The sequence below is a fragment of the Lynx canadensis genome, chromosome A2, assembly GCF_007474595.2.
Source record: "Lynx canadensis isolate LIC74 chromosome A2, mLynCan4.pri.v2, whole genome shotgun sequence".
Taxonomy (NCBI): Eukaryota; Metazoa; Chordata; class Mammalia; order Carnivora; family Felidae; genus Lynx; species Lynx canadensis.
The window spans coordinates 51,005,519-51,239,604 of NC_044304.2; the positions used below are offsets into that span (position 1 = coordinate 51,005,519).

The 234,086-nt window shown below is 46.0% G+C and overlaps 10 protein-coding genes, 1 long non-coding RNA gene and 1 pseudogene across 46 annotated transcripts; 8 read left to right on the forward strand and 4 right to left on the reverse strand.

The window, feature by feature from the left end:
* The first annotated feature begins 35,578 nt into the window (after positions 1-35,578).
* On the forward strand, positions 35,579-80,376 carry MTMR14 (myotubularin related protein 14). 6 transcript variants are annotated; one of them, XM_030307320.2, is made up of 19 exons: positions 35,579-35,859; positions 38,000-38,148; positions 43,170-43,278; positions 49,766-49,841; positions 50,120-50,180; positions 51,689-51,811; positions 53,103-53,176; positions 57,257-57,327; positions 58,137-58,211; positions 62,748-62,814; positions 64,079-64,164; positions 64,446-64,522; positions 64,786-64,822; positions 67,518-67,588; positions 68,345-68,403; positions 68,577-68,715; positions 69,465-69,641; positions 76,715-76,870; positions 79,779-80,376. In XM_030307320.2, the coding sequence occupies exons 1-19, from the start codon at positions 35,704-35,706 to the stop codon at positions 79,960-79,962; spliced, it is 1,947 nt and encodes a 648-aa protein (XP_030163180.1). In that variant the 5' UTR covers positions 35,579-35,703; the 3' UTR covers positions 79,963-80,376. The 6 variants fall into 6 exon arrangements, with proteins under 6 accessions (XP_030163180.1, XP_030163181.1, XP_030163183.1 ...); XM_030307321.1 differs by having other exon boundaries at positions 35,581-35,859; positions 51,692-51,811; XM_030307323.1 differs by having other exon boundaries at positions 35,581-35,859; positions 76,720-76,870; positions 79,779-79,868.
* Positions 47,267-47,834, forward strand: LOC116738377 (annotated as a pseudogene).
* A 1,289-nt stretch (positions 80,377-81,665) lies between the features above and the next one.
* Positions 81,666-100,290, forward strand: CPNE9 (copine family member 9). 4 transcript variants are annotated; one of them, XM_032592350.1, is made up of 21 exons: positions 81,666-81,760; positions 82,291-82,331; positions 82,442-82,488; positions 82,587-82,690; positions 83,170-83,206; positions 83,432-83,434; positions 83,709-83,785; positions 87,238-87,301; positions 87,418-87,521; positions 87,770-87,874; positions 89,537-89,578; positions 89,880-89,955; positions 90,064-90,117; positions 90,514-90,575; positions 91,293-91,339; positions 92,192-92,373; positions 92,638-92,765; positions 97,105-97,207; positions 97,803-97,860; positions 98,242-98,315; positions 99,890-100,290. In XM_032592350.1, the coding sequence occupies exons 1-21, from the start codon at positions 81,693-81,695 to the stop codon at positions 100,073-100,075; spliced, it is 1,662 nt and encodes a 553-aa protein (XP_032448241.1). In that variant the 5' UTR covers positions 81,666-81,692; the 3' UTR covers positions 100,076-100,290. The 4 variants fall into 4 exon arrangements, with proteins under 4 accessions (XP_032448241.1, XP_032448242.1, XP_030163199.1 ...); XM_032592351.1 differs by lacking the exon at positions 83,432-83,434; XM_030307339.3 differs by lacking the exons at positions 81,666-81,760; positions 82,291-82,331; positions 82,442-82,488; ... (1 more) ...; positions 83,170-83,206; positions 87,238-87,301 and having other exon boundaries at positions 83,279-83,785.
* Positions 100,291-102,413: 2,123 nt separating this feature from the next.
* On the forward strand, positions 102,414-118,058 carry BRPF1 (bromodomain and PHD finger containing 1). 10 transcript variants are annotated; one of them, XM_030307331.1, is made up of 14 exons: positions 102,417-102,524; positions 104,420-105,028; positions 108,784-109,743; positions 110,543-110,705; positions 111,124-111,255; positions 111,663-111,809; positions 112,589-112,898; positions 113,227-113,550; positions 113,870-114,154; positions 114,652-114,799; positions 115,614-115,750; positions 115,853-115,971; positions 116,317-116,471; positions 117,208-118,058. In XM_030307331.1, the coding sequence occupies exons 2-14, from the start codon at positions 104,430-104,432 to the stop codon at positions 117,389-117,391; spliced, it is 3,663 nt and encodes a 1,220-aa protein (XP_030163191.1). In that variant the 5' UTR covers positions 102,417-102,524; positions 104,420-104,429; the 3' UTR covers positions 117,392-118,058. The 10 variants fall into 10 exon arrangements, with proteins under 10 accessions (XP_030163195.1, XP_030163191.1, XP_030163192.1 ...); XM_030307332.1 differs by having other exon boundaries at positions 113,230-113,550; XM_030307333.1 differs by having other exon boundaries at positions 111,663-111,791.
* A 1,698-nt stretch (positions 118,059-119,756) lies between these two features.
* OGG1 (8-oxoguanine DNA glycosylase) lies at positions 119,757-163,906 on the forward strand. 4 transcript variants are annotated; one of them, XR_003967033.1, is made up of 9 exons: positions 119,757-120,211; positions 120,690-120,937; positions 121,491-121,670; positions 123,119-123,300; positions 124,544-124,694; positions 134,118-134,305; positions 134,755-134,845; positions 145,115-145,208; positions 163,832-163,906. XR_003967033.1 is itself a non-coding variant. In XM_030307360.1 (7 exons), exons 1-7 carry the CDS (start codon positions 120,105-120,107, stop codon positions 125,228-125,230), a joined length of 1,005 nt encoding a protein of 334 aa, XP_030163220.1. In that variant the 5' UTR covers positions 119,759-120,104; the 3' UTR covers positions 125,231-125,293. The 4 variants fall into 4 exon arrangements, 3 of the variants coding, with proteins under 3 accessions (XP_030163222.1, XP_030163220.1, XP_030163221.1); XM_030307360.1 differs by lacking the exons at positions 134,118-134,305; positions 134,755-134,845; positions 145,115-145,208; positions 163,832-163,906 and adding exons at positions 124,835-124,884; positions 125,144-125,293 and having other exon boundaries at positions 119,759-120,211; XM_030307362.1 differs by lacking the exons at positions 124,544-124,694; positions 134,118-134,305; positions 134,755-134,845; positions 145,115-145,208; positions 163,832-163,906 and adding an exon at positions 124,835-124,888 and having other exon boundaries at positions 119,758-120,211.
* On the reverse strand, positions 125,401-136,663 carry CAMK1 (calcium/calmodulin dependent protein kinase I). 3 transcript variants are annotated; one of them, XM_030307356.1, is made up of 12 exons: positions 136,561-136,663; positions 134,385-134,499; positions 132,493-132,624; positions 130,685-130,759; positions 130,461-130,599; positions 129,505-129,631; positions 129,335-129,410; positions 128,554-128,666; positions 127,926-128,004; positions 127,742-127,829; positions 125,785-125,902; positions 125,401-125,681 (listed from the first exon to the last, which is right to left on the reverse strand). In XM_030307356.1, the coding sequence occupies exons 2-12, from the start codon at positions 134,465-134,467 to the stop codon at positions 125,599-125,601; spliced, it is 1,113 nt and encodes a 370-aa protein (XP_030163216.1). In that variant the 5' UTR covers positions 134,468-134,499; positions 136,561-136,663; the 3' UTR covers positions 125,401-125,598. The 3 variants fall into 3 exon arrangements, with proteins under 3 accessions (XP_030163216.1, XP_030163214.1, XP_030163215.1); XM_030307354.1 differs by having other exon boundaries at positions 125,401-125,902; XM_030307355.1 differs by lacking the exon at positions 136,561-136,663 and adding an exon at positions 135,147-135,228 and having other exon boundaries at positions 125,401-125,902.
* TADA3 (transcriptional adaptor 3) lies at positions 148,140-160,422 on the reverse strand. 3 transcript variants are annotated; one of them, XM_030307352.1, is made up of 9 exons: positions 160,072-160,414; positions 158,705-158,937; positions 157,132-157,382; positions 156,907-157,012; positions 155,243-155,384; positions 155,046-155,149; positions 153,730-153,839; positions 150,989-151,174; positions 148,140-148,641 (listed from the first exon to the last, which is right to left on the reverse strand). In XM_030307352.1, the coding sequence occupies exons 2-9, from the start codon at positions 158,909-158,911 to the stop codon at positions 148,449-148,451; spliced, it is 1,299 nt and encodes a 432-aa protein (XP_030163212.1). In that variant the 5' UTR covers positions 158,912-158,937; positions 160,072-160,414; the 3' UTR covers positions 148,140-148,448. The 3 variants fall into 3 exon arrangements, with proteins under 3 accessions (XP_030163212.1, XP_030163211.1, XP_030163213.1); XM_030307351.1 differs by having other exon boundaries at positions 159,898-160,414; XM_030307353.1 differs by lacking the exon at positions 150,989-151,174 and having other exon boundaries at positions 159,898-160,422.
* ARPC4 (actin related protein 2/3 complex subunit 4) lies at positions 160,624-170,823 on the forward strand. Of its 2 annotated transcripts, none has more exons than XM_030307364.2 (6): positions 160,624-160,814; positions 163,832-163,950; positions 165,168-165,279; positions 166,480-166,575; positions 167,550-167,720; positions 169,863-170,823. In XM_030307364.2, the coding sequence occupies exons 1-6, from the start codon at positions 160,812-160,814 to the stop codon at positions 169,866-169,868; spliced, it is 507 nt and encodes a 168-aa protein (XP_030163224.1). In that variant the 5' UTR covers positions 160,624-160,811; the 3' UTR covers positions 169,869-170,823. The 2 variants fall into 2 exon arrangements, with proteins under 2 accessions (XP_030163224.1, XP_030163223.1); XM_030307363.1 differs by lacking the exon at positions 160,624-160,814 and adding an exon at positions 162,834-163,708.
* An 852-nt stretch (positions 170,824-171,675) lies between these two features.
* TTLL3 (tubulin tyrosine ligase like 3) lies at positions 171,676-200,619 on the forward strand. Of its 9 annotated transcripts, XM_030307345.2 has the most exons (15): positions 171,676-174,025; positions 174,171-174,262; positions 176,028-176,196; positions 176,338-176,435; positions 177,545-177,673; positions 178,806-178,920; positions 179,657-179,755; positions 181,006-181,201; positions 184,668-184,816; positions 188,347-188,590; positions 189,741-190,176; positions 196,817-197,252; positions 197,953-198,176; positions 198,382-198,475; positions 199,338-200,619. In XM_030307345.2, exons 1-15 carry the CDS (start codon positions 173,560-173,562, stop codon positions 199,346-199,348), a joined length of 2,958 nt encoding a protein of 985 aa, XP_030163205.1. In that variant the 5' UTR covers positions 171,676-173,559; the 3' UTR covers positions 199,349-200,619. The 9 variants fall into 9 exon arrangements, with proteins under 9 accessions (XP_030163205.1, XP_030163201.1, XP_030163209.1 ...); XM_030307341.2 differs by having other exon boundaries at positions 198,382-200,619; XM_030307349.2 differs by lacking the exon at positions 197,953-198,176.
* On the reverse strand, positions 200,133-207,509 carry RPUSD3 (RNA pseudouridine synthase D3). Of its 2 annotated transcripts, XM_030307357.1 has the most exons (9): positions 207,385-207,509; positions 206,924-207,063; positions 206,015-206,059; positions 205,774-205,873; positions 204,939-205,046; positions 204,773-204,857; positions 204,422-204,545; positions 201,929-202,068; positions 200,299-201,108 (listed from the first exon to the last, which is right to left on the reverse strand). In XM_030307357.1, exons 1-9 carry the CDS (start codon positions 207,507-207,509, stop codon positions 200,917-200,919), a joined length of 1,059 nt encoding a protein of 352 aa, XP_030163217.1. In that variant the 3' UTR covers positions 200,299-200,916. The 2 variants fall into 2 exon arrangements, with proteins under 2 accessions (XP_030163219.1, XP_030163217.1); XM_030307359.2 differs by lacking the exon at positions 206,015-206,059 and having other exon boundaries at positions 200,133-201,108.
* A 109-nt stretch (positions 207,510-207,618) lies between these two features.
* LOC115508536 lies at positions 207,619-215,136 on the forward strand. Its single transcript, XR_003967035.1, has 4 exons — positions 207,619-207,747; positions 208,398-208,632; positions 209,028-209,112; positions 214,199-215,136. It is a non-coding gene; the product is annotated as an uncharacterized LOC115508536 (long non-coding RNA).
* Positions 212,380-224,257, reverse strand: CIDEC (cell death inducing DFFA like effector c). Of its 2 annotated transcripts, none has more exons than XM_030307367.1 (6): positions 224,208-224,257; positions 222,817-222,894; positions 221,759-221,918; positions 216,015-216,173; positions 215,722-215,909; positions 212,380-212,662 (listed from the first exon to the last, which is right to left on the reverse strand). In XM_030307367.1, the coding sequence occupies exons 2-6, from the start codon at positions 222,867-222,869 to the stop codon at positions 212,500-212,502; spliced, it is 723 nt and encodes a 240-aa protein (XP_030163227.1). In that variant the 5' UTR covers positions 222,870-222,894; positions 224,208-224,257; the 3' UTR covers positions 212,380-212,499. The 2 variants fall into 2 exon arrangements, with proteins under 2 accessions (XP_030163227.1, XP_030163225.1); XM_030307365.1 differs by lacking the exon at positions 224,208-224,257 and adding an exon at positions 223,138-223,193.
* Between the last annotated feature and the right edge of the window lie 9,829 nt (positions 224,258-234,086).

The following is a 234,086-nucleotide window of genomic DNA, read 5'->3' on the forward strand; positions in this document are numbered from 1 at the left end:
TGCCATATAGTTGTTCATAATATTCTCATAATTGTTTTATTTCTGCTATGTTCGTTGTGATCTCTCCTCTTCTTGATTTTATTTATTTGGGTCCTTTCCTTTTTCTTTTTCATCAAACTGGCTAGTGGTTTATCAATTTTGTTAATTCTTTCAATGAACCAGCTTCTGGTTTCATTGATCTGTCCTACTGTTTTTTTGTTTTGTTTTGTTTTGTTTTGTTTTGTTTGTTTTTGGTTTCAATAGCATTGATTTATTAGAGCATTGATAAAGCTCTAATCTTTATTATTTCCTGTCTTCTGCTGTTTTGGGGTTTTCTTTGCTTTTCTTTTTCCAGCTCTTTAGGATGTAAGGTTAGGTTGTGTATCTAAAACCTTTCTTCCTCCGTTAGGAAGGCCTGGATTGCTATATACTTCCCTCTTATGACTGCCTTTGCTGTGTCGCAAAGGTTTGGGGCTGTGGTGTTACCATTTTCCTTGCCTTCTATGTATTTTTTAATTTCCTCTTTAACTTCTTGATTAGCCCATTCATTCTTTAGTAGGATGTTCTTTAGTCTCTAAGTATTTGCTATCTTTCCAAATTTTTTCTTGTGGTTGATTTCGAGTTTCATAGCGTTGTGGTCTGAAAATCTGCATGGTGTGATCTCAATCTTTTTGTACTTGTTGGGGGCTGATTTGTATCCCAGTATGTGATCTATTCTGGAGAAAGTTCCATGTGCACTGGAGAAGAATGTATATTCCGCTGCTTTAGGATGAAATGTTCTGAATATATCTGTTAAGTCCATCTGGTCCAGTGTGACATTCAAAGCAATTGTTTCCTTCTTGATTTTCTGTTTAGATGATCTGTTCATTGTTGTACATGGGGTGTTGAAGTCCCCTACTATTATGATATTATCAATGAGTTTCTTTATGTTTGTGATTAATTGATTTATATATTTCGGTGCTCCACATTTGGAGCATAAATGTTTATAATTGTTAGATGTTGGGGGATAGACTCCTTAATTATGATATAATGCCCTTTTTCATCTCTTGTTACAGTCTTTATTTTAAAATCTAGATTTTCTGGTATAAGTATGGCTACTCTGGCTTTCTTTTGTCGACCATTAGCAAGATAGATGTTTCTCCATCCCCTTACTTTCAATTTGAAGGTGTCTTTAGGTCTCAAGTGCGTCTCTTGTGAATAGCATATATGGATGTTGTTTTCTTATCCATTCTGTTACCCTATGTCTTTTGATTGGAGCATTTAGTCCATTGATGTGTAGAGTGAGTACTGAAAGATATGAGTTTATTGCCATTATGTTTCTTGTAGAGTTGGAGTTTCAGGTGGTGATCTCTGGTCCTTTCTAGTCTTTGTTGTTTTTGGTCTTTTTTTTTTTTTTTTTTGTCTTTTCTCCCCTCAGAGAGTCCCCCTTAAAATTTCTTGCGGGGCTGGTTTGGTGGGAAACTTTTCATCTCTCCTTCTATTTTGAATGACAGCGTTGTTGGATAAAGAATTTCTGGCTGCATATTTTTCCAATTCAGCACATTGAATATATCCTGCCACTCCTCTCTGGTCTGCCAAGTTCCTGTGGATAGGTCTGCTGCAAACCTGATCTTTCTTCCCTTGTAGGTTAAGGACTTTTTTCCCTTGCTGCTTTCATGATTCTTTCCTTGCCTGAGTATTTCATGAATTTGACTATGATGTGTCTTGTTGACATATGGGAGTCCTCTGTGCTGCCTGAGTTTTGATATGTGTGCCTTTCCCCAGCTTAGGAAAGTTTTTGGCTATGATTTGCTCACATAACCCTTCTACCCCTTTTTCTCTCTCTTCATCTCTGGGACCCCTGTGATTCTGATGTTGTTCCTTTTTAAGGAGTCGCTGATTTCTCTAATTCTTAAATCGTGCTCTTTGCCTTAGTCTCCCTCTTTTTTTCTGCTTCATTATTCTCCATGAGTTTGTCCTCTGTATCACTGATTCGCCGTTCTGCCTCATCCATCCTTACCGCTGTGGCATCTACTCGAGATTGCGGCTCAGTTATAACATTTTTTATTTCCTCCTGACTAGCTTTTAACTCCACAGAAAGGTATTCTAATCTGTTTTCAACCCTAGCTAGTATTCCTATTGTCATGATTCTAAATTCTGGTTTGGACATTTTGCTTGTATCTGTGTTGATTAAGTCCCTGGCTGTTGTTTCTTCCTGCTATTTCTTTTGGGGTCAATTCCTTTGTTTCGTTATTTTGAAGGAAGAAAAGAAATTGATAAGGTAAAAAAATTAAAATTAAAAAATTAAAACAACACACACACAAAAATCAAATAAATGATGCTAGATTCTAGGTGTGTTTGGGTCTGGTTACTGAAAAGAGCTTGATAGATTAGAGAAAAAAGAAAACATTTGAAAATTTGAGAAAATGAACACAATGAAATAGAATAAAATGAAATGATGAAAGTAAAATAGAATTCGAAAAATTTACAAAAAAAGTAAAAAATATAGTAGAAAAAATAAAGAATATTTTAATAACAATGGAAAATAAGAGTAAGTTTTTTATCTTTATTCAAGAAAAAGAAAAGAAAAAAAAAGAAAATTGAATAGATGGACCAGTGAACAGTTTAAAATACAATTGAAATTACATCAGTTTCCCCTAGAAGTTGAACTATGAAGCACTTTATAGTCCGTAAACTAAGCAGGCAAAGAGATTTGTGGTGTTGCTGAAGAGCGAGTATGGCCTAGTTGGCGGGGCTTAGTGTAACAGCTCCATTCTCCACTAGATGGCGCTGCTAAGTTACTGGGGTGGATTGTTGTGGCGCTTTAGGTGTGTATGCGCATGCGTGGGAGAGGTGAAAATGGCGTCATCCAGCTACCCAGTCTCTAGTATCCGAACTCTGTGCTCTCCCCAACCAACAATCGTGCATCCATCCTTTGTCTCTTGCTTTTGTCCACTTCCCGCCTTTACACTATCTGTGATTAAGCTGTCAGGTTGCCAGACGGCACCTCCCTCCTGAGTTTTATCTCACATGCAGCTGTTTCCCGAACCCTCACTTCTGAGGGACTGCAGCTTTGACCCACTGAGATCCTCTGGGGGAGGGTTTCACTGAGCAATGGCCGGGTGCTGGCCACTCCCAGGAATGTAAAAATGCCCAGAGACTGTAGAATGCCCAGAGACTGCGGCTGGGTGCCAGCCCACCCCAGAAAAAGTTCATGTGATCATGTAGCAGCAGCGTTTCGGGGATTATGGAAAATCACAAATACACATCTGGCTCCAGGCTTCACCCTTAATGACCTTGTTCCAGCACCAGCAAATGTGGTTGTTCTCTGGGGTCTGCTGGGACTGGGTGGCCACACAGCCTCTACCAGATTTCCTCCCAACAGAGGAACCGCTTCTCCACATGTGGCCTGAAAACTTCCTCTACCCCACTCTGCTGCTGGGGATTCGCCCTTCCCACCAGAGCACCACCAGGTATTGAGCTGCGGAGTTTGATACTTTGTGCTCCCCCTGTTTATAGAGTCTTAATATAATTTAAACCCTCCCCTTTCTCCCTTTTTAGTTCAGTCCCTGAGGCTGCTTCCACTTTTCCACTTTCCAGCTGTTTTGGGGGGAGGGGTGCTTTTCCTGAACTCTCCCCCCCCCAATCTCTGTCCTCTCTCCACAAACAAAAACAGCTCCCTGCCCTCCGTGGCTTCTTTCTCCCCCAGTTCACCTCTCTGCACCATATACTTGCTGACTTCTGTGGTTCAGGTTGTGCAGATTGTTATGTTAATCCTCAAATCAGTTTTCTAGGTTCAGGATGGTTTAGTGTTGATCTGACTATATTTCATGGACATGAGACACAAAAAAAACTTCCATGCTGTTCTGCCATCTTGGCCCCTCCACTTACACTCTCTTTTTTACATTTTTTTAATGTTTATTTGTTTTTGAGAAAGAGTGAGAGAGACAGAGTGTGAGGGGGAGAGGGGCAGAGAGAGAGGGAGACACAGAATTCGAAGCAGGCTCCAGGCTCCAAGCTGTCAGCACAGAGACCAATGTGGGGCCTGAACTCAGAAGTGTGAGATCATGACCCAAGCCTAAGTCAGACACTCAACTGATTGAGCTACCCAGACACCCCTGGTATTTTTTCTTTAAGGAAATTCCTTTCTCCCTCCCTCACTCCCTATGTTTGGTGAGATTCACCCACCACCACCACCATTATATTCTTCTCCAGACAGGGGCAAATGGTTAGTCCTGGACAATGAGAATACTCCATTGTTCTAAACACAATGATTGGTTCAAGCATGGGCACATAAGCCAATTCAAATAGTTGAGATTTATATCCAGGTCATATGTTGCAGTTTGCAAGAAAGAGGTGTTGTCTAGGATTTCTGTTGAGTTTGTTGAGCTGAGGGAATGGTAAGCTTCAGCTACTGGGGGCCATCTTTGACACCCTAAGCAGCGAAATTGTCTAAAAGTAAGGTGAGTACACAGGAAGGTAAGAAATGGAGAGAGACTGTTCTGATGATGTAGTTTGACCACCTGGATCCATCCATGCCCTAAGACCTACTTCTAGAGTGTTCTGTGAGCCAATACATTCAGGTTTTGCTTAAGGCAGTTTGAATCCAGGTTTTTTCATTTCCAACCCAAATAGTCCCAAATAACTACATCTCCCAAAAGAGAGCAATGTTGGGATAATGGATTGTTTATATTGTAGAAGAATAGGTGTGCTACTTCTGTCATAATGGAACGAAAACACCAGAATTTGAGGCCCATATCTGCCACTGGACAGTGATGCAACTCCTCGGAGCCTTATTTTCTTCCTTTGCAAAATGGAGAAAAACATCCTTCCTACCTGCAGATGCTGTGAGAATCAGAAGAGATAATGGATGGAAAGGAGTTTGTAAACTGAAAATGGCTTTATAAATGTAAGTGATTGTCATTAAATTTTAATAAGTGGCTTGCCCAAGGATTAGAAATAGCAGCAGTATTGGAAAAGCACTTGCCAAGCTGTGAGTAGGTGGCACAGAATGTATCCTTGTTTTTAAAACTAACCTTAGAGCAGTGACAGCAAGAAAGTTGGAGAATTCTATACAGAAAGAACTTCTCTTTGACCCTAGGGAGGGGCCAGAGCAGAATGGAACAGTTGTGGGAATGAGATGGGGACTAGAGGCCACAAGGCAAGGATGATGCTGCACTGAACACCTGGGTGAGAAGAGAAGCCCCCAAGGCACTTCCAGCCAATATCCTAGTGAAGAAAGATCTGTAACTGGCTGGATACCCTTATGCCTAAATTAAGTGTCCGATTACATCAAACATTTGATAAGCTCTTACAACATTCTAAGTCCCCTGATCTTTGTTTTACGTGTATTATCTCATTCAATCTTCACAGTAGCCCTTTGAGATAGTGTTATGAGCTGAATTGTATCCCCCACCCCCACCCCCAATTCATATGTTGAAGTCCTAACCTCCAGTAGCTCAGAATGTGACTGTATTTGGAGACAGAGACTTTAAAGAGGTGATTAAGGAGGCACTTGGGTGGCTCAGTCGGTTAAGTGTCTGCCTCTTGATTTTGGCTTAGGTCATGATCTCAAGGTTCATGAAATCCAGCCCCACGTCAGACTCTGTGCTGACAGCACAGAGCTTGCTTGGGATTCTCTGTCTCCCTCTCTCTCTGCCCCTCACCCACTTGTGCTCTCCTCTTCTCTCCCTCTCTCTCCTGCTCTCTGAAAAATAAATAAATAAACATTTTTTTTAAAAAAGAGGTGATTAAGGCAAAATGAGGTCATATGGTGTGCCCTAATCCATCATCACTGGTGTCCTTATAAGAAGAGGAAATTAGGACACGGACAACACAGAGAACACAGGATGACCATGGAAGACACAGCAAGAAAGCAGCCATATACACCAAAAGAGGGGCTTCAGAAGAACCCAAACTTTCTGACATCTTGATCTTGGACTTCTGGCTTTCAGAATTGTGAGAAAATTACCTTCTTTTGTTTAAGCTACCCAGTCTGTAGTATTTTGTTATGGCAGCTCTAGCAAACTCATACCAGTAGGTACTCTTATATCCCTATTTTATAGAGGAGGACACTGAGGATGAATAACTTGCCCAAAGTCACATATCTAGCAAGGGGAAGAGCTGTGATTTAGCCTCAAGAAGCCTGCTCCAGAGCCCACATTCTTGATTACTGTGCCTATGGATCATTCTAAAGAGTAGATGCAATTCTTCTGAACTAACTTTGTTTTCTTTTTAAATCCATATTATTTTCTTATGAATATATGCACTCACATCACCATCTGGAGTCAAGTCTCATTTCTGCAAATTACCAACTGATGTTAAGCCTCAGCATCCTCATCTGTAAAGTGAGGATGATGATAGTAGTATCTCCTTCTGAGAGTTTTTAGGAAAGTTGAATGAGATATTGTGCACATAAAGTGCTAATCACTTGGAAAACATTCAAAAGCTATTTGCTATTATTATCAGATAGCTTGAAAGTAGGAGTTACAGGATTCAAACACGGGACTAGCTTGGTCAAAGCCAGTACATATAACCATTACATAGAACTGTCCAAGGTTCCTGAGCCCTTGCTGAAAGACACCAGGGCTATGGAGTTAGACAATGGATAGTTTGTATTCTAACCCTGATACACAAGAGTTGTGTGGGTTTGAGTAAGTTATTTAAATTCTCTGAACCCCATCTTCCTAGTCTGTAAAATTGAACAACTTAAGTTCATATGGTTTAAATGAGGTAAAATATGTAAGTTGTTGGTCACGCAATAGATGCTCAGTAAACATTAGTAGAGAGGATTTCATCTTTTGTAGGAGGTTAGGTTCTAAATGTATACCACCCCATCCTATAGTTCTTAGGTACTAAAATTTCAGACAACTGAGATAGACTGAAGAAAACAAACAAAAAGTCTATTTTCAGATGTAGAGACATTCTGCCTTTAGAATATTATTAATCCTTTAAAAATAAGTAGTATGTGGAAAATTGTAAAGAATTAATATTTACCTATAGAATTTACTCTTTACTTATCTAAAATCTCCAGCCAGTCATACTGTCTTTCCTAGTCAGCTCAGGCTAATATTACAGAATATCATAGACTGTGCGGCTTAAACATCAAACATTTCTTTCTCACAGTTCTGGAGGATGGAGATCAGTGTACTAGCATGGTCGGGTTCTGGTGAGGACTCTTCCTCACTTACAGATAGCCACCTTCTTTCTGTTTCCACATATGGCAGAGAGAGCTCTAGTCTCTTCCTTTTAGAAGGACACTAATCCTATTACAAGGGCTCAACTCTCAAAGTCCCTACCTCCTAATATCACATTGGGGGGTAAGGTTTCAACATATGAATTTGGGTGGGAAAACAAACATGCAGTCCATAATACTGCCCCACCCACTGACTTTAATGATTTGGCCTCAGGATGAGCAACTCACCCTATCCTAATCAAAGGCATTCCTTGGGGAAATAGGGGTGGGGATGAGGCAGAGAAACAGAAAACAAGAGAGATGTTCAGTTCTCCATTTCTTGGATCATAAACTGTAAAGATGCTACTTTTAGGTTGTAGATGGTCACATTCACCATCCACTGGAGAGCCTAGAAAGTAAGGCCAACATGTGTGCAGAAGATGGATTGAAAGATGGATAGATTCTTTTTTTTTTTTTTAAGATTTTACTTTTAAGCAATCTCCATACCCAAGGTGGGCCTTGAACTCTCAACCCCAATATTTAGAATCACATGCTTCACTGAATTGAGACTGCCAGGTGCCCCTGAAAAATGGAGAGATTCTTAATACTGTCTGATACCTTATGTATGAAATATGTTTACATCATTCTTTCAAATCCCCCCTTTTTTTGTTTACAATAGTTTCAATTAGCTATCTCTCTAATGTTCCTATAAGAATCCCAATAAAAACCATCATTCTCTTTCTCCCTCAGTCTCACACATTATCTCTTTTTGACATGAGGCTTGTCGTTCATTCCTTCAACCATTCAACCAATAAATATCAGTGGCATCTCATATTTATAGGTCCTATGCCAGGCAATGGGGACACAAAGATTAAGACCCTATCCCTTCCCTTTAGAAGCTCACTGTCTAGAGGAGGAACAAGGGAACAGATGCAGTGTAATTAGTATGACAGAGGGTCACTCAGATTTTGAAAACTATGTGAAGGGTTTCCTGGACTATGATCTTGAGTGAGTCACCTAAACTTTCTGAATGTCAGTTGCTTCATCTATAGAGAGGCCCTCATAAAAATATTATTTCACAGATGATTAAATAAAATAATGTGTTTTATACTGGAAGCAAACTGAAAATGTTAAGAATTGTTCATATAATCACAAAATGCCTAAATAACTGTACCATACCTTTCCTTGTAAGCATCTGTATTATTCAGAACTCTTGGGTTGCAAATGACAAAGATGCAACAAAAAGCTGACACAAGCAGCAATAGAAACCAGCTGCTCACATGATAGGGTTGGGAATCAGTCTCTTCCCTGCTTTCCTTTCCTTTTCTTTTTTAAAAAATTTATGTCTTGAGTAAACATTTTATTTTATTTTTTAAATTTTTTAGTGTTTATTTATTTTTGAGCGAGAGAGAGACAGACAGACAGAGTGCAAGCAGGGGAGGAGCAGAGAGGGAGACACAGGCTCGGAAGCAGGCTCCAGGCTCCGAGCTGTCAGCACAGAGCCCGATGCGGGGCTCAAACCCACAGACCACGAGATCATAACCCGGGCTGAAGTCGGACACTTAACCGACTGAGCCACCCAGGTGCCCCTCTCCCCTACTTTTCTATCCATGGTTGGCTCCATGCCCCAGCAAAATCTTCCCAAGTTATAGCAAGATGGCGTTGCTGGCTTTGTGGTAAAAAAATATATATATGGTCTGTGTGATACTCCCATTTTTGAAATTTGTGGAAAATCCCTTTGAGGCTTAGTACATGGTCAATTTTCATAAATGTTCTCTGTGTTCTTGCAAAGAATGTGCATTCTTTATTAATGGAAAGCTCTTTGTGTGTTTATTAGCTCAAGCCTGTTAATTGTGTTGCTCACATTTTATAGATCATTGCTATTTTTTTTTTCTGAAAAGTATATTAAAATCTCCCATTATGATTGACTGTGAAAGGACCTGAGAGAACTTTATGGAGTGATGGTAACATTCTATATCTTGCTGGGAATTTAGGTTACAAGGTGTATGCATCTGTCAAAACTCAGCAAACATACACTCAAGATTTGTGTATTTCATTGCATGTAAAATTTGTTTCAAAAGAAAAACTGGCAACTAGGTAGTCAACTTCAGATAATAAGGTCTTTAAGGGAAAGGAAACTGACTGCAACTTACTTTGGAATGCATAAAAAATAAGATGGGTTAATAAATGGGTAGAAAGAGAGATGGACAGTTGTGTGTAAAAGCAAATTTAGAGTAAAATGGTAGAATTTAGGTAGTAAGTATAGGCATGCCTTGTTTTATTGTACTTTGCTTTATTGTGCCTTGCAGCTACCGTGTTTTTTACAAACTGCAAATGTGTGGCAACCCTGCTTTGAGCAACTCTATTGGCACCAATAGTATTTGCTTACTTCATGTCTCTGTGTCACGTTTTGGTAATTCTCACAATATTTCAAACTTCTTCATTACCATTATATTTGTTATGGTGATCTGTGATATTCAATGTTACTATTGTAATTGTTTTGGGGCTCCGTGAACCAAGAACATATAAGATAATGAAATTAATCAGTAGATGTTGTATGTGTTTTAATTGCTTCACCAACTGGCCATTCCCCTTCGCTCTTCCTCTACTTGGGCTTCCATGTTCCCAGAGACACACAATATTGAAATTAGGCCAATTAATAATCCTACAGTGGCCTGTAAGTGTTGAGTGAAAGAAAGAGTCACACACCTCTCACTTTAAATCAAAAGCTACAAAGGATTCATCTTAGTGAGGAAAGCATGTCAAAAGCCAAGGCAAGCCAAAAGTGAGGCCTTTTGTGCCAAACAGTTAGGCAAGTTGAGGATGCACAGGAAAAATTCTTGAAGGAAATTAGAAGTACTACTCCAGTGAACACATGAATTATAAGAAAAGGAAACAGCCTTCTTGCTGATGTGAAGAAAGCTTTAGTGGTCTGGATAGAAGATCAAACTGGCCACAACATTCCTTAAACCAAGGCTTAATCTAGAACAAGACCCCAACTATCTTCAATTCTTTGAAGGCTGAGAGAAGTGAAGAAGCTGCAGAAGAAAAGTGTGAAGCTAGCAGAGGTTGGTTCATGACGTTTAAGGAAAGAAGCCTTCTCCATGGTGTAGAAGTGCAAGGTGATATAGCAAGTGCTAGTGTAGAAGCTGCAGTAAGTTATCTAGAAGATCTAGCTAAGATCATTAATGAAGGTGGCTTCAATAAACAATAAATTTTCAATATAGACGAAACAGGCTTATATTGGAAGAAGATGCCATCTAGGACTTGCATAGGTAGAGAAAAGTCAAAGCCCAGCTTCAAAGCTTCAAAGGACAGGTGACTCTCCTGTGAGGGGATAATGTAAATGGTGACTTGAAGTTGAAACCAGTGCTCATTTACCATTATGAAAATCCTAGGTCTTTTAAGAATTATGCTAAATCTACTCTGCCTGTGTTCTATAAATGGAATAACGGAACATGGATGACAACATACCTGTTTATAACATGGTCTACCGAATATTTTAAGCTCACTGATAAGATCTACTGCTCAGAAAAGAAAGATTTCAAAATATTACCACTCATTGACAATTCACTTTGGACACCCAAGAGTTCTGATGATAATATACAATGAGAGTAATGTTTTTATGCCTTTGAACACAACATCCATTCTGCATTCCATGGATCAAAGGGTAATTAAATTTTTCAAGTGATATTACTTAAGAAATACATTTCACAAGGCTCCAGCTGCCATAGATAGTGATTCTTCTGATGGATCTGGGCAAAGTAAACTGAAAACCTTCTGGAAACCATTCTAGATGCCATTAACATTTATGATTCACGGGGAAAGGTCAAAACATCAACATTAACAGGAGTTTAGAAGAATTTGATTCCAGCCCTCATGGATGACTTTAAGGGTTCAAAACTTCAGGGAAGGAAGTCACTGCAGATGTGGTGGAAACAGAAAGAGAACTAGAATTAGAAGTGGAGCCTGAAGATGAGACTGAATTGCAGCAATTTCATGATAGGACCTAAACAGATGAGCAGTTGCTTCTTATGGATGAGCAAAGAAAGTGGTTTCTTGTGTTGGAATCTAGCCCTATTGAAGTTGCAGTGAAGATTTTTGAAATAACAACAAATAATTCAGACTGTTACATAAACTTAGTTGATAAAGCAGCAGGAGCGTTTGAGAGTATTGATTCCTATTTTGTTAGAAGTTCCACTGTGAGTAAAATGCTATAAAACAGCATCACAAGCTACAGAGAAATCATTTGTGAAAGGAAGTGTTAATAGATGTGGTGAACTTCATGGTCTTATTTTAAGAAATTGCCATAGCCATCTCAGACTTCAACAAACACCCTGATCAGTCAGTAGCCATCAACAGGAAGGCAAGACTCTACCAGCAAAAAGATTACAACCTGCTGAAAGCTCAATGATGGTTAGAATTTTCCAGCAACAAAGAAATTTTTAATTGAAGTATGTACATTGATTTTAGAACTAATGCTACTTCACACTTAACAATCTACAGTAGAGTGTAAACATAATTTTTATATGTACTGGGAAACCCAAATTATTCGACTGTCTTGTAATATTTGTTTTACTGCAGTGGTCTAGAACTGAACCTGCAATATCTCCAAGGTATGCCTATATTTGAGTATACACTCTACGAGTCTTTCAACTTGCAGTACATCTGAAATTTTTCATTAAAAAAATGTTGGAGAGGGGTGCCTGGGTGGCTCAGTTGGTTAAGCATCCAACTCTTGATTTCAGCTCAGGTTATGATCTCACGGTCGTGAGATTGAGCTCCACATAGGGGTGGATCCTGTTTGAGATTCTGTCTCTCCCTCTGCCCCTCCATCACTTGTGCTTCTCTCTCTCTCTCTCTAAAATAAAAATAAATAAATAAATAATTTTTTTAAATGTGGTAGAAAAACTTTTCTATTATGAGTGCTGATTTGCTAATTTCTCCTTGTGATTCTATTGATTTTTGCTATACATATATTGAGATTAAGTTATTAGATCAATACTAGCATTCCTTTTGCTATTATTTCCCTGGTGTATAGTCTTTTACCTTTAGTCTTTCTGTTTCATTATGTTTTTAGAGTGTCCTTTGTAAAAATCAAAATCATAGAAGATATCCATTATGACGGGTGCCTGGTGGCTCAGTTGGTTAAGCATCTGACTTGGTTTCAGCTCAGGTCATGATGTTATAGTTTCATGAGTTTGAGCCCTGCATCAGGCTCTCCACTAGCAGAGTTAAAATTAAAAACAAACAAACAAAAACACAACAACTCATTCCTTTGTAAGACTAATACTCCATTTATGTATATACCTCTATACCACATTTTGTTTATGCACTTTTATGGGGTTTTTGTTCGTTTGTTTGTTGTAATCTCTATGTCCAATGTGGGGCTGAAACTCACAACCCCAAGGTCAAGGTCAAGAGGTGCATGCTCTACTGACTGAGCCAGCCAGGTGCCCCTTATCTGCTTGTCTGTTAATGGACATTTGTGTTGTTTCCACCTTGGGGCTGTTGGGAATAATGTTGCTATGAACATTGGCGTACAAATATCCTGCTTTCAACTCTTTTGGATATGTACCTAGAAGTGGAATACTGGATCATATGGTAATTCTATGTTTAACTTTTTGAGAAACCATAAAGCTGTTTTCCATAGCAGGTGCACCATTGTACATTCCCACCAGCAATGCACAAGTGTTTAAATTTCTTCACATCCTTTCCAGTACTTTTTATTTTCTGTTCTGTTTTTGTGTTTTTATAATTATTGTTCTACTTGGTATGAAATGGTATCTCATTGTGGTTTTAATCTTCATTTCACTAATGATTAGGGATGTTAAAGATCTTTTCATGTGCTTATTGACTGTTCATGTATCTTCTTTTTTATGTTTTTTTCTTTCTATATTTATTTACTTTTTATAATTTATATCTAAGTTAGCACATGGTGCAACAATGATTTCAGGAGTAGATTTCTTAAGCCCCTTACCCATTTAGTCCATCCTCCTTCCCACAACCCTTCTAGCAACCATGTTTGTTCTCTATATTTAAGAGTCTCTTATATTTTGTCCCCCTCCCTGTTTTTGTATTATTTTTGCTTCCCTTCCCTTATGTTCATCTATTTCGTCTCTTAAAGTCCTCATATGAGTGAAGTCATGTGATATTTGTCTTTCTCTCACTGACTAATTTCTCTTAGCATAATACCCTCTAGTTCCATCCACATAGTTGCAAATGGCATTCTTTTTGATTGCCAAGTAATATATATACCACATCTTTATCCATTCATCCATCAGTGGACATTTGGGCTCTTTCCACACTTTGGGTATTGTTGATAGTGCTGCTATAAACATTGGGGTACACGTGTCCCCCTTAAAATTTCTTGCAGGGCTGGTTTAGTGGTCATGAACTCCTTTAATTTTTGTTTTTCTGGGAAACTTTTCATCTCTCCTTGCAGACAGCCTTGATGGATAAAGAATTCCTGGCTGCATATTTTTCCAATTCAGCTCTTTGAATATATCCTGCCGCTCCTATCTGGTCTGCCAAGTTCCTGTGGATAGGTCTGCTGCAAACCTGATCTTTCTTCCCTTGTAGGTTAAGGACTTTTTTCCCTTGCTGCTTTCATGATTCTTTCCTTGCCTGAGTATTTCATGAATTTGACTATGATGTGTCTTGTTAACATATGGGAGTCCTCTGTGCTGCCTGAGTTTTGATGTGTGTGTCTTTCCTCAGCTTAGGAAAGTTTTCGGCTATGATTTGCTCACATAACACTTCTACCCCTTTTTCTCTCTCTTCATCTCTGGGACCCCTATGATTCTGATGTTGTTCCTTTTTAAGGAGTCACTGATTTCTCCAATTCTTTTTTTTTTTAATTTTTTTTAACGTTTACTTATTTTTGAAACAGAGAGAGACAGAGCATGAACGGGGGAGGGGCAGAGAGAGAGGGAGACACAGAACCAGAAGCAGGCTCCAGGCTCTGAGCCATCAGCCCAGAGCCTGACACGGGGCTTGAACTCACGGACTGTGAGATCGTGACCTGAGCCAAAGTCGGACGCTTTACTGACTGAGCCACCCAGGCGCCCCTGATTTCTCCAATTCTTAAATCGTGCTCTTTGCATTAGTCTCCCTCTTTTTTTCTGCTTCATTATTTTCCATGAGTTTGTCCTCTGTATCACTGATTCGCTGTTCTGCCTCATCCATCCTTACCGCTGTGGCATCTACTCGAGATTGCGGCTCAGTTATAGCATTTTTTATTTCATCCTGACTAGCTTTTATCTCCACAGAAAGGTATTCTAATCTGTTTTCAACCCTAGCTATTATTCCTATTGTCATGATTCTAAATTCTGGTTTGGACATTTTGCTTGTATCTGTGTTGATTAAGTCCCTGGCTGTTGTTTCTTCCTGCTATTTCTTTTGGGGTCAATTCCTTTGTTTCGTCATTTTGAAGGAAGAAAAGAAACCAATAAGGTAAAAAAAAATTAAAATTAAAAAATTAAAAACAACACACAAAAAATCAAGTAAAAGGATGCTAGATGCTAGGTGTGCTCTGGCCTTGTTGAAAGGAGCTTGATAGATTAGGGATAAAAGGGAAAGATAAGAAAAGAAAAAAAAGGAAAATGTTTGAAAATTTGAAAACATTAATACAATGAAAAAGAATAAAATGAAATGATGGAAGTAAAAAAATTGAATTTGAAAAAGTTACAAAAAAGTAAAAAATATAGTAGAAAAATTTAAAGAATAATAATTTTAATAGAAATGGAAAATAAAAATAATTTTTTTGCTTTCTGTGTTCAAGAATAAGAAAAGAAAAAAATTGAATAGATGGACCAGCAAACAGATTGAAGTACAATTGAAATTACATCAGTTTACCCTAGAAATTGAACTATGAAGCACTTTATAGTCCGTAAACTAAGCAGGCAGAGAGATTTGTGGTGTTCCTGAAAAGCGAGGTTGGCCCAGTTGGGCGGGGCTTAGTGTAACAGCTCCATTCTCCACTAGATTGCACTACTTAGCTTACTGGCATGGATTGTTGTGGCCCTTGTAATTGTGTATGTGTATACATGGGAGGGGTGAAAATGGCATCACCCAGCTACCCAGTTTCTAGTATCAGAACTCTATGCTCTCCCTGACCTGCAATTGCGCACACGTCTTTGCCTCCGGATTCCGTTTTCTAGGTGTTCAGGATGGTTTACTGTTGATCTGGTCGTATTTCAAGGATGAGAGATGCAAAAAAACCGTGCATGCTGTTCCGCCATCTTGGCCCCACCCTGTTCAATTATCTTTAGAGAAATGTCTTCACATTTTTTTCTCACTTTTTTGGGGGGTTGTTTGTTGTTGAGTTGTAAGAGTTCTTTATATTTTCAGAATATTAACGCCTTATCAGATATATGATTTGCAAATATTTTCTCCTATTCCCTTTACTTTCTTGACAGTGTCTTTTGATACACAAATGTTTCAAATTTTGATGAAGTCCAATTTATCAATTTTTTCTTTTGTTGCCTGTGCTTTTGGTGTCATATCCAAGAAACCATTGCCAAATCTACTGTCATAAAAATTTCCCCTGTGTTTTCTTCTAATAGTTGTATAGTTTTAGCTCTTACATTTATGTCATTGATCCATTTGAGTTAATTTTTTGTTTATAGTATGAGGTAACGATCCAATTTCATTGTTTTGCACCTGACTATCCACTTATCCCAGTACCATTTATTGAAATGACTATCCTCTTCCCATTGAATGGTTTTGGCTTCCTTGTTGAAAATCAATTGGCCATACGTGTGAGGGTTTATTACTGGGCTCTCTATTCTATCGGTCTTTATGTCTGTCCTTATGCCAGCAATACATGGAAGCAATGGTTTTAATCATATTAAATCTTAACATGATGGGGATGTCTGGGTGGCTCAGTTAGTTAAGCATCTGACTCTTGATCTCAGCTCAGGACTTAATCTCAGAGTCTTGAGTTCAAACCCCACCTTGGGCTCTATGCTGGGCATGAAGCCTACTTTAAAAAAAATTAGAGATTTTATTTTTAAGTTATCACTATACCCAACACAGGGCTTGAACTCACAACCCTGAGATGAAGAGTAGCATTCTCTTCTGACTGAGCCAACCAAGTGCCCCTAAACATCTTATTCTAACATAGATTGCTGATGTAAGGCAAGAGATTCCTGTATTTTCTTTCTACACTCTATTGGTCATTGCTACATTTTAAAATATGCACACATGACATCATATCTAAAGTAAATCAAGATCTCTATAATCTTCTAGGCATAAATGTATATTATATATTTTAACTTAGAATCATATTCTTCCATCTTCGTTGTTATCACTGTCCATGCATTTTTACTTATTATTATTTTTATTAAAAATTTTTTAATGTTTATTTATTTTGAGAGAGACACAAGTGCAAGCCAGGGAGGGGCAGAGAGAGAGAGGGAGACACAGGATCCAAAGCAGGCTCTGAGTTGTCAGCACAGACCCTGACGTGGGGCTTGAACTCATGAACCATAAGATTATGACCTGAGCTGAAGTCTGACACTCAACCGACTGAGCCACCCAGGCACCCCTATTATTTTTATTACAATTTTTGAGAAAGAGGTGGGGGGGAGGGACAGAGGGAGAGGGAGAGAGAATCATAAGCAGGCTCTATGCCCAGTGCAGGGTAGGGAGTAGCTGACTGAGGGGCTCGATCCCATGACTGTGAAATCATGACTTGAGCTGAAATCTAGAGTCAGATGCTTAACCAACTGAGCCACTCAGGTAGGTGCTTCACTGTCTGTATATTTTTAGTTCCATCATCTAGCTAAAGCCCCCCAAAGTGTTATTTTTAAAATATTTACTGAGGTATAATTTATATACAATAAAATTCACTCTTTTCAGTTTTAACAAACACATACAGGTTTGCAACCTCTGCCACGATTAAAATACAGAACAGTTCTAGTGTGCCTGCGTGGCCCAGTTGATGGAGCATCTGCCTCTTCACCTCAGTTCAGGTCATGATCTCATGATTCACGAGATCAAGCCCAGGGTCAGACTCTGTGCTAACAGCACAGAGCCTGTTTGGGATTCTCTCTCTCTCCCCATCTCTCTGCCCTCCCCCACTCTATCTCTATCAAAATAAATAACTTTAAAAAATACAGAATGGTTCCATCATCACCCCAAATCTCCTACTGTTCCTTTGATATTGGCTCCTCGCCACACACTAAATCTTGGGCAGTCAGTTGTTTGTTTTCTATCCCCATTGGTTTTGCCTTTTCAACAATGTCACATAAACAGAATCATACCCTTTTGCATATGACTTCTTTAACATGGCATAATGCAGTTTGCCATTCAAACATGCTGTTGGGTGTATCAGTAATTGGTTCCTTTTAATTGTTGAGTAGTGATCCACTGCAGAGATGAACCATAATTTATTTATTTACCCAGTTGAGGACCATCTGGATTGTTTCCACATTTTGACAATTATAAATAAGGCTATTATAAACATAGGTGTACAGATTTTTCTATGAATGTAAGTTGTCATTTCTCTAGGGTAAAATACCTAGAAGTGATATTGCGGAGTCATATAGTAACTATATATTCGACTTTATAAGAAACTGCCAGTTTTCCAGAGTGTACCATATTGCATTCACACTGGTAAGGTATAAGTGATCCAGTTGCTCCATATCTTCACTAGGACTTGGTATTTTTTGCTTAATTTGAGCCATTTGAGTGGGTATCTCATTATGGTTTTAATTTACATTTCCCTAATAACTATGATGTTGAACATCTTTTCATGTACTTATTTTCTTCATTGGTAAAGTGTTCAAATTTTTTCCTATTTTCTATTGAGCTATTGGCTATCTCATTATAAAACTTTGAGAGTTCCTTGTATATTGTGGATACAAGTCCTTTATTAGATATGTGTTTTGAAAATATTTCCTTCTAATTTGTTGCTCATCTTTTATTCTTTTAACAATATCTTTTGAAGAGCAAAGGTCCTTTTTTTAAATATGTTTTTTAACTTTAAATTTTATTTTATTTCATTTTATTTTTTTTGAGAGAGAGAGCAGGGACCAGGGGCAAAGGGGTGAGATAGAGAGAGACAGAGAAAATGAATCTCAATCAGGCTCCATGCTCAGCACAAAGTCCAATGTGAGGCTCAATCCCACGACCCTTGGATCATGACCTGAGCCAAAATCAAGAGATGGACACTTAACTGACTGAGCCACCCAGGCGCCCCAAATGGTCTTAATTTTTTTTGAATTTTTTTTAAATTTTTTTTAATTTTTTTTTTTAACGTTTATTTATTTTTGAGACAGAGAGAGACAGAGCATGAACGGGGGAGGGTCAGAGAGAGGGAGACACAGAATCCGAAACAGGGTCCAGGCCCCGAGCTGTCAGCACAGAGCCCGACTCGGGGTCGAACTCACAGACCACGAGATCATGACCTGAGCTGAAGTCGGCCGCTTAACCGACTGAGCCACCCAGGTGCCCCCAAATGGTCTTAATTTTGAAGAAGGCTAATTTATCTTTTTTTTTAATTTTATGGATTATATTTTTATATAATATGTAGGAAATCTTTTCCTGATCTAGGTAACAAAAATATTCCTTTGTTTCCTCCCAGAATTTTTACAGTCTTAGCATTTAATGTAAGTCTATAATCCCGTTTGAGTTAATTTTTGTTTATGATGAGAGGTTAGGATTGAGGTTCATCTTTTGCATATGGATATTCAATTGTCCTGGCAGTATTTGTTGAAAAGACCATCTTTTCTCCTCTGAATAATCTTTGCACTTTTGTCAGAAATAAATGGAACCACATTGAGATACCTTCTCACACTCACTAGGGTGACTAAAATTAAAAAGACAGATAATAACAAGTGTTGGTAAGAATGTGGAGAAATTAGCTCATGGATTGGAAGAACAAATATTGTTAAAATGTCAGTATTTCCCAAGGAATCTACATATTCAATGCAATCCTTATCAAAATAACACCAGCATTCTTCACAAAGCTAGAACAAACAATCCTAAAATTTGTATGGAACCAGAAAATACCCCGAAGAGCCAAAGCAATCCTGAAAAAGAAAACCAAACCTGCAGGAATCACAATCCCGTGCTTCAAGCTGTATTACAATGCTGTAATCATCAAGACAGTATGGTACTGGCACAAGAACAGACATTCAGATCAATGAAACAGAATAGAGAACCCAGAAATGGACCCACAAATGTATAGCCAACTAATCTTTGACAAAGCAGGAAAGAATATCCAATGGAAAAAAGACAGTCTCTTTAACAAATGGTGCTGGGAGAACTGGACAGCAAGATGCAGAAGATTGAAACTAGACCACTTTCTCACACCATTCACAAAAATAAACTCAAAATGGATAAAGGACCTGAATGTGAGACAGGAAACCATCAAAACCCTAGAGGAGAAAGCAGGAAAAGACCTCTCTGACCTCAGCCACAGCAATTTCTTACTTAACACATCCCCAAAGGCAAGGGAATTAAAAGCAAAAATGAACTACTGGGACCTTATGAAGATAAAAAGCTTCTGCACAGCAAAGGGAACAACCAACAAAACTAAAAGGCAACCAACAGAATGGGAAAAGATATTTGCAAATGACATATCGGACAGAGGGCTAGTATCCAAAATCTATAAAGAGCTCACCAAACTCCACACCCGAAAAACAAATAACCCAGTGAAGAAATGGGCAGAAAACATGAATAGACACTTCTCTAAAGAAGACATCCGGATGGCCAACAGGCACATGAAAAGATGCTCAGCGTCGCTCCTCATCAGGGAAATACAAATCAAAACCACACCCAGATATCACCTCACGCCAGTCAGAGTGGCCAAAATGAACAAATCAGGAGATTATAGATGCTGGCGAGGATGTGGAGAAACGGGAACCCTCTTGCACTGTTGGTCGGAATGCAAATTGGTGCAACCACTCTGGAAAACAGTGTGGAGGTTCCTCAAAAAATTAAAAATAGACCTACCCTATGACCCAGCAATAGCACTGCTAGGAATTTACCCAAGGGATACAGGAGTACTGATGCATAGGGGCACTTGTGCCCCAATGTTTATAGCAGCACTCTCAACAATAGCCAAATTATGGAAAGAGCCTAAATGTCCATCAACTTATGAATGGATAAAAAAAATTGTGGTTTATATACACAATGGAGTACTACATGGCAATGAGAAAGAATGAAATATGGCCCTTTGTAGCAACATGGATGGAACTGGAGAGTGTTATGCTAAGTGAAATAAACCATACAGAGAAAAAGACAGATACCATATGGTTTCACTCTTATGTGGATCCTGAGAAACTTAACAGAAACCCATGGGGGAGGGGAAGGAAAAAAAAAAAGAGGTTAGAGTGGAAGAGAGCCAAAGCATAAGAGACTCTTAAAAACAGAACAAACTGAGGGTTGATGGTGGGTGGGAGGGAGGGAGGGTGGGTGATGGGTATTGAGGAGGGCACCTTTTGGGATGAGCACTGGGTGTTGTATGGAAACCAATTTGACAATAAACTTCATATATTGAAAAATAAATAAATAAAATGGCTTGTATTGAATCCATAAATCTATTTAGGAAGAATTGACATCTTAATGATATTGAGTCCTCTAATCAGGAAACAAGGCATATCTTACCATTTGCCTCAGTTTTCTTTGGTTTCTTTCATCAGTGGTTTTGTAGTGTTTAGCATACAAATTTTATACTGCTTTTGTTATATTTACATCCATTTCATGCTTCTTTGGGTGTTATTATAAATGGTACTGTTTTTTACACTTCCATTTCTGATTGCTCATTGCTACTGTATAGAAATACAATTGATTTTTTTATGCAACCAGGTATGTAATGACCTCCTGAATGGCTTATTGGTTCTAGTAGCTTTTTCTGTTGTTTTGCTGCGATTTCAACAACCAGTGGGTCAAAGATGAAATCGGAAGGGAGACAAAAAAATTTTTTTTGAACACGTGAATATGGAAGTATAACATACCAAGACTTATGGGATACAGCAAAAGCAATCCTAAGGGGGAGATTGTAATGATAAATACCTGCATTAAAAATAAAGACGGGACACCTCGGTGGCTCAGTTGGTTAAACGTCCGACTTCGGCTCAGGTCATGATCTCACGGTTTGTGAGTTCGAGCACTGCAACTGCTGTCAGCCCTGAGCCTGCTTCATATCCTCTGTCTTCCTCCCTCTCTGCCCCTCCCCAGCACATGAGCTCACTCTCTCTCTTTCTCAAACATAAACAAACGTTAAAAAAATAAAAAATTAAAATAAAGACAGATCTCAAATAAGCAACCTAACTTTACACCTCAAGGAACTAGGAAAACAAGAACAAAGTAAGCCCAAAGCTGATAGAAGAAAGGGGATAACAAAGATCAGAGCAGAAGTAAATGAAGCAGAGAATTAAAAAGCAACAGAAAATATCAACAAAGCTAAACTTTTTTTTTAAAGATAAATGTATTTGAAAAGCCTTTAGCTAGACTTACCAAGAAAAAAAGAGAGGACTCAAATAAATAAAACTAGAAATGAAAGAGGAGACATTATAACTAATACCACAGAAATACAAAGGATCATAAGAGATTACTGTAAACAATTAAGTGCCAACAAATTGTACAGTCTAAAAAAATGGATAAATTCATAGAAACATACAACCTGCCAAGACTGACTCATGAAGAAATAGAAAATCTGAAGAGACCAATAATGAGTAAGGATGTTGAACCAGTAATTAAGAATGTCCCAATAAAGAAAAGTCCAGGACCAGATGGCTGCGTGGTTAAATTCTACCAAACATTTAAAGAAGAATTAGTGTCAATCCTTCTTAAATTCATCTAAGAAGCTGAAGAGTAGGGAACGCTACCAAACTTATTTTATGAGACCTGCATTACCCTGATATCAAAGCCAGCTAAGGATAATACTTGAAAAGTAAACCGTAGGTTAATATCCCTGGTGAATATAGATGCAAAAATCATCCACAAAATATCAGCAAACTGAATTCAACAACACAATTAAAAGGATCATGCACAATCATCACGTGGGGTTTATCCGTGGGATGAAAGGATAACTCTACATATGCAAATCAATAAATATGACATACCACATTAATAGAATGAAAGATAAAAATCATACAATCATCTCAATAGATGCAGAAAAAGCATTTGACAAATTCAACATCTGTTCATGCTAAAACCTCTCAACAAATTGGGTATAGGAGGAACATATCTCAACATAATAAAGTCCATATATGACTAACCCACAGCTAACATTATACTCAGTGGTATAAAGGCTGAAAGCTTTTCCTATAAGATCAAGAACAAGACAGTTGTCCCCACTCTCAATACTCCTATTCACCATACTACCAGCAGTCCTAGTCAGAGCAATTAGGCAAGAAAAGTAAATAAAAGGCATCCAAATCAGGGGCGTCTGGGTGGCTCAGTCAGTTAAGCATCTGACTCCTGATCTCAGCTCAGGTCTTGATCTTGGGTCATGAATTCAAGTCTTGCATTGGGCTCCACACTGGGCGTGAAGCCTACTTTAACAACAACAACAACAACAACAACAACAACAACAAAAACCAAAGGGCATCCAAATCAGAAAGAAAGTAGTAAAATTATCTGTTTGCTGATGTCATGATCTTCTATATATAAAAATCCTAAATAAATAAACTTAAAAAAATACCAAAGACTCCAAAAACTGAGGCACCTGTCTGGGTCAGTCTGCAGAGCATGCAACTCTTGATCTCAAGGCCATGAGTTCGAGACCCACACTCAGGACAGAGTTTACTAAAAACAAACAAACAAAGAGCCTCTAAAACTGTTAGAACTCATAAGCAAATTCAGTAAATTTTCAAGATACAAAATCAACATATGAAATTCAGTCGCATTTCTATACACTAACAATGAACTATCTGAAAAAGAAACATGCAATTCCATTTAACATTAAAAACAATAAAATACTGCAAAACAAATTTAACCAAGGAAGTGAAAGATATATACACCAGAACTACAAGACATTGATAAAAAAAAAAATAGAAGAAGACACAAATAAATGGAAAGCTATCTCGTGTTCACGGATTGGAAGAGTTAATATTATTAAAATGTTCATGCTACCCAAAGCCATCTGTAGACCTGTTGGTCCAATGTAGATGTAGATGCATCCTTATCAAGTTTCTGGTGAAGATGTGGAAAAGCAGGAACTCTCATTCATTGCTGGTGGGAATGCAAATTGTACTGCCACTTTGGAAGACAGTTTGGCAGACTCACATAAATACTCTAGGGGTACCTGGGTGGCTCAGTCAGTTAAGCATCCAACTCTTGATTTCATCAGGCTCTGTGCTGTCAGCACAGAACCTGCTTGGGATTCTCTCCTCTCTCTGCCCCTCCCCACCCTGGCTCATGCTCTCTCTCAAAATAAATAAACACTTAAAAAAATAAATAATCCAGCAATCACACACTTTGGTATTTACCCAAAGGAGTTGAAAACATGTCCACACAAAAACCTGCACATGGATGTTTATAGCAGTTTTATTCATAATTTCCCAAACTTGGAAACAACCAAAAATGTCCTTCAGCAGAGAAATGTATATATAAATTGGTAAGTCCAGACAATGGAGTATTATTCAGTGCTAAAAAAAGAAATGAGCTGCCAAGCCATGAAAAGACATGGAGGAACCCTAAATGGACAGTACTGGGAGTGAAAGAAGCCAATCTGAAAAGACTACATACAGTATGATTCCAACTATATGACATTTGGAAAAGGCAAACTATGGATTCAGGGATTACAGAAATGTTCTACAGAGATATGTTACACTTTGTCCTGCAGGGCCTGTGGGTATCATCAATCCTAGACCAATTTTTTAAATCATTTCTGGGGCGCCTGGGTGGCTCAATCAGTTAAGCATCCAACTTTGGCTCAGGTCATGATCTCAGGGCTTGTGAGTTTGAGCCCCGCATCGGGCTCTGTACTGACCGTTCAGAGCCTGGAGCCTCTTCAGATTCTGTGTCTTTCTTTCTCTCTCTCTGCCCCTCCCCTGCTCACACTCTGTCTCTCTCTGTCTCTCAAAAGTAAATAAACATTAAAAAAATTAAATCAATCAATCGATCTATCAATCATTTCTTTGCTTGGGATGCTAATCCCGAGGAGATGGAATGGAATTCTGACCCTCTTCTCATCTTTACATGTATATCAGAGATTAAGTATTCTTAGGTTAACTTTGTGACTCAACGATGACATCAAGGACCCAAAAATTTCCATCTTTCCACTCTGCTGTCCATCTATAATATTCTTTACCATGGTCGTAAGATGGCTGAAGCAGACATAGCGCTGCCTAGAGAAGAGGAAGGGGAGTTTCTTTCCATGCATCCCTTGCTATTAGGGAAGAGGACTTTTCTCAGAGTCCCTTTGCAGTCTTTCCCCCAGGTCCCATTGGCCAGGAATGGGTAACCTGCCTATATCCTATCCATGAGAGAGACAGGAAGAGTGAATCTGAGCATTTTCCAGTCTCTGTACTGGGAGGTGAGCTCAGTTGTGACAAAAGAACAAGTAAGAGGAGGAAATGGCTTTTTGGTAGGCCACACATCCAAACATTTCTGTGAGTGTGAACTTGGAGAAAAGATATTTTGTCACTAATTCAATTCACCATATTGGTTGAATTCAGTATTACTTTTTCTTTTTTTTTAATATTTATTTTTGAGAGAGAGAGAGCACACAGGGGATGGGCAGAAAGAGAGGGGGACAGAGGACTGAAGAGGCTCCCTGCTGACAGCAGACAGCCCAGGGCTCAACCTCACAAACCATGGGATCATGACCTGAGCGGAAGTCAGCCATTTAACCAACTGAGCCACCCAGGCACCCCAAATTCAGTATTACTTTTATAAAGAGAATGAAATAGGGCTAATTAAAAAAAAATCTTTCCCAGGAATCCAAACCATTTTAACTAACCTCCTGGCAATAACCTCTAGCAAGAAACCAAATCTATTTAGAAAGCCCAACTTATTTGTGCAATAAGGAAAAAGCAAAATGTTGAGGCTTTTAAAACATTTTTACCTTTAATCCCTTCTATGACCCAATGAGATAAATGCCAGTACCCTCATTTTACAGATAAGGAAACTGAAGCCTAGAGAATGGAGTTGACTCACTCAAAGTCACACAGCCTGGAAACCCAGCCGAGCAGGTCTGCCTGGCTCTAAAGTCCATCCGTACACTCTTCTTTGGGCCATTCTTCCTCTTGCCTCCCCATCCCAGTTATTTGTTAAGGATCAGATCTGAAGATCAGGAAAGCAATTTCCTTGACTTCAACTGGGCCTAAGACATTCATCTTGAAGTCAGAAACAATCAGAGTCGGGCATGCTATTAAGTAATCCACCAGACAGGTCCTTGATTAGCAACAGAAGTGAAATTCTGCCAGACTATCTCTGGGGATACCACTTAGTAATACTAATTTGAGGGTAAAAATTAATCTGGCTGGAGAGTTAATTCCCTCTTTGATTCGAGCAGCTGTCCTAAGAGAGATGTCCACTGAGGTACTCAGCTTCCTGGTCCAGATTTTCTGCAGATGAGATTCCAGAAGAGCCAAACTTTCCCACAGCACCTAAACTGCTCTTCACTGGCACTCCAGTCACTGATGTACTGTTTACCCTCTGCCTTCCCTGCAAGGTTGCGAACAGCAAAGCTCAAGGATCTCCCCCAACTTGCCCACCACTAACTTCCAGGCCCTGCACAATTCCTGGTACACAGTAGCACTCTGTACAAGCTTATGCAATTAGTTGATTAAAAAATCATGGAAAACACGAGCATTCAGTTATCTCCAAATTAAGTTGAACTGTTTGTACTCAGGGTTTGCAAAACTCGTAATGGTAAGGTTACAGCCTTTGAGGGAACCTGCCTCTGTGGTACCTGCTAGTCTTTAAAGATTTTCTGGGAGCAGTCACTGTTGCTCCCTGTCTTTCCTATGCCCCAGATCAGAAGTTGTGGCCCAGGCACTGTTCCCTTGTCCTAGACTTCAGGCTTCCTTCCTCGTAGCCCTCTCCCGGGTGACGACAAAAGCCTCCTAGATAGCAGTATTTCCTTAAAACCAGGAAAGAGGGACCCTTGCTCTTGGTCCATGTTTTATGGATATGATATATGGAGCATATATATCACAAACATACATTAAACTTGGGTAAAGAACACACAGACCCTTCTGTTATTGACGAGCTGGTGCTTAGTCCTAGAACTGTTCAGCCTATAATCCTACACATCCACTCTCATGACTCAGGGCAAGTTCGTCCATAACTCTGAAGAAAAAAAATACCACATTCAGATGGTTTTCAGTAGCTTGTGCCACTGCTTACATTCAAAACAGACAGTTTCTGATCGTAGGGAGGATTTGAGTGGTGGAATCATTTGGATAAGAGAGAAGACAAATCAATTAGTTTGTCAAATTCTTCCCCTTGTCTGAGCATGAACGTAATAGATTCTCGCATGGCAAAACACTGTACCGCACAGTCGACCATAACTTGCTGCTTTCTGTGTTCCTTTCTCTGGTTCCGAAAGTGCTCAGAAATTACTTCTATATTCACAAGAGTTGCACATGGTATCTGAGAAACATTTTGCAGTACTGACAATTTTATTACTCTTAATTTTACATGCATGTTTGTCTAGATGTAACGTGAACGACATGTGATACCGATTCTCCACACAGGCAATGAGACAGACCCTGGTATTGCAACCAGGGTCGCAAATTATGTTACTTTAACAAATTTTCAAACAGTAATTTCAGATTTCTTCAAATGATTTTGATTAAAGTTTTTTTTAATGCTTATTTATTTTGAGAGAGAGAGAGAGAGAGAGAGAGAGAGAGAGAGAGAGATAGCAGGGTGGGGCAGAGAGAGAGGGAGACAGAGAATTCCAAGCAGGCTCCGCGCTGACAGCACAGAGCCCAAAGCGGGACTCGAACTCAAGAAAGCGTGAGATCATGACATGATCGGAGCCGAAATCGAGATGTGGATGCTTAAACAACTGAACCACCCAGGTGCCCTTGATTTTAAAATTTAGCTTTCACTTAGTATAATTATATTTTGCCTTATAACTTTAACAATTTTGCATATTTTAGGAGAAAAAGAACTTTTGAGAAAGCATACATGAAAAATTAAAATTTTTAATTATAATATTTTACATTTGCCTAAATTATATTTTGGATGAAAATAACTCAAATTTCATGTATTTTGAATAAATCTTTAACCCTATAATTGGGCTCCTGTCAATAGGACACATTACATGAAAAACCTGACAGAATTATTAGTGATATTTCTGAATGGACAGAAAGAAAAAAAATTACTAGAATCGATACAAAATTATTTATCTTTTTTATTTAAAAAGTTTTTAATGTTTATTTATTTTTGAGAGAGAGAAAGACAGACAGAGCACAAGCAGGGAAGGGGCAGAGAAAGAGGGAGACACAGAATCCAAAGCAGGCTCCAAGTTCTGAGCTGTCAGCACAGAGCACAACATGGGGCTTGAACTCATGAACTCTGAGCTCACAACCTGAGCCAAAGTCAGATGCTTAACCGACTGAGCCACCCAGGTGCCCCCCAGAATTATTTATAAATTATGTATCATTTTATTATTCTATGAACAAAACACTTATACAATTCACAATAATTAAATCCAGCCATCTTCAATATTGTGCTTTCAGTCATATAAATTGGCTTTATACACATTTTTCAATTTTGACATTACGAAGGTATAGTGTCAAGGTAGGAGGACAGAACATGTTTCATTAAACAGTTTCCCTACCTGATTTAACTGTTAAGTATTTATACACATGGTACAGGGTCCTCCATTGATACTCTTGTCCCAGGTTCTGCACATGTTCTGGGTAAAGCTTCTAGCGGGTTTTTCTGCTTTCACCCTCACTCCAAATCCATTCTCCACATGGAAGCCAGACCATAATTGTTCCAAACAGGTAGAGTCCATGTCACCCCCCGAACCACCCCCCCTCCCCCCGCTGGAACCTCTCCAGCAGCTCCTCCTTGTCCTTTAAATAAATTCTGAATTCCCAGCTTAAGCCTCCAAGCCCACCCTTTCATGAGCTGACCGTTCCCATCTCTCCTACCACTGATCAGCCCTTCTCACCCTCAGCCTTGCCTCTCCAGCTCCCAAAACATCCCTTCTCCTTCTCAAACACAGTAAGTTCACTTCTGCCTCAGGATCTTTTCTCTGGCTGTTTCTCCACCCAGAAGGATCTTCACAGATCTTCATGCAGCTCATTCTTTCTCATTATTTAGGTCTCAGTTCAAAAGTTGCCTCCCTCCTGGGGGGTCTGACTGGCTCAGTGGTACAGGGTGCAGACTCTTGATCTCAGAGTCCTCAGAGTTAAGCCCCATGTTGGGCGTGGAGCCTACAATAAACAAACAAGCAAACAAACAATAAAGTAAAATAAAGTAAAATAAAATAAAATAAAATAATAAAAAGTTGCCCCCTTAGAAAGGCTTTGATTTTTTTTCTTCCCACGTGTACTGAGCAATTACTGTGTGCCTGGCACTGTACCAGGTGCTCTATAGGTAAGCCATTCAAATCTTCCAGCAACGTTATGAGGCAGGTGCTTTATTAGCTCAGAGAGATCAAGTGACTTGCTCAAGGTCACACAGCTGAGAATTGGTGGTGCTGGGATTTGAACCCAGGCTCCTGAGCCCCATTCTTTTTTTTTTTTTTAATTTTTTAAAAACGTTTTATTTTATTTTTGAGAGAGACAGAGTGTGAGTCGGGGAGGGGCAGAGAGAGAGGGAGGCACAGAATCAGAAGCAGGCACCAGACTCTGAGCTGTCAGCACAGAGCCCAACGCAGGGCTCGAACTCACAAACCGTGAGATCATGACCTGAACTGAAGTTGGTCGCTCAACCGACTGAGCCACCCAGGCACCCCAAAATCTTTACTTATTTAAGTCATCTCTACAACCAATATAGGGCTCAAACTCACGATCCTGAAATCAAGAGTTGCACGCTCCTCTGATTGAGCCCCCAGGTGCCCCTAAACAGATCATCTTTTACAAACCTCTCCCAAATAAAATTCTAAATGAAGTTGTTATAGTTGTTGTTGTTGTTGTTGTTTACCTTGAACTAACTTTGAGAATTTCAGAGGGTCTCTGGAACATCTCAAAAAAGATCTGTTCTCCCTCCCTATAAAAAGGGAAATGTTAATAATGCTTATTTGGTTTATTAAATTTTGTTTATTAATAATGCCTATTTGGTTTATTAAATAACAAAGTAAGCATGCCAAATAGGAAGTGATGTTTAATCTTCTTAGTTTATATTTGTATGGGTATGTTATTAACATAAGTGTTCCAGAACTTGTATAAAATTCCTAAAAATCTGATAGGCCCTGGTTTAATGTTACCAGTTATAATTTCAAGTTTCATCTTAAAATGTTTTGTGTCATAGAAACTGATGTGGTTTTGGAGTGCTGGTGGGGGTCTGGATCTGACGGCCAAAAAAAGAATTTTTGAGATGTCTTTGGTGCAAAAAGGTGATTTTATTAAAGCAGGGGGACAGGACCCATGGACAGAAAGAACTGCACTGGGGTTGTGAGGAGTGACTGATTATATACTATGGATTTGGGGGAGGTCAAGGCAAAAGGGAAGTTTTTGAAAGGACTTCCATATGCAAGAGCTTTAGGAGCTAAAGAGGGCTCCTAAGATACTGGAGGCCTAGCTATTGTCAAGCTAAGGTTGTTTTTCCCTTTAGCAAAGCATTAAGACAGTAGGGAGTTCCTGGAGAAGTGTTACACTCAGCCTGCCTCAAGTATTTTTCAATGGGCTGCAGGTTATAAAGAAATTTAATTTTATTTACATTTTCTTCTTGCCTTTGGTTCCTACATCACTATGGAGGGAAGGGTGATGTTAGGCTGATGCTATGGGTTTCTGGAGGTTAGGCTATTGATAAGATTGCCTTTGTCTCGTAATTTACTAAGACATATGTAAACTGATGGAGACTCAGGTCCTGCATGACTGATCTCTATGAGTTAACTGTTTGTTTTTCCGTTTCCTTTGTTCTTGGGCAGACAGGAATGCCTGAGGATCATCACACATATCCCATAGCAGGGAACAGTTACTAGCTTGTGCTTTGCCCTCAGCTTGCCTTTGGCTCCCTCACCAGAAATAACCAAATTTCCTTGTTGATTCCATCATAATAAAGAATGATCAGGGGCGCCTGGGTGGCTCAGTCGGCTAAGCGTCTGACTTCAGCTCAGGTCATGATCTCACAGTTCATGAGTTTAAGCCCCATGTCAGGCTCTGTGCTGAAAGCTCAGAGCCTGGATCCTGCTTTGGATTCTGTGTCTCCCTTCTCTGCCCCTCCCCTGCTCACACTCTATCTGTCTCTCTCAAAAATGAATAAACTTAAAAAAAGAATCTTCAGATCTTTAAGCACGGATATTTTTAAGTCTTTTGTCATTTGGACTCTAATGCTTTTGCAGAAGTGAGATTCATGGAAAGGACCCCACCAAGTATTCTTGACCATTGACACCACTGCCAAATTATTGTTAGAAATAAGCCCATCGACCCAATCAAAGGAGGGATGCAAAGACTCAGAGCACAGTGAAGTGAGGTTTTAATCAATGTTCTTGCAAGAGCGGTGTCTGGTGGATAGGCACACTCAGGGAAGTTACAGCAGACAATTTATTTCCTAGTATGCAAGTCCCTCCTCTGGTTCATTATTGGCTGATACTACAGAGGTTTACAGCCTTACCCAGATGTCACCTATGCCCATGTAAGGCAAAAAGCTGTATGATTGGAATAAATGTATATTCCCTGAGGTGATGCAGAGACTCCTCCCTTTGTTCTTTCGCAGATGCCCATTGCAAAGCCAACAAAAATAAGCCCATGAAACAGAGAGGGGGAAAAGGACCAGGAGGTGAAGTGTCTAAGGGCTTGGGACTTCATTGTGGTGGGTGGGGTTTATACATATTTCCAATAGGTTGTAAACCTACTAGTAACTAGACAGCACAGTTTTTATTTGGTATTTCTGAAAGCTAATCATCTCTCTTACTTCTCACAGGTATCAAAAGTTGGGTGCATACTTCACAACTGAAGAAGGCCACATCTGACATTTGGTCCTGTGTGAATGCTAAAGACCTCAAAATCAAATTGACTAGGAGGAGAAGTAGCTGAAATCAAGGTAGACTGCTTTCTCCCAAGAAGTTAGATTGATGAGGGAGCATAAGGTAAGCTGACCTCCTTCCCCCACCCCAGGGGGGGATAGTGTGGCATTTCTCAGGCACTCCTGGCTGCCCTAAAGCTAAGAGAAGGAGAAGACAAATGATTAACTGATAAGAGATCACAGTCAAACAGGACCTGACCCTCCATCAGTCTTAGTATATTATGAGAAAAAGGCAATCTTACCAATAGCCTAACTTCCAGAAACCCATAGACTCAGTTTCCTGGAGTCCCAACATTACCCTCCCCTTCATAGTGATGTGAGGAACAAAGGCAAGAAGGAAATGGTAGGTGAAATTAAATTACTTTATAACCTGTAGCCCATTGACAAGTACTTGAGACAGGCAGAGAATAACATTTTTCTAGGAACTCCAAGTCCATAGTATATATAATCAGTCACTCCTCATAACCCCAGTGCGGCTCTTTCTACCCATGGGTCCTGACCCCACGCTTTAATAATATCACCTTTTTGCACCAAAGACATCTCAAGAATTCTTTCTTGGCCGTCAGCTCTGGCCCCCCACCACTCCAAAACTGCATCAGGATCTAAGACATTTCTTTCCATTCCTCCTTCCCTTTCTGACCATTCTTTTCCTAATTCTTACAGTATAAAGGTCTTTATTATGGTGTCTGTCTTGGATCAGATGGCTCCCCCAAATGTAGGGCAACAATCAGGTGGAAGTTGGTTGTACTGGTCATGAAAGGATTAACTCAAGGCAAAACAAAGGAGATAAAAGTTTATTGAATACACCACAAGGAAGCATCAGGTAGGACAGCAGAGGAGAGACTGTCTACAATGAGACAGTGGGTGGGGATTGTTTTTAAAGGAGGAAGGTGAGGAGGTCTGGTGATCTATGTAATTTTCCCATTTTTGTTTAACTGTGTCTGGTAGTAAGTAGCCCATTGCGTAGTTAGGGTCTATGGATCTTTTGAAGTGGGTCCTCTGATGGGCCAGTCTGTACTCAGCCAGGGGGTCACCGTGGGCCATTTCTACATTCCGGTTTTCAAGTCTGTTTGCCTAAAAGCAGCCTCTACATTTTGATTCTTTTCTTCACCTTTTACCTTCTCCTGGCCTGTAAAGACACTGCCACTGTGCACACATCTCAGGCCATTATAAAGGAAGGTAAATCAATTGTTGGATTTGCTATGCTGCTGGTAATCCTATATAGTTCTTTCTGCTTGTGACAAACTTCTTCCTGATTTCCAACGCCTCAGTTTCTCCGCAACAATGTTGCTAGATAAACACCTCTGGGGAAGTGGAGACATGTGAAATAGACAAAATACGTAAACAAGTCAACTGGCTTAAATAAGTATCTTCAGGGGTGCCTGGGTGGCTCAGTCAGTTAAGTGTCGGACTCTTCATCTTGGCTCAGGTCATGATCTTGCAGTTCGTGGGTTCGGGCCCTGCATTGGGTCTCACATTGGGTTCTGTGCTGATGGTGTGGAGCCTGCTTGGGATTCTCTCTCTCCCTCTTCTCTGCCCCTACCCTTGTCTCTCTCAAAATAAATAAATAAATTTAAAAATTAAAAAAAAAAAGAAGTATCCTCAATATTCTAGCTGCTTTGGATCATGAATATTGTTTGGCTGGTAATAATTACTATTGTCTCCCTACACGCTACATTCTCTCAAAGTTTTAAATGCATGTGTGCAGCCATTGGTCATCCACCAAATGATCTCTCTCCAACTGGAATGACAACAGAGAACAGAAGGATGAAACCAGTTCCAAGAATACAATCCTGACATCATCTCTTGTGTATATTATACTGAGACCTGTAGAGACAATGGTAACTAAGAGTCACACTAATACTGATTTTTTTTTTAAGTCAAACCATTCAAGGGAATGATCAAAAAAGGGGAAGGGGGAATCAATTTTTAGGCCCAAGGTACAGTCATTCCTGCCTGGGGTACCAGGTTAACAAACTGAAACTCAGATAACTTTCATGTCCCTGTAAATACTCTGCTTGACCAGAAACACATTAGATTTAGTCAATCCCCAAATGCCAAGCCTGAAAGAGGACTTCAACTCTCTCCATTTTGACTTCAAACTTTCTAATTGATTAAATTCTTCTTTCCAGCTTATTACACAACTCAAGCAAAAGACCCTGCAGACAAAGTATCCACTTATGGGAACCAAAACTACCTCCTGAAGCAATAAGGAGTACCCTGAGCCAGCCAGATCCCATGGCAATGCTTGACCACACCTTTACTGCCTTAGGTACCCACCGAACTTTGTCCCACATTTTCCTTATATAAACCTGGAAATACTTTCAGCACTTCGAGAGTCTTTGAGATCTTTGAGATGCTAGTCCGCTGTCTTCCCCTCAATGAAATAAATTCCTCTCTTGTTTCACCACTACTCATTGCTCTGCCTTTAGATTTTGTCAGCAGTGAGTGGATAAACCTGGTCTGTTTAGGACCCCCAGAGACAGGTGCCCTTGCATCCCTGTGCCCCGGCTACCAGCCAACTCTGGGCTCTATACTTCCTTCCTTCTTTCTTATTTATTTTCTATTTTTTCTCTTCCTTGTTACTTATTCTTTATCCTATAAAGTCTTCCTGCCTCCTGCCTCATTTTGCAGTTTTCTGGACCTTGGGAACAGAGACTACAGCTTCATGAGGTACTAAATACAGTTTGTATTACCGGTTAAAAAGAAACAATAAGCCCCCAAATGGAGTCAGTTTTGCTTAGCATCATCAAGACTTAAAGCCTAACCTAGTTGGAATTTAAGCTTCTCCCAGGGGTGGAATTTTGAACCAATTATTCGGCAATTTCCTAGTCAGCACTAGTGAGGTAATCTGCACGATAAGACCCTTTGTCTTCCCCTAAGGAAAGGTAAACTTGGCTGAAATGTTCCACTCTTTTAACTTCCTTGCCCCATCTTCCTTCTGACTATAAAATCCTTCCATTTTGTACAGTTCCCCTGAGCGCCTTTCTACTTGCTACCTGGTATGCTGCCAGGTTCATGAATGGTTGAATAACGCCAAATTTACTTCGTTGAATTTTGTTTTTTTAACACACCTAAGTTGTCTTTTTTAAAAAATCATTTTTTGGGGACGCCTGGGTGACTGGGTCGGTTGGGCTTCCGACTTTGGCTGGGGTCATGATTTCACAGCTCGTGGGATTGGTCCCCACATCGGGCTCTGTGCTGACAGCTCAGAGCCTGGAGCCTGCTTGGGATTCTGTGCCTCCCTCTCTCCCTGCCCCTCCCCCATTCACATTCTGTCTGTGTCTCTCAAAAATGAATAAACGTTAAAAAAATAAAAAAAATAAAAAATCAATTTTTAAAAATTTTTAAATGTTTATTTTTGAGAGAGAGACAAAGTGTGAGCAGGAGAGGGGCAGAGAGAGAGAGAGGGGGGCACAGAATCTGAAGAAGGCTCCAGGCTCTGAGGTGTCAGCAGCCCAATGATGCAGGGCTTGAACCTGCGAACCACGAAATCATGACCTGAGCTGAAGTCAGACACTTAACCCACTGAGCCACCCAGATGCCCCCTCAAAAAAAAATCATTTTGTAACAGTGATAATCTGTTAGAGATGAATACTATGTATAGTATAGTATAATCTCTGTATAGAGATGAACTATTCACCCATGAAGTAATGAGATTTGCTACAAAATTATTCTACTGAATGAGGAAAGATTGATTAAGCAATCGTTTGGTTTATGTTGATTATTGCTGAAACTGACGAATGAATACATGAGGGGGTCATTATACTATTCTCGCCACTTCTTTGAATGTTTCAAATATTCCATTAACAAAAAAAGAAAAAAGAATATGGTGCTTTTCAATTATAGAATTTTAACACAGTTATGACTCCCGTTTCCTTTGATAAAATGGGTTGACTATAGGAGCATTATAATCACAGGGACGTTTTGAGGAGCAGTGCAAAAAGAAGTGCCTTATGAAATGCTGTTTTATTATTACTTACTATTATTACTATGATTGCCAACACTAACCAGTTGCCTTCAAGCGTTCCCTCTTCCTCTTCCTGCAATGGTTTATTCCAGTCTTCCTCTTCTTTCCCATAGTTCCTTCCTCCTCGTTCCCGTACTAACACCCCTCCCGCAGCCTCGGTGGTTTAGCCCGGCTTCCCCAGGGGAAACCCCGAGGGGCGGAGCAAGAGGGATCTACGAGTTGCCCCGGCTACCTCTCCCTAGACCACTTGGATCGCTCCGCATTTGGAGGTGGGCCGGTAATCACGGGGCAGGGCGCGAGTCCCGGGCTCGGATTGGCCAGGGCCGAAGTAAACATCCGGCAGGGTGGGGCGGGGCCGGAAGTGGAAAGGGAAGGCGGTGGCTGAGGCTGTTCGGGAGGTTTCGGAGTTGGTGCCTCCAGGTGCCATGGGCAGGGCTGAGGCGCGCTGAGGGGTCGTGGGGTGCTGAAGGGGAAGCAGGGCTGGGCCATGGCCGGCGCTAGGGCAGCCGCTGCCGCCTCAGCGGGGCCCTCGGCTTCTTCGGGCAACCCGCCGCCTCAGGAGCCAGGGCTCGGGGAGCTGCTGGAGGAATTCTCCCGGACTCAGTACCGGGCCAAGGACTGTAGCGGGACGGGCGGCTCAAAGGTGAGTTCCAAGGTGTGATAAGCACAAAAAGAAGTTCCTAGGTTTGAGAAGTTACAGACGGAAAGGCTGAGGTCAGGGATCAGAGGAAGGAGAGCGGGAAGTTCCCGGGATCTGGACCTGGAGAGTAAGGGTCGGGTTTAAAAACCGGAAAAGAAGGAACTGGTCACACAATAAGCCAAGAAAGGACGTCCTTTGGTTTGAAACAAGGGGTTTGGAGGTCAGAGCTGAGGGATCATGTTCAGAGATTAGAGAGGGGAAGGTGAGGAGGGTTGTTCCCGTGTATCAGATGTGGGTACAAAAGCCCCCAGGTTTAAATGGTCTAGAGGATTTCTCCTGGTCAGAGGTCAGAGTGGAACCGAGACAAGAACCGGGTGTGTTGCTTCCTTATACAGGCTTAGCGTGACTTTAGACTTAAGCTCATCCCTTTCCTTCCCCTAGCAGGAAAACAGCCCACACTGTCTCTATTCCTTTATCAGAAGCCAGTCTCAGTTCCTCTTTTTTCTCCCCTTGGGATTCCCTTTAGTCTCCTTATTGGCAGATCTGGAAGGCATCCAGTCTAGTAAGGCCATTCCCATCCTAGGTACTGTTTGACAGTCAAACAGGAATCTTGGGAATCCTCCTCTTATTCCCCACGTGCTGTTGGTAAGTTTAATATCAGGCTTTCTAGTGGGTTCTGTTCCATTCTGAGCCATGGAACTTAGGGAACCGCTGGAGCATACTGCACTTGGCATCATTCTATTCTCTGGAGTAACCTAGGGGAGACTTCAGTAATGATGGGACTTCCCCACTCTCCAAACAACAAAGTGTTTTTCAGAGCTTAGCCTGAGGACCACCTGTTTCAGCATTCTTTGTTTGTTTTTAACTTTATTTATTTTGAGAGAGAGCATGCAAATGAGGGTAGGGGCAGAGAGAGAGAGAATCCCAAGCAGGCTCTACACTGTCAGCACAGAGCTGCATGCGGGGCTCAAACCTACGAACCATGAGATCATGACCTGAACTGAAGTCGGACATTTAACTGACAACCGCCCAGGTGTCCCTGTTTGTTTTTTTTAATTGTTTTCATTTGGATAAATAAACTTTGGTCTGTGAGTTATTTTTTACTTTATTTTCTTAAAGTTTATTTATTTTTGAGAGAGAAAGTTGAGTGCGAGCACGAGTGGGAGAGGAGCACAGAAGGAGCGAGAGAGAATCCCAAGCAGGCTCCATGCTGTCAGCACAGAGCTGGATGTGGGACTTTATCCACGACCCTGGGATCATTACCTGAGCCAAAATCAAGAGTCGGACACTTAACTGAGCCACCCAGGTGCCCCTTTTAGCATTGTTAAAAATAAAGGTTCCTTGCTCCCATCTATTTCTACTGAGTCAGAATTTCTGAGGGTGGCAACTTGGAATTTACATTTTTAAATAGGTTTCATCATGATCCTCATGTATCTTAAAATTTGAGAATTCCTCATCTAAGCCACTGTGAGTTTTTTCCTCTTCCATCTTATACCCCTGAAGATTAGAGTGGTTATGAATTAGACCTGACTGTCACGACATCTGGCCTTAAAGCCTCTCCAAGATTCCTGATCTCTTGTTGACTTCTCAAGATATTACATGTCTTATGCCTTTTTTCTAGTGGACCTTTCCCCAAACTAAACAAGAACAGTTTTAAGAGAAGCTCTTCCTTCTATTTGACAAATAAAATAGAGTGTAGGGAGATAGCCTTGTGTGTAGCTTTTACTCATTACAACAACTAGAATGTCTAGGTACTTGTCTGTGGCTGTAGAATGGGGAATAATCTGGAGCCAAGGGAAGAAAATGGATTAGTGCTAAAGTAACCTAGAACAAGAGTTCTTTATATTTTATGGATTGTGGACCCCCTTGAAAATCTCATGAAAACTGTAATCCTTTCCTTGGAATGCTTAACAGTTTCACTGCAACACTGAGGGGCTTAGAGACCCTCCCAAAGCATACTGCATATAGATTAATGAAATACACATCAGGGCCTGTGTCCCAGCAAAGTGTCTCTTCCAGGCATTGAATAATAATCACTGAGGCACATGTCATTCCCAGTGACCTGTCCAGGTCACGAACTGTCTAATTCTCATACTCAGAATCCCAGAATATTCTTTATGCTCAGGTGTCCTCCTCTGTGCAGGTTGAGCGCATTGAGAAGAGATGTCTGGAGCTGTTTGGCCGAGACTACTGTTACAGTGTGATCCAAAATGTGAATGGGGATATCTGTGGCCACTACCCCCAGCACATCGTGTTCCTGGAGTATGAAAGTTCTGAGAAGGAGAAAGACACGTGAGCATCATGTAACTAGAGTGTGCCTGTCTGGGGAGGCTCTGACAGCTCATCCACTGAGTCAGGAAGTTTGCGACTGGGTGGGGAGCTGGGCGGGGTAGACTCCCTTTCCTCAGGTTTGAAGCCTTCTTGGTGTCTTTGGTTCATTCAGGGTTTGATAAGTTAGACTGACAAAGTAGTATGGCATAGAGTGAGTGGTTGCAAGTCACAGTAGTGGACTATTTCTCCCCTACCTAGCGCTCACTGACTTAAGACAGCTTATTTCACACCTCACCTTTCTGAACCCTAGTATCCTTTTTTTAAGAGAGTATGGGTGGGAGGTATGCTGTGTCAAAGTTCTTAAGAGCACTTAACCATATGTAGAGCTTACGAGCCTGAAGTCTGTAGTCAGACTGCTTGAGTTACACACTGGCTGTATAACTATCTTGAGCAAATTATTTAATCTTTTTGTCTCTTCATTTTCTCATCGGCAAGTCTCTGCCTCTGTTTAGAAAGTGGCTAGTGCAATCCCTGATGATAAGTGGGGCTATTACAAGCCTGACGTATTTATTGTAAGAATCAGAAATAAGAGCTACTGTTCACTGAGGCCCTACCAAGGCCTGAGTGCTTTCTGTGGGGTAACAACAGGTGAAACAAAAACAGATATATAAGGCACCTGCCACAGGATACAACCTGTAGGCTGTTTGACACTAATAAATAATCACAGCCTGGAGGCTCCAGGAAATGCTTTATGTTGATCTCTAAGTTTGTTCCCCTAGTTTCCGTGCTTGCTGCTGATTTTAAGAGAATCCAGGAACTGTTGTTCACAGGATCTGTGAAAGCACGGCCCTGTAGGTGCGATATTATGATGAATGCTACAGTAGAGTCATGCTGTGCAGTGTGGCAGGCCCTCGCTATTCAATGTGTCCCTTCAGTGCACCCAGGAACTGGCTGGAGACTCTGAATCTTTGGCCCCAGAGCCACTGAATCAATGAGATGCCCTAGTGATTTGGATGCACATTAAAGTTTGAGAAGTGCTTCTGCAGACAAACCAGGGAGAATGGTTAATTCTGCCTGGAATGTGTGTGTTTGGGAAGACCCCATGGTAGAGAGCCTCTTCAGCTGGAATTAGAAGGATGAGTCGCAGTCCTGACAAGTCCTAAAGGACCACTTTTTATATGGTCTTGATCCTCAGGCCAAGGAGTGTGGACTTGTGGGTGTTAGTGGTTTTTATTATGTTAGTATCCCCTAAAATCATAGATTTTGGGGCCCCTGAATCAGGATTTCCAGAATCTACATTCTTAGCTCCCTAGATGAATCTTACATATGCTGTAGCCTGAGAGCCACTGCTATATGCCACAGGGAGTCAGAGAAGGCTTTCAAGCAGAATAACCAGGTCAGAGGAGTTTAAAGACTAAACCTTAGTTTCCTTATCTGTAAAACGTAATGTCTACTAAGTGTGCCGTCTCACGACGTTGTGGTGGGGTTCACTAAGAAAAATGAATGTGTTAGAAAAACAGATTGTATGTAGATGATAGAAACTGTATCATATCCCCAGTTGTGTAGCTTAAGAACCCCAGGGATCTCTGAGCCTAAAGATTTGGGCTTTGTGATGGCTCCGTTATACATGGTTTCTGTCTCTTTATAACTTCTTTCAGAATTAGGTAGACTCACCATCTATAAACCCTTACGCTAAAGTTTCTGAACAAGATCTCTTTTTCCTTGCCCTCGCCCTCCTCTCCACCCCCTTCACTTTTGGCTGGTGGTTTTACCTTGGTGCCCTGATAGCATTCTGATATTAAGCTCAGTTGTAGTCAGGATGGTGCTTCTCCAAGCAGACTCTGAGTGAATTACCTGTGGCTTTAGTTATAATGCAAAATCTGATTCAGTAGGTCTGACTGGGGCCTGAGCTCCTGCATTTTCTCACCAGCTGCCAGGTGATACCAGACCACCCTGTAGTAGCAGTACATTAAGGAACTCAGTCTTGGTGACCTCACAGAAGCTTTTCCTGGAAGGAAACCAGTTCAGTGCTGACTCAGTCTAGCCTTTAAAGAAGAGGAAACTAATAATGTGTGTTGAGTGCCTACTGTTTGGCAGGTGTTAGGGTTCCACACAGTAGCTCACTCAAGTCCTGCACCTACTCAGTGAAGTAGGTAGTATCACTTCCCATTCATTGTACGGAAGAGAAAGTTAAAACCCAGAGAAGTAACTTGCCTTTCCCTGAGATCACAGAAGTGGTAAGCAGGATGGGTTTAAAATCTGTGTCTTCCTCACTCTGCTGTGTCCATCTGTCTGCCTTTTCTTTCTGTCACCACCACACTTCTTCCACCAGCAGGGTCGCCCCTTCTAGGCCAGGGCCGTGGTGGTATATTCATAACCCTCAAGGAGTTACTGGAGTTTGTTTTACTTTTTACTCCTTCTAAGGCCTTGAAGTAATTCTGAGTGGGCAGTGCTGTTGAAGAGAAGGCAGTACATGCACATTCAGATGAGAGGAAGCAGAATTTTTTGTTTTTTTAGATACCTGGCTTTGGTGTTAATATGACACTAATTAGACCCCAGTACACAGGATAGAACTGGATTCAGGAAGCAGTTTAGTTCTGTTAATCCCCCTCCCCGGTTTAGCCCATCATCTGGGAATAGAAGCCTGGACAGGGATCTCTGAACAGCCAAGACATGTGTTTGTCAACAAGAACTCCTTGAGCTGCTGCCATGTGGCAGTCCCCAGGGATGCAGTGGAAGCCCTGCCAGATAGATGAAGTCCCTCCTCTTAGGTCTTGTGGGTAACAAAGACCAATAAATAAGCAATGACAGTGTAACAAGAGACGGAATTAGGGGATGTACAGATGAGGCCTTGGGGGATGGTGGTTAAGTTCTGTACCTAATTCCCATGTGGAAGGGGCTGGAGGCTCCCCCACACCACCAATTCTTGGATACCAGTTGGGTGTCCTATAATTCAGCTCAATTCTGCCACTGTCTACCCAGAGATAGCATCAGATTGCACAGGTTGATAGCTCAGTCCCACAAGACCAACATAAATATACAAGCCAACATTTATTCACTCAGTTCTGAGTATCATGTGCCAGACACAGCTCACTGCTTAGCACTGTAAGAAAAAGATCCTAAGGCCAAGAGATAATAAAAATAAAAACAGGAACCACTGAGAACAGAAACTGAATCAGTTCTTTGAGTAGGAGAACCAGCAAAATAAACCACCTAGCCTAACCAGAAAAAAAGTATGCCTGCTTCTACATTAAACGACTGCCCAGAGCCCCTACGAGGGAAATACTGGCATGTTCTCCATCTTGGTTTTGTGGAGTTTGTGGAACGGATGGTCTCAACCTGGGAGAATCCAATGCAGTTTCAAGGCATTTAGAACTCAGAGGGAGCTGCTGTTGTGACTAAGTGAGATTCTGTTGCAATAGATGGTGCTGACCAGATCTGTGAAAATGGCCTGAGGCCACCAGAACGTGAGAGGAAGACTGTTGTGGACAGTATTATATGTGCTCTCTGTTTCGTATTTTCCTGGCACCTAAGTTCAATTAGATTATTTTGTACTGAGGTGCCTTTTTATTTCATAGAGAAACTGAGTGAGGGGAAGTGGCAGAACTTGGTTTTCAGTGAGCCATGAATTTTCTGGGGCCTGGTGGGGGGCCAGTGCCACCCTACACACAGCTTGAAGAACACGCCAGCCTCTTCAAGTTTCCTTTCTTCCTTTCTTCAAAAAGGGAAAAAAAAATTACAAAAGTAACATCTTAAATCAGACCTTACAGAAGAATACGCCATGGGAAGTGTAAATTCTGTTCCTTTACCCCCTTGTTGTCTTCCAAGATCATCAAACTGTTGGTCCAGGTTTTTATCTGAAAACCCCTTTTTAACTTCAATTTCAGACCCCCACTTGATAGTAGTTATTTTTTTAGTAACTATGTCTTGTGAATAGATCTATGAAGACTACTAAAAAATCAGCAGTATTTCTAAAAGACTTTATTAATCCCTACAACATCCATATAGGCCTAAAAAGATACCACAGATGTGTAGGAGGCATTGAACTTACGCATTCGGAAACGGTTATTTGTATGTGTGCCGTGTGCAGTAACATGGGTGCCTAGAAGGATTAGAACATAGAAGGAATTAAATGCCCTCTAGGACTTGATCTGGAAGTGCAGCCCTTGTAAGGAGGGAACAGGAGTGTCTTCCCTCCCTTCTGCTCACTTGATCTACTTAGCTTCCCACTCTTTAACTTTCCTGCCTCTCATTTCTTGTGCAACCAGAAGCTCTGACTGGCTGATGTGGAGTGTTTTGCTCAAGATGGGTAGGTGAGTCTTTAAGAGGAGACCCTTTTTTTTTTTTTTTTACGGGTCTACTGATTTGACATGGGTGTGCCTTGCCAGAGCTTATCTCTCAACCTGACTCCTGTTTTGGAAGTTCCCTTACCACACCCACTGGATTAACTACTTTATTTCTCCATGCCACACATAGCTTCTTTTTACTTCCATTGCTCCAACATTACCTGCCCTGTTTGCTGTTTGGACTGTTAGAGACAATTGGGATGTTGAGGAAGTTTCAGAAGCTTATCACCATGTGAGATGTGAGCCTTCAGCTTACCCTGCCCCCTGAAAGTTCACAAAAATGGCGCTATGATTTCCATACACTCCCCAGGGCACCTGTTGTCCTATTATGGGAGGAAAAAAGTGTACTTTAGACATGGTCAACACCCAGTTTGCTGTGTGTTTCTGTTTTGTATCCCATGTCTTCAAAGTAGCTCACTGTTTTTTTCATCTTAAAGCTTCTAAAATCAGGATGACTTAAATTTTAATACCTATAATACAGCATTTTTTTTCTTTTCCTGAAAAAAATTTATCTGTGATCTAGAATTTAGGGATTAAAGCATTTACTAAATTCCAAATGAGTATTGACACACACATGTGCAGACCTCTCATGGGGTCTTTGTGAAAACACACACACACACACACACACACACACACACACACACACAAAATGCCCACTTAGAAACCAGCCTGACCTGTCTCTTGCCTGTGCATTAGGTTTCAGAGCACCGTGCAAGTGAGCAAGTTGCAAGACCTCGTCAACCGTAGCAAGACAGCCAGGTGCAGAGGACGGTTTGTGTGCCCGGTGATCCTGTTCAAGGGCAAGGTAAGAACGTACCATAGCCTCACACTCTCTGAGACCTTCTTCAGGGTAACTGGCTTAATGCAAAGTGTAGGGTTGTCTTGTTCTTGGCATTTGCCAGCCCAGTGTTAGGTAATTACTGGGTGCCTGGTGCTGTGCAAAGCAGCCCAGAGAAAACAGACCAATTCTTACACCACCTTTCACGGTAGTCTATGTAGGGAAGGGATAGTCACACCAGAGTACCCCACCCTGTGTTTTGGAGACTGCCTAGGTTCAGATCCTGGCTCTCTTCTTTCTATACAAGGCCTCAGTTTCCTCGTCTGTAGAAGTAGGAATGACAGTCATACCTACATCAAAGGTTTATGGGGTAGATTAGATCAAGTAAGTTAATACATTGTTATGTGTTCGTTCTTTCAATCATATAATTTACTAAGTGTTTATTGAATGTGTATTGTGTTTCAAGCCATAAGATACATCAGTGTGTAAACAGTCTTTACCCTTATGGAGCTTATACTCTAGTGATGGTTGTTAATTTGGGTCCCCAGTGTGGTCTCATTTTACCTGTCTTTTCATAATCCTTTAATGTAATGGATGGTCTCGTTTTGCAGATGAAACAAAGGGATTAAATAACTTCGCCAAGTTTACCAAGAGAGCTGGGGGGTTGAACTTACCTGGAGTTCCCTCAGGCTTCCACACTGAAATTTAGGGCCCTGCGGTGTGGTGTAAGAGAAACACAGGGCTAGCAGTGTGGATTGAGCCACTGATAGCCTCATTTAGAGAGCAGGACATAGCTTGAGAGCACCAGAGGAAAAACAATGCTAGCCGGCAGACGGGTGGGAGGGTTTTCTGAGCAAGTGATGCAACATGGGAAAAGGCATGGAGACAGGAACTAGAGGGGCCAGGATGCCTCCCTCACCGAAGTGGAAGGTTCATGCCAGTCCAGAGCATGGAAGGGACTGATTGCAGGAAGCCAAATGCTGACCATGGTGCTTGCATTTGCCAGGAGAGCAGTGTGATTTTTGAACAGGGAAATACAGGATGAAAGTAGCTTTTTCAGGAGGATTAGTCTAGGAGGAGCGGACTGAAGTAGGGAGAGCCTGAAGGAGGGGAGGGGAGCAAACGCAGTCTCTTTATTCAGTGGGCAGATACTTGAGGGCACATGTTGCAGTCCCAGTGTCTTGCAGAGTCCAGCTGTGGTTATCCAGTGGGTGGTTGAGTGCCAGGGCAGCGAGGAGGAGAGATGTGAGCCTTGTTTGGACCCCTTTGTGCCTTTCTTTTGTAAAATGGGAGAAGGGCAAATGTGAAAGGGGGTTAGGAAAGGGGACTTGAATGAAGGCTTCCTTGGGAAGGTATATTTTAGGGAAAGCTTGTATGGAAGCTCCTGAAGTTGATCACCTTACAGCTTTTTGTGCCCCTTCCCCCTTTGGGAAGTTGGCATCTTCCTGCAAGTTACTGAACTCCAGTTTAAAGACCACCACTCTGTGGAGCATAGTGCTTGTCACTAGAAATTATATAGGTAATACTCAAACCAGTGTTTCCCAAAGTGTGTTCCAGAGAACAGTAATTTATTTATTTATTTATTTATTTATTTATTTATTTATTTAAAAAAAATTTTTTTTTAACGTTTATTCATTTTTGAGAGAGAGAGACAGAGCATGAGTGGGGAAGGGGTAGAGAGAGAGGGAGAAACAGAATCCGAAGCAGGCTCCAGTCTCTGAGCTGTCTGCACAGAGCCCGATGTGGGGCTCGAACTCACAAACTGCGAGATCATGACCTGAGCCGAAGTCGGACACTCAACCAACTGAGCCACCCAGGCGCCCCCCCAGAGAACAGTATTTTAAGGATATGCTTGTGAAAAGCATTCTCTGTCACACAGTGATAGTAGATTTGGCCTAGCCTCCAGGCTCCAAATTCATAAAGTATGTTGGTACATGTACATTAATATAACAAAGGCTCTGAGACATCTTGTAGCTGAGAGACCTGTGTAGCTTTGTCAAGTCTGGTGTTTCTCATTTGTCTGCAGACCATGAGTAAGGAACTTTACTGAATGTGTTTTGGAAATGCCACGCTGAACAGCTGAACAAGTGGGGTTGCTGAATGGCAGATTGTTTGCACTTACAGACTAGACAAGTCTATGAGAAAAGAGCCCTAAACCACCTGATTTCAGAGGAAGGGCAGTGAGTAGAAGGATTATTCCAAGGAGTCCTTGGCATTCGTAAATGTTTATGAGGGCTTTGCCATTAATCCCGGTTTCTTCTCCTATTACACCTTCTTGTCCAGGCGGCGTGATACCGTTTCATACCCTTTGGCTTCCCCTGACACAATTGGTGTTCACTCACTTTATGCCTCCCTACAGTGTGCTTTGTTCTGCTTGTGTGTTTGAATGTCTGTAATTTCCTTTCTGCCTTAATCCCTTTGAGGACAGGGGCTGTGTCTGACTCTCGTCCTTCCAGCACCTAGCAAAGTACCAACCTGGCTTGTAAGTGCAAGCTTAGCTACTACTCTTGGATAAAGCAAGAGTGGGCCCTGTGCTAGTGTCTAGGGTGACAGAGATGAATAAGGCGGTCCTTGTCCTTGTGGAGCTCAGTGAGTGGCAGGCAAGTGGACAGGCAGTTGAGAGCAAGGTTAGGAAAGGTAAGAGGATGGGATCTCATCCTCGGATTTGTGACGCACAGCAGGCTCTTGGTAACTAGTGCAGTGATGGCAGTGTTTGTTACCAGAACTTCTCTGCTGGGTTCGGGAAGGCAGGTATATTAAGAAGTGCTTGCTTCTTCAAAACTCAGTTCAGTGTGGCTAGTGCCACTAAAGAGCTAAATATTTGATTTTATTTCAGTCAATTTATAGCTGAAACAATAATAAATTTTTTTGGTTAAACAACACTATTTGGGGGCAGGACTGCTTTTCTCTTTAAATGCTAAAAGTAAAGGGGCATCTGACTAGCTCAGTCTGTAGACCATGTAACTCTTGTCTCAGGGTCATGAGCATAGAGATTACTTAAAAAATTTCTTTTAATTGGTGAAAAAATTGCTAAAAGTAAAGCATTCTAGTTTAGATGTGCTGAAAGTGTAAACTACAGATCAGGTTTTGAAGATTTAGTACAAAAAAAGTAAAATATTAATGGTTTTTAAAGTGATTATATGTTGTAATATTTGAATATAAATGGGCTAAATAAGATTCATTATCAAAATTTTTTAAAGACAGTTCAAGCATTTAAGGGTAAGATGTTCTCCCATGCCATTTTTTCCCCCAGCACTTGTATCTGGCTTTTAGACAGTGAAAATTAGGACACGTCATCTTTCTCTTTGTTTCCTCCCATAAGAGATGGGGAACAAAGGTCTGCCACTTTTTTCCCTGTGCCAGAGTTGGTTACGAGATGAACAAATCCTACAGAGTGATGTTCCTTGTGCAGAATTAGAGGCCATTCATAATTAGACCAATGGAGGGCATTCACAGTGCATCCTGATTTCTCAGTCAAGCTTAAAGTGCAGAAATGGCGGGGTCATGGATTGGAGCCATGAGGCTGAGCAGCAGGAGTCAGGGGTTAGAATCTGCAATGCAGTACAGCTTCTGCCAGGGTCCACCTCAGGACCTTTCTTCAGAGGGGGTTGGTGCCTCACTTGGGGAGTTAGCCAGCTCACCCTCTCTCTTCAGTCTGATGAGTCCTCTGAGCCCAGATCTGACTGCCTGACTTACCGAAAAGGCAAGGACAGATCTAAGAGTATGGGAGAACTGGGACAGAAAGAGGTATCTGAACCTTGAAAAGAGTTCAAGAAACAGTCTCAAAACTCAGGAGCCAAAGACAGTGTGTGCGTGCTCTGAAAAGATTTAACAGAAAATATGCAAAGAGTGAGATTTGGTGCAAGCAACTTAGGTGATGGGGGGAGGGCAGGCATGAGAACACATGCTGTTCAAATGCCAACAAGCTTTCCCAAGTGGCTGCTGAAGGCAGGTCCTGGTGCTCAGTGGCCGACACTGTCTCCTGGGCCGGCTGGTGGCCATCGTGGCCAGGCAGATGCTGTTGGGGTTGAAGGTCATTGTTGTGCCCTGTGAAGACATCAGCATTTCTGGCAATTTCTACAGAAACAAGTTGAAGTACCTGGCCTTTCTCCACAAGCCGAGGAACACCAACCCACCCTGTGGCCCCTACCACTTCAGAGCACCAAAATGGATCTTTGGGTGGACAGCGTGAGGCATGCTGCTCCACAAGACCAGCCAAGGCCAGGCCGCCCTGGACTGCCTCAAGGTGTTGGATGGGATCCCGCCACCCTATGACAAGAAAAAGCAGGTGGTGGTTCTTGCTGCCCTCAAGGTTGTGTGTCTGAAGCCTACATGAAAGTTTGCTTACCTGGGGCTTCTGGCTCACGAGGTTGGCTGGAAGTACTGGGCAGTAACTACCACCCCGGAAGAGAAGAGGAAGGAGAAGGCCAACATCCATTACTGGATGAAAAAGCAGCTCCTGAAGCTACAGAAACATGCTGGAAAGAACCTGGAGAAGAAAATCGACAGATCTACAGAGGTCCTCAAGACCCACAGACTTCTGATCTGAGCGTAATAAAAATGACTGTTGATGCCTCAAAAAACAAAAACAAAAAACTGTCAAGTTGAATGTGCCCTCCCTACTTACCGTGAGAGTTTTGTGGGTTCTAAAGCTGGGGATTGGCTCTTCCCTGCTCCAGTTCTCCACTTCCCTGCTTCTGCTTACTGGGATGGTCCCTGAAGAGCAGGGACTCTTAGTAGGATCTAGAGATGTGTCCGTGGACGGACTTGGGAGAGTCTAGGAACCTCTAAAATGTGAACTGTGGTATGTACATTTTTTTCTGGAGACAGTTGCTCATTTTCATCAGATTTTCAAAATGCTTGTGGACCCAGAAAGAATGAAGCAGCCCCCATGGGAGTGCATCCTGCTCAGGCCCAGGTCCTTAGTTGCAGGCTTCCAGGACAGCCTTCCCGCAAATCTCTTGTCCCCAGCCCTAAAAAACCACCCCACCTTCCTCAGGTGGCATCCAGGTTGCTTTTCTGTTACCTGCCCTCTCTCTCAGCCTGCCACTACCTCTAGAGAGCCAGAAGGTGACCTGGTTGCTCCCACCCACAGCCCTTTCCTTATAGCTACATAACTGTTTCTTTCCCATTATCTAACAGAGCAGAAGCCTTCAAGCAGTATTTTCACAGTCTTCCAAGGACGCGCTTTACATTGCCAGTCTGTGTAACCCATTCAGGAATGAACCTCACCCCTCTGTCAAATAGCCGCCCCTCTCTCTGGTGTGATCTCCTATCCCCTCACTGCCACTCCCAGCCTTTAGTGAAACTTGGGGGTGCTTGCATATGCAGTTACAGCTACTACATTTCCTTGATAAGGAGGAAAGAGATGTAATTTCTTTAAAAAAAAAAAATATCCCCCCCACATTTCTCCCTTAATTGACCCACCTGCTTCAAAGGTTGCTCACCCCTGCACTGAACAGTTCCATATGCTGCTCAGCATGCAGGGTTTGGAGGTAGGTGGGTCTAGATGAAATCCCAGCTTGCCCCTCATGGTATGACCTTACACATCACTTCACCTCTCTGTGCCTTTCTTCTGTGAAGCAGCAACAGTGCATGCCACCTGCCACATCTGCCTCATGGGCTCATTGTGAAAATTTAGTGAGATGATAGTGTAGGGCGCCTGGGTGGCTCAGTTACGCGTCCGACTTCGGCTCAGGTCATGATCTCGCAGTTCGTGAGTTCGAGCCCTGCCTCGGGCTCTGTGCTGACAGCTCAGAGCCTGGAGCCTGCTTCAGATTCTGTGTCTCCCTGTCTGTCTCTCTGCCCCTCCCTCACTCATGCTCTGTCTCTTTCTGTCTCAAAAATAAACATTTTTTAAAAATTAAAAAAAAAAAAAAAAGAAGATAGTGTAAACGTTTCATTGCCAAGCCCAGCACACATCCATATGCAGCAACATCAAAACCTACACATGTGACTGCCACTAAATCTAGCCATTTACCCTTAGTTATGCTTTGGTGCCACCTGTTTGGAAGAGATACCCCTCTTGACAGAGGATGTAGATTAAAAATTCCAGGCATACTTTAGACTGACTACCGTGGCCTCGAAGCTCATAAGACTTTGGGGAGTGCTCCTGGACTCAGAAAACGGGCCTAGAAAAATCTGAGGAGTCCCAGGAGTTCCTCCGACTGTGCACACTTGAGAAAAATATCTTGACCCGTTGGCCAGAGGGTGCAAACTTGCAGACCTAATGTACAACAGAATGATTATAGTTATTAATATTGTGTTACATGCTTGAACATTGTAAAGAGAGGTGATCTTGTGTTTTCACCACAAAAAAGATTGTATGTTAATTGTATGACGTGATAGAGATGTTAATGCTATGGTGGTAATGGTTTAATAATACATGTGTGTCAAATCAGCATGTTGTACACTTTGACACAAATACTGTATGTCAGTTCTATCTCGATAAAGCTGAGAAAAACAAGAACAAAAAAACCCAGAAAAGCATCTGAAAATGTTGTTTCTCTCCCAGCACATTTGCAGGTCAGCTACCCTGGCTGGATGGGGGGAGCTATATGGACGCACTGGCTACAACTATATTTTCTCAGGTAAATGTTGAGCCACATCCTCTAAGAACAAGAACCAAGTTATAGAGAATAGCCACCCATGCCACAGTGGCATAGGTTGAGAGTTCGAGTAAGCTCTGGAAAGACCAGGGGCCTGGTCTTCACTCAGGGAGATGCTGGGGTAAAGTAGACTGCCAGGCATATGGGGCATCTGGGCTGACAGACATGTAGAGCTGGAGCAGGGTGGGAGGAGCCTGGCCCAGAAGCCCCTGGGAGGAGCCCCGTGCAACAGCCTTGGTGCTGACAGGTTTCTCTGGCAGGAGGTGCAGATGATGCCTGGGCAGATGCAGAGGACATCACAGAGGAGGACTGCGCTCTTCGGTCAGTGCCAGGTTGTTACGGGTCTGGGCTTATATTGGGGATGGGGTCAGTGACCATTAGTGGCCATTTTCATACCGATGGTGTATAATCACCACTGGTACAGGTGAGTGCATTGGTTCACTCCTGCCACTGCTAAATCCATGCCCCTGAAATAGAGTTGTTAAGGTCCATCCCATAGCTTCCACCAGAGCTGATTTTATCGAATGCCTGAGGAGTCTCTCTCCATCCTACATAATATCCCAGCCCCAGGGTCCACAGGTCTGAGACAGGGTTCAGACATCTGTGTGTGTCTTCAAGCCCCATGGTTTCCAGGGGGTGGCCAGGGTGCTGACAGCCAACCTGCCAGATAACACACAGCACACCTGGTGCCAAGGCACAGGGCAAGGGCTGTGGTCCCCATGTGGGAGACTCAGAGACTAGACGTCCCACAGTTCATCAAGTTGTTATTGATGCCATAATAGAGCTTGATACAAAGAACTCTTTTAGACCCCCTTAAAGAGAGGAAATGGGTTGGTTCACATTCTTCCTGCCTCCTTTCCAAATGATTTTAGAAAATGACACCCAAGGATGTTTTGGAAAAGCTCCTTTGCATGGTCTGTACCCGTGGAAAGTCTTTAACTGGTGTCAAACATCTCTGGAATGCACACAAGCACCCTAGTAAGATCAGCTGCCCCAAATCATGGCTTGGTGCATGAAAACTCATCTCACTATGCCCAGTTCTGCCTGTTAGTTCCAAGAGCAGCAACCCTGGCTTGTGCTCAAGAATGTTTGGCTCTTCCCCTGGGATCAGACGACCTCGGCCTCAGCCAGGCCGCCTTCCATAGCATATGCTGTTCTTGGCGAGGAGACTGCTGTGTACAGCAAAGCAGTGGGCATTAAAAAATTAATGGGGACTGTTTACTTGTTCCACTTTTGCCTTTATCTGTATGACTGATCAAAAGACAGCCTGGAGGATTAGGAAAAATTTTATCTCTCTGCTTCTTAGACCTGCTAAGTAGAGGGAATTCACCTGCTACTATTCCATGATCAGTTGATAAAATAACTCTCAAAAGTCCATCTCCCAACACGCATTTCACCCTATTACATTATGAGAAAATCCTGTGGCTAAAAATGATCATAAATGGGAAAAAGGGTGGGTGGAGGGAGATAAACTCTAATGGAAGCTCAAAGACTCTATCAGCCACCAGCTTGCTGCTTTTTAGAACTCAGAGATTATCTTGAGTCTTCTGGCTTAATGTCAAGTAGTGCCCAAAAGCCCTTTCCCGGTTTTTGGCTGCCAATTGCTCCCCTTTGAAATGAGTCCCAGAGAGCAGAGTAATCTCTTAGAAAGTCACCTTCCCTGAAACCAGTTGTCCTGTCTTGGCCCTCCCTCTGTCTTCTGGAGAAGGGAAATAGAAGTTCTTGCCAATGACATCTATACCTCCTTGAACACGCTCCCTACCCCCCACCCCCCAAACTTCTCTGAACAAATGTGTAGTACATCTTCTCCCCCTGGCTCTTTGTTTCAGAAGTTCCGACACACATCTTTTTGATAAGGTCAGAGGCTATGACATCAAGCTGCTTCGGTACCTGTCAGTCAAATACATCTGTGACCTGATGGTGGAGAACAAGAAGGTGAAGTTTGGTATGAAGTAAGTACAGGGCACCTGCTGCAAAATGGGCAGAAGTGATGTGTTCACAGCTTTTCAGGTCAGTGATGGTATATAGCAGTGACCAAAGGCTCACCACACGCTGGGCCGCATGCTGAGGGCTCTCTGTACATCTTCTAGCTGTATCTTCAAACGTTCTTGCAAGGCAGACTCTACTACCCCTCTCTTCCAGGTGAGAAACTGAAGCACAGAGAGGTTAAGTAACTTGCTCAAGGTCATGCAGATAATAACTGAGGCACCATGAGTCTCTAACCTGTGCTGTGCTGCCTCCTTCTCTTAAATACTCTTGAAGGTTTTTGCCTTGGTTCCAAGCTCTCGCCATCTCTGGTGGATTAGACTCTCTTTCTAAATGGAACAACAACAAAAATCAGCATGTGCCCAATTTTTATTTCACATATAGACTAAATCTTGATATCTGATAGGAGAGAACATTTGAAATTAATGAGGTGATGAGACTGTAGTTTTTCCCAACACTTTTTTTCATAATATTGACTCTTACTTATGTTGAGTTTGTCCTACAAAGTAGGGCATACTGAGGCCTTACAACTTAGCATTCTGTAGGTGCCTGAACATTCCCTTTGCCCTTCTTCCCTTCATCTGTCATAATGCCCTAAGTCTTTCCCTGTCAGATGCCATTTGTCCGTCCTGTTTAGGAGTGTCATCAGTGAATATTGGAGAACACCAAAGAGGCCAGAGTCTCCCAAAAGGCCCCTTTGCACAGTGTCTCAGTTGCTTGCTCTTGGCTGACTCCCCATGCTGGGTCAGGGCAGCTGTGCTGTCCTCATTTGTGGGGCTTAGTGGGAAGCTTGTTCTGCTTATGGTTGCTGTCGAACTAGAGAGTAAAACCTCTCTTGCTTGAGAAGTTGGAGTAGGGGGCAGAGAAGTTATATTTCTCGATTGTTCAAAGTAAGCACTGCTGAAGGAAATCATTCCTGATTCTGAAGAGTAGTTGTGGGTTTGCTTGTTTGTTTTTTATGTTTATTTATTTATTTATTTTTGAGAAAGAGACTGCAAGCAGGGTAAGGGCAGAGACAGAGGGAGACAGAATCCCAAGCAGGCTCCATGCTGTCAGCACAGAGCCCCCTATGCGGGGCTTGAACTCATTTACCATGAGATTGTGACCTGAGACGAAATCAAGACGTACAACTGACTGAGCCACCCAGGCACCCCTGAAGAGTAGTTTAGCAAGAGGTTCATTTGATGTTGTAATTGCTCATTGGGGAATGGTGCGTATGTGTTGTGATGCCATAACACATTGTGTCCTGTCTTGTAGTGTAACCTCCTCCGAGAAGGTGGACAAAGCCCAGCGCTATGCCGACTTCACTCTCCTCTCCATCCCGTATCCAGGTAGGGAGCTCTTTTCTAGTCAAGTGACAGGTTTCCTAGGACCAGGAGCTGTCAGAGGCCATTTGCAGGCCTTCTACACTTAGGTACATAGGCACCCGGGATCTTTCCCGGAACATCTTACATTGATCAGCATAGGACACTGTGAGTCTCACTCTTAAGCTCTCACACTTAGGGTAGGACACTGTCCCGGAAGGCACTTTCCACTCCAGGGATTGAGTCCTGGCTCAGGTACTACTACTACAACCTTGAGCGAGTTACTTCACTTCTCCAAGCCTCAGGTTTTCTCAGATGTCATTTGGAACTTGGAAAGGCTTAACTCAAGGTTTTGTTGTGAAGCTTAGATGAGATCGTGTGTGTCAAAGTGCCCTGTGCAGGTAAACTACTATTTCAGCATAGAACAACGTTACTAGTGCTCTGTGTCAGCAGCTAATCACACTGCACTGGCCCGTGTGGATGTGAACCTTCGAATGTCTGTCTTAGGGTGATCAAGTTATTTATGGAAATTGCCCCAGGTGAGGTCCTTCTGGTGATAAAGAACATAATTGCTCTGTCTCCAGTTTTACACGGTTGGTGGCCTCACCATGTTATAAGGCACTTTGGTGTACACAGAGCTGGCTGCATTTGTCTCTGGTGCACAGATCTGCATACAACCTGTGGCCAGGGCAGTATTGTGTGCACTGGACGCTAAAGCTGTACTGGTCCAGCTGGTAACATTTAAGCTTTCTGACAGTACCTGCTTGTCCAGCAAGGGAGGCCAGAGAGCCCTAATGTCCGCACAAGACAGCAGCAAGTGTACTCTTTCTCCTTGAAATGTCTCACCTACTTCTCAGTATCAGCATCTGCCTTCAGTCCTGCACTGGACCTTGTCTCCTCTTATTGGAGCCACATAGCCAATAGCAAGGTGGGCCCATGATGGCAGGTTGCTCTTCAGCCAGGTCTTCTCATCAGAACGACAAGTTAATCTAGTACTTGGCGGGAGAGGGTATCCTCACTGGTGTGAGCTGGTGGTATCCAAGCCACAACCTGTGATAGCTTGGCACTCTCACAGTGGCCTCCCCTGGAGTGTCACTTCACTCTTCTCTGCCAGCTTAGTGGTTAGTGCCATGCAGAGTGGGGCGTGAGTGCCAGCCATAGTACTGTGTGTCCTTGAACAAGTCCCTTAACCCTACTTATCACTGGCTTCATCCTCTCCATAAAATGAAGAGAATGGTGCTTATTTCATAGTGAAGTGCTGGACCCATCCCCGGCAGGTCCTCAGTAAACAGCAGGCTAAATCATGGGTACGTGGAGGAGAGGCTCAGGGAAGTTCCTCTTCTTGAAAGCCACTTTGGGTAGATGCAAACCGTCATGATGCTGCTGTGGGCTTGACAGTATCAGAGCCACGTTGTGACAGAAGTGTCCTACCCAGAGTGTCTGCCGCTGGGGCCGTTAGCTCTAAAGCTCATTTTCAGACCTAGCTTTTGACTCCCAAGAGATGTCTTGGGGTCCACAGACCGAAGTATTCTGTTCAACAGGAAAGCTGTGTGAGGAACCAAGCATCACTTTCTTTTTTTATATTTCATTTCTCAGTAGAGCTGGGTTTAGAAAAAATAGTTTTGGTAAAAGTTTGCATACGACTGCTTCAGAACTGGAGCACAGTATCCTTTCTGCTGTAGTGAGGCAACCCGTTACCAGACTCCCGAAATGCTAACACCCTTCGATGCAGTTATTCAACAGACCACAAATGCAGCTAACGTGGGCCTGGGGATGTTCATCCCGCTGTCTGTTTATACCAGCAGAATGCAAGAAACATTCTCCTTAGAGTGACGATGACATAGTCATAGAAATATTGCATACTCATAGAAAGATGCTTAAGATGCCCAGCAGGACACAAAATTGTATAGTACGTCAGCAGTAGAAGGGGAAATGTGGTTACACGAAAGGGTGAGGAAGAAATATGCCAAAATGGTAAGACGATACAACCTGTGGATTTTTTCCCCCTGTTCTTGCCGAAGTATTTACATACTACATCTGGCAGTTGGGTGTGTGTGTTGGTGGGAGGGAAGGAGAGAGGGACCAACAGAAACCAAAAAGCCAGAGGTGGGGAGGATGCTACCACACACCCAGGTGAGGAGCAGGAGAAGCACTTTTTACCTGCTATACTTGTGTTCTTGAATTTCTTTACAAGCCTGAATTACTTCGTCTCAAGGAAAAGAAATAGTTAACCATTGACAAAACCCAGTCACAAACTGCAATTTGTAGCTGTTCAAGGCATCTCAGCTGAGTCCTCTAATGACTGTGAGGCCACACAGGAAGTCCGATGCTGTCATTTCTAGCTCTGTCCAAGTAACTTGGGCTTGGACTGGCCCTTGAACAGGAGAAGTGTTCTGGGAACACTTCCTTCAGGACACCAAAATAGACTGAAAACTCCACAGCACAAGTCTGATTGGTTTTCGCCTTGAGTGAGTGGCTCTTCTCACCCCCGCTTTTGGTCCCATTCTTCTTGACTTTCAGTGGGTTTGGAAGTCTGTGCAGGTAATGAATGTCAGGCATTGCCTTGGGGACTGAATCTATTTTAATTCCATCCATTTCTCCCATGAAATTGCCTCTGCATCACAGGCTGGCCAGAGCTCAGCCTAGAGCCTGCAGTATTGATTTGAGCATGTCGAGTTTGGGAAAACAATCCTTCAAAGAAGCTCAGATAATTGGTGTCTTTTCTAAACCTGGGCTCATAATTCCAGGGCCTCTGTCTGATATTTATATTTCTCCTTTCTGCCAGTGAAGCATCCTGGAATAGGCTGGAGTGTTAGAGCTGAGGATTGTTTCCTGACTTCTCAGTCAGCAGCGAGGCCTGAGGGATTAGAGTGCAGAGAGCATGGGCCGTGTCTCCAGACTTTCCTCTCTGAAGGAACCCTTTCTGTCCTCCCTGGGGTGGCCTCCCACAGGAACTTGGCCCAAGAGTAGCTGGGGAAGTTCCATGTGAGTTTTTTTGGCCTCTGGCCACCTCCACACAATTCAGACAACTGTTGGATTGCCTTTGGGGACCTCAGCAGACTTGCACCTGTGGCCGGAGGCGTGTGCGCTCCAGAGTTTGTATTGGTTCTGGTTGAGGAAGTGAGAATTACTTCAAGAAGCTACCTCAGAGTGCCTTCTCCCACTCTTGTGGCTTGGAGCCACAGCAGCCCCAGAATGCTTACTGTGCCGTGGCATACGAGCAAGCCTCATTCTCTGTGAGCCAGGCAGTTGAGTATAAGCTGCAGGGCTGGCACTGTGGGCTCTTCTCACAGTGGCATAGTCATAATAACAGTGCGCTGTCATCTGAAAGCCATTCGCACCAGTGCTTCCTAGGTGTTTTATACATATTGTTTCATTTCATCTCGAACCATTATACAAATGAAAAAATCAAGGCTGTTTGCAGTCACAGAGCTGAGTGAAAGGCTAAGATTTGAAACTGAGAATGTTGCTGAAGCCCTTTCTCTCCACTGTTCCTCTCTATATTCCTGAGGGCCTACCCTGGCGTGGTTTCTTCCAATTTCTCTAGAGAACGTTTCAGAAAAGTACCTCTTGGCCAGGTTTGTTGGAAATGGAAATGTCTCGTGAGTACCTGTCACGTTTCAGGCACTGTCCGTGGGTCTTTTCCAGTATGTCCCTGGAGGCCTGTGATGTCAGTGTTAGAGAGAGTGACCCTCAGTAACTAGATAAGTGGCTGCAGAAAGTGCTGCTGGCACTCAGATTGTAAGCCATGCTTTGTTTGCCGGCTGTTGGCGCTTCAGGGACGTGTAGGACAAAGGGACCTAGAAGTAGGGAGAAGTGACCAATAACCACGGAGCCCAGATGGAGAGAGATACAAAGAGGTGTGCAGGCAGGCAGTACCTCATCAGGAAGGCTTGTAGTCAGAAACCAAAGGAGTACTGGAGACTCATTCCCTAGCTGTCACCTGCCCGTGCTAGTCCCCACACGTATCAGCTGTGGCCTCAGATGGGGCTCACCAGCACGGAGAAGTGTGTGAGCTGGTGGTCACCTTGGTCCTTCAGCACTCAGGGGCCTCTCAGGAAACTGGATTAGCAAGGGTAATATCTTAACTCTGCCCTTCTTTTCCAGGCTGTGAATTTTTCAAGGAATATAAGGATCGAGATTACATGGCTGAAGGGCTCATTTTTAACTGGAAGCAGGTATGAGCAGTAACATTTATCAACTTAACATTTTTTTAAATGTTTATTTATTTTGAGAGAGAGCGCAGGGGAGGGGCAGAAGAAAAGAATCAAAAGCACAGAGCCCAATGTGGGGCGCCATCTCATGAACTTTGAGTTCATGACCTGAGCTGAAACCCAAGAGTCAGTTACTCAACCGACTGAGCCACTCAGGCGCCCCGATCTTAACATCTCTTTGCAAAGGGAGACCTGGAGAACAGCTTGCAGTCTTCTTGGAGAAAACAACTACCCTTTTCCTTTTTCTTCTCTTCCATGGATGAGTATCATTATTTTCCCTCCCTCTTTTCTTTGTATGTATATGTTTATATATATACGTATTTTCATACATACTTTCATATATTTTTTTATATATACTTTCTTGTTCCCCTGTAATTTGTTTCTTCAAAGGATTTTTCAGGGACAAAATAGGAAATCTCTTTCCTGTCTGTTCCATCATCTGTGTAAAAAGTGGGACCAGCATTCTCTTCCTTTCCCAGTCAGCGGGAGCAGGCCACAGGAGGCTGCTGGATGCTGAATACAGATTCATCATGTCTGTCTCAGCAGCAGACACTAGAATGACCCACTGAAAAGCTCCACTTGGAAGCACTAATCTGGTCCCTTTGATTTTAAAACTGTCACTTGCTGGGTAGCATAGGCATCTGGCCTGGAGAAGGCAAGCACTATGGAAGGCCAGACTCTGGTAGACACAGCTTCAGGGCCATGACCTTCCCTGTCACCATGGCTTCTTCTGGTGGCCGGCCTGCATCTCACAGGTGTCTTTCTGTCCCCAGGACTACGTCGATGCCCCACTGAGCATCCCCGATTTCCTGACTTGCTCTCTGAACATTGACTGGAGCCAGTATCAGGTGAGGGGTCCAACTCGAGCAGGGTGGGCTAGGGGAGGGGTACAGGGGAGCCCTGGTACTGGCCCCAGAAGTCCTTCACGCAGATACCAGAAGGTCTGACTCGTGCCCTCTGACTTCTCACAGCCTGGGAAAGAAGGAACTGATTATCCATTTAACTCTCTCCTGATTTGCTCTTGGCCCAGAAAATCAAAGCTTTCTGATCATGACTCACTCAAAGATGTACATCCACCAGCAGGTTCTGTTTCCAGAGGACCTCATGGAGTCTGCTTTTCCAGCTCTGGTCTTTAGCGACTGTTTTTCATTTTTCCTTTTAAATGCATGTTCTGCCAGAGGAAGTGCAGAGCTGTCTGACCTCGTTTGATTATAGAAACTTTAAAATTATTTCCATTGTGCTGTCTCCCCTCTCACCATGGATGGAGCCCCAGTCTCCATGGATCCCTCTCTCTACGATGTTTAGCCCACTGTAGAAGCCCCAAAGGCCATCAGCAGTGTCCTTGCCACTTGCTTCAGCCGAGACCACTATCCTTGCTCTTGCCACTGCCTTCCCAGCGTCTGTTCCTTCTACCTGGCTGCCACTTCGTCACCTCCTCTTATCTGGATGACACAGTGCCTTTAGGATTCTGCTCCAGTGTCTACTCCAGGAAGACTTCCCTGATGTACCTCCTCTCCCCTCTCCCCAGAGGGTTGGATGCCTGTATCTGCATCCCCTTTTACCCTCAGTATGTCTGTTATGGAATTTTCCACTGAGCTGTAGTCACCGATTTAGAGACCTGCTTCTCCGTCTCCAATAGACTGAGCTTCAGGAGGATGGGAAGCCATAGCTTGTGCATCCCCAGCACAGAAACTGGCATGGAGCCTAGAGCCAGAAAGGCCAAGCCAGTGAATACCCAGAAAACATTCTGTTTCCCTCCCTTTTTTCTGTGCTCCCAGGTCTGGCCAGTTCCCATCCAGCCTTCAGATCTCCCTCTGTCTGAGAGGCCCAGCTCACCTGGTAGGCAGCTGTGTACTCCCATATCACCGTGGGCTCTGTTGTCCTAGACAGACTAAGTGGCCAAAGGAACCCGCACATTTCCTTCTAAATTTGTTGTATGCAGAGGTGCCAGATAGGCCCTACCCTGGGCCACCCTTACTCTCTTTTCTGGCACTGTTGTTTCTCCTTGGGCACAAACTGGGTCTGTTGAACTACTTACTTAAACAAATAAGGTGCGAATGTACGGGTTTGATGTGTTGATACTGCCAGGGGTGTATGTCTATTCAGGAAGGAGTCCTGTGCATCTGAGGAGGAGCTCTGCTTAGTAGGTGGGGGCATTGGATCCAGGCTGCAGCTCACCCGGCCCTTCTCTCACCGCTTCGTGGCTTTGAGCAAGTGGCCTCACTGTCCTCTACAAGTGGAGCTGACAGCGCCTGTTTCAGAGTTGTGGCGAGGTTCAAGTATGATCACAGTGTGAAAGTGGCCTCTAAACTGAAATGCCAGACCAACTTTAATGATGATAATTAAGAAGTAGGCTGCTAGCTTGTTAACTCGAGAGAGTGAACACTAATAAAATCTTGGGCATAAAAAGTAGGCGGGCAGGGCATTTTCCCGCGATGCCTGCCTCTCCAGTATTGCTCAGACCCTGAGTCTCACTGGCCCTCCTACCATCCTCTTCCTCAGTCCACATGTAGGCTCTGCCCTGTCTGCCCCTTCAGCACGAGTGTCAGGACTCCCTGTTACTCCTCCTTACCTCCCCAGGTGATCTTGTCTGCCATCCACTCTGTTACCCCCTTATAGGTCACCACGCCCGGAACTCTGGGCCAGGCCTTTCTTGGGGATCCACACCTACATCACCTCTTACAAGTGTCCTTTCAGGCAACACCCTAAACTCAGGATTCCTGAAATGGAATTGGCTACAACCCACAGCATCCCCCGGCCGTCCACCACTTACCCAGATACTCAAAGTTGAAACTTGGGGGTTTTTCCTCCCACCTCCATTGCCAGGGTCATCGGTTCTATAAATCTCTGCCCCTGGTGAAACTCTCCAGACCTTGCCTCCATCTGTTGTACCACTAAGCCTAGTCCAGGCCCCGTCATCTCCTGGCATCTCGCATCTGAATGGGGCCACCGTGAGGCGGGACTAGAAATCGTGAACGTAAAGCACTTGAGTAGGGCCTGGCAGATAGCAGTACTCAAATGATGGTCAAAGGTCATTATTGTCACCCCTTCCTTAGAATGTGCCACTGACTTTCCCATTTTCCTCAGAGTACAGTCCAGTGACCCTTATGTGGGCTGCTCAGCTCCACACAGTTCAGCCTCGTTCTGGTGACTAGCCGTCCTCTCCCTCTTCTCCTCCAGTCACACTGGCCTCCTTTTAGCCCCTTAGAGAAGAGTGTTCTCCTGGTCTGCGCATGCTGTTCGCTCTGACAGAAACACTTGTCTCCTTTCCCTTCCCTCTTATATGGATGTCACCACCTTCAGGAAACTTCCCTCCTGATCCCCATGGATCATGCTACGCTCAACTTGCTGGCTGGTTACATGGTCCTGCAGGATCCTACAGGTGCCTTTTAGTCAGCACACTGGCGGCAGTTCTCCTTGTCTTCCCTCTCCTGCAGCCCTGTTAGGGCCCAGGCCATCATGGACCCTGCTGTTTGCCAGGGAGGGGCCCTCAGTTCGTGTTCACAAGTGTGGGAACACTTCTGGCAGTACATGTTTTGGTGTTGCTGCCCTCCACATAACCAGATTGAATTCCTTAGAGGTGTGCTCATTGTTTCTGGGCTGCAAGGCCCCTTCCAGTGCCTGCTTCTCCTCAAGCTGGAGCCTGACCATGAATAGAGAGGTAACATTCTACTCCTCATCCCAAAGCACTAAGCCTTGAGGATGCAAAGGATTCCAAAATGGCCTCCGCCCTCACTAGGCTCAGTCTAGGAAAAGAGGCAAAACATAACCGTCACCTGGGCAGCAGAGGTATTGATCTATGGCTGCTGAAGACTCAATAGAACATAACAGGGGTGGGCTTTTGAAGGATGAGTACGAGTTTGCCAGCCATGGGGAAGAGTATTCCAAGGATAGACACACAAGCAGTGGCATGGTGCTCCGCTCTATCCCCAGAGACTTTTTCATGGAGCGCTTAGGAAGAGAGTCCCCGTAGTATATAGCACGTGACTGCAAAGGTGACTCTCCCAGTCTGGCAGGGCTGGGTTCTGCCCCAGCTCAGATTAGCTATAGGACTTTGGGCCTCTACCAACCCAGAGCCCCCCCCCTCCCCCACTCCAGCCTCTGGTTCCTACCCCAGCACTGGGCACAGTGAATCTGCTGCCTCTCCCTGGTCATTGGTATCCCCTTCCGGTAGCCACCGTAGTTACCGGAGCTCTGCAGGCTACAGCCCTGGGTCACTTCCTGCCTTCTGGCTGCTGCAGTCTTCCCCGGCTTACCTGACCTCCCCGGACTTTGTGCTGTTGCATAGCTCCTGCCTCCTCCCTTCGCCCTCCTGCTTTTCCTCACCCACAAGAATCAACAGCTCAGAGGAAGTCTGTTGGCAATGGTGTGTATGACAGGTTGAGCCAGATGAGTGACAAGACCCCTGTGTTGCTACGGGTAGCAACTTTATTAGTGCAGTGCTGCAAGCGACCGTCTCAAGAGCTGCTGAAAGTGGGTCAGAGCTCTCCAGAGGCTGTGGAGGGTCAGGTAAATGAGCCTGTTTTAAATTCCTGGGAAAACCATTATGGTTACAGGTGCCATGTTCACCCTCCCCCAGGAAGTGCTTTCTCACTGGCACTTACTGCCCTCTCCACACAGCCCCAGAACAATGATACGTAGTTGTGTTAGGAGGCTTCCCCCAGCTAGGGGAGCGGGCACTCAGAATCGGGTCAGGCCCTCCCATGGAATTCCAGATTCCAGTAGACTGTTTCTCAGAGCGTCTGGTCTGGACCTTTTGCTTGGGCTAGAACAGAAGTTCCCATCTCTTTGCAGTTTTTCTTATATTTCATCTCCCACCTCATGGACCTCCTGTATTAAAAGATCTTGTCTGCCAAACAGACTATACTTATTATTCATCAAAGGACAGAGTTTGCAGTGAATAGCAGTAAAACATGAAAGCCACATGGTCGATGAGACGGTTGATATTTTCTCTGATGTGATCATGGGTGAAAGAATGGCTCTTTGCATTTGGCAGCAGTGGTCATAGGCTCAGGCTCTTTGTTTGCTGCCACCAACTCCGTGGACAGCCGTGCTGGGAGCCCAGGGCTTAGAGGAGGCTAACATGTAGCTGCTGCTGGGTGTGGGGCTGTGAGTTGCCCAGGCCCCTGCGTGGCTTCTCATCCCTCACCATCACATCGTGTTAGAGCACAGGGTGATGGTGGCCCACAGGGTAAGGGTGCAGGGAGAGAGCTCTTGGAGTGGGGAGTGAAATGTCAGATTATCTGGGATTTAGGGCTTGTGGACAGTGACCAAGATCCTGGGTCTTATTGCCTCAGAATAACTGTTGGATTTTATTTTTCAAATCCGTTGAATTCCTTGAGTTAAATATCAATACCAAGAGACCTTTTATCATTCTTCAACAGAGTTGGGACCTGGTGCAACAAACACAAAACTACCTGAAACTGCTGCTTTCCATAATTAACAGCGACGGTGAGTCTGCCTCTGTGTGAACTCTCAAGCCATTGGACCTTCTGGGTATTCCCAGGTCATGATACTGTGAACATGTTTGTTGGGGTCACACACCTACCTTTTGCTTTATGGGAAAAGGATTTGGGGATTCCCCTGTCCATTGGCATCTTTGTTCCTCTTCCTCAAAACCTTAGAAAACTACATTGTGCACTCCTTACCATCTGAACTACACACAGTGTTTCTACACTAAGGGCAGCTGATCTTTGATCATCAGTGTTGTGTGTGGGGTCAGAAATGCCTCTTCTAATTCAGAAAGATGAGAGAAAAATCAGTAGTGGTTTCTTACTGGGCACACACAAAAGTCCCTAGAGGGTCTGTTCTCCGGATGGTACTCCAGGCGGCTTGGCTGTTGTGATTGGTTGGGTCTGTCATGCTCAGTGTCTCTAGGGTGGGCTGGTGGACTCATTGATACCAGTCAAGACTTCTGTGGGGTTGCTCTTGCTCAAACAAGTAAAAACGTGTTAGCTTATATAACCAAGAAAGCCCCACAGCAGAGCCAGGTGCCTAAGAAATGTCACAAAGAATCTCCTTGTTTCTCAAACCCACTCTCCTTGTTTCTGGTTAGCTTCATGGCTGGCACCCATTCTTGACTTGTATCCTGCCATCTTACCTCCCCTGAAGAGAGAGCGAGCCTCTGTCCCAGAGCTCATGCTCATTGGCCCAGTTTGGGTCAAGTGCCCATCCTTGAACCAGTCACTGTGGCCAGGTGTACAAAAAAGTCATACCAGCCTCTGGAATTAGGCAGTGGTTCTCTACCTGGGCAGTACTGCCCCTCAAGGGGACCTCTGGAGAGGTGGCTGTTGTAGGAATTGGAGAAAGCCTGCTAGCATTTAGTGGGTCCTTAACCAAGGATCCCAATTGTCCTGTAGTTCCTGGGAAAGCCCTGCACAGTGAAGAATTGTCTTCCCCCAGAGTACCTGTAGGGCCCCAGGTGGGGAGTTGCAGACCAGCCTCACCTAAAAGACCTGCTTGGGCAGCATTGCTTTCTAAGAAGTACCTGGAAAGATAGCCACAAGAAAGAAGAAATGCTGTGTACAGAGACAAGTGCCTATCACCCACCCCTTTCCAGAACTAGGTTGGAGACGAATCTTGGAGAGGCCCACCAGGAAGAAGGAGAGTAGGGCTAGCCTGGCTTTCTGACACTAGGCCAGGGCGGGAGCATGTCCCCTACTCATCCACTCATGTGCTTTTCTTCTGGGCCTCCTGTTGTGTGGTTCCTGAGTAGATGACAGCGGGCTGCTGGTACACTGTATCTCGGGCTGGGACCGGACACCACTCTTCATCTCTCTCCTGCGCCTTTCCTTGTGGGCTGTGAGTATGGATGGGCTGGGCTGTGGAGTCAGGGAGCTTTCAGAGGCCATCTACCAAGATCTACCCTTTGGGAGAATTAGGACTGTCTCCAGAAAATCGAGATTTGGAGTGAGGGACCCCAAGTGTTGAGAGCAAGTGCTGGGTTCAACACTGTTCTTGGGGCTTTGGGGCAGCCTGGTTGTCACTGCGTCTATGGTTGCAGTTCAGCTTCTGAGACAAGGAGGGGGCTTTATCGTGGGGATCACCTTTCTAAACTTGGCAGTCTCTCTGGTTTCTTCCAGGATGGGCTTATCCACACATCCCTAAAGCCTGCTGAGATCCTCTACCTGACTGTGGCCTACGACTGGTTCCTCTTCGGGTAAGCCTTTGGGGAATGTCAGGTTGTTGGGTGGGGGCAGTGCCTTGGGAACTGCGTTTCCAAGTGTATTTGGGTGTGGTGGCTTGTGTGACAGGGCTAGAGGTGAAGACACTCCCTCCTCTTTGGGGAAGCCTGAAGGTGCTTGTTAGGCCCCACCTGAGGTTGTAGTGCCAAAGCCAGGGTCTCCCCACTGTGACTCCAGTCCCCCTTTGACCTCCTGTCATGGCGCTGCTCTCTTTGACCTCCTCACCTTCTTGTTTCAGGCACATGTTGGTAGATCGGCTCAGCAAAGGAGAGGAGGTGGGTACTATGAGTAAACACCTGGGCCCTGAGACCATTAGCGTGACTTCTGTTTGGTGTCCACACAGAGGGAGCAGTTCCTTGCTCCATTGTGTAGGGATCGGGCAGCACGGCCTGAAAAGCACCAGCACTATGGCCCCAGTCCTGACCCTCTGTTCTTCTCCCTGAGGTAGAGATAAGACATTTGCCCACATGGCTGCAATCACCTCATCTGTCAGTTCTCTTCCCCTTGCTTTTGCTCCCATTTTTCTTATGGGTGACCTTGTTTTCTGCACTCAGTTATGGAACCAAGTTACAAGCTTTTCCTTGGCCCCTCAGCCCTACAGCTACAACCCAGAGGCTCTTTCCTGTCTCTTTTCCTCATCACACCCACTCAGCAGCTTTGAAGCCCCAGGGCCATCCGACTAAGCAGAGTCTTGCCCAACTGCTCACCACCACCCCAGGCCCAGACCAGGCACAGCCAGCAGGGCTCCAGGGTTCCCTTACTCTCTGGGTGCCGTCCCTTCTTTCCCTCTCTGTTGTCTCCACACCCCATCCTTTTCGGCTTTTTGCAGTCTTTGCCTCTTTGGTGGGCTTGTTTTTCAGCCTGTTTGCCCAGCGCACAGACTGGGAGTCAGACCCGAGTTTGAACCCTGGTTTTCCCACCTATTACCTGGTGACCTTGAGTAATGTGATTAACCTTGGGTCTCCTGGTGTTAATTGTGCTGTCTCACAAAGAGAATGAGTCTAGGTGCCCAGTGTGGGAGCTGTCACACAGCGTTAGCGCTTTCTTTTCTGCCCCCTGTCCACCCACCCCCCTTTTCCTGAAACGTCTTTCTCACCCTCCTGAGGCTGCCTTCTTTCCAAGCATCTTATCTTGTGCCTCCTCCTTTTGTTCCTCCCTCTCAGCGGCTCCTCTCCCCTTCCAGATCTCTTCTTCTGAGTGCTTATCGCATCTGCCAGGGCTGCAGAGCTCATAAGCCTGTTCCTCAGAGGCCTCCATGAACTCTGTCAGAGGCGGTGACTTTGGCATTGAAATTGGCACATAAAGCCCCTTTGCAGCCTGTCATTTTGAGACTCACTGGTGCTCCAGAGCATTCTGCACACCACACCATCTCCCTCACCCCCAAAGGAAAGCAGATTCTGCCTTCAGAAACTGGACAGTGGATGAGGCTGAGCCCAGCAGGGTCTGGATTCAGACCCTGGCCATCTCTCAGCATAAACAAGAGGGTCTTCTCAGCTGGGAGGGTCAGTTTTCAGGGTGTGGGCTTTTTTTTTTTTAATGTTTTAACATTTATTCATTTTTGAGAGACAGAGCATGAGTGGAGGAGGGGCAAAGAGAGAGGGAGACACAGAATCTGAAGGAGGCTCCAGGCTCCAAGCTGCAGCACAGAGCCCGATGTGGGGCTCAAACTCATGGACCGTGAAATCATGACCTGAGCTGAAGTCAGATGCTCAACCAACTGAGCCACCCAAGCATGCCTGGGCTTTTCCCTTACCCCAACCAGACACTCCAGACACTGATGCTTTAAAACAAACAAAAAAACAAAACCTAGGGGCCTCTTAAACAGCACTCTGTCCTTGTCTCCAGCCCTCGAGGTTCACAGCGTACTGGCATATTAAAGACTTTAAAAAAGAGTCTGTGGTGAAGACACCTATTTAATTTTATGTAACACACATTTTCATACTGACCCCACCTGGGTACCTGCCCTCCCTTTTTGGTGGTGGGGGTGGGAGTTGTTTGAGGAAATCGTCTGGGGTTCTGGGATAGTGTGTGGGTGTTTATCTGAGTGAGGGTTTGATGGGCCACACCTTTCGGAGTCACTGTGGAGTTTATTTAAAAAGTGCAGAGACTGCCTTTTTTTAAACATTTGTTTATTTTGAGAGAGAGCGCGCATGCGTATGCAAGCAGAGGGGAGGGGCAGAGAGAGGGGGAGAGAGAGAATCCCAAGCAGGCTCTGCACTGTCACCTCAGGGCAGAGCCTGACAAGGGGCTCGAACTCATGAACCGTGAGATCAGGACCTGAGTGGAAATCAAGAGTCAGCTGCTCAACCGACTGAGCCACCCAGGCGCCCCGCCCCCAGAGACTGCCTTTGTGCACTTCATGGAGGCCCATTTGACTAGGGCACTAGCTGGAAAGGAAGAGAGGGAATTTGCCCAGAGTGGTGGGGATGCAGCTAGAGGTCAGAAGCTCTTCCTGCCTGTGCCCATCTCAGATTCTGAGCCAGATCATGGCTGTCCCTGAACCCTGGTCGTTTTGAACTAGTATATCTGGGTGTTTCCCCTACAAAATCTGATCCCTTTCCCTTCCATTATGTTCCCATGTTGTCCATTAATCTCACCCCCAAATAATCTCTCTCCCAGCTGTTCTTCCTGGTTAGCCTCTCTCCTTGGGATTCTTAGAAGAGGCTGAGGGGGAAAGCTGCCATTCTCTTTATCCTTTTCAGTAGCTTGAGAACATGCATGTTGAATTTGAAGGCAGTTGGAAAACTCCGTGGCTTACCCATGTATGAAACCTTCCTTGGCTCCGCCCAGGCACATCTGCCCGGTCTGCTAAGCCCTTTCCCACCTGTACTGTTTATAGAGCAGAGTATCCATCAGGGTCCCCGAGGCAGGGCTGTTAACTGTCAGCAGGCTGACCAGGTGGCTGGCTGCTAGATTCTCTTCCTTGGAGAAAGCTGTCTTCTCATGTGTATTGCTTTTTGGTTTCTTCAGATTTTCTTCTTCTGCTTCAATTTTTTGAAGCATATCATCTCTGAGGAGTTCTCTGCTCTGAAGACACAGAGGTGAGGAGAAGGCTTTTCTCTCACTTTGGGCAGGGCGCTCTGGGAAGGACCATTCTGGGAAGGGTAGGCAGGGTGTCACTCACTGTCTTAGCCTTGCCTGGCTTCCCTGCCTGCTTGGCAAGCTGACCTCTGAGGCCAGGGTAGGGATCCCTGGTGACATCTAGTCAGGGAAGAGGCTCTTCTGCCTGTGAGGCAGGGCTGGGGTCTGCCTGCAGTTATACTAGCAGAAGGGCTTTCGGACCAAGGAGTGGTCTCTGGTGACTAAGGGCACACTGCTGCAGGGAAAAGCCAGCCGAAGCACAGGAGGACTCCCAACACCCCAGTCTCTGGCTGAGGCAAATTCTTCTGCCTGCCCTTCCCTGGGCTGCTGCAGTGGTGTGTCTGCGTCGCTGTGCAGCCCACCATTGTGGAACAATCTGCCTCCAGCCTGGGAAGCACAGGAGTCTTGTCTGGCAGTTGCCTTACGACCTCTGTGAGAGTTGGTATCTTTTCTGAATTCACTTGCCTTCCAAATCCAAGCTCCTAGGTGTGTTGGACCAGATTGAACTCTGGGGGGACAAGGTGAAAGGAAGGAGTCAGACTTTGCTGGCCTCTCAGAAGTGGCCTGATGTTTTGCAACACTCTAGGTAGGACATGTCTCATTGAGTTGTCAGTGAGTTGGAGCTTCTTTCCCGGGCAAGCAGCATGCTGGGCATGGGGATGACAAAAGAGCCCCCGGCCCCGAATGTAATTCACTATTCTGGTTTCTGTTTACAGGAGGAAGAGTTTACCAGCCCGGGATGCAGGCTTCACTCTGGAAGATATCTGTATGCTGAGTGAGTTACAGGCCCCAGCAGGTTTCCCTTCCTCTGTGCATATTTCTTAGTATAGACCACACAGGAACTGTTTGTTCTAGAAACTTCTCTTTCCAGCTGTATGGTATGGAAGAAGTGGGGGACCAGTAGTGTGAGAAGATAATGTGCTGACTGATGGCACTTGCTTCTTTCAGGACGAAAGGACCGTGGCAGCACCACCAGCCTTGGCAGTGACTTCTCTCTGGTCATGGAGAGCTCCCCAGGAGCCGCCGGGAGTTTCACCTATGAGGCCGTGGAGCTGGTCCCTGCAGGAGCACAGACTCAGGCAGCTTGGTGAGGGGCCAGGCTGGAACTAAGCTTGCTCACAGCTGTGGCCCAGGGCCACCAGCTCCAGGGAGCCCCAAGAACAAAAGGGACCCCCGACAGTAGGGCTGAAAGCACAGCTCCCTGTCCTGCTGTCTCTCCTGGACCTCAGAGGCCAGCCATCTGGTTGGTGAGGGGCACTGTCCGTGGTGGCCCAGGAACATAAAGGACTGGGGCTCTCTGTGAGATGAAGAAAGAAGCTGCCGGGCTGGGCAGACAGGGTGGGGTGAGGGGAGGCTGGTGTTAAGAAAACTCCCTGGAGGAGCTCCCTTGTATCATTTGCCTGGGAGGTGGCGGGGGGGGGGGGGGGGGGGGCAAGTAGAGAAAAGAAGAAAATGAGAAGGGACTACAAAATGATGATTGGGAATTGGGGACTTGTTGGAGGGTAAACTCCTCTGAGAATCTGATGACTGTCTCTAGACAAATGACTCAAAATTTTGCATAACATTTGGAAGGAGGGGCAGTTTCTGAGCTATTAGTTACAAATCTAGCATGTGCTCTGAGGCCAGTAGGCCAGCATTATTTGGATGTCACAGTCCCTCTGAAGACCCAGCTCTTGCTGCCCATAAGCCAAGCCTGAGGGAATACTAATGTATACCCATTCTTATGTGGCATTTTCCCAGTAGAAGGAAGGACCGGGCCCTGAGATTTGGTAAAAGTGGGCAGAGGGCTTGCCTGGGGTGGCCCCTTGGCCAACAGCCCTACTCTTTCTACTGCAGGAGGAAGAGCCACTCATCCTCTCCACAGAGTGTGCTCTGGAACCGGTCACAGCCCTCAGAGGACCGCCTGCCTTCCCACCAGGGGCTGGGCGAAGCCAAGTCTTCCAGCTCCTCATCCTCGAACCATTCTGACTTTTTCAGGATGGGTAGCAGTCCCCTGGAGGTCCCCAAACCCAGGTGAGGAGCTCCAAAGCCCCTAATGGTAGAGGTAGTTAGCCCTCCCCTCTTAATAAGCCTGGAGAGTGGGGTTTCAGCCCCTGAGCTGGTGTCTCAGGTGGTTCCTTGGCATGCAGCCTGGTCAGCAGTGTACCCAGGAGGCCAGAGGGGTTGGCCAGGCTTGCAGGCCCACCCCTATTTGGAGGATGTGTTAGTGTTTGGGTAAGAGCTAGTCTGCAGCACCGATTGAAGACTCCTTCCCAGAGCCCTGGCAGATAGGGAATCCAGAAGCTGTACTGGTTACAGTGTGATGAGCAGGGGTTTAGGGCTGCCTCCACCTATTGCCTTTGGCAGGTCTCAGCCCCTGGGCCCTCACATTCTGTTTCAAGAGATGGACCCAGATCCTCAAAGTCCTTTTTGGTCCTCATATTCCATGTCTGAGTTGGAGGGGCGGTGAGGAGAATAGACAGTAGTGAGCTAGGCTAGATGTGTGTGGCTCGGGTGAACCTTGGGAGACTCTACATCTGAGAAGTGCTCAGCCAGATGGACAAGTGTGGCTGGAGCATGCTGCAGAAATCATGTTTCCTATAAGAGATTGAAGCTGAGCACTGGGTAGGTAGGCACTTAGGACTGAGGGATGGCCTGGCACTTGGGGAAAGCATTTCCTAGCATTGCCATATTTTCCATGTCATACACACAGGGAAAGGATCCTGTGAGTTGCTTTGTTCTTTAAAGTCTTGAGAATGTCTGGCCCTTCTGGAGAGAACAAAGCAGGGTGTGGCTTAAGAGGTCCTTAAGAAATTCCAAGGAGAAAGGGGCATTTAGCATAAAGAGCATGAGCCTTAGAGTCTAGCCCAGATTCGAGCCCAGCTCTGAAATGAACTGCTCCAAAAGTTTCAGGTCTTACCAGCATGCATGTTAACAGTAAGGAAACCAAGCCCCAAAGTCACAGGCATGTACAAGGAAAGACCTGAAATTTCTGGAACCCTCTTCCCATCACCATCCTCTGGATTTTCTCCTTGGGCAAAGGCAGGCAGTGGAGGAAGGGTGCCCTTCTCCACACAGGCAGAGGAGGTCAGCTGTAGGCTAGTAGGAGCCCCGCAGAGTGCACGGGCCCAAGGAGTCCCCCGTGCTCACCTTTAGAGGACCCAGAGCACTCACATGTCTGCCAGGGCTGTAGCTGCATCCACTAAACAAAGATTATAATTCCTTTGACCCCACAGGAGGTTTGGTGAAGGTGGCTGAGCAGAGTGGGTGGTGGGCAGACAAGTCACAGGCCTGTGCGCGTTCTTGTCCTGTGTGCCCGCTGCCATGGCACCCTTGTCTGCACGCCCAGCTTTCCTCAGGCCTGTTCGAGGGCTGCGGTGGCTCTATATAACCCTCTCAGTTCTGGGCTGGAACTCTTACTCACTGTCCCTATCTCCCTTCCTGCCTGTGCAGCATTGCTAGACAATTGGGAAAGAGACCAGAAGATTCCTCCTATCCTCTCAGGTCCTGCTCCAGTCTCAACTATCCAGCTGCTAGGGGCTCCCGCTGAGGTGGCACTCCATCACCTCTTCCCACACCCTAGCTTTTTATTACCCCTTCTTCTTGCCAAGAAATCCTACTTCTCAATCTTGTGATAGTTTTCGTCAGCATCACAGTGGTTTTTGCCTGCACTGGGTGGCTCAGACTCTGAGGGTTGGCCCAGGAAAGCTACAAAGGCCCCTCCCTAAGGAGACTGGAGGGCTGGGGGAGTCCTCTGGCCTCACAGCCCTGTGTGCTTGGCATAGTCGAGACTGGGATAGCTGGGCCAAAGTGGGGCACAAGGCCTTGGAGAGGCGTGGGCAGGGCTGCTTTGAGGTGTTTGGCTCTGCCAGTCTATTCTGGGAATGCCTGCTTGGAGCCCAGCTGGTCTGGCCAGGCAACAAGGTTCTGGACTGGGAGCCTGTTTGCCAGAGGTTTTGAAAGACTAGATTATTCAGATTTGGAGCATTCTAATTATGTATTTCCATTAACATTAAAATTAATTTAGTCTCTTTTATCTTAAAGTGCCTGAGGGATCCTGTCATTAGCTTCCCTGCCTGCCTCTCTTAGGTAACAACAGCCAATCAGCTTTTTAATGCAGCAGGGGGAACTGCATGGAAAGAACCCCTATCTGTGACAGCTGAAATTTCCCTCATGATGTGAATTCTCTGGGTTTCATATGCTCCGAATTGTCTCTTAAAGCAGGATTTTCCTATGAAAAGAGTCAGCGAAGCTTTGTTCACAGTTAAGAAGTAGGCGTTGTGCTGGGAAGAAAGTTCTGTGGGGTGCTAATTCTTACCCAGCCCCAACACTGTACTCCTCTCTGAGAAGACTTGTGGCTCTTTTGCATTATTAGTTGCCATGCAGCAGCTTCTGATTGAGCTGCATTTCTGGACTGTTGCTAAATCTCTCATCAGCTACAGGGCTGGGGGCTGGGAGGAGGCAAGACCACTGCTCTGAGCTCATGTGCCTCCCAAGGTCCTGGTTACTAAATGGCTCAGCCCCATGTGGCCTTGGTCTCTGCTCCTGAGTCAGACATCTTTAGGGGTGGGGGGTTGCTAGCACAGCACTGTCCACGCCTGAGGAGGGATGGTGCCACCACTGAGCCCAGCTTGAAGCCAAGCTGCCTAAAGAGCAGATTAACTTGGCTAAGGGACACCCAGCAGCCTGGTTGAATAGCTAAGTGGAAACATAGGAACCAACTTCTGTTGCCCAGCTAGCTGCTCTTTCCCCATCTTTCACCACATACCAACTGCTCAGTATAACCATTGAGCTCTGTCCTGGGCTGTGTTTAATGAGGCAGAGAAACCAGATTGCTTTCTGCAACACATAGGGTTCCTGTCTCATGTTTAACATTGTCTTGCATGGGACCATAGCTCCAAACCAAGGATGAGTGGTGAGAGGGCATTGCCAGCTTAAGACCCAGAAAAGGACACTTAGAGCCATAAAAGATTTCTTGGGCTGCTGCAGGAATGCAGTTTCATTCCTTCCTTCCTTTTCTCTCTCTCTCTCTCTGTCTCTCTGTCTCTCTCTCTCTCTCTCTCTCTCTCACACACACACACACACACACACACACACACACACCGATGTTTGTTTAAAGTGTGGGTTGGGGAAAACTGATGCTTCCCCATTCCTGGAAGCATTCAGTTAGGCAGAGGCTCTGGAACCATCATCTGGAGGCTTGAGGGTTGGTAGGGCATAAGTGTAGATTAGAGGTGACATCCAGGCCTTCTCAAAGTTTGGGATTTTAGGTCTTGGCTCAGATAGTCATTCCCTGCATGACTTCAGACATGTCACTTGAGGACTTTGGGCTTCTGTTTTTCATCTGTGTAATGAGAGGTTTAGATGGGCAACACCCAGGTTCTTCCTAGCTGTGTACCTTCAAGCCTTCTGCATCAGCATCATTTCAGGTGCTTCCAGAGGCAATTAACAGAAAACCCATCTCAATAGATTTAAACAATAAAGGAAAACTTGGTTCTTATGGAAAAGTCCAGTGGAAAAATGACCTTCCGGTGTAGTCTGTTCAAGGCTCCAGCTCCATTTTCTTGTGGTTCTTTACCCTTCCCTTCTTCTACATGCTAGCTCTGCCTTGACAGCTTCCCTAATGGTGAACAGCCACTTCTAGGACACCCTGCTTCCTTTGTCACATCCAGGAATCACAAAAGGACCTCTTTTCTAATCATGGATCAGAAGCTCTGTGCTTTATTCCAGTTGGAAATGATGTGCCCATCCCTGAACCAATCCCTGAAGTCCCTCCCACCCTTTATCAGGAAGGAAGATCAGTGTATCACGAGGCTGGCTTAGGCTAGTCCCAGCTTTGTCCGCCAGCTGTTTGTAACTTGGAAAAATCACTTCCCTGCTGAGCTCAGTTTTTTCATTCTACCTTTAAAGTTCAAGTAATGATCCTGGCTTACCTAAGTTTGGGTTTAAATTACATAACGGAGGGGCGCCTGGGTGGCTCAGTCGGTTGAGCGTCTGACTTCGGCTCAGGTCATGATCTCGTGGTTTGTGAGTTCAAGCCCCGCATCGGGCTCTGTGCTGACAGCTCCAGAGCCTGGAGCCTGCTTCAGATTCTGTGTCTCCCTCTCTCTCTGCTCCTCCCCTGCTCACGCTCAGTCTCTCTCTGTCTCTCAATAATAAATAAACGTTAAGAAAAAAAAATTTTCAATTAGATAATGGAGCATAGTATCTAGCACATAGTAAATACTCATCCTTTCCATAAATGCTCAGTAAACAGTTGTGGTAAAGGACCTGTCCTTATTCACATATCTGATGGCATACAGGCCATGTCAGGGCACTAGGCTGCTAGGTAAAAGGCCAGGCCATGCACTCAGGCCAGACCTGTTCATTCTTGCCTCAGCTGTGTGGGTTGGGGCCAGCTCTGCTTGTATGGATATTCTTGTACCTCCTTCCAAAAAGGACTGTCTAAAAGATACCTGCCTGAGTCCTGCCCACACTGGGTGCCTGACAGGAGGTGGGGAAAGATGGGAGTTGTGGCTCTAGTCTCCTGGGCAGAGACAGGAGCCCTCTGAGCTTCAGGGATGTGGACACATGACCTTGGAAGAATCATTGGCTCCACAATTCTCCAGTTTGAGAATAGCTTGGCCCCATGTTCCCTCTGGTCCTGTAGGCAGGAGATTGGAAGAGCTAGAACTCAGACTTCTTTTTCTGCTGCTTTGTGCTTGAGTAAAGAACCAGGGCAGAAGAGTGTGGAGTCTTGATAAAGCTGGTTAACATACCTAGGTACTGAGACCGTCTTGAAAGTTTTCCTTTTTATTACTCAGGAGGTGCAGTCACTTGTTCTAGTGACTATTTGCTTTCATCTTTAGGTGTCCCCTCCACCCAGCTAATCTGGCACTTAAGAGCACCTCTCTGCTTAGCATAGTCCCTTGCTCTTAAACCCAGGAGCTGAACAGTTGCTTTGCAACCCTTCCTTTGACAAAAGCCTCAAGTAGGAAGATTCATCTGCAGCCTGTGTGCTCACTCTTGTACAAGATGCAAAAGATGGTTGCTTGTTGAGATGGCTTTATGTCCCCCTATTGCTATGTGTGCTACCTACTTCATTCCACAGCTATCCCTTGGCCACTCCAAACGTGGTTCTTGCCTGGGAGGTGCTAACTGCTGGACACAGGGGGAGTAAAAGGAAGTGCCTAGCTTAGGGGACCAGGAATCCTCACATTCCATGTTCCTGTCATTTTTCCATTGGTAGTGTGAGTTTCTGATAGCCCAGGGAGGGGGGCCACGAGCAAGAGAAACTTACGTGTTTTCAGGAGTGCCCCATCCTACTCAGCATCCCATCTGTCCCCTCAAAACTCTGGTGTTTAGCAGTTGTTTTCCTACAGACTGCTAAAACTGGAAGAGAAACTCTGCCCTGAAGTTTGAACAGTAGATGAGATAGATTTGTGGAGCCATGCTGACCTGAGGGGAGTTATGCTGACTGAAGGCCCAGGATAACCTGGAGGAAGCAGAGAGAAAATACCAGACTGTGTCATGTGGTCTACCCTCTCCTGGGCAGCTGTCTCTTTGATTTACAGACTGCTTGAGCCCTACCAAGTTTCTCCATCTAGAAACAAGGAAACACTTCTTTCTAGGGCACGAGGGGCTTCCACCAGGTAGCAGACCACGTCCTGTTCTCATCCCTAATGCTGCTGTCACAAACCTTCCAGGGTTTAGCAGGAATGATGAATGTGGAAGTCTCTGTGTTGCAGGGGGTTCCTATTCATGGCAGCTTTAACGTAGAAAACCATCTGTTTTCTCTGGTCTCAAGGTGGTTCTGTTGTAGGACAAATCTGTTATCAAACTTGCCTTCAAAAAGCTCTTCTTGCATTCACTGGCTATGGGACCTTGAGCAAATGTCTTCACCTGTCTGAACCGCCATTTTTCTCTCTGTTAGATAACGATGGTTAAGGATTACCAGAGATGCAGTACCTGGCCAGAGCATCACTTAGGTGGCAGCTGCTTGAGGATGAGCCTGTGCTGGCCACTTATGAGGGCTGTTGCCTCAAACTAGGAGACCCTGATGCCAGCTAACTGGGTGGGCCAAGTTCGATGAAGGTCCTTCTCCGTTCCCCACACCCTACACCACTATGCATGCTTCTCTCTTTCTGGGTCTCTATAAGAAGCACCTTCTGCTATTCTTGAATAAAGGATCAGACATCAAAATTGATGTACCCTTGGGGATGGAGACCTGGGGTAGCCGATGAAAGAGCCTTGTTTGATGTCTTATTATCTCCTCCCCTCCCCCTCCACTTCCACTGGCTGGACTACTGCCCTGAGACAGTAGAGAGAGGCTAGCTCTCAGCGAGAAGGTGGTGGCAGCAGATGCCCAATACAACTTTCCTCTCCCTGCACACCGCTCCTCTATCTGAAAAAGGCCTGATGAAGCTGTCAAGTTGCCTGCCTGATTCATCCCTTCCCTCTGGGCATAGCCAGTGCGTTTGCTGGCTTGATGCCTCTGAATACAAACTATGGCTTCTGGAAGGTGCTGCAGAGAAAGGGGGGCAGGGGTAGCTCAAGGCTCCCATCACCTTATTCTTCAATCTAGGTCACCACCCTCCACTGTCCCCAAGACGCTTTTTCTTGCATCACTCTGATAAGACCTCAGTGGCTCCTGGGTTCTGCCTTGCCCACCTTGCCAATCTGCATGCTGGGAGTAAGAGGTGATCCTACATCCCTTGTTCTGGGGGCGTCCAGGCTTGCTTTCCCGCTCTCCCCTCCATTTGGTGCTGTTGAGATTGTACTTGCTCTGTCAGCCACCAGGGCAGGCATGCCCTAACCTGAGGCTTTGATTGCTGGCTCACCTCTTCTCATTCTGCTTTGCTCTTGTTCTTCTGCTTCTGTCTTTGCACAAAGCATTATCCTCACAGCTGATCTGTCTTACGGTCTATACTCTTCTTTCTCCATCACAACCTATCCAGCTGTTTTTGTACTTTTGAAGAAAGTGCTTGATGTTACAGAAGCTCCACCAACAGAGCCTTATGGCTATGACCCAGGACCACCATAGCCGCCTCCCACCCCTCCAGGGCCACCCCTGTCAGGCATATTGACTGACTGTGCATCATCTCCCCTCTCTCTCCTCTCTGCCCCAGATCAGTGGACCATCCCCTGCCCGGATCCTCTCTCTCCACAGACTTTGGCAGCTGGCAGATGGTAACAGGCTGTGGCAGTATTCAGGAACGGGCTGTCCTGCACACAGACTCCTCTCTCCCTTTCAGCTTCCCGGATGAGCTCCCTAACAGTTGTCTGTAAGTGTCTTGCTTGAGAAGGCAGGATGCTCCCCTGCCCATGTCAGAAGCTGGTGAGCAGTCAAGAGTGTTGGTTAGGAGTGAGGCAGCAGCTGGCCCCAGGGAGCTGGCCTGGGATCCCTGCCCCTCCCCAGTGGCTCAGCTAAGTACACCTCACTGCTCCTGGACTCCTGAGGTATGAAAGAGGCCTTATGGGCTGCGCAGGAAGTGTGCTACAGAGTGTGTTCATATGCCCCAGCTTCCAAAACTCATCCATGGGTGTCTCAGGGCACACCCTGAGGGAAAGCTGGCTGGACTGTAACTATAGAAGGTTCTATTTCTGTCCAAGGCTTTGCCTGACATGCGAATCCTTTGAAATCAGAACAGTGGGGTAGTGAGAGTAGGTGTATGGTGGAGACCAGAGCCAGAATGGAGTTAGGTTAGCGCGAGGGCTGTGCTCCTCCAAGCAGAATCAAGAGTTTCTTGCCATTCCCTTCCCCCCTTTTGTCTTCTGTTTTTGCCTCTGGTCAGGAAAGAGAATTGGATGGGGATACTAAATCCCAAGCCTGTAAAATCCTCTTCCTTTAAGCCTCCAGTACTGGGCTTCCAACTCTTATAGTGTATCTGCCTGAGTGGCTGCCCCCTGCCTGCTCTACTGCTTCATGGGTCCGGCAGAGGAGAGCCCCTGGTGGCCTGGGAAGCAGGGCCTGCCCCTCCCCGCGATGGGCTGAATGAACTTCAGGTGCTAGGGATTCATCATCACCACCAGAATCCTGCTCATACCCACTAGTGCTGACTGGCCGGAGGCGAATTGCCCTGGGCAGTTACAAAGGATCAATCCCTGCTGAAGGTGGGCAGAGACTGGATCTTAGGATTCTAGGATGGAATTGGCCCCAGAGCCCTCCCTAGAAGAAGCAGACATCTCTGCCCCTGCTTGTTAGCACCCCTCACTTAACTGGCATTAACCACTGAAACAGTGATTTGGAACAGATGAGAGTTCCAGCCCCAGATCCTACAATTTATACCTTGGGTAGCTCTCTGATGTCCTAGCCAACCCTCAGGGTCTGGGTGGTTCCCAGGGGAAGGCTAGGTTCTGAGTTATCTCATGGCTTCCAAAATTGCAGTGTAGAGGTGGGGTCAGGGTTGATTCCTGGTGAAGTCACACAGTATGTGGATTTAGTGCTTGGGCTTTGTTATCAGAGAATTTAGTCCAACTCCTAGCTGCTTTGCTTACCAGCTATGTCATTGGGTGTCAGCCCTGACTTCTCTGAGTCTGCTAGTTCATCTCTTGAGAGGGACTGGCACTAGAGTGTCTCTGCCTGCCTACCTATTGCCTGCTGTGTATCCTCAAGTAGATCACATGTTCTCTCTGGGCTCCAGTTTTCTTATCTCTAAACAGGCTGATCTCTCCCCCTTCTGCCTCCCAGAAATAAGGGGCAGTAAGAATGCACACATATAGACCTTTGGATATTCCATGTGAATACAGACTAATCTGAATCTCTCCCGGTTATATGCTGTAAAGAAAAGCTGAAGAACACATGGCCTCCAGCCTATAGGACACCTAATTAAAAAGTAAAGGAGATCTAGGGCCACACATCTCCCCCAAGTGCCAAGAGAAACTTGGGAGTTGTTCACGGTATTGCAGGAATACAGTATCAGCTGCATTTTCTTAGTGCTGCTGCAAGAGCTACTTCACTTTCCTTCACCCTAGAACCTGCTGCTCCTTTCTCTGTCTCTCTCTCACACTCACCCACTCATATATACCACTCCCACCAGTGTACTTTCCCTAGGTCTCTTCTCCCCATACCTACCCTAGGACTGTCATTTATCTTCATACCTCCCATCTGTTTCCCCCAGGCCCCAGGGTGCAAGTCATTTGGGCTTGAGAATTGGAGACATTGCTGCTACTTCTGACAAATTCCTGGGAGGGATTATGCAGGGATTGGTCTCTTAGGGGAAATTTTGGTGTAAGTTAGTGGTCAGGGCTAGTTGTGATTTTTAGGTGGATGGGAACATAAGGGCTCATGTCATAGAAGTCTGACCCCTGGAAAAAGCCCTCCAGGGGACAGTTACAGTGAACACCACGTGAGTTCCTGACCTTTCCTCTGATTCCATGTCCCTCCCACCCCTAGACTGCATACCTTTTAATCCATAGGTTGGGTGTGGCTGGTACTCTCTTCTATTAGAGACCTTTCAAAGTGTCAGGTAGCTTCATTCTTTGATAGGCCTGAGTTTTCACGTACTTGTTCCCTTCCTTTTTTTTTTTTTTTTTTTAACTTGTTCCCCTTCTTGACTTATAGTTACAGGGCAGGGAGAGAGGAGAGGCTTCCTGTCTTCCACCTGTGATCAGTGTTTGTAGAGGACACTGAAAGAAAAGCAGATGGAAGCAGAACAGGAATCCTGCCAGAAAAGCCAGCACCCTCCTAGCAGTTTGCCTGGGGATCACAGTGACTGAAGATGTAGGTAGAGCCTCAGGGGCTTTCAGTTGAGGGCCTCTCCAGAACACTGCCAACAGCTCTCTCCCAGGATGCTCCAGGTCCTGGCCTCAAGAAAGCTGAGGCCGTTGGTCAGCCAAGGCCTGGTGCCTCATCTTGTGGTCTCTCCTTAGGTCTATGATGTGTGCCTCACATTACTCTTACTGAGGAACGGGAGCCAACAGTTGGGGCTAACTCCCTCCTGCTTACCTTCCCCTCCTCTCCAGTGCACCAATAAAACATGCAGCTTCTAGGCAGGAACAGTAGCCTGACAGCTGAGGGGAACAAGGCCAAATATTTGTGGCCTGAACCCCAGAGGTAGTATGGCCACAGGACAGATGCTGGCCTTGAACTTTCACATGCAGAAGGATAGGTGGTGTGGTATAATCATGAGGATGTTGGACTCTGCCCCAGGGTAACGCACTCATTCTCCCTCCTTCCCTCCGTCCTCATAGGCTTGCAGCCCTCAGTGAGCGGGAGACTCGGCTGCAGGAAGTACGCTCAGCTTTCTTGGCCACATACAGCAGCACAGTGGGGCTTCGAGCAGCAGCCCCCAGTCCCTCTGGTGCCATCGGAGGCCTGCTGGAGCAGTTTGTCCGTGGCGTTGGACTCCGGGGCACCAGCAGCAGCACCTTATGAAGTAACCAGCCCACAACAATTTCCTGCTCCTCTCACCTGAGCCCTGAGCAGAATCAAAGCCATGCCCGGACAAGGGGTGCTTCAAGATAGGGGGAAATCTTCTCACTCCTTCTCCATCGTACACATGGCAGCCCCAAAGCCAAGCAGGGCCAAGGACAGGGTTCTCCAACCCCCAGCTTCCTCACTGGTGATCACCACCCCTCTTGTCACTGCCTTTCACCCACCCTAGTCTTTGTTGGGATTCCCATCAACTCTCAGAACTGTGGGGAAGTTCCCTGGGGCCTTGTGAAGGCTGAGACCTCACGAAAGACTTCCCTCTTCCCATTCTTGTTTCCTGGAGAGGAGGGGATCACCTGCACTGAGAATGAGGCAGTTTGACACAGATCACAAAATAAAATCTTTTTGAACAACTGCTCTCTTGCATTCTCATTTGATTGCTGTCTTTGTAGGGTTATTTGGAAGGTTCTTACTGTTCTTCCTTGTGCAGGAAGGGATTGGGGTGGGGGGCAGGTAAAGCAGAAAGACAACTGAAGACAGGGTTGTGCCTCTTAACTCCTGACCCATGAAAATCTCAGTGAGATGAGGACATGTAGTCACAGGTGGTTAAAGTGGGAGCAGTGATTCTCAGACATCAATGGACCTTAGTCATGTAGGAAGCCTATTCACACAGATTCCCCAAGTACTAGAGGAATTTAGACGGGGTTGCTGAGACCTTCAATTAGCTAGGAATGGGTAGGGGTGGAGGATCTTTCATTTTTAACAAGTTCTGCAGGCAGCACAGTCCTGGTACAGGTGACTAGCAGCCCCTGCCTTACGGAGCCCTGACTGGTGGAGGGACTGGCTTCTGGGGCTTTGGAGACAGTAATTGATGTGGGGAGAATGGACCTGGCTGACTACCACTCTCATCTGCAGTGTGACCTAGATAGAGTAGATTGCATCCCCACAGTATGTCTGCATCTCTAATACCATGAAGTCAGGGTTCAAAGACGTGGGCAAAGGGCTTTTCATAGGGCTCTAACAGCCATTTACTGAGCTCTGTCTCTTCACACAAAAGAGGTCATCAGTGTGACTGCCCAGAGGAGGGAAATAATAGCAGTGAACATATTTTGAATACTTACTGTGTACAATCCCCTGAGCTAAGGATTATCTCAAAATTTTACATCACACCAAGTAGGTACTATTGTAATGAGACTGGGCCACAGAGACGTTGAGTAACTTGCCCAAGGTCACACAGCTAGTAAGAACAAATGTACTGTCCTCCTATCCGGAGACCAAAGCAGGGCGGAAGTGGGAAGGGGGAGAAGCAGATTGTTCAGGGAGCAGTTCAGGAAGAGGAAACGTCCCCAGCGCCCACCAGGTGCCCCAAACCATTCAGCACCGCGGACAGCTCTCAAAGGGTTTTTGGGTTTCGCCAGGGAGAAATGCGCTGGGAGGGACTCCCAAGGTATGAGCTGGACTTGGGGTCGGGGTTAGGTTCCCGGCAGGCTCGAGGCTGCTCCAATGGGGCGGGGGCCACCCGCAAGGCCGGGCGGGGCTATGTAGCCATCTGGAGTCACTGCCGCCGGCGGCCACAGTCAAGGCGCGACAGGCGGGAGTGCAAGCAGGGCTGGAAAGAGTGCAGCCGCGCCGCCGCCGCGGCGGCACAGGGGCCGGCCCCGCCGCTGCCGCCGCACCTAGCCCCGGCGGCCCCTGTCTTACAGCTTCCCGCGGTTCCAGCCACTCGACCAGCCATGTCTCTCAGCGGAGCCTCTGAGCGCAGCGTCCCGGCCACCAAGATTGAAATTACCGTGTCCTGCCGGTGAGCGGCCACGCTGGGGAGGGCGTAGGCACTATCCCTGCCCCAATCGGCTGTGGGGCTCGGCGCCAAGAGCTAGACCCCGGGGGAAAGAAGATTTCAGGGCCGGAAAATCTGATTCAGACTTAGGGGAGTCGCTGGCAGGTTCGGGGAGGGGGTTTCTTTAGACAGCTCCACCCGCAAAAGAGGGTTCAGCCTCCGGGTTCAAGGGACGGGTCACGGGGATCCAGTAGGATCTGGGCCTCAGGAGGACAAAGTTCTGGGTCTGACCCTCTTTCCTGGGCCCTTTAAGACAGTGTGGATGCATACACCACGGGTCTTGAGGTGATATTTCCGGTGCTGTCCAGGGTGCTGACAAGGGGGGGCCTCCCTTCCCCCTCACGTCCCCACCCACCAGTAATGAGGGAGGGAGATGCGATTTGAGCCCCATGCCTCCCCGGGGTTCCGAACTGAGGGCAGAGTCCAACCGGGGCAGAGTCCAGGCACTGGGCTCCAATATGACCCACCCTCTTTCCGTCTGTCTCTTTCTCTAGGAATCTGCTGGACCTAGACACCTTCTCCAAGTCCGATCCCAGTAGGAGGCGCCAGGGACGGGAGGGGGAACTGGGGTCTGGGCGCGACTGAGGGGCGGGGAGGGGTTCAAGCCAATCTGACATCCCTCCCCACCTCCACCCTTGCCTGCAGTGGTGGTGCTTTACACGCAGAGCCGGGCGAGCCAGGAATGGCGAGAGGTGAGTCCTAGAGCCCTCTCCCAGCCAAGAGCAGCCCCCGGGGAATCACCTGCCCCCTTGCAGGAGCCATGCTGACTCTCCCTCCACCCCCTATCCAGTTCGGACGGACAGAGGTGATCGACAACACGTTAAACCCAGACTTCGTGCGCAAATTTGTCCTCGACTACTTCTTTGAGGAAAAACAAAATCTGCGCTTTGATGTGTAAGCCCTGCCCAGAATCCGGGGTTGGACCACTCCCCAACCTGGATCCAGGAGAAATTCTGGCAGACCCCTCCCCGGCCAGACTCCCGGCCTGGTTACTCCACCAGGCCATCGGATCCCACTCTGAAGGCCTCTACCTTAGTTTTAGCTCAGTCCCCAGGTCTAGCTTGGTTCTGCCCTTAGGTAAAATCCATTCCCCAGACCCGGTTGGGCCCAAAGCTTTGCTCCCTAATTTAGCTCAGGCTCCATCTAGGCCCCTCCAGCCGGTGATATGACTCCACCCCCACCAGGTCCCAGTCTTGGCCTTGCCCCAGGCCTGATTCTGTGACTGTGATGCCCTAAAGGAGATCCAGATTGAATTCGGATGCAAGGTCACTCCCTCCTTCCACCCAAAATTTTAACCAGTATTCAAAACCTGACCCCTTTTCCCAGTTCTCTCCCACCAGCCCCGCCTTATGCTGGTTGCACTCTCTTCCCAGGTACAATGTTGACTCCAAAACCAACATCTCCAAAACGGTGAGCGAGCAGAGCATCCCCTGGTGGCCTGGCCAGGCACACAGGAGGCACTCAGTGTGTTAAATGACCCTCCTTAGAATTCTCCTATCCCTCAACCCCAACTCTACCCTCTTGGCCCCAAACCCACCCTCCTGGCCCTCCTTTCCTGCTCCTGCCTCATGGTGTCCCGCCTGTGCCTTTTACTCACTGTTCCTCTTCCTTCTCCGCCACCTCTCGGACATACAGAAGGTGAGGCTGAACGGGGCTGGCTGTGGGATGGGGCGGGGGTGTGGAATGGAAGGTGAAGTGTGGGATGGCATTGTGGAGAGCAGTTTAAACTGGCAGCAGGACCAAGCAGCAAAGCTGGCCTGGGGACTCCTCCTTTAAAGCACAGACAGGACAATACTTCTAGCATTCTGCCACCTTGGAACACCCTCGTCCAAGCAGCAGTATCACCAGGGCTGGGCTGGGACTCTGCAACCCTGGCCCCTCCCGGCCTTCTTGACTCCATGTCCTGGTGCAGGATTTCCTTGGACAAGCGTTCCTGGCTCTGGGAGAGGTGATCGGAGGCCAGGGCAGCCGTGTAGAGCGACCCCTCACGTGAGCTGAACCAGAAGGGGTGCTGGGGAAGGGTGGGTGCCTCCAAATTTTCCTCCCAAAGATGCTGCTGACCCAATAGCAGTGGAGGCTGGAATTCTCCCTGGTTGGGAGCTTTCAGTGGTTCCCCATCACCTCCTCCCCCACTCCACCACCCCACCCCCACCCAGGAAAGACCAATCTCTACCCAGGGCTTTGTTCAAGTCAGTCTCAGGCAAGACATGTCTTGTCTTGTTCTCAACCTCTCTCTCTCTCTCTCTCTCTCTCTCTCTCTGTCCTCACTCTGTCCCTCTCTCTTCACTTTTTCTAAGTCTGATTCTACCTTTCAGGTCCACTTCCAAGCTCTTTTCCTCCAGGAAGCTTCCCCTCACTAAATCAAGTCCCCTGGAATTTCCATTACATTCACTTACTAAGTATTTATTAGCATGTTTTGTATGCCACACCCTGTGCTAGGCACCAGGAACTTATCCATTCCATAAATACTACTGGGCATATACTCTATGTCAGCCACTGTTCAAGGGGCTTGGGTTGTAATAGTGAACAAAACAAAGGTTCCTACCCTCAAGAAGCTTATATTATAGAAGAGGGGGAGAAACTGTATAAAATAGACATAATAAATAATTATATATTAGAAGACCTTAAGTGCTATGGAAAAAAGGCAAAGTAGAGCAGAATTAGGAGGATCGGAAATGCTGGGTGGGTGGGACTTGCAATATTCAACAGAGCGCTTGAGTAGGCTTTATGGAGGGGTAACTTCAGAGCAATGACCAGGAGGAAGGAAGTGAGCCATGCAGATATCTGGAGGTGGAAAGCAGAGGAAGTTGCCAGTGCAAAAGCCTGATATGTTCAGAGAGCAGTAAGGAGGCCAGTGTGGCGGTAGCCAAGTGAGCAAGGAGGAAGAGGAGGTGAGATTGGAGAGTTAACAGTTTAGGGCCTTGTAGCCACTGTAAAGACTAGCTTTTATTCTGAGTTGGGAGTTACTGGAAGGCTCTGAGGAGAGAAGCAACATGATCTGACCATGTTTTCAAAGAATGAAGCTGGTGCTGGATTGAGAATAAACTTTGGGTGGACAAAGGTAGTAGCAGGGCTCCTATTGGAAGACTATTACAGTAATCCAGGAAGGTAGCAGTGAAGGAGGGAAGTGGTCAGATTCTGGATACAACTTGAAAGGGGAGCCATCATGATTCCTGACAGATTGAATATGGATGTGAGAGGAAAAGGGGAGTCAAGGATGACACCAAGGCCTTTGGCCTGAACACCTAGAAGAATGGAGTTGCCATAAATGAGATGGTTAAAAAAGGAGACTAAGAAGGAGCATTAAGGAAGTAAGAGGAGGACCAAGAGAAGGGGGTATTATCCTGGAGGCAACGTGAAGGTGTGTATTGAGGAGAGAGTGACAAGCCATGTTAAATGCTGCTCCAGATCAGAAGTTCTGAAGGAAGAGGTGGGGGTGACAGCCTGGTTGGAGAGGTTTAAAAGAGAATGGAAGACAGGAATGAGAGTCAAGGAATCTTTTAAGAGGTTTTGCTGCAAAGAGGAGAAGAGAAAAGGAGGAGTGGTTAGCAAAGGAAGTGAGGTCAGAATAGGTTTGCATTTTTTAACATGAGAAAAATTATACTACATTTGTATGTTAATGGGAAGGATCCAATAGAAACTGAAAAATAGACATAACTTAAAAAGGAGAGAATTACTGGAATGCTGTCCATGCACCGGCAAGAGTGTGTGGAATGTAGCACACAGTGGAGGGATAAATAGGCACATGGATAGTCATTTATAGCAACAGTTGCGTGGGTGAAGATACTGGAGGCAAGGTAGGTGTGGTGGGAGGTCCGTGGACATTCTCATCTGGTTGCTTCAGTCTTGTCAGTGAAGTAGGAAACAAGGTCATGGGCTGAGTGAGGATGGGGGAGGAGGAGGCTTTCCAGGTTTGAGGAGAGAAGAGGAGTGAAACTGCCATCTAGCAGAACTGGCGAGTGAAGTATGATTAAGGACCCTCTTGAGGTTTGTGGTCATGCTTTAAAATGAGACCAGTTAGGGACATCTGGCTGGCTCAGTAGAGCACGTGACCCTTGATCTCAGGGTCATGAGTTCAAACCCCATGTTGGGTGGAGAGATTACTTAAAATAAATAAATAAATAAAATGTAAAAGAAGAAATGAGATCAGTTAGCAAGATTTGTGTTTTCCTCTGACCACATTTAGTTGCACGGGTGTAGCATGGCTTAGGCAGAGAATTGTATTTAACTAGGGCTGTGGTTCTGCCAAATAAGTATATTGAAGTGACAGAAGAGCAATGGATAAGGGGTAGAATGCAGGGGAGTGATTATTATAATCACTGACTGGAATTCACACTGGGTCAAGGGGATGAGGGAAAACATTAAGGAGGCAAAGAACAGAGAGAAAGCTGAGGATCAGAGACTTGGTCCTGGATGTGTAGGTGAAGAGTCCCTGTATTCCTCACACTCTGTCTTTTTAAAGCACAAAGAGTCAAAGATCGAAAGAGCCAAACAAATGGTTCAACATTCATGTTAAAAACGATGAAAATCACATAGCAAGTTGGAGTCAGGACTTACACCCAGGACACTCCTGACCTAGATTTCTCTCTGCATACTTTGGATCCCTTTGGGGAATTAGGGTTCACAGGCCCATATCAGCAAGGCCCCTGATCACTTGGATACCCAAGGCAAATGGGGATGGGTGTGTCCTGGTATGTGCCCAGGATGCATGGAAGGATCCCTTCTTGGGTCAGGAGAGGATAAGGCTGCCTTTGTCTTTTTTATTTCACTCTTCACATTTATTTCACTCTTCAGAAATCACACCATCTTTGATCTAACAGAACAGCCCTTTGCCCAGGTCTGGATAGAAATTCCTCTCCCTCATTCAGGACTGCTACATCACACTCTACTTGCCTGTCAGCTTTGACATTCCACTGGCAGCTCTCTGAGGGCAGAGTCTACCAGAACTGGAGAGTACCATCCGGCCAATTCATACCTAGCACAGTGCCTGGCATATGGTAGATACCAAGGTCTGCTTTGAGAAGTATCACCACCTTCAATATCAATAAAGCCTCCCAATTGCTTGTCCTTCCATGTACTCATTCAGATCTTTTCATAGCCCTGAGAGGTGGGAATTATTCCCATTTCATAGCGGAGGAAACTAGGACCAAAAAAGGGGAAATAACCTACTCAGGATTCTAAATCCTATGTCTTTCCTAAGCTACCATTATAACATGTCCACCTAGGCCACAGCAGCCCCTTCCTTACAGACCTTAGACCCTCTTCCCAATCAAAGGCAGGGCCTTCCCCACCAGGAAAAACCCAGGACAGAAGGGGATACATTTAGGGGACTGTCAGAAAATTGCATATTGAATCCCTGGCCCACTCACTCCCAGATTGGTTTCCCCAATCTTCATTGCCTACTCTCCCTCCCCTCACAAAGAGGACTTTTCTGCTTCCAGGGGTGTACCAGGCAAGAAGTGTGGGACCATATTGCTGACTGCAGAGGAGCTTAGCAATTGTCGGGTCAGTAAGGGCCATATGCTAGACCCACAAGGCTCCCTTCTCTCCCAAACCCCCTTTAGTGGACTGTTTGAAGCTATGAACAATTTGGATGTCAACAAGCCAAACTTCATCCCTAGGACATTGCCACCATGCAGCTGTGTGCAAACAAGCTGGACAAGAAGGATTTCTTTGGGAAATCAGATCCCTTCCTTGTGTTCTATAGGAGCAATGAGGATGGCACGTGAGTCAATGCTTTCTCCAGTGACACCTACCCCTCCCCAGCTGTGGCCATGGGCCCATTATGGCTCTTAAGCTAGATGTGGGGCATCTTAGACTCCACTGGGTCCTGAGCCCAGAATTCACTCAAGGCAGAGGACACAATGTGTTTAACAAGTGGGGAAATCCCAGGAATCTCCAAGAGTATGAGGACCTATCTCTGGGCTCAGTCCTACCCCCAATGCAGGCTCCAGTCCTCTTGCTCCTCTCCAGGTTCACCATCTGCCACAAGACGGAGGTTGTGAAAAACACACTGAATCCTGTGTGGCAACCCTTCAGCATCCCTGTGCGGGCACTGTGCAATGGAGACTATGACAGGTCTGCTTCAGCGTAAGCTAAGGATTAAGGGAACAAGGGTATGAGAATGGGGTTCCTGGCCCCAGAATGATGGCAGAAGTAACAATAGTTTTGGAGGATCCTGTTTGGCAATACAGAGTTTGGGGCATGGAGATAGGTAAATGGGGAAGCAAATGGATGGCCACATAGATGGACAGGAGGATGGATGGGTGGATGGGTAGATGAAAGGACAAATGAACAAATGAAAAACCAGATACATGGATGGATGGTTGGATGGGTGGGTAAGCTGGTGAATGGATGGATGGGTATATGGATGGGTGTGTAAGAGGCTTGGTGTGTCAGTATAGTGGGAGATGAATGAGTGGATAACAGATAAATGGATAAGTGGAATGATGGGCAGATCAGTGGATGAATAGATGATGGATGGATTAAGGATGAATGAGTAGATGGATGGGATATGAGAGATTGTTACATGACTAGAGAGGCAGAGGGATGACTGAAAAAGCAGGAGAACAAACAGTGAAAGGTGGATTGATGAATGGATGGTAGATGGATGGAAGGATCATTGGATAAATTGTCTGATTAATAAGTAGGTGGATAGGCTGACCATACAAGCTAATAAATGGACAGTATGAAGACAAGTAAGTGGGTGGGTGGAAGGATGGATGGGTACATAAATGTATGGCTATATAGATGAATGGATGATCAGATGGACAGACATCAGATGGTTGGGTGTTTAGTTAGATATATGAATGGACAGACGGATGCTTGCATACATCAGTAAGTCAGTGAAAGCCTGGATGTATAGTTATATGGGTAGATAAAGATAGGTGTTAATAGGTAATTAGATTGGCAAATGAATGGGTAAGTGGATGTCTAGATGGATAGATAGATGGTTGTCTGGACTGTAACAGATATATGGACATACAGGAGGACTCAGGCATAGTAGTTAGGAACAAAGTGTTTGGAACCAAGATGTTTGAGGGGTTTTTTTTTGTTGTTTTTTTTGTTGTTGTTGTTGTTTGTTTTTTTTTAAGATGTTTGAGTTTTAAGTTTCAGCTTAATCACTTACTAGTTATGGTCCTTAGTCAAGTTTTTGTCTTTTGTACCTCTTATCTAAAAATAAGAATAATAGTACTTTATAGGATGGTTGTTAAATTAAATGAGACAATCAATGAAAGTACTGATAACAATGCCTAGAATATAGTAACACTCAACAAATAGTAAAGAAGAGTAACACCAAGGGTGCCTGGGTGGCTCAGTCAATTAAACATCCAACCTCGGCTCAGGTCATGATCTCATAGCTCATGAGTGCAGGCCCCACGTCGGGCTCTCTGCTGTCATCACAAAGCCAGCTTTTTGGATCCTCTGTCTCCCTCTCTCTCTGCCCCTCTCCCACTAGTGCTCTCTCTTTCTCTCTCTCTCTCTCAAAACTAATCAACATTAAAAAAATAGAAATAGCAGTACAAATAGCAGTAAAAGAAACAGTGGCAGTGGCAGTAGATAGCTGGGTATGTGCATGGGCTGATGAATGAATAAATAGGATGGATGGACTAATGGGAGGATAGCTGAAGGAAAAACAGATGGGCATATTGGAGGATGATTTGTTTATGGTTAAGTAAGTGGGGGTGCATCTAGGATTTATTGTACACACCTAACCTATATTTATCTCCTGCATTTCAGAACAGTGAAGATTGATGTGTATGACTGGGACCGGGATGGAAGGTAGAACTGCCCCACATAGTACTGTCTTCTCCTGTAGTTAATTCAAAGACCTTCCTATAATACGTAGTACATTCACCAGGAACCCAAAGTGGCCTTGTGAGTCGTGAGTGGTAATAATAGATGCCAAGACCTTGAGTACACCTCTTCCCTCTTTCCCCTTAACTTGGCCTCTCTTATGGCCCCAACCCCAGTGCCCTGCAGCTCAAGTAGAGAGAGGGGATAGTGGGAACAAAAGACTACTTTCAGGGCTGGCTCCAAGCCAACGGTAGCCGTTGCTCACCCACCCCTGGCCTCCCTGCAGCCATGACTTCATTGGTGAGTTCACCACCAGCTACCGGGAGCTGAGCAAGGCCCAGAACCAGTTCACAGTGTATGAGGTGAGAACTCCAGCCTTGTCCAGGTTTCCCAGTCCCTCCATCCCAGTGTTCTCAGTCTACAGCTCTCTTTCTCTATTTCCCGCCATCACTGTTATCTTTTTCACTCAGGTACTTAACCCTCGGAAGAAATGTAAGAAGAAGAAATATGTCAACTCAGGAACTGTGAGTGCTCCCTAAAGCTCTAGACCTCCCTAGATCCTTCTGCTTCCATTCCCACAGACAAATGTTGGGGGTACAGGAAGGCATTGGGCACAGATTACTTGAATATAGTAATGTTGGGCACAAGATAGCACCACTTAAGCTTATCTTTTGTTTTCTCACTTGAGAAAAATTGTTTGAACTTTGCTGTTGCAGAATTTTTTTTAACTTAAGTTGTATTCCCCAATTTAATACACTTTTGTAAATCCAAATCTATTTCTGACAGTTTCCTCTTTTTTGCCATTTTAGAAATTGGACAGGGTGGGGGGTGTGGGGCAGGAGGTGGAATCATGTGCCTCTCTGCCTTCTGCTACCCAACTGCCCACTCCAAAGTGGCAGGGCTGCCTCTCTGTCCCACAGGTGACGCTGCTCTCCTTCTCTGTGGATTCTGAATTCACTTTTGTTGATTACATCAAGGGAGGGTGAGTCACAGGCCAAGTTCTGTTCAGCATTGAGTTACTCCCAATTCTAAGCCTCAGTTTTTTAATATATGAATGTTTAGGGTCCATGGAAATAAACTTTTAAACACTTGGCAAACTATAAAGTGCTCTGTAAAATGCATAGTGTTGCCCATCTTAGTTCTCTTCATGGAGCTGCCTTTCATGCCTAGCTTCCAGTACCCCCTGAGAAGATGCCAGACCAGTGGTCTTCAAAGATGACCCCAGTAACCTGACTGGGACCCAGATAAAAATCATAGCCAGGCAAGAAGGAGAGGCCAAGAGAGAGGGAAAACCCAAACAGACTAAAGAGCACATTCCACTTGGTTCAGTAGTGGTAGGCAGACCTGGGTAAAGTGCTTTGCTTCTCTGAACCTCACTTTTCTCCTATGCAAAATGGAGATATTAATTACTACTTCAAGGCTATAGTAAGGGTTAAGTTAAATTACATAAATTACATAAACTTATCACACAGTAGACATTTAGTTCTACTACCCAGAATGTGCTCCATGGGCCAGCAGCATCTGCATCACCTGGGAGTTTGTTAGAAATGTAGAATTTCAGGCTCCACCCAGACCATCCAGATCAGAATCTGCATTTTAGCACTATCCTCAGGTGATTCATATGCACACTAGTGTTTGAGAAATCCTGGTATAATAAGTATTAATCCCTCACTTCTCAATCCATCTACTTCCCTGACAGGACACAGCTGAACTTCACAGTTGCCATTGACTTCACAGCTTCTAATGGTGAGGCATGGATGGGAGAATGGGGTGTGGAGGAATTCTAAGGAAGTCATTAGGGATTGGCCTGGATTCTCACCTGGAGATAAAAGTTCACCTACCCAGGAAGCCCAGGCTTGAGGCAAAGCCCAACCAGGTTGGGACAGGAGTTTTGGGGGGAGATTATTCAGTGTAATGGCAAGGAGGGCAGAGGGTACAGGAAAATAAGTGGGTAAATGAATCAAAAAAGTTGAAAGAAGAGATACCTCAAAAGTGGATGAGTACATTAATGGATGGGAGATAATAGGGGTGTAAGGAGAAATGAAGAGATAAATGGCTGAGTAATGACTGGGTGGGCAAACAGATGAACAAACCAAGTAGGTAGATGGGTTACGGAGTGAGTACAATAGGTTGGACAAGTAGATGCATGAATGGGTACACGGGTGGACAAATGGACAGATGTTTACATTGGAGAAATAACAGGTAAGTAGATAGGGCAATGAATGAGTGCACAGGTGGATGAATCCATATGAAGACAGAATGAATGGAATGAATAGGAATGAATGGATGGGTGATATTTGGGTGTATATTGAATAAGAGAATGGAAAGGCAGATAGAAGAGATGGATTGGTAGATTGAAAGATGGATTTATATCTGGTGGATCGGAGAATGGATGTGTGGATAAGTGGATAAAATGATGGATAGATAGAGGGGTTGGTAGGTGGACAGATGGATAAACGAACATACGGATGATTTGGGCATAATAACGAGGGAGTACAAGGGGTGGGTGAATGGATAGGTGGTTGGATATATACACAGACAGGTGAATACATAAGTGATCAAGGTGACCATGAGGCTGGGGGTCCTTTGTCCCTACAGGGAATCCTCTGCAGCCCACCTCCCTGCACTACATGAGTCCCTACCAACTCAGCGCCTACGCCATGGCCCTCAAGGCAGTGGGAGAAATCATCCAGGACTATGACAGTGACAAGCTCTTCCCAGCCTATGGCTTTGGAGCCAAGCTGCCTCCAGAAGGACGGATCTCCCACCAGTTCCCCCTGGTATAGTATAGACCAGAGCCTAAACTCCATGCCCTGGCCTCTGGCCCACTCATGTTGGTGATTTTCTTCTCTTCATATTTCTTCTAAGGGTCAAGTACTTGCAGAGGACCAGGAAACCATGAGAGGGTGGCAGAGAAGGGAGGGGAGCAGGGTTGGAGTTTGGAGGGGAGCATGAGAGTAATAGGAAAAAGGAGTGAGCTGGGATCAGAGTACTCCTGGGTATACCCTGCATGGCTCAGCCCAGCAAGGCATCTTCCCTGACAGAACAACAATGATGAGGACCCCAACTGTGCAGGCATCGAGGGCGTGCTGGAGAGCTACTTCCAGAGCCTGCGCACAGTCCAGCTCTATGGGCCCACCTACTTTGCTCCTGTCATCAACCAGGTAGCCAGGTAAGGGAATTGGGTGGGTTTGGGGGGAATGAGGGGACCCAAATAGGGGACTGACTTCCCAAGGAGAGTCAAGACCACTCTTGGCTTAACCTGGGCTTTGGGGAAAGGATACAAGTTTCAGTGTTGGCCAGGCTCTAGTATAAAGAGGTAAATGCTAGGGCTCCCGGGTGGCTCAGTCAGTTAAGCATCCAACTATCGATTTTGGCTCAGGTCGTGATCTCATGGGTTCATGAGATTGAGCCCCCATTGGGCTCTGCACTAACATCCCAGAGCCTGCTTGGGATTCTCTCTCTGTTCCTTTCTCTCTGCTCCTCCCACACATGCGTACACGTGCACTCTCTCTCTCTCAAAATAAATAAATTAACATTTAAAAATATATAAAATAAAGAGGTAAATGCCTTATTCTGCAGTAAAGAGGATGCACAGACAGTGTCAACAAATTACCCCAACTCCATTCTCTGGGAACAACAACTCAGCCCTCAAGTTTGGGGAAAAGAGAGATGGTCCTATAGCACAATGGTTAAGACACAAGCTTTGGCATCAGACCTGGGAGTGATCCTGGCTCCACCACTCACTAACCATGTGACCTTAAGCAGCTTAGCCTAAGTCCCCATTTTCTCCCTGTAAATGGCCACAATAATGGCTAACAATAGCACCTTCTTGATAGGAATATTGGGAGGTTAAAATTAGATAACAAAGTAAGAATTATTAGCACAGTGTCTGGCCCATAGTAAGTGCTCAATAAATGGTAGATTAAAAAATGGGAAAGTAACTTCTAAAAATAAAAGAGTAACTCCAAATTTTCAGAATAAAAACAAAACCCTGAGATCACAAATCACTTTTTAAAATGCAAATAAAATAAAATGACAGAACTAAAACCAAACATATACCATTAAACATAAATTGGGGGGCCACCTGGGTGGCTCAGACAGTTAAGCGTCTGACTCTTGGTTTCGGCTCACGTCATGATTTCATGGTTTGTGAGACTGAGCCCCGCTTTGGGCTCTGTGGTGACAGCATGGAGCCTGCTTGGAATTCTCTCTCTCTCTCTTCTCTCTCTCCCGCTCCCTCCACTCGCACACACTCTCTCTCTCTCAAACATTTTTTTAAAAATTGGGTAAGTTCACCCCTTAAAAGAAAAAGACTCTCTGAATGGCTAAAAAATAATAAGTAAACTCTATGATATGCTGAATAGAGGAGACCCAGCTAAAACAAAGTACCTCAGAAAGCTTGAAAGTGAAAAGATTAACCAAAAAAAAAAAAAAAAAAAAAGAGAGAGAAAGAGAATACAAATGGAAGGATTTCAGGGATATTTATGTCTATACACTTCCCTTTTCCCTAATAAAGATTGTTTATGTGATTCATAGTGAGGATAATAGTTTCTTTTAATTATGAAAGCAACGTAACATTGCTGTAGAAAATTTCAAGGATGGAGAAATGAAATAAGAAATCATCCAAAATACTTCCCATGGGAATGTGGATGTATATGTAGTTCTTGACAGGATTTTCCTTATGAATCCATAAATGCAGTCAAATTATATGTTGGGGAACCTGACTGGCTCAGTCAGAAGAGCATGCAACTCTTGTTCAGGGCCATGAGTTTGAGTCTCAGGCTGGGTGTAGAGATTACTAAAAAAATAAATAAAGTTTAAAAAATTACATGTAATATTTCACTACTGATTTTTTTCACTTAATATTGGAGCCTCAGCATATTTTTGTTGTTATTAAACAGATTTTTTTAATATTATCTTAGTTCACTAATTTATTCATTCATTCATTCATTCCATAAACATTCAATAAAGAGTCAATGTAGCATGAATGTGGGCTGTGAAGCCAAACTAGCTAATTTGGTACACCTGCTCTACCACTCACTAGCTGTATGACTTTGAGCAAGACCCTGAACCTCTCTATGCCTATTTGCTCCATTGTAAAATGAGAATAATAATAGTAATATCATGGTAGGGGGGCACCTGAGTGGCTCAGTCAGTTGAGCATCCAATTCTTGATTTTGGTTCAGTTCATGATCCCAGGGTTGTGGGACAGAGCCCTGTGTCAGGCTCTGCATGGAGCCTGCTTAAGATTCTCTCTCTCCCTCTGCCCCTCTCTCCCACTCATGCTCTCTCTCTCTCTCTAAAATAAAACACTTAAAAAATTGAAATATCATAGGATTGTTGTGAGGGCTAACTAAACTAATATACGTCAAGCGCTTAGTGCCCGCCACATAACTGCTATAAGTGTAAGCTATTACTGTTACTATTATTGTCATTATTACTATTAAAAGGGCATTTGCTGTATTCTCAGTTCTCTGCTGGTGCACTGGAGACTCACAGATGAATCAGATCTAGTCTCTGCCCTTAGGAGCTCCCACCCTGGTGCAGGAGACAGAAATATAAATAAATCATTACTTTCCGTAGGCCAGAGCTTCCCAGACTTTTCCAGCAAGTTGCCTGTTGACAAAGGCAAGCAATTGCTTCCCCCAGGGGAATCTTAGGGGCACAGCTGAAAGCAATCTGGCTGAAAATGTCTTTGAAGACAACATGTTTATCTTAATTCGTGCAAATTTTACATTCTCTTCTTGTTGTGTCCATGTTTGCTTTAATTTGGATGGGGGGAGGTGGGGTTTTTTAGTGTTTATTTATTTATTTTGAGAGAGCAAGAGGGAAAGCATGCCTACGAGTAGGGCATCCCTACGAGGGTCTGGAGAGAGAGGGAAAGAGAATCCCAAGCAGGCTCTGAGCGCTGTCAGCACGGAGCCTGATGCAGGGCTCCATCTCACAAACTATGAGATCATGACCTGAGCTGGAATCAAGAGTCAGACACTTAACCAACTGAACCACCCAGGCACCTCCAAAAAAAGGCGTTATAAGTGTATTTACAGTCATCTAGCTTTATGCACCAGATCATACAGTAGAATGGATGTTCTAGGTATCCTGTAGCCTTGGGTTCTCCCTACACATGCTGGTACCCTCATGGGTGTGAAAACCCATGTGGAAGGGCTGACAGCCCATCTTGGTTGACAGTATCCTAGAAGGCAGAGGGAGAGGAGGGTATAACCTAGTCTGAGAGATCTACTTTTGGAGAGGACTGCTCAGCTTGGCAAGTTGGAGTTTTTATAAGAGAATACAGAGTAGGCCTGGCAGGAGGAACCACATGTGAAAAGCCCAGAGTCATAAAGGGGCAAGATCAGGAAACAATGAACAGTGTATTTATGACCAGAATATACAGTGTATATGGAGGAGCATCCAAAAAACAGGCCTGGAATGGAGAGTGAAGGAATCAAGAGCTCAGGGCTTTAGGTTTAGTTGGGTTCTTTTATTGAGCATTTGAGATGTAGCTTGGGTAAAAAAGGAACCTAAAATTTAATTCTTTTTAACTTAATTAAATTTCAATGGCCACATGTGGCTAGGGGCTACCTTATTGGATAGTGTAATTCGGTCCTTTCCAACCCACACAGAACCTTTGTGCTCTCCAAAGGTCTCATTCTTCTTATATGTAAAATAAGTGGACTGGACTAAATGACTTCTGAAGTCCTTTTCACATAGAAAAATCTTGGATTCAAAGATTGATGGTGAGAGAAGGAAAAGAAGCTTGGAGCAGTTTTTAGACTGGCTAAGGACCCAGAAGCATAGGCAATGGGAGGTGGCCAGCAGAGGGGAGAAGGAAGAAAGAAGAAATGAGTGAGAAAGGGAAGAAAGGCAGCCTTCAGCCTTTGGTCTTGCCCTAAAATCTTTCTATGAGCTGTCAAAGCCCTGTGTAGTCTGGCCCCTGCCCCATCTCAGCCACAAGGTCCACTCTGCTTCCCTCACTTTCTGGGCTCCAGACAGGGTGGGCTTCCTTTAGTCCCATCACAGGGCCCTTGTCTATGCTGTTCCCTCTGCCTGGAATGATCCCCCTCCTTCACTTAACCTCTCCTTCACCCTCAAACATTGTTTCCTTAAAGAAGCTTTCACTGACCTCCTGGACCATGTCAGGATCCCCTACTAGATACTGTCATAGCAATGTCCCTTTCCATCACAGTACTTATCACAAGTGTAATTTTATACCTATTTCTGTGACTCTGGGATTAATGCCCTCCCTTGAGAGGGCTGGGATGAATTTGTTTTTTCTCATTGTGTACCTCTGGTGCCTATCATAACACAGTACCTACCATAATAAGTTCTCCATAAATGTTACTAGAGGGATGTCAGGCAGGCATCCAGGTCTTGAGAAGGAGCATGGGCTTTAGAAACCACAGTCCTTACCCACTGCTTACACACTGGCTGTGGAAATTTTAGGGGTAGGGAGTTCTCTTGGCCTCTTTGGACTTTCAGCTGGATTCTGATCTTGGACTCTCAACCAGGGCTGCAGCCAAGATCTCTGATGGTTCCCAGTACTACGTTCTGCTCATCATCACTGACGGGGTCATCTCTGACATGACGCAGACCAAGGAGGCCATTGTCAGTGTGAGTTTAAGGAGGAGGGCTTGCCAGGGAGGGTCACTGTTAATACCTGTGAAGGAGTTGAGATTTTATCCTACTTGCAAGCTAGCAAATTAGTCTACCAGTTTCATGGATGCTGGCAAAAGACACAAGACTCCTGGATCAGAGACAAAGGACTTTGTTATTCTCAGCGATAGCAGTAGCTCAATTATCAGCATTTGCTCTGAATCTAGGTCCCAATTCCCACAAGATCATATTAAGAGGAACAAATGACAGCTGCACCCACAATCGGAGACATTCTAGGATAGAAACCCTGAGTTTAGGGTATCTGAATCTTTCATAATGGGCAGTAAGCATATCTGCCCTTTGTTCCAGTGTGAGATACTTTATTATAAACTGAATAGTACACAAATCTGCCCTTTGCTCCAAAGGAAGACACTATATCTTTCAAGGCTATTTGATATGCAGACATCCTTGAAAAGATAATCTTGAACAAAGGAAATCACTGCCTCTGCTTGCAAGATGTGCAGAAACATGATACATGCACAGAGAATTGTCCCCAACAGTCACCTCCATCATTATGACTGTTCACCCCAACCATTCAACTCTTCCCTCACAGGCCTCCTCACTGCCCATGTCTATCATTATTGTTGGTGTGGGACCAGCCATGTTTGAAGGTGAGTAGGACGGAAGGGTGTCCATGAGTGAGACCAAGAACTGGGGAAAATAGGGGAGGATCTGGGCACCGAGGCCCACCTCACAAAAAAGATAAGATGGATGCTTGTGTTAGACCTTGACCAAGTGACAGACCTTCTCTGTACATATTTCCTTATTATAACTGAGGCTGTTGATACGAATATTTCCCTCCTGGGGTTCCTGGGAGGATAGAATGCATGGGAAGGCATAATAACAATTCCATAACAATGCCTAATATTTGTTAGGACTTTAATACAACTATTAAATATTCTCATGATGACTCCAAAGTGAGCTAACAGGGAAGGGGGTAGTATGGGTTGGTGTGGGAAAGGGCAATCAGCTGAGAGGTGTCTTTTCTGTAGCAATGGAAGAGCTGGATGGTGATGACGTGCGCGTGTCCTCTAGGGGACGCTATGCAGAGCGGGACATCGTTCAGGTAGACCTGACCGGGGAGAGGAAGTCATGGAGCCAAAAGGCACAGTGAGAAGGAGAGGCTAAGCTGGCAGCCACTCTCCCTTACTGCTTTCTTATTCACCTACCTTTCTTCCCGTTACGCTTTCAGCCTTCCTGCCTTCATTGAACATATTCTTTTTGAGGAATAGGCAGGTTGCTATAGCCATTGTGGATCCATAGTATAGGATATCCCCAAAGCCCATGCCCTCTAGTGGAGGTAACCAATAATAATCACAACAGTTAAATATCTCATTAGACTATGATAAGTGCTCCAGAGGAACAGCAAATGCCACCATGAGAGCTTATAACAGGGACTGACTTAGTAGGATAGTCAGGAAAGGCTTCTATAAGGCAATGACATTTGAGCTGAAACCTAAAGGAGGGTAGAGGAGCAGCACATGCAAAGGCCCTGAGGCTCAGCAGAATTAGCCCAAACATGGAAAACACAGGAGGCCAGGGTGGCAGGATCCCAGTAAGTGTGAAGAAGAGGGAGCCAAGGCCTTGCCGGTCATGGTGATGATTTGGAGTTTTGTTCTAAAAAATTGGAAAGTTCTTGGAGGATTTGACATAGGGGACTGAGATGGTCAGACTTGCATTAAGGGGATCTCTGTTGCATGGAGGGTTGACTGCAGCGGGTACTGTTAGTAAGGAAGTCTCTGAAGTAGTAGAGGGGAGGATAGGGATCTGGACAGGAATGGAAGCAGTGAGGATGGAAAGAAGCAGGTTCAAAAGATTAAGAAAATTTTACAAGAGTTTATGCTTTGATTAAATGGTGATGGGGAGTGAGGAGGGCTTCAAGGATGACTCTGTTTTCTAGCTTGAGCAACTAAGTCAGTGATAGTCTCATTGATTGGGAAGGGGAAACCTGGAGGAGGAAAAGATTTGGCAGAAAGGGCCAGAATTCAGTTGTGAACACTTAGGGTTTGAGGTATCTAAGACAAGTGAATGTATATAATAATATGGGCAATTAAGTACATGGCTCTGGACCTTAACAAAGAGGCCAGGGATGGATGTATAAATTTGGGAGTCAGAGAACAGTTTTGAAAGTCATTGAAGTGTAGGAGATAACCCTGGAAGAGAACTGAGAGACGTGACCAGGTTTAGAGATCAGGTAGACCTAGAGGAATGGGGTTGGGGAAAGGAGCATCCAGAAAAGAACAAGAAAATCCAGAAGAGTGTGGTATGCCAAGAGTGGAATGTGTTTTGGAAGATTATGGTCAAATGTAATGAAAAGCTAAAGAGAAGTCAAGCAAGATGAGGACTGACAATTATTGCCCACTGGACTGATTTGGGAACAGAGGGACTATTACATTAGCAAAAGCAGTGTCAGTACTGCATGAAGCTAAACTGGATCAGGCTGATGGTAAATAGAAGGTGAGAAAAAAAGGAGGTGGGGAGAAAGTAAATGTGGAAAGCTGTCCAAGATAGAGGGAAAGAGCTAATGTGATATTTGGAAAGAGATGTTAGGGGTCAAGGAGGAAACCCCCTTACTGCTTCCCTTCCCACTCCTCTCTTCCCTGGCCATTACCCACACCTGACTGTCTGTGCCTGTCCCAGTTCGTCCCCTTCCGAGACTATGTTGACCGGTCCGGAAACCAGGTGCTGAGTATGGCCCGACTAGCCAAGGACGTGCTGGCCGAAATCCCAGAGCAGCTGCTGTCCTATATGCGCACCAGGGATATCCAGCCTCGCCCTCCACCTCCTGCCAACTCCAGCCCAACCCCAGCTCCAGAACAGCCCTGAGGAGCCCACTTATTCAATAACTAGCAGTCTGCCTGCCTGCCCACCCACTGCTTTTGCTGAAAGCCAGAGGCACTTGGAGCCCTGGACCTCAGTGAGTCTAGCTTGGGGGATCAGTGCTGGCTGGTTGAGCCCTCTGCCCCCTCACCCACAGAAGGGCCTGGCACTATCACCACCTCCCTGCCTTCATGCCAATAATAAAGCTGATCTTTACTCCACCTTTGTCTCATGGTTCTTGGGGAAGGAGACTAGGAGACCCAGGTCCTGGGGCCACACCAAAAGAAGTGAGCAAAAATAGCTTCAGTTCATCCCTCACCTGCTCTCACTCTCTCTCTCTCAAAAATAACACATTTTAAAAAATGAGTGAAACTTTGTATGTGTGCATGTTTTTTTGAGGAGAGGCCCATAGCTTTTGTCAGGTTTTCAGTGGGGTTCCTGACCTCAAAAAGGGTCAGCTTTACAATGACTCTAACTCTGCTTTGATCAATTTATTCTGAATCTTTTAATAAGGATAATAAAAACAGCTAATATTTTGAGAATTCACTACATATCTAGGTGATTTACAAGCATATTCTTATTGAATCCTCACAACAATCCTGTGAGGTAAGCACTATACTTTATCTCCATTTTACACATCAGGAAATGGAGACTCAGAGAGGTTCACTTATTGAAGAGAACTCATCAGTTCGACTCCAGATCCCAAGATCTTCACCAGCAAACTTCCTGCAGTGTCAATTGTATTAGGATATTTTTCAAAAGACATTGTACATGAAAAACACATACATTATAGTGAGTTGAATGCAAGGTTTGCATTAAGATAAAACAGAAACTTCCATTTGCTTTGGGCTTTGCCCCCAAACCCTGGAAGACCCTTTCGATGCTGTTCTTTGGATGGCAAAACTGAAGAGCAAGTACTGCTTAACAAGTGGACTCCTCCCAGCGCCCAAGTTCCCCAAAGTCCCCAAGAACTGACAATAGTTTTCGATCTCCCTTTTATAAATAAGGAATTTAAAGTAGGAAGAACTTAACAACATGTCTAAGTTCATATGGCTACTAAGTGGCCCAGTCACATTAAAACCAGCTGTCTGTTTTGACAGTCTTCCAACCCCCCACCCATAGCCATGATGCATTTTCCGCCCACCCTAAGGGGTTCCCAGTTTACCATACACAAGCCCTTTCACATTCCACCAGCCTTCTACACCTCCCCAGATTCGGCCCCTGCCTTCATACCCACATTTTCCCTTCAGTCCTGCTCCTTTGCCTTTCCCAAGCTCCTTCCCTTTCCTTTGGCCACGCCCGGTAACCCTAACCTGCCCCCGCCCCTTCTCCTAGCCCCGCCCCTTTACCTTTTCCAAGCCCCGCCCTTTTACTTCAGTCTCGCGTCGTTTTTTCCCAGTTCTGTCCTTTCTCCCCAACCCAACACCTTCCAGGTCCATATAAAGCCCCGCCCTTTCTTTCCTGAGGCCCACTCTTCTGTTTAGCCCCACCCTTTCACCGTTGTTCAGCCCCTATTCTCCTTACTGAGGCCCGCTTTACAGATGTCCCCGCCCACTCCCCGCAAACTCCGCCCCTTGGACTGGTTTATTCTCTTCCAGACCCGCCCCACCTCTACCCATAACTCCGAGTCCTTCCTTAGGCTCCAGCCAGCGTCCTTCTTGCTCCCGGCCCTGCCCCCAGCCCCGCCCCGTGGCTCCGGCCCCGCCTCGCCGCCTTTCTCGGAGACCAAGGCCAGGTCCCCACTGCAGCCGCGGCGCCAGCAGGAGGGAGGGAGGAGGCAGAGGGGGAAGGGAGAAGGGCGGGCTCCTCAAGCCCAGCCCCGCGCTCATCGTCCGTGTCCGCAGATTCGCCACAAACGGCCCGACCACTCCGGATCTGGAATACCGCGACTTCGGCTTACAGGAACTCAACTCTAAGGTGGAGGTGCTACAGAAGTCATGTGGGGTGCCTACGGGCCCTTCCGAGTCTCAGAGAAAGGCCTCTCAAGACTCAGCAGGCGGGCGGGGATCTGTGGCGAAAGTGCAGATCGACAGCGCCGAGGCGCCGCGTTTACCCTGCGCAGACGCCGTCGCCGCCGCTGCTGCCGCCGCCGCTGCCACTGCCTTTGCCGCCACGGTCTCCGCCGCCGCCGTCCCCGCGCTGCCTCCGGGGTCTTCCATTGTTCCGGCCGTGCCGGGTCCCGAGGCCGGACAACCTAGAGGCTCTCGAAACCGGCGGCGGCCGACGGAGTTGAGACACCAGGGCGCCGGCGGGACCGGGAGCGGCAGGGGTCAGCGCGGGAATCCCGGGGAGCCGGGGCCAGAGCGTGGGGCGGCAGGGTGCCGGGGTGGCGAGGTCTGCGGTCTCCGGAGTTGGGGCTCTCTCTCCCCGGCCCGTCTTTCCCCGCCGGCCTCCCCAACTGGGGTCGGAGCCCCGGCGGGCGCCCCCGGCAATGAGCCCGGACTCGAGGTGGCCGGTGAGTGCGGGCCTGGGACCAGGGCGGGAGTGGCCAGCGGGGAAAGGCTAGACTACTTTCGTGGGGCGTGCACTGAGCTGCCCGGTCCGAGGGCCTCTTGGGCCACTCGAGCCGGGAGAACTGACAGTGCATTAGCTCCCAGCCTGCGTCCCAGGGCAACAGAGTATCCTCCAGGGCTCCCTGGGCCAATGGCAGGAGGGGAGCCTTGTTTAACATGTTACACTTCGACAAAAGGGAAACGTCGCCGCATCCGGGAGAGGGCTGCGGGCACCGCCTGGGCCCGGCCTGATCCCTCCGGCCCCCGCCCCCTACTTCCTCCAGCCCCCTGAACTCTGCCGCCATACCTCTGTGGGCTCTGGGTCTTCCTCACTGGCTTCCAGTCTGAGTTCTTGTCTCCACCCCGTGTGCCCTGCCGCCCAGTCCCAATGGGACATCTGCCGGGGGCTCTGTGCTACTTTGGGAGCCAGGGCGACAGAGATGCAGGATACACCAGGGACCGACCCATCATTGAAAGAGAAGAGCTTGCCTGTTCCTCTGATTGGTTTGTGTTTAAAGACACAGCTGCAGGTAGGAAGTAAAAGTGAGTTGGAGTAGAGGGAGTAGTTTTACCGATGTAGAAGTCAGGGGCACTGACAGAGAGGCTGGAGCAGCCCACTTGGCTTGGCTAAGTCACAGGAGAGAAGCCAAGAGATGTCACCGTTTGTCTAGGAGCTCAGGGTGGCTTTGCCTGGAATGATGCCAACACCCTAGCTGAATTGTTGAAGTCAGCTAGGCCTGGAGAAATTGGGGCAGTCTCTGACCACGTTGGGCTTCCTGGGGGCTGGTGCCATCTGCTGTCACTACTCACCCAGGAACATTGGAGAGGAGGAAGGGAAGGCCCTAAGGACCAGCATGGAACTGAATGTGCCTAGATTGTCATGCTCTTGTTTGTACTCTTAAGTACCTGGTTATCACTCCCAGAGCCAGGGCCAGGGCATAGGCTTCCCCTAAACACCTCAGAAATGAATTGCTTCTTTCTGTAATGCAGTGATTTCTGCTGGTGACCAGGATTAAATCATTGGCTATCCATTCAAACTTCTACATGGGTTAACACTAGCCTTCATCTGTCAGATGATCTGATGATCCCCTCATTCAGTATTCATTAAACAAGTTCTTTATTCATTTGCCAAAAACTGAGTGTCCACTACATGCCAGGTCCTGGGAATATATAGAGGTGGGTAGGCTCTCTGATGTCTGCACTGTATAGCACCTGGTCTAGTGGGAGGAGACAAAGAACTTCCAGTGTGGTAAGTGCCTTGGTGGAGATGACAATGGAATGCTATGGAAACACAGCCCTCCGTGGGAAAGACAAATCGTAACAGAAGAAGTGACATTTGAGTTGGGTTTTGAAGAATGAGTAGGAGCTCACCAATCAGGATGGAAACCATTTCAAATCTTGCAGGAATGAGAGGTTATAACATTCAGGGAATGGCAAATTGCCCAGGGTAGACAGAAGCACAGCTGTAACTAGTGAAAAGAAGAGTCTGGAAAGGAGGACTAGGGCCAATGAAAGGGGTACCTTGAATATCATCATAGGAAATTTGGATATTATCCTGAAATAAGTGGGGAGCATCAGGAAGCTTTTAATCAAAAGATTACATGGCTGTTGCTACTTGGTAAAAGATCACTCTGGCCACATTATATGAAGTTAAGCTAGAATAGTTGAGATATGGGGCAGGATGACCAGGCAGGAGGCGATGAGGCCCAGACTGCCCATGGTATGGAGGTGATGGCATTTGGAGTCACTGTAAAGGTGGGCTGGCCAGGACCTTTGGGGAGAAGGGGAGGGCTGGAGAGAGTAGTGGATGACCAGGAACTCTTCCCCAGGCCTGTGCTAACTGATCTGTACATTCTAGATGTGACAGCATGGGGGTGGACTTTGATGTGAAGACTTTCTGCCACAACTTGCGGGCAACTAAGCCACCATATGAGTGCCCCGTGGAGACCTGCCGTAAGGTCTACAAGAGTTACAGTGGTATTGAGTACCACCTATATCACTATGACCACGACAACCCACCACCCCCGCAGCAGACTCCACTCCGCAAGCACAAAAAGAAGGGGCGCCAATCACGCCCAGCCAACAAGCAGTCGCCCAGCCCCTCAGAGGTATCCCAGTCACCCGGCCGTGAGGTGATGAGCTACGCGCAGGCCCAGCGCATGGTGGAGGTGGACCTGCACGGCCGAGTCCACCGCATCAGCATCTTTGACAACCTGGATGTGGTGTCAGAGGATGAGGAGGCCCCTGAGGAGGCTCCTGAGACTGGTAGCAACAAGGAGAACACCGAGACACCAGCTGCTACTCCCAAGTCAGGCAAGCATAAGAACAAGGAAAAGCGCAAGGACTCCAACCATCACCACCACCATAATGCTTCTGTGAGCACCACTCCCAAGCTGCCAGAGGTGGTATACCGGGAGTTGGAGCAGGACACCCCCGATGCCCCACCCCGGCCGACTTCCTATTACCGGTAAGGCCACCTCCACCTCCCAACTCTGGAAAACTAGTCAGGCAGGGCTCAGGAGCTGAGACGTAACAGGCAGCAGATAGGAGAGTGGCAGAGATAAAGGATAGCAGAAGCACACTGGTCCTGCCAGGGCGGTGAGAGGAACGTGCCCCAGCTAATGATGGTGGCACTTATTATATACTGCCACATGCGAGGCCCTACACTGGGTACTTTGCAGTCACTCCTTTATTTTATTCTCACAATTCTCTCAGGTAGGTATCGTTCTCATTTCACAGATGAGGAATGCACAGTCCAGAAAGGGGGCCAGACTTACCGAAAGTCACATGCCAGTAGATAGTGGAACTGGGATTCAAATCCAGGTTCCTCTGACTCCAAATCTGCAGTTTTCACTATATCAAAAAATCATGTGTCTGGTTCCTGACCCTCTCCACTCCATCACTGTGTAACCTTGAGAAAGTTGTCTGGCTTCTGGTTTTCTAATGACCCCATCTGCAGAGCAGGTATAATATTCCTCTGCCGGCCTAGAGGTAGAAGACTAAGCACACTGATTTCATAAGGTCCCTAAAGCAATTTGCAAATTTGCAGAGGTAATTTTCCCACCATTCTGTTACTGTCACCCATCCTTTAACATGTGTAAGCAATATTTTTATCACCTATGGTTTGTGCTCCTCCATTGGCCCTAGTATTTATTTCACTTAACTGTTTCTTGGAACCCCACTTCCTTGCAAAATTAGTCATGGTGGCTCTAACAAAGTTACAGGCATAAGGCTAAATTCCTTTAACACAAGGTAAGAAATGAAGGGGTGGGGGCGATTTGGTGGTGGAGCTATGTACAGAAACCTTAGCTGGAGGATGGGAGAAAAATCAAGTATAAACCTTCTCTCTGAGTCTTGGCATCCAAGGCAAAGAGGGCATTCAGATAAGGAGCAGTATTTGGTGTCAACTAATCAGAAGGCCTAATCTCTGAGAAGGACTTGTAAAGGTTTTTTTTTTTTTAAATTTTTTTTTTTTCAACGTTTATTTATTTTTGGGACAGAGAGAGACAGAGCATGAACAGGGGAGGGCCAGAGAGAGAGGGAGACACAGAATCGGAAACAGGCTCCAGGCTCTGAGCCATCAGCCCAGAGCCCGACGCGGGGCTCGAACTCACGGACCGCGAGATCGTGACCTGGCTGAAGTCGGACGCTTAACCGACTGCGCCACCCAGGCGCCCCAGGACTTGTAAAGGTTTTTATATGAAAGGTGGTTTTTTTACCAAAAGTGCAATCCGTGTGATGGTATGCTGAATCTCCGTTCTTTAAAATCAAGTCTGTGGGCACTCCAGTGATTTGGCCCGGTATGTCACTTTGGTCCCTCCCTTGTTCACACGTTATACAGTCTCCTCTTCCTGTCTTTCATCCATCCAGCCCAGCTTCACCTCCTTCTCCTTCTGGCTTTGCACTGCCTCTCTTTTATGTTAGCAGTGACTGTTAGGCTCACCGCCCAACATACAAACCCTTGTTCGGGCCAGCCTTTTCTCCTAAGGGCTCTTCAGCCTTCTCTGCTCTGATAGGCAATCCAAACCAGTTCCTTCCACTCCATTTCTTCCTCCCTCTGCTCAGATTCACTCCTTATTCCTGGGGATCAAATCTGTTCTCCAGGGCAGCAATTCTCAGCTGGTACACTGTGATCAGCTGGGAGGTGTGTTGCATGTCATTTATTACTACTGTTAGTAGAACTGTCCAAGTTTTGCAAATGATATTTTTTATATATAAATTCGAGAAGATTTGAGGTCATCTCTCTAACAACACCAATTTCTCTTGCTTGCATCTAATATATGCTTTCTTAAGGAGAAAAGAGGGTGGAGTGTAGGCTGGTGTGCCAGGAATTGTACATGACATGCAGCCTACATTATCTGTGCCACAGCCTGTAATCTAGGTGCACTGTGGGAGTGTGTTATATACCATCGCATAATGTCACATATGTTATGGCAGAGCAAAGGTTGAGAACAAGTGCCAAGGCCTAGCAGGGGCTGGATAGTTCATACAATCTCTAAGCCACACCCTTTTTCAAGGATGAGGACATTGCAGTCATTTGGGGTAAAGGGCTAAGAAAGAAACTGCTTCCTATAGATACAGTATTTTAGTTTCCTCCATTCCACCCTCAAAATGCCTTTGAAATGAACAACTGTGCCTATTTCTGTGTGGTGAATCAGACATGGTCCTTGCCTCTAGCCTGTAGTGGAGGAGTTAGACACATAAATAGTTATAATACAAGGCAAGATAGCTCAGGGCTATACAAAAGCTAATAATAAAGCCAAGGTTTATTGAGTACTTGCATCATGCCAGGAACTGTTCTAAATACCTTATCTGTATTAACTCATTTAATGCTTACAACAGCTGTGTGAAATAGGTACAGGTTAGCATCACCACTTTATAGATGAGGAAACAGAGGCTCAGGGAGATCACCTTATTTGCCTGCTGTCATACAGAGCATGGCTCCCAAGCCTATGCTCTTCTGGCCTACTCTAGCACCCAGAGCTCCATTTCTCTTGTGGAGAGGGGAGTGGAGGGACAGAAACTAACATTTATTTAGGGCCTGCTATGTGCCACTTCAGTTAGCCCATTCATTTTTTTAAATTCCATTTAATCCTGACAAGTGTCTTTGGGAGTAAATAGTAGCATCCTCATTCTCTTATCAATAAAACTGAGTTCAGGAAGGACCAGTGATGTCTTGAAGGTCAGAGTGGCAGAGCCAGGATTTAAATCCATGTTTTCAGAAACCAAAGCCCCATTCTTTCCATTGTAAAACATATATAAAACATATATATAATTTGCAAGTGATACTTGCGGACCTTTCTTCTCCTAACTCTGCACCATCATCCAGACCTGTAGCTTTACAGTACCAGAGTCCAGGCCGTCTAGGGCATAGCAGGGGCATGGGGAGCCTGCTCTGTATGCCAGGCACCTGGAGCGGCCCTCAGCTCCAGTCTGGCTGGCCCAATGAGTGTGTAGGGTAGAGTCTGAATTCTAGTTCTGCCACTTCCTGGTTGTAGGACCTATCTGTGTTAGACAGTTAATTAACTTCTCAAAGCTTCATTTTCCTCATCCTCAAAATAAGGGCAATATGAACACTGATGCTATGGCTGTGGTGAGAATCAGTGTGGTAACAGTACAATGCTTGGCTCATAGTAAATGCTCAGTAAATCTTAGCTATTCTGTTATCTTCCAAGGCTATGCAAAAAACAAACACAATACGAAGAGTTTGAGGGAGCCCTGAGCTGCGTTAGCTGACATAAGACCCATGGCAACTCCATTCAGGTTGCTGCCAGTTGGTACTAAAACATATATATAATTTGCAAGTGATACTTGCGGACCTTTCTTCTCCTAACTCTGCACCATCATCCAGACCAACCCGGTAGGTCCTAGCTGCCCTACCCTCCTCCCTTCAGGAGTTTGGTTGAGCCTCCGTACCCCAGAGGAGGTGGTATAGTAGCTAGTACACAAGCTTTGGAGTCAGCAGGCCTGGGTTCACACCCCAGCTCTACCACTTTCTCCCAAGGGAGCCAGAACAGGTGAATTAACTCCCCAAACCTTAGGTTTCCTTTTCTGCAAAACAGGAATGATTACAGCACCTGGGGTTAAGGTGAGGATGGAATGAGACAGCATAAGTAAAGGCACAGACCTGGCAATGTGTAAGCGTCCAGCAATTGTAACCCATTTTCTTTAGGGGAAGGAAATCTCAACTATATGATGCTGAGCTGCCTATGTGCACTGCAGGTACATTGAGAAGTCGGCAGAGGAGCTGGACGAGGAAGTAGAGTATGACATGGACGAGGAGGACTACATCTGGCTGGATATCATGAATGAGCGGCGGAAGACAGAGGGTGTGAGTCCCATCCCGCAGGAGATCTTTGAGTACCTAATGGACCGGCTGGAGAAGGAGTCCTACTTTGAAAGCCACAATAAAGGTGACCCCAATGCACTAGTGGATGAGGATGCTGTGTGCTGTATCTGCAATGATGGTGAGTGCCAGAACAGCAATGTCATCCTATTCTGTGACATGTGCAACCTGGCTGTGCACCAAGAGTGCTATGGTGTCCCCTACATCCCTGAGGGCCAGTGGCTGTGCCGCCGCTGCCTACAGTCACCCTCCCGGGCTGTGGACTGTGCCCTGTGCCCCAACAAGGGTGGTGCCTTCAAGCAGACAGATGACGGGCGCTGGGCCCATGTGGTGTGTGCCCTGTGGATCCCTGAAGTCTGCTTTGCCAACACAGTCTTCCTGGAGCCTATCGACAGCATCGAGCACATCCCACCAGCTCGCTGGAAGCTGACCTGCTATATTTGCAAACAGCGGGGCTCAGGGGCATGCATTCAGTGCCACAAGGCCAACTGCTACACAGCCTTCCACGTGACATGTGCCCAGCAGGCTGGCCTTTACATGAAGATGGAGCCTGTGCGAGAGACAGGTGCCAATGGCACTTCTTTCAGCGTCCGCAAGACGGCCTACTGTGACATCCACACACCCCCAGGTTCGGCACGCCGCTTGCCTGCCCTGTCCCACAGTGAGGGTGAGGAGGATGAGGATGAGGAGGAGGATGAGGGTAAGAGTTGGAGCTCAGAGAAGGTCAAGAAGGCCAAGGCCAAGTCCCGGATCAAGATGAAGAAGGCACGGAAGATCCTGGCAGAGAAACGGGCCGCAGCACCTGTGGTGTCGGTGCCCTGCATCCCACCACACAGGTATGTGGGGAGCAGATGGATAGGCTGGCAAGGGAAGAAGAAGCCCTCCTAGAGACTGATAGCCCCGAGTGGAGTGACAGGGTTGGGTTCTCTTATTAGAAGCTACAAAGAAGGTCAAAACAAAGCACCAGATTCCAAAAGAAGTTACCCCTAGCAGGTCACCAGACTTTTATCTTAGGAGCCAGAAATTTCAGCTTTTATCTGTCAGACCTAACATGTTTTCAGCTGCCCTTCATTTTATGGTCTGGTTTAAGTAGGAAGAAAGAGGACGTAGTAGCTATCAGCCACAGTGGCAGAAATACTCTCACCCTGAACGGAGAAATGGAAGGAAAAAGGGGGAAGGAGTTGTGAAGTGGTCACTACCACAAATGAATCCAAATGACGGCTGCCATCATCAGTTATTTTTAACTTTCTCTTGTGCTGTCTAGTTAATTTCCTCTAGTGTACTGCTCTACAATTATACTTTATCCTAAAACCTTCCAAGGCTCAGGCTGAGCAGGGTATCCCAGAGTCAAATAGTACTCTGGGCTGCTGTGACAAGAGCAGTCTTAGAGGCCAAACTCCTCATATGAGTTCACCCAACTTCGTGAACAGGGTCAGGGATCTGGCTTCATGCTGGGAATTTGGCTTCCTGTCTGGTACTGTTTGCTCTTCTTCGCATTAAGTGTCACGGGCCTTTTTGACAATAGACTTACTCCAGATTCAACTCCATTCAGGAATTCTCACCAGCCAGAGACACCTGTTCTGCTTAAGAAAATAATGGCCCAACAGGTTTTTCTCTTTATTCCCTGCTTCGCAGGCTCAGTAAAATCACCAACCGCCTGACCATCCAAAGGAAGAGCCAGTTCATGCAGAGGCTACACAGCTACTGGACGCTGAAACGACAGTCACGAAATGGAGTCCCGCTGCTACGTCGCCTGCAGACACATCTGCAGTCTCAGAGGAATTGTGACCAAGTCGGGGTACCGTGTCAGATTCCCTATGGGTTCTGGGAACTGGGGCCAGGGACATAAAGGACTGAGATATGTGATAATAGTTTTCAGTGTCCGAGAGCTTAGGCTATTTCCTCCTTTAAAGTAGCCCTCAAACCAAACTCAGGATGAGATCCTTACAGATTGTCTGCACGTTAAAAGGGCACTGTTCCTGTGTGTTCCTTCATGCATTCATTCAACAAGCATATACCAACCATTGATTCTGTGCCAGATCTAGGGGACACATAAGTACAGGAATTCCCACTTTAGCTAGTGAGGCTGCCAGTAAATTACTGTGCTACCTCCTTCAGTTTTACCTGACATTGACCCAAGCTTCCTGGGCTCTTCTTCCCTCTGGCGTTTCTTCTGGCTTCCTTATCATCTACCAATCCCCTTCTTGCCTCTACAGAGAGATTCTGAGGATAAGAACTGGGCCCTCAAAGAACAGCTCAAGTCCTGGCAGCGCCTCCGGCACGACCTGGAGCGAGCTCGGCTGCTGGTGGAGCTGATCCGCAAGCGGGAGAAACTCAAAAGGGAGACGGTGAGTGCTCCTGGGTCAAGTCTGTTTTTCAGAGGAGAAAACGTTCCTGGGACAAGGAAAAGCCTTTGTCCCCTGGCCAGGAAGCAATAGGGCTGATGCTGGAGTCAGGTCTCAGTGGTGCCCAGTGTGTTCTCCAGCTCACTGCAAGCAGCATGTCACAGAAGAGGATGAACGGGACCCTCAATTATGTGATACAGGTAGCTGGCACTGGGAGTTCAAGGAAGAAAAAGGCCAGAGTAGTCAGGGAAGGTTTCACCAGGTGGGGCCTTGTAGAAAGTAGACCTGAGTGTGTCAGCTGTGGGCAGGAGAGAAGGAAGGCAGTTTCCCAAACCAGCTGCTACCATCCCTTCAGACCTCTTCCAAGGGACTGGCCTGGGCCTGGCTGATCGGGCCTTTATGTGTGTCAGATCAAGGTCCAGCAGATCGCCATGGAGATGCAGCTGACCCCCTTCCTCATCCTCCTTCGCAAAACCTTGGAGCAGCTCCAAGAAAAGGACACAGGCAACATCTTCAGCGAGCCGGTCCCTCTGTCTGAGGTAACCGAATTGGACGAAGTAAGAATCCCTTCCCCTCACTCCACCTTTCTGTTCCTCTCCCAGTTGGACCCCTGCTGCAGGTCTGGGCCAGGGACTAGGAGGGGACTGTGAAGAGAGGGGCTGGTGGCTCTGGGGCTCCAGGATAACTGGAGCCACATGCATCACCTGGACTCTGTCTTGTCCCTGTCACACCCCAAGGGCCCAGAATGGGAGGCAATCTGCACTCCTTCCCCAGAGGCAGGGACTGAGTCTGCCAAATGAATAATCCCAGGGCAGGAAGACACTTTCGGGGTGCTGAACCCTAGAACGGAGACTTTAGAAGGCTCAGCACCTAAAGAACCAGCTCTGAAGCCCTAGGTCCTGACTGGCAGACTCTTCTCTCTAAAAGGTATAAAACGAGAGGCCCGAGGCAGTAGCCTCCTTATAAGTCTTAATGATAAGTAAAAGAGCTATAGGAATGCAAAGTGGTGTTATTTCCAAATGATTGCCCTAGCCATTTTCTTACTGAAGCCTCTTGGCTCTAGGAGGTAGATTTGACTGTAATTTCATCACCATTTTCCAGGTGAGGAAAAAGAAGGCCCAAAGAGGTTAAGAGACTTGCCATGGTCACACAGCTTGTGACCGGTAAAGTCAAGACTAGAATCCAGCTTTCCTTTCCCCTGTGCTATATGCCTGCCTCGAACTGTGGTGGGAGGAGGTTGCTGGATGCTTTTCACGGGGTGGGGGTGTTAGGAGCAAGGGTTCAGGGCGAATGAGGAGCATATCTCCACTTAGCCACGCCTACCCTGCTCTCCCAGGTACCTGACTACCTAGACCACATCAAAAAGCCCATGGACTTTTTCACCATGAAGCAGAACTTGGAGGCTTACCGCTACCTGAACTTTGATGATTTTGAGGAGGACTTCAACCTTATCGTCAGCAACTGCCTCAAGTATAACGCCAAGGACACCATCTTCTACCGGGCAGCAGTGCGGCTCCGAGAACAGGGTGGCGCTGTGCTCCGCCAGGCCCGGCGCCAGGCAGAAAAAATGGGCATTGACTTTGAGACGGGCATGCATATCCCCCACAGCCTGGCTGGAGATGAGGCCCCACAGCACACTGAAGATGGTGGGTGATAAATCATGCTACACACATAGAGCCCAATGCCAGGGATAAATGGCTTTCCAAAAGTCCCCTACTGGGAACAGGCAGTGTAGGCAGGAAGTAGCTAGCCTGAGCAGTGGCAAACTATCCCCAGGAATGCGCCCCAAGAAGCCAGACTGGGTGAATGGATAGCAGTGCCTACCCTTCCACATCTTGGTGCTGCTGTTTTACAGCTGTTCCTGGTGAGAAGCCAAAGGGAAAAGAGTGGGTTTCTTGTTGCCTGCTCAGGTTCAGGGGGCCCAGAGGCCTACCCTAAGTTTGACCTTTCCCCACCCCCTGTGTCCACTCCTAGCAGCAGAGGAAGAGCGGCTGATCCTGCTAGAGAACCAGAAGCACCTGCCAGTGGAAGAGCAGCTGAAGTTGTTGCTGGAGCGGCTGGATGAGGTGAATGCCAGCAAGCAGAGTGTGAGTCGTTCACGGCGTGCAAAGATGATCAAGAAAGAGATGACGGCACTGCGGCGGAAGCTTGCCCACCAGCGGGAAACTGGAAGGGATGGGCCTGAGCGTCATGGCCCCTCCAGCCGGGGCAGCCTGACACCCCACCCGGCAGCATGTGACAAGGACGGGCAGACAGACAGTGCCGCCGAAGAGAGCAGCAGCCAGGAGACAACCAAAGGTCTGAACCCCTAGCAAGGTGGACCCCAAAGCCAGCTAGACTTGACTCTGTAGCACACACTCAGCCACTGCCATCCCCCAGGCAGAGGTCCCTCCTACACAGCTAGCTGTACTTTCTCCCTCATTCCCCATTCAGGGGCCTCTTAGCTGCCTCTCTGGCTATTGGTATAAGGGACAATGTTCCCAATTCCACAACCCCCCAGATCATCTCCCAACTCTAGCTGGAGTAACAGTCCTATAGGCCCAGGGTATACCCTGGGTATCTACCCTTCCCACATCAGGCCCCTCACCAACTCTCCTTCTCTCTTTCTCTGCTCCAGGCCTGGGTCCCAACATGTCCTCAACCCCCGCACATGAGGTGGGCAGGAGAACCTCAGTTCTGTTCTCCAAAAAGAACCCGAAGACAGCTGGACCGCCCAAGAGGCCGGGCCGGCCCCCCAAAAACCGGGAGAGCCAGATGACCCCCAGCCACGGAGGCAGTCCTGTGGGGCCCCCCCAGCTCCCCATCATGGGCTCCCTACGTCAGCGCAAGCGGGGTAGGAGCCCCCGGCCCAGTTCGAGCTCAGACAGCGACAGTGATAAATCCACAGAAGACCCCCCAATGGGTGAGCCTCACCATCACCCAGCCCCCCGAGAGAGTGAGCAAAGTTGCCATCATTCCCAACATAACTCCCACCTGTCCCTTCATTTGCCCATAATATATCAGAGCTAGAAGGGCCCTTAGGGATCCTTTAATTCAGTCCCCTCATTTTACAGATGGGGAAACTGAAGTCCAGAAACACTGACCCAGCTAGATTCCCATCCAGGACCCTCTCCATTATATCACTTCACCTTTTCTCTTCTCATCCTCCTTGGGGATTTCCTGCCCTTTAAGCCATTTGTGTCTTAAGGCCAGTAACTGCCAAGGGCAGTGTGACGGGTGGGGCAGGACTATGGCCAACTGTGGCAGACACTGCCCAGAACTGGCTCTGCTGGCCAAAGTTGGAGGAATTTTCCAGCACAGAAGGGAAAGCCGAGCTCCTAGTCCCTCTTACCCCCATGCCATCTCTCATCTACATCTTCCTGACCGATTCCTTCCCTCCTCCCCCTCCCCCCAACCAAGACTTACCAGCTAATGGCTTCAGCGGTGGAAATCAGCCAGTGAAGAAGAGTTTCTTGGTATATCGTAATGACTGCAGCCTTCCCCGGAGCAGCTCCGACTCTGAGTCTAGCAGCAGTAGCAGCAGCAGCGCTGCCTCAGACCGAACCAGGTACCAGCCCTCCAGATCAAGATCTGCCTCCAGGATGCCCTTTGAAGTTTCCCTCTGGGAAATAGCATGGCAGCCACTTCAGTCTAGATTAAGATGGCTCAGACCCAAGGTTCTCTGCGAAATAAATGGCATACCTAAGAACGTCACCATAATGGAATAGTGGGAACCATCCTGGGTTAAGCTGATGTTGTAGAGCAGAGAGCATAAACTGATGCCTTGTGGCCTGGATTTGGCCTGCAGACATATTTTGTTTGGCCAGCATGGTGTTTAAAAAAAAAAAAAAAAAAAGGAATCCAGTACTGCCACATAAAATTCCTAGTGTCTGTATTCTCTTTAAAAATCCGATCTTGGGGCGCCTGGGTGGCGCAGCCGGTGAAGCGTCCGACTTCAGCCAGGTCACGATCTCGCGGTCCGTGAGTTCGAGCCCCGCGTCGGGCTCTGGGCTGCCGGCTCAGAGCCTGGAGCCTGCTTCCGATTCTGTGTCTCCCTCTCTCTCTGCCCCTCCCCCGCTCATGCTCTGTCTCTCTCTGTCTCAAAAATAAATAAACGTAAAAAAAAAATTTAAAAAAAAAAAAAAAAAAAAAAAAATCCGATCTGGCAAATCTAGCCAGGGGATGCACTCATCACCACCACTGTTAAATCCAGCCCATGTCAGTCACACTATTGCCAAGCCCCCGAGGGCTTTTGAGTTTGAATTTTTTCAAGTAGCCTCAGTTTTCCAAAATTCTTAGACCTGGGGGTTTAAAAAGAGGACAACTACTGTGTCATTACCCACTCTACCCTCCTTTAAGCTGAGTTCTTGTCTTGTCCACAGCACAACACCCTCAAAACAGGGCCGGGGCAAGCCCTCCTTCTCTCGGGGCACATTCCCGGAAGACAGCAGTGAAGATACCTCAGGCACTGAGAACGAGGCCTACTCCGTGGGCACTGGCCGCGGCGTGGGCCACAGCAGTAAGTACCCTCACCCAAAGCCAGGGAAGCCGGGGGCCCAGTATCAGGGCCTTGCCAGCCCCCTGGCTGCTGATCTGCTCCCTCTCTCCCATTCCTGTGAAGTGGTAAGGAAGAGTCTGGGACGGGGAGCTGGCTGGCTGTCAGAGGATGAGGACTCCCCACTGGATGCTCTGGACCTGGTGTGGGCCAAATGCCGAGGGTATCCATCATACCCAGCTCTGGTAGGCTTCCCCTTTTCTTATCATACCACTTGCCTCCCAACCCCAGATCGTAGACACAATTAGCAGACTTTACTTACTCTCTGCTGAGCTGTAGAGAACAAGGGTCTTTGGCAGATAGATACTTAACAAGTTCCTGGTTAGTTTTTCCATCTCTCCCTTTTCTTTCCCTTTGCATCTTGGAATCTGGAATAGTTCATCATGAGAAGCCAAGGGTCAGCAATGCAGCCTTGTGGCATGATAATCTTTCTGTGTCCCAACTTCAGAGGTAGTTTCCCAATTCTTGTATAGAGTAAGTTTCGGGGAAGAAGGGAACTGAACCAAACAAAGGTCTTATTACACCCTCAGATAATTGATCCAAAGATGCCCCGGGAAGGTATGTTCCATCATGGGGTTCCTATCCCTGTGCCCCCCCTGGAGGTGCTGAAACTTGGGGAACAGATGACCCAGGAAGCCCGAGAGCATCTCTACCTCGTCCTCTTCTTTGACAACAAGCGAACCTGGTAAGGAGGAGGGGAGCAGTTGCTGTGACTCATACAGCCACAGATGCAACCCTGGGTATGTGGGCAGGCTGCCAGGAAACTCCAGCAACAGACAGACTGGGCTATCACAGATCAGTGGGGGAGGGACTTAGATCTTTGAGCAGAAGGGTTGTGAGGGTTGTGTTGACCATGAGTCTGAGAGACTGAGTGGGCAACAGCTGACAAACAGCTGTAGCTAGAAGCTAGAGGGGCATCAGTGACTGTGACAAATGTGCTCCCCACCCAGAATCAGGTGGCTTCTAGACTTAGTTTTCCTGTCTCTGCCTCCATGGTGACAAGATGAGGATAAAATAGACATAAACATTCAGGATCTTAAATCTCTGTTCTGTCACATGTATGTAATGCAGTGTTTTTTGTGTATTGTGTGCAAAGGATATTTAATGTCAGTAAAGTCTGCCTGAAGCCTATGGGACAGGGTACCTATTTCAGGTTAGGTCATGGCCCCTTTTTGCACTCGTAAATACCCTGTGGTTACCCCGTAATGTGACTGTTGAGTGGGTGCTTTTCATCACTAGACTATGAGCAGTTCCTTGAGGGCAGGGACTGTTTCTCTTAGACTCTGTAACCCCATTACCCACCAGAACCGGGCCCAGAGTGGGCACTCAGGAGGTGTTTTTGAATGAGTGAAGGAGTGATGAAGGCTGATGCTTGTTGCTTTCCCAGAGATGACTTATGTGATCCTCACCTCGTCCTACAGGCAGTGGCTGCCAAGGACTAAGCTGGTTCCTCTGGGCGTGAACCAGGACCTCGACAAGGAAAAGATGCTGGAGGGCCGCAAATCCAACATCCGCAAATCAGTGCAGATTGCTTACCACCGGGCTCTGCAGCACCGCAGCAAGGTGCAGGGCGAGCAGAGCAGCGAGACCAGTGATAGTGACTGATAATGCCCAGCACAGCCCAACCTACAGTGCCCTGCCACCTCTCTCCTCCCCCTTTGCTCACTGTCCTGGAGTGGCACCGGCCTCTGCACTGACTCATTCCTGGTCTTGGGGCCAGTCTCAGGGGAAGCTGGGTGGGGGAGGTCCCTCCCGCCCTGAGTGCAGCTGGACTGTACAGAACACTCCAAGGGCCCACGGCGGCTCTGCGCATGGAGAGGGGAGGTCTCACTGGCCAGAGAGCCCCAGAGACCTCAGCATTGTAGTGCAGGGTGGTGGGCCAAGGTTAGGACACTGCATAAAACAGGCCATCCCACCACCTCTGTCTGCTCTGCTCATGCCAGGAGAATCTAACTGCCTAGTGGCCTGAGGCCCTTGCAGGTGGTGAGGTGAACGGGCATCTGCCCAGCCTAGCAGTGGGATTGATGTCTGTCCAGCCCGGAAGAGGGGCACTAGGTGACCCCCCTCCCCTGCTGTTGTAAATACTGTAATTAGCGGAGAATTTAAATTATTCTCATTTGTAACTGCGTTTCCGGGTCGCGCCAGAGTCATTTGGTACTAAAAAAGACTGGGGCCTGTCCCCACTTCCCTTTTTCCCATAGATGCCCCCACCTTTCAAACTGGTTTGTATTTATTTCAAAGGAAGAAAATATATTGATTCTTAGAAAATAAATAGTCTGGAATTCTTGGGTTCTTGCCTTCTGCCAGGGCAAAAAGATAAAAAGGGAGGTTGTCCCTCCGGGATGGTAAATAATTGGGCTCAAGAGGTTGCTGGTTGCTGTGCATGCTGCATTTGTAAGACAACAGCCAGGATAATACGATAGCTCCCACTTCCCAGGCACTCACTGGGCGGCAAGCCTTTTTCTAAGCACTTTTAGATACACAATTTTATGTAATCCTTGCAAAAACTATAGGGAAAGTTAATAAGGTGGTTATCTCCACAAAGATACTGAGGTTTAGAAAAATTAAGTAACTTGCCTAAGTTCCCACAACTAGGAAGGCGCAGAGCTAGGATTTGAACTCCGGTCTCTGTCTACAAAGCTGGCTCTTTAGCCAGTATTCAGAACTAACTGCTAGAAGAAGTCTACGTCTCCTTCATGAATTTCAGAGGCTTCAAGTCCTTTGCCAGTAGGTTAGTCCCAAGTGCTTCGGAGTCCCCATAGCTGTGACCTTCCCGTTTAACTGGGGACGTAGCAGGTATGTAGAGGATTGCTCTTCATTCATTCCCAACCTTGGCATCTCCTTTACCGATGATTCATTCAGTTACTGCAGGAATGCTTTCCAAGTATGGGACACCTGTGGGCTGGCACACCTAGAGAGGAGACAGCCACAGGAGGTAGTTGCCCAGGGCCTTGCAGCTTTGGAGTGGAACAGACAAAAATAGCATTTGTCTGATGATAACCATGCACGTGATGCTCCTCCCTACTAGGTACTGCGGGTGGGTCACAAATCTTGCCCTTAAGGAATTTGCGGTCTACTCACTGAAACACAGTAACCTCAGATCACAGCGCTATGAGGTGAAAAGTGGCCCAGATAAAGTTCATGTCTCCTAGGTCCTTGCTTACTGTCTTCCTCCAGAAGGGAAGAAATTACATAACACATCTTTCTTGGGCCCAGGCAGCCCGCCCTGGAAACTGGAAGAGGCAGACGGGCTGCCTCGGGCCCACAAGCCCCAGTGGGCACAGGGTGTGAGATGATGGAGCACTGTTTTTTAAGGAATGCCCTGCGACTGAAGGGAGCAGCTGGGTGGAGCGGCTGGGTAGCGCGGGGCGCGGCAGTCGGAGGACGAAGGTCTCTGACGGAGTGAACTCTGAAGAGACCTGACTGGAGTCGAGGCTCGGCGAGGCCTTGGAGGGGAGCGGCTTAGCGGGCGAGCGCGAAGACTCAATCCTCAAGCGGCGGACGCTGTGGAGACGTCTCGGCCGCTCGGAGGGGCCCGAGCTGTGTTGGGGTCCAATTCTCAGGAGGGCGAATATCTGACTGGAGAGGTTCGGTGGAGAAAGGCTCTCTGGGGGTGGTGGGGGACAGGATTTGGCTCTGCGGACGAGCAAGCCATGAGGAACCCCAGGGTTCCGAGGAGATCTGGCAGTGCGGATTGGGGCCTGAGGGCGCATTCTGCGACCGGTCGGCGGGGCGCGGGGATCGGACACCCTTGCGTGCCCAGTGCAGACAACCCCAAAGGCAAGGCCGAGAGCGGGCAGCGAGCCCAGCGCGCGCCAACCGCTGCGGCCCCTCAGAGAGACCCGCCCATCCGCCGTCACACCCTATTCTCATTGGTGCCTCTTCTGCGCGGATTGGCTACCTCCGGATCCAATAAGCCAGGCTTGCATCCTACTTCCGGTGAGAGCGAAGTCGGCTCCCTGGAGAAGCCGGAAGAGTGCGTTTGCGCGCGCTTGCCGAAGTCGCGGCAGCTCTGAGCGCAGTGGTGCGCGCCGGGAGGCGTGGCCGGGAGAGCATTCATAACGGGAAAGGTCAGGAGGGTTGGTGCCCTGGTGGACTGTAAGGGGCGGGGCCTGCAGGGAGTGGAGGAATTAAATGAAATTGGGCGGGCCTTCAATAAACCTTTAGAGGCTAGGGCTTAGTGGGCAAGGCCTTAAAGAGTGCTGACTGTGTGGTCACGGTCTTTTGGCGATGAGTGGAGCTGGTACTGAGTAGGCGGGGCCATTATGGGGCGGAGCCTGGCGTGGAATTGTTAGCTGGGTCCTTTTTGCTCTGGAGCATGAGACATCGTACTCTAGCCTCTTTCCCGGCCCTGTGGGCCTCCATCCCCTGTCCACGCTCGGAACTGCGCCTGGACCTGGTTCTGGCTTCCGGACAGTCCTTCCGGTGAGTGACCCTGATTCTTGGCCCCTCAACACTGCAGTTCTGGAATGTAAAGGAATTTTGGGGGTGATGGAAGAAACCTCAGGGTGCAGAAGAGGAAGCAGACGCGGGTGGTGAGCCTGTTTATCTCCTTTCTAAGGTGGAGGTAAAAAGCCAGTGCATTGCGGGTGCCTGGGCGCTGCGCTGACAGCGTGGAGCCTGCTTGGGATTCTCTTTCCCCCCTCTCTCTGCCCCTTGCCCGCGTAAGTGCAAGCGCGCGCGCGCGCACGCACACACACACACACACACACACACTCGCTCTCAAAATAAATAAACTTTAACAAAAGAAACCAAAAAAAGGTCAGTGCCGTGTTGTGAGAATCAAACGACTTTGCATTTCCTAAATCAGTGTTGTGTATGGAGCTGTTGTAGGATGGGAGGGCCCTAAAGGGTGCAAGAAGGAAAACTGAGTACCAGAGTTGCTGTGTGCCTGGGGGCTCAGGTGGAGGGAGCAAAACCCTGCGCACTGGACTGGCGTGCTGGGGAACCAAGTATGGACACTGACCCAGACTGAGGAGCAGATCTACTGTACTGTGTACCGAGGGGACAAGGGTTGGGTTGGCAGGCCCACACCAGAAGAGCTAAAGACTGTGCACCAGTACTTCCAGCTGGATGTCAGCCTGGCTCAACTATATCACCACTGGAGTTCCGTGGACCCCCACTTTCAAGAGGTGGCTCACAAATTCCAAGGTGAGTACAAGGATTGGGACAGGGGTTGGAGTTCTTGTAATTTGGTTAAATTATGCAGTTTCACCATCTGTAAAATGGGGATTATAATCCACCTCATAAGATTTTATGAGGATTGAAGGAGCTAATACGTGTAAAGTTTTGCTTAGAATAGTGCCTGACACATAGTAATTATTATTACTATTATTGTTTTGCTGATTACCATAGTGTGGTGACAGGATATTGAGCCAAATCCTGGCTGTGTGACCTGGGACAGGTGACCTCATTCATTCTGTAAATATTTGCAGAGCATCTGCTATGTGAACAAAACGGACACAAATCCCCATGGACACAAATCCCCACGCTCGTTGTGTTTACACTGTGGCTTCTTTATCCCTGGAATGTAAAGATAACCCCGACCTATGAGGAATGAGCGCTCTGGTGTTGTTTTCTCTATCAACGCTTTCCCTCATTCCCCTAGATCCTCCTAGATCTTCAGTGCCTAGGATCTGAGGGTGGGAAGAGGCCACTCCTGACACCAGGTCTGTATCCTACCGCCTACCTTTCTGGTCTCCAGGTGTTCGACTTCTGCAACAGGACCCCGTCGAGTGCCTTTTCTCCTTCATCTGTTCCTCCAACAACAACATTGCTCGCATAACCGGCATGGTAGAACGCCTCTGCCAGGCTTTCGGACCTCAGCTCATCCAGCTGGATGATGTCACCTACCATGGCTTCCCCAGCCTGCAGGCCCTGGCTGGTGAGTAGGTGGGTCCCTGCGCTCAGACCCTCCAATAGCTTTCAGGGTCTGTTCGGTTCTCCCCTGGTCCCCATCTCCCATCTCAAAGCTTCCTGCCTTCCCAAACACCCTCCTCATCCAGAACCATCTTGCCTGGTCTGATCAGCCCTGCTTCATCCTCCCTGTCTGTCCTTGAAACATCAGCACCTCACTAGCCTGTGCTTTTTACCCCATAGGTTCACTGCTTCATAAAAAATTTAAAAAACACATAGTATACAGTAGTATGGGGTTAAGACCACTCTTCTGGAGAATACCTACATCTGAATTCTTTTGGCATTTGACATCTACCTATATGACCTGGAGCACATTATTTAATCACTCTGTGTTTCAGTTTCTTCATCTGTGGAATGGGAGAATAATGGCACTTACCTATCAGAGTTGCCACAAGGGTTAAGTAAAGAAATACACATACTGCACATAGTGCAGTATTTGACATACAGGAAGTATGCAGAAAATTAAAGTTGCTAACTCTACAGTGAACCCAACAATTTTGCATCCAAGAACATATATGTTCTTTATACCAGCCTTGTGAGGGAAGTATTTTACAGAAGCAAGTATATCAGTTGGTAGATGTGAGAATAAAGCTAGAAGAAGTGCTTAGGGACTGCATAGCAAGGAGACAGGATACCTAGAGAAAAGAGAATGTTTTTGGTGCTTAGAAACCCAGTATTGGGGGGAAAAAAAGAAACCCAGTCTTGGGTCTCAGCTCCCAGCTTAGTAGTCATAAGACCAAAAGAATTCATTTACCTATTGAAGCTTCTCTTGTTTGTAGGATGGGAATAACAGTTTCTATCCAGAAGGGTTTGAGTGGTGAGTAAAGCAGTTGTGAGGCAGGGTGCTCTAATAGGCTAAGAGCACAGGCATTGGTTTCCCAGACCTGGGTACAGGATCCCATCTCCACCATGTCCTTTTTTGAACAAGTTATTAACCTCTTCTAAGTTCTTATTTTCTCCATCTGTAAAATTGGGAAAATAGCCATACTGTTGTCCGGTTCCTTGAGAAAAGCATGATAATGTACCTAAAGTACTTTGCCCATGCATAATACCCAGCACTTGATAATAGAAGCTGTTATTGTTATTATGACCATTATTTTAGATCATGGGTGTAAATGCACTTTGGAAAGGATAACTGGGGAGTTCCTCCAGGGCAGCAAGTCCTTCTTAGTCCCTGCTCCAGTGACCAACACTGGGTAGTAGGTGCTCAGAAAATATTTGCAGAGGAGCAAACTCAGGCTTTAACCCTTTCTTTTGAATATGCAAGTGTCCTGGGGTCTCACAGAGGGTGATGAGGTGGGAGAGAGGTGCTTAGGGAAAGCATTCCTGTAGGGGGTAGAGGCCTCACACACTAGCCTGAAGACAGGAAAGACTTGAGGATCCCTGACCCCTGCTTTCTTCCCCATTCACCCACAGGGCCAGAGGTAGAAGCTCAGCTCAGGAAGCTGGGCCTGGGGTATCGTGCCCGCTACGTGAATGCCAGTGCCCGAGCCATCCTAGAAGAACAGGGCGGGTTGCCCTGGCTGCAGCAGCTGCACAAGGCCCCCTACGAGGAGGCCCACAAGGCCCTCTGCACCTTGCCTGGGGTGGGCACCAAGGTAATGTCCCAGGGGGCAGGAGCTACCCTCACCATCCACGCAGAGAGTAGCAGAGAAGGAGACAGGGCAGGCCTGAGAGCTGGGTACATGCTTGGGCTCTGGAGGCAGGGCAAAAAGGAGAAAGGATACAAGCAGATGTTTTATTAGAGAAAATGCAAAGTGCAGAAAGAGTATAAAGGATATTGTCCCAGGGCACCTGGCTGGCTCAGTCAGAAGAGCATGCAACTCTTGATCTGAGGGTCATGAATTCAAGCCCCACACTGGGTATAGAGATTACTTTTTAAAATAAATAAATAAATAAATAGACTTTAAAAAAAAATGACATTGTCCCTTGAGTGCATTTTTTAGAAAGGCCATTTGTTTCAATGCACATATACACTGCTCTATGTATGCAGAATTTTCCAGAAGGAATCATTGGAAGCTTAAGAGTGGTTACATTTGGGAAGACAAATCAGAAGATGTTTCTCCTTTTCATGTTGTTTTTATCTTGAAATCTTACGTACTTCTAAATCTTTTTGTTTAATATCAACAAGGTTAGCTAGCAGTAAGATGATTGGGAATTTGGCATTAATTGTTTTCTTCTTTATACTTCTCTATAGTTTAAAAAATAGAGTTTTGTTTAAAAAACTTTTTTTTTTTTTAAGTTTTTTTAAAGAACCTCAACCTAACATTAAATCTTGGTTATGCCTCTTCCTAGCCATGTAACCTTGGCCAAGTCACTTCATCTTTCGGAATCTCACTTTTTTGTCTGCAGAATAGATGTAGTAACTGCCTTCTTCCCAGGTTATGATGAGGACCTGGCCTACATAGATGTTTACACAGTGGCACTCGCATCATACCTATTTTAAAAAAAAATTTTTAATGTTTACTTATTTTTGAGAGAGAGAGACAGACAGACAGACAGAGCATCAGCTGGGAAGGGGCAGAGAGAGAGAGGGAGACACAGAATCCGAAGCAGGCTCCAGGTTCCGAACTGTCAGCACAGAGCCCAATATGGGTTTCAGACTCATGAGCCGTGAGATCATGACCTGAGACAAGTAGGACTCTCAACCAACTGAGCCATCCAGGCACCCCTCATCATATCTATTTTTAAAATTATTAAAAGAGAGTGTGTATTGATTGAAAATATAAAATACTAGTAACCTCAGAGTGGAGGAGGAAGCAGCCAACTTTGGGACTAGAAATAGGATGCTGGTTGGATCTTGCCTTTCCTCCTCTGTGGCTCACTCTTTGTCTCTTAAAGGTAGCTGACTGCATCTGCTTGATGGCCCTAGACAAGCCCCAGGCCGTGCCCGTGGATATCCACATGTGGCAGATTGCCCAGCGTGACTACAGCTGGCACCCCACCATGTCCCAGGCCAAGGGTCCAAGCCCCCAGGCTAACAAGGAACTGGGTAAGGAGAGAGTGGGATGCTGGGGCTAGCAGCGGGCTGAGGTGGTAGAAACTTTTCATACCTCTCTGTAAAATCCCACTCCTGTGGATAGGGAATAAGTAGGAAGGCCAATTAATTTCACCTTTTCACTTCTGGCATAGGAAACTTTTTCCGGAGCCTGTGGGGACCTTATGCTGGCTGGGCCCAAGCAGTAAGTGTTCTGAGGCTCCCTCTCCTCCTCCAGCCCAGACCCCATAAGACTCCTCCCCCCGTCCTGACCCAGTAGACCCTTCCACCACCACCATTTCAGGTGACCCTACTGGACTCTTTACCCACCCCAGTCCTGACTCTAGTGGATGTTCCTTGCCCTGGCCCTGCTGCCTGTATACCTCTCCACACTGCCACTGGCCCCATCAGTCCTGACCCCGTGTACCCTGACCCCATGCAGTGTCCTTCCCCACTGTCCCCAGGTGCTGTTCAGTGCTGACCTGCGCCAACTCCACCGAGCTCAGGAGCCACCAGCAAAGCGCAGGAGATCTACAGGCCTTGAAGGCTAGGTGGGGGGCACTGGACAAAGGGATACCCCAAATACCTTTCCCCACCTCTCTTCCCCATCCAGTCTCATGTTGGGAAGAGGGCTTCTTGCAGCTACCTCAGGGGCCAGGTACCCTCACATTAAGTAGTTTGCACAACACTGTGGGGTGGAGGTTATCTGGTGAGACAGAGCTACTATGTTTTTATCTCTTCCCTTTATTACAAGAAAGAACAATAAAATAGAAACATTTGTATGGAAAATGCAGTGGAGGAGTGATAGGGAAAGGGGTGGGAAGGCAGTGAGGCTGGGTAACTCCAATTCAGGGAGGGAAGGGGAGCAGGCTGCCCCAACCCCTCCCACACAAAGGATCTGGACCCTGGATCTGGGGCCCTAGAGCTGGGGGGGCAGAGTAGGGGACATTTCTGAGCCCGGCTCCACACAGCCATCTCGACAGCAGCAGCCAGACGCTGGCCCTACATGGGGAGAGAGAACAAGATTGGTCGTAGGAGCAGACCCTCCACTCCAGCCTGTATGTCTCTTCCCACCCATGCCCTTCCACAGAGCACTGGTCCTCACCCCCAGCTGCTGGTGTCAGCAGCTCCCCATGGCTCGCCGTTGGTCCCTGCCCCTCCTGGCTGGTGCCCAGCTGTAGCTTTCTCATATGCCGCACCACAGCCGTGGCATTGAAGGCTTGCTGTGGGGAGAAGGGGAAGAAGGGACTTTTGAGAGCTGGAGATCATGGGACAGGGTCTGGCAGTGAGATTCATGGGGTGGTTTTGTCATTTTCATTCAGGTGTTATTGGTTGATCCCCTAAAACTCCCTGAAACCTCTACAAGGCTTTATCTTTTTTTTTTTTAATTTTTTTTTTTAATGTTTTTTATTTATTTTTGAGACAGAGAGAGACAGAGCATGAACGGGGGAGGGGCAGAGAGAGAGGGAGACACAGAATCGGAAGCGGGCTCCAGGCTCCGAGCCATCAGCCCAGAGCCCGACGCGGGGCTCGAACTCACGGACCGCGAGATCGTGACCTGAGCCGAAGTCGGACGCTTAACCGACTGAGCCACCCAGGCGCCCCTACAAGGCTTTATTAAATTACATTCAGCCACATTATATATTTACACAGATACATGCATGTGTGTGTGTGTGTGTGTGTGTGTGTGTGTGATGTGTATACATGAACAAGTATATACAACCCTTTATGTATAAATTCATATTCACATCATAGCAAGCACTTAAAATAGCAGTATGTGTCAGGCACTGTTCTAAGCACTTTATTTGGCAATTCATTTAATCTTCACAAAGGTCTTTGAGGTGGATACTATTAGCGTCACCATTGCCAGAGGAGAAAACTGAGGCACAGACAGGTTAAATAACTTACCCCAGTATGTGTATCATTCTCTATTTAACATATCTACGAAGGTGTCCCACACATCCTTCATATTCACCATGTCCAAAACCATAGTCATCCACCCCAAGACAGTTGTGTGCCCCTGGGATCCCCATCTCAGTTAACAGTACCACCATTCACCTTTTCCCCAACCAAAATCTTGGGCCAGCCTTTGACATCTCCTCTCTCTGCCAACATCTCTTCTACCATCACTTCTTGTCAATTCTACCTCCTAAAGGACTCCTGAGCCATCCCCTGTTCTCTGGTCCAAGCCCTCACTGTCTCCTGCCCACATCTCTGCCACAGCCTTCTAAGGGGTCTCCCAGCCTTGACTCCATACCTCTCTCTGCATGCTGAGAGCCCTTTCCAGAGGGCAGGTTACTGCTAAAAATCCTGGGTCTCCTCAGTGTCCTCAGGACCAAGTTAGTTCTCCACTGTGGCACTCAAGGCCTCTACTTCCATCTCCAGTCTGGGCTGTTGCCCCACAGCCCCTCCATTCCATCCAGACTTACTACTTGCACTTCCCTGAATGGACATACTCACTCTCTTGCCCCTGGACTTCTGCATACTGGTCCTCTCTGCCTCAGACATTGTTCTGTTGGACCTGGCTAATTCCTACTCAGCTGTCAGGTCTGACAGGTCTATCAGGCCATCATATGTCCCTTCCAGGACCCCATAGGTTGGAGTAGATGTCTCTTTAAGAATTATAGTGTTCCAGGGTGGTGCAGTTGGTTAAGCATCCAGTTCTTGATTTCGGCTCAGGTCAAGATCTCATGGCTCATGGGATCTTGCCCCGAATCAGTCTCCACACTGAGCATGGAGGCTGCTTGGGATTCTCTCTCCTCCCTCTCTCTGTCCTTCTCCCACTCGCAGTCTCTCTCTCTCTCTCTCTCTCTCTCTCTCTCTAAATAAATAAATAAATAAATAAACAAACAAACAGTAAAAAAGAATTATACTGTTCTTGGCAGTCAGGGACTCACTGGGATAGAGTGTCAGGGAGTGCTGAATGAATGAATGAAGTTCTTGTAAGTGTCCCTGAGCAGTTACTGTGACATGGTGCTAGATGCTGTGTGAGCTGAGGCCTGGAGAGAGGTGGGGAGGATGTCTGGGGAGGCTGGGACCCAGGACTAGGGACATGGGCTCACCTTCCACTTGCTCTTGGCAAAGTTCTTCTTGATCTGTTCGCTCACCGACTGGTGAATATTCTTATCTAGAGCCGTATCTCCTGCAATCCTAGGATAGGGGTGTGTGGAGGGTTGTCTATGAAGGCAAAGACAGGTTTGGGGGCCCCAGACCCCACCCCAGCCTGCAGCTTATTGGAGCTCTCACCATGGGTGCTGCATGGCCTGCTCACAGGTGAACCTCTTTTCTGGATCCTTCTCCATCAAGTGCCGGATGAAGTCTTTGGCTGAATCCCCAAGAAAACAGCAAAGAGAAATAGCATGATGGTACCTGTGGATACCCCCAACACAAAACCCACCCCCTTGGGTCTGGCCTGGCATCCAAGCAAGACAAGAGGCCAGATCTGTGTATGTACCGCCCGACCCCACCTGTACTCTTAGTCTCTAAGCTCCCCCCACCCACCCCAGCCTTCCAGTTCTCTCCTTTTTCCCTTAAAAAAAACTTGTTCTTAAAAAAGATTCTGCTCAGTATATTCACACTGATGTGTAAGTGACCAACAATGGCTTCACAGTTTTGCCTCCTAGTAAGAGGTACAAAAGAACATATGAAAACTTCTATGGTGGTATTTCAGGCATAACGAAGTCATTGGGTGTGGTATTTTCAAAAATACTAGTTTTGAAGACTGAACGAATGCCTACAAGTTTCTCAGCCTGGGGCCAGGCAGAGGGAAGCACCTGGGGTGCTTGGTGTCTGGTCTCAAAGACAGCTCTTAGTTTGGGGCTGGGGAGTCTGACCAGAGGTAGGGCCCAGGGGAAGATGGCAAAGCATCAAATACCAGAGTCAGAGATGTCGTCCCAGTAAGGAGAGTCAAATTCGTACTCGGCCTTCAAAATCTGTTCAAAGAGTTTGGCATCATTCTCGTCATAGAAGGGGGGATAACCGCAGAGCCTGGGCAGGGAGAAACTCCTCCTCATTTCCACTTTCAGTGTACCCATTGGCTCCAATATGGAGCTTTGAGGTAGTCTCAAGAGCCAGGCAACACCCACAGGAAGCAGTTCCCCCTTTTACAAAGGGGAAATCTGCCCCTCTGTGCCTTGTTCACTCCTGTCCAGCTACACTGGCCTGTTTCTTAATTTGCTACCGTCTTTCCTTCCTCAGGGCCTTGCATTTGCTGTTCCCTCTGCCCCCACACCTCGAATGTCTTCCCCCACACCTCAAATGTCTGTCTCCCTCACTTCATCCAGGAGATAGCCTAAGAAATGCCTTTTTTCCTGACCTCCTTACCTAAAATGGCATCCATCCCCATCTCCCTAACCCTGCTTGATTTTTCTTCATAGTATTTTACTACCTGGCATTTTATAGATTTACTTGTTTATTGTCTGTGTACTGTACTAGAATTTTTGCTCTCTCAGGGCAGGCACTTTGTTTTCTTCTCTTAAATCCCCAGTACTTAGCACAGTGCCAGAAACATAGTATGTGTTGAATGAAATAATATTAGTCATTAATAGGTAGGTATACACTTGGATGGCAGGAAGAAATAGAGAGGAGAGAGAGGGCAAAGTAGGGGAGAGGAGAATGCTAGAGCCACATGCCCCAATGGCCAAGACCCTACTCACAGAATGTAGGCAATGACCCCAATGGACCAGCAATCCACTGCCTTGCTGTAGGGCTTCTGGGCCAGGACCTCAGGAGCTATGGAAGGAAGGAGACATGGTGGTGACAGATCTCTGCCCTGCAGCTTCTGATTTCTCCCCTATCCATGGCCCCCGCCCAGGGTGCTCCATACCCACATATCCTGGGGTCCCGCAAGCTGTGGAGAGCACACTGCCAGGGTCCTCCATCTTGGAGAGGCCAAAGTCAGAAATCATGATCTTGGAGTCTTCATCCAGGCTGTAGTACAGCAGATTCTCTGGCTTGGAAGGTGGAGGGGAAGGAAGAGGTAGAGATGGCCAGAGGCTGGCAGAACCTTCTGCTTCTCCAAGCACCACCTCAAAGACATCACCCCAAAAGCCACTATGGCTTCACAGCTGCCATCTTGGTTGGAGGCACAAGAAACTCAAGGAAGTTAAAAGTAAAAGACAAGGGCCAGAAAAGACAAGGGACTTGGGAATGTGAGTGGGAGTTTTCCATAAGCCAGATTTGTATTGTGAGGCCCTAAAGAATTTTCAAGCACCTACTTTGTGCCAGATCTTGTGCTAGTGCTTGATTTCATCCTTACCACATCCCTATCAGGCCAGTCTGCCTAATCCCACTTTACAGGTCAGAAAACTGATGCCTTGAGAGGCAAAGGGACTTGCCTGAGAACCTACAGTTAGGGAGTAGCAGGGACAGAATTCAAGTCCAGATCTGTCTCACCCCAGCGCTCTTCTAGACTGGAGGAGATGTACTACAAAATGTGAACCCCATCATAGTCTCTGAGGTGTAGGGTTTCATAGGGGCTTCTGGCTTCCTTCTTTGTGTTTGCTGTCCCATCCAAGTTTTCTACAAAGAGCAAAGTGGGACTTTTATTATCAAAAAAAGACCAAGGCACTATTTGGATAAAATAGCAGCACCATTCACCTGGGTGTCCATTTGAGCGTCCAAACCGGAATGGGAGGAGGCAGTTTAGGGTTTACAGGGTGCATTTTGCAGATGGGAAGCCGAGGCTCAGGGATAGGGTAAGAGTTGCCCCAGATCACACAGTGAGGGGTATGTGGAGGCTGCACTCGGCACCCCAGCTCACCACACACCCTTGCACCCCACCTTGAGATCTCGGTGTACGATGCCCAGGTTGTGCAGGTACTTGACGGCGTCCAGCACCTGGAAGATGAGGCGGCTGGCATCCCGCTCTGTGTAGAAGCCTTTCTCCACAATGCGGTCAAACAGTTCTCCACCGGACACCCTGCAGCCGAGGACAGGGCAGTCTGGCCAGAGAAGCTAGGGAGGGGCGGCGGGGAGAGATGTGAGCAAGGGGTGAGGCCACTCACAGCTGCATGATGAGGTAGAGGTGGCCCCCACTCTCATAGATGTCATCCAGGGCTACAATGTTGGGGTGCTTGATCCTGAAAGGAGAAATGAGGTGGTTCAGAGCTGAGGATAGCTCAGCCACTTTCCTACACTCACCTTGAAGAACCACCACTGTAGACCTAGGCAGGACAAACCAGGGTTCTGGGTCCCAAAAGGAAAAGCTGATTCACCATGATTTATTATGATGTAATGGAAGGTAGGAGAGCACAGAGAGATAAACACTGGGCTCTGGCATCAGACACACCTCGGTATAACCTGCCTCCACTATGTGCTATTTGGGGACGAATCTTTTTACCTCACAACACTGATCAATATATGATTTTAACATGTTTCTGGGTGCCTGGGTGGTTCAGCCAGTTAAGCAAGTGATTCTTTGTTTTTATTTATTTTGAGAGAGAGAGAGAGTGTGCACGTGCGGGGGAGGGGGTGGAAAGAGAGGAGAGAAAGAATTCCACGCAGGCTCTGTGCTGACAGCACAGACTCACACTCGTGAACCATGAGATCATGACCTGAGCTGAGATCAAGAGTCAGAAGCTTGGAGTGGCTCAGTTGGTCAAGCGTCCAACTTCAGCTCAGAGCCTGGAGTCTGCTTCAGGTTCTGTATCTCCCTCTCTCTCTGCCCCTCTCCTGCTCATACTCTGTCTCTCAAAAATAAATAAACGTTTAAAAAAAAGTCAGAAGCTTAACTGACTGAGCCACCTAGGCACCCCAAGCATCTGACTCTTGATCTCAGCTCAGGCCTTGGTCTCAGGGTTTTGAGTTCAAGCCCCACATTGGGCTCCACACTGGGCATGGAGCCTACCTTAAAAAATAATAATAATAATAATAATAATAATAATTAATTAATTAATTAAAAAATAAAATAAAAAGTGTCTGTGTTTATAAGTTTATCAGCCTCCCCCACCAGAATGCCAGCTCCAGGAGACGAGGGGCTTTATGTTACCATTGTTCCTCCCACACCGGGTGTAGAGTAAGTGCTCACTTATTCATTGAATATTAAGCCTGTTTCCTTATCTATAATATGAAGCCAGTGACAGTACTTCCCTCAAAGAGTTGGAGTGAGGATCACGTGAGAAAATGCAGGTAAGAATCTTGGCACAATGTCTGGCACACAGTGAATGCTCAATAAATGAACCGATGATGGTGACTGAGCTTGACAGGGGCCATGGCTCTGCCACAAAGTTGCTCTGTGACCTTGGGCAAATCCCTTACCCTCTCTGGACCTCAGGCCCCCTCCCACACCCAATAGTGGAAATGACCAGTTAATCCCTGACCAGGGTGGTTGGAAAACTCAGGTGAGAGGATAGAAGTGAAGGTTCTCCATAAGCTTTCTAGTGAGGGCAGCAGGTTACACACAAGTATAAGCAAATCATAGACAGTTGGTTATTGATTTAGTCAGGGGGCTGTGAGACAGGTATTTTTGAACTTCCTGAGTGGATTTAATACGTATGAGGAATTGAGGTAGGTCTTCAGTAACACCATTGGAGATGCGATGGTCCACGCTACATTCAAGGATTGACTTTTAGATCTGAATGAACAAGTTAAGCCACTATAAACAAGCAGTGGCATTAGCTGTTGCAGCAGACACCTGAAATAAAGGGACCTCTAAAGTGCTCCACAATCCTACCAAGTGGAGATTATTACCCCATTTTATAAATGAGCAATTTGAGGCTCACAGGTTAAATGATTTGCCCAAAGCAGAGGTAGGAAGAGAATAGGAGGAGTCAAGGCAGGGTCAACCCACACAGAGACAGTGTGGTCCACGCACTTGTGCAGGACAGCGATCTCGTTCTCCATGCTGCCCTCCTTGCCCTCCAGAGCCTTCTTGGCGATGCATTTGATGGCCACCAGCTTGTGAGTTCTTTTATCTTCTGCCAGGATTACCTCTGAGAAGGCCCCCCTGCAAAGAAAGGGGATTCATGAGGTGAGGAACTGGAACCTTAGCTTCCCTTCGGCCCTTCCTTCATACCCCTATGGGTATCATGACCACCTGTGGACCATGAAGATGAGATGAGCCTCCCTACATCACTCTTCCAACCCCTGGGCCCTGAGGTGGTCACGTGACCCACGGCTGGCCAATCAGAATAGTCTATCCTTGGCTACAGTAATTGGGTCACGTGATGCAAGCCGGGTTACTGGCACTTTGAGAATAAGGTGCTCTTTTTCCTTCCAAGCTGATAAGATGCAACCCTGGAGCTTTTGGTGGTTATCTTTGCCACCACTTGAGGAGGGCCTGCTTGAGAATGAAGGCAACACAAATGAAATCAGAGCTAAGAAATTTCCTGGTGACAAAGATAATTTCCTGATAACATCATGTGAACCCCTGGATCCAGCCATGCCTGAAGTTTATGCCCTGGGCATTTTGATCCATGCAAAATTGATTCATTTCTTTTTCTGCTACAATTTCAGTCATGGTTTACTTAACACCTTTTATAAATTTGAAGAACCATCAGCATCACCTGGGGACTTTTTAGAAGTGCAGAATCTCAGGCCTTAACCTCAGACTTACTAAATCAGAATCTGTATTTTTAACAAGATCCTCAGATGATCTGTATGCTCACTGATTGTTGAGAAGCAATATTTTACAAGTTAGTTAGAAAAGAACAAACTCATGTACTAAAGTTCACTGATGAAGGAAGATTTCCTAGCATCTTCTTTCTAGGACTATTTGTGTTGCCTGGGATAAGAAGTCTAAGTCAAAGAAAAGCATCTCTCATGGCAAAATCTCAATCATCAGAATAACTAGTGACTGTGATAGCCTCAATGCTGGTTTCTAGTCATGTCCCTTTCCAATTTACCCTCCATGCTTTGGCCAGAGTGACTATCCTGAATTGCAAACCCATCAAAATATCTTAAATGTCTTCCTATGGTCCATGAGATAAAGTCCAGCCCCCATAGCTTGGCTTTCAAGGTCTAACATGACCTGTTCTCTCTTCACAGAGAGAAGCATCTTCCACTCTTCCGCTAGCCTCTGATTACAACTCTATCATTCTTCACCTCTTTCCACACATAACATGCTTCTCAGCCTTTGCTTACGCTCTTCCTTCTGGCTGGAATGCCCTTCTCCCTCTCTGATAAGTGCACTTCTACACATCCTTCAGTCCCTAGCTCTAGGCAGTAGCTACCACTCTGAGCTCTACAAAGTCCTCATTCCTGACTTTAACAGGAACACATCATATACCCTGTTGTCATTTTCCCTGGGTGTACTTCCATCACATGTTTAGGATCAACTTGAGGGGAAAAGATCAGGTTTGAGTTATTTCTGGATTCCCACCACTGAGAACAGAGCCATGCCCAGCTTCGTTTCCTAAACCTAGGCCAAAATCCCCAGCTCTTGGCCAAACATTGGAAAGACTGGCTCCTTCATTCTCCCCTACTTTGTTCTCTTCACAGGAACCCAGAGCTGCAGCCAAGAGCAGCCTCTGTTCCACCCACTGTCAGCCAGAAGTGAAAAGATGAGCCAGACTGGGCCACGGCAAGGCCGCTGCAGGGCCTGGACTATAGCAAACAGGAAGCAGTGATAAACTGACCAGAGGAAGTACCACCCTGGATGCAGTCGCCCTAGCCAGCCAGGCCCAAGAGTAAGGACCTTCCCAACCCCACACCCCGGCTCACAGACAGCCTCCCCCTCCACCCCCGCTTGCCTGCCCTGAGACTCACGTTCCCAGAACATCACGGAAGTCGTAAATGTCCCTAATGTCCTCCACCTGCTTCCAGCTGGGGCCGTCCACTGCCCCCGGCATGGCCCACTGCCCCCTGGCCACAGCCAGGGCTCCTGAGAAGGGAAATGAAGGGAAAAGACTCAGTAGGGCCCAGCCTTCTATGTTGGGACTTAGGGAATTGAGGCCCCATTCAGTCATTCAGCCTGCATGTATTCATTCCTTGATTCATTCATTTGACAAAGTTATTCAGCAAACTCACTCACTCACTAGTCTTTTGTTCACCCAACAAATCCTCATGCCTAAAGGAAAATCCTTCAAGGTGGCAGCAGAATTCTTTTTTCAACAAAGTCATTTGTTCATTTATTCAGCTCCAGGTTTCTCCCTCTCCAAATCAAAACACTCAGGAGGACGCTGACCTCCAGGAGAACAGCAGAGAAGACCCCAGAGCAGCTTGTACAAGTAAGTGCACAGCCCTGGAGGGTTCCCCCTGTCTCCAGAACCAGGAATGTCCCAGCCCCACCCTGGGAATTGCTGGGGTGTCTCCTCTCCTTCCTCTTTCTTCTTCCACCCAGTCTCTCGGAAATCAGGTTTCCGGCAGCCTGGGCTTCCAGCAATATCTCAGCCACGTTTTTAAATAGCTCCTTCTGCACTGTTACCACGGCAACAGCAGCCACAGCTGGAGCTCCCCAGGCCACCTATTATACCCCCTCTCCCTTCTGGCTCCCTGTTTGGGTCCCAGAAGCCTGAGAAATGGTCCTACCCAGTCTGTCCCCTCCTGGCTTCTTCTGACCCTGCTCCAGCCTGTACCTTTCTTCAGAGACCTCTGTCAGCAGGGAGTTCTCTCCCCATTTATCAGATGGAGAATAGGGAGACTGAGGTTGGAGACAGATATGGACTGGGTCCAAAGTTGCCCAAATGATGACTGGCTGGGGCCCAGTTAAGCTTGCTGAGTGCCAAGGACTTTGACAGGGCCACTCTCAGCTTGTCCTTCCAATATGCAGCCAGACTGGAGCCCATTCAGACCCAGTATGCTCTGTGACCTCAAGGAGGGCACTTCCTGTTTCCCCTGTGGGAGAATGAAAGGAAGGTGTCCTGACTAGAGTCCCTGGTGTGAGACCCCACTCCTTGGATAGGACCTTGTTTCCAGGGGGTCCTAGCCACCCATCCCAGGGGCAGAAACTTCTAGGAAAGGAGATATGATGGTAGGCTCTAGAAACACAGTTTTAAAGCCCACTTGGAGGCCTGGCAAATACAACCCTTCTAGTTCCACACATATCTCTGCACCTGGACACACCACACCAAGCTCCACCCACAATACCTGCCCCAGATTCAGTACTGGGTATCCATCCCCAGATACCCCAACACCTGATCATACATGTGTACCCAGGCATCAGCACACATGTCCAAAGATACACTCCCCCTGACATCCTCACATCCCAACATCCCTCCCACAGATCCCTCTTACACCCCAAAAACACACATCTGCACACACTCAGACCACATCTCTCTCTCTCTCTCTCTCTCTCTCTCTCTCTCTCTCTCTCTCACACACATATTCCTCACCTATGTACCAGACATCCCAGATACACTCATACCCTTCATCCTGTTTCTATACACCCTAAAAGCTCCTATGTTCCAAACTGAACCCCAACTCCTTACATACCTAACTTCAAACATCCTCAATACACATATAGCCTCCACTCTTACCACCCTTGAGCCAGAGGCTAGCATGCACAACACCTGGACACACATCTGCAACAAAAACAGATTCCCAGATATCCCCACCCATAAGGATACCCTTACACTGTAGCTCCGTATCTGATGCACACGCCTGTGCTAAGACATTAGCACACCCCAACGCGGCCCCACATATTTATAGCTCCAATGCCCAGTCCTTCCACATTCAGACCCATCTGAACGCAGGCGCACCCACACGCACACCCTTCCCACCTTCCGACATTACCCACTCAGTTCCCCACCGGCCGCCTGGCACCTGCGGGGCCTGGGGGCAGAGGTAGGAGAGAAAGGCCCTGCCCTGCCCTGCCCTGCCCATCCAGAGTCTAGCCCCCTTAGGCAGCTATCCCATCCCTGGGGGAGAGGATCCAGCGGCTGGTGGGTCCAGCCGCCCCTCCTCGGATCCCAGGAGCACAGGCGGGTTGGCCCTCGGGCTGTACCTGCGGCTGCCCCGCCGCGGGGCTGGCTGGAAGGCCCGAAGTGGCTGCCGCTGAGCTCTGGCTGCCGGCTGCTGTCTGCCGCCGCTCCGCGCCTGGCCCACCCGCCCGCTCGCTCGCTCGCTCGCTCCCTCGCTGAGGCTCGGCTCGGGCTCTGCTGGCTCCCTCCGCCCGCCTGCGGCTCTGATGTCAGTGGAGGAGGAGCCTGCGGCGGAGGGACGAGGGACTGGGAGGCACAGCTGCGCTCCCGGGCTGGGGAAGGGGCGCGGCGGTTGGAGGGGAAGCCCCTAGTTCAGGTCAGCTCCTCTTCTGGACTTTTCCCTCCCTTCCTCTCCGTAGGGCCCCCATTTCACAGAGGGGACAACTGAGGTCCAGAGAGATGAAGGGTTCAAAATCAACAGTTGGTCAGAGGCAAAATTAAATTTGAATCCAGGTCTGTGTGATGCCAGAGTCTGGCCAGTTCCACCCTGTCGCCTTGTGGAGTTTCAGACTAGTCCTGGAAGCTCCCTTGGGAATCTTGGGTTCTGTCTCCCCTTTCTTCTCACCGTCCCCTTTCCCCCAGTGCCCAGAAGGGAATCAGGCCCTCAAAAGGGCTCAGGAGACTGACGCGGGTTGGGGGGTGAGGGGGGGGGGAGTGGTGATGGAGGGCATAGAGAAAGGGGAAAGCAAGAGTAAACAGTGAAGAGAATAGAGACAGTTGTAGGGTGGGGTCCCCAGCTGACAGGCAGAAAAACAGAACCGAAGTCCCTTCCTTTGGGAGGCTGATCTGAAGTTCCAGTCCCCTGCACCTGCCCCTCAAAATAGGTGTGGTGCCCTGAGGGCTTGGGACTGGGAGGGGGAAGGGAGGAGAGGGAGTTAAATCAGGATCCCTGAGGAAGCAAGCCAGAGACCAAAGCGCCACGTGACTGGCTGGGTTCCTGGGGTTGATGGCTAGGCGCCAGGTTTGGAGCGGGGGGTGGAGCACAAACTGCTCCTGGGACTTCGGCAGGGGGCCAAGGGACCTGACCAAGGTCCTCTTGCGCAAGGCTTTCCTTGGGAAGAAATTTGGTGCAGGGTGAGCGAGGCAGCAACTCAAAGGAAGTGTGGGTGGGGCTGGACTGGGGCCAGTCAGAGGAGGCACATGCTTCGACCCCCACTCTTCCTCCATCACCTCCCACCGCCCCAAACTTGTGCATTTTCCAGCAGGACTTGGGGAGAGGACGATTCTGACCCCAACTCAATTTCAGCTGGCTTTTACTTCTCTTTTCCCTGGGACTAGATCAGGGGTGGTTGATGTATTATGCCCATTTTTGCCCATTTTACAGATGAGAGAGGATGATGGCTGAGGTTCCTAGAAAGGCTTTAAAGACTGATTTATCTGGGGGTGCCTGGGTGTCTCAGTCCATTAAGTGTCTGACTCTTGATTTCTGCTCAGATCATGATCTCAAGGTTCATGGGATCAATCAATCCCCAATCAGTTGGGATTCTTTCTCTCCCTCTCTCTCTATGCCCCTCTGCCTCTCTCTCTCTCTCTCTCTCTCTCTCTCAAAATAAATAAACATTAAAGAAAAAAAGGGACTGACTTATCTGAGTCACATTTCACCTCTCTGAGCCTCAATTTTTCCATTTGGAATATGGGAATATGTGACCAACTGAGAATTCTATGAGATAATAAATGTGAAATGCTTGGAATACCATAGGGGTTCAGATATGAGAGCTAGACTTAGTGTAAACTGAGGCTCAGAGAAGGGACCTGATTGTCCAGGGGCAGGGGACACAGGTCAGTTTCCCTGTCCTGAATCTCAGTATCTCAGACTTCCTAGTTCATGGGAAAACATATCTCCTACCCAGGGCTGAGGCCCTACTCTCCCCTAGACCACCAATACACCCATTGATCTAGAATTATTTCACTACAAATTCCTGTTTATCTCATTGACAACAATTTCTGAGGTGATAAGGTGGCCTCTGTCCTTTCGAGGACTTGTACACCTTTTATGCTCTGTTTTACACGTTGCCTGCTTTTGAGCATGTTTGAGGGCACTTACGCTTTCCTTTTTTAACAAATACATTCTCTGTCTTTTTAAAAAAATATTTCTACTAAGCAAATAATTACATAAGATACTAAAAACACACAAAGACCATCCTTGTCACTGATCAGATTCTTTCACTTGCTAAGTAGCAGAATCTTAACCTAAGCCAGCTTCACCAAAGAGGGACCTGTGGCTCACAATAGCTGACTGCAAGATTGAAGGAAAAACAACATGGATCAGGGTCTTGGAGACTGGAACTGGAGACACAGGGCTCATAGCATTTGCTTTCTTTTTTTTATTATTATTATCTTTTTTAACGTTTATTTATTTTTGAGACAGAGAGAGACAGAGCATGAATGGGGGAGGGTCAGAGAGAGAGGGAGACACAGAATCTGAAACCGGGCTCCAGGCTCTGAGCTGTCAGCATAGAGCCCGACTCGGGGCTCAAACTCACAGACCGTGTGATCATGACCTGAGCCGAAGTCGGACGCTTAACTGGCTGAGCCACCCAGGCGCCCCAGCATTTGCTTTCTTTATCTCTCCTTGTCTCAATTTCTCTGCACGTTGGCTTCCCTTCCTCTGCAGAGTGAGCTCTGCCTGGCAGGAAATGTGGTGTGAGGTAGTCTCAGCTTTCCAATGCAACCCAGCAGGAAAGCTCGACCCAGTTTTCATATATCAGTCTCAGGGAAGGACTCTGATGAATTCTGCTAGAGTAACATGCCTACCCCTTGGCCCCAGACAAACTATTGCAAGGGAAATGAAGCACTGTATTGGGTAAATGTACTGTCATGGGCAGCCACACCAGAGTCAAGGGGTGAAGAGGCGTGTCTTGCCAAAAGGAAATAAAGATGCTGGGCAGGCATGAATAACACATCTATCCCAGCCCTGCTCCCATCAATCAGAAATAACTAGTATTAGTATTTTTTGGTACCTATTCCTCCAGACTTTTTGGGATGCATGTATTTACATACACATTTCCTCCTACAGTCCCAACCCCCAATGAGCATATCTCATGGTACTAAAACAAAAAGTCAAGGACAGTCAAATAGATGAAGGAAAAAAGGAAAAAATCCTCTTCTCTCCTTTGTTATTAAAAAAAGATGACCAAACAGCTCAGACACGTCCATCAGTTCTCGCACACAGAAAATAAGCCATTGGAGGGCTGAAAGGTTTTCTAAGATTAGAGAGAATGGAAGAATTCCTATGGAAAAGATGGACAAGGTTATGTGCAAAACAGAAAAACATTCTTTTTTTTTAAAGAGAGTTTTCTTTTTTTTTAATGTTTATTTACTTATTTTGAGAGAGAGAGTGAACACAAGCATGTGAGCGGGGAAAGGGAAGAGAGAGAATCCTAAGCAGTCTCCGTGCATCAGCACAGAACCAAATGCGGGGCTCTGTCCACAAACTGTGAGATCATAATCTGAGCCGAAATCAAGAGCCAGAGGCTTAACCAACCGAGTTACACAGGCGCCCCCCAAAAAACATTCTTTAACTTCTATTGCTGGAAACAAACAAACAAAACCTTACCCTACTCCAAAATCATACCCAGCATTAAAAGGCAAACTTCAGACTGAGGAAATGTTTTATAGACAATGGGTTAATATTTTCTATTATGTGAAGAACACTGAACATTGATAACAAACAGACCCAATAACTGGTCAGTGGAGACAGATAAAACGCAATAAACATGGGACATTTTCTACCTCACAAGTAATCAAAGCAGTGCAAACTAAAAGGCCATTAATAGCCTTTCAATTCTGAAGTTTAAAAAACTAGTGACACTGAAATATTGTCAGTGTGAGCAATGGATACTTCTGTATTTCTGGTGGGAAAATGACTTGCTAAAATCTTTCGGAAAGCCGTTTGGCAATATGCATCAAAGGCTTCAGTAACGTCCAGGCCTTTTGACCCAGGCATTTCTCTTCTGGGAATTAATTTCAGGGAAATAGTCCTAAATTAGGACAAAGCTATATGCTCCAAGATACTTGAAGAAATATTTTCCAACAGCAAAATTTAGAAGAAATCACCAAGAACGGAACAGTTAAAAAACATAAGGTATGCCTATGGGATGTAATATTTCACAGTTCTTAAATCGATGGTAATGCAACCTACTTAATAAAAGGACAGAGGCACCTGGCTGGCTTGGTCAGCAGAGAATGCACCTCTTGATCTTACGGTTGTGAGTTCAACCCCTACGTTGGGCATGGAGCCTACTTAAAAAAATAAAATAAAAGGATGAAAATGCTTGTAATGTTAAACAGGTATACAGTTTGGGAACTTCAGTGTAAAATGCAAAATGTATGTTATTCATAGCAGAGTGGAGAGGAACACCATAAATGTTAACAATGGTCAAAAAATCATCTGATTTTGTTTTGTTTCTTTTACTTCTCTCTACATGTCTATATTCTCCAAACTTTGTTGAGTAATATTAACTTTATTTTTTTTAAGTTTATTTATTTTGAGGGGGGGAGGGGCAGAGAGAGAGAGAGTGAGAGAGAGAGAGAGAGAGAGAGAGAGAGAGAGAGAATCTCAAGCAGGCTCCATGCTGCCAGTGTGGGGGCTCAAACTCATAAACTGTGAGATAATGACCCGAAATCAAAAGTCAGACACTCAACCGACTGAGACACCCAGGTGCCCTGAGTAATATTAACCTTACAATTAAAAAGTCACTTTGTAAAAAAAGTATGCCAGGAGACGGTTGGTATGTACCAACTTGGTGGTCAAATTTTAAAATTTTATTTAAAAAATAACAAACAGGTGCCTAGGTGGCTCCGTCAATTAAGTGTCTGACTCTTGATTTTGGCTCAGGTCATGATCTCATGGTTTGTGGGATCGAGTCCCATGTAGGGGTCTGCACTGTCAGTGCAGAGCCTGTTTGGGATTCTCTTTCTCCCTCTCTCTCTGTCCCTCCCCCACATGCACGCCCTCTCTTTCAAAAATAAATAAATAAAAATTTTAAGAAAAGATAAAAAATAACAAAGAAATAGAGAAGATTTAAATGTCACATCCATCAACATTTTTCTCTCCTACTATTGAAACAGTGATGGCACATTAATAAAAGTTTGGGGTCAGACAGACCAGGGTTCAAACTCTGTAACCCTTACCAGCTGTGGGATCTTGGACAAATCATTTCATGGCTCTGAGCCTCAGTTTCTGCATCTATAACATGGCATAATCATACTGATAAGCATACCTACTTTGTAGGGTTATTTTGAGAATGAGACAGAAAGTGACTTTCAGCCACTAGGCTAGTTCCCTCATTGTCACTTGGATCCCCAGTATGTACCTGGTGCATAATAGGTGTAAGAAATGAGACAGAAAGAGAGTTTGTTTTTTTTTTTTCTCCTTTTATAGCTATCAACTGCCCTGGGACAGCTGCTTTTAATATTATTTTTCCTTCCATCCTTGAAGCCCCACATGTTCCATTCAGGCTCCAAATTTGGGATTTCCTTTCTGCCCTCATGGTGCCCATCCCTATTTTCTCATGCAGTCAGGAGCAGCCCATCTCAGCAGACTCAGAGGTCCCTCTAATGTTTACCAGATCTGACTGCTTTGTCTTGGTTAACACAGGCATATTCTGGGGCAATGATTCTTGTGCTTTTCTTTGATAATCAACCTATAATTTTTTAAGTTTACTTATTTATCTTGAGAGAGAGTTGGGCGGAGGGACAGAGAGAGAGAGGGAGAGAGAACGAGAATCCCAAACAGGCTCTGCACCACCAGTGCAGATCCTGATTTGGGGTTCAAACTCACAAACCAAAAGATCATGACCTAAGCCAAAGTTGGATGCTTAACCAACTGAGCTACCCAGGCACCCCTCAATGTATAGTTTTGTGTGCGGTGGTGTTGGCAGGTCCAGAGAGGGACACTTAGAATAGGGCCCTAGAGTCTACAAAACTGGCTTACAAAACTGGTTCCCCACCAGCTATCTGATCTGGCTCTTCCCCTTTCTCTTTCCTAGTTTTCTTATCTGTAAAACAGGGTAATGGTCTTACCTGCTCTGATGTAGAATCATTGAGAAGAGCAAATACGAGAAGTCACATATCTTGCAAAAGTATCCTCCCAGAGCTGTCTTGTAACAATATGGCCTGAGCTTTCATCAAAGGTTGTGATAAGAAATCACCATGTGACACTCAATCTCCATTGTTGTCAAATTTATAGAGAATATTATCAGTATATGACTCCAGTGGAGAAGTTTCCTCAGCATGAGAAATTATTGGATTTTTCTGTCAGGAAAATTGGAAGATGCCCTTTCCTCTGATATCAAAGGAAGAGACTGATTCATCTTATCGCCGTTTTTGTCTTGGCTGCCAGGAAGCTTAGAGCTAAATCTGATGCTTAATGACAGCAGTTCCATTAAAACTGATGGGCTTAATTTTATATTTGTATTTCATGAAACTCATTGTACACATCCTCAATCATAAGTTTTCTCAAATTCTTTTGAGAAGAAGGAAGGAAGGAAGGAAGGAAGGAAGGAAGGGAAAAAAGAAAGCAAGGAGGGGTGCCTGGGTGGCTCAGCAGGTTAAGCGTTGACTCTTGGTTTCTGCTCAGGTCATGATCTCATGGTTCATGGGTTCGAGACCTATGTCAGGCTCTTCACTGACAGTGAGGGGCCTGCTTGGGGTTCTCTCTCTCCATCTCTCTGCCCCTCCCCCATTCATGCACATGCCCGCTCTGTCTCTGTCTCTCTCAAAATACACAAACTTTAAAAAGAAAGGGAGAAAAAAAGGGAAGGAGTCAGGTATAGTTTTTTTTTTTTTTTTCCAGAGAGAGAGAGAGAGAGTGTGTGTGTGTGTGTGTGTGTGGGTGTGGGTGCGCGCGCGCGTGCACAGGGCGCACCACTTGTGCAAGGAGGGGGAAGGGCAGAGGGAGAGGAAACAAAAGAATCTTAAGCAGGCTCCACACCCAGCGAGGAACTCAACCCAGGGCTAGACACAGGACTTGATCTCATGACCCTGAGAGCTGAAATCAAGAGATAGATGTTTAACCGACTGATCCACCCAGGTGCCCCAAGGTATACTTTGAAAAGCATACTTGGCCCACTGTAGCAGCTAAAATATAAGTTTGATTTCTCTAATAGACACGGAGAATAGTTGTGACTTAAATAAAATGGAAGTGTATAGCAATCTGGCCATAAGTAGTCATACCAGGCTGGTATGACTCAAGGTAGGAGGGATCCTGGCTTCTTCTTATCTTGCTGCTCCAGAGTTCCCATGGTGTTGTCTTTGACCACATGTTTCTTTTTTTTTTAATTTTTTTTTTAATGTTTTCATTTATTTTTGAGACAGAGAGAGACAGAGCATGAGCAGGGGAGGGGCAGAGAGAGACGGAGACAGAATCTGAAACAGGCTCCAGGCTGTCAGCACAGAGCCTGATGAGGGGCTCAAACTCACGAATCACGAGATCATGACCTGAGCCAAAGTCAGACGCTTAACCGACTGAGCCACCCAGGCACCCCTGACTACATGTTTCAAGATGGCTTGCCACCAAGTCTCATCCCAGCCAGGGACAAATGGGAACATGGGGGGCACATGCCTTGGGACTCATGACCTCATAGTTACACACGTCTCTTCCATTCACATCCTATTGGCCAAAATTTAAATCACATGATCATATCTAACTTCAAGAGAAGCTGGGATATTTAGTCCTTGAGGTGCTATGTCCCACTAAAAATCAGGAATCCTATTAACTATAGAATAGATTTTGAAGGATATCTACCAGCTTCTGTGGCATCCACCATCTCGGATGTATTTTTTGCACATGATTACACTCCAGCCTGCCCTAATTTCACTCTCACCCCCTCTAATCAGTCGGGCTTCCATGCTGCTCTCAAAGTGCTTTCCAATTCAGAGTGCTATTATGGCACTCCCCTGCTCACACACCAACCCTGAATCCCTAGTACCTAGAAAAGTCATTCTCAAACTTTAACATGCATCAGGAATCACCTGGAGAGTATGTTAAAACAGAGATGTCTGAAGCCCCCGGCAGAGCTTCTGATTCAGTGGGTCTAGGACCTGAGAATTTGCATCTTTAGTAAGTTCCCAGGTGATGCTGATGCTGCTGGCTCAAGGACCACACTTTTGTTTTTTTAAAGATTTCATTTATAAGTAATCTGTACTCCCAATGTGGGGCTCGAACTCACAACCCCTAGAGCAAGAGTCGCATGCTTTACCGACTGACCCAGCTAGGTGCCCCCAGGACCACACTTTGAGAACCACTGAACTTGAGACTAAATCCCATGCCCCTTAACCTGCTATTCACAGCCAGCCTGTTCTCAACCTACTTTCCAGCTTCATTTCTTATCCTTCCCTTCCCCCTCCACACACCCAAGGCTCCAGTCACAGTGCAGTTCTCACCTCTCTCTAAGTGGGCCAGCTGTTCACACCTTTGTGCCTTGCTGTTCCTTTTGTCTGCAATGTCTTCTGCCTGGCAACTTCCTTTCCACATCCTCTCTGAATCCTTTCCTGACCCTCTAAACTGTTGTTAAGTCATTCTGTGCCCTAGGTCCCTGCAGACTTTGTACATTCTTCTATTATTGTTCTTCACAGAGCTCTCAGCCATGGCAACAAGGTCACTGAGTGAGGAAACAGGAGTATGAATGAGGAAAGGGAGGCAAGTAGATGGAGTGAATGAACAAAGGAGGTGAGTGAAAAGAAGAAATGATGAGTTAATACATGAACAGGTGAGTTATGGTCCATTTGTGTTTGGTTGTCTCCATTAAGTCCTGAGCTCTGGAGCAGAAAGGGAAATTACTCCCTGACCACATTAGTACAAAGTTACAGCCGTCACTTACTTCTTAGCAAGATTTAACTGGGACCCAATATCCATCAAGCCAATCCCCCAGAGTGTTCAGGAGCTGGCAGGGGCTGGGGACTCACACTGGGTCATTTCCTGACATCAGGGCTTAACCTCCATTCAATCCTCCCTATTCTCATGCACGCCAGTGTTTCCAAAAGTCAGTTATAAGACATTTGGGACTGTGGAGAAACAATGATGGTAGATGCCTTTCAGGGCCAAGATACAAAAGGCTTTTTCACCAGACAAGTGATAAGGTGTCAGGGTTGTTTCAAATTAAAATAGTAGGTTTGAGGTGCTAGAACTACTCTCTCCCCCCACCATGGGGAACCCAGCTTCCTCCAACCCCCATAAAGGAAGTCTCCTTTGGCTCCAGCAGACACGGATGTGGCCATTAGAAGGGACTCCCTGGCCCACTGTGGTTGTCAACTCAGCGATGGTGCTGAGCATTTCCTGCACCACAGCTGTATAGTTTCAGAAGGCATTGCACCTCTTTGAGCTTCATTGTCCTCCTCTGCAGGGTGGAAATAGTTCTATTCACCTTGTAGGTGTGTGGTGAGCATCAAAACACACCAGTAGAGGGCCCAGTGCAGTACTAGGCAGATAGTAGGTGTGCGACAGAGAATAGTGTTCTCACAACTGATCCTTCAAAGTCTTTTCCCTAATGAACCAGGCCCAGTCAGAATTCTGGGGTTCTTCGTCCTATTTATAATACCTGCCTTCCTCTCTCACAATTTTACCCAATTTGGGGATCTGTCATCCTACCTCCTCCATAAAATGGTCTCTGCTCCTGGAACTGTTTACCAGTGATGCTTCTCTGGGGAGGTCTGGCTTAATGAACATGGAAGTGAATGGTTAAGCAGGGGATCTGCAAGCTGCACAGGTTCTGCAGTGCCCAGACCTAGGAGTATCATTCATATCGGCCATAAGGGAGTGGGGCCCCAGTGAGTTCTATAATGAAGAGTCTGTGTCTGCAAGTCAAATGGACTTGAGTTTGAATCTTGCCTCAATGATGATTTATTAATTGCTGATCACCTAGGCTTGTTTTCCTCATCTGTGAACGGGATGTTATTAGTACCCACCGTGTAGGGTAGCTGAGATTTGTAACTTAACAAGTTTAGAACAGTGCCTGGTACAGAGCTAACATTTACTGAGTACTTAATTTTATCGCTAATTCACTAATCAAATTCATTAATGAAATTAAGTGTTAGGTGTCTTTTCTGAGAAGGTTCTAAGCAATCTGCAAACAATGAGTCACTGAAAAACAGCAGCTAGGCTCTGCACCTAGTGGGAGGCAGGTCCTCATGCTGTCCTCTCTCAGAACTCCACTCCAGCCTTCCTTCTTGCCAAAGTCCACTTTGATTAGTCAGGCCCTTTTTTAGTTGACAAGTGATGAAACACCAAAGCGACCTAGCTTAAGCCTAAAGAAGCATTTGTGGACTGATGTAATTGGAAGGTCCAATGGGAGATCTAGGGCTCCAGCTACATCATTAAAACTTTATCTCCTTCTCCATCTCCTGGCTCTGCTCTTCTGAGTTGGCTTTATTCTCAGGCAGGTTCTTCCCCATGGCAAGAAAGTGGGTCACCAGGTGGTCTAAACTTACATTCTAAGGCTTTTGATCCAAAAGAAGAGAAATCCTCTTCTCTCAGCATCAGAACAAGCTTATGGAAGGCCTCTGATTGGCCCAGTTCAAGTCAGATGTCCGTTCTTTAGACCAATTATCATGGATAAAGAATAGGGTGCTGTGACTGGCCAAGTTGGGGTCATGTATCCATCCTAGTTTGACAGTTCCACAAGAGCCATATGGAATGGGGAAGCGGCAGGTCTAACAGTAGTGCTGAGCATACAAGAATGTTGCCTGTCCTTGCCATCCTTCTTTATGGCTCAGTTCACAGGTCACTTCCTCAGGGAACTGTCCCCTCCCTTGTCCTGTGTAGACCTCAACCTTCCCACAGTAAATTTACAAATATTTTCTGACTCCCTGACTAATCTGGGACCAACTTGAGACAGGGATGAGAGCACATTTATTCATCTCTATCGCCTATACCTTGTTTCCTTTCCGGGCTGTAGAAGAGACATTATTGGTGGCCTATCCAGCATCCATTTCCCCATTCCTACTCAGATCTTTATTGAGTTCCCCCGTCTTTCCCCATTGCCTTGGGCTTGGTGGGGAAGCAGACTCCACTCTCACTAGTTAAAACCCATCAGAGTCATCCCTTGCCACAGTGACTGGTTCAGGAATAGGCATGTGAGAGTTTGTTTGGGCCAGCGAGACATAAGGGTATTTGGGAAAGGCTTCTTGCTTTTGGGTGGGCCAGTGAAACCAGTTGGCTCCTTCCTGCCCTCTCTTGTGCTGGATGTTGATTGCTACTGGCTGCACAGCTGGAAGAAAATTCAGTTTAGGCAAAAGCTGACATCATAGAAGGCAGTACAGAGATAACCTGGACCCTTCATGGCCCTGTTGAGATGCTGGGTTGGCCAACCCTGGAGGCCATCCTGCCCCAGGACCACCAAGCCCCAAACCAACACATTTCCTTGTTATGAATCCACTTGGAGCGGAGGGTATTGTTACTTGCAGCCACAAGTACCCTGAGAGCTCTTCCTGAATGAATGACTTGGGTGAGTGTCCAAAGGCTGAGAGCCACCAAGCATGCCCTCCCCTGCCACCCACACCAGTTCTTTTCTTTTCTTTTTTTTCTTTCTTTCACACCAGTTCTTTTCTAACCTGTAGTTAACAGACATTCAAAGATTTGGGATACTTTAAAAAAAAAAAAAAAAACCACAGCAGTCACTTTACTTTTAGGTTTGCACTTTACAAAACCACAAGGGAGAAGTCCTTGAGGGAAAGAGGGGAGGGAGTGGGGGATAGTAAAGATGGGGAAGCACAGAGTGGGCCTCAGGCCAGCCCAACAGGGCCTCCCATGTCCTGGTTGTACAGAGCTAGACCAACGACTTCAGGGAAGGGCCACAGACCTCTACAGACTGTCATCATTTGACATTAACAGGCAGTCACAGGCCTAGGGTTCCGGCAGGCCAAGGAAAGAAGTGGGCTCCCTAGCCCTCCTTCCCCCAGGCAGGGGTGAAGGCTACCCATCCAGCAGCTTTAGGATGCTCTCACGTTCCTTCAGAGTCTTCCAAGCCTGGTCCTTCTCCTTCTTGGTGGGGGTCCGCTTCTTCTGCCGGGCAGCCATGATCTTCCGGAAGGCATCCATGACCTCATTGTCTGCCATGCGGACCCGCTGTCTCAGCTCCTGCCGGCTTACTTCCTCCTTTGCCAGCCTGTAGGACCAGCCAACCAAGGTGTCATGGGAAGCCCACCTCCATAGTGGGGTCCCTCTCCCTCTTCCAGACTGAACCCACCTACGACCCCAGGATGGCACTCCTGTGGGCTGTTTCATACCAAAAAGCAAAGTTACTGACCCACACTTCTACGACACTATGTGCTAGTTACTACCTTAAGCCCTTCAAATATGTCAGCACAGTTAATCCTCATAACAGCCTTGTGAGGTAGGTACTATTATTCTGATATTACCAGTGATGAAAGAGGTCAAGGAGAATAAAAAACACTCCTAAATCCTACAGCTAGTGAGTAGGAGATCTGAACTAAGGCAGGCTGGCTCCACGCAATCATCTTTAAAAGGTATTCTAGTGTTAGCAGAAGACCTGCTGACTTCAGTATCCAAATTCCAGAGCAACCTAAGGGTCTAGGCAGCCTGGGTGGGTGAGATGCCAAACCAACCCCTGTAAATGAAATCTGACCTATCAATTCCACGGTGGAACTGGAAGGTGGCTTAGAGATGTGATCTAGTCCAATGTGTTAATTTTCCAGAAGGGGAAGCTGCTGCTCAGGGTAGGAGATACCTTGCTTAAGGCCCTGGAGCTGGTCAATAGCAGAGCTGAGGACTGGATTCTAGGCTTCTAACAACCCAAGCTAGTTCTTTCACTGTCCACTACCTTTTTTAGAAGTTTATTTGTTTATTTTTAATGTTTTATTTATTCTTGAGACAGAGAGAGATAGAGCATGACTGGGGGAGGGGCAGAGAGAGAGGGAGACACAGAATCCAAAGCACCATCTGAGCTGTCAGCACAGAGCCCGACGCGGGGCTTGAACCCACAAACTGTGAGATCATGACCTGAGCTGAAGTTGTACACTTAACCAGCTGAGCCACCCAGGTGCTCCAGAAGTTTGTTTGTTTGTTTGTTTGTTTGTTTATTTATTTATTTAGAGAGAGAGAGAGAGAGAGCGCGAGAGAGCGCATGCGCACTCGAGTGGGGGTGAGGCAGAGAAATAGGGAGAGAGAGAGAGTCCCAAGCAGCCTCCACACTGAGCTGGACATGGGGCTCAATCTTGTGACCGCAAGATCATGACCTGAACCGAAATCAAGAGTTGAACGCTTGACTGAGCCACCCAAGCACCCCAGTGTCCACTACTTCTACATCTGCACATCTTTGTTTCTCCCGCTTATTCAATCTTTCTCTCCTCTCCACCCCACTCAGTATCTCTTTCACCTGTTATTTTTCCTCTTCTTGTCCTTGCATGAAAGGGAACTAGAAAGAGGCTTTGCATTCAGCCTTGGGCTCAAGTTGCAGCTTGGTTGTTGACTGGCTGTGTGACCTTCAGCAGAGTACTCACTTCATTGGCCCTTCACTTCCTCATCTAGTAAAGAGGTGAAATACCACCTACCCCCTGGACTGTAGTCCAGATTAAACAGGAGGATAAAGTCCCTGGCACACAGCAGGCACTCAGTAACCCTTATCCTTAAGCACTCCCTTAGCAGTTTGTCACCAAGCAGTTCCCTCTCCTTTTAATGGTGCACCTCTTTACCAATTACCCACTTGTAGACCACAAGCCCTTTGCTGTCCCTCTTCCTAGCCCCCAGTACAATGTGTAAGAGACAGGCAGAGCTGGCCAAATGCGTGTGCCCTGCCCTGTTGTGGCTCTGTGAGGCAAAGACATACACCTGCCCGTGAGAAGCAAGGAGACTCAGTTGGACGACTTCTCTACCTCCCTCAAAAAGGGCAACAACTACCATAATCTCCCTCCAGAGATCACCTATACTTTTGTCATGACCAATGCAGGGCAAGATGGATGGGAGTCAAAATGAAATGAAAGACATTCTGACTAATTTCTTAAAGAACTGATCCTAAAACAAGGCAATTTCCAGTGAAGAGCCAATAATATTCATGGATGTCTAACAAAATGTTAACAGTTGATAAATCTAGGTACAGAGTATATTGGCGTTTACCATACAACTCCTTCAAATGTTCTGTGTTTATGAAATTTTTCATAAAAATGTTAGAGGAAAAGAAGATAAGCATGAAAAGATTAAAAAAATAAACCATGCGACAATGTGAATATAGGTAATACCACTGAACTGTACTTTTTAAAATGGTACAGAGTCAATTTTATGTGTTTCTTTCACAATTATAAGTAGGTAAATAAATAAATCACAGATGTCTAAGCCTTAGAGTCTGTGGTATCTGGCAATATTTTTTTCAATCAAGGCTCTCCTGGTGATTTAGAGGCCCTCCCAGGGAAGCCTATTGTAAAGCGCCCAGAAAGTGACCAGCAGCGACCAAAGCCTTCTCAGCCACTCCCAGGCCCGTGCATCCCGTCCACACTAACCTCAGCAGGTCATGCTTTTTGGTGCGGTTGTGGGCACTGAGCGCCTTCAGCTCGGCCTGCCGTTTGCGCAGCTCTGCGAGGACCTCATCTTCCGAGTCCTCTGCGGGGCGGTCCTCAGACTCCAGCAGACCCTGGGCGATCAGCTCCTCCTTGATGCGGCTCTCCAGGGACTTGGTATGTGGTACACTACAGGAAGGTAGCGCTTAGCTCAAGAGCCAGCTTAGAGGGGGGACCCGAAAGGTTCCCAAGGCTAGTGACACATTCCTTTCTCTTTGGGCACTCCCTATCTATCTAGGTATAAAAATATAGAGAAAATGTTACGAGCTGGAACCCTGAAACTCCTAGAAAACCTAGGAGTAAAGCTCCTTGACATGGGTCTTGGCAATGACTTTTTGGCTGTGACACCTAAAGCACAGGCAATAAAATAAAAAACAAGTGGGACTACATCAAACTACAAATTGCTTCTGCACAGCAAAAGAAATCATCAACAAAGTGGAGAGACAACTTATGGAACAGGAAAAGATATTGTAAACCATATATCTGATTAGTTAATATCAAAAATAAAGAACTCATATAACTCAAAAGCAATAAACCTGCCCAATTAACAAATGGGCAAAGATCCTGAACAGACATTTCTCCAAAGAAGATATACAAAACACCAGTAGATACGTGAAAAGATGCTCAACATCCCTAGTTAAGGTTATCTTGTACCCCCATGTTCACTGGGGGTGCATTATTTACAATAGTCAAGATATGGAAGCAACCTAAATGTCCATCAATGGATGAATGAATAAAGAAGTTGTGGAATGTATATACACACACACACACACAATGCACACATTCAATAGACTGTTATTCAGCCTTATAAAAACAAGGAAATCCTACCATTTGTGACAACATGAATAGATTCTGAATGCATTATGCTAAGTGAAATAAGTCAGAGAAAGACAAATACAGTATGATCCCACTTATATGTGAAATCTAAAAAAAAAAAAAAGTTCATAGAAAGAAATCAGACTTTTCATTACCAGAGGAGGAGGGTGGGGGGAAGGGAATTGGGGGAAGGTGGTCAAAAGGTACAAACTTCTAGTTATGAATAAACACTGGGATATAACATGACTGTAGCTGACACTGTTGTATGTTATATACAAAGTTGTTAAGAGTGTAAATCCTGGAGTGCCTGGGTGGCTCAGTCAGTTAGGCATCCAACTCTTGGTTTTGGCTCAGGTCATGATCTCACGGCTCGTGAGCTTGAGCCCCACATCAGGCTCTGCACTGACAGTGTGGAGCCTGCTTGAGATTCTCTCTCTCCTTCTCTCTGCCCCTCCCCTGCTCCCAATGTCTCTCTCAAAATAAATTTAAAAAAAAAAAAAAAAAAAGAGTGTAAATCCTAAGAGTTCTCATCACAGAATTTTTCTTTTCTTTTTATTGTGTCTATGAGAAGGTGGATGTCAGCTGAACATGTTGTGGTGATCATTTCACAACACACGTAATTTACACATGTAAAATCAGACCATGTACATATTTTGTACATTGTACATGTATACCTTAAATTTATACAAGGACATATGTCAATTTTTTCTCAATATTTTGGAAAAAATACAGAGAGACACACATGGTCTTATTTCAAACATAGGCCAACACATGTGAACTGTAAAAAAATCTGGAAAAACCTATAATGCTAACAACTCAGAGAGAACCACTATTATTTACATCACTATTATACACATTACTGTTATTTTGCTATTATTAACATTCCACATATAAAACTGTGTTTTATTAGGGGTGCCTGGGTGGCTCAGTCAGTTAAGTGTCTGACTCTTGGTTTCACTTAAGTCACGAATTTGTGGCTAGTAAACTTGAGCCTTGTATCGGCTCCATGCTGTCACTGTGGAGCCTGCTTCAGATTCTCTCTCTCTCTCTTTCTCTCTGGTCCTCCCCTGCTTGTACTCTTTCTCTCAAGATAAATGAACTTAAAAAATTTTTAAATATGTTTATATTTTGTTATATAATATTTATTTACTATCTATATCCCAGATTTTGTCTCATATCATTTCCTATCTTTTATATTATTCTAGTTTTCTATATACACACATTTAAATATATACTGAGTAGGGGCGCCTGGGTGGCGCAGTCGGTTAAGCGTCCGACTTCAGCCAGGTCACGATCTCGCGGTCCGGGAGTTCGAACCCCGCGTCGGGCTCTGGGCTGATGGCTCAGAGCCTGGAGCCTGTTTCCGATTCTGTGTCTCCCTCTCTCTCTGCCCCTCCCCCGTTCATGCTCTGTCTCTCTCTGTCCCAAAAATAAATAAATGTTGAAAAAAAAAAAATGAAGTAAATATATGCTGAGTAAAAACAGGATCAAACTGTATTGTGCTACAACTTTTTCTTCACTTAGCACTTTAGTGTTTACCTTTTTTCATGTCAATTAACTGTGTTTCTCAAAAACGATTAGTAGTTATAAGTAATTTCATCATATGGAGTTATATCAATTTAGCCAAACAATCCCTTTCAGTTGGACATTTAGGTTGTTTGTGGTATGAACAGGGCTATGATGAACAACCTGTACTTAAGTCTGTGCATGCAGAAATGCTGGGCCAGCATGCACATGTGAAACTTTCATTGGGCTTCATCTAAATGCCCTCAACCTCCCTCTTAATGAAGACCTTCCCATGTTAGGATAAAAGAAGTCAACAGAAGCAGGGACCAGATAGTAGGAATGTGGACAGGGTTGTCACTCACCTGAAGGGCTTGTTCTGATTGCGGGGAGAGGTGCTTGCCCCGTCAGCCCCTGATTCTTTCCCAGACATGTCAGGAATAGGAGAGTCCTCCATAGGGGAAATAATATTTTCCTAGAAGAACACGGAAGTGGGACAGAAAAAAAAAAAAAAAGAAATGGGAGGGAGAGAGTAAGAGCTGTAATATTTCCATTTTCTTGCTCCTCCCTGACCTACAGTCAGAGTCTTCAGTCTTCACAGACCAGAAATATTCTTTCATTGCTCCCATCGCTCTGGAAGCCTTCCCAAACTGATTCCAGGAAGCTCTGATCATTTTAGAAATGCCTCTTTTGTACTGATACCAAAAGAAGACAACACACAAGAGCAATGAGAAAACACTCAACAACAGTAAAGAGAAGAGCCAAGGTTTGTTAAGCGTTTGGAATGTATGTTAAGCATGTTGTGACAGAGGCTGCTGGCTGTCCAGCTACACTACATTTCCCAGACTTCCTTGTGGTCAGATGTGGCCATGTGACAAACTCTCTCCAGTGGAAAGCGATCAGAAGAGATAAGAGCCACAGCCAGTCATGGCCATAAACCCCATAAACCTTCCTTCACACATTCTTCCTTGCTCTTTTTCTGTGGGCTTGGAGTAGTAATCATACCCAGAATGACCTTGTACAGAGCAGGTTTAGGGTGGCAAAACCATCACAGATGGGGTCCTTGTCTGATGGGGTGGGGCTGAGATCTCTCCCCTCCCCCACCTCAGCCAACCTGGAACACGTAGCCCAGACTGTTACACGAGAGAGAAAAACACTACTGTGTTTAAGCCAGGGAGAAAACTAAGGCTCAGTGAGGTGAAAGGATGTGCCTAAGGCCAGATAGTGGGCATAAAGAAAGGGACTCTGTATCTGGGGTTTGAATCCTGCTTCTGTTTATTAGCTGCATGACTCCAAGCAAACAGTTCCTTTTTCTGAGCCTCAATCTTCTAGTATGTAACATGGAGCAAACCACTGTCCTTGCCTCAACAAAAGGATGCGTGGAAAGCCCCTTGCACAGGGGTCAGCCCTTAGCCAACATTCAGCAAAAGTAACTGTGGTATAGTGGCTACTTCTGGGAGAGGTTACAGACTGGGGGAGTGGACACAAGAGAGGCTTGTGTAGGATATTGGCAAGCTTTGTTTCTGTTAGGCTATACATACATGTGTGCTCATATATGAAAATTTACCAATTTATACATGTAATATCTCTGCACCTTTATAAATATGTGATATACTTCAAAAGAAAATAAAACATTAAAACAGAAAGCATGCATAATTCTGTCTTGAGTTAGGATGCTCACCTCCACCAGGGCCTGTAGGAGGCGCTGTGTCAGAGCACCAAAGGGGCACCCATCTTCGGGCTGTTCATGCTGGGCGTCAGATTTCTTCAGCAGGGCATCCACATCTGAAGTAGACAGAGAAGTGGTACACAGGTGGGCTGAGTTCTTCTGGGAACTCAAGTCCTGGCCTGGTGTGGGTAGGAAGGCGAGGGGCCTACCTTTAGTGTCCAGTTCGGTCAGTGGCCCCATAAGGCCTTTCTTCTTGTCTGCCACGGCTGCTGCCCGGGCCCCATCCTTCTGTTCCTCCAGCAGGTCCTCCTGTGCCCAGCGTTGGGAGTAGTGCTTCCCCAAGGGTGGGATCTGGTGGTGAGATGCCACCCGGCCCAAAAAGGGTAAACACTGGCAAGCCATGCCGGGGGTTGGTAGGGGCTCTCTGCGCATTTTGGGCACTGCCAAAAAGCTCATGATTCGTTCCTTCACTTATCTGTCTCCAAGTACCTACCCCGGGGCCGAAGCCTATGCTTTGCGTAGATGGGAAGAAACAAAGGAGATAAAAATCTATATGCTCACAGTCTGGTAAGGGAGACAGGTACATAATGAACTAAGACACACACAGGGGCCAGTATGGAAAATTTCCAAGATACAGGTGCAGAATGGTATGTGTACATGGACCATCTCAAGTCACAGCTATTGTCCCTAGAAAGAACTAGGAAGCTTAGGGTCAGGAGAGGAAATTGTCTTTTGTATTACTTGAATTTACTACTGCCTATATGGACTACCTTTTCAAATAAATTTTTTTTTCAAGTAAGTTTTTTAAAAATTCAAAGAACTGACGTGCTAGAGGTAGGTCAAGGTGCTGTGGCACATAAAAGAGAAATTTTCTGCAAGCAATCTGCAAAGGCATTTTGGTGGAGATAAGAGGAGATCAGTGCTTTGAAGGATGAGCTAGTTTGCCAAGGGAAAAGGAGGAGCATGTACAGAGGCCCAGAGACCAGCAAGGATCCTGTGTGGGCCTAGAGTGAGGGTAAGGTGCTTGTCGGGGCTGGTAAATGCAGCAGTGAGGAGGGGGAATGACTGAGGAAACTGGAGACGGGTGGTGGGTCTGTGTCACCAAGGACCAAACTACTTGGAATTGATCTTGTGCCAAAGAGGAGCCAGAGGAGGCCTGGGAACAGGGCTGTGTCACATCTGATCATGACAGCTGGACTATGGGAGAGTTCTCCCAAACACTTCTCTTATTTTCTACATTTTCTTTGATGGAAACTGTTTTATTTACATCATAAGAAACCTAACTTTTACATACTACAGAAAGAAAAAAAAAGTCCCTTTGGAGACAGGGAACTGTCTTGACACCACTTGGACAAAAACTGATGAAGTCTTGAATCAAAGCAGAGGGGCACCTGGGTGGCTCAGCTGGTGAAGCGTTTGACTTTAACTCAGGTCATGATCTCACCATTGCTGAGTTCAAGCTCCGACTGAGGCTCTGTGCTGACAGCTCTGAGCCTGGAGTCTGCTTCAGATTCTGTGTCTCCCTCTCTCTCTGCCCCTTCCCCACTCGCATTCTGTCTCTCTCTCTCAAAAAGAAACAAACGTTAAAAAAAAAAAAAGCAGAGGGGATGGAGATGTTGGTACAAAGAACAGCCTCACTGAAGGAGATCCATTAGGATGTATGTGGTGATCATTTGGAGGGTATAGAGAGGAAATAATGCAAGAAGAAAGCTGACAATTAGAGCCAGGGTGCCTGGGTGGGTTAATGCGTTAGATAGGAGGTTGGGCAGGGTGGGGGAAGGAAGAAGATACATGACTTTGGGATCTTTGATTTTGAGGCACTTCTCGAATCCTCTAGTTTGTCACCATGTCTACTAAGGTCCAATCTTTCTACCTTGTAATGTTCAGCTTCATCTTCTGGTGGTTTCAGTAGTTCTTCTAGTGTGCGTACCTCCTCACTGGTAATATCAGCACAGTAGGGCTCCACCGAAGCCCAGAACCTGCAGGGAGAAGCAGATCCTGAATGGGAACCTCCTGTCCCACCAGCCTCAGTCCCAGACCCCTCCACAGCCTTTACTATTTGAATCCAAAGGCCCCTCTATGTTCTCTGGCCCGGAACCTGTTGGGCGCATCATTCTTGGGGATCCGTGGCACGTCAATTGGGTCATCAGTGAATTCATATTCCTGGATCTTGGGCTGAAGGTTTTTGGATTTGGGCCGTCCGGGGCCAGGGCCAGGCCCATGTCCCGCTTTTCCTTCCAGTTTCTGCTTCTTCGGCTTCCCATGTTTGGGGGGAGCTCCAAGCTCGTGGTCTCGACCCAGCTTCAGGAATCGGCGATCACCTTTCTTATCTTGCCAGTCAGTGAGGATCTGAAATTTACAGAGGGCGGTCACTGAGAGGGAGAAAGGAAATGAGAGGACAATTCTTTCTCCTAGTGAAGAATTAGGATCTAGAACTTGAGAAGACTCCAAGGTCTTTTTATTTACCCATCTCCTGTTTAGTAAACTCCTAAGCATCCTTCAAAACTCAGCTCCTTTTCTGTGCCTGCCTCACAGAACTTTATTCATATACTTGTCATCATTCCATTCATTTGTCTGTATTGACTCACCTCTGTATCACCCAAACCACTTACAGTGTTTAGGTCAAATGATCATGCCCTAGTGCATGTTAGCACTGGAATATGCTGGTGGTAACTTTCAGGGGAATGCAAACAAGCCTCCCAGCAAACCTTCACTTCAAATGTCACCACAACTGGGAAGCCTTCTCGACATCAGTTACCCAGCTTTTTAGAAGCTATAATACAACTGATTATGCCACATGATCAAAAAGCTTCAGTGCACTTCCAGGGATCACAAGTTAACTATTCATCCTTTGAGCTCCAATTAAAAAGGCCTCTTTGTGTCTCTGACACTTTGTACCTCCACTGCAGGCCCAATTGTGTTGTTTGGTCAACCTGGAATGAACAGGATACCTTGTCTTTTCAACTAGACTATAAGCTACTGGAGACCAGAAAACTTATCTTAACTATCTCTGTTCCCCAGGATCTGGCATAGTATCTGGCCCACGGGGCTGAGGGGATATTTATGTTGTCAACAGAAATGATCAGAGTAGTACCAAATAACATTTGAAATACTCAGTGTCAGACATCAACCGATGTTTTGCAAAAGTATCTCTTTTAATCTTCACAAAAGCTCTGAGGCACCTCCTATGATTCATCCCTGTTTGCAGATTTGGAACTGATGCTCAGAGATAGGAGGCAACTGTCCCAAAATCATACAGCTAGGAAACAGCAACACTAGCAAGTGCTTAGGCCAGGATTCAAATACAGGTCTCCTCAGTCCTGTTCCTTTAGTACTTCTAACCATAACCAACATCACCTGTATTTGTCTGACCTCCCTTTCCCTTTAGTTGGCAAACTCCCTGAAGACCAGAAGTGTCCTAATAATTACTTCTAATGACTAGCACCCAAAACATAATGGGGGTTCAGAGGTCAGTAAATTAGAAATCTTGAAATTTATGAGGATTGTGCACATTCTTGTGTATTCTACATGTCACCCGAGCCCAGTTTAGGCCTCTCCTCACCCCTCTAAGCTCCTGTATCTCAAGGCCTCAGCTGGTGGGGCTAACTCAATGACCCATCCCATAACTTGTCACAGTCCACCCTGGTGATATCCTCTCTGTAGGGTATCACCTGGGTTTCAGCCTCGAGAACCCGTAGGCGCCGGCTGGCAGAGGAAAGTAGGGTCTCAAGCTCCAGCTGCAGAGTGTCCAGTTCCTCAATGCCGATGCCATCATCCTCAGAGCGGGCCAGCACTGCCGTGTAGCGTGGACAAACCTTCAGGTGGTCCACAGACTTGAAGTCATGGAACTGCAAGGGGCAGTCCTTCAGTTCACTCATGGCCCAGGATACGGGACCCTGTGGAACTGGAGAGAAGAGAGCCATGGATAGGAGATAAAATGGGACAAGAAAAGTCTAAGAGCTCCCTCCATCTAGGGACAGTTTCAAGGGGAAAGCCAGGCTTCAGTACCCTATTGACAAGGTCAATGGCACAGCTCCTACTCAGAGAGCCCTTACTGTGCATTAAGCTAAGGGCAGACGTTTTACTGGTTTCTCATCAATTCCTCACCCAACCCCATAAGCAGGGACAATGGTGACCTACACTTTACAGATAAGGAAACTCAGACTCCAAGGATTTTACCTGCCCAAGTTTACCAAGATGCAATCTGAATCCAGGTAGTTTTGAGTCTGTGTCACTAATTACCATGATATACTATGCCCTGTCTTTCTGATGCTCTTCTGTTCTCCACTTGGGTTCTGCTAAGCCCCTGAACTCCAAACATCCATTCTTACAATGTTAATGTTCTCTGTGCCTCCCAGCCTCTCCTTGTCTCACCCCTTCCATCTTTGTCCCTTCTCTTTGCCCCTGACAGTGGTTAAGAATGTGGGATGGTAAGGGGTGCCTGGGTAGCTCAGTTGGTTAAGCGTCTGACTTTGATTCTGGTCATGATCTCCCGGGTCATGGTTCAAGACCCAGGTTGGGCACTGTTCTGACAGCTTGGAGCCTGGAACCTGCCTCGGATTCTGTGTCTCCCTCTCTCTCTCTCTCTCTCTCTGCCCCTCCCCCTCTCGTGCTCTGTGTGTCTCCCTCAAAAATAAACATTAAGAAGTTAAAAAAAAAAAAAAAAGAATGTGGGCTGATAAACAGGACATACCTGGGTTCAAGCCCAGCCTTTTACCATTTCCTATTTACATAGCTCTGATTATGTTTTTTAATCTTCCCGAGTCTCGATTTTCCCATCTACAAAATGGGGACAAAAGAAATCTGAGTCTGTTTCCCCATAAGAAGTCTGAATTTGTAAAATGGGGATCACAATAGTACCTACCTCCCTGGGATGTTCTGAGGATTAAGAGAGGATGCTCGTCAAGAGCCCAGTTCAGTGCCTGACACAGAAGTGAGCCTGTTTAATGTCTGGCCCCTCCCGTGGGTCGCCCCAGTGACTCGCCTTCAGGGTCCCCGTCCTCCAGGGACCCCCTAACGCGGCCCCTGCCCCCTCTACCTCCTCACTGCAGCCTCCTGCAGCCTCCTACGGCCCCCAGGCCGCGGGAGGGGTTGGGGAGTTCCGGTTGGTGGGAGCAACCGCCCCGGAACTGGCTAGGGGCGGGCCCCCTGCAGAAGACGCGCGGGTGGGAGACGCGAGGGAGAGCCCAATATGGCTTGCGGGGAAGGGTTTGCAGGCCGCGAGCGAGCCCACTGCAGGTGGGATGGGGGCGGGGGTATGCCTCGGGCCTACTCTGGGGAACAGCCGGAGGCTGGGGGCGGGGCTCGGCAGCTGGGATCTTAGCCCGGCAGTTAGTTCCGCCGTGCCCCAGGGGCTGCAGGTAGGAGGGGCCCAGAGAAAAGATAGGGGCGCGGAACCGGAAGGAACGAAGAGCTCCTCTGCCTCGCCTTGTCCTAATATGGTGCCCAACCTGAGGCCGGGCTGCACCATTGCCTGACTATGGGGAAAGACAGCAAAGACGACAAGAAGGCCAAAGTCACAAGCGAGAGCTACACTCATAACGGGATAGGCTTGAGTATTGATCTGAAGCTTCAGGAGTCTAAAAATACCGAGGCAGTCCTAGCGGAGAAACTTCAAAAGGACCAAGTGCTCCTAGGCTCCCCCTTCTCCGCTCGGAGCATAGATGGTACCTTCCGGAAGTCCGGGCGGAGACTGAGGCTGCGCGTCTCGCGAAAGGGCTGGCGTCGCGGGGCTGGCCACTTCCGCACTTCCGCTTTCCGGCCCAGCCAGCGCCCGCGATGGTGAGAGAGCCGGGCCCCGGGCCAGGGACCCCTGCTGTTTTGCCTCAAAGCTCTGGGTCTGGGGGAGATGTGGCTTTGCAACGGAGAGGCCCGGGGCCGAGGGATGCTGTGGGGTGTGGGGGCGCGATGAGGCTGGGAGAAAGAGGGCGGGGCGGGAGCCAAAGTGAGGAAGGGGCGAGCGGGGGACGCTCTCGTAAGAAGCAGGCCTTGCAGCTTCATGGTCTGGGTTTTGATGCAGGTGGGGAATTGTGAGGCATGGAGGACGCCGGAAGTGGGGCTGGTGATAGCGCCTCGAAGACACGTAGTAGGCCTCATTGCCCACAGTAGGGGAGCTGAGGCATAGAGTAAGGTTGCCTCCTCACCTAGAATAGAACTTCACTAAATACACTGTCCTGTTCTCTCCTGCCTGCTTGACCCAAGTTTCTCAAAGGAAGTGTCTACACTTCCGTATCCCACTCTTCTCCTTATCCCCTGCTTTCCTTCTACCTCACCGAAGTATCTTATGCTGTCGCCACCCAGACCTCTTCCTGGTCAGAACTCAACCCGTGTTAGCCTTACCGTAGTCCGTGAGCTCTGATACTACTGATCCCTCCCTTCCTGGAAATCCTCCCCTTTGATAAATGTGGGTGTACCTGGGAGTTGAGACTGGCTCACCACCTTCCTCTTTACATTTTTCCTAGTGGTACCTATCTAGTTTCTTGGCTTTGGTGACCTTGTGTGTTCTGGTGACTCTTGATTCTGCCTTCCTCGCTCTCTTTTAAGGTTTGCCTGGAAATCTTGATAACACGTTCATAGTAGACCTCCAGATCAAGTTTTTTCTCCTAAACTTGCTTTTCTTTCTGTGGTGCTGTGACTTTGTGTCTTCTTACCTCAGCTAGAAACCTGGATTTTCTCAAAGTCAGCTTTATTGAGTTATTACATGAGAATGCGTTTTATTTGTATAAGGGTAGGTGTCATGAGGCTTGCCCCTTAAAAATTATCCTTTTTAGATTTATCACTTTTGACAAACACGATCATGTAAGTACTGCGATCAAGACAGCAGAATGTTTCCTCAAAAAACTCCCTCACGTCCCTCTGTTATCAGTCCTATCTTCTCATTCCAGCACTGATTTTTTTTTCTCCTATAGTATTCCTTTTCCATATTGTCATATAAAAGGAATTCTTCAGTGTGTGGGCTTTTTAATGTGGTTTCTTAACATAGCGCACTTGAGATTCATCTATGTTGCGTGTATCAGGAATTTTTCCTATACTATTTATTGCTGAGTAGTGTTTCATCAAATGGGTGAACCATGGTTTGGTGGGAGGTGCTTTTTGATTCCATTATCCTCTACATCTTATGTCAGTCCAACTCTTGTGAGGACTCTCTGCTTGTCCTGTCCACCGCCCCAGTCCAGGTTCTCATCACTGCTGCTTGAATAACTCTCTTTGCCTTTTGTCTCACTTCCCTCTCCAGTCCATTCTCTGCAGAGCCCCCATGCAACTGTAGTCATGTAACTTCCTCCTCAGAAAGCCCCAACAGTTCCTTACTACCTAAAAGAAAGGCTAAGCTCAACAGTCTGGCATTTGAAATTAGCCATGAATCTCTAGGCTACCATTGCAGCCTCATCTGCTGAACCTAAAATGCTTCCCCTAGGGGCACCTGGGTGACTTAGTAGGTTAAGCATCTCTTGATATCAGCTTAGGTCTTGATCTTAGGGTTGTAAGTTCAAGCACCACATTGGGCTTCATGCTGGGCCTAAAGCCTACTTAGTTAAAAAGGAAAAAAATGCTTCCTGTATACAGCAACACTGTACTCATCGCTACTTCTGGAACTCTTAATGCTCTTTTGTGTTATTTTAACCTTGTTTATGCTATTTCTATAATATTGTTTAGAAAAGGAGTAAGACACTGCATTTGTTAGGTACTGAGCAAGGTGCAAGGAATATAGATTTCAGTAAAGGAGACCAGGAAGCTTAAAGTCTAGTGAAGAAGAAATCACCTTATTAAATAAATATAAAAGATAAATATTTATATTATCTTTAATATTAATTTATTTATATTTAATAAATATAAAAGATGTGTCATTGTAGATTATAATAAATGCTATCAAGGGGGAAGTCAAGAAAGGCCTCTGTAAAGAAGGAAGAGGCCTTCCCTAAATAAGCCAAGATCTAAGGGCTGACGTAGGTCGAGAGGGGAAAAAAAGCCTGCAGGTAGATGGATCAGCCTGTGTAAAGCCCTGAGGTGAGAAAGAACTTAGTTAATACAAGAAACTGAAGATAGGCCAGTGTAGGTAGAAGCTGATCCCTCTACTGGGAATGTCCTTAGTCTACTTTTCCTTGTTGTAAAATCATTCTAATCCTATTTTCATCTTCACCTCCAAACCAGTTTCTTCTGGAAATGTAATTTGTAAGTCTAATTATGTCACATTTCATCCTCCTTTATATCATAGTCACATTTTCTGTTTCCTCTACCCAGTGGAGCTATTTAAAGGTAGAGATTGTCTTTATGTTTTATTTTTTCCCCCACCCTTAAAGGTAGAGGTGGTCTTTAAATTCTTAGCATCTGGATCAGTGCCTGGCACACAGTAAACATCCATTGTTGGCTCAAAAGACAGATTGAGAATAGTCCTTCACCTGCATGCCTCTTGACCAGAGTTTCTCAACCTCAGCACTGTTTGGAGTTGAATAATTCTTTTTTGTGCATTGTAGGATGTTTAGCAGTATGCCTGGTCTCTACTCATTGCCAGTAGCTCTCCCACTCCACCCCCAGTCCTGTCAGTGAAAAATGTCCTGACATTGCTGAATGTCTCCTGGCAAGAAAAATGGTTTCCTGTTGAGAACCACTGCTCTAGACTTAGAATGAAATGCACCTTGAAGGCTTACTCTGTTTGGTTCATGTGGGCTGAAAGGCAGGTACTATCAGTACCGTCTGGCTCCTTTGTAGCTAGTGTGGGGCGGTGGGGGGGGGGGGCGGTGGCAGTGGGCAGTGGGTTTGCAGAGACAGACTCTGATCCTCCCTTTGGTTTTTTCTTACAGACTGCCACTCTCCGCCCCTACCTGAGTGCCGTGCGGGCCACGCTGCAGGCTGCCCTCTGCCTGGAGAATTTCTCCTCCCAGGTTGTGGAACGACACAACAAGCCCGAGGTGGAAGTCAGGTAGGGCAGAGAAAGGTCAGGGTGGGGATGATGGGCTCAGCCCCAGAGATGGCAGTTGTCTGGAGGCTACCACAAAGTCGCACCCTGGAGTTGGAGACAGCTACACTTCTGCAGTTCACTTATTTTGTCTTGTTGCCAGATGAACAATGGTTCCCGATTCACAGTTCGGAAAATAGGGTCAGTGGGTTGGCAGGACAAAACCCAGGGGAGAAACTCCTCTGGAACCAAGATTGCTTGGCACAAGGTGTGAGTCTCAGAGTGGGGCTGTTGGTCAAGTATCTCCTGTGGCATTACTGAACCCAGTTTAAGGAGAGGGTGGAGAATTTTGTTATCCAAGATCCCATCTCCATTCTTTTGTAATTTAAAGTTCAAGGGCTGTGTTTCCCTGCCTCCCTGGACTCATCATTTATTTCAGATATTCCGTATTTTGGGTTATTTTCTCTTATCTGATTTATGTTTTGTTAAATATTCTGTTTCCCTTTAAAGTTTAATCTGAGACATACATAACTGAGATAAGCAGTGTTACCACACCAAGTTGAAATGACTTGAATTTAAAAATACTGAAAAGATGTTAGCATGTGTCATGTTGTTTTACTTAACATATGTTTTCCACTAGGCATTTTAATTGCCAGTACACATAACTGTAGATTCAGAGGCATCAAAATGGGAACTGAGCTGAGAGGGGTCTTGATGCCAAATAAGTGAATCATTCGTGAATTGATAATTAAAGGAGACCAAACTGTGTTTTGTTTTTAGCTTGCCCTTTTATCCCTAAGGCAGCCTCTCTCTTCTCATTCCCTAAATGGTGTATGGGTTTGCCTGTAGTTATTAAAATAAGAGCTGTCATTTGTAAAGCTCCTACCATGTGCCCCGCACTCTGTTAGACAATTGACCCTTTTTGATCTCTCTCAATCCTCGCCAGTGAAATAGGAATCAGTCATTTACAGATGAGGAAATTGAGATTCCAACAGGGTAACTTGTCCAAGGAAAGTAACAGAGGAGACTGGATTTCAAAACCTTTTCGCCCTGACTCCAGAGCCTTGCTCCTTCTGTTGGAGAACACGCTCGCTGGCCCCCATCTTGGAGCACCCCTACTTGTGAGTCTCCTCTTCCTTGGACTCTATGGTCTCAGATAGAGATTCCAGGTCCTGCTGTGGGGTCTCCCTGAGCATTCTGTTCCTCTATAGTACAGAGGCCTCTGTGACATTGTGTTTCAGGAGTAGCAAAGAGCTCCTATTGCAACCTGTGACCATCAGCAGGAATGAGAAGGAAAAGGTTCTGATTGAGGGCTCCATCAACTCTGTCCGGGTCAGCATTGCTGTGAAACAGGTGAGCTCACCACTGAGCCCCTGCCTCCTCAGGAGGCCAGGGATCCTCATCTGAGAGAGCTGTGCTAGATTCAAGGTGCAAAGAAACCCAGGCTCTATTTTCTTGACTGTACCTAGGGAATGATTTGCCAAATTCAGCAGGTCAGTAGAGTAGACGGAGCAACCCTTCTAGGCCTTGCTCTGGATTACAAGTCAGGAAACATAGCAGCCAAGGCCATTGACAGTTTAGTGTGAAGTCAAGAATCATTTATAAGAAAGGGAGAATAAGTCCAGTTCAGAAAAATAAATAGTACCAATAGTATCAATTTAATAGCTATAACCTCTGAAAAAGAGATTTAGGATAAAGAACAAAGTGTAATTTCTTACGTTTTCTCAGGTGATGTTTCACAAGTATGTGATATTCCTATCACCCTTATAATTATTGCCATATTTATGTATCATCCGGCCAGTTATTTGTTTAATGGATTTCCTTAAATTGACTTACTTTTCTTTATTTAAATTTGTTTGAAAACGAAACTTCGTGCTGTAGTAGAAAAGCAACATCAATTGACAAGTAGAGGGAACTCCACAAAAATAAGTTCATGGAAAGAAAACAAAGCTGTTATTTAGACTAGATACTGTTGCCTACAGAAAACTCTGTCCTTGGGGGCCTGCTCTGTTAAAAAGGGAGATTAACAAGTGTTGGGAGGTGTTCAGGGCATACCAGCACCTAGTTGCAAAATTCTTCCATTAGAAATAATGAGAATTCAGCAGAGAAAAACTTTGGGGAGTTTTTGATGTTCATTGCTATTAAAGTGGAGATCACCTAAATTTATTTCTGATAGCCCCACATGGTATATGTCATAGACTTTGGAAAATGCAGCACTGGTGAAATGGGCAGGTGAGGAAGAGGCTGCTCAGAATGTAGGTATGAATTCTAGAAGGAGCGGATAAAAACCTCGGGTTTGCCAGAATTACCTCTCTGGAATGGGCGAAAGTGAGACTGTGATAATGCCCTGTTAAGCTGAAGACGCTCTAATGTAATAGACATTCAGTTGGCAACCAGGCGCCCCACAATTCAGGCAGTGTTTGCTCCCAATGGCAAACCCCACTGCTTGCAGCAAGCCTAGGAGAAATTGAGGTCAGAAGATCAGGGCTACAGGTTTCTGTTAGCCTAGGATGTCAGATTTAGGGAGACCTGTTTATCCTTCACTCTTACTAGGCTGATGAGATCGAGAAGATTTTATGCCATAAGTTCATGCGCTTCATGATGATGCGAGCAGAGAACTTCTTTATCCTTCGAAGGAAGCCAGTGGAGGTGAGACTATATGACCCACATGTTCATAATACCCAAGGTTCTTCCACCAAGTCTGCTGTCACTGGCCAGGGATTGTTCACAGAACCTGGATTGCTTCTCCAACTGCAGGACAACCGCTCTCTGAGTTGAGAGTGGGCCTTCATTTTGGCTGGAGTGGGAGTAAGAGGGATTAGAAGCTTAAGAGAAGTTGGGCCCACCTCAATCATGGGAAAGGCAAAAAATATGAGATGCATTGCTCATCTTCCTAGAGCCTTAATGGCAGAAAGGGCACGATGAATCAAATCCTTTCTGAGCTCTGCCACCACTAAATCATTGTCTCTTAAGGCCACAGTTGACATTGGCTCAGTTGTTGCCTGACTTTGTACTTGAGTACTTTCCACAGTTTCTCTGCCAAATCAACTTAAAATATCCCCAGTGACTGAGCAGCTACCATGCAGAGCCGCATGTACCGTCAGATGTGTTGGCCAACCTCGTCCTCATCCTGAGCTAAAATCTCTCTTCCTAAAAAAATAAATAAAAATAAAAATAAAAAAAATAAAATGTTTCTTCCTGCTCCTAGATCTAATCTCTGTGGCCACCCAGAACAAATAAGATTGCTCCTCCACACACAACCAATCCCGTCCTTATCCCATAGTGTCTCTTCTCTCTGGTTGATTAGATTCTTCTGTTAGAAGATTTCAAGTTCCTTCATTCTCCCATGACTCATTCTGCATGCAGCTGTTTGTATCACAAACAGCTTTCCAGGGGTGCTTGACACAAAATTCTCACCTGGGGTCCGTTCCTTGGACCCAGCATAGATACCCTAGCAGAGCAGGTGGGCTGCTGCCTGAAGGACATGTGACTTGGGAGAAGATTGCAGCCAGTAGGAAGCATATAGCTGAGTGACCTTAGAGGACATGGTCAACTAAGTGCCCTGGAAAGCTAATTCTCTCCTGTTTTTTCTCTTCCTCCTTCCTACTGTCTTCCTTCCCCAGGGATATGACATCAGTTTTCTGATCACCAACTTCCACACAGAGCAGATGTACAAACACAAGTTGGTGGACTTTGTGATCCACTTCATGGAAGAAATCGACAAGGAAATCAGTGAGATGAAGCTGTCGGTCAATGCTCGTGCACGCATCGTGGCTGAGGAGTTCCTCAAGAATGTAAGTGGGAGGACTTACTGGTGTCCCTACAGAGGGAGGAGGTGCCATGGGTTGAGAACTTAGAATCTGGCGGTAAAGTGGTGCCAGCAGTTTGTATTTCCTGAGGCCTCTAGGACCTTCTGGTGGGTGGCACGTCAGCCAGGTGCCTTGGGGCTGGAGGACCTGAGGGTCATCTTTGTGAGCTGCAGGGCATTTTCTGTATGTGAGTGTCTCCAGGACACCTCTCTTAGTCTCTCGTGGAGACTTAGACGCTCTCAAAATGTACACAGTCCTTCTCTGTATCTAGTTCAAACCCCAGGTGAGGCAAGTTAAACCCACATGGGAATTTTCCAGGAATATAGGGCAGTTCATCATAGTGTAATTCCACTTCTCAGACAGACTTAAATATTTTCCTTCAGTGTCTGTTTCTCAGGCTTATAGTCATGATTACTTTCATGGCTTCAGTCCTCGAGATCTCTCATTTGTTTGTGTCTTCCTAACTAACTGAAAGGACAGTAGTCCTCTGAAGAGGAGGAATTGTTTACACTGATGAGCTGATGACACAGTTGCTCTAATTTAGATATTCAAGATATCCTGCCTTTTTTTTTTCTTCTTCCAACCAGTCTTTGGTTTGTTGACATGTTCTGCTCAGAGTCAACTATGATCCCTAGATGGTAGATTAAGTGTTTACTCCTAGCAGTGCATACAGATCCAGCCCAGAAGGAATTCAGATTCCTAAAAATGGAAATTACGCCTGCTTCCCCTGGGCTTTAATTATACGGAGGGTAGCCAGTGTACAAAGTAGCTGCCCTGTGCATGCAGAGCAGTGTGCTTGTTCAGATCACACAGACTTTGTGTGAGTCCGGCCTTGCTGCCTACTTGGGCATGTTCCTGAACCTCTCAACAAAGCCTCAGTTTCCTCAGCTGTGAAATGAGACTGTTAATACGTACTTTTCAGTATGGTTGAGCATTAAATGAGGAAGTATATACAGAGCAGATCACCTGGTTCACAGTAAGCTTTCCAAGTGTTGTAGCACCAGAGTTTTATGGCAAATGCACCAGGAGGCCTTTAGGTTCAACTACGAAAGAAAATAGTTCTTGTCCCAATTTATTATTTGGCTTATTCATTCAAGAGTCATTTAATCATAACAATTGCATTTCTGTTGTTTAATCCCTGAAACAATCTTTGAGTCAGGTGTCATCCCTATTTTATAGATGAGTGAACTGGGCTTTGGAAGTCAAATCACCTATCCAGGACCCTCAGCTAGTAAGACAAGAAACCAGGACTTGGAGCTTGGTTTTCAGATTCAAAAATCAAAGATAGTACCATGGCACTTGGCAGGGGTCACATACTCAAGTGCATGCAGGGGTCAGGCAGGTAATAATGTGTGTGAGTGAAGTGGGCTATTGGGAACCTGGTAAGCATATGTCTTATCTGGAGAGGACCGCTACCACAGAGCTCCTGTTCATTATGGTTTCATCTTCTAGCTTGTCAAAAGAATCCCCAAGTCTGGATTTGTATGCAACATCTTGCATATTTTCAAGGTTGTAAACTAATTCCTATCTTTTAAAAATACTTTATGGGCCAGACATTGCTCATTATTGGGCTGGGTTCAGTTTGTGGGCCAATTGGACCACAGCTTCTGGTCTGTAAAATGTCCAGGGCCGTTCTGGGTACCATGAAGGATACCTGAGGTCAGAAAACATTTCAAGGGCCTGTTATGGTTGGAGATCCACCCTGAGCTTGGCACTAAGTACCAGATCCTGGGTCCTTCTACTCTGCTCTTCTGGCCCCCTGAGTCCTCAGGCGCTTGCATTTAGGCCTCTCATCTCTAAAGAAGGCAACCTCAGTTCACCAAGTGAGGCACTGTGACAGCTTTATAGCAGCCTCCATGACAGGGCTAAGGGGAGCTGGGGAAAAGCCCACCTCACCCTTAATTTCTCTGCCGTGTTTAGTGCTGGGTTTAAGGCTAGTGCCCTGAAGGTCACTGCTGAAGGCTGACTGAATTAGAGCACGCCCCCAAGGTATCCTGGGACCCAGCCCTTTCCCCCAGAAATCTGAGCACAGTGGCAGCTCTCAGATCAGCCCACCTCCCCAGAGCAGGCCTGCCAAGATACATACTGTAATAACCACCATTCACTGCCTCTTGGTTCTCTTGACAGTTTTAAACCATCTGGCTGGATCTTGAGGCCTTCCCCCTCAGACTCCCCCGTGTCTCTGCAAAGGCATCCTGGAGTTACTCCCTAGAGCGGCGGCGGAGGCAGCAGCAGCAAGCAGCAGCAGCAGAGCGGGGGAGCTGGGTCGGGGTGGGCATTAGATGCGGGAGGTGGGTGGTGTGCTTGCTAGCTGGGCAACAAAGCAGCAGTGGACCTGCCCCAAGGCCACAGGTGCCTGGTCAGGCTGGCTTCTGATGTTCAGTCCCCTGGGCTGGGACAGATTTTTTTTAACGTCTTGAAACTTAAATTCTGTGCTTGTAGGAGACTGAAACCTTTTTGTCTTTTTTTTTTTTTTTTTTTTTTTTAAACAAACAACCTCCACCTCCAGTGGCTGTGACTGGTCCCAGTGATTGTACCATATTGGTCGCTGTGGGTCTGGGCGGGCCTGGAGCCAGAAGGCGACTATTGTCTCCCTTTCCCAATCACCCCCTCCCCAAGCCCCAGGTGGGGAGGGAGGGAGGGAGGGAAGGAGGAAGGTTTCAGACTCCAGTTCTTTTCCCTTGCTGTCTTATTCCTGAGCCTCCTTGGTCCCAGTAGAAGTTGTGGGGACCCTCTGCCAGCTTTCTGAGCTCTACCTGAAAATGGCCACCCAGCACTGGTTGAGGACAAGGGCTGAACTGGTGGCCACCAGCCATGTCGAGGAGCTGGACCCTGAAAGCCAGGTACCTCTGGCCGTAGGGGCCACTTTGTGCCCTCCCAGTTGAGAGGGGCCACTGTTTCGCCTTGTCTGTCAGTGCAGTGCCTGTGCTAGAGGTGGAGAGGTGAGTCCTCCAGAGCTTCCTGAGCTGGGGCTTTCCTGCCTGCTCTGGCTCCTCTGCTCCCACGCTCGCTGTACCTTTTCTTATTCTGGTGGATCCCCCCTGCTCCCCTGATTAAAGTCTCTTCTTGCCCCTTTGGGGCTGCATGAGGTCTGTGCACTTGTGTATGAAAGGAGGGGAGGTGGGGCATTTTCTTCCCAAGACCACATAGCTGGTACTTAGGCCTGGGGTCCCCATCAGAGGTAGTCTCCTGATTGGCCGACATTATGTTGTGCCAAGGGCCCGCACCCAGAGACCCCATTATAGTCCAAGCACCACACATTTCTGAAACTGCTCTCTGCCTATACAGAGCTTTGGTCCTTTTCATATAAAGAGCTCAGTTGGGCTAAAAGGTAACCTCAGAGAGTTAATAATTCCATTTTATGACTAAGGAATCCAAGGTTCCTTGAGATGTAGCAGCTTGCCCAAATCTCCCAGCTAGTGAGCAAGAGGGTAGACTTCAAATCCAAGGCTTCTGCCTCTATCTGTAATCACTAGGCACGTGTGGCTGTTTAACTTACTACAATTAGGTAAAGCTTAAAATTCACTTCCTCAGTCCCACCAGAGACATTTCAGGGGCTCAATAACTACAAACGACTACTTCCTACCATGTCAGAGAGTACATGTGTGACATTTCCATTGTTGGAGAAAGTTCTATCGGACAGCACTAGACTTTGGTGACTGCTTGAAGTTAAGAAACAACAACAAACACTTGTGTTTGAGTCCTGACTCTCAAGACTGAATTTGTGTGAGTTCTATTTATTCTGTGCTTCAGTTTCTTAATCTATAAAGTGGAGATAATGTAAACAATCTGACACAGTACTTTTCAAATAGGCACTAAATAAATGATAGCTGATCATTCCACCGGCACAGTATCTAAACTGATAATTTTCATTGTGCTAGGCATGGAGGTGGTGGGGGAGAGACCTTATGCCTGTTCGAGAGAGTTGGGGGATGGGTAGTGAAAACTAAGTGTTAAATTGGTGTATTGAAGTGTTTTCATATTCACAAACAAATCTGGCAGTCTACAGTGGGTGTATTTATGGAAGGGGAGGAGGTTTGGGAAAAGTTTTAGAAGGGTTAGCCTTTGAGCTGAGCTTTCAAAAGAGTTTCTTCCAAATCACCAAAGAAGTCTTGAGGTAATGTTAAAGGGAAGAGGGATAGAGGTGGGAGTAACCTGAACAGCTATCATCCCTTTTATGACATTACCTCTGTGACCTCCCCAACTGCTGCCTTACAGAATTAGGTGTGCCCTCCTCTGGGGCACATGGCTATGTTCTAGCTTTGCAGTAAATGTTAAAGATGCTCATGGTGAAGCTGGATTTTCACTAGAGTATGGCAGCTGCTCACACAACCCTCACAGGACAGCATTGCCAAGGTGAGCCAGCCATTTCTCACAGATCCATCTCCCAGGGTCCAGAGCCCCTAAAACCAGGTTTGAGGCTGAGGAGAAAGAACAGACTGGATGGTCGCCAACAGCCTGCCACCTTCTGGGGGCATTCCTTTTGGGAAGCCCAGTCTCCAACCAAGGGAGGTTGGGAAGAGTGATCTCAGGTTGAGGTTGGCTGGACAGTGAGGTTGAGGATCCACCTTCATTGTACTGGTAGATCTGCCCCGTAGTTAACAAAGCTGGGTTCTTAGACCCGAGTACTCTTACTTGGACTCTGCTTGAATGAGCACTGCTGGAGTTTGTACCTCAAATTGCTCCTTTGGTACTTTTGTGCCTAATAGGTAACCCATCTGAGTGATAATGTGTACTTACGTTAAATAAGAGTGGGGTTTTGGAGTCAGACCTGAGTTCCATTGCTGGCTGTCCTGTGTGATTTTAGGCGAATTAACATTTTGGAGCCTTATTTATGTCACCTGTGACTTTGGAAGATCATACTTTGCCACAACCTCCAAAAAGGTTATTAAGTCTTTGCAGTCTGGAGGGCTGTGGCTGTTACATTTTTTCTGTGGTTGACTCAAACAATAATCTGTTTTCCTATTTCTGAGTTGGTGGTGTGGGGTGGGGGCAAGGGGGAGATTGTGCTGCACTCTGTACTTTCCCATTGTTTCCCCCATATACTGCCCTGGCTTTCAGATCAATCCCCAAGGACCTTACCCTAGGCCCATCCGCCTTGCTCTGTAGATCTGATCCAGTTTCACTAGGCTCCAGCCACACTGGTTGCCTTTTAGTTCCCAGGGAAGGTTCTTAACCTCCTCGGGGCTGTTGCTGAGACTTTCCTCTCCCTGGAATACTATTCCTTTTCTCTTCCCTAGCCAACTCCTGACCTCCTTGGCGTTGTGTAGTCTTCAGCTTAAATGTCACCTCTTCAGAGAGGACATCTTTGCCTTCTCTAAACTTTATCCCCTTCCTGGTTTCAGTTTACTGCTTGTTGATTGCCCTTATCATACCTACAGCTGTTTTATTTCTTTGTTGCTTGCTATTTTGTTTTCCCTCCACTGGGCTGTAACCCCCATGAGGTCAGGGGTCACTTCTAGTTTCTTCTTCCAGTCTCCAGCACCTAGCTTGCTGCCTGCATATCACGGTTGCTCTCTATAAATACTGTGGAATGACTCAAACCACAGGAACCATGACCCTGAAGTTAACTGGCAGTGCGGTGCTCTGTGCTTCCACCTTCGGTGAGGTCCGTATTTTAGCCCGCTGGAGGGAGTCCGCAACCCACTACCTGAGCCCTGATTGTGCCCGGGGAATGGTTTCCAGGGCGACAGCAAACAGAGGGCGGGGCCTCGGAACTGAGGGCTTCTCTCCAGCCTCCGCTGGGCCCTCCCCTGAGTAGAGGCGGTGTGCAGAGGGGAGGCGGGCTCTCGAGCGCCGGGACAGCGCTTGCCGTGAGCGGCGCATGCAGGGCCCCGGCGCCTCCCTGCTTCTGAGCGTGGGGGAGCTGGGGGCCGCGCCCCGGAGTTCTGCTGCCTGGTTCTGCCGGGAGGGCGGCCCGGTGTGCAGCTGGCGGCGGAAGCCGCAGTCTACGGAGTCACGCACCAGAACCTCCGCCCCATGGCCGTGTGCGCACCACACCGAGTTCCAGCCTCCCGAGAAGCCGCCGGGACCTGGGCCTGCCTCCGCCCGTCCCGAGGGGGCTCGCGCAGGCCGCAAACGCGGGGCCAGGAGCCCCGCCGCTGCGCGCGGCCTAAGCCGCGCGTTCGAGTTGCCGGCCTACGGCATCCACGCGCAGAGCACCGAGGATCTCTGCCGTTTCAGGTCCCCGCACACCTCGGCCCTGGATGATGCCCAGTCACAGGAGGATGAGGCCCGTTGCGGCCTGCCTATCCTGGTCGGAGGTGGTGGAGAGGACGAGATGACTTGGGGTGGGGGGAATGAGGGGTCGGGAGAAGTGCGGAGTGTGGGTATACGGATGAAGGGTGGAGAAAGGAGTGTGGGCGTCGGGAGGTCCGGAGAGACGCTAGGCCGAGCTCCCAGGCTGCCCCATGCCCACTCCGCATCTTTCTGCAGGTTCCCTTGTCCTCTGGCAAGGATTCTCCAAGGCGTCTCACCACATGGGCCGGCTCAGAAACGCCAGGATCCACGTGGAGAGAGCTGTCAAGGTCGGAGGGGGCTGGGGGGTGTCTAGAAAGGGCCCTGAGAATGGCTTAATCTGCCTCTCCGAACTGTATTCCTTCATTCTTTAAAAACAAACGAACAAAACCAAAAACCTTGATCCCACACCCATCTTAAAATATTCCCAATTCTTCAGTACCCCTTCTTTGTGGAATTGTCTAACTTATTTACCTGGGATTCACCACTCAGCTCTTAGCCTCTGGTTTCTAGCCTTAACCCACTCCCATCCGTCCCAGTCACTCTGACCTCCAAGGAGCCAAATCCAGCAGCCCCCTTTCTGTCTTAATCTTGGTCTGGTACTTTGTGTCACTCTACACTGCTGCCCCACATACCCTTCCCCCTTGGCTGTCTGCACACCCCTAGTTTTCCTTTCTCCCTCCCTGGCTGCTAATTTTCAGCCTTTGAAGGCTCTACAGGGCTTTCCTGGTTCCTTGGATCTCTCTCCACACCGATCTTCTTGGCTTTGGGTCCGGTCAACATGCTGTGCCCTCTACATGCCCTTGTCTCTCTTTTGACTCCACACTCCTTAGATCCATCCCCCTACTTGACATGTCCACCCAGAGAGAATTTAGAAGCATTTCATACCCATGCCCCAAACCATATTCTTGATTTTCCTGCCTAAACGTGTCATCCTCCCTAATCTCCGGTCTTCCTGTCTCCGAGTTCTCAAGCCAGAAATATGATCTTTCTGTTTGTTCACCCACACATCTAGATAACCATGTTTTGTTCTTGTTTTTGTTTTTAAGTAAACTCTCTGCCTAGCATGGGGCTGGAACTCATGACCCTGAGATCAAGAGTTGAGTGCTGTACTGACTGAGCCAGCCAGGCACCCTGCTTACCTACTACACATCTAACCCCATGAGCAAAACCAGTCATGTCTATTTCCAAAGCGAGTCTCCGCTCTGTCACCTTCTCCACATCTTCACCCTCATTCTAGAATGCTATTGTGATTTTTCTCCTGCCCAAACCACGACAGCCTTCTAACTGGTCTCCCTGGTCCCCTCTCCTACCCCCTTTCCCCTCCATCTGTTCTCTGTATAGCAGCAAGCCAAACTTATAAAGCCTCCAAGCATATCACGTCCTCACTTTGCCTTTATTGCTTCATGCTACCCTCAATATAAAATTCAAGTCTGTTCAAGGCCTGCAGGCCTTCCTCAGTCTCCTGAAGCTACCACTACCTGCTTCCTTAGGAGCTCTGCCCTCATTTTCCACACCGTATCCTCCCTGGCTTCCTTCCAGTTTCTTCTGATCTCTGTTCGGCCTCAAGACCTTTGTACATGCTTTTCCCTCTGCCTGAACTGCCGTTTGCCTAGTTCTGTACACTCCTTCTTACCGTTCCCATGTATGTATTTCTAGTCCCTCTAGGTCCCTGTTGAGCATCCAGTTTTGGGAAGCAGCCAACCTGGATTTAAATGCTTTTTCACTTAATTACTCTGTGGCCAAACTATTCAACCTATGTCTCTGTTTCATAACCACTTAAATGGGGATAATAGCATCTATTAAGAATACATATTATTAATAATACATATAAGCTAAGCAGTGCATAGTAGGTGCTCAATAATTGTTAGCTATTACCATTATAATTATTACTATGCATATTTATTTCTCTATGTGTTTATAATTTGTCTCTCCTATTAGAACATAAACATTTCCTGAAGGCAGAAACCAGAACTGTCTGGTTCACTACTATATCCCATATGTCTGGCACTTGGATGATACTCACTGAATAAGTATCCTTCTCTCAACTTACAGCAGAAGAAGATCTTTATGATCCAAGGCCGCTACCCAGTGATACGGTGCCTCTTGCGCCGGAGAGGCTGGGTGGAGAAGAAGATGGTCCATCACTCAGGCACCACCCTGCCGCCACCCCAGAAGGATCTGGATAGCTCAGTAATGGGTGATAGTGACACCACTGAGGGTGGTGAGCCATTCCCTCCCTTTCCACAGGCTGCCCCTCCTGAGTCCCTTTCCTTTGGTTCCCTCTATCCCAGGGTTGAGACTTTGGTATGGGCCTATGGAGCAGGGACAGGGGCCTCACCAGGCCTGGGCTCTGCATCCACAGAGGATGAAGATGAGGACGAGGCATTTCGGCCACCACAGCTGTTTGACTTTGATGATGTACTGGAATTTGATGATCTAGATGGGACACATGCTCTGATGGTGAGGGCTCTGGGGGCTGGCAGTGAGGGACTTAGAGGGAGAGCAGTAGAGTCCAGCTGGGTCACCTCAGAGAAGTCCTTTCCTTCTCTGGGCTTCAGTTTCCTCATCTATAGTAAAAACTGCTTCTATAAAGCCTGGATGCGCCAGCAGAGTGGTGAGGGACACAGTGGGGCTCAGACAAGGCTGGCCTGGGATCAGAACTCTGCTAGGTTATAAGCCAGCATAACCTGCCCACCTAGTAATTCCCCCTTCCAAATAAAACCCCCTTATTTCACATCCTTTCTCTGCCCTTGGCAAGCGAAGGCTGGAAGGAAGTGCCTAAAAAGCTCTGAAAGGCGCTGATATGATGGTATGGAGGTGAGGACACCTCTGTGTTGAAGTGAGGACACTTGGCTTTAAATCTTGGCACCACCACTTAATAAGCTGAACTATACCAAATTGTCATTTTTTTATGTCAGAAAAAGTTGAACACTGGCAGTTTCATGTGGCTCAAGCCTATGAGCTCTTAGATAAGTCACTTACCCTGCTTGTGCCTCAGTTCCCTCATCTGTGAAATGGGGATAACAATAGCACCTACTTCGTGGGGTTCTTATGAGCATTAAATGAATTGATAGGAAAACCACTTAAAAAAAAAAAAAAGGCACTTAGAACAGGGCCCGACACATGATGTCATTGCCTGTTAGTAATTCTACCTCCCAGAATTGTGGGAAGGATGAAGGAGGTAGAGTCCTGAGAGAGTCTTTGTCACACACTCTGTGCCCATCAGCTTGGAGTCACTGTCCTGTCACTGATAGCCATGGGCCAAAACAAAGGTGTGGCATTCGGTTGTGTGGCTCAGTCACTGCCTAGGGGCACCTGACCAAAGGAGTTCTGCCAGCCAGCCTGCTTTCTGCTCACAAGTGTGTGCCCTGGAGGAAGAGATGTCTCTTCTTACCTTATACCAAGATGGGGTGTGGGCTAGAGGCCACCTTGGAAGCATACTCTTCTTCCATTCACACACGCACACATACAAACACACCCACACACACAGGCTCAACAGAGTGAGGAGCAGTTTCTCAGGCCTTGTGCTGAGAAATACCAGCCTCCCCCGTCTCCTCTGCTCTCCCCAGTCCCGCATGGTTCGGAACGAGATCCCCTATTTCATCTGGACCACTCGGCGGGACGTGTTGGACTGTCAAATCCTCTCCAAGGATCAGATGATAAACCACTATGCCCGGGCTGGCTCCTTTACCACAAAGGTGGGTTCCCCAGCAGAGAGGGCATAGCAGCTTCTAACCGACTAGTCCTTGGGCTGGCAACCCCACTCCCTGCTTTCCTTGTCAGTAAGAGTTCTTAGGAGGTGGAGCGGTATATAGTTCAGTGAGATTTGGAGTCAGGCAGGCCTGGGTTCAAATCCAACCCCTGCAGCATATCTGGCAAATGTACACATAATGACTAAGATTGATTCCGGGATCCAAACAGCATCTGGAGCCAAGAAAACACCAAATCCAATGACTGTAAACAAGAGACCCCTTACCAGTTAAGCAAGGGGTATCTGGCTGATGGATCCATTCGATCTTACCTGGGTTTATTAACAAGTGTTTTCACCTCTCTGAGCCTCAGTTTCCTCTTGTTTATTTTTTTATTTTTAATTTTAATTTTTATTCTTCATCCATTTTTGAGAGAGAGAGAACATAAGCAGGGGAGGGGAAGAAGGAGAGGGAGACACAATATGAAGCAGGCTCCAGGCTCTAAGCTGTCAGCACAGAGCCAGATTCAGGGCTTAAACCCATGAACTGGGAGATCATGACCTGAGCTGAAGTCAGATGCCCAACCCACTGGGCCACCCAGGTGCTGAGAATACCAATACCACCTATTTTGTAGGGTTCTGGCAAGAATGAAGAGCTTTATTATTAGAACCTACTAGTATGTTATTGGTGCGGGCTGGGAAGATATCCTAAAGGAGGCAGGTCTTTAAGAATGTGAAAGGATGGGGACACTTGGGTGGCCTAGTAGGTTAAGCATCCAACTCTTCATTTTGGCTCAGGCTTGATCTCACAGTGCTGATGGCTCTGCTCTCTCTCCCTCTGCCCCTTTCCTGCTCATGCTCTCTCTTTTTCCCTCTCTCTCTCTCTCAAAATAAATAAACTTAAAAAAAAAAAAGAATGTGAAGGATGGATAAGAAGGATATAGGGCATTCTTGGCAGAGCAAACTGCATGGGCATACATAAGGAAATGGATGAGTGAGTCAGGCCTATCAAGTGCAGCAGAGGCTCTGAGAACATTTAAGCAGGGTCTCCCTGAGCTGTCTGGGCATGTGGCGAATGTGGGAAGTCCCTTGAAGTGCTCTGGGAAAGTCCCACTGTGCCCCCTCAGTGGCTAACTTCATAGGTGGGTCTGTGTCTCAATCTCCGGAATTTGCCGTGGTTTGATGAGGCTGATGCTGACTCCTTCTTTCCACGCTGCTACCGCCTGGGTGCTGAGGATGACAAAAAGGCCTTCATAGGTAAGGAGATGCCAGCCCCATTCCTGGACCCCCAGGCTAAAACCCTGGTTCGTGTTAGAGAGCAAAAGGCCTCTCTTTAGATGCTCTCATTCACTCCAGCTGACTTCCTTCTCCATTTCCAATCCTTATCTTCCCTAATGTGACTCCCATAATGAACTTCCTAGCTTGGTCAACCCAGACCTCCAGAAGAGCTCAGATAGCTTAATTTGTATTCTAAAGCAGGTTCTCAGAGTTGGTCGATTGGTTGAGTTTAGAGTCCACTGTATATTCCAGGCCTGTGGCAAATTCCACTGGGTAGATTGGGTTCCAAATCTAGAAAAGGCTGTGGACTTTGGACTTCTAAGGCAGAGTAGTTTCCGACTTCAGAACATGTTCCAAGTTCAGGTCAGAATTTGGGTTCAGATTAGATGCTAGGTTTAAATTCATCTCCAAATCTGACATAGGTTTTGGGCTCAGGTCTGGTTCTCAGGCTAGAATAAGTATCAAAAGTGTATCGGAAGGAACAGAAGGGGAAAATGAGACAACAGGTCTAGGCAAGATTCTGAAGGCAGTATATATGCCACATCAGATTCTAGGCCTGGATCTACAACTGCAACAGGAGCCAGGTTCTAACCCCAGAGTCTAGAGTCAGAAGTTAGGTTCTGGATCCAAAATGGGGCAGGTTATGATCAGGTTCCGGAACCAGAACAGGCCTGAGCCTAGGGGCTGAACAGGGTATCCCCTGCCCCGGGAGCAGAGGACTTCTGGCTGACAGCTGCCCGCAACGTTCTCAAGCTGGTGGTGAAGTCCGAATGGAAGTCGTTCTCTATCCAGGCAGAAGAGGAAGAGGCACCAGGTAAGTACTATGGTTACCTCCACTCCCTACCTGTTTCATTTATCCTTCCACCCATCCATCCATGTGTTCATCTACACATCTGTCTATGTATTAGCCACATCCGTCTGGCCCTCCCCATCATCTTTCTTCTTCCCATCCACCATCCATACATGTACCCACCCACTTGTCCATCCATCCATCTACTCACCTGTCTACCTGCCTAGTCCCCCACCCCCACCCACTGAGCTCACATTCACCTGCCCATCCATTTATCATTCATTTCCACACTGTTGATCTACTCATTCACCTACCTTCTCTCAGCTCCACACTCCTTATTGATCCATCCTCTCCTCTACCTACCTTCCTTCCCATCCTGCCACAAACTCATCTACCTATCTACCCACCTGCTTTTCCATTCTCCTATCCACCATCCATGTATCCTCCACTCCACCCACTCATCTGTTCTTCTTTCCCAATCACCCACCTGTCTTCTGATCCACTTGTTAATTAATCCACTGCATCATCCAGCCATCCCATGGGCCTGGCATGTGGCCAAGCAGTATAGAGAGGACAGACTAAGAAGACATGGTCCATCCCTGCCTGTGGGGAGCTCAGGTCTCGGATGAGGAAGAAGCAGTGAAACCATGTACTTTTATGTGGTCTGAGGACCCCTTGTCCCTTGTGGCAGGGGGCAGGGGTACACAGAGAATCCCTTACTGCATGTTGGCTCAACCCATTGCCTGCCCTTTCTGTCTCTGAACTTAGTTCCTACCTCTGAGTGTCCATCCTATTATCCAAGGGCCTATCAGCCATGGATTCAGGAAAGTAGGGGGCAGCTCTACTGGATAGAGGAAAATTCCTGCCTCTTCCAGAAAGAGTTCTCTCCATTGCTGTCTCCTGGGTGTGTCAGGTGAAAAGAAGACTTGTGTGCCAGGATCAGGGACACAAGGGCCTTATGTGTGTCAGAGGTCCCAGGAACAGAGAGGCTACAGGTGTGTGCTGGGGCTATATCCTGAGAGGCTTTGGGGCATTTAGGGTAGAACCTCAAGTGAATAACAGGTCCTGGAACGGTGGGGCCAAGGGTGAGTACTAGGGTCACAGGTGAATTTAGAACAAAGCCTCAGGTAAGTGACAGGTCCCAGGACAGTATAGGGTACAGGTGTATACTGGGCCTAAGGCAAATGACAGGCCTTAGAGCATTGGAGGCTGTGGCATATGTCAGGTTATGTGCCTTGCGTGTCAGATAGTGACAGGCCCCTTTCTGTCTTCAGGAGACAAGCAGCCCAAGAAACAGGAGAAAAAGCCAGCGACAGTGTCCCCAGAGTTTGTGGATGAGGCTTTGTGTGCCTGTGAGGAGCACCTTAGCAACCTGGCTCACATGGACATCGACAAGGGCCTGGAGGCACCACTGTACCTCAGCCCTGAGGGCTGGTCCCTCTTCCTCCAGCGCTACTACCAAGTGGTCCAGTGAGTACCTCTGCCGCAGGGCTGCGGGGTCTGGGCAGGTTCCCCCTGGCCCTCAGGGGGCTTCTGTGTTCTGAGCTGAAGCTCAGAGATAGACTCTCTCCTCCCCAGGCCTCCCACTTTTGTTTGCCCTGCCTCTACTGTTCAAGAACCCTCGGGGGCTCCCACTGCCTTCATGACAGGTCCCAAATCATTCTTCCTGAATCTTGGTTGACGTGCCATAATTACTGAGATCATGGCCTGTGCTGTCAGATAGTCCTGACTTTTAGCACCTTCCAAGCTCTTTTGGCCTTGGCAAAGGTCATCTCTCTGAGCTTTACTTTTCACATGCAAAATAATGTCTGCCTCCAAGGTAGGATTAGACAGGATAATTTGTGTTATGCACTCAGTGTAACTCCCAGGATTCTTTCACAAAATGAGAGTCTGTCAAGTCATTTGGGATTTATCCTGGAGGCCAGTGTTTCCCAAAGGATGCTCCATAGGATGCTTAGCTCTGTGGGACCTAAATCGATTTGATGAAAGAAAGGCTTTTGTGGTCAGTTGCATTTGGAAAACATCAGGTTGAACAAAGTTAATGAATTTAGGCTTCCTTGATGCAAGACTTTTCAGAACCTGTGGGTGATGTCAACCTCCAAGAGACAGACTGTGCATTATATCCTGTACTTTTGTGACCCCAGCCCCCACCCTACCCCAAGCATCCTGAGGGGTTGTGTTCTCAGAACACACTTTGGGAAAAAGTTCTTAATCAGAGGAAGGGAGTTGAGTTGAGACAGGAATTCGATTCAGCAGAGGTGTGCAGGAGAGAGGAAGGGAGAAGCGCCCCCAAGGCAGGAGGGCACCCAGCATTTATTGAGCGCTTCCTGTGTGCCCAGCATTGTGCCAGTCTCCAAAAATGAAGTGTAGTCCCTGCCCTCAGTGGGTGTACAGCTCAGGTGGGGAGGCTTGCAGCAAGTCAGGTGGGAGTGCTAAGGGCCTCAGCTGGGGTGGTTTTAATAGAAAGGAATGGGCAGACTTACTGATTTTGATAGGGGCGACTAAAGAATTAATAAATGAACTTACAATGAATGACATACTGAGCAAACCTTCATTATTGATAAATAATTCATTTGTATCTGTTTTAAATGTTAGAAATTAGGGGGCGCCTGGGTGGCGCAGTCAGTTAAGCGTCCGACTTCAGCCAGGTCACGATCTCACGGTCTGTGAGTTCGAGCCCCGCGTCAGGCTCTGGGCTGACGGCTCAGAGCCTGGAGCCTGTTTCCGATTCTGTGTCTCCCTCTCTCTCTGCCCCTCCCCCGTTCATGCTCTGTCTCTCTCTGTCCCAAAAATAAATAAACGTTGAAAAAAAAAATTAAAAAAAAAAAATGTTAGAAATTAAAAACTAGGTGACCCTATACTACCTTAACTACCAGAGAAGTATCAGAAAAAGCCCCTCCTTCTTAAACTAAGAATTCTCAAGACTAAGAACATTAGAACATGAGTCCTTTGTATTTCTAGATGTGAGGTAAGTTCTAAAGAGCCTTAGGCACTTCTCAAAAGTTGGGATTATGTAAAATATTACATCATATAAGGGTGCCTGGCTGGCTCAGTTGGTGGAGCATGCAACTCCTGATCTCAGAGTCATGAGTTCAAGTCCCATGATAGGCATAGAGCCTACCTTAAAAAAAAAAAAAAAAAAAAAGGTTTTGGGGTACATGGCTGCCTCAGTCAAATATAAATGCTGTTAAGTGGTTCACTCACTGAAGTTATGGATAGTTAGCATTCATTAATTTATGCAGTACTTATGGCTATGTTTTCAACTGCTTTTTTTTTTTTTAAGTTTATTTATTTTGAGTGAGAGAGAGAGAGAGAGAGCACAAGTAGGGGAGGAGCAGAGAGAGAGAGAGAGAGAGGAAAAGGGAGAGAATCCCAAGCAGGCTCCGCACTGCCAGTGCAGAGCCTGATGTGGGACTCAAACTCAGAAACTGTGAGATCATGACCTGAGCTGAAACCATGAGCTGGTTGCTTAACCAACTGAGCCACCCAGGAGCCCCTGTTTTCAACTTTTTAAAAACACATACATGGCTCACCAGCCAGGCTTTTATCAAGGTTGACTTCCCACAAAAACACCAGTTGCTTTTTTGTTGTTTGTTGTTAAATATAAAAATGGTATTGTTATGTCTAATGTACTTTTTCAAATGACACATGCCCTTGCCACCATCATATGACACTTCCCTGGGCCAAATCACAGGTTTATTAAGCAGATTCCCTATGCCATGGCCCACAGAAAAGTTTCCAGCAAACCCTCTGGAAATAGAAGATTTAGGACTTGAGTGTGAATTTTCCTAAGAGGCCATGCCTAGCCCCCACCATTTGGCTGTCTCTGCTTCTGGTGCTTCCCCATTGGGTGCTGCTGCCTCATTGTTAAAAGAGGTATAAGTTCTTCAAGGCTGCAGACATTCATAAGGCTAAGATGTAAAAAGGCATTAGCATCTAGTGGAAGCTTCCTTCCTATTCAGTCAGAAGAAAAGGAATGGGAGAGTGTGGATGAGGCTGCCATCTAGGGTATTTCATGACTTGGTTTAGTTCAGTACATTTGTGTCTTGTAGAGAACAGAGTCTGTCTTTGTCCATGAACTCTTATCTGCACAGCCCAGTTGCTGAGGCAGGCAACCATTCATCCACTCAACAGACTTGGGGAGTACCTAAAAGGTGTACTGCTGGGGGATGGGAATACAGCAGAATAGTGACTGTAAAAAATGTTCCTGCTCTCATGGAGCTTGGATTCCAGGGGAGGGAGACAGACACAATAACCAAATAAGCGTAGGTGATGAGACGAGAAACAAGCCAAGATGTGTGATACAGATGTGCTTAGGAAGAATTAGACCAGGAAGGGACCCACCTATCAACTGGTGTTAGGTCCAGGTTTGGAGGAATATGAACCCCAAAAAGCATCTGTGGGTGGAGGGATCATACAGGACAGCATTTGCATCCTGACTCAGCCACTTAACTCAATATGAGGCCTTGGGCAAGTCTCTGAACTCTCCCAGCTTCAGTTTACACAGTAATACTTCCCTGGCAGGGCCATAGAGAAGATTAGTGATAATATATGTGAAACCCCTGGCACCATGCCTGGCACATAGCAGTGCCTCATCATCAGATGCTGGTGTGATTAAATTCAGCTGAAGGCAGTTCTATTGTAACAGAAGGTAGGTGGCAGAAGGTGGAATGTTGGAGTAGGAGGGCGTGTAATAAGTGGAATATCCCCCTTCTTTCATATTCTAGCATTCTCAGATGGCACCCTAGGCCAGTTAGAATTTGGGGGGCAGCTTGAGGGTGGGATGGAGGTTTGGAGGAGACCTATCTGGCTCTGTCGGGGGAGGGTATGACCTAGGCTGGTTGGACCATGGCCAGGGGGCTTGTGTTTCCTCTTGCCTTGTCCACCAGGCTGCCCCCAGACCCAGCCCTGCCCAAGTCCCATCATCTCCCCACAGCGAGGGGGCAGAGCTCAGGCACCTCGACACTCAGATCCAGCGCTGTGAGGACATCCTGCAGCAGCTGCGGGCCGTGGTGCCGCAGATAGACATGGAAGGAGATCGCAACGTCTGGATCGTGAAGCCGGGAGCCAAGTCCCGAGGACGAGGTGGGAGTCAGCCCCTGCTTCCTGCAACAGCACCCTACAGCTTGCGTCTCTAACTAGAGGCTAGGGAGGTTAGTAGTGCAGGCTGTGTTGGACCCAAACTGCCTGGGTTTGAATCCCAGCTTTGCTACTAATAGCCTGTGTGATCTTGAGTAAGTTACATCACCTCTCTGAACCTCGGTTACTTCATCTGTAAGGTATTGTGGCTAAATTTCAGCATGGTGCCTGGCACAGAGTAATCGCCCCACAAACGATGGCTGCTGTGATGACGATGTCATCTTCTCTCCTGCCCTCAGAGTTGGGTTAATGCTTTAGGTGTGTCTGGTGATACTCATGTGCAGTGGTCTGTCATCTATGGGCTCTCTGATTTGACCAGTGCATCCTTGTGAAGTATAGCACAGTGGTTAAAGTATGGATGCTGAGAGCCAGACTACATCAGGTCAAACCCAAGCTCTGCCTCCTACTGTCTGTAAGACTTGGGGCAGGAGAGTCAACCTCTGTTCTACCTCATTTCATCATTCGGTAAATGGAGCCAATATTACCTACTCCAGAGGATAAGTGAATATAATATGTGCTTTTACATAGTAACTGCTGTATATGTGCTATTATTTTTTATCCTGTCTGCTCAGCCCAACATGAATGGAATTATAATAGGGGAGCCAACAAGTTGGGGTGATGCATTAGCCCAGCCTTAAAAAACTGGTTAAGGACTCATGAGATGTGGAAAACAGACTTTTTGCACCAGATCCTCCAGATACTGAGTTTGTTCATGTCCAGGTGAAGCTGTTAAAGTCCAGACACTGAGTGACATCCCCATGTCACTTCAAAACCAGCATCTTGGTCTTTTCTTTTCCTACCTTGAAAATACTTGTGTTGTTTTTTTCTAATTATAAAAATATGTATTTATTATTAAAAAAAGATTAGACAATACAGAAATATAGAAAAAAGAAAGCAAAAGCCACTCTTGATTTCACTGAGATAACTACTATTAACCTTTTGGTGTGTTTCTTTCTATACTTCCTTCCCTGCATTTGGGGAGGGAGAGAGTGAGGGAGGGTGCGTGTGTGTGCGCGTGTGTGTGTTGTTTTATTAAAATAATTTTTTTTAACATTTATTTATTTATTGAGAGACAGAGACAGAGCATGAGTAGGAGAGGGGCAGAGAGAGAGGGAGTCACAGATTCTGAAGCAGGCTCCAGGCTCTGAGCTATCGGCACAAAGCCCGATGTGGGGCTTGAACTCGTGAGCCAGGAGATCATGACCTGAGCTAAAGTTGGATGGTCAACTGACTGGGCCATCCAGGCTCCCCTGTTTTAAACACCATATTATTCTGTAGCCTTCTTTTCTCATTTATTATATCTTTCCATGTCAGTTAGTATAACTCATCTCTTTTTTGCATCTTTCTTTTTCTTAATAAGTTTTGGACTTCATTTTAGTACATCTAGATCTGCTTTTTCTTTTTTTCTTGTTTTTAGCTTACTGTTATGTACACATTCAGGATACACAAAACTAGAGAGAATAACACAGTGAATCCCCATGTACCTAGCACCAAATTTCAAAGTTGTATCTCCATTTTTTAGAAAAGCTTAACTGAAATGCACATGTGATATTCCAATGAAAAGGTGTGAGCATACAACTCGACAAATTGTCACAAAGTGAACACACTTGTGGAAAGTACCCAGATTATGAAATAAAATACCTGTACCCTAGAGGGTCCCTCCTGGACCCCTCTTAGTCTCTATGTCCACAAAATGGTAACCCCTATTCTGATTTATAATACTATAGATTAGTGTTGCCTAGTTTTAGATGTTACATAAAAGTACAGTATGTACTCTCTTATCTCATTCTGTTTCACAGTTGCATACTTCACTCTTGTTTAGATGCACTGTCATGGATTTACCTAATCCATTTCTGATGGATATTTAGATGGCTGCCAGTTTTTTTCCTATTTATTGTTGATTGACTGCTGTTACAAGCAACACTATGATAAACATCCTGTGCAAATATCTTTTGGGCTTAGGATAAATTCTTAAAAATGAAATTGCTGGGTCAATGGACATGAATAGCCTTAATTTTTGGTTATACAAGGCGTTGTATTCTTGGGAATCTTGGTGATCATTCTGGCCATTTGAGAAAGGATCTGGTTTGGGAACTAGACACAAGTTATTCTGTGCCATTGGCAGGTGATCAGTCTGCTTTGGGTGCCAAACAATGAAGGAATGAGATTGACTTGTGAGTATGTATGTTTGCAATGTGATTCTGATATGTATCAGCATTGAAATGATGCCTTTTAAGTATAAGATACTTAATGTCACTTGCATAAAAGAGATAAAATTAAGATAAGGCAATTATTTTCTACCTAAGAGAATGGCCAAAATAATCAGTAGTGTTGGGTAGGATGTGGGAAAATACATAATCTCATATACTTTGCTGGGAGTGCAGACTGGTAGAACATCTTTGGTAATATAAAAATGAAAAAATGTACATACCCTTGGAGCCAGCATATCTACAGCTAGAAATTTATTCTACAGGTAACTAATAATAGTGATAGGAGTTAACATTTACTGAATGCTCACCATGGGCCAAGAACTATTCTGAATCCTTAACATGTTTAGTTAGATGTATAGAATCTTATCAAACTGAGGCACGTAAAATCTTCCATAACTTGGAAGGATATCCATTGGACCTGGAAGCAACAGTTGGCTGCCTCTGGGAAAGAAGTATTTTTAATTGTGTACCCTTTGTACTGCCTGCTTTTATGTTTTATATTCTGTTAATTATTGGGAAAAAACTAATCAAAGTCATATGTGCATATGGTATTTTAAAAAGCCCAATATGGGGGCGCCTGGGTGGCGCAGTCGGTTAAGCGTCCGACTTCAGCCAGGTCACGATCTCGCGGTCCGTGAGTTCGAGCCCCGCGTCGGGCTCTGGGCTGATGGCTCAGAGCCTGGAGCCTGTTTCCGATTCTGTGTCTCCCTCTCTCTCTGCCCCTCCCCCGTTCATGCTCTGTCTCTCTCTGTCGCAAAAATAAATAAACGTTGAAAAAAAAAAATTAAAAAAAAAAAAAGCCCAATATGGTTTGAATTTTTATGCGTGCATATATTACTTTTCAATTAAACATAAGTGATTAATTAAAACAATTTTTTAATTAAAAATATTTTTTAATGTTTATTTTTTTGGAAGAGACAGAGAGACAGAGCGTGAGTCAGGGAGGGGCAGAGAGAAAGGGAGACACAGACTTTGAAGCAGGCTCTAGGCTCTGAGCTGTCAGTACAGAGCCCCATGTGGGGCTCGAACTCACGGATTGTGAGATCATGAACTGAGTTGAAGCTGGACACTTAACTGACTGAGCCACCCAGGTGTTCCCCCCCTCCCCGCCCAATTTTTTTAATCTTTAGCAGATTCTCAGCTTTGCCAAAGAGAACAGGGTTCTGGAGAAGCACTTTTACGTACTTGGCCCTATCAGTTCCATGGTCCCCTGGCCCTTCTAGCCCAAGCCTGACCTGATCCCTGACCACCCTGTTTCCCCCATAGGCATCATGTGTATGGACCACTTGGAGGAGATGCTGAAGCTGGTAGACGGCAACCCCATGATGATGAAGGACGGCAAGTGGGTGGTACAGAAGTATATTGAGCGTCCCCTGCTCATCTTTGGCACCAAGTTTGACCTGAGACAGTGGTTCCTGGTGACTGACTGGAACCCACTTACCGTGTGGTTCTACCGTGACAGCTACATTCGCTTCTCCACACAGCCCTTCTCCTTGAAGAACCTGGACAAGTGAGCCCCATCCCTTGTTTCCTGTGAGCTCCCTGTCTAGCTGGGGAGCTGACAAGCAACAGGTGGTTCCCCAGTACAATGCTGGGCTCCACACACAGACTGCACACAGGCAGGTCCCCTATCCATCCAACAGATACCTACCAAGTGTGTTTTAGCATTTGAGATACAGCAGTGAACAAAACAAGAGCCCAGCTCTGAAGAGTTCACATTCCCGCACATAAGCTGGATATGTATGAAATGTGTCTGCCCATGTCCTACCCAACGCTATTGATTATTTTTGCCACTCTAAGTAGAAAATGGTTGTCTTAATTTTATCGTTTTTAGAACAAGTAATGTTAAGTATCTTATGCTTATAAGGCATCATTTTAATGCTGTTACTCATAGATAAGCAATGAATGTAATAAGTAGAATTATCTAATAGGTAATAAAATGATACATGTTATTAAAAAAAGACTGTAGAGCAGGGTCAGGGGGTTCAGGAGAAATGCGAGAGCAGAGAGTCAAGTTGCAGTATTAACTTGGGGGCTGAGAGAAAGTCTTGTTGAGTCCTGGGTTCAGATTCCATCTCTGCAGCTTCTAGGCTGTGTGACTTTGGTCAAGTGAAACCTCTTTATGCTTCTTTTCTCACATCTGAAGAATGGAGGCAGTATTATGAAACTCATAGCTGTCGGTTACTGAATGCTGCCTATGTGACAGGTGCTAAGTGTTTCATGTATATTATCTCAGTCATTCATGAAAACCCAGTGAAGTGGGTACTGTTACTACCCCATTTGACAGATGTGAAGGAGCACTTGGGTGAAAAGATCTCACAACTAGTCGGTGGTGAAGGTGGGACTTGAGCAGTTTGACTACAGGGCCCATACTTCTAACCCACCTTACCTTCCAGGAGCTGGAAGGGTTAACTGGGACTAATGTACATAATACTGTGGCCCCATAGGTAGTGCCCTCAAAGGGATAAGACTGGTTCTGGCCCTAGAAGATTGTGGTGGCACCCAGATCTTTGTCCTTCTTGTCTACCCTAGCTGAACCCTATCTCAAGGTGAACAGTCCAGGGTGGCCCAGGGCTGGTTCCAGGGTTTGCCTGCCCTCCCCGCATTTGGGTGGGAGAGGCACAGGGAGCCAGACCTCAGCTTTCTGCTTTCTGCCCCAGCTCAGTGCACCTGTGCAACAACTCCATCCAGAAGCACCTGGAGAATTCATGCCATCGACACCCGCTGCTGCCCTCAGACAACATGTGGTCAAGCCAGAAGTTCCAGGCCCACCTGCAGGAGATGGGGGCCCCAAACGCTTGGTCCACCATCATCGTGCCTGGCATGAAGGCTGCTGTGATCCATGCCCTACAGACCTCCCAGGACACTGTGCAGTGCCGGAAGGCCAGCTTCGAGCTTTACGGTGCTGACTTTGTGTTTGGTGAGGACTTCCAGCCCTGGCTCATTGAGATCAATGCCAGCCCCACCATGGCCCCCTCCACGGCTGTCACCGCCCGGCTCTGTGCAGGTGTGCAAGCTGACACCCTGCGTGTGGTTATTGACCGGCGGCTAGACCGCAACTGCGACACGGGAGCCTTCGAGCTCATCTACAAGCAGGTGAGGCTGCTGGGCCTAGGCAAGACCCCAGGGAGTCTGTCCCCTCTTCCACGCATCCCTGTAGTGAAGCACAGGGCACTGTAGTCAGACAGTCCCAGTTCAAGTTCTGGTCCTGCCATAGTGACTCAGTACAGCCACTTTTCCTTGAGCCTCCATTTTCTCATCTGTAAAATCAAGATGCTGTTACCATCTTTCTCATAGGGTTTGGGAGGGTGAAAATGAGTTAATATGTGTGAATCATCCTTATGATCCAGTAATTGCACTAGTGGGTATTTACCCAAAGAATACAAAATCACTAATTTGAAGGGATAAATGCACCGTATGTTTATTGCAGCATTATTTACAATGGCCAAATTATGGAAGTAGCCTAAGTGTCTATTGATAGATGAATGGATAAAAAAAATGTGGTATATACAGTGGAATATTATTCAGCCATAAAAATGAAATCTTGTCATTGGCAACAACATGGATAGATCGATCTAGAGAGCATAATGCTAAGTGAAATAACCCAAGAAGAGAAAGACAGATACCATATAATTTCACTCATGTGGAATTTAAGAAACAAAACAAATAAAGAAAGGGGGTGGGGGGGAAGACAAACCTAAAACCAGACTCTTAACTATAGAGAACAAACTGATGGTTACCAGGGGTGGGGGGGAGGGGTGGGATGAGTGAAATAGGTGAAGAGGATTAAGAATACACTTATCTTTTTTTTTTTTTAATGTTTATTTATTTTTGAGAGAGACAGAGACAGAGTGTGATTGGCTTAGGGGCAGAGAGAGGGAGAGACACAGAATCCGAAGCAGGCTCCAGGCTCTGAGCTGTCAGCACAGAGCCGGACGCGGGGCTCGAACTCACGAACTGCGAGATCATGACCTGAGCCAAAGTCAGATGCCCAACTGACTGAGCCACCCAGGCGCCCCTAAGAATACACTCATCTTGACGAGCATTGAGTAATATGTGGAATTGCTGAATTGCTATATTGTATACCTGAAACTAATATAACACTGTGTTAACTACACTGGAATTAAAACAAAAATAATTAATTGTAATACAACAACAAAAATATACATGTGGATCATGTTTCTAGAGATGCATATAGCAAAATGTTAAAAGCAAAACCTCATGGCTTCAAATCTTTGCTCAATAACTATGAGCTGTGTGACTTGGAACAATTCCCTAACCCCTAGGGTTCTCCGTTTCCCCGTCTGTAAAGCAGGACTGAACATAATCCCTACCTCATAAGGTTGTGATAATTAAATGAGGACATAGGTAAAGCCCTTCAGAACAGCACTTGAACATCATAAATGCTACATGTTTTAGCTATTATTACTACCTAATAAGGTCCTCAGGTGTCTCATGATAGACGGCATCACTTATAATGCCTGGACATACAGTAAGAGTCAGTTAGTGGAAGCTGCTGCTGTTATTATTGTTGTTATTATTTTATTCCTTGTATAATAATTTTACTCACCTTGTTCCAGAAAGAGATTTGAGTTCACTTATAGGAATAGAATACAGTTTTTAAAAATCAGTCAGAAAACCAATTTCAAGGGTTGCTGAACTCTGCAATTTCTCATGGTAGTTAAATTCAATATCCTAATTCTAAGTATCGTTCTGATTAGGATTCGGCTTCTATTGGGGCACCTGGGTGGCTCAGTTGGTTAAACGTCTGACCCTTGATTTGGGCTCAGGTCATGAACTGGCTGTTGAAGAATCGAGCTCTGCATCAGGCTCCGCACTGAGTGCTGAGTGTAGAACCTGCTTGGGATTCTCTTTCTCCCTCTCTTTCTGCCTGTTTCCCACTCATACTGCCTCTCCCAAATAAATAAACATTAAAAAAAAAAAAGGATTTGGCTTCTATCAGAGTTTGGCCACAGGTAGAGAACATGCTGATTACATGACCCAGGTGTCCTGGTCTTTGTCACAGTTACTGATCATAAATTAATATTGGCATATTGTTTCAAAAAACAAATATAAGGGCAGGAAAATAAGACAAAACCAAAGGGGAAGGGAACATTCTAGCACAATGGTTCCCAAATGCTGGTTCACAGGCCAAAATCACCTGGCAAGCTTTCCAAATGTACAGGAGTCAGGAAGCCCCACCCCCAGAGACTGTTCTGAAACGTCTGGCTTAGGGACTACACATCTGCATTTTTCAGATGTCCTAGTTGTCCCGAAAATCTTTCATAGCTTTTTTTGTTTTTGTTTTTAATTTTTATTTATAAAAAAAATTTTTTTAAGTTTATTTATTTTGAGAGAGAGAGCACGCACATACACATGTCGGGGAGGGGCAGGGAGAGAGAGAGAGAGTCTCCATGCCCCACATTGAGCCCGATGTGGGGCTCCATCTCATGACCAACCGACCAACCATGAAATCATGACCTGAGCCAAAATCAAGAGTCAGTTGCTCAACTGACGGAGCTGCCCAGGAGCCCCTGTTTTTGTTATTTTAAACCAACATGTGATGAGGATTCACTGTTTGCATTGGTTGTGTTTGTCTTACTTTGTCCTCCTTTTTTCCTTTTATAGATTCCCTCACTCAAAAAGGAGAGGCAGAGTAGGAAGTACACAGGAAGCATTGGTCCATAGCCACTCTGAAATCTAGCCTTGCACATATTTCCAGTTTTGCTATTTGGACCATCATTACTTCCTAGGAATTCTCTGTGGCTGTTGCTTTCATCCATTGGGATCTCAGTTCAGTCCTAAATCATCCTTTCCCATGAACAACCTCAATAGTTCTTAGTCTGTTACCTGCTCATAGAAGTGTGGGAGTATAGAAGCCTCTTTGATTTCATATTGTGTTTGTCCCATTCAGTCCAAGTGCATATATTTTAAAACTTTGTGGGTTTCTTATGTATGAAGTTATAATCTATTCTATTATACAAAAGCCATATCCACAATTCTTAGATAGCTCTTCTCTCTGTGAGGCTACTGTAGGACAACAGCCCTCACAATTATAGAAGCCCTACTGTTAACAGAGAGTGCCTACAGCCCTGTTTAACTCAAAATGTGTTAAAGACTTAAACATAAGACATAAAGGTATGCCCTTGGGATGCTTAAAAGATCTGTAGCTGCTTTAAAGGACTTAGATCTGTCTGAAGTTTTTTTTATTACGTACATGTAATTGACATGCAATATTACATTCAAATATACAACATAATGAATGATTTGATATTTGTATATATTGTGAAATGATCACCACAAAAAGTCTAGTTAATATCCTTTACCACACATAGTGATGGTTTTATTTTCTTCTGATGAAAACTTAGGAGGTGTACTCTCTTAGCAACTTTCCAGTATGCGATATAGTATTATTAACTATACATCCATGGCTTACTTATTTTATAACTGGACATTTGTAACTTTTGACCCCCTTCATCCATTTTGCTCACTGCCTGTGGCAACTACTAATCTGTTCTCTGTCTCTATGAATTCAGGGGTTTTGTTTCTCTCTCTCTTTTTTTTTTTTTATTTTAGATCCCACATATAATTTACATCATGAGATATTTGTCTTTCTCTCTGATTTAATTCACTTAGCATAATTTCTGCCCTCAAAGCCCATCCATGTTGTACAAATGGCAAGATTTCCTTCTTTTTATAGCTGAAGAATATTCCATGATAGTAGTCATATTTTCTTTATTCATTCATCCATTGATGGACACTTAGGTTGTTTCTATGTCTTGGATATTGTAAATAATGCTGCAGTGAACATGAAGGTGCCGATACTTTTTCAAGTTAGTAATGTTTTTGTTTGCGTCAGATAAATACACAGAAGTGGAATTGCTGGATCATATCACAGTTCTATTTTTAATTTTTTTGAGGAACCTCAATACTGTTTTAATTCTTATTTATAAAAAAATTTTTTTTAAGTTTATTTATTTTGACAGTGGCTGCACCAATTTATATTCCCACTAACAGCATACAAGTGTTCCCTTTTCTCCACATCCTCACCAATACTTATTTCTTATCTTTTTGATAATAGCCATTCTAACAGGTGTGAGGTGATATCCCAGTATGGTTTTGATTTGGATTTCCCTGCTGATTATGACTTGGAACACCTTTTCACGTATCTGTTGGCCATCTCTTTGTCATCTTTGGGAAAAATGTCTGTTCAGATCCTCTGCCCATTTTTAAATAAGACTATTTGTCTTTGCCATTGAGTTGTATGAGTTCTTTGTATATTTTGGATACTAGCCCCTTATCAGACATATGATTTGCAAATATTTTCTCCCATTGGGTAGGTTGCCTTTTCCCTTTGTTGATAGTTTCCTTTGCTGTTCAGAAGCTTTTTAGTTAGATGTAGTCCCACGTGTTTATTTTTGCTTTTGTTGCCTTTGCTTTTGATGTCAAATCCAAAAAATCATTGCCAAGACCCATGTCAAGGAGCTTACTGCCTATGGTTTCTTCTAGGAATTTTATAGTTTCAGGTCTTAAATTCACTTTAATCCATTTTGAGTTGGTTTGTTTGTGTGTTACAAGGTAGTGGTCCAGGTTCATCCTTTTGCATGTGGCTGTCCAGTTTTCCCAACACCATTTATCGAAGAGACTGCCCTTTCCCCATTGAATATTTTTATGCCTTCTTTGTCATAAATTAATTCACCATTTATGTGTGATTATTTCTGGGCAGCTCTGTATTCTGTTCAATTGACCTATGTGTCTTTTTTTAATGCCAGTACCATACTGTTTGATTACTATTGCTTTGTAATATAGTTTGTAGTCCATAAGTGTGATGCTTCCAGCTTTTGTTCTTCTTTCTCAAGATTGTTTTGGGGGCACCTGGCTGGCTCAGTTGGTAGAGTGTGTGACTCCTGATCTTGGAGTTGTAAGTTTAAGCCCCACACTGGGTGTAGAGATTACTTAAAAATAAAAATCTTAAAAAAAAAAAAAAACACACACAAAAAACATTGTTTTAGCTATGCAGAGTCTTTTGTGGTTCCATGTAAGTTTTAGGATTTTTTCTTTTTGTGAAAAATTCCTTTGGCATTTTGACAGAGATTGCATTAAGTCTGTGGATTGCTTTGAGTAGTATGGATATTTTAATAATGTTAATTCAGGGGCGCCTGGGTGGCGCAGTCGGTTAAGCGTCCGACTTCAGCCAGGTCACGATCTCGCGGTCCGTGAGTTCGAGCCCCGCGTCAGGCTCTGGACTGATGGCTCGGAGCCTGGAGCCTGTTTCAGATTCTGTGTCTCCCTCTCTCTCTGCCCCTCCCCCGTTCATGCTCTGTCTCTCTCTGTCCCAAAAATAAATAAACGTTGAAAAAAAAAAATTTTAATAATGTTAATTCTTCCAATTCATCAGCACAGAATGTCTTTCAATTTATTTGTGTCTTCAGGTTTTTTCATCAGTATCTTAGCTTTTAGTGTACAGGCCTTTCATTTCCTTGGTTAAATTTATTACAGGCTTTTGTTCTTTTTGGTATTCTTTAATCTCTTTTAATCTAGAGCAGCAGCACTGTTTTCTCCCACCCCCAATAGTTTGTTGGGATCTTTTGAAGGGACCAGGTTGGTTGTTTTGTAGAACTGTCCCACATTCTGGATTTGTCTGATTGTTTCTTTGTGATGCTATTTAGCTTGTTCTTCTGTTATCTCAGTGTCCTACAAACTAGAAGTTGGGCCAAACAGCTTGGTAAGGTTCAGGTTAGACATTTTTGGCAAGAACACTTGAGACGTGATGCTGGGTACCTCATATAGTATCACAAAGCACACACTGTTGGTGTGTCTCGTGATTAGTGATGCTAAGTCTGACCATGGGGTTAAGGTGGTAGCTACCACATCTCTCCATTGTATGTTGCATCCTCCCCTTTGCAATGATCGGTTACTTTGTAAAGTGATACTTAGGTGCACATGACACATTTTCCTGTCATCCTTTTCACTGACTTATTTTGATACCCAGTTTTGATTAATGGGGCTTTGTAGGAACTCTGATATTTGTATTTTTTACAAGCTGCAAGTGATTCTGATAGATTCTAATCAGGATCTTTTGTTGACAGAGAAAACGCCTCACACTAGCTCAAGGTTAAAAACGGGTCATTAGCAAGACACAGGGAGGCTGTCCTGGAGCCCAGCTGCAGGATGTATGGCTGGCTTAATCAGAACTGAACATTGTACAGAGGCTCCTCTTCTGGAACTCTTTCTCTGCCTCCTTCTGCAAATTTGCTACTTCATTCTCTCAATAGAATGCCTTCATTAATGCTCTCAGTTTCTCCTTCCCCATAATAGGTTCATGTAAGGCTATAGGCAGGCTCCAAGCCTCTTAGCTACCTGGGTGACATAACTCAAATTCTGTCTGCAGAGAATCTGGCTTAACTCAGGAAGCTGTCCATCAGCAGTGGCTTATGGAGCAGAACCCTACACATTCCAGCAGGGGTTGGGAGAGCTTAGGAGGGCAAAGGGTAGGGGGTCCTAATAGAGGCATGACTAAGACTCCCTGACTCCACAGGGTTACTAATCCCAGGGGTTCTGTGACTTTCTAGGTACTGATTCAGGCTTCTCGAGCCAGACCCTTTAGAGAACAGAGATGGGCTCCCTGTTTCTCAACCCAGAAATTAATTCCATCCATCTCTGTCCTGATTCCTTCTGGGCCTAGGATTCCAGCACCACTGTCTGAACAGGCCTCATCTCCTCTTCTTTCCCACAGCCTGCCGTGGAGGTACCCCAGTATGTGGGTATCCGACTCCTAGTAGAGGGCTCCACCATCAAGAAGCCCCTGGCAATGTGTCACCGGCAGATGGGGGTCCGCCCAGCACTCCCTCACCTGCTGACCCAGCGAGCCTCTGGGGAAGGCAAGGATTTGGGGACTGTTACTCACAGGTCAGCTCCTAGGAAGGTTGCTGGGGCCAGGAGCCTGGGGCACACTGAGAAGCCAGACTCCACTGCCACCACCTCGGCCCCCGGAAAGGGGAAGAAAGGCAAGGCGAAATGTGCCTCGGCCCTGGTCTACCCCAATCTCCGGAAGTGGGAACCCCCCAGCACCAGGATGGGCTGCATTTTCACCATGACCTTTGCTAGTGGGGACAGGCAACCCCACCCCTTGAACAGATTGCCATTGAGTCTGAAGAACCCCCAAGCCCTGGGTAAGACCATTCCCCCAAAACACCCCAAGGTCCCAAGGCAATTTCTTCCTGCTCTCCAAGCCCCTCCTAACCACCTAGATTTGCAACCCCGCCGTAGCCCCACCAAAAAGACACCAGTAGCAAGTAAAAGCCATCACTTACAAAGTATTTTCTAAAAATGTGTGACCAAATGAGTATCATTCCCTCCAAAATAGTCACCCTGCAAGGTAGTGGTACTTATTCACAGATTTCAGGACTCAGTCCCAGGTCCATCTCTCTTCAGAGCCCAAGCTTTTCCTGCAGCGGTATTCTGCCATTGCCTCCACGCAAAGTTGCCCCTGGGGGAAAGGAGCTAATAGTTGTTCAGCACTTAACAACTTACACTGTGCCGCTACCCAACCAGCTCCTTTAGTCCTTACAACCTAGCGAGGTAGGTGCTATTATCCCCATTTTCCAGCCGAGGTATCAGGAAGTTTAAGGAAGCTGCCTGAGGTTGCACATCTCAGAAGGGGCAGAGCTGGGATGCAGACCCAGGTCTGTTGGGCTCTAAACCCTGTGTTCTTCCCATGGCCTCTGGAGGAGGAACTGGGAGGGCTCCATTTGCCATCTCACACCCCAACCCTCCTCTTCCCCCACTCTCCACCCTCCACGCACACCTTGAGGGGCTGCTGATCAGCCTTGGGGCTTCCCCAGGCCCTCACGGCCCCTCTTGCTCCCACAGCCCCTTACCACTTCCCCAGCCTTCACACCAAGGCCGGGCTGCCTTCTCATGTGCTCCGATCCCAGGGGCGGGTCCTCAGACTGCAGCGCAGCAAGTTGGTGGGCTCTAAGGCCCTGTCAACCACAGGCAAGGCCTTGATGACTCTACCTACCGCCAAGGTTTTGATTTCCTTTCCACCTAACCCTGAGCTCAAGTTGGCATCCAGCGTCCTGAAACCAAGAAAGGTGGGCCTTGAGCCGTGACTCACACCCTGGTGGGCAGTGCTGAATACTGGGGTCAGGGCTGGAGGGCACAGGCAAGAGCAGCTCCCTGACTAGCTGGAGCCCCAAGGGAAGGGCTTTTTTCCTCAGAACCCCCTTCCTGAACAGATTTCCTGATCATCTCTTCCTCCCTCTTCCCCCCTTTCACACCGAGGCTGTTGCTCCCCAGCACCTTCGTGGTCCCTGTCCTGGAAGTTCCTTGTGGCCTCTACCCTTCGAAGTTGGAAATCTTCCTAGCACCCACAGAAAGATCAAGGCCAAAGGCAAGTTCAAGGCCAGACTCTGTGACAGACCCAAGGCTGAGACATGCCTCATGAAGACAGACTTCCAGGACCCCTGTCCTTGATCAGTGCATACCAGGGTCTAGGGAGCATGGGGGACGTGAGGCTATAGAAGCCCTTGCTTTGATCCTCACTGCCCCTATCCTGGATGCAGTGCCAAATAAAAAGGAGCAAGTGAAGTATCCTGGGCTTGGCTCCATTCCTATTGGAGGTTGAAGAGAGGGTAGGCTAAGGCCCTGTACCCCAAGGTCCAGAGTGAGAGCTACAGGCCATCAGCAACCTTCCACAAAGCAAGGGCCAGAATTCCCTCACTAGCGACAGATATGGGGCTTCCTATTCGGGGACTCCCTGACATCTCTGACCTTTGGATGGGGGGATAAGCCTCACTTTATAGATGAGGAAACTTATAGATGAATCTGAATAAGAGACATGGCTTGCCCAAGATCATATGGCAGTGAGAAAACTAGGACACACTGCCAGACTGCTCACCACTGGGAGATCCTCAGTCTCCAAGCCCAGGGGAGAAGCTGGGCTAGCAGCAGAGTGACATCTAAGGGTGTTAGATTTATAACGTAAGATGAAAGAAGGATGAACCTTGCCTAAACCCAGCCCTTCTCCAGAGGGAGTGGGTCTGTCCCTTCCTTAGCAAGGGGCCATGGTTGCCTAAAAAGGAAATATCAGTAGTATTTTAGTATTTCTTAGTTGTAGTGGGTTGAATGGTAGTCTTCCCTACACCCAAAGATATATCTGCTGGGAAACTGTGAATAACTTTATTTGGAAAAAAAGCCTTTGTCAATGTGATTAAGTTAAAGATCTTGAGATGAGAGTACTCTGGATTATCCAGGTGGGCCCTAAATCCAATGACAAGTGTCTTTATAAGAGTCAGAAGACACAGACACTGGAAGGCCATGTGAAGATGGAGGCAGGCTGGTGTGATACAGCCACAAGTCAAGGCTTGGAGCCACCAGAAGCTGAAAGAGGAAAGGAAGGATTCACCCCTAGAGGCGTCAGAGGGCACAGCCCTGTTGACAACTTGATTTCAGACTGGCCTCCAGACAGATCTATGACAAAATTGATTTCTGTTGTTTTAAGCCACTCGGGTGTGGTAATTTGTTATAGCAGTCCTAGGAAACTAACAAGACTAGTCAAGTGGAGATACATATACTCTGATCCAGCAACTCTTGCATAACCGAACCAGGAAATGCATACAAGTGAGTTTACACCACTGTTGTGCCAATAGTCGAATGACCTGTTAACAGTAGAATGGATAGACTGGTGTGGCCATGCAGTGGAATTCAAACCCACACCATACATCACAGATGCATTTCACAGCATGGAACAAGAACAAATCACAAAAGAACATACACAGCATGACTCCATTTATGGAAACACCAAAGTCAGGCAAAACGAAGTGTATTGTTTAGGGATGCATATGTTTGTGGAAAACCTTAACAAGACAAGCAAGGGAAACTCCCATGTCAGGATAGGGTTTCCAACCTAGGATGAACAATAGAACCCCTTGGGGAACTTAAAAGATTGATGCCAGGATCTCCGGCCCAGACTGCTTAAGTTGGTATCTTTGGGGTGCAGAATCACAGGGAGGGTACAGTGCTTTTTTAAAGCTTCCTGAGAGGGAGGAGGAGGGGGTTCTACTGTGGGACCAGGGTTGAGAACTACTGCCCTAATAAGGAATAAGAGGCATGTTTCTGTTTCGTGCCCTGAGTGGTGGTTATATGGGTGTCACTTTGTAATTCTTTAAATCACAGATATGTTTATGTACTCGTTGTATGTTTGATATATTTCAGTTTTTTACTATACAAGATCTGAGATCTTCATTTCAATATGAAGTCCCCAGAGTAGTCAGATTCATAGGGACAAAGGAGAATGGGGGCTACTAGCGGATGGGAAGTCAGTGTTTAATGGGGCAGAGCTTCAGTTCTGTAAGATGATGTGATGATTGCACAACAGTGTAAATGTACCTAATGCCACTGAACTGTTCACTTAAAAATGGTTAAAATGGTAAATTTTGCTATGTGTATGTTATCACAATTAAAAAAACCAAACATTTCCTCCCAGCTAGAATTGGGACAGAAACAGCCAAATAAAAAGACCACATATTGAACTCAGCAGAAAGCGTGCTCCATGATACTCACTTTCTTAGCAAATCTTCAAAACCATACTATGAGGTAGGTACTTTTATTAATGCACGTCCAAAGAGATGAAGTCATTTGCCTAACACCATGCAGCAGGTAGCCTAGGCAGGCTTTGATCTTAGGTGTGTCCGAATGCAGAGCCCAGGATCTTAAAGCGAGGCCTTACTGCATGTTGAGTACTGACCTCATTCTCCTCAGGCCTCATCGTAGGTTCATCTCCCACCTCATCCCCACTGCTTTCCAGCAGAAACAAAAGGAACAGAAGGAGCATTATTGTTGGTGGAGCCCCAAGCACTGTAGGGTCCTGAAGAAATAAGAGGGCAAGGGTGCCAGAAGCTTCATGGGGGCCTCCCCGGGCCTCATGCCTGGAAGATGGAGACAATGCAGGTGGAGATGCAAGGGCAGTTGGGCAGCCTGGGAGGGGGTCAGGCAGAGGTGTCTGAGGAGGGCTTCATCCGGGACCTGTGGTGGGAGAGGCATGTCAGCGTTCAGCCAGGTTGAGTTCCAACAGCTCTAACCAAAATGTGAGTAAGGCAAAGACTTCCTCCCTCCCTCCCTCCCCCGCTCCATGTCCATAATTTGTTATTCACTTCCTCTACACACACACACACACACACACACACACACAGAATCACGCTATGGCAGAGACTGGGTAGGGTTCACTAAATCAGTTTCCACCTGTGCACACAGGTAAACATTTCTGAGTCCCTCTTGCAGTTTGGTGAGGCCATATGATAGTTTTAGTCAATGGAACAGGAGTGCAAGCATATGCCACTTCCAGACTTGGCCCACGAACACCTCCCAAGTGAACCCACACTGTCCTGTTTCCCTTCATCTGGCTGCATAGCAATGGCCTGGGTCCTGAGTGACTGCTTGGAGTAAAGCTCACCCACCCCACCCCCTTAATTATATTTAATGTGGAGGGAAATTACTGTGCTAAGACTCTGGCACTTTGGGGTTACTCTGTTAAAGCAGATAGTTACCCTAACACACGCACACATACACCACTACTTTTACCCCTTATACCAAAGAGACCCAAAGGACAGCTGACTTAGAAGGGCCTTGAGAAACTGGCCCTTCAATAAGTTAAATTTCCTTATTGAACAGATGGGTGGCAGAATGAGGCCCAAGAGAGGGGATGTTACTTGCTCAGGGCCACAGAGCAAGATAGGGCTACAGATAGCCTTGGAAGCCAAGAGGGCTACCTCAGTCCCAAATTTCATACCTAATGTCTGAAGGTGCTGCCCACCCCCCGAAATGGCAGGTAGGTAGGCTTGGGTACCTGTCTTTGGGGCTTGGTGCTGTCTGCTGGCAGTAGAAAGCGCTGACCCAGGACAGTGCCCACGCGGGCAGAGTATGTGTGATCCCCGAGCACAGGGCAGAGCTGTAGTACCATGTGTACCTGGAGCTGACTGGGGAACACTGGGGGACAGGAGAGAGATGACAGGGTGGGCAGCTGCTCTGTCTGCCCCACCCAGGTTCATCACTCCCCCTTTCCTCTGGGAAAACAACACCACTCCGCTCCCATTCCCAGATCATGTGGTTTCAGTGACGTCAATGCTACTGCTCCTACCTCCAGAACAGGGTGAAAGACCAGGTCAGGACAGTCCTATCAATCCACCTGGCCTGTGGGATTTGCTTGTGAAGAGATACAACCCTGAATTTACTGCTGAAGCTACTGGAAACAAGGAATGCTCTTTCCTTTGAGGGTGCTAAACTGGTGGGGTGCAGGTCAGGAGCTACTGGAGCCCTGGCTATCTCTACCTTCACCACAGGATAGCCTGTGGGAGAAAGAAGCTGACATGCCCGAGGCAAGAAGAAATGGAGAAACAGCTTCCAGAGGACGTCCTCTGAGCCTCTTGATCCAGGAACACCTAAACTTAAGTTGTATGAACCAATACATTCCCTGTTTTTGGCTGACACCAATTTGAACAAGTTTTTGGGAAACTGACAACCAAAAGCACCTTGACAAATACAGAATTGGGGGGCTGTGTGCTAGGCATGGTACAAAATGCTTTACTTATGTAAACTTATTTAATCCTCATGACAGCCCTATAAAGCAGATCCTATCATCATTCCCATCTTACACATAGGAAAACTGAAGCTCGAAGAGAAGTGACTTGCCTACCACCATAAGCTAGGATTCAAACCCAGGAGCTATACTCTGCTTCCATGTCTGGCAATATGGTGGACTGGATAATCTAAAAACCCTTTTGCTGGGTGCCTGGGTGGTTCAGTTAGTTAAGCATCCAACTCTTGATTTTGGCTCAGGTCATGATCTCACAGTTCATGGGTTCAAGCCCCATATATGACAGTGCAGAGCCTGCTTGGAACTCTCTCTCTGCCCCTCTCACACTCTCTCTCTCAAACCAAATAAACTTAAAAAAAAGTTTAAAAACCCTCTTGCTATAAACCACCTAGAAACACCAGAAAAATAGAACAATCATCCTTTTAAATATGCATCTGGGCATATAGGAAAGTAAGATCCCAAGACCAAAACCAGGGGAAAACAAATCCAGAGCACACAGAGCCAACGTTTCACCTATTCTAGGGATACTGCCAATCTTGAGTATCCAGGGCCCTTGGGGTTAAGTAGCTACCCAGGGGCCAGGGGTGAGGCCTTAGTACCCAAATGAAATACTAGAGGGGCTACGTCTCCAGTGATGGGGTGGACTAGGAGCAAAAGCCAGTCAACGGTAGATAAGTGGGGAATGAGAAAGTTTCCCCTGAGAATTCGCAACCATGAGCCTGCTCTCACACAGGTGTGGGGCTCAAATTAACACTACTTGAGTGATCTGTGAACTTCCAACAGAGACAATATTTAGAGAGATCCTGAACTAGTGATAGCCCTGGGGCATTTGACAGAAGCAAAGGCAGAACCTCTCCCGAGGGGCTTATCTACAGTGAGGCAACAAAAGACTTCCAAAGATAAAGGCCTAGCTGAACTTGAATTCACAATCCTAAATCACAGAGCAATGAGAAAACCATTCACCAAGTATTAGAGTCAGCATGAAACATCACAGGATTAGACCCTCCAGAATCTTAGACAATGAAAATATAGAAATACAACATACAAGTGTGTTTAACATGGTTAAAGACAAAAAATAACAATTGAGAAAAAAAAGATGCTATATATTTTTAAAGGTCATTTTTATTTGTAAAACAACCAAATAGAACTTCTAGAAGTGAAAAATACAGCCAATGGATAGGCTGAACTGGCAGATTAGATCCAATTGAAGAGAAAACTATTCACCTGGAAGACAGAGCTAAAGAAATTACCCAGAATGCAACAAGGATTAAGAAATGAAAAATATGAAAGAAAAGAGACCAAGCAAGGAGAATGAGAAGGTCAGACACATCTCTTAGGCATACAAAAGGAAGAGAATAGAGAAAATGCAAGAGGTGCAACACTGGAAGAGAGAAAGAACATTCCAGGATGGATGAAATACATTAATGTTCAGATTCAGGTGAATCCCAAGCAAGATAAATAAAACTAAACCCACATACCTATCAGATTTGGCATCGTGAAACCACAGAACACCAAAGACAAAGAAAAGATCCTGAGATCAGTATGAAAAAAATAATAAGATGAGCTACAAAGGAATGACCACCAGACTGACAGAAGTGCTACCTCCTCCAGATGGGCCTGATTACCTACCCCTGGGGTCCCTCAAATGCTCCCCAGGCTTCCATTAACACCACCACCTTCTTTCCATCCCCCTTGCCTCCTCCAGCCAAATAGAGGTACGAAGGCTGGCTGGGGCTCCAGACCCACCTGTCAGTGGCTGCAGTTGGACCAAGGCACAGCCAGAGCCCATGGCCACCACATGGAAGTGGCTGAGGGTCCTCTTGACACCTTCTTGGAAGTCTTTTCGGGATGGGGACTTCACTGGAATTACCTGTGGTGTCAGCCCCCCAGAATGAACAAGCTTCACACACACCTGGCACCTAAGCCCAGACCCTCGATGCTGCTAATAGACAGGGCCATAGTATAAGTAGTGGTTACTTGCCTGTTTTAGGGGACAGGAGAGCCAGCCCCCCCCCCCCAAGTCTCTACCCTTGATTCCTCTGTAGGGATAATATATTTGGAGAGTCCCCTTCTGCTCCCTGCCAGACCATGACTCACAAGATCAACGCCATCAACGTGTTCCAGTTTCAAAGCTGCTTGGATCTTCCCCTCAGAAGTAGCTGGGATCCCATCAGTGACAGCACTAAGAAAGAGGCAGGAAGAGGTCACAGAGTGGCTTGCCAGGACCTCCCTACTGCCATGGGAGCCTCCCAGCACCACTCACCAGTAGGTGGCTGTGGGCCTCTGGGCTCTCCGTGAGTAGATGAAGAACTTTTGGAGGCGGCTGGCTGTCTGAGGACAACTGGAGAGGAGTACAAGCCCAGAGGTCTCTCTGGAGAAAGAGGATAAATCACAAAATTGAAGTCCCTTGGGCTCACCCCCAAAAAAGGGAGCATGCTTGGGAAGGCACACTGGCCTGCTTAAGGCAAAGCAATCACACCAGAACTATAACTCAAGACCTCCTCCTGAGAAACAAGAAAGACTTTCTCATGTTTGATACTAAGACTACATAATTTAATGTGCTCATTTTGCCCTGGTCCCCAAGGAGCTCAGAGCCAAATGTCATAACAATTACCCCCACTGCTGAATGTCTACAATGTGCCAGGCATTACAGTAGGAATTCTGTGTATAATAGCTCATAAATAATTAAATTCCCCACAAGCCTACGAGTTTGTGGAATTTCAGAAATATTTCATCCAAGTACCGGCTCTAGTTGATAGCAGTTTTAGAGGAAAGAATATCATGGGTCAACGAGCAATGCCTGCCATGATTATGGTATTGGAGAAGTGACTGCATGCTGAGCATAGGTATGATTAGCTCTATTTTATTATTAAGGGAACTGAGGCTCAGTGAGTTTTCATGTTTTGCCTGTGATCATAGTTTGTGCATATGGATTTGAACCCAGATCTGTTCACTCCCTCCTTTTCCTTGCATCCTTCCTCTGTGCTCCCAAACCAGCCTGTGGAAAATGTCTCGACCTACTCCCAAGCAAGTGTTCCCTCACCCAAGATGGATACCTGTCCTCCTACATTCCTATCACCGCCCCCACCATCACTTACTTCCCAGATGCTTGCACAACCTGGAGCTCCTGATCCCCAAGCCCCAGGGACTGGCTCAGCTCTGGCAGCACTGAGAACAATGTCAACTCTCCTGGTTTTCCTGGGGGGACAAAAAAGGAAGGAAAAGTACAAGTTGCTCTCAGAGGCCTTTGGCTTTATCCCACTGACCCGTTCTCTTCAGTATCCCCTCCCTCAGAACCTTCAAACCCTCTTTCACTACATCCCCATCCCCTGCCCGTACCTGTCACTGGTAGACCCGGTGGCTTATTCAATGTCACTAGAGGTCCTAAAACATATATTACATGAGCATGAGCAACACAAAAGCAGCAGTTAGAGTTTATAAAGTACTTTTTCAATTCATCTTATCTTGTGACCCCACTACAACTCTCAGACCTGAGTTATCAACTACACCCTAAACTGAACTTCTTTCTGTCCTTCGCATATGCTAAGCTAGTTGCCACCTTAGGCTTTTACACTTGCTGTCCCAGATTTTCACATGTCTGACTCTTTCATATCATCTCGGCTCAAATGTTGCCACCACAGAGAGGCCTGACTCCCCAACCTAATGTCTGCCACATGGTCATAATACCCTGTTTTATTCATAGCACTGATCACTAGTAAGTACTTTGTTCACTCATTTCCTGATGAATCCATTTCTGCCACTAAAATATTAGCTCCCTGGGAGCAGGAACCATATTTATCTTGTTCAGCACTGTATACCTGTGCCTAGAACAGTGCCTGGAACAAAGCCTCTACTCAATAAACAGTTGAATTAACAAATCACTGAATGGAGACTGAGGCTCAGAGAAATTATTTTCCTACAGCCACACAGTAAGCTGATTACAGAGCCTCGATCTGACTCCAAAGCCTGTGTTTTGTCCATCGGTAAACAATTTACTATGGCAATTCCTATTACCAAGTGCCTACTATGTTGAAGACTCTCTAGTTATTTGCACCCTCTCACCCCCATCCCCACGATGCTGAGGCTCAGACAGATTATGAGGCCTGTTCCAGGTCATACCACCAGTGGGAGGCAACACGAGGATATGACCCCAAAGACTTTAGCAGGGAGCCCTGTCAGCCCCTAGAAGGCTCTGAGCAGCAGGCTCCCCTCCAGAGTCTGTGTGCAGCTGCCCCTCCCACCCCTCACCTTTCTGGTCCACTACTGCAGCCCTCAGCACATCAACCAGCTCCTCCCGACTGAGGTTCTCTAGCTGCAGCAGCCCCGGGAATGGCTGGCCCCCCAAGGGCCTCGACCGTTTGCTGGAGCCTCGGGGTCGCAGCCGGTGTCTGAAAAAGGTAGAGTACGCAGTAGGAGGGATCACTCGTTTCCTGAGAGGTATCCATTCTTATCTCCCCACACCTTATATACTGCCACCTCCTACAAATGCCTCAGAATGCCTGGGGTGAGCTTCCCGCAAGTTCAGGCACATCTGGCCCCATTTTACAGAGGAGGAAACTGAAACTCAGAAACCAAGTGAGTAGTTTAGGGTCGGTCACACAATAGTGGCGGGATTAGAACCCATGCCTACCTAAGTCCAGATACCACACACACTTTACCCCGGCCCCACCGTCCCACCCACACGAAGGGGCGGGAGAAGGGGTAATCACCCGGCTTCGGTGCCAAAGCCTGGGGCCTTGGGCACTGCGCGCACCCCTGGCCGCCGCCGCCATACACCCCAGATCCGGCCCAAAACACTGCAGCCACCCATCTCCCGAGCAAGGACAGTGCGCATGTGTGGAGAAGGGCCGACCCGCTCTCCCACAGCGTACTGATTGGTCAGAATGCCTGTCAATACGACTAGCGAGTCGGCTGTCTCAGAGGCGTGAGAAGGCGGAGCTTTGCCTTCCTGCAGGCAGAAAATGTTTTTCTCGCAGTCTACGCTTTTGAGGAAACTGAGGCACAGAGCAGCTAAGGAATTTACTCGCGATCACAGGACTTGTCTTAGGACAAAACAGGAACGAAAGATTAAGGTACTCTGATTACCATTCCAATTCATAGGAGCTTCTGACTTCAAAAAACCACCTGTGGGGCGCCTGGCTGGCCCAGTAGGTAGAGCATAGGATTTTTGATCCCCACTTTGGGTGTGGAGATTAATTAAAATTAAAATCTTTTTTTTAATGTCTTTTTTTTTTTTTTTTTTTTTTTGAGAGAGAAGAGCGCAAGCGGAGGAGGGACACAGAGAGAGAGGGAGACACAGCATCTGAAGCTGGCTCCAGCCTGTCAGCCCAGAGCCCGATGCAGGGCCCAAACTCGTGTACTGAGAGATCATGACCTGAGCCCAAGTCCAATGTTTAACCGACTGAGCCACACAGGCACCCCTAAATTAAAATCTTAAAACAAAATACCACTGTGCCCAATTTTGTAAGGCGAATTGAGGGGGGAAAAAAAAGTCCCCTTTGGTCCAGTAAGCCTGCTTGGAAGAACAGCCTGGTGCATAATCAATCCAAAAGAAGAAAAGGGCCTGAGGGAGAATGAGATTCACTACAGCATTATTTATCAAAACAAAATCAAAACAAATCTCAAAACTGAAGACATAAATTGTCCTATGATTAGCTCTGTAGGGGACATAAATCTAATATATCACCAATTCAACATTTTTTTAACGCTAACTCTATACCAGGCCCTGGCATCTCTGAGCTGGAATCAGGGATCAACAAGGCAAGCCCTGACAACAAGAAGTTCACCCCGTGGACACAGATCACAGCACACACAGCACACCACAGCCCACCTTGCTAAACCCTGTGCAGATGCTCAGAGAGTAAAAGGAGAGGAGCTGAGTGAAATCAGAGAGCAAGTTCCAGCATGTGTGGTGACAGAAGGGTTGTGAAGAACTAGAAATGCACCAGGAGGAACAGGTACTGGGAAGAAGGGAGGCAGAGGCAGGGAACAACAGGAGAAATGAGATGTTAAGTGAAAAACAAAGAACATGGGTTTTATCCTATAATTACACCTATACAAAACTTACATGCAGCTTGTGTATTATTTATTTACTAAAAAAACTGTAACTTTCAATTCATTGTTCAGGAAAAGACTGAACATCAACAGAGGAGTGGCTAAGTCAGTTGTAGCATATCCATACTATGCAGCCGTTGATTAAGGAATGTGTATGTCTGTATCTGCTTATGTGAATCAGTTTCCAAAATATATTAAAGCAAAAAAGGAAAAGGGAGGACACGTGTGACTAGAATATGCATATGTGTGTGTGATTCACATATATGTATTACATTTTATGCCTTTACATTTCTGAAAGGACACACAAAAACGAGATGGTGTTTGCCTCTGGAGAAGGAATCAGGGGTGAGAAGATGAATGATGATTTTACCCTTTGGAATTGTGTAAGTTTTTTTAATCTTGTTGATATGTTTTGCTGGTTTAAAAATCTAAGCCAGATATGAAAGACTGTATGATTCGTAAAATATTTTAAATGCCAGCCAGGTGCCCCCCCACAAATAATTTTAAGTAAAATTAGGTAGATGGGGGAGCACCTAGGTGTCTCAGTCAGTTAAGCATCTGTCTGTTGATCTCAGCTCAGGTCTCGATCTCAGGGTTGTGAGTTCGAGCCCCATGCTGGGCTCCAGGGTAGACATGAAGGCTACTTAAAAAAAAAAAAAAGAAAAAGAAAACACAGGGCACCTGGGTGGCTCAGTTGGGTGAGCGTCTGATTTCGGCTCAGGTCATGATCTTGCGGTTGTGAGTTCGAGCCCCTAGTCGGGCTCTGTGCTGACAGCTCAGAGCCTGGAGCCTGCTTCAGATTCTGTGTCTCCTTCTCTCTGTGCTCATCCACCGCTTGTGCTCTGTCTCTCAAAAATAAATAAATACAGGGGCGCCTGGGTGGCGCAGTCGGTTAAGCGTCCGACTTTAGCCAGGTCACGATCTCGCGGTCCGTGAGTTCAAGCCCCGCGTCAGGCTCTGGGCTGATGGCTCAGAGCCTGGAGCCTGTTTCCGATTCTGTGTCTCCCTCTCTCTCTGCCCCTCCCCCGTTCATGCTCTGTCTCTCTCTGTCCCAAAAATAAATAAACGTTGAAAAAAAAAATTAAAAAAAAAAATAAATAAATACATGTAAAAAAAATAAAAAAAAAAGAAAACAGTAGAAATGAATTTTTTTAAAGGCTATATGATTCTACTTACATGACATTTTAGAAAAGGAGGCAAGCTATATTGGCAGAAAAGAGTCAAGGGTCGGGTGAGTAGAGGTTGGGAAGTAGAGCATAAGGGAACTTTTTGGCATGCTAGAAATGGTGGTTACATAACAGTATGAATTTGCCAAAACTAAAAAACAAACAAACCCAAACTTAATTGTCTATACCTTAAAAGGGGAAAATTCATTTTATGTGAATTATACCTCAAGAAACTTATCTTTTTATTTTTAATTCAAAGATTTAAATAATCACTTTTTGAATAGGTGTACCCGAATAGAGACAGAACTGACAAGACATTTGGCAAGAGTGCAAGTGGTTTTTATCTTGTTTTGGGCTCAGACAGTACTGTGCTTTGTCATAAGGCCCCACAGCATTTTAAAAACCCTCTTCTGAAAGTCCTCCTGTGCTTTCATAATAAGTACCAGCTTGAGCAAAAGTGGAAAGACTAAGGCCCAGGGGCTGGTACACGGTGTGCCTTAACTGCAACAGACCTCTCCTCCACTGAGGGCACTTGGCCATGGGAGAGGCCGTTTTCCCACTTGGACTGGCCTCAGGCTCTCTGAGGTCCCGTGCTCTCTGGAATTTTTCTTTCATATACACTAGCCTCATCAAAGACTGCCCTCTCCTGTTCACTGCCCACAGCTGGTATGACTCCATTAGTCTCCAGGTTCCTGGAGGAAAAGAAAGAACCTAATATTCCCTGAGCTGAGAGGGCTCAATGCCAAGAGACTGTGGTCAGTCACTCAAAACTTACTTGTGAAACTCTGAGTCTTAGGAGGAGGAAAGATTGGACACATTCCAAACTTCTGCCACCCTTAGCCCAACTCGGCTTATGACTAACTTCACCAGAGGGGCAGGTAGCTTACTTAAAAAAAAATTAAAAAAAGATTAAAAAAAAAAAGGACACTTGGCTGGCTCAAGCAGTAGAGCATGCAACTCTTGATATCAGGGTTGTGAGTTCAAGCCCCAGATTGGGCATTAGGTGTAGCGTTTACTTAAAAATTAAATAGGGGTGCCTGGGTGGCTCAGTCGGTTAAGTGTCCGACTTTGGCTCAGGTGTTGATCTCACAGTTTGTGAGTTCGAGCCCCGCATTGGGCTCTGTGCTGACAGCTCAGAGCCTGGAGCCTGCTTCAGATTCTGTGTCTCCCTCTCTCTCTGTCTCTTCCCCACTCTTACTCTGTCTCTCTCAAAAATAAACATTAGAAAAAATGTTTTTAATTAAATACATAAATACATTAATGTTAAAAAAAGAAGAAAAGAAGAAGGGCAAGTTGGTCGTAGCCTCTGCATGTGCTTGTATGAACATGGTGCCTCCACATGGAAAGGCCTACCCTGCAGAGCCAGGACAGCACTGAGCCAGGCCTCTAGCCATAAATGCAAGAGCAGGAAAGCCCAGAATAGAAACTATTTTCCTGTTAGCTCTGCACCCCTCCCACACATGGCTGCAGGTTTGGATCAGCTGCCAGCAATAACTCTCCAGACTCTAGCTTTGGCAACACAGGCCTTTATACTTAATAAACCCATCTAGGCTTTATATTCAGGGTCATAAATGACACATTTTTGAATGTGAGAGTCATAGACTAAAGCATAGTCACCTGCAAACTTTGCCTTTCATGCTTATCTTGTTTGAGTTGCCCTATTGTGGAAAAATGCCAGCTCACACTGATGAGAAACTAATATTTTTTGTGGCTACAGAACAGCTTATTTTGAAATCCTGAAGTTGACAGTGCTGAACATGAAAGGTAAACTATCTGGCAAGCTACGGAGAGCGTTGGTGGAGGGTTCTGGTACAGCCTGATTAGTATGTTCCCGCCTAAACACTTAAAAGGGTGTAATAAAATGTAATACTGAGAAATTAGAAGAGTGCCTTAGTCCCACCCTGTCACTCAAAGCCCTTCTGATAGGCAGATTTATTCTGGAAATTTTCCTTTACTGTTTTGGTTATGTGGTCTGCTCAAGTCTCTGATGAAGCAGACATTAGTTCCAGAATCAACTGCAATTCTTTTTTTTTTTTTTTTTTTTTTGGCAGAAAAAGTCCTGTGCCTATAACCCCACATTTTGAAGAATGGTTTGACAGTAGATTCCTCTCCTCCCTTAGACCTTTCCAACCTTCCAGGCAGAACCCCACCCTCACCCCCAAAGAACACAGGCAAAGATGTATTAGCATAAATAATTTAATGCAAACTCTCTAGTAACATACACTAGTGGACTTGACAGTTCACTCAGGAGTATCAGGGCTGAGGGACCAGGAGGTGGGGAGCGCGATGAAAGTAGAGCATGTGAAAACAGGTAGCTGAGGGGCAGACCTCATGCTAGCCTGCTGGTGACCCGTCTTGGTCAGCTAAACTACCCTGGACAGGAAGTAGCTGGGCCAGGCTAAGAACGCTCAGTTCTCCTTTCCCGGCCTATCCCAGATTTCTGACCTTTTCCCTTGGGAAGCCTTCTTCATTCGAGGTCCTGGGAGGTGAGGAAGGTGTGGCAAGATAAGAAGCTGCCTAACTGGGTTTGTAGGTGCTACTAGCTGAGCATGGGGGCCCCCCGTCTATTCCTTCTCTGGGGAATGCCTCCAAGGACTTGGGCCTTCACTGCAGCATCTTCAGACAGGATGGGATGAGCGATGGAGCTTTGCCCTCAGGGGGCTGCCCTCCCTCTGTGGCATCCAGGAACTGTTGCATATAACACGATGTGCCAAGCAGCACATGGCCTGTGGCCTGCATGCTGAAGAGGGCCCAACGAAGAGCTTCCCTGGATGGAAGAAAAAGGCACTAGAGTCAAAACACAAAGAAAACCCCTCCCTACAGCCTCTAAATGCTACCTCCATAATTTCATAAATTGTAGAGTGATGTGTCAACAGGAACAGATGCTGCCTTCCCTTAGCAAATGGGAAAGGGTCTACAGACATTGCCTGCAATCATGCCTTAACTGAGATGTCCGTCACCTCCCTATTTTCTCATGGAAAATTCACCCTCATTTAATAAGACCTTTAATTTTTGCAATACTGCTTTAGGCCAGCCAGATTAATCTCCATCCCATGGCGCTGTCCTTCATGACGTCTGTTCTAGACTCTGAGACCTTTCCAAGTCATGTGTAGTCTAGCTAATGTTCAGAGCGCTGGACATGAAGATCTTCATGCTTGGTATTGCAGTGTAATGAGAACAGAATTTGAGTCAAATAGGCCAGAGTTCTAATCCAGTCTTATCAGCTGTGTGAAGGTTGGCAAACTGCTATAGTTCTGAGCTTCTGCTTCCCCAACCATAAAATAAGATCATACTATTTTGATCCCTCACAGCGTTCTGAGGTTGAAATAACCTAAGTCACTTAATGTGGAGCCTAATAGGTAGATGAGTAGGGTAAACGTGGGGTCAAGAGTAGCTGGTGGAATGCTTGACTACTTCAACCAAGTTCTTGTCCAAATCTATTTAAAAGAGATAGACGAGGAAGAGTCACTAGGGGTGTTTAGTCCTAGGGGAGATCAGGGAGGGGAAAACAAAAGGAAAATAAAGACTTTCTGGCTGGTATTAAAACTTATAAACTGTTAACCTTCATTCAATAAATGAACTTATGGTTAAGGTATAGGGAGACAAAGATGATCAGAACTCTAAACATCTACACATGAAAATTCTTTAAAATGTTAAAGGCTATACCTGAGAAGTATACCCATTTCTCAAATTAGAGTACTAAGGCTTAAAACCAGCTGTCCAGCCATAAATAGGAGGGAAATTCTGACACAGACTACCACATGGATGGACCTTGAAAACATTATGCTCAGTGAAAGAAACCAGTCACAAAAGAGCAAGTACTGTGTAAGATCTCTAGACTAGGCAACTTAACAAGATAGAAAGTAGAACCCCCCCCCCCCCACACACACACAAAAGAAAAAGAAAGCAGAACACAGGTTACCAGGGGCTGGGGGAAGGGGGAGTGGAAAGTTGGTGTTTAACGGGGACAGAGTTTCAGTTTGGGATGATGAAAACGTTCTGGAAATTGATAGTGGTAACCGTTGCACAACATTGTGAATGTACTTAATGCCACTGAATTGTACACTTTAAACCAGTTACAATGGTAAATTTTATGTTACGTGTATTTTAAAACAGAACAACAAAAATAAAACTATTATAAAAAAATAAAATAAATATAAAACTATTATTAAAAAAATAATAAAAAGCTGACACCATTAAGTCACCACACCTACTTCAGCTTGTTTTGTTTTTTTGGGTTCAGGTCTGAGAGTCTTACTTCCCCTAAATGCACTGAATTTAAAGGCTGAAGCTTCTATTCTAGGTTTTGAAATCTGCAAACTACCGGCAGCAAGCCCAGATCAAGATGGGGCATGATATGGTGTAGGAGGAATATGGGATTTCTAGCCACAGAACTAGGCTCAAGCCTGTCACTGAATGTCATCTCTGGCAAGGCTTCAGGTCCCTCATCTGCAGACTGGATATGCACAGAATTAACTGAGAAAGCCAAAAGGTCTAGTGTGCTCTAGCTACGTGTGTTCTGACAGAGCTCTGGGGACCCTGAGCAGGATTTCTCAGAAGGCCTCTAAGAACAAGGATCATACGCGTTATCATTCATTCGAATTACTGCTATGTGCCGGCATTCATCAAGGTACTGGGGGCAACAATGGAGCTTGTTCTGACATCTTGTTTATCTCTGGGTCTTAAGCTTACCACATAGGGCCAGGCACACAGTGTGTGCTCAGTAGATGCTAAATGAAGCAATTGGGGAGGACTAGAATCTGTCAGAAGAAACTCGCAAGAAGCCATGCTCTGCTACTCCCTAGCTTTGTGGCTTTGGCATCGTTGGATGCCTCTGCATCAGTGGCTGCATCTGCCTGATGGGGTAGGAATTCATTAGAACACCAGTGGAGCAGCTGAAATTGGGAAACATCACCCTAACAGTACTTGTACCCTAACAGTATTTGTCTTATGATTTAACATATTCTCATGCTTCCCATGTTACTTGATTAGACTTCCACAGTAAAGTAGAAAGTTTGAAAGAAGTTCATTCATCAATACAAATGAGTATTGTCCACAGACTTGCAAGTTAATTCCATCTATGGAAGAACGGTTATTTCATCCCTCCCACCCCCATGGAAAAATCCAGTTTTGTATCTGTGAATTTATCTGTCTTGATGGAGCTGTGTATATTGAATTCTCCTTTGAACTGATTGTAACTTCTTCCTGGTTCTCCCCTTAATTAAAGAGTTCAATAAAATCTTTGACATGTGTTCACTTTTTAAAAACCAATTAGGGGCGCCTGGGTGGCGCAGTCGGTTGGGCGTCCGACTTCAGCCAGGTCACGATCTCGCGATCCGCGAGTTCGAGCCCCGCGTCAGGCTCTGGGCGGATGGCTCGGAGCCTGGAGCCTGTTTCCGATTCTGTGTCTCCCTCTCTCTCTGCCTCTCCCCCGTTCATGCTCTGTCTCTCTCTGTCCCAAAAATAAATAAAAACGTTGAAAAGAAGAAAAAAAATTTTTTTTAAAAAAATAAATAAAAACCAATTAGAAGACTACTTAGGAAAACTTACTATTTTAGGTGAAAAAATAAGTTGTTATGGTGGAAGGTAATTAGAAAAATAATGTATCCCAGTTCCACCTGGAGGAGATATGCCCTTTGGCATAGATATGCCCTTTGGCATCTGCTAAAGCACCAGTTCAGCCATAAAGTTCCCGAAAATGCTGCCATGCTTTGTCAGCATCAACACTAGTCCAAGGCCCTAGAAAGCTGAGGTCCATGTGAACAGAGAGGGACTCTCTCATTGCTGAATACCCACCCTATCCCCAGCTAATCCCAATTCACTCACTTCATGATGCGTTTGGCCCGGTAGCAGTGCAGGTCATAGGAAAGGGAGTAGGTGCCATACAGAGTGGCCTTCACATTCAGGCAACCAATGAAGTCCTGTGGGTTCATCTTGTATAGGTCAAAGGTTACACGGGCCACATCAATCTTCTTGCCGGGCTTACGGGAGAGGGAGAGTTGGTACCTAGTACTCTGTATCAAGAGAAGCCTGTGGTTGGCAACCTACCCCCCACACCCCAAAAAAGGACTTCTCCCAGACTCCCAATGTTCTCCCTACCACACAGGTGGGAACCTCACCTTCTCTGATGGGGGCTGCCATTTCTGCCCCTTCTGGAGGACCATGAACACTGTGTCATCCCCCAGGGCTTGGAAATACTCTTCTGTCTCAACAATTGTACCATCTTCCTCCAGCACCAGGAAGAAGGGCTTGTCTGCCAGCATCAGGGTGTCCCGGACCTGGAGAATAAGATCAGTGATGTTTCTGCCATCCCCATACAGCCACAGAGCATGAGGAAAATCCATATTACATCATCTCAGCTGCCAGGGAAAGAGCAAGTGGATAAGGATCTATGGGAAAAAGACCTGGAATCCAGGCTCTTGCTGTGGGAATCACAATCCAAAGATTCTGTATTATGGTCCTTCTTGGTACCTGGCTTCATGGTTATGTTCTGGAACAGTGCTGTCCAAAAAAATATAATGGGAATCACATATGTAATTTTTTATTGAGAATATAATATAATATACATGAATATAATTCATGTATCATAAATTTCACCTTAAAAATTTTTTTTAATATTTATTTTTAAGAGAGAGAGAGAGAGAGGGGCGCCTGGGTGGCGCAGTTGGTTAAGCGTCCGACTTCAGCCAGGTCACGATCTCGCGGTCCGTGAGTTCGAGCCCCGCGTCGGGCTCTGGGCTGATGGCTCAGAGCCTGGAGCCTGTTTCCGATTCTGTGTCTCCCTCTCTCTCTGCCCCTCCCCCGTTCATGCTCTGTCTCTCTCTGTCCCAAAAATAAATAAAATTTGAAAAAAAAAAAAAAAGAGAGAGAGAGAGAGAGAAACAAAGGGCGAGCAGGGGAGGGGCAGACAGAGAGGAAAACACAGAATCCAAAGCAGTCTCCAGGCTCTGAGCTGTCAGCACAGAGTCCAATGTGGGGCTTGAACCCATGAACTGCGAGATCATGACCTGAGCCTAAGTCAGACACTTAACTGACTGAGCCACACAGGTACCCCCAAATTCACCTTTTAAAGTATACAATTAATGGGGTGCCTGGGTGACTCAGTCGGCTAAGCCTCAGAATCTTGGTTTCAGCTGGGGTCCTGATCTTGTGGTTTGTGGTTTCAAGCCCCACATCAGGCTCTGTGCTGATGGTGTGGAGCCTGCTTGGGATTCTCTCTCTCTCCCTCTCTCTCTCTGCCTCTCCCCCACTCATGCTCTCTCTCTCAAAATAATAAATGAGTAAACTTAAAAAGTATACAATTGGGGCGCCTGGGTGGCGCAGTCGGTTAAGCGGCCGACTTCAGCCAGGTCACGATCTCGCGGTCCGTGAGTTCGAGCCCCGCGTCAGGCTCTGGGCTGATGGCTCGGAGCCTGGAGTCTGTTTCCGATTCTGTGTCTCCCTCTCTCTCTGCCCCTCCCCTGTTCATGCTCTGTCTCTCTCTGTCCCAAAAATAAATAAACGTTGAAAAAAAAAAATTAAAAAAAAAAAAGTATACAATTCATTGTGTTTTAGAATATTCACCAAGTTGTACAACCATCACTACTATCTGATTTCAGAACATTTTCATCACCCCAAAAGAAACCCAGTACCCATTAGCAGTCATTCCCCATCCCCCAGCCCATGACAACCTCTACTGTCTGTCTCTATGGATTTGCCTATTCTGGACATTTCATATAAATGGAATCATATATAATATGTGGTCTTTTTAGACTAACTTCTTTTCCTCAGTATGTTTTCAAGGTTCATCTATGTTGTAACATGATTCATTTCTTTTTCTGGCCAAATTATATTCTACTATATAGGGATATCTCATTTTTAATCCATTCATCAGTTAACATAGACATTTGGGTTGTTTCCATTTTTTGAGTATTATGAATACTGCTGTTATGAGTATTCATGTATGGGTTTGCGAGTGAACATATGTTTTCAGTTTTCCTGGGTATATACCTAGGACTGGAAATGCTGAGTCACACAATTAACTGTATGTTTAACTTTTTGAGGAGCTGCAAAACTATTTTCCAAAGCAGCTATATCAGTTTATATTCCGACTAGCAATGTGTGAAGATTCCAATTTCTTCACATCTTCATTGGTACTTGTTATTGTCTGTCCTTTATTTATTTATTTACTTATTTAATGTTTATTTATTTTTGAGAGAGAGAGAGAGAATATGAGCAGGGGAGGGGCAGAGAGAGAGGGAATGTCTGTCCATTATTTTAGCCATTCTAGTGGGTATGAAGCAGATTTGATTTGAATTCCCTAATGACTAATGATGTTGGACATCTTTTCATATGTTATTAGCCATTTATATATTATCTTTAATTTTTTAATGTTTATATTTGAGAGAGAGAGAGAGAGAGAGAGGAGAGGTAGAGAGAGAGGATCCCAAAAAGGCTCTGTGCTGTCAGTGCAGAGCCTGACATGAGGCTCTAACTCACGAACTGTGAGATCATGACCTGAGCTGAAATCAAGAGTCAGACGCTTAACTGACTGAGCCACCCAGGCACCCCATTTATATATTTTCTTAGAGAAAAGTCTATTCCATTTTTTTGGCCAATTTTTTTATTAAAATTTTTTAACGTTTATTTATTGTTGAGAGACAGAGCATGACCATGGGAGGGGCAGAAAGAGGGGGAGACACAGAATTCGAAACAGGTTCCAGGCTCTGAGGCATCAGCACAGAGCCCGACGTGGGGCTTGAACTCACAAACCGCAAGATCATGACCTGAGCCTAAGTTGGATGCTTTACCAACTGAGCCACCCAGGCACCCTGTTTTTTTGGCCAATTTTTAATTGGGTTATCTTTTTATTGTTGAGTTATAGAAGTTCTTTATGTATTCTTGATATTAGATCCTTATCATATATGAGATTTGCAAATATTTTCTCCCATTCTGTAGGTTGTCTTTTAATTTTGTTAATAACACATATTGATACACGGAAGTGTTTAATGTTGATGAAGATTGATTTTTTTCCTCTGATTGCTTGTGCTTCAATGCCTTATCTAAGAAACCAGTCATGAAGACTTACACCTGTTTACTTCTAAGAGTTTTATAGTTTTAACTCTTTGATACATTTTGACTTAATTTTGTTCATGGCATGAGGTAGGGATGCAACTTCATTATTTTGCATGTGGATATTCCATTGTCCTAGCACTATTTATTGAAAAGACTATTCTTTCTTCTGTCAAAAAATCAATTGTCCATTGATACATGGGCTTATTTCTGGAGTTTCAATTCCATTCTATTGATTTGTATGTATTATGAGTTCCCAAATTCACATATTGAAATCCTAAGTCACAGTACCTCAGAATCTGGCTGTCTTTGTAGATAGAGTCTTTAAAGAGGTAATTAAAATGATGTCATTAAGATGGGCCCTAACCCAATATTACTGGTATTCTTATAAGAAGGGGAGTTTAGGATACAGAGACATACTCAGAGAAAGACCATGTAAACATGAAGACAGCCATCTATAAGTCAAGAACAGAGGCCTTAGAATAAACCAACCCTGACAGCACCTTGATCTCAGACTTCCAGCCTCCAGATTTGAGAGAAAATAAATTTCTGTTAAGTATCAGTCTGTGATACTTTGCCATGGAAGCCCTAGAAAACTAATAGAGTGTCTTTCCTTATGTCAATACCACAGAGTTGATTACTGTAGCTTTGTAGTAAGTTTTGGAATCAGGAAGTGTGAGTCTTCCAAGTTTGTCTTTTTCCAAGATTGTTTTAGCTATTTTGGTTCTGGTTCATAGAAATAATTCTATGTAAGTTTTAGGATAAGCTTGTCAATATCTGTAAAAAGAGTAGCTGGAATTTGATGGGGATTGCACTGAATCTGCAGATCAATTTGGGAAGTATTGCCATCTTAACATTAAGTCTTCTGTGAGATCCTGACCTGAGCCAAAATCAAGATTGGACGCTCAACTGACTGAGCCACCCAGGTGCCCCTTTGGAAGATTTTTTAAAATTAATTTTGAGGGGCACCTGGGTGGCTCAGTTGGCTGAGTGTCTGAATCTTGATTTCAGCTTCAGTCATGATCTCACGGTTCATGAGTTCGAACCCCTCATCCAGCTCTCTGCTGTCAGCGCTGAGCCTGCTTTGGATGCTCTATCCCCCTATTTCTCTGCCCCTCCTCTCTCTCTCTCTCTCTCTCAAAAATAAATAAACATTAAAAAAATAATAATAAACTAAAAATCTTTCAAAGGCTTATTGTTATCTTTTAAAATGAAATCCCTCTGTTCTTTTCCATGGCCAATAAGGGACTTATACTCTGGTCACTGCCAACCATATCACCTTACCCTTTTTCCCTCACTCTCTGCTCCTTTCTTTATATTGCCAAACTTGGAAAAGCAGTCCAGATAGGCTGATGTCCTCCCTGCTCCATTAGTAAGATTCACTTCTGACCTGTGTTCCATCTTGGGAAGATGGACACTCACTCTTGTTTTTCCTTGCATCCTTTGGAGTTAGGATTCTGACTTGGGATCCCCAAACTCAGTGGCTATAAGAATCTCCTGAAGCAACTGCTTAAAATGACAACACCTCAGCTTCACTCATGACCTAATCAGTCCCAGGGCGTGCATTCTGGGAAGCCATATGTGACAAGTCCATTTTAGCACTGGAAGTGGTCCCCAGCCCTCAGGTGAAAAAACACTACCAAGTCTAGACTCAAGTGTGAAAAAGTCCTTTTGATTCAGGGCATAAAAAATTGGTGTGTCACAGCCACAAGCCTCACAAGAGAGGGGAGATTGGCTCCCATGAAGAAGAACAGACCTAATTCACAGAAACAGGGGAGGGACTCCAGAATAGAGGCTTAGGTAAGCTATGATTTCTATATGTTAAACAAACTGTAGTAATCAGAAGCCTAATCCAAATGTGTAATCTGTGCCAGGCAACTGGGACATCCCCTAGAGTGCATAAGCTAATGAGGCAGTGAGGCACAAGACTAATAAAGAGCAAGATTAGATGAGGCTATAGGAGAGGCTGGGGAGAAGTTACCCCCAGCCTAGTAGAAAGGGAACATGGAAACGGGAAAGGGTGTCATTCTTGGCGGCTGTTACTACCATCCACGAGAGCTGTGTCTTTTGTTTCCTGCTCTAGAAGCTTACCTGATCAATAGTTTGAAGAGTCTTCCACAGCGGTTAACAAAGCCTGCCATGGAAAGCCAGTGTAGGAGATGGATGGAAGAACTGCCCTGGCTGAAGGGAGGAAATGGGGAAGAGAATCTCTAAAATCTTACCTATTTCCCCAACTTCCAGGCATGTGTACAATGGAAAAGAGAACCTAAGGGTCTTTCCAGTAAGAAAAATATGCCTCAGGGGCGCCTGGTGGCTCCAACTCTTGGTTTCAGCTCAGGTCATGATCTCACAGTTTGTGAGTTCGGCCCCATGTTGGGCTCTGCACTGACAGTGTGGAGTCTGCTTGGGATTTCTCTCTCCCTCCCTCTCTGCCCCTTGCCAGCTTGCACGCACTCTGCCTCAAAACGTAAATAAACATTAAAAAATAAAAAAAAAAGAAAAATATGCTCTGAAAATGCCACTGATCTACTGTTGTAGATATAGGATGGCAATCCTATAGGTATTCTGCTGCAATATACTGCCCTCCCCTTGTCACCAGACAGACATCATTAATCCATTGGACAGCACTCCAGGCAGGCATTACCAACTCATTAGAGTGGGCATCAGAAAGGAAATCTCACCATCTAACCTATGAACTCCATCCCTGCTGAAGTCCCAGCTCATGACTCAGAGGACAGAGGAAGCCAGCAGGGCCAGCACTCAGCCACACTCCCAGTGGTTGGGCTGTGCTGAGGGTAGTCCTGTCCCTCACCTTGTGGAGGAGGTCCTTGAGACTGTGCGCCATGATGCCCTTCCGCACACTCCGGTCAGCAGTGCTTACTCTGCAGGGCCGGGCCTTGGGGGCTTCCAGGCTGGACTCGGTCAGTAGCTGCTGGGTCACCATTGAGGTGCAGGTGCTCACTGCCACATGCCTGCGGGCAATTTGGAGCATCAGAATGAGCAGCCTGCTGCCTCCCAGCCCTCACCCCTCTCAGGGAACTTACTCCCCTACCCCTGTAGGTTGAGCTCATCATATTCTTCTTCCTCTATCACCCACCAGGCTTGCTCTAAGACTTACCGGTATCACTAAAAGTCCTGTTAGATCAATGCATCTCAAACTTCAGTGATCATTTTAAGTCCTCAAGAGACCTGATTCTGATTCAGGAGGTCCGGGTGGAAGCTGGGATTCTATATGTCTAATAAGTTTTGGAGTGGCATTGATGCTGTTGGTTGACACTGACCATGATGAGTAGCAAGATGATAGGAGACCCATCCCACGTTCCCCAATACCAACTTTCTTCTCTTGGCCTCTTTCTTCCCACCCGTAAAGTGAAATGAAGTGGCAAAGCTGAGGTCAATGTAAGCTAGTTTTGAATTCTGATATACATGACGTAGAACCAGAAGAGTAGAGGGGGAACCTCGGTTTTGGAGTCAGACCCAAGTTTGAATCTTGGTTCTACTACCCATTTGTTAGGTGATGAAGAGCACCCCTTCTGTGCCTCAGTGTCCCCATCTATTAATTTGGTGTAATAATCCCCACTTCCCAAAGTTGTGATGAGGTTTAAATGAGATCAAGAATGAAGGTCCAAGCACAGTGTCTACCTTTTTCTACTCAATATGTGGTAGCAGTGTGGGGAGAGGATACCAACCTTAAAGTCACCTGAGGGCTTGTCGAAAGTGCAAAATCTGGGTCCTACTCCAGACCTCCTAAATCAATATCTACATTTTAACAAGATGCCCTGGTGACTTGGGAGCTTGTTGAAGTTTGAGAAGGTCTGCCTTATAGCTCACAGGTAGCTCCCCTTTGTTTCTACCCTTGGCTCTCCTCACCTGGAGAAGGACTTGGGGTAGAGAAGGCTGAGGGACTTCATGGCATATTCCATCCTTGTCACCTGGATAGTGTTGGGCCTGAGAACGAAATAGAAAAGCTAGTTAGGGTGGGAACAGAAGGTCCCTTTCATCATTCGACACAGTGCAGCCTCACCTCCATCCAGTGAACCTCCACTCTGGTCTCTCCTCTCAACTCACACATGCCTTCCCAGCCCTCCTGTCCAATCCCGTGCTTGCCAACTGGGACCAAACTGGAAAGCCCCTCTGGACCCAGGCTCGGCCCCACTCGGCAGCTCCTCCTTTCTCCCCAGGACTACTCACTCCATGTTTCTCCGACCCTGTCTCTGGTCACACTGATCAGGGATCCCCAATTGGGTCTGAAGAGGCCCTATCTGGTTAGTTCCTGCCCCTGGGAGCAGAGTTCATGCTACGCTGGCAGGAGGTGAGTCACACCACCTCCGTCTTCTGGGGATTGTTTCCTCACCTACAGTCCAGAGACCTCACAGGCCAGGCTCACACAGGCCAGGCAGCCCAGTCTAAGCCCACTCTCTCTTTCGTGTGTCCTTGAACCCCTCCTGAGGCTTTCCATTGGCCAGAGGATTTTCTGTGACAATGGATGATAGATGTGTTCTATATCCTTTCTCCCCAGTCCCAGAGCTGCGAGCTTCATGTGGCTATTGAACACTGGAAATGTGGCCAGTACAAATGAGGAGCTAGATTTTTAACTTTAGTTAATGTTAACTAATTTAAATTGAAATAGCCACTGTGGCTTATAGCTACTGGCAACCAGACTGCACAGTAGAGATCCAGCTATCTGATAGCCCTGGGCTCACCTGACACTTTCTCTCCTAAACCTCTCTGCTTCAGCTCTTTCAAGCTCCAACTGTCTGTGGAGACAGCTCCTTCCACCTGCAACATACTCCTCTGGCCCAGGGCTAAACATATGCAACCTTGAAACCCCAATTTCCCTATATTCCACTCTTTGGAAAGCCATTTTAGGTGGCTCACACAGTCTCCTCTTCATCTTGCCCTTCCTACTTCCTAGTCAAGTGTGCCTCATTGTCTGTTTCTGCCTTCCCCCCACTGATCCTTGGGTGCCTCTCCCTGAGATGTTCTCCCTATTCCCAGCTCAGAGAGGGCCTGACACAGTGCAAGGGGCTTAAGGAGTGGTCATGGAACAAAGAGCCCCCTCCCCAGTCAGGTAAAATCAGTCTTTCCTTCTGACAACTTGGGGATTCTCTAGACCAGCCCTATCTGTGAACCCCCCAACTAGCACTACCCAAGTCCGTTTGCTTCAGTCTCACTCCTCACTCCCCGTCCAAAGCCAAACTCTGCCAAGTTCACTTCACCTGCTCTCCAGGAGCTGCCCCATCAAGAACCCAAAAACTTACCTCCCCCCTCACAGCTTCCTTACTTCCTTAAGACACTGCCTAGCCCAGCCCAGCCCTCCCTCCATTTTATTTCCAGGTCCCAGGGAAGCCCCTCCCCTGGTCTTCAGCCCCAGCTGGGGAAAAGAGCAGGGGAATGAGTGTGCAGTTCTTTCCCTTGGGATTTCGGGCCAGCCTAACTTCCAGAAAAGGCCCGAAAGGAGGGGAAAAGGCATGTTTTGTAAGCTGTGGGCCAGGCTCAGGACGTGATATCAGTCACAGAGGGCACAGAAAACAGGCAGATGTGAGTTGTGTTCCCAGCTCCACTTGAGTTCACTGAGTGTAGACCAATTATCTCACTTCTGTGAACCCATTTCTCTCACCTGCACAACAGGGATAATCATTCCTGTGTTAGTGGATTGAGGTGAGGATTTGTGATAATAAAAGTAAAGGGCTTTGCAACAGAGACACATAATAGGTAGAAGTGAGTATTGGTGTTGTAATATTATTAATGAATAACAGTAGAGGGGTGCCTGGGTGGACACTCAATTGAGTGTCCCACTTTGGCTGAGGTCATGATCTCATGGCTCATGAGTTCGAGCCCCGTATCTGGCTCATTGCATTTAGCACAGAACCTGCTTTGGATCCTCTATCTCCATCTCTCTCTGCCCCTCCCCCGCTTGCACTCTCTCTCTCAAAAATAAATAAACTACAAAATAATAATAATAATAGTAGAGACTAAAGCTAGCTGAAATGTGTAGTGGTTAAGAGTATAAGGTCTTACCCTTGACCCAGCAATCCTACTCCTATATATATTCATTGTATCTCATTCAATCTTTATTTTATATATATATATATAAAATAACCACACCCAACTAGCTAGTTTTATTGGAGGAGGGCACATGGAGTTAATAATGTGAAGACAGTTGGGACCTGAGGTTGGAAAGAACACCCTCCCCTCCCTATACATGGCTAAAGCCCCAAATAAAAAATAACCAACTATGGGAGAGCAGCTGAGTCAGCGACTGAGGGCTGGGAAGGGAACATCACGGAACCTGAGGGCAGCAGAAGAGATCATGCACGTGCTGGGAGGGCAACTAACATGAGTACAAGTCTTTGTGTCTTCCACATTGGTCCATATAAATATATATAGAGAAGTTATTCACTTTCCCCTGCTCTCCTCTCTGTTCTGTGCTGCTTGCCACAGACACAACTCCTCTTTCCATATATATATGTATTCAAGAGAAATGAAAACGTATGTCCACACCAAAACTTATACACGAGTGTTCATAGCATTGTTTATAATAGCCAAAAGGTAGAAACAACTCAAATGTTCATGAATTGGTGAATGGATTTTATCAATAAAAATATAAAATGTAAAAAATATAAAAATGTAGCATATCTGACAAACCATAAGAGACTCTTTTTTTTTAATGTTTATTTGTTAAAAAATTTTTTTAATGTTTATTTTTGAGAGAGACAGAGACAGAATGCAAGTGGGTTAGGGGCAGAGAGAGAGGGAGACACAGAATCCGAAGCAGGCTGCAGGCTCTGAGCTGTCAGCACAGAGCCTGATGCGGGGCTAAAACCCACGAACCGTGAGGTGAGATCATGACCTGAGCCGGAGTCTGATGCTCAATCCACTGAGCCACCCAGGCGCCCCTAATGTTTATTTGTTTTTGAGAGAGACAGAGTATGAGTGGGGGAAGGGCAGAGAGAGAGAGGGAGACAGAGAATCCAAAGCAGGCTCCAAGCTGTCAGCGCAGAGTCTGACTGGGGGCTGGAACTCACGAACCATGAGATCATGACCTGAGCCAAAGTCAGACACTTAACCAACCAAGCCACCCAAGTGCTCCATGAGAGACTCTTAACTATAGAAAACAAACTGAAGGTTGCTGGAGGGGAGGTGGGTGGAAGATGGACTAAATGGGTGATGGGCACAAAGGAGAGCCCTTGTTATGATGAGCGTTGGTGTTATGTTTAAGTGATGAATCACTAGATTCTGCTCCTGAAACCAATATTACACTATATGTTAACTAACTAGAATTTATTTATTTTTTTTTAAATGTTTATTTACTTTTGAGACAGAGAGAGACAGGATGAATGGGGGAGGGTCAGAGAGAGAGAGGGAGACACAGAATCCGAAACAGGCTCCAGGCTCTGAGCTGCCAGCACAGAGCCCGACGCGGGGCTTGAACTCACGCACCGCAAGATCATGACCTGAGCCGAAGTCGGATGCTTAACCGACTGAGCCACCCAGGCGCCCCTTAACTAACTAGAATTTAAATAAAAACTTGAAACAAAACAAAATATGGCATATCCATAATGTAATATTATTTGTCAATAAAAAGGATACATGCTACTATGTGGATAAACTTTGAAAACATGCAAAGTGAAAGAAGCCAATCACAAAGGCCACATAGATATTTGCATGATTCCTGTTGTATGAAATGTCCAGAATAGACAAAATTATAAAGACAGAAAATAAATTAGTGGCTGCTTAGAGCTGGGGAGGAAGGGGGATGGGGAATGATTCTAATGGGGAGTAGTGGAGTTTCAGGAGAGATAAAAGTGTTCTAATAAATTAATCTAATTACCATCTATTTAAAAAATTTTCTTGGGGCGCCTGGGTGGCGCAGTTGGTTAAGCGTCCGACTTCAGCCAGGTCACGATCTCGCGGTCCGTGAGTTCGAGCCCCGCGTCGGGCTCTGGGCTGATGGCTCGGAGCCTGGAGCCTGTTTCCGATTCTGTGTCTCCCTCTCTCTCTGCCCCTCCCCCGTTCATGCTCTGTCTCTCTCTGTCCCAAAAATAAAATAAACGTTGAAAAAAAATTTTCTTGATGTTTATTTATTTTTGAGAGATATAGAGAGCAAGCAGGGGAGGGGCAGAGAGAGAGGGAGACACAGAATCTGAAGCAGGCTCCAGGCTCTGAGCTGTCAGCACAGAGCCTGATGTAGGCCTCGAACTCATGAACCGTGAGGTCATGACCTGAGCCGAAGTCAGATGCTTAACCAACTGAGCTACCCAGGCACCCCTAGTCACTGTCTATTTTAATGATAGTTGCACAAACTGAAAATGTACTAAAAACTATTGACTTGATCACTAGAGTGGGTGAATTGTGTGGTATGTGAATTATATCTCCATAAAGCTGTTTATTTGTTTGTTTGTTGCTACTTTTATAAGTGATTCATAAGACTTTTTAAAAAAAGAGTTCAGGTGTTCCTGGGTGGCACAGTAGGTTGAGTGACTCTTGCTTTTCGCTCAGGTCATGATCTCAGGGTAGTGGGATCGAGCCCCATGTCTCCACGTAGGGCTCTGCGCTGGGCATGGAGCTGCTTGGGATTCTCTCTCTCCCTTTCTCTCTTCTCTCCCCTTTAAGTTTATAAATAAATAAACTTACAAAATAAAATAAAATAAAAAATTAAATTAAAAAAGTGTTCACATTGTGTATCATCACCCAGAGTTTGTTAAAATTCAGATTGCTAGACCCCATCCCAGAGTTTCCAACTCAGTATGACTGGGGTGGAGCCTAAGAAACTGCACTTCTAACAGATTCCCAGGTGATCTTGAGGGTGTGACTCCTCAGGAACCCCACTCTGAGAACTAGAGGTCTAGCATTAGCTGTGTGATGTAACTCTTCTAGGCTTCAGTTGGATCTGATAAATGGGAATTAAAGATAGCTCCTGGGGTGCCTGGGTGGCTCAGTCAGTTAAGCGACCTACTCTTGATCTGGGCTCAGGTCATGATCTCATGGTTCATGAGTTTGAGCCCCGTGTCAGGCTCCTCACTGACATCATGGAGCCTGCTTGGGATTCTCTCTCTCCCTCTCTCTCTCTCTGCCCCTCCCCTTCTCACACGTATACTCACTCTCTCTCTCAAAATAAATTAAAAAACTTAAACTTAGTGCATCCTTCAGGCTCAATAAATCATTATTATTATTATTATTATCATTATTATCTAAATCCTTTCCTAGAGGAGCTCCCAGAGAGCCATCAGTAATTCATTCGTTCATTTAGCAAATATTTATTAGGCACTTACTATATGCCAGTCCTCCCAGGAGCTGAGAATGCAGCAGGGAAGAAGATAGTCTTGTCCCATGCTTCAAGGAGTGGACATTCCCAGGGTCAAGGGGCACTCAGACCATGTATGAATATGCAAAATAAACAGAAGAATTTCAGATAATGATGTTCAATAAAGTGGTATGATAACAAATGGCTGGCAAGTTACATTGGTCTCTGGGTTTAGGCAAAGCCTCAGAGGAGGTGAACTTCAAGCTAAATCCTACTGATAAGAACCAATCTGTTTGAAGTCCTGGTGGAACATTCGAGGCAAAGGAAACATCAGTGTAAAGGATTTGCAAAGGGAATGAGCAGGGTGAGGAGACAGGAGCATGGGTCACTAAACTTTAAGGCAGTCCAAGAGTCGGGGTGCCTGGATGGGCTCACTAGGTTAAGCATCTGACTTCAGCTCAGGTCGTGATCTTTCTTTTTTTTAATAATTTATTTATTTTTTAATTTACATCCAAGTTAGTTAGAAAATAGTGCAACAATGATTTCAGGAATAGATTCCTTAATTCCCCTTACCCTTTTAGCCCATCTCCTCAACTACAACCCCTCCAGCAAACCTCTGTTTGTTCTCTGTATTTAAGAGTCTCTTATGTTTTCTCCCTCTCCCTGTTTTTATATTATTTTTGCTTTCTTCCCTATATTCATCTATTTTGTATCTTAAATTTCAGGTCATGATCTTATGTTTCATGAATTTGAGCCCCACATCGGGCTCACTGCCATCAGCATAGAGTCCACTTGAGATCCTCTGTCTCCCTCTTTCTGTAGCCCTCCCCACCACTATCTCTCCGCACTGCCCTCCACCCTGGCTCAAAAATAAATGTTAAAAAAAAAAAAAGACAGTCCAAGAGTCGGAAGAAAAGTACAAACAGTAGTTTGTACTGGGAAATGGATTGGGCCCCTCCTTTGGACATTCATACCTCAAACATTTATTGAATGTCTAACATGTGATTAGTTGTCCCATGGTAGGCCAATGGATGACTCAGAAGCAGTTTGGCCCTGATGAATCCCTGTGTATCATGGAAAGCAGACACAGATAAGAAAAAAGATAACCACAGGGGCACCTGGGTGGCTTAGTCAGTTGAGCTTCCGACTTCGGCTCAGGCCATGATCTCATGGTTCACGAGTTCAAGCCCCACATTGGGTTCTGTGCTGACAGCTCAGAGCCTGGAGCCTGCTTCAGATTCTGTCTCCCCTCTTTCTCTGCCCCTTCCCCGCTCACACTCTGACTCTCTCTCTCCCTCTCTCTCTCAAAAAATGAATAAATGTTAAAAAAAATTTATAGAAAAAGATAGCCACAAGGTAAAGCCCAAGAGCATCTGCCTTAAGGTGGAGGATGGCTCCATGGACCTGAGAATTCTTCACAGTGCTCAGGAGAAGAGGATGGTTTGGAGCCCGTTGGCATTTATTTATTCAACAAGCATTTTCTTGAGCACTTATACTAAGCCAGGCACTATGGGCTGCTGGGGACACAGATGACTCAGTTCTTGTCCCTGTCTGGGGAGCTTACATTCCAGTGGGAGAGGCAAATATCTGAGCAGTTCTCAAACTCTGAAGTGCCTAGAAATCATTTGTGATGCCTTGGAGTGGAGAAGGACTGTACCTATGACTCAAAACTGAGAAGTCATTAAAGATTATGTATTCAACTACATTTAAAAAGTATTCTGCATGTTCAACTTGTCATACCTGAGCAGAGTCAAAAGACATAAAAAAAGAAAGCTATATCACAACTAATATAGGCAAGATGCTGATCTCCTCTCTCTCTCTTTCTCTCCTTCCTCGTCTATCTATATATAAACTAAGACCAAAAACACAGTAGAAAAATGGGCAAAAGATATGAACGTAGTTTAGGGAAATGAAATACAAAAGACCTTTAACCATATGAAAAGACATTTTAATCCCATGTATAGAATTAAAAAAAAATAAATAAATAGAAATACAACACAAAAGTACTCAGAGATGCAATTATTCACCCATCAGACTAGCAAATGTTGGCAAAGCTGTGGGGAAGCAAGGAGTCAGACAGATTAACACATTGTTGGTGAGAATGTAATTGGTCTAACCGCTATGGGAGGCAATATGGTCAGATCTATCAAAATTACAGTCACCATATATTCTTTGACCCAGCAATAACACTTCTGGGATTCCAGACTATAGATCTACTTGCCCATGAATGAAATGTGCATAAGGTTATTAACTGAAGCTGTTTGTAATAGAAAAATATTGGAAATGATACAAAAATCCTACAAGAGAGGCAGGTTAAATAAATTATCTTATATTCATATAATGGAATAACACTAGGAAGCTACAAAAAAAATAAGTGAGAATGATCTGGGGAAAATCTCCAAGATCTATTGTTTTTTTTTAATTTGATCTATTGTTTTTTTTTTTAATTTTTAATGTTTATTTATCTTTGAAAGAGAGAGAGAGAGACAGAGTGCAAGCAGGGGAGGGGCAGAAAGAGAGGGAGACAGAATCTAAGCTGGCTCCAGGCTCTGAGCTGTCAGCACAGAACCCGATGTGAGGCTTGAACTCACTAATCACGAGATCATGACCTGAGCCGAAGTCGGTCACTTAACTGACTGAGCTACCCAGGCGCCTTCCAAGATATATTATTAAGTGAAAATAAAAACCAAGGTCTTTCATAGTGTGTATAATACAGTGCCTCTGTATTTTAAAAAGGGTAAAATAAGAATATGACTTTACATTTGGTTGTATGTGCTTAAACTCTGGAAATACATACAGTAACTTTAAAATGAACACAAAATGTTTCCTTTGTCGGGTAGAGTCAGGTGGACTGGGTTGAGACCTGGGAAGATGTGGAGCAGAGTTGAGGGTAGGAGTTTTCACTGCTGTACATGTTTTAAAAATTGGAGAACTTCATTTTGATACAATTTGCTTTCTTTGTAATCTTATATATTTTATTTTGTGCATTTAAAAACTTCATTTTGGGGGCGCCTGGGTGGCTCAGTTGGTTAAACGTTAAACGTCCTACTTCAGCTCAGGTCCTTATCTCACAGAGTTCGAGCTCCGCATCGGGCTCTGTGCTGATGTCTCAGAGCCTGGAGCCTGCTTCGGATTCTGTGCCTCCTTCACTCTCTGCCCCTCCCCCAACTTGTGCTCTGTCTCTCAAAAATAAATAAATGTATAAAAAAATTTTTTTTAACTTCATTCTGAGTAGTGATCCCCAGGCTTCCAAGGAAGACTGCTGCACAAAAGCAGTCACAAATCACTGATCTAAATGATCATGCTTTTCAATCATTGCCCTTCCCTTCTGACCATTTGTACACTTTTTAAGTTTATTTATTTATTTTGAGAGAAAGAGAGAGAGAACCATTGTGTGTATGTGGGGTGGGGGTGGGGTGGGGTGGGGCGGGCAGAGAGATAGGAGGACAGAGGATCTGAAGCAGGCTCTGTGCTGACAACAGAGAGCCTGATGTGGATCTTGAACCCATGAACCATGAGATCATGACCTGAGCCAAAGTCAGATGCTTAACCAACTAAACCATCCAGGTTTTTGTATTTTAAAATACATTTGTATTTTTTTTTTAATTTTTTTTTTCAACGTTTATTTATTTTTTGGGACAGAGAGAGACAGAGCATGAACGGGGGAGGGGCAGAGAGAGAGACACACAGAATCGGAAAGAGGCTCCAGGCTCCGAGCCATCAGCCCAGAGCCTGACGCGGGGCTCGAACTCACGGACCGCAAGATCGTGACCTGGCTGAAGTCGGACGCTTAACCGACTGCGCCACCCAGGCGCCCCTACATTTGTATTTTTAAAATAACAGCTTTATTGAGATATAATTTCCATACCATAAAGTTTTCCCTTTTAACATGTACAACTCGGGGCACCTGCGTGACTCAGTCAGTGGAGCATCCAACTTTGGCTCAGGTCATGATTTCTGATTTATGAGTTCAAGCCCCACAGCGGGCTTGCTGCTGTCAGCGCACAGCCCGCTTCAGATCCTCTGTCCCACCCCCCCCGCTCCTCCCCCACTTGCACTCTTTCAAAAATAAATATTTTTTAAAAAGGTGTACAATTCAAAGGTTTTTAGTATATTCACAAAGTTGTCCAATGATCATTACTACATAATTCTAGAATATTGTTTATGTTTATTAAGTTTTGAGAGACAGAGCACACACGAGCAGGGGAAGGACAGACAGGGAAACAGAGGATCTGATGTGGGCTCTGTGCTGACAGCAGAGAAACCAATGCAGGGCTCACACCCCTATGATTCTAGAATATTTTTATCACTCTCAAAAAGAAACTGCATACATATTACAATTACTTCCTGTTTCCTTCTGTTAAGCACTACTTTACTTTTGGTCTTATGGCTTTGCCAATTCTGGATATTTCATATAAATGGGATCATACAATATGAGGTCTTTTATGACTAGCGTTTCATTGAGCATAATATTTTCAAGGTTCACCCATGTAGTAGAATGTATCCTTTCTTCACTGCCAAATAATATTCCATTTATGAACACACTACATTTTTATCCATTCATCAGTTGTTGAACATAGGGTTGTTTCCACTTTTTGACTACTGCTAAATAATGCTGCTATGAACATTTGTGTGCAAATTTTTGTGTGGATGTATGTTCTCACTTCTCATGGGTATATATCTGGAAATGGAATTGCTGGGCCATACAGTAACTCTATATTTAATTTTTTGAGGTACTGCCAAACTATTTTTCCAAAGTAGCTGTACCATTTTACATTCCTACTAGCAATATTTGAGGGTTCCAGTTCCTCCACATCCATGGCAACACTTGCTATTGTCTGTCTTTTTTTAGCCATCTTAGTGGGTGTGAAGTGGTATTTGATAGAGGTTTGGAAATGCATTTCCCTAATGACTAGTGGTGCCAACCATCTTTTCATGTGCTCGTTGTGCATAAATTTATTTATATTGTTTGATTTCTAGACCACATAAATGCATTATCTAGTCAACATTTCACATTAAAAATAAAGAATCACAGGCCCAACTCTGAAGAATGATTTATTTGGGTAAGGGTAAGACCCAGAAATACATGTTTTTAATAAGAATCCCAGGTGATTCTATCACAGATGGTCCTAGGCCAGGCTTAACAGACACTGCAACATACTGGGCAAGAACCATGGGAACTGATGTGGGAGCAGGTGATTTTTGCTGGAGTAATGAGATAGATTCTAAAGGGTCAGCAGGATTTCCATAGGGCAAGAAAAGACATTCTAGAGAGTATAGGGAGAGGGGACAGATACAGGCATAATTTACCTCATTGTGCTTTACTTTATTGTGCTTCACTTTACTGAACTTTGCAGATATTGCATTTTTCATAAATTGAAGGTTTGTGGCAACCCTGTGTTGAGCAACTCTATCAGCACCATTTTTCCAGCATCATTTGTTCACTTCATGTCTCTGGGTCACATTTTGTCAATTTTCACAATATTTCAAACTTTTTCATTATTATTATATTTGTTATGGTGATCTGTGATCAGTGATCTTTGATGTTACTATTATAATTGCTTGCGTGCACCATGAACCATGCCTATATAAGAAAGAGAACTTCGGGGCGCCTGGGTGGCGCAGTCGGTTAAGCGTCCGACTTCAGCCAGGTCACGATCTCGCGGTCCGGGAGTTCGAGCCCCGCGTCGGGCTCTGGGCTGATGGCTCAGAGCCTGGAGCCTGTTTCCGATTCTGTGTCTCCCTCTCTCTCTGCCCCTCCCCCGTTCATGCTCTGTCTCTCTCTGTCCCAAAAATAAATAAAAACGTTGAAAAAAAAAATTTAAAAAAAAAAAAAAAAGAAAGAGAACTTCACCGACAAGTGTGTGCGTTGTGACTGCTACACCAATTGGCC

What these genes read in the sequence shown, in the direction of transcription:
- MTMR14 (XM_030307320.2), top strand. Translation starts at nt 35,704, where the DNA reads ATGGCCGGCGCTAGGGCAGCCGCTGCCGCCTCAGCGGGGCCCTCGGCT. An exon ending in CCTCTCCATCCCGTATCCAG is followed by an intron (nt 53,177 to 57,256) that starts GTAGGGAGCTCT and finishes CTTCTTTTCCAG; the next exon opens with GCTGTGAATTTTTCAAGGAA. An exon ending in CTGGAGGTCCCCAAACCCAG is followed by an intron (nt 69,642 to 76,714) that starts GTGAGGAGCTCC and finishes TCTCTGCCCCAG; the next exon opens with ATCAGTGGACCATCCCCTGC.
- CPNE9 (XM_032592350.1), top strand. Translation starts at nt 81,693, where the DNA reads ATGTCTCTCAGCGGAGCCTCTGAGCGCAGCGTCCCGGCCACCAAGATT. An exon ending in CGTGTAGAGCGACCCCTCAC is followed by an intron (nt 83,786 to 87,237) that starts GTGAGCTGAACC and finishes TTCTGCTTCCAG; the next exon opens with GGGTGTACCAGGCAAGAAGT. An exon ending in TGACTTCACAGCTTCTAATG is followed by an intron (nt 91,340 to 92,191) that starts GTGAGGCATGGA and finishes TTGTCCCTACAG; the next exon opens with GGAATCCTCTGCAGCCCACC.
- BRPF1 (XM_030307326.1), top strand. Translation starts at nt 104,430, where the DNA reads ATGGGGGTGGACTTTGATGTGAAGACTTTCTGCCACAACTTGCGGGCA. An exon ending in CCCTGCATCCCACCACACAG is followed by an intron (nt 109,744 to 110,542) that starts GTATGTGGGGAG and finishes CCTGCTTCGCAG; the next exon opens with GCTCAGTAAAATCACCAACC. An exon ending in CACAGAAGACCCCCCAATGG is followed by an intron (nt 114,155 to 114,651) that starts GTGAGCCTCACC and finishes CCCCCAACCAAG; the next exon opens with ACTTACCAGCTAATGGCTTC.
- OGG1 (XM_030307360.1), top strand. Translation starts at nt 120,105, where the DNA reads ATGAGACATCGTACTCTAGCCTCTTTCCCGGCCCTGTGGGCCTCCATC. An exon ending in GGTGGCTCACAAATTCCAAG is followed by an intron (nt 120,938 to 121,490) that starts GTGAGTACAAGG and finishes TCTGGTCTCCAG; the next exon opens with GTGTTCGACTTCTGCAACAG. An exon ending in ATGCTGGCTGGGCCCAAGCA is followed by an intron (nt 124,885 to 125,143) that starts GTAAGTGTTCTG and finishes CACTGTCCCCAG; the next exon opens with GTGCTGTTCAGTGCTGACCT.
- CAMK1 (XM_030307354.1), bottom strand. Translation starts at nt 134,467, where the DNA reads ATGCCGGGGGCAGTGGACGGCCCCAGCTGGAAGCAGGTGGAGGACATT. An exon ending in GAGATCGCTGTCCTGCACAA is followed by an intron (nt 130,760 to 132,492) that starts GTGCGTGGACCA and finishes TTCTCCTTTCAG; the next exon opens with GATCAAGCACCCCAACATTG. An exon ending in GGACGACATCTCTGACTCTG is followed by an intron (nt 128,005 to 128,553) that starts GTATTTGATGCT and finishes TTGGGGATTCAG; the next exon opens with CCAAAGACTTCATCCGGCAC.
- TADA3 (XM_030307352.1), bottom strand. Translation starts at nt 158,911, where the DNA reads ATGAGTGAACTGAAGGACTGCCCCTTGCAGTTCCATGACTTCAAGTCT. An exon ending in ATGAAGCTGAACATTACAAG is followed by an intron (nt 155,385 to 156,906) that starts GTAGAAAGATTG and finishes TCTCACCACCAG; the next exon opens with ATCCCACCCTTGGGGAAGCA. An exon ending in AAAAAGCATGACCTGCTGAG is followed by an intron (nt 148,642 to 150,988) that starts GTTAGTGTGGAC and finishes CTGGTCCTACAG; the next exon opens with GCTGGCAAAGGAGGAAGTAA.
- ARPC4 (XM_030307363.1), top strand. Translation starts at nt 163,655, where the DNA reads ATGAAATGCACCTTGAAGGCTTACTCTGTTTGGTTCATGTGGGCTGAA. An exon ending in TCATGTGGGCTGAAAGGCAG is followed by an intron (nt 163,709 to 163,831) that starts GTACTATCAGTA and finishes TTTTTCTTACAG; the next exon opens with ACTGCCACTCTCCGCCCCTA. An exon ending in TTCGAAGGAAGCCAGTGGAG is followed by an intron (nt 166,576 to 167,549) that starts GTGAGACTATAT and finishes TTCCTTCCCCAG; the next exon opens with GGATATGACATCAGTTTTCT.
- TTLL3 (XM_030307341.2), top strand. Translation starts at nt 173,560, where the DNA reads ATGCAGGGCCCCGGCGCCTCCCTGCTTCTGAGCGTGGGGGAGCTGGGG. An exon ending in CGCTACTACCAAGTGGTCCA is followed by an intron (nt 181,202 to 184,667) that starts GTGAGTACCTCT and finishes ATCTCCCCACAG; the next exon opens with CGAGGGGGCAGAGCTCAGGC. An exon ending in GCGTCCTGAAACCAAGAAAG is followed by an intron (nt 198,177 to 198,381) that starts GTGGGCCTTGAG and finishes GTTGCTCCCCAG; the next exon opens with CACCTTCGTGGTCCCTGTCC.
- RPUSD3 (XM_030307357.1), bottom strand. Translation starts at nt 207,509, where the DNA reads ATGCGCACTGTCCTTGCTCGGGAGATGGGTGGCTGCAGTGTTTTGGGC. An exon ending in TGCAGTAGTGGACCAGAAAG is followed by an intron (nt 206,060 to 206,923) that starts GTGAGGGGTGGG and finishes TATATGTTTTAG; the next exon opens with GACCTCTAGTGACATTGAAT. An exon ending in CCAACTGCAGCCACTGACAG is followed by an intron (nt 202,069 to 204,421) that starts GTGGGTCTGGAG and finishes CCTGTCCCCCAG; the next exon opens with TGTTCCCCAGTCAGCTCCAG.
- CIDEC (XM_030307365.1), bottom strand. An exon ending in GGCAGCCCCCATCAGAGAAG is followed by an intron (nt 215,910 to 216,014) that starts GTGAGGTTCCCA and finishes CTCTTGATACAG; the next exon opens with AGTACTAGGTACCAACTCTC. An exon ending in CGGGCCAAACGCATCATGAA is followed by an intron (nt 212,663 to 215,721) that starts GTGAGTGAATTG and finishes TCTTCCATCCAG; the next exon opens with GGAAGCTCTTCGTTGGGCCC.